The 207,972-nt window shown below is 36.8% G+C and overlaps 1 protein-coding gene across 6 annotated transcripts; it reads left to right on the plus strand.

Moving 5' to 3' along the window:
* The first annotated feature begins 5,479 nt into the window (after positions 1-5,479).
* ATP2B2 (ATPase plasma membrane Ca2+ transporting 2) lies at positions 5,480-152,447 on the plus strand. 6 transcript variants are annotated; one of them, XM_081934894.1, is made up of 23 exons: positions 5,480-5,888; positions 47,536-47,733; positions 60,792-61,049; positions 63,254-63,379; positions 71,518-71,640; positions 76,358-76,453; positions 83,878-83,919; positions 87,719-87,883; positions 89,778-89,992; positions 94,423-94,665; positions 110,433-110,674; positions 111,227-111,461; positions 115,570-115,749; positions 117,094-117,181; positions 120,335-120,441; positions 121,293-121,484; positions 126,417-126,630; positions 134,991-135,202; positions 135,949-136,056; positions 138,153-138,335; positions 143,233-143,404; positions 147,129-147,183; positions 151,557-151,684. In XM_081934894.1, exons 1-22 carry the CDS (start codon positions 5,690-5,692, stop codon positions 147,134-147,136), a joined length of 3,606 nt encoding a protein of 1,201 aa, XP_081791020.1. In that variant the 5' UTR covers positions 5,480-5,689; the 3' UTR covers positions 147,137-147,183; positions 151,557-151,684. The 6 variants fall into 6 exon arrangements, with proteins under 6 accessions (XP_081791020.1, XP_081791021.1, XP_081791019.1 ...); XM_081934895.1 differs by lacking the exon at positions 147,129-147,183 and having other exon boundaries at positions 143,233-143,319; positions 151,557-152,447; XM_081934893.1 differs by lacking the exon at positions 147,129-147,183 and having other exon boundaries at positions 151,557-151,729.
* Positions 152,448-207,972: the final 55,525 nt, after the last annotated feature.

Genomic DNA, 207,972 nt, shown 5'->3' on the forward strand with positions numbered 1-207,972 from the left:
TTTTATCCACTTGGAGAGTCAAATTTTCCCCCCGAATAAGGTGGAAAAAGTTTTTCAAAGGCTTTAAATTTTCAGCAAAAAGCTTAAAAAGAATTGTGATCCAGACAGTTCAAATGGACATAAAGGTTTATTTTAAACTTAAGCTCTTTACAAGAATCTGAACTACTAATAGACAAGGGAAATTAGTGAGAGATAAGAGTAGAAGGAGTTCCAGATGAGCTGGACTTAGATGGGCACAAAGAGACTTATGATTGATGACACTTTGACCCTTCCTCAAACTCATCTTAGTCATTTCCTACAAATCGGATGCAAGAAAGTTAAAAATGAATACAAATGACAGAAATTTTGTAATTAAATTTTGGAGAAGTGCTTTTGAAAACAATAGAATTAAATAGACAAGGGAACCTGAGGAATGTTATTGGTGGATTTTGCAAATAAAGATAAAGATAATATGAGCTGGATTATGATGATGACTATAATTATACCATTTGAGATGAAAGGGTACAGAAAGACAAAATAGAAAACAAAATGGAAAGTCTGTCTTTTATTTTCCCTGTTGTAATTGGGATATGATTATTTTTGGGTTACAATATTAGAATGGCAACCACCAGAAAAGAAAAATAGTAAAAAGGAGAAGGGGGTTGTTAGAACAACTTGCAGAAAGAGGAATTGTACCAGAGTTGCTTCAGAAAATGTTTAAGGATTTAGGTAAACAATTGTCTGAATCACTTAATATCACTTAATTGACAACTTTTGAAGAGTGAACGGATGAAAGATTAGTAAAGATGAAAGAGGAGGTAAAAGAAGTTAAAAAGATGGAGAACTCTTTAAAACAAGTGTCTAGAGATGTAAAGTAAAGATGAAGTGGAAATTTTGGACAGTAAGAAAGTATAGATAGAGAGATGGAAAGAGATTTAGATTATCTGCTTTATTGGAGTTAAAAGAGAAGGTTTTTTGCTTGAGATTCATAATGATCCCAGAGGATTCTGGTGAAGACTTTATGGAAAAGTTGATTAAAGCTTTGGCAATTTTGGGAGAATGGAATGAAGAAGATACACAGCAGAAAATGACAAAGTGTATAGAATAAATACAAGACATTTAAAATTAAGAAAAGTTCCAAGGGATGCTCCTCTGCGCCACCTCCGCGTGGGTGCAGATCCTTTTGTGCATGTGCTTTTGGTGGAAAAATGGCCTAAATGGGATGTTGTAGAGCCACCCACAATTTCTGCTACCAGGCCAAACCGGTAGAATACCACATCTGAGTTAGAAGAAGAACAAGTTAAAGGATCTATGATACTGTAGCCTGGGGGGGAAATTTGGGGCATGGGATTGAATTAGAGATGTGGCAGAAATTGTGGCCCCAAAATTATAAAATGACAATGTCAACAGCATATAAAGAAAATTTGTATAAGATGTTTTACAGGTGGCATCTACCCCCGACGAGGATAGCAAGAATGTTCAAGAATAAATCAGAAAAGTGTTGGAAATGTCATCAGACACCGGGCTCATATTACCATATGTGGTGGACTTGCGCAGAAGCTAAAAGATATTGAACTAAGATCCACACGTGGTTGGAGAAAATGACACAAAACATATAGACTTAAAACCAGAGATTTTTTTTATTGGGAATTATACCAGAAATATGTAATTGAGATTTGAAATATTTGATTGTAAATGTTGTAACATCAGCTAGAATTGTATTTGCAAAAAATTGGAAAAATGAGAAAATACCAACTCAGGAGGAAACTATTCAAAAAATAATGGAATGTGCGGAAATGAGTAAATTGACATTTGAAATTAGAGAACAAGAAGATGAACAATTTTACAAGGTTTGGGACTTGTTCTATCAATGGTTAGATAAAAAATCATGATAATGGAAAATGTTGGAGAACTTTTTATATATTTAGAATAATAGAATGATATATGCAATACTTTAAGGGTTTAGCATTATTAAACAGATTAGAACAATGTAATGGAATGATGTTGTATGATGTCAATATATAGAATATTCTATTTTAAATGTAGAAATAATAATTGGAGTTGAACTATTGATGCAAAATGATGTATGTAGGAATTCAATACTTAGAAAACTCATTTAAAATTAAGGAATAATAATTACATTTGAATAATTGATATATAATGATAATAATGTACTTATGTTTATTTAATGAATAATTTGTGATTCGATACATAATTGTAAGTGGTGACCATGGAAAGGACGCACCAAATCTTGTAACCAAATGACATGCTATATGAAATGGAAGAAGGTTGTATGTGTTTTATGTCTTTGTTTTTGTTTGTTTAAAATTTTTAAAAAAGAATATAAAAAAAAGAATACAACCTCTGGACCAGACTTAAATTGGTACTTTTTGGGTGCATTATATGAAGATTGAATTCTCTGGAGAATCTGTAATACTAGTGAAAAAAAAAGGAGAAAAAAAAAGATTTTGGCGAAAAGCAAGATTGATGAATTAGTTATAATAGTAATGGTTGCCATTACCATTGAGAGATCTGAAGGACCAGCTTGGACATTAATTATCCTGGGGAAAAATATATACCGGTATGTGCTCATTAAAAGTTCACACTGACTTGATGGCACATGGTCAATGAATTAAAAATCACTAGACTTTTATATTGTATAAAACAAAGTTGGGAAAATTGAAAGTTTGAATGTTTGAAAATTGTAGGCCATGTTAAATTTTATGTTGTTTCAGTGTTTGTTGATTTTATTGTGAATCTCTAGAGTCCTAGGAGGAAGTAGTGTTGAGGAATTTCAGTTCTAATAAATTACTAATATTGGTGTAAAATTCATAAACTCTTCATACAGATTTCATATCAGGTTCAATAAGAAACTAAACTTTATAGTTAGTAGCAAATAGCTAGTACTATTTGTGTTCTGCATTTTTACCATACAACAATATACCTTACAAAACAATATTACTGTATATTATCTTCCTAAGGTTATCTGATATAGAGAATTTCAATTGTTCCTTAAACATTAATAAGGGATAAATACCTCTTTTGCCTTTTGTTTGTTGGTTAATTTTTAATTGATTCTCAAATAAAATATTAAGTAGGCAAATTATTTTGTAGCATGTAGCATGCCTAAAGTTGGCTGCCAAAATGATATACTTTTAGAAAAGATGGAATGTCACACCTAATCAAATAGCTACTTCTAAGTTTATCCCAGCAAGAATTTTTAATCAAAGAGGGTTCACAGTAGAACAACTTCTAAAATTAGTGAATTGTGGCATAAAAAGAACACATTTTGAAGCTGAAGTGAAATGCTAATGAAGGAAGGATCCATTGGTTGCAGCCTAGCTTTCAGTAAAAACTTGTTACATCAAATATTTTTTGACATCGATAATGTCATTTATATCTAACATATATTTGTCATCTGCCTGTCTTCTACATTGATTTCATTAGACTTAAAAGACACTGGAGGTTTTTTTTCCATGCTACAGTAAATATTTCAAACCCTCATGAAATAGTAAAGCTTTTGGACTTAGCGATATCTTGCAACCTAATCTCATTCAAAAAGATCCATTTAGAAGTATAAACACATGACTGTTAATCAGAGATGACCTTACAGGGTTATCCAGTGTAATTGGCTGTCCAGTGTAAATTGTCAATGTAAATTGTTTCTGTAGTTTTGTACACAAAAAGGCAGATTATTCTCCCTCCTTCCCTCTGTCCCTCCATCCCCTCCTCTCTTTCTCTGTGTGTGCATTTAGCATATTTTACCTAACATTTGCCAATCAGAAAGTATTTTTAAAATATGTAGAGGAATCTGATCATGTTTTCTCAAATTATGTTCAACTGAAACCTTCCCATCAATTATGCTTCTGGTGTTCCTTTCACTCCTACAGAATTCACATAGGCATACAAGCACATTGGTAATGTTAAGAGAGGTAACATGTGACATATCTGAAAGGTGAAGCCGAACAACTAGAAGAGGAAATGACTTTTGTAATAATTCCCAGTTTTGGATTAAATGTCCCAATAAAGCTCATCTTCATGCTGATCTCAGAAAGTTGAAGAGAGTCAGATTTGATTAGTGCTTGCATGGAAGACATCCAAAGATTCCCAGGCCGAAGGCTGAATTGGGAAATTTGAATTCAAGAAAGAAACAATAAAGTTCTTACGTATTGTCACTAAGAAAATGGCATAAACTTATCCTTAGAGTGTTTAGCAGTCAAGATTAGTTTGAAGGAGGCTACTTTTTAAAAACATCGGGATTAAATGAAATAGTAATTTGGAGTTTGTGCACATTTGTTCAGCCTTTATATTCAGCCATTGATTTTTTCCCCACAGAGTTCTATTGCTGCAGATTAGGAAGATTAAACTTTCATGTCTTTGTGTGCACCTTAAAATGTATTATTTTTATAAAATATGCACAAGCATATTACTGCACATAGTTAATGGCTCTTATTAAAAATTTGTATTAACTTTTAGAAAAGTCTGTTTTTCAATGAGCAACCCTTTTCAATTTACACACTGGTTTCAATCCACTTAAACAAAACAAGGCTCTAAGAGTTAAACTCTCAATGATGAAGTGAAATAGCTGGCTATGGAGAATGTGTATGAAGCTCACTAGCAACTATATCTGGGAAACAAATTTCATAACATGTTAAATTGCTGCCTCTTGAAATTTACCCATGATTATTCATGAATATTGAACATTAAAACCAGGTAGGCATGTTTGCCTATTTAGGATTTGCAGGAAATGTTCAGCTTTTCATGCTATAGATATCCCAAAAAAAGTGATGCTGAAAGAAAGAACTTCTAATTTGTCGAATAAAATTTACCTTAAAGGCATTCAGCTATTTTTAAAATCTCCCTCTTTCTGTTTGTTTTTATCACCATAGACTGTCAATATGGCAAGATTCGATATGTTTAAATGTATTTGACATTGGAAATTTAAATGTTCCTTTTCCAGTTTTATTTGCCTTGCAATGAAAAATAGTTTCTGTAATGGATGAAATCATAAGCTTATAATGTTCAATTAATTTTTATGAGTCATAGTCTTTAGTAAGTGGTAGAATTTGGGGGGGGGGGTGTTTTTGTCAGATGAAAGATAGATATAGCAGTTTGAACAAGAGTCCCTACCAGAAGCACATCTAGGCTGTTGGACTAATGCTTTATTTATTAATATTAATGAGCCATCTCATTTAGCTGGTGCTCTTGGGACTTGATTAAAGTAAGACTGTTATACTAGCTTCTGAAGCTGGAAAGAGTGCTCTGGGTGACACAGCTAGTATGACAGAAATATATGGAGCCATCTCTGTAAGACTGTTAGAATTTCTTCTGGTTAAAGTTGTACTATACTGCCGCATTTCAGAATGATATGATGGAGTGAATTACTGCAAGTCTGGCTTATCCTTTTAATGCATTTTTTTTTGGATTTGTTTCTTAAGGTCTGAAAAAAGAAATGACCATGTAGATGCCAACTGCCCGGATCCAGCATAATGGGAAAGAGTGAATGGAGTGCAATTGGACTGCAGTCTTGAAAACAGTCATCTTGTGGACTATCACTTGGTGGGAGACATTTCTATCACTCATTGCTTACTCTGCTCATGTTACTGTTCACATAAAGTGGATTTGTTCTTAGGCTGGAATTTGAGTTTCTATCTTTACAAATTTTTAATTTGTACATAGCACACTGAACAGAGCAATATTATCAGCAGCAATGGGTGACATGACAAACAGCGATTTTTATTCAAAGAACCAAAGAAATGAGGCCAATCATGCAGGAGAATTTGGGTGTACGCTTCAGGATCTGCGTTCTCTTATGGAACTTCGAGGAACGGAAGCAGTGGTTAAAATTAAAGAGACGTACGGGGACACAGAAGGCCTCTGTAGACACTTGAATACTTCGCCAATAGAAGGTAAGCGATATTAATGTTTTTCTTTTCTAAACTAGCCCCAGAGGTTTGGCATCATGGTATGGTACAGTGTCTTTTTAATCCTCCTTAAGACAAATTCATCAAATAGATTTTGAGATGTCATGTGTGGCGTGCCTAAATTGGAAAAGAACATTGCAAAGGGGAGAAACGTCAACAAAGGGATTGCAGCACAGCGAGACAACTCACTGTTAAAACTTCTGCAGTGTGAAAATACAAAAATAGTACTGCTCTTGAAATTTGTTAAAAATGCTAATTTGATTTTTTTTAGAGGAGGCTTATATACCGTTTCCCCGAAAATACGACATGTCCTCATAATACAGCCATGCCACATTTTTCTGGTGGGCAAAAATATAAGCCCCCCCCCACATATAAATCCCCTGGACAACCCCCCACCTCCGGCCAGGCAGAGCGCCGCTTACCAACCTAACAGTATCCCGAAGGTGCCAAACCACAGGAACCTGAGGGGAGGCAAAGGTGATCGCGTTGCTTGACGCCTTCGGGATACCGCTAGGTTGGTGAGCAGTGCTGTGCCCAGCTGAAGAGGGGGCTGCCGGTGACTGCTCTCTTGCGAGCGGGCTCCCAAAGAGCCGGGCAAACCTCATGGGTGAATGGCTGTGTTGCCCTGCCGCAGCAGTGCAACACAACAGCCATGAAGCGACCACACTCATGAACAGCCACCCGGCAAACCCCCTTTGCAGCCGGGCACGGCGCATTCACTGACCTAAGGATATCGCCAAGCCACGTGAGTGTCTGTTCGCCGCTGCCTGGCTCCTGCAGCTTGGTGCCTTCCAAATGCCAGTGAATGGCACTCTGCACGGCTGGAGAGGGGGGTTGCGCGAGCGGCTGTTCCACTCTCACTCATCCACCTCCCAGCCTCACGATGTATGGCCCAGCTCTCATTATGGAACCAGGGCACCTCTGCTGCCACCACCGCCATCCCAGCCTGGCTTTTTCCGCAGCTTCCAACCCAAGTCTTTTGGCAGTGGCTGCTCTTGGCGCACGCTCTATGGTTGTATGCTCTGCAGGTGGCTGGCCCACAACCATAGAGCATGCGCCCAGAGCGACCATATATATATATGAAAAATTCTTGAAGATATTCTAGTTATTTCCAATGCCATATATGATGCTGCATATAGTTTTGTGTAGAGTATTTTTTCCCTAGCATTCTTACAGTTCTCTGTTTCTTGATAGAGTTAGATCACCTTTCTGTCTGACTTTACTTTGTATATGTGAAACATTGCACCAGAGTCTGTGTTACACTGTCACTTGAGTCATATAAGAACCTCTCAGTGTTCATTGTTCATCTGTGCTTAAAAACCTTATTCAGGAAGTAGCTTAATTAACAAATCAGGAAAGCTATAATGTCAAGTAGGTATGAGAGACACTATCTGTTTCATTTTTTAATAGCACAAACCAGTTCATTTCATGATATTTATAAAATATACACATTTTGTACTCATTTTTTCTCACATATATGTTTTTCACGTACTTTCCCCTAATATATAAGATAAAATATTTCTTGGATTCTTTTACCATGTGCAGGGTAGTTGGACTCAGTTACAGTGGTAATGAGTGCATTATTGAGAGATCTGAAAACACCAGATTAGGCCAGTTCATTGTCATGGACAAAATATATGTGGTTGCTAAGAGCCAACTAGGACCTGATGGTACATAATGGATCAATTTTATAATGCATACATTTTTATCAAACAATTTTGTAAGTGTTAGAAGAATTATATATAGTTTGACATGCAAATCATATTTTATATATTTATATTTGTGTTCTAAGCATCTCCTGATCCTTCAGGTGTAACATTTCTGAATCATGGGCATTGCATTTTGTGATATTAGGCTGCTGAAATGATTAACAACGATCAGTTATCGTGGAAAGTGTAAACTGATAAAATTGATTTCATATACTATATTACTGAAGCTGACTTTCTACAGGATGGTAAAATTATGATTTAAAATTGTTAGGAATTTCAAATTTCAAATCATTTTGCTTCCTGGCTGTCTCTAAAACTAATAATATCTGTGGAGTCATTCACCACCCCGAGTCCCTTGTTGGGAGAGGGGGCGGTCTAAAAATCTAAGAAATAAAATAAATAAATAAATAAATAATAATATCTGTGGAGTCATTCAGATTCCCAAAGTAACATTCATTCCAATGTACAATAAAGTATTATGAAGTGATACAAACTTGAGGATTTTAAAGATATTTTGAACAATTTAGTTTGGATGTGGAATTGTGCTAGAAAGATAAGATGTCAGATTCTTCTCCGTGTGAGAATTCTGCTATAGCAGTAATGGCGAACTTTTTAGACACTGAGTGCCCAAAGTATGCGCATGCCCAAATGGAAAAGCCCGGCAAGAGGTAAGATCTTTTTCTTTTGTGAGCTTCTGTTTTGTCATTTGCAGGGGAACAGAAGTTCACGAAAGAAACGCCACAGAGATCTGACCTGGTGCGATGGCACACATGCCAGCAGAGAGGGCTTTCCATGCCACTTTTGGCACACGTGTCATAGGTTCATCATCATGGTGCTGGAGAGATGCAAAGCAAAATAAGGACTGTGTTTGAAGTTAAAGAGCAAAGGAGACATTAAAGATCTCTTCTCTGCATTTATTCTTAGTAGAAAGTCTCTTAGTTCTTGATTCCTTTAGTTCATAGTGACTTTCATTAGTCCAAAACACCATATTAACCCTAATCATTTCTCCAAGCTTAAAGTACACACTTTTGTGTATGATAGTTTGCAGTGTAAGGCATGATGTTAATTCAGTATCATCTATAAACCTTCAGATTTACCCATTTCTTATCTATTATTATTTTAATCATAAAAGCAATTCCTGATTTCACATTTTATGCCATTTTATGTCATTGGAGAAATGTAGTGCTGTAAAGAAAATATAAAGAACATTTAGTATTCAGAGTTTTAGTCCAATCCTATAGGCAGACACTATTGTATTAGACATGCTGTGTGTTATTAATGGCAATAGTAACAGCTTTATAATATGTAGGATATACATGGGAAATGAACATTCTTGAGTTACAGAATATTGTATAGAACATGGCTGTCAAACACATGGCGTCACGTTGCCGTCACATTATGTTTCATGACATTTTTCCCCTTCACGGAGCTGGAGTGGACGTGGCCTATGTATTACGCATCCACCCCATGGGCCGCTAGTTTGACACCCTTGGTTTGGAATAACAGAATTGGAAGACCCCTTGGAGGTTTTGTAATCCAACACTGCCCAAGCAAGAGACCCTATACCAGTGATGGAAAACCTTCTTTGGCTGCCGTGCCAAAAGCGGGGGGAGCACAGGAGGGGTCGTGCACCAGCATGCCGCACCTATAATGCTATGTGTTTGCCCCCCCAACATGCGCACATGGGCGCGATCAGTGTCCCTCCTGCTTTTGCCGTGGGTTTTTTGCCTTCCCAAGGCTCCAGGAGGCTTTCTAGGAACCTGGGGAGGGCAAAAACAGCCCCCGGACACCCTCCAGAGGCCTCAGGAGCTCCCTGAAACCTCCAGAGGGCAAAAACAGACCTATGGGGAACCCGGAAGTCACCATTCCCGACATCTGGGTTCCCTGTAGGGACAATTTCTGACCTCCGGAGCCTTCAGGGGCTTTCAGGAGGCTTCGGAGGCTAAAAAACAATCTTACAAGCAAACCAGAAGTCACTTCCGGTTTGTCCGTAGGGTCATTTTTTGCCCTCCGGGAAGCCTCCTAAAGGCTCCGGAGGGCAAAAAAGGGTCCTATGAGCAAGCCGGCAGTCCATCCCTGAACTTCCGGTTTTCCCATAGGACTGGTTTTTCACATTTTGGAGGCTTCAGAGAAGCTTCCGGAGGGCGAAAAATGGCCTCAATGCGCACTGGCCAGCTTACAGGGCAACGCCTCGTGTGCCTGATAAATGGCTCCGCATGCCGCCTGTGGCACGTGTGCCATAGGTCCGCCATCACGGCCCTACACCATTCTGAATAAATGGGTGTCCATCTCCTCTTTAAAAACTCCAGTGATGGATCACCTACAACTTCTAAAGGCATTTCATTTTCTCATAATGTTACAATCCTTGACAAATAGAAGGAGCAGTTTCGGTAGAATTATGAAGTGCATGGAAGAGAAAATGATAAGTAAATCTATTGTATTTAGTAAATTATACCATTTTATTTGTTATATGCATTAGTGTAGAAATAACCTGTATTTAAGACAAGAGTTTTGTGTACATTATAGATTGTTGGGTTATTCTTATATAAATCGTAATTTTAAAATGAATCATTACAACAGATGATGAATTCTAAATTTGTGGATGGCTCATATATATGTAATTATGAATTTCTTTTGCTATGCCTATAACATAGTTTGCTGTTATATAAAATATGCGGAAAAAGTTTCATTTAAATTAACAACATCTCCTGTCCATGTTTATATTGCTTGCTTGGCAACTACAGTACATGATGTATCTTTCCATGGAATTATTCCAATATTTTTCCTTTTTCCCTTTTTAAACATCTCTGGGATTTGGGGTGGGGAAAGAGTCCCATCCAAGTACTGTACTAACCACTGATAATAACTGTTTGTTTTTCGGAGCTCAGAAACTATCGGTAACTACTCTGCTGCTACATGTTATGACATACAATAAGAAAGTAACATTCAGGATTATCATATAAAATTAGATTGTTCTCTTTCAGTACAGTAAATAGAAACAAGAAAATAAACATATTGTAATTTATACACAGCTACAAATTTGCTTCTGTAAATCAGAAGTAAGGAAGTCGGTGCAATTGAAAACTCAGGACTAAAGGAAATTAATAATAGGTAACTGGATTGATTGATCATTTTATGTACTCCTGGATTCAGAAAATGACTTCTGATTATTTGCGCCATTAAAACATTATAAAAAAAACTAAGAACCAATAAAAGAACAATTCTATTACAATATTGTAGGAAATACTAGCCTGATCTCTAGTGGGAAGCTATTGCAGAATATGAGGAAAATGTACTGTAACTGAAAATCATTGTCTGTGAACCCAAACTCTCTTTAACTGATGGAGTGGTCTGATGTAATATTCCAAACCCTAAACATAAACCTAAAAGAGAGAGCAGGACTGTTATGGGGTTGGGAGCAGGGGAAATAAGACTATTACTGAAAAGATGCCTTCGTCCAGGGGAGTGGAGGAATATGAGGGGAAAAAAATCAGAGCAATTATGTTAGGCATAAGATGATCTGGAAAATTGCTTTTCTGGATTTTACTATACTACCCTACTAACAAGAAATATCATTCCAGAAACCAAATTATCCTTGTTTCCTGATTTTACTAGCATCAAAGGGCTTGCACGCATGAATGAGAGCAGTAAAAGATGCTAAGAGAAAATCCAAGTGGGATGAGTTGGATGGACTACTTCTGTTTCTGTCTTGAAACAAGAATAAAATAATCCAACAGGGAGTGATGAACTATTTTAAAAATAATGGGATGAGAGAGATTAATTCATTGGGAGAAACTTTCTTCATACTGTTATTCAATATTTATATTGGAGACTACAACAGTACTGTTCATTTTTCATCAAATTCATTTTAAATTCATATTATTTATGTTTAATTCATATGCTGCATTTAAATCTGGCATATCAATTTTATTCTCATTTTTCTGAAACAGATATTAGCACAACTTTTATTGTGATATTCTGCTACAAATTATAGTGTAATAATATTAGAAACAAGGGGTGTGGAAAGCAGATGACTTTCCACTAATGTTACTTTAATGTTTTGGTTTGGATAACTTTAATCATGACACTATTTTTTTTAAAATTGTGTTCTACAGTCCTTGGAATGTATTGGCAGGTTTTTATGATGTGCAGTATGATAGATAACATGTTATCAAAATTCAGCAGCTATATACTTATATCCCTTACAATGGCCAAATGACTGGAAACAAAATATAATACAGTGACGAGAAAGAAAAATACTGCTAAAACAAAACAAAGTGTTTAATTGTATCCATGTGGTTAGCAAAAAAACTGAGTTTTAAATATGGAGGATCTTGCATCAGCCAGAGATAGTTGGCTGCTTCCCAAAAATCTCGTCATACATCTCCTACCCTTCTGTGTAGGGTATAACAAGTGTAGATTGTAGAAATTTGGGAGAATTATCTCAACAGTTTTTTATAGCATAGAAATCAATCTGGACTCCATACAATACTTGACCCAACTTTTAGCTTGTCGGTCAGCAGTTGAAACCAGGAACCAGGATAGAGTTCAAAAAGTATGCAGCCTATACACACAAATCTGATCTACTAATAATCAAACCAAACTGGCACTCGATAAGAATCAACTGACTTCATGGGGGCTGGACTTGTCACTTAGGTCAATTTTGGAGGTGTAGGGACTGCAAACTAATAATGCATTTGACCCCATGGTCGAATGATGCTTGTACATGCATAAAGCCCAGTTCTGCTTCCTTTTCCGAATCATCATTCAAGTACACTTATAGATACCCCAATTTCACTAAATCTCTTTCTCCCCCCTTCAAAAACACTATATCTAGTGATGCCCAAACAGGCAATCAGGTGACATAATTACCATGTTGCCTATTTAGTCCTCTCGCCTCCTGGCAGATATTGCAAACAAAGTTGATACTTTGGAGGAAAATGTGAAAAATCAGAACATTAATCATCAGAGAGAGAGAAAATCAGAGGATTAATAATCAGAGAGGTACTGCATGAGATGTAAAGTTAGGTGTGCGAACCAATAGAGATTGAGGTACAATAGAGTACGTCAGTACTTGACTGCTTCAAAACTCGTTGAGTTTGGTACTTGACGCATTTTGATGCAAAAATGTTCTGACACTCATTGTATGTTTGATATTCAATGTGTTGCGATAGGAAAAAGGGGACAGTTGCAGAAAGCAGATAGGAAGTTGACCATGATAGGAACGTTGCTGACATAGAAAAAGAGACAGACAGGTAAACAAAGGGTCTCGTGGTAAGCCATATGGTTTGTTTGGAACTCATAGTCATTGGAGGTGTTACTTAAAACCCTGATACTCATCATTTTACTACTTATCATGCTTCATGGAACCAATTAAGGATGAGTACCAAGGTACTCCTGTATTTTGCAGTGCTTAGACTGCTGTCCTTGAATCACAAAGAGCCTATTTCCCATTCTTGTTCAACCATGCAATTCACTGCGTGAGCTTGAGTCATCATTAGCTTGACCCAACTCTCAGTTACAAATAGAAGAATCCAAGTCTTAGGAGCCCTTGTGTCATGGTTCCAAGCAATGAACCAAATGAATCTGGACTGAGAAGCTCCATTCAGGCTTGAAAGACCTTTTATGGAGTATATCATATCAGCACTTAGAAAGTTGAAGCTAACTTTCGGTAATTCCCATGCTTCAGAGTAATAAAAAGAATAGAAACTTCCCACCCCCTCAGTTTCTTGGTCACGTTAACCAATCAGTCCAGTGGGACCTTCCCCTCGATCTCAGCAGATGTTCGTTGCCATGATTTTGGTTCACATGCTGCATCTGGTTGATGTACCACATTTCAGTTCCTTCTAACTCCGCCCCTTCCCAAAGAATGGCAACTAAGAAATGAAGCAAACGTAAATATGGCCTCAGTCATAGTTGTTTCGAAGTTGACACTGTGTGAAAAACAAATGTTGTTAAGTAAGTAATCTTCATCTTCCATTTTTATATCTGTAGGAGGGCAACTTCGTTTTCCATTTCTGGCATCTAAAGCAATTAATCCTAAAAGGGAAAGGTTGGTAGCTCTGTCTAAATGGCAATTTTGCATCTCTGACTTTGACATGATTATATGTGGGAGTGGATGAAGAATAGTGCAGCATTTGTTTTTAATTGGGAAAAATCACCACTGCTTTGTTAACCTATATATTCTAGTAGTATAACATTGGGCAAAACATTGGACTAGATAATTTTCAAGGGTAGGGTTACAGCCAACCTGATTTTCAAGCCTTGCATTCTATGCTATATAAATTGAAAGCAAGATGTTCTTCCATTCTATTAATATTTAGATAATAAATTGAGTGAATTAACTTTATGTGAAGAATTAATCTCAACCTTTTGTTGTTTGAAAAATATTAGACAATTTATATTTAGATGCATCCAAATTGGGAAAAAGTTTATGCTAAAGTAAACTGAGGTGCTTAAATGTTTGGTGCAATGTGCTAATAAAAAAAAAACCAACAAACTGAGGAACATCATTTTTTCCAAAGGACTTAATTGAGATCTTTCATGAGATTGCAGTTTTTGAAGAACTAATTAGGCAATTTGTGGCTCATTTTTATTTGAATTTTCAAGGATAATATACTTGAAAAGATGCAGTAATTTTGAGAGACAATACCATAAATGGGCCCTAGAAACAAATGTCTTGAAAAGTGCACCAGTAGTTTCCAGGCAACAGTGAAATCTATTAGCAAGGCAAACTAGAATTTGATTGTACGTGGAATGGAATTGACTTTTATAGTAAAAATGTATTATATGTCTGCTGCAGGGGTGGGTTCCAGCCGCCATTACTACCGGTTCGGCGCCCAAAAAATGTGTGCGCGTGCACATTTGCACTTACAACAATTTGCACATGTGCACAACACAACATTACAACATTAAAAAAGGAATAATTTTTTTTCAATGAAGATTGTTCTGCGCATGTGCAGAACAGAAAATCAAGATGGCACCACCAAGGACAGAACCGGCACAGTCACCAGTCCGTCGGAGTTATTACCTATTCAGTTGAAGTGGACTGAATAGGTAAGAACCCCAACTCTGGTCTGCTGTTCTTACTTTTTATAAATTTGTTTTAAACATTTTAAAAGTTTTTAAATAGATTTTTTAATCTTTTTTCATAATTACTTCCAATTACTAATGTAAACTTAATTACAACCAACTATAAATAATCTTCTAAACAAAATTAATCATAAATAGAAAAGCAAAAAACAATAATAGTTGCAGTTAAAAAAACAAAAAAATTAACTCAAACGTTATTCTATTACACTAGAACAGTTTAGTGTAGCAGCTGAATAAAATGCTGTCCCATCTACTCTTATCATTAGCTTGATTTCGTGGACCAATGTGTGATCAGGTTCATATAAATGAAAGGATTCCTTGAGATAACTTGACCCCTTTTAGAGCCAGAATAGGCAATCTTTTTAGTCTTAGATAATGTTTCCCTGCACAGAAAATGTACAGGAAGCAGAGATTCACACATGACACTGAACTTTGTTTAGTTTTGGCTTACCACGTGTTTGTATGATGTTAATTTAGCATATTAAGTCCTTTAGAAGAGGGTGCGGCTAACAAATAAAATATTATTATTATTATTATTATTATTATTATTATTATTATTATTATTATTATTATTATTATTATTATTATTATTATTATTATTATTATTATTATTATTATTATTATTATATCATGTGAAACTAATTCTGGTTAATTTATGCACCATAAATCAATTTTATATGATTCTTGAACCAAATCAAGGTGTAATCTGACCTGGATATAATTTTTCTAAACATCTGTGATTAAACTCACTTCAGTTCTCTTTTTCTTGATACACACGGCATCCAAAATAGTACTGAAATTAATCGGCTTTAACAAAACATTGCTGTATGTCACTTAATATTAAGTGTTTGTTCCATAATTTTTTTTTTTCGAGAAATGAAAATGGTCTTTTAGATGGCTGAAAAAAATCACTGGTTTTCATAATCATTTTAATTCATATAAAAGTATTCAATGTCAGATAGCATTTAATTGGCAGATAATGAAAGATATGCTTTTTTAATATTGAGAACATGCACTGGAAATAGAATGTGCCAGTTCTAATCTATTCTTCTACCGAAGTATCTAACAGCCAGCTGGGATGATTAGAGTTCAAAAGTATTTGGAGGTCTAGGTATGTGATTTACCACACATTAAAACACTATAAAGTCGGAGCCTGGCAGTTTCTTTCAGATGCATATTATCGTTAAATGCAATTGTACTGCTAGTTTTGCAAAAAGCAAATGTTATTTCAAAGGATGCAGCAAATGAATGAAATATTTCATTCCCACATTGACATAAGGAAACTTGGCTGCACATTGCATGCTTGCCTGAGTTATTATCCCATTATTTACTTTGACTTTCTCATAATTTTATCTATGATATAAATTATATAAAATATTGCTTTACTTAATTTTATACATAACTGTTCAGTATGTTCCGTGAGATAAAATATTAGCTTTTCCTTCCGACAGTAACACTGCAGAGACCTCACAAGACTTTGATATAGGGCAATCATCCATCAAAACAATCTAGCTAGGCTTTTGCACAAAAAAAACAGGAGTACTTTGGAATAGGGTTGTTTGTCACCTTTCCCAGGTAAACCTGACAGGGAACAAGACTAAATGAATTAATTCTACATTATGTAAGGATATAGTAACAGAATTGTGCAAATTTCCCACCTGCCACTTTTAACTACTAAATTCATTAGTGTACGTACTTCCTTAGTTTCTTTGTTAGACCCTAAACCAACTTCTAGCTTCTGCCTCTCTTGTCTGACAAAATGGAAGTAGAGCTGTTGCTCTACTTTCATGGTCCTAGAGTGACTTTCACAAACAAGCTCTGCAAGGATGTGCTAACTCAAATAATGCAGGACGTGATCAGCACAGTGAAAAACAGCCATATTTTAAAGAGTTTTCTCTTTTCTTTGATACCTTCCATTTCTTCACAGAGAGTTTCATGCTCACTGTTTCAATTTGCCTCTGGCAAAATTCATAGGTTTTTCAAGGACAATCCTCTAATCTTTTTCTTTCTGATTATACACTTTGTGACTTCTACTCTAAGAGGTCATCCTGAAGCAGTCGTGCCTTAAAGGAGTAATACCTTGCAATTTGCCTAACATGCAATTAGCAATAAGTGGAGAATCCTCAGTATAGTTGTGATTCCTGTGCTCTGCACCAGTTAGGAGTTCTGGAAGCTGCATTAATTGCAGCTTCTGAAAAGCAGCCCCATACAACAATAGTATGGATAACCTGAGAAATATGGTTTAATGTACTACTGTAATTATAATCATACACATTTTATCACATTTATACATAGCTGGCATCACAAGTACATTGCCAGCTGAGGATAAAAACATTTAAAATCCACAAACTAATTCTTTCAGGGATAATACAGTCCTGTCCCAAAGGGATAAATTTCAATTCCCAAATCCATTTTACTGTTTCCTAATAGCAAGTGGTGTCTGATTATAGACTCAACATTTTGTCTCATATACTCCATGTTCAAAGTACGAATTACCTCCTTGGGACCATATGGTAAGGATTGATAGGACTGTGATGTCATCACCATATGTATCACATCTCAATTTAGAAGAACAGATGACCTCCCACAACAGTTTCCAATAAATATTTAATAACAAAAGGAGGCAAGAGAGTCCTTGTGGGACATCATAGGTTAAGAGCTTACACAAAAGAACAACATCGTTTTGTTGACTTGTTATGTCAGGAAGGAACTCAAGCACTGTCAAATAGTGCCTCAAGATCCAATATCCCCAGGCAGTTAAGAATGATAATTCAATAATATGAAAAGCTGCTAAGCTGAGGTGAACTAACAGAGTTGCATTAACTTCCATCCATTTCCAGTATAGATCACTAATGGGACCAAACTTTTATATATATTAGATACCACCTAGACAGGCCCATGTTATGAGATTCTGAAATTCGGAGTAGCTCTTGACTGAGTACTTTATATACAAGCATTGAAATCCTCTAGAACAAGAAGCATAGGGTAGTCTAATTCCATATTGGACTTCAGTCCAGTTAGTGACTTCCTTGATTAGGCTAATATGTGAAAGGAGAGAAGGTCCAATCACCATCCTGCTTATCTTTCCCTGCAATGGCCAGGTTGCAACCTCACACACATATATTTTCCAAGTCAAATCTTGTTCTTTTTAATTTTTTAAGTTTAGCCAATATGTTTGATACCTATAATTAATTGTCAGCTCCATAATGAGCACCAGGATGTATGCTTGCCAAGTGGACTGCACTTCTTAATCTTCAGTTTTCTATTATGGAGTGAACTTGACTTTGTTCTTGTCCCTCTGCTAATGTCTATGTATAGTCTCAATTTCTGCTGCTTTAAACAATTGGCAGTGCATTTTCTGTTTGCAAATCCTTATTAGAGTAATCTACCTCCTGAATTGCTACTTTTGCCAATCCATATTTTTCCATATCTAACATTTACGTTCCTATTACCTATTGCTAGTGTAATATCTGATTTAATGTCTCTTACAATTTGTCATAGGATTTCTCAATGACTTTTGCCATTGCAACTGTAGTAGATAATTTTGCTGAAATCTACTTGTTTTAATAGCTGCAATGCTGTCATTTACAAAGTTACAGCTGAGTATATTTGTTTCAAGTATTTTTGAAAACATGCTCTTATCATGTAATCATGTGATTTAAATTGACCTATTCCCATTCTTCTAAGTTCACTTAGTCCAAAAATGTTCAACTGAGTGCATTTGATTTCTCTTTTGAGGTTTTCAAATTTCCCTTAATTCTTGCTTCTCACATTCTATATTTGAATTGCTTGTTCTCTTGTAAAATGACAAATTCTTTTGATATTGATACCATCACTGACAGCTTCATCTGGTTATATCATTTCTTTCAAATGTAATAGGTAATATTTATAATTCCTCCTAATAACTGAAATAATTTTAGCATCTGGCATTCAAATCTTGTCCAAATATTTCAGCAATCTCAATATATTTTCTTTACAAGTATAAAAGTTTTTTCTGGTGTCTTCTAGATTTTATTTTGAATTACTTAAACAAAAAAAGAACCTTGTACATTATAAAATTACTCTTAACTTTTCCCTTCCCTTTTTGGAAAAGGGAAACTCCTGTTTCTTTTTGCCTTGAATTTAGGATCACTAAAGCTATTGAGTATCCCCTTCATTTTAAATTACTAAATCCTATAAAGGATATGGAAAGTCATTGTTCAATATATATTCATCACATATTAATGACTCATTTTTTGTTTTTTATCTCATACATTTCCTAGGGAAAGCTAGAAAAAAAATGCACATATACAGTGCTTAATTATACCGGGCACCATAAAATAATAAATGTGAGTGTTAGTAATGGAATACAGAGATATCAAAGTCATCTTAGCCCTTGCTGACTTTGTTATTGTTATTTACTTTCTCAGTTTGCACATATTCCAAATGGTGACCTATTCCATAGCAGCAGATCATTTCTATTTCATTGTACATTTGTGTACACTAGAAGCTGGCAGTATTGGATATTTAGTTTAGAAAAAATATGTATTTCATTTTAAAAGAATAAGTATAAAAAACTCACTCAAAAATCTCACTTAAATTGAATTACTAATTGTGTTTGCTTAAAGGGCCCACAGATTTCCTAAGAACTCTTCCCAGTCTATGACAAGAAGATAAACTCATTGTGAAATATTTTCTCCAAAATGGCATTTCATTTTTTTTTGAATTTTTTAGAATTCTCTTTGATTTTAAAGCTTTTTCTTTCTTTTCATATTTTTAGCCTCTTATTTTCTGTTCATTTTCTATATTGCATTTTATTTTTATGCATTCTCCTAATACAAAACTTCAATTTATTGTTAGTCCTGATTGTAAGTTGTTCTTATTATAAACAAAAATGATTATGATAATATTATAATGCTAGACTGATAGATAAATCAATCGATCACCCGATAGGTAGACAGACAGACAAACCATGTATACATGTATTCATAATTATAAAGGTATATTCTCAGGTAGATCATTAAAAAGAAAACAAAAAAAATTGGTAAAGGTCATTGGAAGAAAAAACAGTTTCTATGTATTCCTTTACCCCTAAGCTGTTCTATAACCATACTGTAATAACAATTTGATTTGATTTGATTTGATTCCTTCACCTTTTATAATAAACTCAATTCAGGGTAGCATGTGGGAGATTTGGAAAGAAAAGAGGCATTCAAAAAGGTAATGCCTGTTATCTAAAAAAAAATTCAACATAATAGAAGAAATGACAGCTTTTGAACAGCAAGGCAAATTTAGGGTACTTAAAACAAGTTTCTGAAATAGAAAATAAATCTCAGTCTTTTAGCCACAGTGATTTAACCTTTAGAACAGCTAACAAAAGAAGTGTTATGCAAGTTGTTCTATCACCTCAGTGATTGGTTCAAATGCTGATGAGGGCAAACTTAGAACATTCTGGCTGAATTTGTATTAATACAATGGTAAATCTGATTCCCTGAATATTCCCTTCTTGAAAAGGTAGATAGGGAGGCTCTCTGCTTGGTCACCCATGCCTAGTCATTCATGTCTGGTCATTTCCCCTTCAAACTATTGTGATGTGCTCTACTTTGAAAAGTATCCGAAAGCTTCAGCTGCTAAAAAATGAGTTAGGGAGGGGGCAATTTTAAGTGCCCAAAGAAAAGTACATATAACGTCTCTGCTCTGTGAGAGCAGAGTTTGCTTCTAGAAGCCAGTTTGCTTCTGAGTCCAATTCAAGGGGTTGATCAACTGGGTATGTTTAGCTTAAGAGAAAGAAGGACTAGGGGAGACATGATAGCATTGTTCCAATATCTCAGGGGTTGCCACAAAGAAGAGGGAGTCAAACTATTTTCCAAGGCACCTGAAGGTATTTATTTCTTAGCGCTTATATACCGCCCCCTCTCCCGAAAGGGACTCGGGGCGGTGTACAGTCTGTATCAAAAATACAACAAATTAAAATTATTAAATAAATAGATACATATATACGTATATGAGAGGAGGATAAAAAGATATGCAAAACTGTACAGCTAAGTAAATAGATCAGAATATACAAAATTTAAAACCCCAATATCCTGTAAGATTAAATTTAAAAGAGACAATCCCTCTAAAAACCAGTAAAAAATATGTATGCCAGGAGGTAGACGTTATAATTATGCCAGGCCAGCCAGTCAAAACAGGTGTGGTAGGGTAGGGTAGAACAAGAAGCAATGGGTGGAAACTAATCAAGGAGAGAAGCAACTTAGAACTGAGGAGAAATTTCCTGACAGTTAGAACAATTAATCAGTGGAACAGCTTGCCTCCAGAAGTTGTGAATGCCCCAACACTGGAAGTCTTTAAGAAGATGTTGGATAGCCATCTGTCTCAAACGGTATAGGGTTTCCTGCCTAGGCAGGGGGTTGGACTAGAAGACCTCCAAGGTCCCTTCCAACTCTGCTATTCTATTGTATTGTGACCTGTAAAGGCCTACATGGAGCCAGGTTACCTATGTAAGGATCTTTGTTCCATTACATCAGCCAATCCCATTCAGTGTTGCAGAACCCTATTCCTGTCAGTCAAAGAACTCCAACTTACGGGGTCTAGGAAGAACATTTTCTATGCCGTTTCCCTTGCCCTATGGACTGTTCTTCCCCTGGAGATGAGGTAGGCTTCCACTCTCCTGGCTTTCTGAAAAGCTCTGTAGCCTCGTATAGGGAGCCCAGGGGAGCAGTCAGGGGCTGGTTGGTCACCTGAAAGCCCTCCCTTCACCTTTTCATTAATTTTAATCTGACTGCTCTTCATTTTTTATTTTTTTTTAATATACTGTTTTATATTTTACCATACAGGCATTTTAACATTTTATTGTGCGTTAGCCAGAGTACCTCTTTTAGGGAGATGTGAAATATGAAAAATAAATAAACAAAAAATAAAATTTATATCCACATTGAGCAAAAAGTATATTCCTCCTGCAAAACAAAACACAAGAAAAAGCAGGGCTAATTTTTTTTAAACATACATAAATTGATCACTATATTGATGCAAGTAATTGATGTGTGTGTGTGTGTGTGTGTGTGTGCCTTTTACACAGACAATTTTCTCTCATACGTACATATGCAAACCCAGGACAATTCAACATCATAGCCTTAAGACATATGTCTGTACCTGGCTGGAAATGAGGCTGAGTCAAGAATTATCCAACTTTCTGTAGTCTAATGGCAGATAATATTTCTCTGGAATGGATGGCAGATAATATTGTTCTGGAATGGCAACATTATCTGCCATCTATGTTGCCAGACATTGATTAGAGCAACTCCTCATTGGTGAACTTCCTATTTACATCCTGCTCAATCCCATGTTGGGATAAGAACTAATTTCTTCCCTCCACCTGCCCTGTCCTCAAATATGATATGTGGCTCTTTGTCATAGGCCTTTTCTCTCAATCCTGTCCTTGACCCTTTAAGCCAAAATCCACCTTAAAGGGTTGGCGGGATAGTGTTGTCCTCTTTTTAGTCTTTTACTCTGCAATGTCAACATTGGAAAATAGTTGGGATACCCTCAGAACATTCCCTTGATTCAGCAGCTTCATTCTCCCCTCCCCTCACTGCAGTTTTCATTATTGGAAGGATTAAACATCTGCCTCCTCCAGAAACATTGCTTGGAACTTGGTTCTAGATTTTCCACTGCATTTCTTCCATCATTTTCTTGTTGCCTGCTTAAGAGTTCAACTGGCTAGTCAGTGATGCAATGAAAGATTTTGGAATGGAGAATGGTACCATATGACTTTATTCCTAGAAACTGCAGAAGGACAAAGGTTGAATTATGGGCAAGAATATTTTATTCAGGCAGCATAATAATGGCTGGGGATAAAAAGGCTATGCACCTCATCTTTTCCATCCTGTTGTTTTCTTCTTGACTACTTTTCCAGAAGTGCTCTTCTTTTTCCCCTTGTTCTGTGTCTAAATGACCTGCTTATCCATGAGTTATCATATGACAAACGTAAAAGTCATATGTGCCGTATTATGCATGGAAATATCCAGGTTTTAAAATACATGTATTCAACTATTTTCCTTCCACATGCTTCCATTTATGCAATCTCACTGATATAATGCAATAAGAGGACCGGGAAACATAAGAATTCTTGTAATAACATCAGTGGCACAGAAATGTTAACTAGACATCTTATGAGACTTACCTCTTTCTCGACTCCAGTCTCAGATCTTCAAAGTAATTTGCATGAAGTAACATTAGCAAGTGTCTGCTTTGATTAAAAATAGTTTTTCATAGTGTGATAGCTGTTTTAGTATGAGCAAGACAGACCTCTTAAGGGCAAATACAAGCTTTGTTTCCTCTACAAAGATGCTATTTTTAATTCTTGATGTTAATCTTGTTTAACAGTGATATCAATCCGTGTCATGTTTTGTCATGAGATTCTGGCAATTCTGTTTCAGTTTCCAGAGGAACTATTGCTAATGCTATTATGGTTATATTTACATTTCCCCCCCAGCTGTAGGATATTCCATGATTAGCAGCTGCAAGAGTCATAATGGAGATGGAATAAAATACAGACAGTATGCTAAGGTTGAAAAAATGCTGAATTATGAAAATTTCATTATTAAATTACTTGTTTAAAAGAAATGCCCCAGTGCAGTTATCTGGGTAGCTGTGATCACCCCTGAGCATTTGACTTGAACTGTAAGCTGAGAATGAGCATTTTAGGCCAATCCAGATATAATGTGCACTCATCATTGCACTAGGTCCTCTGGAATTCTTGCTTTCCCCAGGTGCTTTGATCTTATGAGTAAAAGCTTTGATTAGGCATTATGGAGCTGTAGGCAGCTGATAGGTTTTCCTGCTTCCTAATTCCTTGCTTTCAAGACTGGCATAAAGCTTCAACCAGCCTGACTAATTCATTCTGAGGATCTTTTTTTTTTCCAAATGAGATTCGGTGAGCAAAGATCAATACTGCCACAGGTAGATGCTCTCCTCTTCTATTACCCAAAAGGTTGTAAATTTAATTCTACTTTTTTTCTTGTGCAGAGGTGGTAGATGACACTTAGAAACAAACCACATTTACAATTTATTGTTTATTTTCTGAATTAAAAAGCTCTAATCACTCATCCAGAATATCTTCATGCTTACAAAACCAAGCATGTTTATCAATCTTGAATTCTAGCTGGACAGACCAGGTTTGAATTTTAGAAGAATCAAGGTGGGATGCTCATCACTCTCAGATCCTTGTCTTATGTGATGTCTTCAAGGAATTCCAGTTTCCCATGAATTATAACAGGAGGCAATTAGTACATCAAGTAGATTAGCCCTACTTAGTATTTTAACTTTCTGATACTTTTTCACCACAATCCAATTACTTCACTCATTTTATATGGCAACTATCTGTTGTATTGGGAACTATATTTTGTTGTGAAAACTGTAACTTGTTATAGGTTTTTTGAAGCCATTCTTTTCCATATGATGAATCTTTCTTGAACCAGCCTTTTTGCCTATGTAACCTTCTTTGAAATGAGAAGGTATATATTATATAGAGATGTATGTATGTGTATATTAATCCAACAGCTACATAAAATATAAGAAAACTATATAGTTAAGTCTTATATTCCCCTCTGAGGACATCATTAAGAAAAAAGACAGCAGAGACGGGGCCGAAGTCGCGATGATACAGCATGCGATCTCAATGCTCTGAGTTTGCAGTTGACACTTTTGCCACTGGGTGGCCCAAATGGACCTAAACCGTCCCGCAGAGATGGTGAACAGGAAGAATACGTCTTGCTGATCTCAGGGACATCGCAAAGTCCCTGATCGATCCAAGATAAAGTCTTCAAGCTGGTGACAAAAAATCCAGCCATTTGGCTGACGAAGTTGGGGCGGCTCCAAAACGGGAGGATATGGAAAGAGAAAGTGTTTCCAGCTGGTGAGGAAATTTTATTGTTTTAAGAGTGACTGCCCATAAAAAACTTAAAATAAATTTAAATTGGAGAACAGAAGAAATAAGTGGCGGAATTAAATTTGGAATGGTTTTTGATGGGGTTATCTCTTTTTTCCAATGCTATCTTTACGGATGGAATTTATGTAAGACCTTTAAAACAAACGGACTAAGCTTTCTTCTTCTATTTTCTTTTTTTCATTACTCTCTGTAACCTGTGGTCTAAAACTCTCATCTGTCATTACTGTGGATATTTTTTTAACTCATTTAAGAATTGGACTTTCTCTTCAACTTGAAATACAAAAAAGACATTTTCTTTTTAAAAAGGAAAAAAAAATCGCCATTGTGGCTAACACTGCGGAAGTTAGGCTTTGTGTATTGGAAACAAAACACCTTTACTTTTTTTCATGGATTATCTTGGCTGGTACCTCAAGGTCTTATTGCTTGCTTACAGAGAGCGATAAGAAGAAACAGATGTTCCTTTGAGGTATTTCTAACCAGAGAGAGGTGATTAAAAGCTACTAAATTAGAATAACAGTGTTTACATAGTTGAAATTAATAGCACTATCAAAACAGGAGAAAGAGGCTTTAAGTCTGCAAAAGATATTTTCAGAAATACAGAAACTATCAAATACACGTGAGACGATTGAGAAGAAGTTGGATGATTTAGTCCATTTAACAGCAAAATATGATGGGGAAGTTGAAGATTTTCATCAAATGGAGAAAGTGGCAGTTAAAATTCAAAAAAATGAAGAGGAAAATGAATATAAAGAAACTAAAACTGCTGATATTTATGGTGATGGGTTCGTCTCTGAAAATGGAAAGAGTGGAATATTGAAAGAGGAATTAAATGGAGGGGAAACATACTCCAGACGGCAAGATACAGAAGAAGAAAAAATAAAAGAATTTATGGACCTAAAGAGAGAAATTTTTTCAGCAATAGTTTTGATAACACCACTGACAATTATAGATAAGCTGATTGAGGAAACAGAAGAAGGGCATCGAAATTACAAGAAAGAATGTATAAGCAAAGAGCTGCTAAGAGGATTCCATACAAAGTTGATTAAAGAGAAGATAAGAGGACTGATATCACAAACAGCAGAAGATATGAGACTGCCTCGTTATTAGAAAGATACAGGTTGATAGATGGAAGAATATAACTTAAAACTAGCTAAACTTAGTGAAATTTAGTGATAATAGATATAGTTAAACAAATAATTGATATTGATAATAATGTATACTATGTGTAGTGTCATGATAAGTAATAATGGGATATGAATATTGAATGGTACCCATGAAATGAAAATTAGAAACCATGTTGGATAATATATAAAGATTGAACATTGGGCACTATCTAATAAAATGAAATTCAATGGTGAAAAGAGTAAGGTTCTACATTTAGGCAACAAAAATGGAATGCACAGGTACAGTATAGGTGGTACCTTGCTCAGTAGTAGTAACTGTGAAAGGGATCTTGGAGTCCTAGTGGACAACCATTTAAATATGAGCCAGCAGTGTGTTGATGCCGCTTTATAATGCCTTGGTGAGGCCACACTTGGAATACTGCATTCAGTTATTATTATTATTATATTATTTATTAGACTTGTTAGCCGCTCCCTCTCCACGAAGGGACTCGGGGCGGCGTACAATAAATAAATCACATGTTACACGATTAGACATTACACGGAGGAGATATAGAGTCACAACAATTGTTACAATACATAAAACAACAATAATATTAAGGTTGAAAATTAAAACACCCTGATTTAAAATTTAAAGTTTAAAATTGCCAGGAGGATTAGAGATAGAACTATAGTTGAGCCAGGCCAGCTAGTTGGAAAAGGTGGGTCTTGAGTTTTGTACGGAAGGAGCGGAGGTCGGTAGTAATCCTAATGTCAGGGGGGAGGTCATTCCAGAGGGCTGGGCCCATCACAGAGAAGGCCCTGCTCCTGGGCGCCGCCCTTTGGCACTGCTTAGTGGACGGCACCCGGAGGAGTCCCTCTCTGTGAGAGCGGATTGGTCGTAGGGATGTATGGGGCAGGATGCGATCCTGCAAGTAACTAGGTCCTGTGCCATGGAGCGCTTTAAAGATGGTGATCAGCACCTTGAAACGCACCCGATAGACCACAGGGAGCCAGTGCAGCTCGCGCAGGAGAGGTGTTATATGGGAGTATCTCGTACTCCCCATAATCACCCGCACGGCCGCATTCTGGACCAGCTGTAGTCTTCGGGTGCATCTCAAGGGAAGCCCCATGTAGAGGAGCATTGCAGTAGTCCAGGCGGGACGTCACCAGCACATGAGTGACTGTGCGAAGGGCATCGCGGTCCAATAGGGGGCGCAATTGGCGCACCAGGTGAACCTGCTGGAATGCCCCCCTCGCCACGGCTGCCTCATGGTCATCCATAGACAGCCGGGCATCTAGGAGGACGCCCAAATTGCGCGCCCGCTCCATGGGGGCCAGTTGCTCGCCCCCAATGGCCAGCGATGGGATCCACTGGTTGAACCGGGGGGCCGGAAGCCACAGCCACTCCGTCTTGGAGGGGTTGAGCTTAAGTCTGTTGTCACCCATCCATACCCGTACGGCTTCCAAGCACCGGGACATCATTTCGACGGCCTCGTTGGGGTGGTTTGGGGTGGAGATGTACAACTGCGTATCGTCAGCGTGCAGATGATATCCCACCCCAAAACCACGAATGATCTCACCCAGCGGTTTCATATATGTGTTGAACAGGAGAGGCGAGAGGACCAACCCCTGTGGCACCCCACAAGTGAGCGGCCTCAGGGTCGACCTCTGCTCCCCTGCCAACATGCATTGCGTCCGGTCGGAGAGGTAGGAGCAGAACCACCGCAAAACGGTGCCCCTTACCCCCAGCCCCTCCAGCCGGTGCAATAGGATACCATGGTCGATGGTATCAAAAGCCGCTGAGAGATCTAATAGGACCAGGATAGAGGAACAACCCCTATCCCTGGCCCTCCAGAGATCATCTACCAACGCGACCAAGGCCGTCTCTGTGCTGTGCCCGGGTCGGAAGCCGGACTGGCGCGGGTCTAGATAATCAGTTTCCTCCATGTGACGTGGGAACTGTTGGGCCACCACACTCTCTACAACCTTCGCTAAAAAGGGAAGGTTGGAGACGGGACGATAATTAGCTAGCTCAGTTGGGTCCAGGGAAGGCTTCTTGAGTAAGGGCCTCACAACCGCCTCTTTCAAGGAGGCTGGTAAGGACCCCTCGCCCAATGAAGCATTGACTAGTCCCAAGAGCCAGTCTCGTGTGACCTCCCAGGATGCCAGTACAAGCCAGGAGGGACACGGGTCCAATAAACATGTGGTGGCTCGTAGTCGCCCACGCAACCTGTCCAAATCATCGGTGGCAACAGAGTCAAACTCCTCCCAGAATGGTCTCTCAAGACTCGCCTCGGGCGTCCCTCCTGGCTCACTGAGGGGGACCCATTCCCTCCGGATTTGAGCGATTTTATCCTGCAGATATTCCCCAAATTCCTCTGCCCTGCCCTGTAAGGGGGCTTCCCGCGGCCTCTGTGACAGAAGGGAGTGGGTCACCCGAAACAGGGCGGCAGGGCAGTTATCTGGGGACGCAATAAGAGCGGCACGATGTTCTGGTCGCCACGATGTAAAAAAGATGTGGAGACTCTAGAAAGAGTGCAGAGAAGAGCAACAAAGATGATTAGGGGACCAGCCCATCCAAAATCATAGGTTCAAAAAAAAATCCAAGGAATTGAAACAATAACAATGCATATAAATACAATATCCATACAATATGAATCTTACTGCTGCCACCATTGATGAATGAATATTGCATTATTATTTTTTAACAAGAAGTAGATGGATTTAGAGTTGTGTGTTTACATATTATATAAAGGTGACTTCATGAGGAAAGAAAACAAATCAACACTCCTCCCTTTTTCTCTATTGCACACAAACACACATAGAGTTTATGGTTTCTCTCTCTCTCTCTGTCTCTCTCTCTCTCTCTCTCTCTCTCTCACACACACACACACACACACAGATTGTATACACACAATCAATCAAATCAAATCAAGATAAGAGTGCTTGATTTGTTGGATTTTATATTTATATATGTAAATATATATATTTGTGAGGTGGGAGTATATACACACACCCATCCACAGGCACTCCTAGAAATGATTGTCAAATGCAATCTAGACGATGAAGATTCTGGAAATATTTTTTAAAGTTATCCCTGGGAAAAGCAAGCAAAGTCTCATCCTCCTCATCTACTGTTTTTCCCAAATCCCAATAGTGACACTTTATTCACAATGTCTATGACTGGTTCAAGATCAGAATTATATTTTTGATAAAAAATATAATATATTTTATATTACACGTAGCATCTCATATTTGTAATAATTTTAAAAACATATTAATTATTTTAACTGCTACTTGAATTAAGATTATTTCTTTAATAAGACTCCACTTATTACACCTTGGTCACTTCTTCCCCTCCATTTATATTTTTCTTCATCTAAATATGAAAGATAAAGTTCTCCCTGTATCAAGTTCTGTGCCCAATGGTCTGTCTCCCTCCTCTCTTCCTCTTCCTCCGTCGCTCTTTCTGTCCTGCCATGTTTTTCTATAGGTAACAATATAGAGGTAATTAGCTGTTAATGTGGGTTTTTCCCCAACCAGACTACAGCTCTAGAATCTCTTGGTGGTCTGTCATCCAAGTCCTAACCATCTGTCCTGGTCCAACAGACTATAATATGATTGCATTTTAATATAAACATACTGCTCTGACATACAAACTTGTTTTGTCTAAAAAATATTTTCTATCCAAATTTCATATCTATGATTTACATTTAATTCTAACTCAGCTGGGTTAGATTTTAATGGAGGTAACACTATGTGTTTAAAATTTGTGAATGTGGGCCAAATTTGGCTTGCTTTATTTCATCTAGTACTTGAAATCCAGAAAATCCCCAGTGTGCAGTGTGAAATTGTATCCATCTGTTATGCCAGGTGCTAAAATTTACAGTAAGTAAATATGCTGTCATCTCTAGATCTTGATAAACACTGTTTCATTGGCAAATCGTAATTTTGCATCTAAGCCACGAAACAAATGCTCTGAGATACTTTTTTTTTAAAAAAATGTTATTTCTTGTCTCTATTCTCCCAGATGCATTGGAAGGATTTTGGTGGTAATTAAGGGGTAATTTATTGAGGTTAAGTACTTCTGAAGAGGTTTTTTTTACATTGTTCATATAGAAGTGCTGGGTTAGCATTGATTTTAGTTTTTATTTAGAATATGCGTTACCATATACTCAGTTCAGTCTCCCAGATTACTATTTCAGAAATGACTACTATGCCTCATACGTTCTCCATACATCTCCCAAAAAAAACAATAATGGAAGAAATGAAAATATCTGGAATTTTAAATTTAGTAGCATCTAAACTTACTTAGTAACTGATCACTGAGACTATATCAAAGCCAATAAGATGAACTCTCAGTCTCTGCTGCAGAGTTCAGATATTGGCTGGATCAAGTCAATGTTTCAGGTGAAAACATCAGTGGAAATGTTCGTCTTCCACTGCTATACAATTTTTCATCTAAAAAAATTGTAAAGAAATGTTTAATTCTATGTTGCATCCAAAATGTCTTACATGAACTAAATTGCCAATCAGCAAACTGGGTACTGAATTTTGCATTACCTTAGCCCTGTGATTGTGCTAATTTTCATTTTTCATCTCTCTAGCTTCTGGAGAAATGATGGAAGCAGAATTATAAAGGACATTTAGGTTTGGCTGGTATATATGTGAAAAAAGAGATAGTAGCTATATATTTTAGAAAATGTGAAAGTGGAAACTACATTGTGGGTTTTTTTCTCCAGTTCATTAAGGCAGACACTTGACAGTGGTGGTATTGGCATCATTTTGCAGCATTGTGTATCCCTTTGAAAAGCAACCTGTTTTTTGTTGCAAGATCAGTTTCCATTTCTTTGTTGCTTTTAAGTGTTACATAGATCTCATCTCCCATCCCCCTTCTCCTCCCCCTCTCATAGTAGATTTTCAGTATAGAACCAAAGGGAATAAAATTGACAAAAATTGACAATCAAATACTAATGAGTTTTTTTAAACATAATATTCTTATTATCAATGCTCTTATACCATCGTAAGGGAATTGGTTTTGGGGAGCAGTAGCGTTATTGAAATATGTAAGATCATAGCGGTTTGTATATCACCCAAGTTCAACATAGGTTTTATTGGAAAACTTTAATCTCTTGGTCTCTTTGGTTCCTGAAAAAGCTTACTAGGATTATTCTGAATTCTAAAAGGAAATGCATTGATGAGAAACATACACTGTTCCCCATAGTAAAAGATATTCACAAAGTGTTATTCAACAATGTGCATCATGAAAAGCCTAAAATTAATATTAACAATAGTATGTACAGTTTATATTTATGAAGGTGAAGAGAAATGAGAGTATGGAAACAAAAGATTACCAGGTTTTAAGAGCATAAAAACAGGATAACACAGCACATTTTTTGCCTACATTTCTAAATTCTAAACTCTAAGCCTTCTATTTCTGGAGGGATTTTATAATAAACCTTACTCAGTTATCTAGGGTTTAGTTGCTTTTTTTTTGGCTTACATTCAAGAATTCCTGTAATAGTACTACATCATAAATCAAAAAATCACACGATAGCCAGGACTCAGTTCCCAGTATATCGGCTTCCTGGCATTTAGTTTTGAATGAAATTTTTCAGAAAGTGAGGTACTAGAAAGTGAAGACTGAAACACAGTACAAAATTATGGCTGTGGTGTAGATTCAGGACTTTTATTTTTTACATATATTTTGAAATACAGAAGATTATTGAGTGAGTAATAGAAATATCTGTGTTGTAGGAGGGCTTAATTAGGCTCTGGGCACTTATTGTATTACTTTATTGGTTTATCAATTAGTGTTAATTATATATGTGAATTAATGGATTGGTTTAATGATGTTTGTGTTTTATGCTATGCATGGTCCTTAGTTAAGTAAAGGGATTAAAATGGTGAAAATAAAATAAATAAGAGAAGTATTTTATAACAGTGGGAATCTGAATCCTGGGGGAAGAGAGTCCTTATAAACATTTCCAAGAAGATTAAGGTGTGGGAGATAATTAATTTCTCTTTGGTGCTGGTTTCAAAGAACAAGCACAGAATCACAAATGGTTGATCCCCTTGAAAATGTAAGGAAAGGAATATACTTTAAGGGTTACCTCTAATAATTCTCATCCATGCCTGGTCTTTATACCAGTATTTGGCATCTAATCCATTTAGCTAAACATCTAGAAGTTGGCAGGTCTTTGGAAATGATGATGAGGATCTAGGCAGCAACAAGCCCAGTCCTTCATATATATTTGAATCACCATTGTTTGCATTCATTTACCACAATGGTGTTATATGTTATATGACCAAATGCAACAAAACAAAATGGCGTAGATTATGTATTTTCTTTTAAGATAATAGCCACATTTCATATTATCACGAAATAATAATTAGAGATAATACAGTTAAGTAGTCAGATAGAATGATGCATGTTAGTACCATACTAACCATTACTAGTATAGATAATAAGAATATCATGCTTCTTTAAAAAAACAAACTCTTACAATTTAATTTCAGGTTACCTACAAAACCTTATCAAATTTATTGTGATTTTTAAAAATCTGATTAATTGTTCTTCCATTGAAATATTCCTTATTTTATGGAGGCTTACATCCATCCTAAATCACAAATTAATAGTAATAATTAAAATCATATGGAATACTCCATTAATGAAATAATCTTTGCGTTCACAATTTAGTCATGGATGAATGAAATTCCTACATAGGAGCAAAACCCCCTAAGGGCTTCTAAGAAAATAAAAAATCTAAACAAAAATTCAGGATCATTCCTCTTCAGGGGGACTCCTAGAATTTCCACTGTTGTCACCTCTGTTGTTAATGTATTGATGTTCTACAGCATCTTCTTTAGATTCTGAATCTGAAGGTAGTATATATAGTGTTGAGCATTGTAGCAGTTCATGACCAAAAAAGATAGAAATGATATGGCCTTTATACCTCCAAATACATGCATGCAAAATTCTTATGGAAATGTTGATGTTGCAGTGAGCAACATTTTATGAAATTCACAACATATTTTACTAAAGAAAGATAGACCTCAGTCTAGTCAGTGGTTCATTCTTAGAATTTGACAGAGAATGGAGAACATCTTTTGGTTGCTTGCATATGGGGAAGTATACAAATATAGTGATGATGATCAGCAAATACAACAGATTCTTTCTGGAGTTTCTCTTGTGTTAAGAGCTTGATCAATGGAAGTAACTGAGCATGTATATACATACATCTATAGACACGTACATACACAAACACACACACACACACACATCTAAAATGACCCATTTTCTATCAGTGACTTTTGTTTAAGAAGAGGAAGTTAATAAGTGTTTCCATTGTCAGAGCACATCTGCAGTCAACTGAAATTCTGAGTGATGAATTATGGATGAGTGTACCTGAGGGGGCTGAGATGACTGCTATCAGATCTGTGCGAAGTTAGAGCCTGAAAGGGATGCTTAGAGAAAAGGAAGTCTTTAATTATTAACAAACCCTTCATATGGGATGGGGAAGCAGCCTTGGCCTTCGTACGGCAAGCATTTTCCTTTATGTCAGAATGAATAGAAAATATATGGACACTTCAGGGAATACATTCCAGACCAGTCTGGAATGTTTCCGAGTAAGTGTTGTTTTGTAAGTTTGTCGTATAAAAGACAAACTTATTTGACAGTCAGTTTTCTTCCATGCTGAAATGGCACAATTCATGAAGGATGAGATCATAGTTTCACTGGACTCCGATGGTAGTGTTTTACTGCAAGCGTTATCTATAATTTACTACAATATATTGATGTTGAAATGAAATTTCTCTTCAGGGATGATTCTTTCAAGAAAAGATCACCGTGTGCTCTTTACCTCACACAGTGTTCACAATCTGATACTGAAATAAAGTATCACTATGCCACTCGTTCTTTCAAGTTGGTTATGTAAAAGCCTCAATTGAGGCATTTGAAATTGTCCGTTTTATGATTTCTGACATTCATTCATGTCATTTTAACATGTTTTGACTTCTTCATTGTAACATTACAATGCTTTTTTCAAACATTAAATATAAAACATATTTTTAATCAAAGTAAATGACAACATTTGTTGATTTAATAAAATTCTAATGTAGTTTGAAATAATTTTTTTCCTGAAAAGCTCTTATGCCTTGTGGCTTGCTGGGTTGAAAAATAATAATAATTTTTAAAAATAAAATGTAAGACCATTTCAAGTCCAAAAATACTCAGGTACAAACCCAAAGGTAGTACAGTACCAGTGCCGCACCATAAATGTAATAATAAAATATTATTCAATGTTGCCTATCCATCTCCATCAATTAATCTAATTGATTTCTGGAGGCCTATTAACAGCCAGGCTTCAGAGTAGAGTTATCCTTGACTTGGAGATCAAGTTGTTCCAAAGAATGTTGTCCCAGAGAATACTTATTTTCTAACCCCCCTTCTGGTTGCACGATAAGTAGAGATCCTCATAGGTTTTCAAAGTTTGTTTAGACCGAGTGGATTAAAATATATTTAGGATCATACCTGCAAGATCATCTTGCAGGTATCTAGGGCCTGAGCTTTGTAGGTAAGAACTTATGGCTAAGGGAATCGGCTTCATACAAATAAAGTAAATAACCTCTATATTGGAGCAACATGCAAACTCAGTGAATAAAGTCTTGTTTATTCTGATTCACATATGATAGGATTTGGTGGGGGTTGTAAGAAATAGAGGCAGCGGCTGTGTTCACATGCAGCAATAGGCTATAATGAATAAGGTTATCAAGAAAGTTTGTTGAACCTTACAGTGATTGGTGTTATATATGTAAACTAGTCCAGTATATCACCTGAGGCACTATCAGTACTAGTCTTAGCTACAGCTGTCTGCATTTGTTTTCACCCTCATTGTATAGATTATATCCTATTATTTTGTACTATATGTAGTGGAGTTCAGGGATACAAGAATTTCCTCAAGTGACTATACTTTGATTCTGATGTTGCTTTCAGTCTTCTTTCTGTTTTTATCTAGCAAGGAACTTTGAAACAGTAATTGTTTGCCAGAAGTCAATTGCTCTGGAATATAATTTTCTAGAGATGCACTTCTGTCCTTGGGACAAGAACATGCAGTGCTTAAGCAAAGGATCCTTGATATAGAATTATAATCAGAACATAATAAATTCTCACGGAGGATATACTTGGGCCATACACTTGTACACTTGTATGAACACTTTAAAGTGGCATTGTATCTAGATCAGCTTAGAAACAATAAATTTTGATGAGCACTTACATTATGGCTCAATATTGTACCATCAACAAAGTTGGATGGCAAATTTGGTAAAATTCCATATATGGAAAGGCTGTGTGATCTTGTAAAGATGGTCTAGAAATCAAATAAAAGGTAGCATTAAAACACAAACTCATAATTCTGTTGTAAATTGTAATTTCTATTGCAACATACTTCAATTTTTATTGGTGAAAAAGGGCCCTTTGGCAATTTTTAAAATTGAAAAATATGTTTCTGCAATTAGTACAACTTGCACATTGTATAAGCAAAATAGTATAAGCATGTTTGTACATTTTTTCACCTTACATGTCTTATTTTATTTTGTAAGTTCTTTTGTAGGTTCTTTTGTAGGTTACATTCTGTAGATTTTATTTAGTAAGTCTTATTTAGTCTGGGTCACTGGCCTGTAATTAAAAAAATGATCTGATTTAATTTGATTTGATGTGAATTGTACCCAAAGCCTTATCTGTGGATTTTTTTGGAGTGGGTAACATTCTGGGAGTCACTTTTTTTTCTGCTCTGTTTTAAAATCTTTTTACTCCTCCATGCTATATCCCCTAGCCCAGCGATGGCGAACCTTTTTTGGCTCGCATGCCATAAGTGGGGGGAGCGCAGGGGGGTCATGTGCGGGTGTGCCACACCCATAATGCAGTGCACAACCCCCAGTGTGCATGCGTGCATTACAGGCGCGACCCCCCATTTTTACATGCTTTTTTCACTCTCCCCAGGCTCCAGAGGCTTTATAGGAGCCTGGGGAGGGCAAAAACAGCCTCCCCGCCCCCCAGATGCCCTCCGGAGGCTTCAGGGACCTTCAGGAGGCTTCCCTGAAGCCTTCAGAGCAGTCAAAATGACCCTCCGAGCAAACCGGAAGTTTGCTCGGAGGGTCGTTTTGAGCGCTCCAAAGGCTTCAGGGACCATCCAGAGGCCTCCCAGACACCTTCGGAGCGCTCAAAACGAGCGAACCGGAAGTCACTCAGCTGACAGGGCAGCGCCTCGCATACCCTGACAAATGGCTCCACGTGCCACCTGTGGCACGCGTGCCATAGGTTCACCATCACTGCCCTAGCCTCTAGCTTTCAGGATATTTCCCTAGGAAGAGGGAAAGCAATACTTTGCAGCATAGTGTTATTTATAGCAAACCTTGTAAGATCAATAATTACTTTCAAAGCATTCCATAGCACTTGCTATTTCCTGATACATCATGAATGTTAAGGAGCTTTCATCAACAGGAAATACTAACAACAATTGATGATCTCATATGAACATCAGATTCTTGTTAAAACCATTTCACTTATTTTTTTCTAATTCAGTTCTAATTTTTTATGGAAGTCCAACCCACACTTATACAAAGAACATCATACATTATATTTGGTTAAGATAGAAGGTTTAACCAATTTTCTTGGTTAGGGCAAATTGGACTGGAGGATGAATTATTGTGTTGCATGAAAATAATATTGGTTCCCCCACTTTTGTTCAAATCCTTTGCCATTCAGCAAAACCCAGATAAAGACTTGTCTGCCTCCTCATGGCCTCTATTTCTCTCTTTGAGCAATGTTACAAAATACTTTATCAAAATAGTCTGAAAGGCAAATGAATCCATTATCATAGCTGATAATTTCCTCTCTCTTCTTTCTTTTTTTAAATCTCACCCATGGAAACAGCTCCCCCTTTTTCCATTTATCTTCTAGTGGGAAAGGAAATATTCTAGGATTTCTGATCAAGGATCTTCTATTATCTTGCTTTTCCTATAATCACTTTAAATCAAATCCATTTTTAGTTAATAAGTGCTCTATCTTTTATTCAGTTTCTAATGAACTCATTTGTCATTTAGAATGTTATAGTTGAACGAGCAAGAAAGTGTTGGCACAGGGTACTGTGCTTATTATCATGCCAAAGGCTTGGCATATCATTTGTTTATAAAAATCTATTTCTAATTAATTCTCCTCAAATCTGGCAAGCAAACATTTTTGTTACTGTAAACAAGTCTGTACAAAATATTAATTTGTCGTGAAATGTGTGTATTGTCCCCATATCTGAACAAGTGGTAGAGGTAACTTTATATTATGGAAATTAGCAGAATTTGTTAAAAGGCAACCTTTTCTCACAGTGATGTGTTCGAGTAAGTAACTGTATGAGCAAAAGCTGGTCTTTGAAGAAGCAGGACAGAAAGCATATTGACACTTTTGAACTTTGGTGTTGGAGAAGACTCTGAAGAATACTGTGGACAGACACGATAGCAAACCAATGGATCATTGAACAAATCAACACATAGTTCTCCTTCAAGGCACAATGCCTTCACTTTGGACACATTATGGGAAGACCCAACTCTCTGGAAAAAATAATAATGCTGAGAAAGGTGGAAAGAATTGAGAAGCAAAGTGGATGGAACCTTGAAACAGTAACTGTTTGCCAGAAGTCAATTGCACTCTGGAATATAATTTTCTAGAGATGCATTTCTGTCCTTGGGACAAGAACAGGCAGTGCTTAAGCAAAGGATCCTTGATATAGAATTATAATCAGAACATAATAAATTCTCACGGATCCTCAGTGCACCATTGAAACACCTGAAGAATCAGGTTAGGGACAGATCATAATGGAAGAAATCTATCTATGTAGTTGCTGAGAGTTATCACTGACTTGATAACACATAATCAGTCAATCAAGTATCTGCTATAGCAGAAATTTACTCCATAGAAAGGGCAAAGTGAGCCAAGTTAATTTTAGCATCATGAAATGATATTGATGGCCTGAGAGAAAAACACCATGATTCACAGCAATCCATTTCTTTCAACTCCACTGTTTCTAATACAGTTAAACTGACAAAGGCAAGGAAGATTTTTAAAAAAAAGACAGAGAGAAAAAACTGGGAAAGTGAACATGTACAAAAATATAGATGGAAGTTAGGAGCTCATGGAACATGCAACATGCATCCATAATTACTTTTCTGCATTAAGGCCTTAAATTTTAAAAAGAAAGAAATCATTTTTAAAAATGCAAATAGCAAGAAGTTCACATCACTTCCTTCTTCAACAGATGTTTTGAGTATAGTCCATAATTGCATATTAATGTTTTATTTTTTACATTTCATATAGAACTGGACAAAACTGCCTTTCAGCATTCTCTGTCAGACATATGGATAGTTTTTCATACTTGGGGGAGGGGAGAAGGGTAAATTCTATAACCAATTCTGATTCTTCCCCAGTGGTGACATTAGCGTTGTTGCCAAAAAATAGAGAAAGATCTTTCTTGAAATGTGATTTCCAAATTTAAAGGAAGCTTAGGAAGTGCACAAAATCTTGCATTCCTCTATGCAAGTCAATAGAGTCAATGTGTGATAGGAGTTAAGGTTCGGAGATTAAGACTGGAGAAACATAAATTAAATCTATCTTTTGCTAAGGGTGGCTCACTTTCAGTCCAGATTACTTCTCAGGATCATGGGGATAAATGATGAGATAATACCTTTGTATATATAGCAGAATGCACAAAAGAGGGCCCAGACCGCAACATGCGCAGAACAATTTACAGTGAAATGTGCACACGCAGTCACTAAAAATCAAAATGGCGGTGGCCCAGCAGCAGCGAGGAACCGGTTTGGGGGCGTGGCAGGCCTGGGTCAGTGCCGGTTCTGTGACACAGGCCTGAATTCCATGACCGGTTTCGTCGAACCAGCCTGATCCGGGAGCAACCCACCTCTGGACTGCAAGGACAAAAAGGGACAACAAGTAAACCAAATGGTTCTGGTATTGATTTTGATATATTCTTTGCTCCCCCATCTCATGTTTTTCCCCCTTTTCTTATTTTTTTCTGTGCTTTAGATTATGTTGCTTATTCTGAAGGTTACATGTAAGCATGTGCAGTACCTCAGAACCAGAGCCACACTGGTGGTGGAAGGGGTGGGCAGGCACGCCACACTGTCAGTGCTTCTTTACCTTGAACATGAATTTTCCTGGGATGACAGGGATATTGTTCAAGTATAGGAAAAATCACAACTTCTTACACGAATTTGTCTCGTCTCCATCCACAAAAAGTGAATCTTGTGGCTTTATATCTATAGTTTTGCATATTCCTAAAATAGAATGACAGGACATCACACTCACTAGCTCTTGAAAATTGCAAGGACTTCCCTCCAACTCTTGAGAATTTCTTTAAAATAATTTCCAAATAAAATTATTTCATAAAATGAAATGGGAATGGAGACGTTCTCTGCCCAGGAGTAATTCAGATCCTCTAAGAGTACATTTAATCCAGACTTAACAACCAGTTACTTAATGACTGTTCAAAATTGTACTTCAAAAGACTTCAAAAAAGTAAGTTATGATCCACCCTCATAACTGCCACACCTTATGATTGCATTTTGGGCACTTGGCAAGTGCACATTTATGACCTGATGCAGCATCCCACAGTCACATGCATACAGTTTATGACAGTTTTTGCTGTTTCCTGGTGTTTTTTTTCCCCTGATTTCTGACAACAACCATTTGATTTGCTTAACGACTGCATGATTTGTTTTATGAGTATGGTGACTTGCTTTACCACTGTTGTAAAAATGATCAAAAAATCACATGGTGTCTTGACTTACAACTGCAACAAATTATACCTGAAATTCTTGAGTTCCACCATGATCGTAAGTTGAGGACTACCTGAATCTTTTCTTCTTCTTCATTTAGATAATAGTAAATGCGACTACGTCATGCAACCGTACAGATTTTGTGTTGGAGGATATCTGAGTGTCAAATAAATTTTCTTGCAACTATCGTAACACTCTTTTTCAACTTCCTGATAAGAAAAAAAAGGTTTTAACATTTGCATTAACAAAGCTGTTTTTTATAATCTGCCCTCCTCCATCCATCTATTAAAAGCATGAATTATTCTCTTTGGAAAATGGGAGATCAAGGAATAATTACCTTGATGTCTAATCCAACATATATGATCTGTCTGTCTTCTCCATTGGTGCATATGGACAGGTCTTATTTTTAATGCTTTTATTGTATTTTTGAAAATCTTAGTGACGCCCTGAATAATATTGTAAAACTTCTATTATAAATAATGAAATAGTAAATGGAAACTTACTTGGAAAACTGATGGAGGAAAGATGTTGAAACAAACTATTTGGGTACTCCTCCTTTCATCGGTGTGTATTGAGGAAAAACAGCCTGCTTCAAATCTGCTAGGATCTGATTTTTTAGAAAGGAATTGCAGAAGGCATTGTGGGATGAGAGGCTAAAGTAATGTATGTGTTTATTTTCAAGAAAGGAGACAATGTGCGGGTCAAAACATCTCCAATGCTGTCATTCTATCTGCATATTGACTGCCAAGACAAGTTTCATTTTAACAAATGAATTTAACAATATCTTTTTCCATTAGAATTCAGACCCTAGAACATTAACACATATTTTCCTTTAAGTAATGCTAGTTTGCCTTTTGACAAGGAAGCATAATTGGTGCTTCATTGTGCAAGCCAAAAAAGCGGCAGTCTCATAAAGCATTTTTGAGATTCCCATATCCCATTCTACAAGTGGTGGGCCATGTATGGCTCTAATTTAACATTATATCCATAACTCTACAGTAAATAAGATATTTTAGGATATTGCATGGAACAAATGAATAAGTTGGTGATATTAATGTTGAAAAGTAGATATCATAATTCTATAAGAATTCTTTGGATAAATAGTAGAGCCAATGAGACAATGCTTCTAAATTTAGATTCATGAAAACCCAGAGATTTCTCACTCCAAGATCAGTGATGGTGCATGGATCTAAGAGGAGAAAACTTGAGTTTAAATTCACCTCCACTCAACATTTTGATGACACTTTCAGTAGCACTTGTATCTTCAGCAGTTTGAGACAGGAAAGGCTAAAGACCTGAAGGATCCAAAGCTTCTGCCACTGCCAGGCCTTTGATAGTGGGGCAGCTTTGGTTCATTCCTTGCATTAGGGCAGAACATTTGGAAAAATACTTGTCTTCATTTCTGTTCTCTCTGTCGGAGTTTTACATTGTTAGAGCAATCTACCAAAATGGAAAATTGCTATACCAGGATAAGAAATGCCACTGCTGCTTTTGGTTTTAAAAAGATGTAATTTATAATGATAATCAAGTGGCAAGCAAGGTTAATGCATGGTACCATGCAAATGGTTAGGCTGATGACTTAACAGTACTCCTCCCACTTCGCAAAATTGCCTTTTATTTAATTAAAGCTCTCCAGGAGGTTGACACTTTTCTCTTGCTGAGAAAACAGCTGTATTGCAACTATGAATCCTCCAAAAGGCTAAATGTAATTGTGACTGCTGAGAATCTTTGCAGTACAACGTTAGTGGTTGTCTTTGTAGTGCTAGGAACATCTTTTTCCATCATGATCACTGCAACCTTCAGTGGAGTATTGATATTAAAAACTGCATGCTGCTCTTCCATAAATAATGTTTTATGAGGTGCTTCCCCTAACAACATTGAGGGCATTTTATTTCCTTATTTGAATTATTGTATATAGCTACTCATTTCAGATATGTGACTCTAGGTTACACAACGTGATATTGCCTAAGGTGTGTCTGCCTGTTATAAAACAAGAACAGTTACAACTGAAGAAAATCAATAAAATATGAATCTCAGTATAAGTTTAAGCATTTCTTGTGAATTGCCTTACCTACCTGTTCTTTTTTTTTTGTTATCTTATTCATTAAACCATGTTTAAGCAGATCATGGTTACTCATTGTGCTTTCTGCACTGAATTGCTCAATGATCTTGGTTTAAATGAACTGATTGTGGAAGGTTACAGTCTCCACAGTTTTCCACAACTATATTTCACGGTTTTTAGTGTTCACATTCATGAACTGGATGAGTGACCATATGCAACTTACTGTCCCAGATAATGTAGCTAACTCTTAGTTTCATAAAGCTAACAGTGACTGTATAATGGTTTTAATGTTTGTAAGCCACCCAGAGATGCCTCTAGACAAGATTGAATGACACAAAAATGAAGCAAGCAAGCAAACAAACGAACAATAGTTCCAGAGCAAATATATTCCATATAGAAAAGGAAGAAAGAAATAAGTATACAGAGATGGTTTCCTGAGGATGGGCACAAGTCCAAAAGCTCAGAAGAATAAACTTCTGGTCCTGGTGACCAACTCTGATTATATCCTGCAATAGATATACATGTTGCTGCTCATCTGCTTGTCACCAATAAATACAGATATCGTGGTGAGAAAGAAAAGTGAATAGCGGAAGGCCCTCATAAGGGTTTTCTTATCTCTGAAGTACAGGACTTTCCTTTGAGAGTTGTGTACAATAAGCGGAATCTGGTACTGTTTGTCTTTTGTTGTGCCCTGCTATTTGATTGAGATACAATGAAACAAATCCAATCTTCTTCCTTGGAACATCACAGCAATATTCTCCAAGGAAAATTCTGTAAAAGGAACAAAATGGAATCATAGTGGGTTGGGTGTTTTGGAAAGATGCACAAAAATAGAGAAAAGAAGAGTAGCATATTGAATCTAGTAAAAGTACTGCAACACTTTTCTTTAAAAAAAAATAGAGATCTTAAAATACTTTTATGTTAACATTTTCCTAATGTTAGCTTGGAAAATTAGGGACTTTTGGAGTAAAAAGGTTATTGAACATGCATTTCTATTTTTGTTACAACATGAATGAGGCTGTCCCTGGCATGTGAAGAGTTCCCTGAGTGATTAATTCTGGGTTACTTTGTTTATTTTATGACAGCTAATTGAGTGCTAGAATGTGTGAGTCATTTCTGCAAAGAGCTTTCTCAAGGACAAGTCAAGGACTGAGAGGATGCTGATGTATAAAGGCAGTGGAGGTATTTAGTAGTTTCAGTGTGAAAGAGTTCTGCTTTTGAAAACAAGAAGATTGATATAGGAACTGAAATGAGCTTTGCCTATTCTGCTTTCAAAGGTGTTTAGTGTGATATTGTCCACAGATTGGTTTGGAATGTACATCGTACTGGCTGTCACAGGGCTTCACCAGAGCTGTCAATCTGGTGAGATTTGTTACTAATGGCAGGCAATTTCTCTCACTCTCTCCCCTCCCCTTTCCCCCCAAGGGTTCTCTGCCACCTTTTATGTTGTTCCTGAATGTTTTTAAACAGATTTTCAGGAGCCACTAGATAATAGAGAGAGGAATTGGCAAAAATTGCATTTTTCTGTACTACTAATCCCTTTTATAAATATTTCCTGGCAACTAAATTATATATATTCCCGTGTAAGGTTGAGATTGTCTTAACAACGTTTCAAGGAGGTCTCACTTGCCATCTTCAGGCTGGGTTTAAGCCCTTTAAGCCCCAAATCCAGCCTGAAGATGGCAAGTGAGACCTCGCTGAAATGTTGCCAAGACAATCTCAATCTTACATAGAAAAACCTGAATACAACAAGACCAGTATATGTAACACAAACATATATATATATATATATATATATATATATATATATATATATATATATATATATATATATATATATATATATATATATATATATATATATATATATATAACACAAACTCACAAATGTATTAATCTCCAACGGATTCCAAAGAAAAACATTCATCAACCTAATCCAAAAGGAGACTCCCCCAAAAAACCAAGACACTGTGGGCCAGCTGCCGGCAGAGTGTACAACCATAGAGCAAACGCTCAGAGCAGCCACTGCCGGAAGACTCAGTTTGGAAGCTGCTGAAAAAGCCATGCTGAAATGGCAGCGGGGGCGGTGGCGACAGCGGAGGTGCCCTGGCTCTGCAGGGAGAGCTTGGCCAGGGCATTGTGAGGCTAGGAGGCACATCAGTGAGAGCAGAATAGCCGCTCGCGCAACCCCCCTCTCCAGCTGTGCAGAGCGCCATTCACTGGCATTTCGAAGGTGTTAAGCCACGGGAGCTGGGTGGCGGCGAACAGGCGCTCACGTGGCTTGGCGATACCCTTAGGTCACTGGTTGCGTGGTCGCTTCATGGCTGTTGTGTTGTGCTGCTGCTTCTATAGAAATTATAAAATATAGACATACTATAAGCTTATATGGTTAAGTCAGTATTTGTATTGAAGTTCCCATATCTCCTCTTGATTCCTAAACATATCCCCAAATATTCCAATGGTAAATACATGCAATGTGAAATGAATATTGTATTATCTATGTGCAAACAGACATCTTTAAGACACCTTGCTTGATATGTGTGTATGAGACATAGTGCTCCTTGCAGCTATTAGTAGAACTGGGTAACTGTAGCATAGCATACCAGTTGTGAGATTTAATTTAAATATAGAGATACTATAAATTCCTTATAGTGGAGATTAAGTATGCAGCCCTCCACGCTTACGTATGTATTATATTTCTACTAAATATTGTCACAGTCTTGTGTGGCTCAATGGTGCACAAAAATTTCTAATCTATAGAGACTATAAAATTCAATCCAGTGGAAGAAGCAGTTTATAAAGCAATTTGTCTACGAATATACAACTTCTTTTGGAATTACTAGGAAGTAACTGATTGTGTACAACATTTATCCTAAAGAATGTATCTATGTGGTCATTAAAAGTTGACATCAACATCACATAATAAAAAAGTGTGTTTATAAGATTCTCTAAATAATTCTAAAAGAATTACTGGTCTCTTCATTGTGAGGTCAAGCAAAGCCAAGCTCAGAAAACTGTACTGATTCCTCCATGACACTTTGTCAATAAATGAATAATGGTAGTTCAAGTTAAGAGCCTCCATTACTCTGTCCTTTCTTTTAGGGATGTTAATGAACAAAATGCTTCATTACACCTCCCTTTTTTACATCTCATAAATATTTTGTTATTAAAACTCAATAGAAGGAGAATATTAAGACATATGAAGAAGAAATAAGAAGAGAGGAGAAAAACGAATGGTAGGGAATCTATCAAATATTGAACAAAATGTGTTAGAAAGGTGGAAAAAGATTGTCTAGATGTAACCACTATTATGTGGCAGATCTCTGAAGAAAGATGACTGAGTTGGATAGATGGTTGTTTCTGCCTTGTTGTCTTGACACATTTCCAAATAATAGGATAATAACACATTTTAAAACTTGTTTATTCAAACCTTAATTTCATCATATTCAATTGAGCTTTCCTTTCAGAAAGCACATTTAGAATTGCATTAAAGCCAAACCAGGCTTTGTGCCAGATCCTTTGATTTAAGTAGTTCTGGATCTTAACCACATGGAATTATGACAACTAGGTAGTATTAATTAAAAGATTTATGAGCTTGAAGAAAGCTTGAAGTTATTAGGATCAATAAACTATGTCTCAACTACTTTGCAGTCAATCTTTATTGATGTCAGTTTTTGTTTTTATTTCTAAAGGAGGCGACTTCCTTCATTCTAGTCAGAATTGTGTGGTGGGATTCAAAATCTTTTACTACCAGTTCTGTGGACATGGCTTTGTGGGCTTGACTTGGCGGGCAAGGCTTTGTGGACGTGGCAGGGGAAGGATACTGTAAAATTTCCATTCCCACTCCACTCCAGGGGAAGGTTACTGTAAAATCCCCATTCCCTCCCGATCAGCTGGGACCCGGGAGGCAGAGAATAGATGGGGGTGGGGCCAGTCAGAGGTGGTATTTACTGGTTGTCCGAACTACTCAAAATTTCCACTACTGGTTCTCCAGAACTGGTCAGAACCTGCTGAATACCACCTCTGATATATTCATATTGCGAAATAATACTACCGGTTATCCTCATCTCTGTTTGCTGAGTACCGCTGTTAAACTGCACATCTCTGCCAGATCATTTTCTGTTCGTTATTTAATTATCTAGTGTGGCAATCTGAGATGTCTGTTTTATGTGGCCTACCTTGCCTTATTTTCTTGCACATTAAGCAGCAGCCTAAACAATCCCCAATGTTTTTAAGAAACATTTAGGCTTGATAGTTCTCAAATATCTAGGGATACACTGATGATTGCACTGTGCTGCCCTAGAATAAACTTTAATTGACTTTCCACTTAAACATCTCCAAATACATTGCAATATAAAAATTATGTTTGTTACTCAATTTTATTTAGTTGCTTACTCACAGCTTTTTACTATGTGCCTGTGAATTTTTTTTCAGCACTATGTCTACAAAGTTAATTTGGAAATATCATGAATATTTTGTGCAATAGATACAGTAGCATCGATGTATTCTGTTTTCATAGCAGTGGTTCTAACTTAATGTTTATTTTTGTACAAATTCTTGGAAAAAGTTTTTCTGAATGTGTGGAAATGTTACGAAGCATTTCTTGTCAAACTATTAAAGAAGATGCATATTTTTTTAACTCCTACTGCAAACTATTCAGAGGTGTACAAGCACAAAGATTTCCCTTTACTGGGAAAATAATACCAAATGATGTCTTTTGAAAGATGGCCACATTTCTAATTGATACTGCAATTGGAAGAGATCCATAAACATCACTTACAAATCACTTTCTTAAAGTTCTTTAAATAAGTTGTGCTTACCAGCAGCTGCCCTGTATTTTCCATTTTAGAGATGCTCACACACAGAATGCATCCCCTGAAATCATTTTGTTTATCTTACTCAAATATATTTCTCTGCAACTGTTTATAATAATGTTTCCTTGTAGGATCAACATTTTATCTCCCGATTGGTTTTTTAATGCACTGTGCAATAAACTATGCAGTAGCCAGAGGAAATGACACAGCAATTAATTATATTAAGAGATTTTGAGTTTGGACTGACTTGAACATTAGGATAAAATATAACTACTTTAAAACAGCTGAATTTCAGTTTCTCTTTCAGTCTTGACATGAATGGTCTTGCATATTTCCTGGCATATTTGTAAATAGAATAGTAGTTACATATTTCTAGGTATAGCATAAAAACCTTAATACATTGGATATTACATATTGCATTTCTGTTTTAGAAATGCTCACTACACATCAGGGTGGCTTTGCATCTGTTTATGACTAATAGAAAACAATTGTTTCAAAAGACAGATGTTTTCAGTCTTCCTTTCTGCTTTTCTCTCTCAAAGCAATCCCTTAATATTTCAAGAAAGTTCTGGAATAGTATTGAGTAAGGCTCTGAAGACTGAATGGGAAAAAGGAAAAGAAAACACCTTGTTGAAGCAGAAGCATTTTATCATCAATAAATGCAACCTATAATACTTTTCTTAGCTATAAAACCATATACAGGAAATTCTGAACATATTTTGATTCATCACTTCGATAATATAATTGAAATTTTGTAAATTTATTTGCTAAATTAATCTCTTGTTTTGCTTCCACTTTTTGACATATTGTATAAACACAAGTTAGATTGTTTGACTGTGCTTCTTTACGATTCTCTTTGCCTAACGGAAAAGCTAGAGAAGAAATGTATTTCTCGAATTGCCTTTGCAAATCCACAGAAGTCTCTGTGATACATTAGCCGAGAATGAGTTTGCCAAAAGAAAACTGCAAAATTGGAAATCTAATGAGCTATAAATAATAAAAGCAAAAATGGTTGTATTTTAAACTGTAGTTAAAAAAATATTAACAGACTTGTCACTCACTATTAATGTTTCCTTGATCTTTAGGATTACCTGGCACTACTGCTGACCTAGATAAAAGAAGGCTAATTTTTGGGAAAAACTTTATACCTCCAAAGAAGCCAAAAACTTTCTTACAGTTAGTCTGGGAAGCATTACAGGATGTGACTCTCATCATCTTGGAAATCGCAGCCATTATATCTCTTGGGCTCTCATTTTATCATCCACCTGGAGAAGGAAATGAAGGTAAAACTTGTTTCTCCAATATTTATCTAATAAATATTATTTCCTTGGTTCCTTAGCAGCAGGTTCTCTGTTTTTAATATCCCATTTTCTCCCTATTTCTTAAAGGTTTAATTTGATATGACTTAGATTAGTATATGTAGCTAAAATAGTTCCTCAATTTTGTATCTCTTAATTTCAAATTGCATGGGAAAAATGTAGATTTGAACATAATGTGGCCACCTCTGATCCGAACATCATTTTTAGAGATGCAACCGATGATGTATATTGTGGCTGGTAGTGATTTATCAGTTGGCTCAGGAATAAAAGAGAAAAATATCATATAACTTGATTTTTGTCTACCAAGTTCTTTTTTTAAGCAGCTGTTGTGGGTATCAATAGGCAGCAATAGATTAAAACTGCTTACACATTATAATGAGTGAAACTTACAGGCATTGATGGAGAATTGTCACCAATCTGCCTGACTGCTAGCAGATTCCAAGTCACATGCTACCATTGATATTGACAGGGATTTTGGATCTATAACACAGGTGTCAAACTTGATCGTGCCATGTGACATCACGTGACGTATCATGACAATTTTTTTGCTTTTCCGGAGTTGGGGTGGCCCTGTCCTGTACATGATGCATCCGCCCCGTGAGATGCATCAGTGGGATGATCAGGGATGATCAGTGGAGGTCAAAGAATATATATTTATTCAATCCAAAGTTTTGAAATGGATGGGTGCCCACAAAGAACTGTTCCTTGTCTCCTTTTTTATAAGGTTTTGTAGTTTAGAGATTTTGCCAGCAACTATCAATGAATGGAATGTATTAATGCAAACACACATTTCCCTATTTTAGAATGAAAATAGATGCTTCCTTATTTATAATTGAGCAAATGTTTCTTTATCTAGAGCAGTGTGTGTGTGTGTGTGTGTGTGTGTGTGTGTGTCAAACTAGATTTCTTTGAGGGCCGGATCAGCATAGTAGTTGTCCTCTGTGGGCTGGCCAGGGGTGGAAGATGGGACAGATGGCAGATGGGATGGACGCCTCCTGCAGCACCCTGCTGGCCAAAATGGGCAGAGTGGGGTGCATGTGCTCTCCCACGTCCCATTTTTGCTAGCAGAGGCACCGCAGGCTGGTCCTTTGATATTTCCAGGCCGGTCCCAGCACCCTGCCGACCAGATCTGGCCTGTAGGCCTTGAGTTTGACACCACTAATCTAGAGCAAGAACAGATAAGTTCTAGCAAATGCATAAGATATATGTCACCTTTTACCTGGGCTTTACTATGTGATGTCTATTTTTTTCAAATGGAGAAATTGTTTATTATTACTTACTATATACAATATTTCTTTAAATTTAAACTTATTGTAAACATGAAAGAAAAAGATTCCAACATCAGGAATCTCAGGAACTATAATGATGACTGACAAATGCAGTTTGTCACAAAATGGAAAATTATCACAATTTTTAAAAATCAAAACAACTTAACATGACTTTCAGCCTTCCATTGCACATTACAGACTCATAAAGGTACCATTTAGATGTTGAGTCCAACCCTTTGATTAGTGCAGAAATACACTACCACTGCCTCTTTCAGTAATTGGTTCTGCTATCAAGCTATTTACCCACTTTTTCTCTTTCCTAAAAGGATTGACCCTGTTAAAACACACATACTTGGTCCTCTCTTGAGACTCATTCGTTCTTTCTGAGTATCCTTTACAAGTCTTTCCCCCAGATTCCTGCCTACAGAGTTCAAATTTCAAAAGCAACATCTGTGCGTCTCTCTATTTCTGCTTTTATGCTACTTGGGTACATGCCTGTAACTTCTAATTGGCTATTCTCCAGTGTAATTCTTAAACCATGCCCTGAATCAGTAAAGGTTTTGTGAAATGCCACAAAGCTATGTAACTGCCTTCTGATTTAAGGACATCCCTCCTATATAACAGTACATCACAGAAATGAGTACACTCCTCACATTTTATAAATATTTAAGTATATCTTTCCATGTGACAACACTGAAGTAATGACACTTGGCTACAATGTAAAGTAGTGAGTATACAGCTTGTATAACAGTATAAATATGCTGTCCCTTCAAAATAACGCAAAACAATGTAATGTTGTGTTATTTTGAGAGTACAGAACATTTACACTGTTATACAAGCTGTATACTCACTACTTTACTTTGTAGCCAAGTGTCATTACTTCAGTGTTGTCACATGGAAATATATACTTAAATATTTACAAAATGTGAGGGGGTGTACTCACTTCTGTGATATATGCGTACGTAACAGAAGAATAAAACCAGGGCCTGGTGTTTGCATGTGACATCTGCCTTGTGTTTGCATGTGACAGAACTATGGTGCGGTTTTGAAAGGAAAGGATCAGGATCTTTCCAAGTTTCTTTGTGCTGCACTAGGTTTGTGTGTCTTGAAGTACATAAATGATGTGCGGACGGGCAGGAGGAGGGAGCTGGAACCGGTTCTAAACGGCACTGTAGATTTGTGGAACCTCTTCTCCAGAAGAGGTTACAACTGGCAGGAACCCACCCCTGATTATTATATATAATCCATTATCACATATAGAAATTGTTTATTGTAGTACAAAATGTATTTTGGAAAGGAAAGCTACATTAGTAAGGCAATCATGCATTAAAATGGGCATATTAAGATAACCCCATGCCAAGTTATTTATTCAAGGACCAGGAAGAAAAATGCAAAAGTAGCGAAATAAGCAAAACTTAAATAAATACAGCATTATACTTGCAAGATTCATTTAGAAATCAATTTCAGTGTGATTTTGAGTAAACATTTTGGCTTCCTTATTTGAACACTGGCAAATTGTATAGGTTTCCCCCACTGACATGAATGCTTCAGCTGATACTGAGAAAATATTTTCTTCAGGTTCTTCCTCCATTTCCACATCATATATAATAATGGACATGGTGACTAGATTTATATTTTATTACTTTTTGCTACTACTAAAATGTAGCAGTTACTATTAAGTTTAGGGAAGATTTATCATTGACTCTGAAATTAAAGAAAAAGGAGACACGTAATTTGTTAACAGTCCCATATTTTGCAGGATCCTGGATTTGAAAATGTATTGGTCTCCTATTTTTAAGTCTCAAATGATAAAGTAAGAAGGCTTTGAATATTAGTTATGAAAACATTTTGGTTGGGTTCCATCAACCTGAACAGCTTTGCTCTCATGATGGAGCATGATGTCTGTTTCCTATTACCGTAGAAAATATTTTAAAAGTGTGAAGTTCATGTTCTGGGAAATGTGGAAAAATAACACTTAGCACTTTAGAACTTTAGTGCTTTTTCCAAACTCATTAATAAATTATTCCACTCAAAATATTTTAAAGCATTTCCTCATGAATATTTGGTTAGATTTTGACAACATATTTTCAGAATGCTTATAATGGGAAAAATGCACTGCACTAAAAATGTTTGTATTGTTTTCCATTGAAACGCAAGCATTTTATGAGTAATATTTCCACTTTGCCTATTCCAAGTTGAAATTAACAAAAAATGGCTAAAAATGGGAAAAAATAAATAAAGTAGTTATGCTTAGTAAGCTAACATAGTTACTGAGAAGTAACTTCTATTGTATTCAGTTGGGCTGAATAGATCCAAGATTGAAGGCTAAATATTTTGCGCTTAATCTGAAAGAACTGTGGTTGCAAATATAATAATGCAATCTTATGCATCCCTGCATAAGAAATAAATCCTACTTTATTAAATGAATATCCTATGGGAATAAACCACTTACATAGGAATAAATGAATTTGATTGGGTTTCCTTCATAGTAGATACTTGTGGAATGGCATTGTAAACAACCTATAGGATCAATTTTTTTAAAAGTGTACATTTAAAAGTGTAAAAAAGTAAAATAAAATAGTTTTGCAGATGTATCTAGCTAAAATAGCTAGCTAGATTTATATACATGAAAAAGATCTCCTCCACACTCTGTGGATTTTATAAGTTGAATTTTCTGAATGGGATTATTATGCGACAAAAAGAACAGTTAACACTGGATGAAGCCATAGGTGGGAAAATCAAATGATTCACCAAAACAAAGACAGCCACAAGATTGGCACATTAAAATATGAAAGCATGTAGAACCTCAAAAATGCACACTCCATTGAGATGTGCATTTGATCATTCACTGACAATCTGTCATCCTATTTCACTGTCATATTCAGTCCTTCTGATATTCTGTATGCCTCTCTTTCTTTGTATCTGTCTGAATGCCTGTCTATTTATTGCAGTTAGGCACTTATTTAAGATATTTCCCCGTCCTCCACCCCCAACAAGATTTTTATTTTTTTGCAGTCATCTGGTTGTTAGCATTCTGTCTAAAAGTTGTTCAGGCCATTTGGAGATTAGCTGGGCCCTCTGGATCATCTGAATAGTGCAAATAGGTGTGGAACCTTTTTGGAATTGCTGAAATTGTGTTGTAAACAGTATTGTAAACCTGTTTACTGTATTATAAACAGCACTGTAAACCTGTTTATTGCCGCTGTAAGCAGCACTATAAATCTGTTTATAACAGAGTCCTTTCATCAGTTCCAAAAGATTTCACACCCATTTGCACTACTCAGGTGACCCTAAGGGCACAGATAAATCTGAAAGTGGCCGCAACCACTTTCAGAAAGAATGTTAATGAGTAGATGACTGCAAGGAATATAAATTTTTCCATTACCCACCTTTTAGTCAGAATTGGGGAAGCTTCTTGTATAAAAAACAAAATGAATTCAGGGAAAAACAAAGAAAATCCAATTGCCTCTTGAAAAAATATCTTTGAGACTGGAAAGGATAAACCTTAATTTCATACTGTTTTTTTAATCTGGCTTGGAATACATAGCATTTAACATTTAAAGCCATGCTTTGAAATATGATTCATAATAAATGTTCAGATATTGAGCATAGCTTTTCTGTTCTTAATTAGAAGTACGTGAAAAAAGTGATGCTGTTTTAATGGGTAGGTTCATTAAACTAAATTTACATATTTTTGCAGGTTCCTATGGAAGAATGAAAATGAACAAAAGGCAGAGAGGAATTAGGCTAGTCCTTATGTGAGATCTGAAGCACTTCTTCTGAAACATTTTTGAAGTGCACATAGCTATAACAGATAGCAAATATGTTGTAATGGGTAGATCAGAGATAACTTATTTATACTGTATCCATTTGGCAGCCATTAAAGTACCATTGAACAGCACTCTGTACACATGGATATTTTAGTTAGAAATCCAGTGTTACTTAGTGAAAATTTTCAGAAGTCCTGTAGGCTGAGAAATAGATGTTATTTTCTTGTTAACATCAATTTCAAATTGTAATTTACAACATAATGCATTTCAGTCCAGCTTTTTTTCCTTGCAAATAAAATATTAGTCCAGCATTTTTCAGTTCCCATATTGTAGCCTAAATTAATGTCAATACAATTTTGAAAAAAGAATTGCTTAAAAAATAGTTATTTTAATAATGTGAGCCCTCCCACCCATCTGCAGATGGCCCAATAAGCCTTAGTCATTATATGCAAATGTTCTACTGAATCTTCATATATTAGTTAAAGGCCTCATTATATATTAATGACTGCCCCCATAGGTATTGTTGCAAATACTTTTGGATCAAGCATAAACTTCAACTTCTGCAATAAAAGCATAAGTATTAACTTTGGGGTGAGGTAGGGTGGGAATCACATCATGTATCTTTGAAAGATAAATGCTGAACAACTTAATCAATTGATTGTACTCTCAACATATTAAAGTCAGATATATTAATAAACGTAGAAGGATATAATTTATGCCAACACATTGTTGAAGTAATTCTATTCTATTTGTAAATATGACAGACTATCCTGAAATAGTTGATTATGTAGATCCTGAAATAATTAAGATTTTCAAACAAAATCTTATACCGTATCTTTGCAGTCTGAACTTCTCTTGGCATGATATCCAATGGTTAATAGAAAAATGAAGTGGTGCTAATGATGATGATAAGTATAAATCATGTCCTTCTATCTCAATTTTTTAACTAGTCGAGGGGTGCAGATATTCTACTTGAAATCATCTGCTTAATGTGACCCCTGTGCTTTTATTATGGAAGAAAGGAAATTATCAGATGCCTGTCCATTTTCTTACCTGTAATCCAATATACAGTATATGCTGGAATGTTTCCCACAACATTCAATGGGCGTTACACTTACGTTGATGTTGCGCTATGAATTTCTTGTTCAAGTTCAGAAACCTGTTGCCTGCTAAAGTCTGAAACCGGGATTATTTTTATGCAGCTCATGATAATGAAGTGTAGTTGGTTTCTGGTCACTGTGCAAATTGGAGAAGTAGTGCCTCTACAGTGATATAGCTATTTCTGTGGAATACATCCAATAAAGAAGGCCAGCAGTTTACTGACCTTCCTTTGAGCCCAGCTGAGTGGGAGGTGAGCTAGATTTCCATTCAGTTCTTATCTGTGCTGAAGGGGAAAATTAGTAGACGGGTCACCTTGATTCTCCCTCGTCACTGAGTGTCTGCCTTTGATGCTGCGACTGCTACTGCTCAGATATCGCAGCAGTCCTACAAACTGCATTGAACCCCAGAACGTTTGAAGTGAGAGACTGTAATGATATTCTGTGCCTTACCTCATGGATGTGCTGTGGGTTCTTTTGTCAAGCTAGAATAATGGAAGTATGATATTTAAGAGCATTTCTGCAATGGCATTTTGCCATTCTTTTTTAAGGTTATGGGATTCAAATTTTAATGGCTTAGTTTAACTGTTTTCCTGAGTGATAACTCATACATCAAGTGGTGTTAGAATGTGTTGAAAGGTCAATATTATTTCCTTCATATTTTCCTTTGTAATCTCTGAGCCAAACATCCCTAATTATGATAATAGGAAACTAGAAGATTGAGCACTGTTGTTTGTTGGCATGCCTCAGCATCTTTGCTCGTATAATCCTGTAATTTACAATAATTGAATTGGTCATTTAACAGGCAAAATACTATAGAATACTAAGTTTATATAATACACTGATGTTCTATAAGGAAGCTTATATCTGTATTGGAAAACCATTCAGTATATTCCAGGTATCATTTTCTATGATTTTTTATTTATTTGGTCTTTCTGGATTTCAGAGCTATGATAAAGCTTTCTGATTTGCCCCAGAGCATATAAAGGACCATTAGTGTCATCAGTTTCCCCACATAGACCACACAATTATTTAATTACAAATGAGAGGTTAGTTACTGGTGGAACACAGGTAGTGGTCAGGGGTGGGTTTCAATTTTTTTTACTACTTATTCTGTGGGCGGGGCCTATTTTGTGGGCATGGCTTAGCGGTCATGTGACTGCGTGGCCAACTTGATGTCACTCACCAGGAGATGTCATGGATTGGGTAAAATGTGGTTAAGCTCATTTAATAACGCTCTTGCTTAGCAACCAAAATTTTGAGCTCAATTGTAGTCATAAGTCAAGGACTATCTCTGCCTTCTTCTGCATGGCAGCCTTGTCCTAGTAAACTCCTTCTTTCTGGCAATTTTCCTCTCTGTTAGAGGCACCAAAACAATCCAGACAATCTAAGGTTTTCTGCTGGGGATTGTACTAGATGACCTGTGATTGGCCTTCTAGCCCTAAATTGCTGTGTTTTTCTTTCTTTCTTTCTTTCTTTCTTTCTTTCTTTCTTTCTTTCTTTCTTTCTTTCTTTCTTTCTTTCTTTCTTTCTTTCTTTCTCCCTTCCCTCTGTGGGAAGCAACCCCCTCCAAATAAAATTTTACTCCCAGAAAGGCTCATTGCATATGCCTGCCAGATATATAATGAGATAATGAGCCTATAGAAAGTTTGGCTCCATTTACAAGCAGGGAATGATCCTAACCCTTTTAGAAACACAAAGCCCATATTGCACAAACCCCAAAACTTCAAAAACATAGAACCATATAACAATCCTACCTTTTATCCAGTTTGCTGTTCAGTTGACCCAGAGACAAACTGATAAATGTCATTTTGCAAACTTCCTTTTGAGCAGCTTTTCAATTTAAAGTAGGTTGCAATTTAAAATTTGCAGCATTAAGACTCGTGGACTTCAGTCCCAGAATTCCACAGCCAGGCATGCTCAGTTCCGATTTAAAGCAATAGCATGTTTTTTCTACTCTGCTGAATCCCGGTTAAAAAATGAGATTCCTTCTTTCTTTTTCTTTTTTTCTTTCTCCCTTCCCTCCCTTTCTCCCTTTCCCCCTGTCTCTCTTTTAGTTTTTAAAACCTCTTTTCCCTTGCCTGAACTGGCAGGGAAAAAGGGCTTTTTAAAAAAGAAGCTTCTGATGGAGGTTTTGGGGCGTGGTCAAGCCACCATTACTACCGGTCTGGTATGCCAGATTTTCACTACCTCTTCTGGTGTACTCGACAGGACTGGAAGGTACTGGTGGACAGTACCTGCAAGGTACTGTCATAAAATTACATCAGATTTCTACACAGGAGATCAGCAGAAATTATGAAGCTCTGTAGACCGAACATATGTGTCAGAGAGTGCTCAAAAGGAACCCCCCCCCCTTCTTCAGCATCTGTAAATTCAAATACCGTTTTATAAGATTCTATGCTTATAGAAATTAAATGTGTATCTGGGACACTGAAGGGAAAGCAGATAAAAGCAGTATTTCCAGTCAGAGGCAAACAGGGTTATTATAGCCTAAGGTGACAAATACATTTTGATAGATGCATATGGAAGACAAGACTTAATGGAAAAGTAAAACATAGGCAAAGGCAGATAATATTAACGAACAGTCTCATAGGCATGCATCGTGTGTATATATATGTATGTATGTATGTGTACATACACACATACACATATACACACATGCACATTTCCTTCTTCCTTCCCTCCCTCACACAAAGAGAAAGAGAATATATTTAAAATCTTGTAAATGCCTTATCTCGAAAGATTTTTCTTCTCTTATCGAATTTTGTGTTGCTTTTATTTTCTTTCTATTTTTTCAAATATTATATATATATATATATATATATATATATATATATATATATATATATATATATATATATGTGTGTGTGTGTGTGTGTGTGTGTGTGTGTGTGTGTGTGTGTGTGTGTGTTGTATTTGTACTGATAAATAAATAAAGGGAGACTAGTATAGATCTATTTCGAGCTAATTAGCTCTCATCAGCTAGCCATACCCTTACTGGGATTTGAACCCGGGCTGTATATATCTTACGCAGGAGTCTTAGCCACTAAGCCACGGGCTCACTTCCTTATCAGTTGATATAACTGATATAAAAATACTATAATAACACACACACACACACACACATGTGTGTGAGTGTGTGTGATTATAGTATTTTTTTATTGCTTGGGATATTGCACCTGCTGCCTGAAATGTTTACTGATCTCCACTGTAGGGAGAGCCAAGGGAACATAGCAAGCGTAATCATTTGGTATTGGGAAGATAGGTGCATCATTCCTCATACTACCCCTACCTTTAATCAAACAGTCTCCTTGAATTATGGTTTGGCCAAGAATTTTCCAACATACAATAGGCACAGACTTGGAAGAAGACTTGAAAAAATAGTAAGAGCAATTGGTGCTTGAATAAAATCAGAATTGGATAAATAGTTTCTTTGCATTTAAAAGTAATTTGAGGTCAGCAGTTAAGTACAAAGCGTGTCTTTGAATTCTATGTAATAGCAATCCACCTTTTGAATCCAAATTCTTACTTCAGAAGAATTTGCATATATTGGTACATATGGTATGCATTGGTATGTAAAATAAAATATTATTTTATATGTATATGTAATGCTTTTTGAAAAAATTAAAAGATAATATATGGGTGGAATTGGAGCCTCAGTAAAATCAACCCTGGTTGGAACACTTGCTGGATTTTGCCCTCTTTGTCATATCTTGGATACCATCAGCAAAGTAGAGTCATCAGGTTTAGTTCTCATTTCCTCCATTCCTGGCCAATCTGTGGATATGAGTCAGTGGCATTGAGAATTAGGATCTCAGTTCCGGTTCCGGCGGCAGCGGCGACGGGCAGCTCTTTGCCCGCTCCGGCTCTCCGGTGGGCTTCCCCACTCCTTGGGGGGCACAGGACACCCCTCAGAGGGGTCCTGCCGGAGGGGCGGCATCGCGGGGAGCTCCTGCAGCAGCGGCGGCCGGCGGGAGGTCTCTCGCGCGCCCAAGGCACCGGGGAGCTAGATCGGAGGGCGCCTCGCGTTTCTGCGCCTCGCGCCTCGCTAAAGCCGTCTGGAGAATGAAGCAATTGAAGGAAGCAGCTGCGGTGCGGTGAGGTTGCTTCTCTCTTCATGCCCTATTTTGCACGAAGAATTAGTCAGCTTTCCTTAAAATAACTTTCGGAGTATTCTGGAGGCGCGGCTGGAGGGAGGGGGGTTCCCCCCCCCTTGGACAAGCGGCGAGGAATAATTTTGCTCTCAGCCCCCGGGGAAGGAGGAGGGGGGAGAGCCAACGAATGAAGCCTCACCCAGGTTGAGATGATTTTCTTTTCAACTTAATTTCACTTTCTACTGTGATTTGAGGACTTTTGGAACTTTTTAAAACTTTGTTATGCCTCTGTGCCCAAAACTGGCAGGGCAAGATGGCACACTTCCGTTGTCTTTATGAATTGTGAAACCTGACTCCACCTTTAAAATTCAGGCTTCCGGTCTTTGTCTCCGTGTCTCCCAGAGGAATCTCTTGTGGATTGGTATTTTTTGAACTTTCTAGGGGAAACCTTTCATCTATTGCCAGACTTATTAGAGAGATTCTCTTCTGCCTGGTCTTTCTGCTCCCGGACCTCACCTGGCTACCCTTCTTTTCTAACTGTTTATCTTATATATGGACTGAACTTCTAACGTGATAAAGGATGGCATCCAAAAGACCACCTCCTGGGAAACCTGGCTTTGCCACGTCTGCTCCAACATCTGTAACATCCAGTCCAGCCACACAGTCAAAGATAACAGAACTGATGCAACCTAAGACTATAGAGATGGACTTTCAACAAATGCTTCAACAAATTTTACAGGGCCAGGAGGAAATCAAGAAACAGCTAAGGGAAATGAAAGATGAAATTAAAGAAAATCAAGCCCAAATTTATAAGAACTCACAGAGACTGGATCTTGTGGAAGGGGGGGGTGGAGGAGGTGAGGGGGGGGGTGGAAGCTGTGCAGAAAGGGAACAAAGATCTTGACATCCAACAGATGAAATTAGAATTTGAGAGAATGTCCTATTATCTTAGATTTCAAAATGTTATAGAAGAAGATGGGGAAAATATAAGGGACATTATGACAAACATTCTGGCTGACTACACACACAAAGAAAAACAACAGATGGGGTGGGATATAGACCTGGTTTATAGAGTGAACTCAGCTTATGCTAGAACACACAATGTACCCAGGGAGGTTCACATTAAATTCCTTAGAAAAAGCACAAGAGATGAAATTCTGGGTGTACAAAGGGGGCAAGCATTGACATATCAGGATATGGAGATAACCATTCTGAAGCAGATCCCTAAGAAGATTAGAGAAAAAAGAAAAAATTATTCGCAATTAGCGAATAAATTATACCAGAAAGGGGTGTGGTTTAGATGGTTGATGCCTGAAGGTATGTTGATATTCTGGGAGGAGACAAGAATTAGAATTAATTCACCCATAGAGGCGCAGGCCTTTATGGAAAAAAATAAAACACTCCTAGAGAAACCACCAGACACCACAACGGACACGCAGGACACGGGAGGGGCCAGAGCTCTGCCAGTGGAGGGAGATGGGGCAATAGCAAGAAGACTCAGATCACAAAAATAAACAAGAAAATCATATTATTATAAATTGACCGAAAGTGAAAATGGAATTATATTTGGATTTTATACTGTAATGTTTAATTTGATTGAATTTAATAATAGAACTAATTTGCTGATTGTAATCAATTATATACTAATGCATTATATATAAATGTATACTATGGGTATGGAGGGAGGGGGGCCTCACACATTTTGCAACTGCCAAAATTTGTATACCTGTCCATTTACCCTTTTCCCTATAAATCTTGAAAAACCAATAAAAGTTTATTACAAAAAAAGAGAATTAGGATCTTGTTTACTCATAGCTTCTTCCATCAATGCCAGAGAATACTCTTCGATCTGTTCCTTACTTGTGTCTCCTGATGTCAGACCTCCAACTTTAATATATAAGGATAATTGTTCAACAGTTGCTGGCATAAAATATCCAAGGTTCTCTATCTCCGAAGCCCAACCTCTCTGAAGCCCAGCCTCTTAGACAGCAAAATTTCAGATAGTGCATTATTTTGATACCTTTGACCAGTGTTGACTCCTGACAATGGCCTAGAGTAGTCCTTGCAGTTTTCTTGGCAAGATTTTCAAAAATGATTTGCCCTTGCCTTCTTCCTAGGGCTGGCAGACAATGACTAGTGCCTTAAGTGGGTTTGTGCCTAAAGTGCACTGGTGGGATTCAATATTTTTTACTACTGGTTCTGTGGGAGTGGCTTGGTGAGTGTGGCTTGGTGGGCATGGCAGGGAAAGGATACTATAAAATCTCCATTCCCTCCCCACTCCAGTGGAAAGTTACTGAAAAGTCCCCATTTCTTCTCAATCAGCTAGGACTCGGGAGGCAGAGAATAGATAGGGGTGGAGCCAGTCAGAGGTGGCATTTACTGGTTCACTGAACTACTCAAAATTTCCGCTACTGGTTCTCCAGTACAGGTCAGGACCTGCTGAACACCATCTCTACTAAAGTGGCACCAGAACCTATGGTCTAATTTTTAGGCTGGTCCTTTAACTGCACCAAACCGACTCTCAAACACTACTGTGTTACATATTAATGTATCTGATGAAATCTAATAATTAGATTTATTTAATAATCCATTTGAAGAAATGTAGCTGTTCTTTCTTAGTTGCTCTAAAATGCTGTCTTAGATCCCATAATGTTAACTGTAAGTGTGATATTATATTATCAGAATCTTCAATATTAAAAATTACAATTCTACATTTTCTATAATTTTCATAATTTTCAAATGATGTTTTTATAATTTTCAAGTAATGTCCTATTTTTGGCTGTCGTTCTCCAGAGTGTGCCACCGCTGCAGGAGGAGCTGAAGATGAAGGTGAGGCAGAAGCTGGTTGGATTGAAGGGGCTGCCATTCTGCTCTCGGTTATATGTGTGGTGCTGGTTACAGCCTTTAATGACTGGAGCAAAGAAAAGCAGTTCCGTGGACTTCAGAGTCGTATTGAACAAGAACAAAAGTTTACCCTAGTCCGAGGTGGACAAGTAATTCAGATTCCAGTAGCAGAGATTGTAGTTGGTGACATTGCACAAGTCAAATATGGTATGCTTTTTTGTATACTTTCTAGAAAATTTATGTCCGAATCCTTAGGAATTCTTTATAACCTATTAAATAGTATCAAGAAAATAATTGCTAATAAACTTAAGGCCAATTACTTATAATACACAGGAAAAAATGTAATATAACATACAATTAATTATTTGAAAAAAAAGTTCAATTTGTTTTTGAATTTTAAGGTGTAACATAATATTATATTTAGTGATCAAAGAACTAGCTCAAGTTGATAGATAAAATCACTGGTTGGTACCATGTAATTGAGGATCAATAATGGTATTGGGAAATCAGTTAGTGAAAATCAACTGAAGAATAATTTAAGGAAGAATAGATAGGGGTGGACCCCAAAATATTAAGGGACAAAAGAGAAGACAAAAAAGAGCAATATTGCTTCATATCTTGAAATGTTGTGGTTGCAGAATAGCATCCACCCTTAATGAAGAAATTGAGTATAATTCTGATAATAATAATAATAGACATCCCAATGTCAAGAACACCATTTCTATCTGTCTCAATGAAAAAAAAATGGTATGCATAATCTTTTGTATATATTTGAATTGGCTTGCTGCAACATGAGCACAATATTATTTTTTATCCATGACATGAACCAAAATTCAGCTTTGGTCCAGCACATAGTCAGTGGAATTGTACTGTTAAGATGAGAACACATTGCAACCTGATATTTTAATTCCTTAATTGCTTATTAAGGAAATTTGAGCTGACATTTTAAAGATAAAGTCAGGCAGGCAAGTTGGGAAAAATAACCTAAAACATATGGAGCAATTATAGTATCTAAATATTGTATTTCTATCTCTGCTTGTATCAATCTATAATTTGAAATATCAAGTTTAGTTTACAAAAGTTATATCTATATATCTTTATCTCTATAGAGATAGTATTTTTTTGTAGAATTGTCCTATTTCATATTAATTAAGAATTGTTCTCATTAAGGAAAGAGCTCAGACATTCTAAAAAGAACAATATGAAATAATGCATATCTATGTGTGTGTTTCAACTTTGGTGAAATCTGTGTCCTTTTCTTACACTACATTAGGAACATTGGAGCCATTTGGATATAATCTTTAAAAATTTGGAGTAAGCTCTTTTTAGTAGAGCAAAAGAGCTTTAAGGATCCAACTGTGCACCAAACAATAATTGTAGTTGTCCTTTGGGTTAATAAAGCTTCAGTACTGCTCAGATATACTTAGAAATGACTGCTTTCTGTGGATTTTGGATAACATAATTTTTGCGTGCACTGCATTTAGTAAAACAATGGAGCACCATGCCTAAGCTTTTGAAAAATTTCTCTGCTGTATAATCTGGCTTTTTAACCTCCTTGTATACACTCCATGTTGCTTTGCAAAAATTGGGATCTTAGTTTTTGAATAATTGATTTTTTTTGTGCTTCCACAGAACAGTAATTGGCTAAGGTACTCAAGGTTTGCTTAAGTCCAATTGAAGTTTGTGACAAAAGCACTACATTTTCTATACACAGTAGGATTGGAATATTGGCTAATTTTAGATGCTTATGTGGTAATTTAGTTATTTTGACCAAAAGAAAGTTAATATACAATTAAATAAGGGGACTAAAAGCACTCCTTACTTATACCTGCTTGGCTTGGATTCTCTTTAGTGTAAAGGCTGCAAGAATCTTTTATTTTAGAATTGTCATAAAAGTGCGTACACAACAATAGCTGTCTGTCTACAGAAGTATTTTTAAGTTTATCACACAAGCTTCTTCTGAAGATAAGACAAATGTACATCATTAGTCAGTGAAAGCCTGTTTGGATTATATGGATATTTTCAGCCAGATGTTGCAGTATGATGCCATGGTGAAGGATAGAGTGATCAGTTCTAAAAATCTGCTTGCCATATGCTAAAATATTCTCTAGATTGATCCAGTCAAACAATATACTATATATGTGGATACTTAGCATAGACATTACTTCTGATGGCCTGATAATTAGCAACAAGAGAGAAAAAGAGAGAGAACAATAATAAATTCATCAGGTGGTAGTACTCTGATAAACTTACTAAAGATTCATCTACAGCAGGAGTATATTTTTATTTGGATTGCAGTGATTTGAAGATTCATACTTTAATTATGAAAATCTGGAGTAAGGAAGTTTCATACATTGCAAAATAAATACACCTTTTCAAATTAGATTTTCTCTTTATGATTTTACTGATAGGTGACCTGCTACCTACTGATGGAGTTTTTATTCAAGGAAACGATCTTAAAATTGATGAAAGCTCTTTAACTGGAGAGTCAGATCAAGTCCGCAAATCCGTTGACAAAGATCCAATGCTGCTTTCAGGTATGTTTTGTGCATTAAATAAACCTTTGATAACCCTTTCTCCTCTTTGTTCATTATCTATGTATTCTTCATTCAGAAAATATATATGAATGTAAATAGTTTTCTACTAATTACTGAAGTGGATTAAAAACTTTTAAAATCCTGTATTGGACATCTTACATTATGCTCAACCTAGATGATATCACTCCAGCAATATATTTCATATCTCCTTTGTGGATACGGGAGGCACAGAAGCCTTTAAAGGTAGATTTGAGGACCCTATCAAGCAACAGGACTGGGGATATGCAAGCACTCACATGTTCAATAATATTCTTTACTTTAAGTTTTGAGACTTGAGCATTTACCAATTCCTGTTTGCAGCAATAAGAATTAAATAAAGTGATAGATGTAAAGCAACAATAAATGGATAGACAGACCTGCTTGGCTTATAGCTTGTTTGAGTTTTGAGACTTGATCAGTTACCAATTCCTGTTTGCAGCAATAAGAATTAAATAAAGTGATAGACGTAAAGCAACAATAAATGGATAGACAGACCTGCTTGGCTTATAGCTTGTTTGAGTTTTGAGACTTGATCAGTTACCAATTCCTGTTTGCAGCAATAAGAATTAAATAAAGTGATAGACGTAAAGCAACAATAAATGGATAGACAGACCTTCTGTAAGATAAAACAACCATGGTTTCCCTACACTCTATGAAGAAGAAAGGAAACAAGATGCCTGTCTGACAGGTTTTTTTTTAAAGTCACAAAAAACCTACAGGATTCTATCCAGTATCATATGTACTTATTTGTACATATGTTAAAGATTGCATTGAGCAATTATTTTTTTCAATTTCCATATATACTTTCAAAAATAAAACAACTGTAAAAACTACATTCAAGACTCAGCTCATCATTAGCCATCTATGTGAGATGATGTTATGGATAATCAGGAGAAATACTGGATTATTTAGTTTGTTTGGTCATGTTTTGGTTACAGATGAGTTTTCATTCTTGAGTGGTCTGGCCCAACTCTATTTTCCCCCATAAAACCTATTATTCAGATTGTATAATTTTGTATAACATGAAGGTTTCCTAACAACGGAGTCATTGTGCTATATGAGAACTGACTCTACTATGCAAAAACAAATAATTCAATACTGGATGAAATAAAAGCAAACCGCTCAGTGGAAGCACTAATAGCAAAGCTAAAGCATAAATGTTTGGGATACATAACAGACAGTCGTGGAAGACTGATGTTTAGTGTCACACAAAGAGCCAGAAGCAATGTAAAGATTGAATAACAGCAACAACAGAATGTAACCTTCTAGCAGCTGGTCAAAGTATATATTCTTTAGGTGAAACTCTCAGGAACCTAACATTGAGTTCTATTCACAAAGGGTAGGGAGAAAGGAAATCTGATGAGCTGTTGAAAATCCATTGGTAATCAAATATCTCTCACTAAAGACTTGATAAAGGATAGAAGGGTTTTTTCTTTTTAACTGTGTATTGATCCGACAGCATGAATTGGGTACATAATGCATTTATTCTAGTTATGTTTTTGGTAATATTGAGGGCATAAACATTTCCTATTTTCTTATTCATACTGTTATCTGTTTTTTAACAGAAAATAGGGTAGATAAAAATCTTTGTTTAGCTGCTGCATAATATTAGCTACTTCTGACTCATGCATGGAGATGAAAAGCAAGGTTTTATTTAATCTTTGCTAAGAATAGTTACACAACAATACAATGGTCAGTCAGGTCAATTGTTAGTAGAAAATTATATATGTATATATTTGTTGCACTAGAATTTGCCTTAAAATGATTTCAGCTGACTTATATAAACACACTTTTTGAAAACCACTTTTTGAAATCCACATTAGTTCAATTTCTTTTTCATGTAACATTAGTTAAGGTGCATATACACAATACATGTCTAAACATATAGAAACGTATGCTAAATATGTTTGCATGTATAGAGATTGGGGGGGTATAATTTATTATGAAATAATATGTTTATGTATTATTTATTATAAAATAATATTTATTTATTTAAATGTTGAAGCTGTGATTAAAAGAAATGAAACTACACATATAAGTGGCTCTTGGAAGGTTGCAATTAAAAGAAATGAAACTACACATATACAAGAGAACACAGCCAATCATTAGAATAAACCTAAGCTAAGGGCTTCCATAACCAGCTTGGAGGACAAAAATAATAATAATTGGGGAATGTCATAAAGGTGGGAGTCTCACAAATTTGAGGGCGTGGATATCATTTCAGAGGGCAGGTTCTGCACCACAGAAAGCACACTTATTGAGTCCTATAAGATGACACTGATTTGATGGAATAGGTCCTTGATTCATTCAATGGGCCAAAACAATTAGAGCTGACACTATCCTTCTTACATTTCAAATTATTACAACAAAACATATATTCTGTTAAAATGCCTTTTCAATTGTTAATTTGCTCCTCTATTTCATAAAGTAATAAGACCCAGAAGTGAAATAATTATACTTATACCATTTGTAAAAGTTCTGTAAGTGTTACTGTATATCATTCATATCCTTATACAGGCCAATTTCTTTATATTTTATATATATATTGGGAAAGGGAAATAAGATGTAAGAATGAGTTGTCCAAAATCACACAGTTTTGTTCATAACCTTGTCTTTATGAGCCATGGTGGTGCAGTGATTAGAGTGCAGTACTGCAGGCTATTTCTGCTGACAGCCTGCTGCCTGCAATTTGGCAGTTCAAATCTCACCAGGCTCAATGTTGACTCAGCCTTCCATCCTTCCAAGGTGGGTAAAATGAAGACCCAAATTGTTGGGGGCAATAGGCTGACTCTATAAACTGCTTAGAGAGGGCTGTAAAGCCCTGTAAAGCGGTATATGTCTAAGTACTATTGCTTCTATTTACAAAATATTTTTAAAGAAAAAAAATCTTTATTTCATCTGCTCTTTTCAACATCTGTTAAGTAGGATATTTCCCTCTCTTTCTTTTTCACATTCTTGCCAATAATTCTTTTGGCATTTGTCTTGTTTAAATGAATTTCTTACAGAGTATCAGAATTTGAGTGCATTTGGGTGCATACTTAATGAAAAGCAATAAGTATCACTACAAAGGGAATTCAAAACTTCTGCTGTCTGCATAAGTTACAATCCTGCCATGCTTTTACTTCATATTGGTTTAATGATATGATTAATTTCTCCTTTATGAATTAATGGAACTACAGGTGTCCTTATTTAAGGACCTCTCATTCAGTGACTGTTTGAACTTGCAATGGTGATGAATAAGTGGTACTTACTTATTCAGCCCTATCATGATAAGGTTCCTGAATTTTCCCCACAATCACGTGATTGCCATTTAGCACCTTCCCTGCTGATTTCAACAAACAAAAAAATCAATGTAGAAATTGCAAGTTCTAATTCCTTGCTTAACAAGAGCAACTGGAACTACCATCGCTAAGCAATAAGCATATCTTAAAAAAACTCATGATCACATATTCATTATAGCATCTGTGTGTGCCATTGCAGAGATGTTGTGTAGATTATATGTTGATGATGCTACGATATGCATGCATCATCTAGACATGTGAGAAAGACAAATCCCTTACATTAACCAAAGTATACATATTCATTTGTCCTTGTATTTTCCAGGATGGCAAACTAAGCAATCAGTACAGGCTTTCTTCATGAAAGCTCAAAACACAGTGTAGAAAACACAGCAGGAGATGTAAGTCCAATCACAGAAATCCAACATTTAATCATTCATAACACACTGTAGTAGACCTCAATATAGTACCGTATCTGTCCTAAGCTCTTCCTGGATACTGCTTCTACATCCGCAAAAGTGGAATGTGTAAGCAAGTAAGGGAAAGTGATATATGAGTTCATGCATCCTGTGGGCCTTTTCAATACTGATGGTATCTGTGGTCCCAAGCAGCATTCAACTTCTTATGGGATTATAAGAATGCCATTTATTGCTGTTATTGCCAATATAAGAGAAAAGCATTTTGCTAAGGACATGTGGGAAATCTGTTATAGCATGAAAAAGAGACAATAGCTCTATTGCAAAAGGGATATTACATATTCCTGGATGGCAAAAAGAAACTTCTCTGAGTAAAAATATTCTGCTTCTTCCTTGCAAATTTACTCCTTCTGAAGACTGTTTTACAGGTGAGAAGAATGGTCCAAAATATGAATTGTCAGATAAATGTTGATTTGTTGCCTGAGAAATATCATAGAGATGTTTTGCTTGACTCTCTCTGCATCTAAATAAAAAGAATCAGAAAAACTTAGGAAAAGAAGGAAAGAAAAAAGAAACCTGTGTTTGTTCAGAAGTAAGGAACACACTGGTGGACATCATGCTTTATTAATTTCTTAAAAAATGAATAAAATGCAGCTATATTAAGGAATCAGGTCAGTCACTGCCCGGAGAAAAAACAACTAAAATTCGCATTTGATTCTTCAGCAGAAAGTATTCCAGTATTGGAGTCTTGCTAAATAGAAGCATTACAGCAGGCTTCAAACCTAGGACATACTTATATTCAAATTCATTTCACCTAGGACATATTTTGGATTCACTGAACACTTTAAGATGACACTTGCTTACATTTGTATTCACTTCTAGGCATGATTGGTTTAATTTATGTATCAATTTCAGTATGTTGGTATTGAATTCTTGTCTTACTATGTATATGTAAAGCAGGAAATATCTACTGTGCATTATAGCAACTGCTTTGTGTTATACGAATGTTTATTCTTTTCTGAATAAACACTCTTCTGCACTAATTCTTAATCTAGCAAGCTAATTCTAAAAACTATGTTTTTCTATTCCTTTTTGGACTTATTTAAATAAAATGCAAAGATTGGTATTTATTTGTCTACTACTTTTATATCCCAGTATATACTTGTCACAGGAGAGAGTCAGGAATTGTTTGTATCATGAGCAGAGTGCTCTTAACTCTCACACAGAGAAAGGGTGGATTAGCCCTGGAGTTTTATTATAGGAGGGAGAATTAAAAATTCCATGGCTTGTGCTTACGTGAAACTTAATAATTGGTATTCAATAAGCAGAAACTAAAAATTCCTTTATGTCAGCCCCTTTGAAATAAAAACAGAATCAAAGATTCTTTGAATCAAAGATTCTTATCTTCAGGTTGACCATTCTTAATCAGCAAGATTGTTGGAGTCTTACTTGGCTATGTTAGGAAATGGATCACAGTTGGCAATCTTTTCCCATACACTTGGCCATGACTAATCTGCTTATGAGAAATGAGATTTCTGTCTTTAGTTTTACTCTGTCGGTACAGCAGTCTCGTGCTCATAAGTTGGCTTTCTCCTCAGATTTTATTAGAACCATTTCCTGCAACACACTTGTTTTTTTTTTTAAACAAAGTTTTATTGGTTTTTTTAAAATTTAGAAGGGAAAAGGTAGTGGAAAAGGTATACAAATTTTGGCAGTTGCAAAGTGTGGTAGGCGCCCCCTCCCTCCAAACTCATAGTATACATCTAGGTAAAAGTCATTAATACATAGTCATATATAGTCAGCATGTTAATTCCATTGATACTTTCAGTCAGTTTAATACATAGTAGTATATAGTCCACATGTTAATTCCATTGGTACTTTCGATCAGTTTATGTCAAAAAGATTTTCTTATTCATTTTTGTGATCTGAGCTTTCTTGGTATTGCCCCATCTCCCCCCGCCAACAGAGCTCCGGCCCCTCCCGTGTCCTGCATATCTGTTGTAGGATCTTCTGTTTTTTCTAGGTGTGTTTTGTTTTTTTCCATAAAGGCCTGTGCCTCTATGGATTAGATTAGATTAGATTTATTAGATTTGTTAGCCGCACCCTCTCCACGAAGGGACTCGGGGCGGCATACAATAAATAAAAAACACATATTATACAATTAAACATTACACGGAGGAAGTATAAAAATCACACAACGATGGGTGTATTGATTCTAATTCTTGTCTCCTCCCAGAATATTAACATACCTTCAGGCATCAGCCATCTGAACCACACCCCCTTCTGGTATAATTTATTCGCTAATTGCGAATAATTTTTTCTTTTTTCCCTCACTTTCTTGGGGATCTGCTTCAGGATGGTTATTTCCCTATCATGGTATGTCAAGGCTTGCCCCCTTTGTGCACCCAGAATTTCGTCTCTTGTGCTTTTTCTAAGGAATTTAATATGTACCTCCCTGGGTACGTTGTGTGTTCTAGCATAGGCTGAGTTCACTCTATAAACCAGATCTATCTCCCATTCCATCTGTTGTTTTTCTTTATGAATGTATTCAGCCAAAATATTTGTCATGATGTCCCTTATATTTTCATCATCTGCTTCCATCACATTTTGAAATCTAAGGTAAAAGGACATTCTCTCAAATTCTGTTTTCATCTGTTGGGTATCAAGTTCTTTGTTTCCCTTCTGCACCACCTCCACCCCCTCCCTCATCTCAGCCGCCCCACCCTCAAGAAGGTCCAGTCTCTGTGAGTTCTTATAAATTTGGGCCTGATTCTCTTTAATTTCTTCTTTCATCTCCTTTAGTTGTTTCTTGATTTCCTCTTGTCCCTGTAAAAGTTGCTGAAGCATTTGTTGGAAATCCATCTCTGTACTTTTAGGTTGCATCAGGTCTGTTATCTTTGATTGTGTAGCAGGGCTGGAAGTAGCTGATGTCGGGGCAGAGGTAGCAAAGCCAGGCTTTCCAGGAGGTGGTCTTTTAGGAGGCATTGTTTATGGAATAAAGAGTTCAGTCAGTATAGAGAATGGACAGTCAGAACGGCAGAGCAGCCAGATGAGTCCAGGAGGCAGAAGGTCCAGGCAGAAGAGAGTTTCTCTAATCACCCTGGCAGTAGAGCAAAGTTTTTCACTCCAGGGAGTTCAAAGAGTAGCAATCCACAAGAGATTTATCTGAGTAGCATGGAGACAAAGACCGGAAGCCTGAATTTTTAAAGGTGGAGTCAGGTTTCACAGTTCATGAAGACAACGGAAGTGTGCCATCTTGCCCTGCCAGCTTCGGGTTTAGAGGCATAACAAAGTTTTCAAAGTTCCCAAAGTTTTCAGATCATCAGTATATTATGAGGTTAAGTTCAAAGAAAATCACTTTAAGCAAGGGTGTGGCATCATTGGTTGGCTCTCCCCCCTCCTCCTTCCCCTGGGGCTGAGAGCAAAATTGTTCCAAGCCGCCTGTCCGTAACACACTTGGTTTTGTGTGTTCATTAAAAAGCGAACACATTGTTCTAGATCCAGTCCAGGGGGTTGGGTGACAGGTACTTCTGGATTTGGAAGTAATTATTACATCAATGAGTGCTTAAGACTTTATTCCAAAGCAGTATATGAAAATAACGTAATTGCATAACAAGAGACAAAATATAATTCAGATCAATGACCTATCAGCATTAAGTATGAGTTTGGTCCTCTTTCATTGCATATGCAATTTTTCTTCAAAAGTGTGCTTTCCTGATCCTGGAAGGAGATATTTTTAGGATGTCCAGAAACTATTTGTAGCAGTATCCTCCATGAATTTATCTAGAGTGCTGAACTGTAATATGTCTATTTGTGAATTGCATAAGTGCTGTGAGAAGAAATTCTCCCATTTCTTTATGCTTGAATTACTCTAAATTTTAGTATCTAAGGGAAATCTAGCTAATTTCATATGTAATTCTGTCATGTTGCCTTTTACTCAACTAAAAATGAACAGGGCTTGCATAGTGGAAATTCCTTGTGATCTCAATACTTACTTTTATACAGCAAGTGAGTCATTATTAGCCTCATTTTTTAAATGCAATAAACAAAGATACCCAATATCTTCTGTGAGATTGTACGTTAGCTATGTCTTTTGCTCTCAGAAGTGGAACGAAGGCCACAGTTCAGTGTGTCTAACAGTAACTTTATCAATGCAAGAGACTATTTGTAGGTCAGGGTTGAAATGTAGAGTCCTCTTCCTCTCTGAGGTTGGGTGTTTTCTTGCAGATGTTTCTTTACCAAACTAGTACCAAGCTAATAGCATGGGTGATGTTACCTAATTTGGTAATGAAACATTTACAAGAAGACATCCAAGCTCGGAGAGTGCCAGGCTGTAACTTTTTATCCTAAGCTAATAGCTTGAATGTACTGATTATTAATATCTATATTTTAAATATCTTTTTAGGTACCCATGTCATGGAAGGCTCAGGAAGAATGCTGGTAACTGCAGTGGGAGTTAATTCTCAAACAGGCATCATCTTTACTCTACTAGGTGCTGGAGAGGAGGAGGAAAAAAAAGATAAAAAAGGTACAAATTCACCCAAAATATTCTCAAATAATATCTATATTTATAACATAGCCGTGATATTCAAATTTATTATGTAGGAATACTTGAATTTATGTTATTGTAATTCAGTCCAATGAATTTAGTCATAATTTTTAAGGGCTGTGAGTTGCTTGAACCATGTGTGCATTGGATATTTTGAACATTTAGTATGGATGGTTTAAAATACGAGAAGCGAATGTGATTTTACATTAGCTATACTTCTTTGCAAGATTCATTCTGTATTAATATATATCCCAAATTCATTACAAATTGAAGTTATATAAAGAATGATAAGTTCATTGCTTCATTAAAAATAAATTATCACTATAATAATTCTTTCATTTGGAGAAATTGAATTGTAATATCAAAATATGAAACATAAATTGAAGTATAAATTTAAAACCCTACTTATTTAAAGTTTTATTGTATTTTATTGATCATGATTTTTATTTTAGAGGTTTCATCTGCTTGCCAGGAGCATAGAGATTAAGAGTCATGCGTGACTTATGTCTTTCATAGCTAACATGAATTAGTTTAAATTTGCAAAACAGTGTTAGATTCAAATATTCAGTTCCATGAAAAGAAGAAGGATCCCTTCATGGATAAACAGTTATGTGAGTCTAATAGCAATAGCACTTAAAATTATATACTCCTTTACAGTGCTTTACAGCCCTCTTTAAGCAGTTTACAGAGTCAGCATATTACCCCCAACAATCTGGGTCTTCATTTTACCCACCTCGGAAGGGTGGGATTTGAACTGCCAAATTGCAGTCAGCAGTCAGTCAGTAGAAGTAGCCTACAGTACTGCACTCCACTGGGCCACCGAGGCTCCTTCTATGAATGGGAAATGCTTCTATCCATGGAAATGAACATTTAGACCTAATAAAATATCTACAGGCAAGCTAAGAATGTTTCCCACAAGGCAAGGTTCTTGGAAAAAAAGCTGATTTGATTCCATGGGAAGTTATGTGACAATCACTTTAATCTCAGCCCAAAAAGCCAAATCTTTTTACCCTAAAAATAAAGCTATCCCTGTGTTGACTATGTGGACACAACTATGCAGTTTCCTTGGCGACAGTACTGAAGGAGTTCACTATTGCTTTCTTCTGGGATTACTATTATTATTTTCCTTCCCAATCTCTTTAAACTACTGTAGGTTTTGAATAAAATAATAATTTACACTACTGTTGTGAGATTTGGCTAATGGTCTTCTTTACAAATATCCAGTGATTTTCTCATTTAAATATTTTTCTTCTTTATCACTAGTTCATTAATAACTATATTATTGAGAAATTCATTCTTCTTTCATAAAAGTTTGTTCTGTGCCTATTACAGAAAGTCTTAAATACACCTGAACTTTAATGCCCCTGTGGTTAGATCATCTATAAGCATCTATTTTTGTTCACTACTTCACACTGAATCCCAGCTTTAGTATTTCTGTTCAGAAATCCTTTTGAGATTGCTGGATCTTCTTCCCAAGGAAATATAGCCTCCTTACATATAAAGGAGGATAAAATTATTTTAAAAGAAACAACTATAGTATATTACACACACAGACACACACAGACACACACAGACACACGATTATATGCCACCCTAGCAGTTTGAAAGCACGTAAAAAATGCAAGTAGAAAAATAGGGACCACTTACTGATTTTGTTTGAACTTAAGAAAATATATTCCAGAGTTTCTAAGCTTTAACTGAGAATAAATACTAATGAAGAACAGCTCCCACAAAACAGAATATCATAAAATTGTTATCAGTTTTATCATTTCTTGTATCAATTTTTGCTAAGAACGATGTCAGGGTAGAACACTAGCATGAGTTAGAAAGAAATTTTCTCAAAAAGTATGGGTGACTAAGACTTGCTGTTTAGGCATTTTAAATAGAAATAGATAAAAATGGAACTATATAAAGAACCAAACAATCTTATTTGCCTTAGTTTGCCAGTATCTGCAAACTTTATGCCTGTTTTGCTATAAGAAGATCTTTTTTCCCCCACAACTATCTTTTAAGCATAGTTCCCCCTTATCCTATTTTAAATAATAATTTGCCAGTTTATTCTGTCAGTTGAAGAAGAGGTAAAAAAAATAGGAGTCACGTTGTTCATATAGCTTTCATAAGACATTATTACATGTCAGATAAAACATTTAACAAGCTTTTAACATTCATTGCTATGAATGACTGCAGGTTCATTCAAGGAAGCCTCCAATAGCTGTTGTCCTGAAAGAACTTCTGTCCATACATTATTCCTTTAAATAGGACCTTGGTATGCTTCCAGCATGAATTTGTGAAAAATGGGAGTCATTAGTTTATGTCCCTGGTCTCTAAGGACATGCATTCATTGTATGTATGCTTCAAGTTTTCCAAAAGTCTGTGTTTGTGTTTCATTTTCCTGTGGTGTATGTCTTTCTTCCTCATTAACATTTTGCAAAAATCATCATGCAATATGATACAGGAAGATGGGCATCAGCTTGCAGAGAGAATAAGAAACATACTGTTCGACAGGAGAAAAAAAATCAGCTTTTAATGGGACTTTCCTCCCAATGGCTGAGAGATTAAAAAGACTTGAGTGGATACTTCACAAAACCCCTTTTGCTATTTAATTTGAATGAAAATAAATAATAAATGTGTACCATTTTTTAATCCCTATTTTTATTCACTGTTTTCTGGCTGTATGGCAAATCTTTGGAAAAGCCAGCTTAAAGTATGAATTTGCCATTTTTAAATTTTCACTTACGTTTTGTTACATGTACATGTTTTGTAGCACAGCAAAACTAATAGAAAGATGAGGTGCCTGGAAATTGGATAAATAAAATGCATGCACAGGAAGCTTCCTTAAAGCAGGCATATAAACTTTATCTAGCATGACCACCAACCTTATCTGCCAAGAAGAGGGTGATTATAATGGAATAAAGAGGCTGGTTTAGAACTTAATGATGATCAGACCACATGCCTGTCAAGTATAATATCTTACATGCCACGATGTACATGACCTACTTCCCAAGCTTGTTTCCTCCTGTTGTTTCTAAGTAGATGACACTATACTGCTTATTGACTTCTGTTTGAAAAAGTCCCATTGTTTCAAGACACGAAACTCCAATAGTCTTCCATATATACTTTTGGTTGTTGCCATATCTGACCTTCAGAAGATTTAGTAACATAATAATCTAAAGAGTAAAAACACTTCTTTAATGATCCCAAGTTTCACAATATTCTATCCCAAGACGGACTATTACCTCTGTTCACACAGCTTTCCCCAATATATTCCTACAGGACTAGGGGCAGGAACCTCAGCTCAACAGTTTAGGTTTTAGAATTATGGGGCAGGCAATCTGTCCTTTTAAAAAGATGAAAATAGCATGCATGTAATTCACATATAAAACTTAGGCATCAAAAGAAATATGTTAACACATGTAATAGATATAATGCACTTATTTTAATTTTGTTTTAAGACAAAGTCAAAATCTATAAATGTTTGAAAACCCTGGTCTCACTGTTCTGATAATATCACTATGTCCCCTGCTGTCTGTGATTAAAATTAGACTTTAAAATGTGCAGCCCAAGACAACAAAAGGATGTGCCTTTTTTGGAAGTTGATAAAAATTAATGTCGGCAGGGACTCCAGCATGCATTCTTAATCTTAAATACTTAGAACTGGAATAGATAAACTAAGAACTGAATCTCTTATCTGTTAAATCAGATGCTGGTCTAGATATTATTTGCATGACATTAATTCAGAAAACAAGAAATTTTCCCTTAGCATTTGCATTTCTCAGTGTAGTATGTTTGAAAAGATCAACCATAATAGAAAACAAATAAAACATAGATAACAGCAAAAGAGACTTTCTGAAGTAAAGAACCTGTACTTCAGAGAAGGTTTTCATGATGGATAATTAACTCAGTTTCAGTACAGCTTCACCTTCAAGTAGTACAAAATCAGTAGGAAACTTTCATGGGTCTTTTTTGTGATGTAAGAACTTCTTGCTTGTCCTGTTCCCCTTTTTGCAAAGAAAACTGCTGATAATTTTTGGCTTGTGATTTATCTCCTGTCATCATCTCCTGTAAACATCAAACAATATTATAATGAACTTGTTTTTTCTGAAACAAGACTATAAAGGGAACATCAAACAGCATTAGTGGATGTTCTCTCGAGTTTTCAAAAAACACTATCAGGTTTAGCACTGAAAATGGTTCCTTATTAATAAATCAGGGGTTTTAAATAGGGTATTTTTCAGATAGATTTTTAGTATATTAATTATGGATATTGTGATATTTTAATATAGTTTAAAATATAATCTATCATTTATAGATAGATGGTTTTTATGAATGCAGAATTTTTTAAAAAAAATTTCCTTCAGTTTTTTAAAATGTAACCTAAAAATGTCTGCATAGTGGAACAAAGGCATTAGAAGTACTATGTAAAGTCAGTTTCTCACCAATTTTGTTAAAGTTTGTTAACCCTGTTAAATGTCTTTCACATTTCCTTTTATATATAATATTCCATGTATGAGTTTTTGTTCTCCACTTCTGTAACATTCTTGTAATAGCATTCATTTCTAGACATTATGTTGCTTGCTTTAAAACAACTATGTTTTGGAAAAAAAATAAAGCCACATTAGTCCATAAATGTTTCTGTCATGTGAATTTGTTCATATTATTATTATTTTTCTTTTTTCTTTTATTCATTATTACTCAGTAGATTCTTCCCATTCCTCCTTCCATCCTCCTTCAACTACAGATGGGGCAGCAAGTGCAATTGCCACTGATAATGCAAATACCAGCTTAGTCAATGGTACGTTAAGAACACCGGGATTGTTTTTATTTGAACAATTTCTCTCAACTCTATCAGCTTCCCTCTTTCTCTCCTGAACTGCACAGGTGTGGGATATGCATGGGGTTACTGGGTGAGAGCACCTATTGTACTGCAGCTTATAAGAGATGCCACACAGCCAATTCTTTATAGCCAGCCAAATTGGTCTTTCTCACTCATGGAACACTGGGACCGGAACAACTAGGAACCTAGGGATCTTTTCAAATCAGACTCAAGTAGGAATTAAGGACTTTTACTGTTGAATCAGATTTTAAAGACCATCTTCAAGTATATTTCAAATCAGTTTTCTCCTCGTTAAGGTTTTCAACATCAAACTGTTGTTTCCATGCTTCCCAATCCATACTTGAAAGATGGCATGATTGTCTATTTTGTTTCTCATTCTATTTTTCCAAAAGTGGCACTCTCATAAGCATTCATGGTCTCAATGTAGCTTTGGGAAAATAATCTTCCTGTGGTCAGGAATTTGGCTTAAACACACATAGTATTAATATACAAATAGTATTAATGCACTTCATTGTGTTGTCCCACCAATTTTTCTCAGCACCAAGTTAAGCATTTTCCATAGATTATGATGCCAGTGTAACAGATTTTATCCATGTGGCTTGAATATGGTTTCATGCATTTTTCCTCCTTTGGAAAAAAAAACTTTATTTTTGAAATTTGGAATGTGCCTTTGACTAGATTCTTGACTCCATTTCTTAGCATATTCATATTATAAATTCCATATAAGGAAATAAATTTAAGTATGAATGGGGAATTTTAATCTGAGATTTAGATGAAATATTTGTATATTGTAGAATATTTTTGTTATATTCATTTTATTCTTTGACATCAACATTATTGCTTATACTCTTAATAATAAAAGCATGGATCCATAAACCTGGATATTGATCTAATTGAATTTTACCAGGGGCAAAAAATAGGGGCAAAAAAATTGTGAGTAAGTATAGATCCTATATTTTTCTTCAAGCAGATGTTTCCTCTGCCTCAAAAACAAAACAAAACAAAAATGGCAAAAAAGGAAGACATTCAAGGCATTAGTTTCAATTTAGTCATGAGATGTAAATGGTAAGTTGAATACTTAGGTGATGCTAGTATCATATGATATCCATTGACAAGATTTCAGAAATAGTTTATCTTTGCCTTCTTCCTGTGACTGAAAGTGACTCAATGAACCATCCCTGTGTTTTGGGGCCTATGTCTAGTTCCTAACATGGTGCTTAACCACTATACCACCTTGATTCTCATTTATGTATGTTGTGTTATGTTGTTTTGTGCTGTATTATGTTAATTATATTTATCATAGCAAGTGGAAGAAGTGTGAGGAAATGCTATTGTGATAAGTGCATATTTTGAGATAAACTCTGCCTATTTTAGTTCTTCTCTGAATTTCATGACAACCTTAATGAGTTAATTCTAATTCTCCCCTGGATTATGGAGTAGCAGAACACCTTGTGCAAACCTGAAATGTGTGTAATTTAAAACACATTACAGTCTTCTTTGCAACATTCTATATTTAAAATATTTACATCAGAATGGGATGTTTTGGCACTGACCCTTGGCCTTTGACCCCAGCCATCTGCCTCAGCCGATTTACAGCCAGCTTTCCTCCTCTGCTGACCTTCCACTGGCCATTCTCCACAGACAATGGACCTCTGCCCTCCGCTCCTGGCCCTTCCTCCCTGCCACCGATTCTATTGCATGCCCCTTCAGTCATCCCCTCAGCACCATCATTGCTGCCCATCACCATATTGGCTTGGGGCTGCCAAAGGTGTGGGGCTGACAAAGGGTCAGGGGCATTGGGCCAGGGTCCATTGTCCATGGAGAATGGCCAGTAGAAGATAAAAGCTGGCTGTAGATTGGCTAAGGTAGGTGGCTGGGGACAACAGCCAAGGGTCGGTGCCAAAATGTCTTAGACGTTATTTACATCCAGCTGTTAAGGAGGATGTACCATAAACTACTTGGAATACAAAGTTTTGAATAACCATGGAACATTTGAAAAATTGCATCCACATGTTCTCAGTGCTTTTATCAGAACAACAGAAGCAGCATTATAGAGTTGTATATTGTCAATCAAACACTATTTTTAAATATTAGTATTCAATTCTATTTAATACTACAGTTGTTAATAACAAGCACTAACGATAGCAACGATAAGCTTGTTAATGATTTTCTTCAGGGAAAGGATTCTGTAGTATTTTTTTCAGACTCATTTTTCTTCATAATATTTCTATATCTGTATGGACTATATTGGGAAGTTCTCATGCATGAATCAAAGATCCAGAATATTGTTGCATTGGTCTTGTTTGTTGATCAGTACAGTATTTTCTTGTGGCTCATATGTAAGATTTGTGCAAAATGCTATGCTGAAAAATTTATTAAGGCTTGTGTTCATTCAAATTAATTTGTATATGGCCAAGTCTTTTACTTTTGTCTTTAAAACAATTATTGTTTAACTGTATCAAAATTACTTTATAACTTCCAGCTGCTTCAGAAGCAATTTACATGGGCTAAATATGTGTCTATGCTGACAAGTAGAAATATTATTTAAGAAAAGTAAATCTAAACATTACTTACTTTTTGCATTTGATTCCTAGTGAACACTGCATAGACTGTTTCTAGTTTCAAACATGCTAGACTCATACATTTCATCTTATTGAATTTTATTGATTTTGCATAACTGGGAGGTTGACTATTATTTTACTGTCTATATCACAGCCAATCTAGAAAAAATAGGTGTAACCTGAAATTACAGCACTTGATAAAAATCTAATTTAAAGATCTCTCATTTTCTTCCCCCTTAATACATGTTCCACAACAGCTGCCTTTTTTGTTTTGTTGACTGTCTTCCCAGTTAAAAGTTGTGGAAAACTTTAGACCCTGACATCAATTTAAAAGCTGTCTCATCAAGTTGTCATAACATGAAGCTCTTAAGAGCAGTTGGAGTTCATAAATTATCTGCATTTAGGACATGCAGAGATCTTACTGTCTGATGAAAACCTGCATGTTTTAATTCCTGGTAAATGTACCACTGTCCTAAATGGCTAGCATAATTTGGATAGACAATTTTTGTTTTATTATTGTTTTGCTTTTAAAAGGCATGTGCTTGATTATTTGAATGAACCTAAATAAACCAGGAATTGAAAACTGTGTTCCTTCAGCTGTTGCTGAACTGTCATTCCCATCACTGTCCTCTGTTGAGGGATGCTGAGATCATTTAGTGATATCTGAATACCTACATATCTGATCCAGAAACTTATTTTATTGATGAAATACAAGACAAAGGCAAAAGGCAAATTGGAGGAAGATAATAAGAAACATGATGGTGATCATGGAAACTACATAGCAGCAGACTTGACTTTACAACAAAGGAACTGAAAGTAGAATGTTTGTCTGTGTGTGTATGACACACAAACACACACACACAGAGAGAGAGAGAGAGAGAGAGAGAGAGAGAGAGAGAGAGAGAGAACCATACCTTTCCTTTCTTATGTTTCATATTAGCATGGCTTCAACAGGAAGAATCCACTGAAATGGAAAAAAATAATTATTCATGAATGTTCATGAAAACAGCATTCAAAGCTGTAATTATTTCAGAATTAAGTAAGTCTTAGTTTTATTCTAAGAAAGCATATTCTGGAATCTCCTGGAGGTAGTAACAAGATGAGACATCAAAGGAAAATTAGGAGCACTTACCATTTAAGCAAATTGGCTAGCTACAAAAAAAGAAAAAGTAGGAAAGTTGTGATGGGATTTATTCAGCAAAAAATCTGAAAAATAAATATGAGATCTAATTCTCCTAAGCGGCCCCAAAGTGTGTGGCATTGACATCTCCTTTGATTAGGACTCACAAAATATTCAATAGTTGCTTCCATTATGATTTCTATGGTTTTATGTTGACTGAACATAATTTTCAATTTATGTGCATTCAGAATATAATTTTATTCTGTAATAATTTATAACAAACACAATCATTTTTACATTTGATGAAGTACTCTTTTTGTGTAGAACATTAATCTGAAAATGCTTTACGTAGTAATTAGATTTTAACTAAATTCTAGGCTACATCTGCTATTTATTTTGCTTCCTCTTTCACCAGACAAAACCAGTATTCAGAAATTTTTCTCTGCATCTAGGAAAGTACAGTGTAAAACTCTGGCTGTGTTGAAATGTCCAAATTATTATTGTATAATAAAGTCTGAGATCTTAACACATTAAGACTGTTAAGACTAAGCCTTGTAATAGATAATGTGGAATTGAAAGAAGTCATATCCACCAAAGCAATCTGTAGAGTAAGGTGTAAACACTATATGCAAGCACAAAAATGCGTGGCTTGTAGACGTGCCTTTCTCATTCTATATAGGTACTTGAAGCTTTTAAGGGAAGTCAGTTGTGACAGGTTGGCAGTGAAAAGCCATGGCAAGATAAGCTCTCTAGTGAAGAGAGCCAGGAGACAGAAGTCCCCACAATCCTGGCTAAGTTTTTTCTTTTTAAAATAAAAACATTATTTCCATAGTAGTCCCAGCCAGGGAAGAAAGATATTTTCAGCTATTATGTCTGAATATTAGTTACTTCTTGCTTGATTTGGTGTCTCAAGAATTCAGAGAAATTCAGAGGCTCCATCTCTTACTGTTTCAGTGAAGAAGAAAAACCTTGAGAAAAAGATGCTTAAATTGTAGTTTAAATGCAATAAAAAGTAGATTGAAAAATATCAGGTTAAGATGTTTAAAATAGTTAGACATAACTAAACCCTGGTGGACATTTTCCTCCATTCTAAGGATTTAATGCCGAAGGATTTTGTATGTCAATATTTTAACACATGGCAATATTATAATATTTCCTTTTCTGAAGAAAGAACATGAAATCATCTTTGATAATTGTATACCCAACAAAGGTATTCTCCATGAATAATGGATGTAAAACATTCAAAAGAACTTTAAAACAACAGGTGTCATATTTTCATTACAGAAAAGAGTTAAATTTGAATTTGTGGTAATTGTAAAGAATTTATGTATTTATTTATATAATTTCTATTATATGAATTTGCTCATTTCAGGCAAATAACTATAATGGTATATTATACAATATACCATTATAAACAATAGTAAATCAGTTTTACAATAATTAATTGGACATGAAGGATTCTTGCTAATGTCAACATTACATGCAATTCCTTTTTACAAATTCAGGAAAAAACTATTCTCGAAAAGTACATATTAAAAGATACTATTTGAGAGTTTATATATAAACATATACGTTCATTCCAGTGGGGGGGAGGAATGTAAATGAATGACAATAAAGTTACAGTGAATTGCTGAAATCAGTGTGGAATGATTTACGAATTACCAAACACTTTTCTAGGGGAAATACTGAATTGAAGATTGAACTTTATTTCCTTTGCAGGAATTTTGTTATTTCAAATGTCTTTAGTTATTTCACATCAATCAATAAAGATTGATTTCATCAGAAATTTTAATGAATTTTGTTCTTCTAAACATTAAGTCAATATTTTGGATTATTTTGTCATGTATAATCTCACTAATCATATGATATAATCTGATTTGTCATAAATACCTAGACCTATTAGATTTGCATATTGCAATACTATGTCCATAACAAACTTTGTTTATGTTAAGTTTCAAACTACAATTAAATATTTAAAAAGCATAAACAAAGAGGCTGGAAATGTATATCCTAGAAATACTTCTAATATTTTTAGCATTCGTATCTTTTAATACAGTACTATTTCTACCATTTAATAAAATACTTTTTAAAATGTTAATTTTTATTAGTCTGAGGTAATGCCTAGATTTTGTTGTGGACTAAAAGCTTTATGGTCTTTGAGCTTCCCATGTAGAATTTGATCAGTAATTTTTGTTCTGCATTTGTTGAAACTTTAGCAGAGCTTTCTGAACTGGAAAAATTAGCAAAGGATTTCTCTGCAAAGTGCAGCCCTAGGAGATATCAGTATTTAGGAACGGATGGGCACCAGGCAGCATGACCTGGAAATTATTGTGGCTGCTTTGAACATTTCACTTGTATTCTGAATACATTCAAAAGAAAGGGAACTTGAATGTTGGGGGGAAAAAATTGAGGTTTTTTCCCCCCTTATGCCTTCTGCACTTATATTCCAGAAGAAAAATGCTCATTTTAGGAGCCTGGAGAGAATATCTATGAAATGCTTTTAGTAGCCTATTTACTCTTCAGATGTCAGAACAAGCCACTGGGCCTGTTATCTTTTTTTCAATTTTTGAAAAAAAAAATCATCTTTAAAATGACACTAAAGCTCTGTATTAAGAGGGATGAACTATGGCTAGGTCAGAAATCTAAGCCACATAAGCGTTGTAGTCCCAGGCTTCTAGCTGACAAAGAGACTTAAAAATCAATAAGCTGGTATTGATTACAAACCATATTATTATAATTATATTGACTTCTGGGGACTGCCTGGACAAGCGTCTGCTGTTTTCCTGACAGGATTTCAGAATTCAGGATTTCATATTGTCTTCTTTCTAGGGCTGAAGAGAGTAAGTGGCCGAAGGTCACTCAGATGGTTTCTAAGGCAGGCGTGGAATTTACAGTCTCCCATTCTCGAGCTTGTTACCCTAACCACCACACTAAGTTGGTTCTAGATTAGATTAGATGATTACATTTTTCTCTGAAATTTATGTCAATCCTAACTGAATCCATCCTATTACACCCCTGGATTAGGAAGCAGCAGAAGATGACAAAATGTTCCAGGTCCTTAAAATACATTACAAGCTCCTTTATAATATGATACATTTAAAATTGTACAGAAAGCTTCTTAAAAGTCAGTTACCATAAGACACCCAATCAAGAGCTTCTGCATAACTACCAGTATGAAACATTTGAAAAATGGCACCCATAAGATCTCAGTACTTGGTCAGAATGACAGAAGTGAGAATATGCTTCTTTGGGGCATTATGGGACCGTGGAACAGGAGTTCCAGAGTTTGTGTCATGATGCTGCTTTCATTGGTTTATCGCCCTTTGCTTCCCCCTTCCCCCGCTGCTGTTGAAAAACACCTCTTTGGCTACTTTGGAATGATTAATTTAGGTGCTGAGTTGTACAACCCATACTGCCTTAAAATATGTATGACTGTTATTAATACATAATTCATGGGGAAGTCTTCAGTGCAAATGTATTAATTTAGTTGCAAAATTTTGTCCAGGAAGATCATTTGTGCATATAAATATCTCAATGAGCATTCCATTTTATTTAAAACATGATCATACTTTTTATTGCTTTTTAAATTTAAATTTTGTCCTTCTCATGCTCTTTCTGTGTACTGATTGTTTATTGTGTGTTTTGTTTTTTGTTTGTTTGTTATTTGATTTTTTTTGTCTGCTACAATTTTCATCATGTAGGCAAAATGCAGGATGGGAATATGGAAAACAGCCAGAATAAAGGTAATGTTTTTTTATATCAAGGGAGATGGTTAAAATTACTTTAGAGAGCAAAATATTAGTGAGGTTCAAATTGGGAGTTGGGGCTGGGATAAATGCCAAGTATTCACAAACTGTCAGTCTTTCCTGATGTTACACACACTGAAGATGTGTTATAGCAAGCGAAGAGAGCATGTGGATGTGTGCACTCCCGCTACCGAACCAGTAGTGAAGATAATAGGATACCATTACTGACATACAATCATAAACATGCACATGTGTACAGCCTGGGATTGAAAGACTTGATTGCATATATTCAGTTTCCTAAATTTTTCATCAAGTATGTGACAATATTTCCTTTATCATCTGTCTGTTCAAAATCTATGATATATAAACATGCATTTAATATACTATGTCTAAATTATCCTGTTTAAACCAAAGGAAAAAAATATAAATGAAAGAAAACAGAAAAGTTTTGAATTGCATATTATGTTGTTGATTTTTAACTAGGGCTTTATATATATATATATATATATATATATATATATATATATATATATATATATATATATATATATATATATATATATATATATATATATATGTTTTCTGAGGTTTTCGCGGGTGTTTGTATGTATGTCTTTGGTTGTTCGGGTTTTCTCCCGCGTAGAATTGGAAGTATCTTCACGACGTTTCGATGAAGTCTCATTCATCATCTTCAGGCTGGTGCTTCCGGCTTGGTGCTTCCAGGACCAATGTGAGATCTCAGCCGGTTCCTCCTTTTAACTGCCAGTGGGGGTTTGTGCTGATTGGGTGGGAGCTTGGCTGCATTCTGATTGGGTGGAGGTGTATTCTGATTGGTAGGGGGCTTGGCTGTGTTCTGATTGGATGGGAGTTTGGCTGTGCTCTGATTGGATGGGGGCGTGTTCTGTTTGGGTGGGGGCTCCATAGGCTCACCTCTACAAAACCTAGCCAAATTTCTCGCCAAACAACTACAGCCCTATGCAGAATCCATCACCTCACACGTAAAAAACTCATTCCAGTTCATAGAGATCATAAAGAAACAAAACTTACAGCCCAGCGACCTACTCGTGAGCTTCGATGTTGTATCCCTCTTCACCCAAGTACCAATCAAAGAAGCCCTGACAGCTATCCAAAATAAATACAACCCCCCCAAACATATCCTAGATCTGACCAACCACTGCCTATCCAACACATACTTCATCTATAATGGACAAAAATACAAACAAATAGAAGGAGCACCCATGGGATCACCCCTCTCACCTGTCATTGCTAACCTCTTCATGGAACACTTTGAAACCCAAGCTCTAGAAAAATCCGATCACAAACCCAAACTCTGGCTCAGATATGTAGACGACACCTTCATAATCTGGCCACACGGGAAAGATAAACTGGACAACTTCCTCACACACCTCAACAGCCTACACCCCAAAATACAGTTCACCATGGAAACAGAAGCCAATAACCAACTCCCCTTCCTGGATGTCTTAGTCTATAAGAAATCCAATGGATCCCTAGGACACACCATCTACCAGAAGAAAACACACACAAACCGCTATTTGCACGCACTCTCACACCACCACCCAGCACAGATCAACTCTGTAGCCAAGACACTCATCTCCAGAACAAAACACTTAGCAGACGAACAACACCTCAAAACCGAACTACACACTCTCACCAACGTACTAACAGCCAACGGATTCCAAAGAAACAATATCACTAACCTAATCCAAAAAGAAAACCCCACTAAAATCCAAGACAGTGAACAAGAAAACGGCAAAGCCCTCCTCCCATATATAAAAGGCACCACAGACAGAATCAGCAAGATCCTCCACAAACACAACATCAAGACAGCATTCTACACAAACCGAAAAATATCCACCATCCTAAGAAACCCCAAAGACAAAATAGAGTTAGAAAATCAAGGAGTATATGAAATCCCATGCACCACCTGCACCACCACATACATCGGACAAACCAACAGAAGAATAAAGGCACGCATTGAAGAACACAAAAACTCAGTCAGAAAGGAGGAACCAACTTCTTCCCTGGTCCAACACCTCAAAGCCACAGGACATGATATAGACTTTAAAAAGACCAGAACTATTGCCAAAATTGAACACTTTAACAACAGAATAATCAGAGAAGCTATTGAGATAGAAAAACGACCACACAGCATGAATAAACGAGATGATACCTCCCGCCTACCAGCCATTTGGAAACCCGCCCTCACTGACAAACGAGTCCCTAACACAAAGAATGATACCAGACCCACACTCGCGAAAACCACACAGGATGTCACTATCACACATCCACGCAAAAAGCAAGCCCAAACCCACACCGATAAAGACCACAAACCAGAAGCCGGACCACAAACCAGAAGCCAGACCACAGCTGCATTATTAGCCACTTTAAACCCCTCAGATCCATACATTAAGCAAACTGATGCCCACCACGGAGATGTGGCACGACCACAAACGCGAAGCCAAACAACAGTAAAGCAGCTCACCAGCTCAAATCCCTCTGCAACTCAGACTAACACAAGCACAACCAGGCCCCCACCCAAACAGAACACGCCCCCATCCAATCAGAGCACAGCCAAACTCCCATCCAATCAGAACACAGCCAAGCCCCCTACCAATCAGAATACACCTCCACCCAATCAGAATGCAGCCAAGCTCCCACCCAATCAGCACAAACCCCCACTGGCAGTTAAAAGGAGGAACCGGCTGAGATCTCACATTGCTCCTGGAAGCACCAAGCCGGAAGCACCAGCCTGAAGATGATGAATGAGACTTCATCGAAACGTCGTGAAGATACTTCCAATTCTACGCGGGAGAAAACCCGAACAACCAAAGACATATATATATATATATATATATATATATATATATATATATATATATATATATATATATATATATATATATATATATATATATATATATATATACATATACACATATACACATATACACATATATACATATATACATATATATATATATACATTTCTTAAATACATACATGTGAAATTGTAGAATTAGGAAATAATTTGGGTATCACTAATCTAGGATTGTTTTTGAGTTACTTCCTTCAGGCCCCAGTGTGTATGAACAAATGTGGGAAATGGAAACTAACAAAACATTTGGTAGATATCAGATTACTTATCTCTAACCTAATAGATGATGAAGTGAAGTACTGAAACGTTGATTTGCTTCAAAATTTTAAAGGATGTCTTCATAGACCTTTTTATATATGCCATAGATTCAGTCCACTTTCTGACTGTCATGGAGAAAAATTGAAAGTATTTTGAGATATTACATTTTTTTAAATTTATTTGTAGAATTTATAGGTCGCTGATCTTTCCTCAGGATAACTCTGGGAGCTTACAATCATAATAAATTAAAAAACAATATAAACTAAAAATGTTAAATTCTTTTTAATTCATATAGAAATGCTGTATAAATTCAAAGCATACCATGAAACACTATAGCACTGTTGGAGAAATGGTAGATTTATGATTATGCAATTCTAAATAAACACAATTATTGTAAAAAGTAGTAAAAGTATATTTTTATTTAATAATGTACGATTACTCAGTCTGCAGCTGAATGCATAGATTAACTGCATAGATTAAATGTCCAGGCTGAAGATAAAGTAGCAAAAGATCTTATATTCAAAGTTCTTTATAGTATGAAAAATCAGTAATGGTTATTCATAATCCTATTAAAATTATAATCCTGATTCTTAGCTTTTTAAAGGAATGTATAATCCCCTCAAATACTGCTTTGTTTTTAAGCCAAACAGCAAGATGGGGCAGCTGCAATGGAGATGCAGCCACTCAAGAGTGCTGAAGGTGGAGAAGGAGATGATAAAGACAAGAGGAAAGCCAACATGCCTAAGAAAGAGAAATCTGTCCTCCAAGGAAAGCTAACTAAATTGGCTGTCCAAATAGGCAAAGCAGGTAAGATGTACACTGATACTGCACATATATTAAGTGGAAAACTATATTAGAGTAGTGTTCTGAGTTTTGATGTTAGATTTCTAGCATCAGTTTGCAGAAAACTGTCCTAGAAAATTTGAGAATTTGAGAGAGCAAATCATCAACTCTCTAACATACTATTAGTTCACATGCACTGCTAAATCAAAGTATATTTGTTTGGTTTTAGATTGATACATAAAGAATAAATATGGTTTGTAATTATCATGATGTGTACATTCAAACAACTTTGGTTTATTAATCATCATCAAATCACAACTTACTGCAAAACTATTCTTACTATCCACAAGAGAAAAAAAAGTATTTCTTCTCTTCTCCATTGCATCTGGAATGTGCAATTATAATTATAAGCATTCTACCATTTTATATTTTATTATTACACAAAAATGGGTCAAATTAGCAATTGGCCATAGCAGGAATTTGCAACATGTCACAAATTTGAAATACCCTTTTTCTGTTCAAAACAGGTTATTTCAAATTCAAAGCAATTCAAATATGAAGCAACTCACACTATAAAATGAAACTCAATTCAAAGAAATAATAAAAATCTTGAAGGCAGCATGAAGACATCTATACACCATTTGATATGAGCAAAGCATTTTTTCCAATTGTATATTGAATATATCAGTGTTCTTAAACTTGGATATTATGCACTTTTAAGGAGACACTGTACCAAGAATATATAGTGGAAAAGACTTTAAAATTTCTTATTGCAACTATGCTAGTTGTAATAAACCTTTATTCCTATATTTTTGCTGATGTTATGACATTTCAGTGACCCATAGATGTGTATATCTAACAGTGTTCTCTTTATTTCTACAAATTAACCCATCTTCCATCTTTCACTTTTCATGGTCAAAACTTGAAATGACTAGAGTAATTTGGTTTAAATTTAGCAGTTTGTATGTCACTTTGAATATAAATATGCAAGCTAATTACATGCTTTGTTGAAAAATGTGTGTATAATTAAACTACAAAGACAGAAGGTGCTGTAAGAAGGTTAACAATCTGATAATGAGTAGATAAAAACCATTATTACTAACGTTATTACATCATTAAGAATGTTGGAATTGGATCACACAAATAAATTCACTGTGTTTGAAAGCTGTGCCTCAAATTCCAGGTTATTGAAGGAAATTCAAAGAAGGGAAATTCCTCATCGTCTTTTCTAGTATTTTTCCTTATACTGAAATTCCTGATGGCTATTTCAATCTTCATCCTTAACTGTAGAAACCTCTGACATCTGAAATCGGTTACATAACTAAATTCATATTTCTTGCATTAATTTTTCCTCCATTTTATAGGTATTTATAACCCTCTTCATAATCCTTCCTCTAGAACAGGAGTGTAAAACTAGTGTTGTCACGACATTGTCATGTGACATATTGCGACTTCCCCCCCCCCCTTCACTAAACTGTGTGCGGATGTGTGGTATGGCCAGCGCGTGACCCATTCCGGCCTGTGGGACGTGAGTTTGACAGTCCTGCTCTAGAACCTTCTCTTCCTTTTCCCCGATTTCCTTTTAATGCAAAAAGTCCCTCCAAGAATAAGAGAGAAGCATTATAGCATTGATGGAACTATTTTAGACTAAAGGCTTAAACTGTTGTGTCTTCTGATGTCCCAAAGAAAGGCTAGTAAATTACTTGGATTTATCCAATCTGACATCATTTATTTGTTGTTTGTTTGCCCATGTTGTAACAAAATGGCTCTGGGCATCTTCTGTCATTCGTATGTCTTAGACTAGGAAGGTTCTATTCTGATGTAATATATAAAAGAGCAGATTTTATTTTTGAAAATACGATCGTTACATTGCACAAAAAAATACTTTTACAATAAAAAATATGTTTGTCTCTTCCAGGTTTGGTAATGTCAGCAATCACTGTCATCATTTTAGTACTATACTTTACTATTGAGAACTTCGTTGTCAAGAAAAAGCCATGGCTGCCTGAATGCACACCTGTATATGTTCAGTATTTTGTCAAATTCTTCATTATTGGTGTGACTGTGCTTGTAGTTGCTGTTCCAGAAGGACTTCCGCTGGCAGTTACCATCTCCCTTGCTTATTCTGTAAAAGTAAGTAGCAGTCTCAACACTAATATATATATATTAAAAAACCTTATGCACAATTCTTTCAGGATCCTGTTAAAGGTAAAGGAAAAGGTTTCTTCTATATAATTGTGCTCAGTTCTAGGGAGCAGTGCTCATTTTCGTTTTTTAGCAAAGGGAGCCAGCATTGAAGACATTTCTGAGTTCGTTTGGCCAGCATGACTATATGGTGAGGCACGTGGAATGCTGTTATCTTCCCACTGAAGTGATACCTATTGATCTACTTGCATTTCCATGTTTTGAACTGCTAGGTGGGCAGGAGCTGGGGCAAGTAATGGGAGTTCAACCCATTGCACAACATTCAGGCCTCAAATCCAGGCTGTCAGCTTTCCCTCTGACAAGTTCAGCTTCTTTAACCACTGAGCCATTATGCTCCCTCCTCTTAGAATAATGTTATTTGCCAGTAAATCTTTTCAAAACTATGATATTTTGTTAGTAAATTAAACTAAAATATATTCATGTATTTGATTGGAACTAGGAGCCAGTCTTAAATATTTAAGGGCAAAGAAGTGATAATGAAGATTTTCATTAGGAAAATAAGACTGTATTACCTACTTACAGAACTAAGATTTTTAATGGTATTATGGAAGCTGTATGCACTTGCTATTGTGATGAGCACACTTTGTACTCTATCATTGCCATTAACTGTTAGTGGAGCTCCTACAGAGATTTTTGGGAGCAGGTGGGAGGGAGTACAATTTGTTTTGAATGCTGGAGTACCTTCTGTTCTTTGATGTATTTTATGTCATAAAAAGCTGCACAATGGCCAATGTTTGCTTGATTTTTGTAATGTGTTCAGAAAATAGATTCTTCTTCAAGGATTTTAAGGCCCAATTCTCCATTTTGTTCTCCAGGCTAGTTTTTTTCTTGTCCAAGACAATGTGACATGAAAGATTCTGATAGAAGATAATTCAGTATCAGGCCAGTTTCATAGACCAGTTCTGGCTATAACAAAAGCTTAAGGCTTACAGGACACCGTTTCTGCCCATTTAACAATTTCACTCTGGTTTCTTTAGTTTATTTTGGGATAGATAGTAACAATAACAAAGTAACAGAATTGGAAGGGACCCTAGGTTTTCTAGTCCAGCTTCTCTGCTTAGAAGACCCTAGACCATTCTGGACAAATGGATGCCCAATCTCTTCTTAAAACTCTCCAATGATGGAGCATCCACAACTTCTGAAGGCAAGCTGTTTCACTGGTTAATTGTACAAAAGAGGCTTTAAAAAGAAGTATTTAAAAAAAAAAGATCAGTACTGTAAATGCATTATGACCGTATAACTTCGTGGTTTTAATGTAAAGTTATAATCAAGTGAGTAGGGGAGAAAAAAGGGCAGCTGACACAATTCTCAACATTAAATAAAAAATTAAGATATAGTTCCTTTGGATAGAATTATTTTGCTTACAGAGCAGCTTTCCTGACATGTATATTATATGCAAGGTTGGATCTGGATTTCTTTGGCTTACAGAAATGTTGGCTGACAGGCAATATAGTCATGAAATATCTGAAGGGAGTGCAATTATTGCTCCAAAGAACAGGACCAGAACCATCGGGTTGAAATATCAGGGAAGGAGATTCAGGCTAGGCCCCAAGAGGAGCTTCCAATCTGTATAAGCTGTTAGCCAATGATGCAGATAGCCTCGTAAAGTTTCCTGCTGCCTTCCAATTATGCCTGATCCTGGATAGAAGAGCTTTGCTTATGGTCACTCATGCCTTAATTACCTCCCAAGTGGACTCACATAAAGTATGATTCACTTTATATGGGGCTGCCCTTGAGCAGGTTCCAGAAGCTGCAGCTGTCACAGAATGCAGTGGCCTAGGCAATTATATGCAGTCCCCAATCAGTGCACATTACAGCTCTGTTCTACAAACTGCATCAGATGCCAGGGTGCTTCCAGGTTCAATTCAAGATTTAAAGCCCTTCAAGGCACGGCCCCAGCTAATAGGAGGCATCTCTCTCCTGTTATGTCTAACCATCTATTACGTCTGGCATGAAAGGCATGCTATGTCTTCTTTCTAACAAGCACTGCCATCTTTTCTATCTCTTTTGGAACATCACTTCCCCAGAGATGAGGTTTTCCCTGACACTCTTGGCTTTCCACAAGTCTGAAAGAAATGGTTATATGCTTAGGGATTCAGATGAGTGGCAGAGCCTGTGCAATCCTTGCATTATTTTGTTGCTGGTTATTTGTTTTTTAACTTAACTTTTAACTGTTTGGTTTTTAACTGCTAATTATGCATACAATGTTATTTCTAATGTTTTATATTGTTCTAAGGTGTTTTCTAATTGCTCTTAATCGTCCTGAGTCATGAATCGGGGATGGGTAGCCATATAAATTGAAATAACAAACAAATAATGTCACCAGAAGTCTTCAAATAGAATCTGAATGATAATCTGTCAGAAATGCTCTAAATACAATGTTTCTAATCCTTGCCAACTTTAAGACATTGGACTTCAACTCCCAGAATTCCCTAGCAAGCACTAGGCAATTTGAATCAGTGACCTCTCAAACCCTTCCAACTCTATGATACTTTGAGGTGGTTAATAAGTTGTGGCAGGAAGCATATGATGTCGAGTCATGGAATATTGTTGTTATTATACAGTATTATTACTTTCAGTGAATATCTGTGCACATACCTATAAACAAAGAGTGAGAGGGCAAAAAAATCTCTGAAGGTACATTCTGATCTGAGGCTTTTTTTTCTTTACAGAACAACCTACTAAATTAATATTATGCTAGCTGCTGTCTCTTTTCATTCTTGTACTTTATTTGATTCGTCTTTGCTAAGTAGTTTGACAAAGCAGGCTCTCAGGTCTGTGCAGCAAAACCTTTGAAATATTATTTGATCCCTGTACTGGTATCAACATTCTGTTAGCTCTAGAAACCCTAACTTTCCAATTCAATGAATCTAAAATTTATTGAGCTGGTAGCATGCAAACATGCTGAAGAGGGAGATAAAAAAGTCAACCCAGGCTGCTTTAAAAATAGACCCCTTACTTGAAATTCAAAAGAAGAGAACTGAAAATAGAACTGACAATGCATTAGTGCCATTATGTAAAATTATGATGAGACTGTAATTGGAATTCTATGTAAAGTTTTGGTTGTGCACACAGAATAAAAAACACCGTAGAGCTGGATGAAGTACAAAAAGGGATACATAAAATGATGGGTTATCATCTGGGGTTTTCTCTAGATACTACCTAGTGGAGATATATAAAATAAGGCACAATATGGAAGATATGGATAGAGATAATTTTTTTTCTTTTTCTCTGGAAGGTTGGAATTCAGGGTTATTCTCTGATATGAGAATAACAGGATAACAGGATGTCCCTCTTTACATAATAGTTACATTATTGAAATTGTTCCCATCTGATCTAACGTCTACCAATTTAGACTTTTAGATAATGCACGATAAAGGCCAGGATATGGTTAATATTAATTTGCATGAAGTCCCATTTAAATTATGATCAATTTACTAATTCTTACCTAATTTCCCATTTTAATTTCTTAATGACAATGTTCTGCTCTCTTTAGTTCCTATTATCAAGCTTCTTCAGTGGTGCAGCATTCCTTTGGTAGAACCTTTTCATTGAATACACGTTCTTTCCTTTTCTTTCTGTATTATAATGTTCATAATTTTCATTAATATTTGTTGTCAGTTACACATACTTAATTCCAGGACAACGTGAGGGTAACTGTTGGAGGGTGCATTATTAAATTAATAATGTTTGTAAAGGAGCAATTTTAATTAGAAACTGTTAACATAACATTTAATACTCCAGTGCAGACTATTGTTTGCTAGAAAGAATAAAAAAGGCAAACCATGATTATTTATTGACACTTTATGGCAATGAATAGGTAGCCCTGTTATGTCCTCTTTTTTTTACAATATCGTAGAATTCTTTGCCTCATATTCTTGAAAAGTTTCAAAATCACCTTATATTATATTATATTATATTATATTATATTATTATATTACATTACATTACATTACATTACTTAATTTATTTTTTTAAATTTATGTGCCACATATATATATATATATATATATATATATATATATATATATATATATATATATATATATATATATATATATATATATATATATATATATATATATATATATATATATATATATATATATATGGTATATTTGAGTCTTATTAATTTCACAGTTTTAGGAAGTGAATGCAAATGAATGTGTGTGCTTGAGCATATATAAGTGTAATCAATAATAAATATAATTTGATTAATATGAACACGTTTTAATTTTTAATTTATATAAAGTTATTTTCTTATACTTTCTTATGCCAGATTTTATAAATAAAATTATTTTTAAATGACTATGCGTTCTGTAAGAATAAAATATTTATCTGTATGCTTTCCCTTTCAGAAAATGATGAAAGATAACAACCTGGTCCGTCACTTAGATGCATGCGAGACTATGGGAAATGCTACAGCCATCTGCTCTGATAAAACAGGGACATTAACAACTAACCGAATGACAGTAGTACAAGCCTTTATTGGAGATGCCCATTACAAAGAGATCCCTGACCCAGATTCTATTCCAGCCAAAGCAATGGATTTGCTGGTTAATGCAATTGCCATCAATAGTGCTTACACTACAAAGATTCTGGTGAGTCGATCATATTCAAAACAAAAGGCTGTAAGAAAAGGCATGAATTTTGGCTTGCGAAACTCTAGTACAGTGATGGCGAACCTATGGCATGTATGCCACAGGTGGCACGCGGCGCCATTTGTCAAGGCACGCGAGGTGCTGCCCTGTCAGCTGGCCAGCGTGCATGTGTGCGCTGGCCAGCTGAGTTCACCCTTTTTTAAAGCCATTTTTCGCCCTCCCCAGGCTCCAGAGGCTTTATAGGGGCCTGGGAAGGGCGAAAAGAGCCTCCCCTGCCCCCCCGCACCCTCCCTCGAGGCCCTCCGGAGGCTTCATGAGCTTCCCTGAAGCCTCCGGAGCGCAAAAAACTGGCCCTATGGGCAAACCGGAAATACAGGAATGGACTTCCAGTTTGCTCGGAGGGTCGTTTTGACTGCTCCGGAGGCTTCAGGGAAGCCTCTTGAAGGTCCCTGAAGCCTTCAGAGCCCTCAAAATGACCCTCCAAGCAAACTGGAAGTGACTTCCAGTTTGCTCAGAGGGTCATTTTGACTGTTTCGGAGGCTTCAGGGAAGCCTCCTGAAGGTCCCTGAAGCCTCCAGAAGGCTTCCGGGGGGACTGGGGAGGCTGTTTTCGCCCTCCCATGCATTTATAAAGCCTCTGGAGCCTGGGGAGGGCGAAAAAAGCATGCAAAAATGGGGGGGGGTCGCACCTGTAGTGCATGCATGCGTACTGGGGGGTTGCACATTGCATTATGAGTGTGGCACACAACCCCCCTGCGCTCCCCCCCCCTTATGGCACGCGAGCCAAAAAAGGGTCGCCATCGCTGCTCTAGTACTTAGAAACCTCACTTTAAAAAAAAATGGTGGGATGATATAATAATCAACAACTTGACAAAAGGCATTGGTGTGTCCTCTCTTTTGTGTATATCTATGTCTCTGTCTCTATATATGTCATATGTATTGTTAGATACTAGCTTCAGTTATAGTGGTTTCCACCAAGGTCCTCTGTTCCGGGGGGAACAGAGGTTTAAACTCATTGGTCGAAGGGTCTGACAGCTCCCTATAAATGAGCTGCTGTCAGACTCAACCTTCGCTGGATTGTATATACTTGTTCTGTTACAATAAAGAGCTGTTGTTGCCTTTAGCCTTGTGTGCCTTTCCATTACCCGATCTAACATGTATTTTATAATTTACCAGCAGATAAGCCTCACTGTATTTAGTGTCTATTTTTTTTCTGAGTAAGTACAAGAATTAATTTTCAAATTAAAGATGAATTTCAAAAGATGGAAGAAGTTGCTTGAACATAATCCAGAAACTTTTAGCTGGTTAGAGATCGCAACAGCAATAATAACATAATTGTCAACCCTAAGCCCAGAGACAATACTGAGAAATCCAGTTGAGTTCAATCCTTTATTTGCTTTCATCTAATGAACAGAATCTTGTCAGACTAAAGCTATAACCTTCTAACCTGCTAGATATACCCCCAACCTCTTTCCTCCTCCCTCATCCAGCTCAAGATTGCTCAGTTTCTCAATTTGGGTCTCTCTTTGGGAAAGATATATGTTTCCAAAACTCTTTCCCACTGCTCCTCATTGTGCAGATTCTGTCACAATAGTATTTATATTGAAGTTTCAGTTATCTTGTATGACTTGTACTATTCACTAGAGTGATTTTCATTTTTCCAAGACGTTCGCCATGGTATATATATGTCACCGTGAAAGACCGAAATTGGTGAATGTCGACATTCACTAGATTTCGGACTTTCATTCACCGGTGAATGTCGACATTCACCAGATTTCGGACTTTCACAGTAACATATATATACTATTCTGTTCTTGAATTTCCCCCTTACAATAATAGTTGCATGGAGGAGATTGCACTGAAAGACAGTGGTGACTTAAAACTCATCTAAACCTGGTCATTATAACACAGTATGTACAATATTTCTGGGAACCTTGAGAATTACATTAGTATTATTCCACTTAGGGCAGGTGTTCAAACTGAGCATGAAAGACAGTGGCCTGCCTAATATACCATTAGGAAGCATGATGACATCATAGAAACTCATATCCAATTAGATTTTGCTAGATGATATTGACAGCAAGGCCAAAGAATTCCTTCTATTGTTAGAATGGTAGTGTGAGACAGAAGAATATGTCCCCCTTGCCACATGTCACTGTCAATTTCATTGCCAGGGAGAATTGCCTGGAAAGATTTTTGTCCCAAATGAAATTTAATCTCATGTAAATTTTGCACAACCAATTAGGTAAAATGTATTTGAGAACAGATCTGAAGCATGGTTCAATGAGTATTCCATATACACTCTCCACCAGTTAATTAATAAGACAAAGTGTTGGGCAGAGGGGTAGGGGGAAGATAGATCTTCTTCAAGCAAAACAATCAGAAAATGTGTCATTTGTCAACAACTGTAGGTTTACAGCCTTATTTGTATGATATCACCTGTTACATAAAATATCATGCTAGCATTATATTTGTATGAAATAGATTCCTCACTGGATATTAATGTTAAACTTAGAATGAAGTGTCAGTCTATGCTGTCAACTGTCTGGTTTTGCCGGAATGAAAATATTATTTTCAAGCATGCTGAAAAGCTGCTCTTTATGAAGAAGTGATTTATTATTCGGTTTGTTAGATTTGTTTCCTGAGGGACTTATCTGGAATTCTCCCTTTGTTTTGTTCATACAACAGCCCTACGAGATAGGTTGGGGCTGAGGGAGATTAACCCAATGAATGTCCTGTTAGTCTTTAAATTGGATTTGAATTAGGGTGTATCAGAACCTAGGCCTATACATTAATCACCATACCATGCAGGTTTTCATTGTGAAAGAGGACTTGAATCAAATGGAAGATTACTGGTTAAGACTAGTGCAGAAGTAGGTGAACCAGATAAGCTTCTCTCTGGGCTGGGGAGCTGGGGATTCCAAACAGCATATCTCTACTTCCATAGACACTCTGGAACACAATTGGGGTGGCAGATTCCACCTCAGTCAATTCTCTGTTACTACACTTTGAGAACTTCTTTTGGTGCCAGTCTGCCATTAAGTCTGGGGGCCAGATGGGAGGGGAGTATGCTTCGGTGAAATGAAAATTCACCATTCCTTTCCAAGCACAGTCTCAAGGTCAACTGCTTGGGAATGGAGCACCGCTGCATTCCTCAGAAGACTGTTCTAAAAATATTTCTTTTAAATTTGATTGGACACGAGGGAACCAACTATGGGAGGCAACTTCAGGAGGGGAAAATTACACTTGGGATATTGGTACACAAATTTCAGCTCTGGTTTTGTATTTCACTTGGCTTCTAGTAAACTATACCTTTCTCCACCCAAGAAATTTTTTTTTATCAACATTGTTGTGTGTTGTTCTAGTTCTTTGTACAATTGTTTTGATTTGCTTTATCCAAATTTCATATATACTACAGTAATTACAGCTATGCAAAGAGTAAAATAAATAATACTTATTGTTGCGCACCAACAGCAAATCGGTGCTGTTAGTGAAAAATATTCCTTATCACTACTACTGTGAGTCCAAAGAGCATAAAAGACTCTATACTAGATGATAAATGGAGATTAAACATATTCCTACTTGGTATCTCCAATCAAATTCACCTTCCTTATCCATCATAATACATATTTATCATACTGTTCATTCTCAATGTAAGGATTGTTATACAGAAAAGCAGAGAAATAAAATAAGAGAACCAAAGAAAGGCATGAGTTAATAAAAAGAAACATAACTAAATTTATTTTGCATCAATAGCAACCTCTAAAACTCAGTGCCTTTTTATTGTTACAAGCATTTCTGGCATAGAATTTGTTTCTTTCAATTTTTTGGGGTTTTCTTGCAGTTATTTTCTTCTATTTATCACTCATAAATTATCACTTTCCCTTTATCATTTTACTAAACATAATTTTCATAATATTGCCAAAACAAAGAAAGGTGTGCTATGTAATATAATGAAATAAACTGTCTGTTCATGTTTACATCATGATGTTGCATACAAGAGGCAGAATTTAGGTTGTGATACAGATGCCATTTGCCTTGCCTGCCTCCTCTGTGAATGTACTTGACATGCATTTTAAAAATCCCCAGGGGATTTTAAGGGTGTGTAGAGTTGAAATCAAATTGTTGCCACATAGTAAAAATAAACCATATTAGCCCCTGACTTCCACCTTTCTGCATGTTGTTGGAAATGGTTTCCTTCTGAGTGTACATTCAGGATTTTAATAGGTTAGTTGATTGGGCAGGTGGATGTATTATTCCTACCTTTACTTGTAATAATCTTAATCTTTAGTCTCTTTAAGTGTAATCTTGATTCCTCCTAAATCCTTCGGATTCCCTCTAGTGTCAAATCACCTAAGACACATACTATCAATTTTTTAAAATACAGTTTTAAACAAAAAGAATCTCCCATGGAAAGGAGTCTTACAATGAATTCCAAATCTTATTTCAAATCCAACTGGACCAGAAGTGGGTTCCTACCAGTTTGGCTGAACCGGACGTGGTATGCTGGCCTGGGTTGCAGAACTGGTGGCAACCCAGGCTGGCCATGCCCCTGAACTGGTTCCCTGGAACAATTCAATGGAACAATTTCCATTGAACTGCACATGCGTGTGCACGAGCAAACCAGCAGTAATGCCAGCTGAGATCCACCCCTGTACTGGAACCTTAGTCCATTTGTAACTTTCCAAAATCCAAATTCCAAAAAAAATATCTCAAAATCAAAGTTTTAACCACCTTTTGCTGTTTATTTGAAACAAATGTTAAGTCTTTAAACATGTATTTAAAAGTTCTTTTGCTAAAACTTGTCCAATGCTATAAGTCTTGTTGATCCAAAGGTTCCTAATAGCTAAAAAGCTGCTATCAAGGAATTGATTAGAAAAGAAAGGATACAAACCCAGTGTCATGTCCCAGAAATCTAAACCTGTTGCAGATCACTGCTCCAGTGGTGGGTTTCAATTTATTTTACTACCGGTTTGCTCGTGAGCACATGATGCTTCTGTGCATGTGCAGAATCATTTGGGCGGGTGAGAGGAGCCCTCCCACTACCACCACTACCAGTTTGCCTGATCCGGGGTGAACCGTCAGAAACCCACTTCTGCACTGCTCCTCTTGTGAAGAGCAACTGTCTGAAGTACTTGTGGCTGATCTCAAGTCCTCTCATTGTCTGGAGAGGAATTAGAAAGCACGGATCTGCTCATCTTCCACTGTAGTCTTTAATTTGCCACTTCTTCCTCTGAAGATTTTTAGTTCACTATTTCTTCCCTGGACCATCAAGGATTTGTTTATAGATAAGATTACGTGTGTGTGTGTGTGTGTGTGTGTGTGTGTGTGTGTGTATATCTTTTCTTTAATATATTCTTATTTCTCTTCTCTCTTTTCTTTTTTTCACTTTCTATTTTTTCTTTTCTTTTTTTCTAACTTGTATTCATTTTTTATCTTAATTATAATTTCAGTTATACATAGAAATATAATGTATGTGTATATTAGTGTGTATGTATTAAACCATGACAAGTTATCATTGAGTTAGGAAGTACAAACAAACTGAAAATAAATAAATGATTAACTTGAAGTGTGAAAATTTAGAGGTCTCATTAATCTACTGTTTTCTGATTAATTGCTTGTTCATGAATTGTGGTGGGGAGTAAAGACATGTTATATAGTGTAATGATTATTTAATTGTTTTTTTTGGAAATATGACCAAAATGCATAATCAAATATTTGCCAGAAATCTGCAGCTAAGACAACTGCAAAAGGAAAGATTCAAGGCAGATAAGCAACTTCACAAACTTCCTGGTATTTCTGTATTACTAATATATTATCTGCCTCTGAAATTACGTAGTAAGAGGAAACTTCCAAGAAAACAAATAGTAACAGCCATTGCTATTAAGAAAGAAGTAAGAAGGAGTTTTTATAGAATTCATTGCCAATTCTTGTTTTTAAAGTACCATTAGCATTAGGAACCATTAATCTTTTATGTATGTGTTTTGGAGGATAATAGTTAAATTGAAAAAACTTTTTTATTTGGAACAATATTTTAAATCATTTGAGTGCATCCCCTAAAGGTATTGTTAGTTAATTCAGGTAATCAGTAAACTCTCAAGTGAATTACATAGTACTATGTATGTCTCTGGAGTTCCCTTTTAGTTGGACAAGTATGGCTTTCAAGGTTTCTCAGAAAAATCTGAATTTTTATTTGAAAAATGAGAAATGCCTACTGCGTTCTTCCAAGTGTTGATTTGCCACTTTGTGAAGCAAAATAGCTCATCCTGGATTAAAAAGATAAAACCAAAAGCAATGTTAATAATACAAATAAACCAACACAGTTACAAAAATCAAAATGGGTACCAATTAAAAATAAGCTCAAAAGCCTTTTATCTATATACAGGACACTGTGAATTGAAGAGTGTTACTTCATATCTGAGGTAAAAATTGGAGAGTTAGAGATGATTTTTTTCTCCTGTTATTTAATCACAACTAATAAAAAGAGGCACTTATGTGCATGCACAGCACTTTCATTCCCAGAAATATAGCTTTTCTTCCCTTTTTTCTTCTCTTTTCTGAGTTCGTTATGACTCATTCAATCTTCCTTCCTTCCTTCCTTCCTTCCTTCCTTCCTTCCTTCCTTCCTTCCTTCCTTCCTTCCTTCCTTCCTTCCTTCCTCCTTCCCTCCTCCCTCCCTACCTCCCTCCCTCCCACCCTCCCTTCCTCCTTGGCTGCACCGTGAAACTACCAAAGGAAGAAAGTAGTTCATCACCATAGCCGAACTTTCATTAAGGCCTCAGCCCTGTTAAGGATTATTATTACTCACTTCTTTCCTTATTCCCAAAGGGCAGGTCATTTGCCAATTGGCATGTGGTTCTCTTAAGCGCAGGAGGCAGCTCAAAGTAGTAAGCTCTCTTTCCCTTCTCCGGTCTGGGCAGAAAAAGCACATCAGGAAGATAATTGTTTGTTCTCTTTCTATTCATTTCAGCAATCACATAATATGGTGATCGCTCCCTAACTTTGATCTGTAACCAGTGGTGGGATTCAAATAATTTAACAACTGGTTCTCTTCCCAAATGACTGGCTGGGTGGGCGTAGCCAGGGGTGTGACAGGCAGCACTCAGCCTCCTGCACCCCCCTGGGAGCAAAAACAGGCCGCGGGGAGATGCGTCACACATCCCCATGCCTAGGCCCTAGGACGCCTCCCTGCAGCTCCCTGGGAGCCAAAATGGTGCATGTGGGGACGGGGCCAGCCAGCAATTTAACAACCGGTTCGCCCGAACCAGCTGAATCCCACCACTGTCTGTAACATAGTAGAAAAAGTTCCAAGCTCTGACTCAAAACCAAATATGCAATAAAGGACACATGGTCCGGAAATAGTACTTAATATATATTTGGGGTTATAATGAATGAAAGATAAACACAAGTGACCAGTATAAAGAAGATTGCTGTAGTTTTAAGTTTCACTCAAATTGTCATAGTTTCATGTTTGTTAGTTTGTTTAGTTTTGACATTGCCTGACTCCAGAGTGACTTTGCTGAGTTATAATTTTATAAAAGAAATGTGAAGGAAAGCAGCAATTATCACAGAAAGTAAATAGTTAACTGGAAGATAGGCCTAGAAAACCCAAAGGTGCTCAATTGCCATCCCGGCTTGGGAGATCTTAAGCAGTTTGCAGAAGTCATAAGGATGGGAACAGTATGGATCTATGGGGGAATGTCATTCCTCGGGACAAGAACCATCACCAAGAAGGACCACTTCCTGGGTTCTATAAAGTGACACTGTTTAACTGAAGGGACCTGGAGCATGCCTACCCTAGTTGAAATCAGTGCAAACATATGGAACCCAGTGGTGGGTTCCAGATCCCTTTCCAACCTGGTGTCGCCCACAGGTGCGTGGTGCACACACACGTGCACGGCACGTGCATTTGTCGTACCTGCCTGCACACCTCCACAAGCCTCCGCGACACTCCAGCTGCTCTGCGGAGCATCGCGGAGGTGCTGTATATGCGTGCACGGAAGTGCCAAAAGCTTAAAGGACAGGTAAGGAGCTCAGGTGGGTGGGCCCTCCGGAGCACCATACCAGAACGGTACTCGGTGCTCCAGGCAGGCTCCTATACGCCCGTACTTGCATAGGTACATGCAGAGACTGCAACATGCCCCATCACATTCCACACAGCTACATTCTGAAACAGGTTTAGTCTCTGAGTAATCTCCTGAGTGGTCTCCATGGACAGCGCTTACAGTAGATTATCTCAAGGGTCTCCTGGTTCAGAAACAGGCTCAATCTGTGCAAAGGCTTCTTTGTCCACAGCTGCCACCTGCTCTTTGAGCAGAAGCTACGAATTCATCCCCTGATTGCACACTAATTTTGCATACAGAAGTGCAATCCCAATAAACACGAAATATGTAATGTACCTAGAATCAGGGGGAATGTCAGGGCTTCCAATGCAAAGATGCCTTCCAGGTTTGACAAGAAATCAAATTAACAAAGCCACTTGGTCTTGTCAGAATTGAACCTAACTCTGTTCCATCCAGATATACACAATATCCCAGCATTGGGTCAAGATTTTAATGGCATCCCTCGAGTGCCAACAATATCCCATTGCAGAAGAGTTTTTTGATGTTTCCTCGGGGTCAGTAACTTCTCTAGGAAACTATACAACTGGCATGTAATACTAAGCCATTGCTTGAAGGTAATTTTTGCTGGTGTGAGATATCACATGCAAAGCAGAGCTGGGATATTCTATATGCAGCCATTACCAATCACTAATTGCCTACTTAGTTTTTTAAAAAACTTAATTCATTTTACTTCTAAGAAGCATTATATTAAAATGTGAGGTTATTATTTTAAATAAGAGATCTTCCTATATATTATTTATATTCATTTCAAAGAGTTCCTTGCCAGAGAATTGCATCGAAAATGACTCTGTAATACATATGAACATTCTTACTTGGCAAAATACTTAAATCAGATTATTTTTAATATGACCTTTGAATAAGTGATATGTTTGACAACAAATGATGTCTAATTCAGAATGAATTATTTTCAACTGTAACCACTTACAGAGCCCTGGTGACACTCAAGAGCCCTGGTGACACTGTGGTTAGAATGAATTATTGCAGCTACTTCTGCTAACTGCCAGCTCCCAGCAGTTTAGCAGTTCGAATCTCACCAGCTCAAGGTTGACTCAGCCTTCCATCCTTCCGAAGTCGGTAAAATGACGACCCAGATTGTTATTGGGGGCAATATGCTGACACTGTTAACCGCTTAGAGAGGTTTACAGTGTAAAGCACTATGAAGCGATATATAAGTCTAAGTGATATTGCTATTAGTTCTTTAAGTCTTGCCTGACTTATAGTAACGGCTTTTCACATTCTTTAAGTTAAAATAATTTTTAAAGCTTAAATAGTGAGCTACTGCTAACTTTAAAAAAGCAAGCAATAGAGCATTATTTTGATTTTAACGACCACAAGTTAGATGTCAAAACACAGTTATATTGCATCATATGCTTAAATTCAGTAATCTCCTAATTAGAGATAAAAAATCAATTTCTTCATTGAACCTTTGGGAAATTAGATATATTTTTTGTTATGCAATGTAATTTTATAAACCTTATTAAACATTAGGAGTTTAATTGCCATTCCAACTCCCCAGCTGGAGTTTACTGTAGAAGACTAAATATTTATATTCTGAGTATGTCAATATATTGCATATGCCTGTAGTCCTCGACTTAGAACAGTTCATTTACTGACCATTCAAAGTTACAACGGCATTGAAAAAGCGATTTATGACCAATTATCACACTTACAACCGTTGCAGCATCCCTATGGATATGTGATCAAAATTCAGATGCTTGACAATTGACTCATATTTATGACGGTTGCAATGTTTCGCGGTCATGTAATATTTTGTGACCTTCTGACAAGCAAAGTCAATGGGAAAGCCAGATTCACTTACTAACAGTTTGACTATTATACCAATTACAGTGATTTACTTAACAACTGTGGCAAAAAGGTCTTAAAATGGAACAAACTCATGTAAAAATGTTTCACTTAGCAACATAAATTTTGGGTTCAATTGTGGTCAAATGTCAAGGACTACCTGTGCTAGCCGAAATGTTCTAAAACTGCTGAGACAATTTTGCATGTGATATGGATACAGATAAGACTAGTAATTTACTACTAAAAACTAGTAATTTACTACTTTCTTACTAAGAAGTATTATAAAAATGCTTCAATTGACTAAAGCCATAGTAGGCAGCATAGATTAGTTTCTATAGTTCCTCTCTAGTGATGATCATGACACTTGGGAAATTGTGACTTGGTACATAGGAAAAATAACTGGTAAAGAGAATTAACTCTTAAATGCAAGAAAACAATTGTGTAATCTGCTTCTGAAAATAAGAAAAAGGCAAGAGTGCTAGGCCTGAATAAAGAAGTTTTATTTGTGTGGAGCAGTTAATAAATACATGTAAGTAGGTGAAGTTCTAAGTATAATTGTGAAATACAGGACTATGTTTGTATAAGACACAATGAATAAGGGACATCTATATTGGTATGAGGCATAATATGAATATAGGAAGTCTTAGGGAATTGGGGGAATTCCCAATGGAAATTGATGTGATCCAATGAATACAATTCATTGAAAGAAAAAGCAAAGTGTTTGAAGAAAACAGTGAACCATTCTGAATTATTGTTGCCCATTTTCAGTATGTAACCCAAGTGTAATAATTACCTTGACCCTTTTCTGGCTCCAATTAAGTGGTGTCGAACTTTAGTTAATTAGATTCTTGAGCAATAAATCTTGGGTACTGCAACTTAACACATCGTCTTGATTCTTTGCACCTGACAGGAAGCTACGGATTACCTTGCTACAATACTAAGCACTTGCTTAAAGTGTCTTTACCTGACTGCCATAAATGTACCCAAGTCTGAATATCAGGTGAACATATGGACTTGATTATATATATAAAAAGGCAAATTAGAGATGCATTGGCAACATACCATCCACTGTCATCTAAAATTAGAACAAAGTCAGTACTGGGGCAATAGAAATTAGTGGTAAAAGTGAAAAAAATGAGGATAAAAAGACAGTATACAATGTATACAAAGAGAAAAAAAATCAGTTATAAAAATGTATGCCAAAAGAGTTTAAGAAAAACTCACAAATTATAGCTTTGGGTGGAAATTAAAAATGTTCTATAAAAGGGATAAATGAGGAGCTTCCATTACCTTGAATAGAATTAAAAATAAACATGATAAAATTGTTAAGTGAAGAAAAGCTTGAAGAAGTATTTTAAAGTATTTTGTGTGAAAATGTTACTGAAATGTCAAAGGGTGGAATTGAAATGAATTTTATAAATGTTAGTTGTCAAGAAAAAATGATGAAAAATATCGTAAGAGCTGGGGATTTTTTTTTAAAAATGGAAAGGCTGCAGTGTAGATGGCATAACTGCAGAGATGTTGACATTTGGGGGTGTTTTTCTCCTAAAGTTGCTAGACCACTTGTTTTTATCTGAGTGTGAAGACTACATTGCTGCTTCTTGATTTGTAAGAGGTTTGCTGCAGGGAAAATGTGTAATAAATGAATTTGTAAGAATTAGTATGTGAAGCATGCCTCAAAAGAGTTTGGTAGAATGCTGAAAGTGAAAATAAACAGAAGTCCAAGAAGGAGATGAAGAGAGTGGAGTTTTGCTCTTCAATAAATCATTGACTATTAGATACTTTTGATACAGAGAAAGCATATTATAAAATGAATAGACCTCAATTATCAGACATTTTTGCAAAATAGTTTTCTGACATGAGTAGGATACAGAATGGTAGACTCTTACATAAATCATCAAGGAAGTAAACTAGAAATTAGCCGCATTGTCTTGTAATGTCCAGAGACTGAGATAATGTCAAAAGAATAATTGTTTTCATTATCATTTAATTACTTTAATCCTTTGTTTTGAAAATTAAGAAAAGAGTCTAAGAGTCTCTTAAGACTTACGAAGGTACTTGTCCTCCCATGACTTCTCTCTGGATTGTTATTGCATTTTCTTTAGAGAGGACTTGCTGTGAAGAATATTTCTAAAGTGCTCTTACTGCAGGATACAAGGGGCTTTATGTGTGGTCAGGTACAATTCTAGATGATAGCAGTGAGCCCTAAATGCTGAAGACCAGAATATAGGTAGGCCATTGCCTTCTCCTGTATAACCCTGCTTGTATATTGGGAGTATCTTTGAAGATGCTCTCACAACTACCAAATCCAGGAAGAAGGCCTGTCCATGGCTGCATTTGATGCTGAGCATTGCTGGTTCATCAGTAGGTTATTTTAACATTCCAAATATTTTTTATAGGACTTAGTGTATGTATTTAAGTGTGTTTTCCTGCTATCTTGTATTCATGTTTTTGCATTTATATGACATTAAGGATGAATGGCTTATAACTTTGAAGAGGAAAAAGGGAATGTAAAAATTTTAGTTTAGTTTTCTTTACTTTATTGTCATTGCACCTCGTACAATGAAATTAAATGCCATCTTCAGTGTATTTTATAATTATAAAAATAAAACACAAATACATATCCTTCACATTCTATACAATTGAATTGAAAATCGTGATTGCATTAATATTGCACTGTACCATAGAATTCAATATAGTTACTGCCCTGGGATAGAAGCTGTTTTTTCAGCCTATTTTCCTTGTTTTTATTATCTTGTACTGTCTGCCAGATGGTAATAGTTCAAAAAAAAGGTACCCAGGATAAGATGGATCTTTAAGAATGGTTTGTACTTTCTTAAGGGAGCTATAAAGCTCTTCCAAAGAGGGGAGAAGGCAACCAATGATCCTCTGGGCAATGATGTTAACCTTCTGGAGTGCTGTCCTATCTGCCACTGTGCAATTGCCAAACCATACTGAAGTTGGCTTGGATAGATGGGAGAGGATGAGAAGAAGTGTATGTACATAAGGTGCAGTAAGTTAAAATACTATTGTACAGTAGAAGGTCACCAGCAGTTTTTCATTCAGTTGTTGTTTCCTGAGAAGACTCAGGTAGTATAATCTCTGCTGGGCCCTTTTGACCAGTACTGCAATGTGAGGGCCCCAGGTCAGGTCCTCTTTTATGATAACACCCAGAAACTTAAAACTGGTCACTTGCTCCACTCAGTCTCCATTGATAAACAAGGGTTGGATGTCTGATCTATTCCTTCTATAATCCATTATAAGCTCCTTGGTCTTATTGGTGTTAAGGACCAAGTTATTTTCTCCATACCATGAAAGTAACTGGTCCACCTCATCTCAATAGACAGACTCATCTCCCCCAGAGATGAGTCTCACCACTGTTGAATCATCTGCAAATTTGGTAATAGTATTACTAGCATGAGTGGGAATGCAGTCGTGCACATTATTATTTTAACTAATAATCTGCTCTAGATTTACAGCAGTATGGAAATTGGTTTGGCAGGTAGATACAGTAGGGAAAATGTATAATATCATATAAATGCATAATTAGTATCGTGTTTATCAATGTCATGTTTATCAATGTCATGTTTATCAATGTCATGTTTATCAATGCCATGTTTATCTGTGAAACATATACATTGAGATTGCTCATCTTTGGGAGTGTCCTTCATTTAAACTACAAATCTCTTTCAGATGGGTAAACATTGGGGAATTCTCACTGAAGTTGGCTTGGATAGGTGGGAGAGGATGAGAAGAAATTTATGTACATAAACTTCTCCTGGATATTGGCACCACCAATAGAGTTCCCAGGAGTCAGGCAAAAGTGAAGTACTTCTTCAAAACTTTTACACATCCCTTATAGGATGCCCCCTTGATAATTAGTGGAAGCGAAACAGAAAGGCTGAACTGCCAGCATCTTGAGCTATATTTCTCAATATGACCTGTAATTCAGAGTGTGGAGGAATCCTAAGTATGTTTACCTTGAAGTAAGCTCCTAAGTATGTTTACCTGGAAGTAAGCTCCTAAGTCATGCATCAGATCAAACGTATCCAACCTACCCAACCCTTTATCCCCCCCTCCAAATAAATATCTTTATATTGCAATTTTTTTAGTGCTTTCAGTTACTAGAAGACTTTTAGTTTACCTTCAGTTGATAGAATTGGCTATCAGTCCAGAAGACTAAACATTCTACAATAAATGTATTGATTACAAAAATTTCTCAAGTACTTGTTACATTCCTGAAAGCAGAAAAAACACCATGACTTTAGAAGGTAGTATTCCTCCTTCAAATGACTTCGCCTTCTACAATCCTTTCCGAAGATAAGAATTATTCATTTTTCTTCTATTCATATGCTAGACTTATATTTGATATGTTGCCTTCAGGAGTTCTACCTTATAATATACACAGTGCTCCCCTTTTCTATTTCTTTTAGAATTCCCAGTCCAAACATTGGGTCCAAACATTATACTACATCAGCTTTGGCAGTTGAAATCTGACAAATCAGGAGAACTTAATTTGCAAGCTTCTTGCAAAACCTGTGATGATCACAATGCTTCCATGTCATTATTATATCCACTTTGAAAATTGCAAATGACTGACAATACCTTACTTCAAATTACCCAGTGTCACTACACATAGCTATGAAAGGATTTGCTCTGAGAACACCCAGACCAAAACTAATGTTCAGATGAACTACAGAACAATTGTTTTCTTCCTATTTGTAAATATTAATCATTGCTTTGCAGCAAAGCAAATTTTAAGCTCCATTGCATCACATATGGTTATATGTAACCATGTTTTCAAACTAGCTTTAAAGTACTATTTTGGGATCATTTTTAAAAAATACTATTTTATTTTATTCTATTCTATTTTAATGTTTTTGTTGGGAACAAAGGGTCGGACAGAAATATTTTAAATGTGTAGTTTTGTTTTGTTTTTAAATGCGATGGGTAGACCATTTACTCTGGTCTCCAAATTAAAAGCTATCTTAATTATATGCAGTTTAAATCTGAACTTTTTGTTGTTATGATATGGAAAGCAACAAAACCAGCGGTAGGGTGATTTTTTTCCTGCTTTGTTTCACTTTGGAAAGAAACGGAATCTGAGAGCAATGTGGAATAGAAACACTCTTAAAGCACCAAAATCTCTTCGTAATGCCCTAATATACTTTTCAGGTTTCTGCAACTGTTTTTCTTAGATCTTGACCATTTGTTTACCAACCATTGAAAGTTACGATGGCAATGAAAAAAGTGACTTACAGCTGATCCTTGCACTTGTGACTGTCTCAATATCCCCATGGTCATATGGTGAAAATTTTGGTGCTTGGTAACTGGCATGTATTTGCCACAACTGCAGCATCCTAGAGTCATGTGCTTAGCATTTACAACCTGCCCTGGGGGATTTCCACAAGCAACGTCAATGCGGGAAACTGCATGGTTTGCTTATTGAGCTGAGGTGGCACAGTGGTTAGAGTGCAGTATTGCTGCAGGCTACTTCAGCTGACTGCTAGCTGTAGTTCAGCAGTTCAAATCTCACTTCCTCAAGGTTGACTCAGCCTCCCATCTTTCTGAGGTGGGTAAAATGAGGATCCAGATTGTTGGGCTCAATATGCTGACTCAGTAAACTGCTTAGAGAGGGCTGTAAAAAAGCACTATGAAGTGGTATATAAGTCTAAGTGCTATTGCTATTAATGACAGGAGTTCCAGTCCCAGTTCTGGTCATAAGCTGAGGGCTATCTAAAAATGATAATAACAGGGAAGAACCACATTCCATTACAGGTGAGATCAGGTGAGGATGCTAAATGACAAACCCTGAAGTTCATTTTTCCCCCTCTCTCCTTAGCCACCAGAAAAGGAAGGTGGTCTACCTCGTCAGGTTGGCAACAAGACAGAATGTGGATTGCTTGGATTTGTGTTGGATCTAAAGCAAGATTATCAGCCTGTTCGGAATCAAATGCCTGAAGAGAAACTCTACAAAGTTTACACATTTAACTCTGTGAGAAAGTCAATGAGCACTGTCATTAAAATGCCAGATGACAGCTTCCGAATGTATAGCAAAGGGGCTTCTGAAATTGTCCTAAAGAAGTATGTGCATGGTATTTGTTTTGAACCCTTTTTCATTAATTCTATAGGGAGGTGATCCCAGTTGCTTTCTGAATGTAAATATACTACTGCCACAGACAGTCAACCAGATAATGTATCCATAATGAAACTCCAATTTTTCAAAAAAACAATGGGATATTCTTTTATGTAAAATTTGTAATACATTTGTTCTTTTAGTGCATCATCATTTACTGGACAATTCTGAGTAAAATATGTATGAAATGTCACCGATCAAGTGCCACCGATGTCTGTTTTTCTTTATTATAAGTACTTGCTTTGTGCAGAATTTGGACTAATACATAAAGGGAGATGATAAAGAGATCTTTTGACACAGTCTCTTTGTTTGAAAAAACTTTATTTTGTTAATTGGAATTTCCTCACTCATTATTTGAGGCAGGTATGATAGAAGTGGCTGCTGCTATTTTTTTTTAAAAAAATATATTCTAAATGCCATAATCTCATTCATCCCTTTCAATTGTTGAATCTTACTTCTTTGCAGTTGTGATCCAGTCCTTGGTTTTCCTTTCTTTCCAGATGTTCTAAGATTGTTAATGCTGCAGGAGAGATTCACATTTTTAGACCTCGTGACAGAGATGAGATGGTTAAGAAAGTGATTGAGCCCATGGCCTGTGATGGATTGAGAACCATCTGTGTTGCTTATCGAGACTTTCCCAGCGATCCTGAACCAGAATGGGACAATGAAAATGATATTTTAACTGATCTTACATGCATTTGTGTGGTTGGCATAGAAGATCCTGTAAGACCAGAGGTAAAAATACTGTAAAGCAAAACAAAAAGCCCAAGAAGCTCAGAGGAGTTTTTTCCCCCTCTGTGGATAGTTAAAAAAAATGGTCTTTTTTTAAAAAATGTCAATTTTTCAATATTTCCAAACATAATGTAGTATAAAAACAACATGAATATGAGAACTCCTTTAGAATTCTCATTTGACTCTAAGAATTTGAACTATTTTGCTAATATTCATTTATTTATTTACCCCCCTCCATTTAAGAAGACAAATATTATGCATGCTTAGTGAATTTGTGATTGATGAAAGGGAGATTGTAGAAACATTTGTTCTCTTGGGCTCCAGAATAAAGATGGATAGGGTGCTGGAAATTAATTCTAGAGAGGAAAACAATAGCAGGCTTAGACCAGATTGTGAAGCAGAAGGGCTTTTTCAAGTACAACAAAGATCTGAATAGTTAGAGCAGTAGACTTCTGGTGGTCCTGGAAGTCTGTAAACGCTAAACAGAGAAAGTGAAAGAGAAATGTAGATGCTTCTGAACAGTGGCCATGAAAAGTTCTGAGAACTGCAGGAAGAACCAGTCATTCCTTGATCACAGAAAGACTTGATTGCTCTCTTGAGGTGATGTGCAGCAAGCAGAATCTCACATAATGTTGGCATGTGATGCAAGCAGGCAATGAACAAGAACAAAGTAGGACTAGAAAAAGAAAGGCAATGAATAGATGCAATCAAACAAATGGACAGTTTGAAATGAGGTTAAATGGCAAGCTTTCATTTATAGAATGTCTCAGAATCAAATGTGACTTTGTGACACTTAACTAGCTAACTAGCATTGATTTCAACCATTCTCATTCATTTTAATAGAAAAGTCCTTTCACCATTTGGTTTGAAAGGTTTGGGTGGGGTAAAGCAGCTTATGCAATGGCTGGGGGATGTGTGTGACAGTCTTGCATTGTGTTATTCACTAATTTCTTCAGTAACGTGCAAGTAAAGATAACTCTTCAGGGAGGAAGCTAGCAGCAACCCCACCCCACCCCTATTTCTAGACCCAGTAAGACAAGTTTTAAAACACTAGAATAAATGGTATAGTGATTCTGACTGGAAACTATATTTTTTCTTTGCACGGGATAAGAATTTAACAAAACTGGAAGACGTTACTTACTCATGGAGAACCACTCTAACTATTTACTTATTTTTGCTTTCACAACAATATTCTTTTGAAAAGAGTGTTATAATACAATACAATAGTAGAGTTGGAAGGGACCTTGGAGGTCTTCTAGTCCAACCCCCTGCCTAGGCAGGAAACCCTATACCGTTCCAGACAAATGGCTATCCAACATCTTCTTAAAGACTTCCAGTGTTGGGGCATTCACAACTTCTGGAGGCAAGCTGTTCCACTGATTAATTGTTCTAACTGTCAGGAAATTTCTCCTCAGTTCTAAGTTTCTTCTCTCCTTGATTAGTTTCCACCATTGTTTCTTGTTCTACCCTCAGGTGCCTTGGAGAATAGTTTGACTCCCTCTTCTTTGTGGCAACCCCTGAGATATTGGAACACTGCTATCATGTCTCCCCTAATCCTTCTTTCTCTTAAGCTAAACATGCCCAGTTCCTGCAACCGTTCTTCATATGTTTTAGTCTCCAGTCCCCTAATCATCTTTGTTGCTCTTCTCTGCACTCTTTCTAGAGTCTCCACATCTTTTATAATTGTAGTTTATTTGCTTTTTCAAAGAAAATCTGAGATAGCAACAATGACCTACTGATGTGGAGAGTTTTCAGCAGTTCACGCATCTCTGGTTTAGGTCCACACTGAAATTTTCAGCATTTTAAGTATGAGCCACAGTATAGTAGAACAAGTAGGTTAGAATGGCTTAAATAATTGCTTTATTTTGACAAAAGTGATACCTCAACATTTATTTCCCCAGGGCCCAGCTTGTGTTAAAGATAATTTGAGTACTTTTTTCATGTGCAAATGTGTTACAAATCCCAGATAAAAACTTCCAAATATATATTGAAAAAAAGGAAGAAATTTACCCTAAAGAATTCAACTTGAAGATACAAAGATTAATCCTCCTGGGAAAGCCATTCTTCACTCCTAAAATGTCAGATCCTGGAGTAGCTATTTCCCCTATGGTCGGAATTTGCATAATCAGACAATCCTGTTTGCATTTGTGCTAGAAAGTTGTGATGCAGTTCAAATTTATTGTTATGCAAATTTGTTCAAGGATTCATTTATTTGTTTATTTTATATTTCACATTTTATTAATTTGTGGGTTTCCATAGGTTGTAATATCTGTACTGCTCTCTTTCTTATGAACTAATCAGTAGTTATAACTGAATTAAGAGACATGCTTAGTTATTAGCACTTCTACCAACAGCTGGATGCCTGGAGGGAAAGGAAGGCAACCATGTAGTGAGAGAAAAAGCAATTATAGTCATTACATAGTAATAATGGGGAGCTCTGAATGTGGATATAAAATACATGAAGATAAAACAGATTTTACTGATTGCCCCGTGGCTGATAGAGGAATTGCTCAATTCAATAGACAGTAGAAAAATTGTGATAATTGATCTACAAAGTAGAGGAACAGTTCTTAAGTGATCCTTATAGTGGGTTACTTTCTAAACAAATCCTGGAGTTCAAGTCGTATCCTAGTAGTAAGCATAGCATAGCGTGGTCTCATTTCTCTGTTGGACTCATTGAGATAAAGATGGGAGGTTGTTCCTGAGCCTCAGGTGCTTTCTGGGCTACTTTTTTGTGTGGCTCTTCTCACTATCTGGATGACCTTGCTCAATCTTAGAAAGCTAAGAAGGCCTATTTAAGACTTGGATGGAAAGCCGCCAGAGAATCAGAAACCTAAGGAAGCAAGCAAACAAACAAACAAACAAACAAATTCTAGAGGAAAACAATGAAAATCCATTCCATAGTGTTCTTAACAAATTGCCAGATCTTCTTGACTTGAGGAGACTTTGTGTGCACCACATCCTGACAATTATTTTTTAACTATTATAAAACATTAAATAGGCAAAAATGTGATGTGAACCTTAGATGAGATTAACACTATAAAAAAAATCCCACAACTCTTCTCTCATTGCCATGCCCACTGTGACCCTTAATCTCTTAAAAACATGAAACATCTATTTTGCTGTGCGTTGTAGTGGTTCTTCAATGTTACATTCAACTGGGATGAGAAAGCTAAATAATTTTATGCCCGTTATACTGCTATGTTAATCTGTAATTAATATTTATAGAACATGTTTTATTTCTCTTTTCTACTCTCACTATTCCAAGCTTTTCAATGATATATTGTTAATAGTTTTTAAACATTTTATAGAAACATTTAGATATGGAAACAATAGAATGAATTAATATTTATAATACATAATAAAAGGGGGGGGGGTGGAGGCAAAAGAAAAAAGGAAAGAAAAGAAATGTGGAACTTGGAGATCAAGAGCAGCCCACCCCTGCCCTGTACAAACATTAACATCCTACTCATTGATTCAAACAAGCTTATCACCATGGCAGTGCACAGTTGTGGTGTATGAGAAATGTGATCCTTCACTAGCAGTTCTTTTCCACTTCCACAAATGGTATGTGCTTTTCAGGTAAAACAATTGGAGCACATTGTTATTTCATGTTAAAGAAACAGCAGAACAAATTTGTGCCATTGGGTTGATATTTGCTTACTTAACCCATGCCTTCTTTCTAGTATTATGATTTCTTATGCTTCTAGTATTTTTTCCCCCAAATTAAATTCTTTTAAAATTCTGGTTTGAGCAGGATCTTAATATGATTTCCATCTTCTTTCAAAAGTAAAATATCCATTCCTCATTAGCAATCAGTTTGTTTCTAAGGACATAAAAAATAAGTCTATCAACTAGTAATTAGAGTACGTGGCATTCTGCAAACTCTTCAGAATGTCTCTTTGCCATATATGTTATATTCTTAGGGACTGTATATTCTTACAACACCAAAAGGCCCATGATGTCTCTCATTTTCATTTACTAATGATGCAGTTTTCAATATTTGAAAATATTTCATTCCAAACTACAGTCCTTATGAGTTATTATTATGCTATATCCTGCTTTTCTGTTCCATCTTCACTATTTCCATTCCATGTCACTGTTTGATTAGGTCCCAGAAGCCATAAGAAAGTGCCAGCGAGCTGGAATTACAGTTCGCATGGTTACGGGAGATAACATCAATACAGCTCGTGCCATTGCCATAAAATGTGGAATTATTCACCCTGGTGAAGATTTCCTCTGTATTGAAGGAAAGGACTTTAATCGAAGGATTCGAAATGAGAAGGGAGATGTAAGTCATGTGCAGAACAGCATATATTCTGTCCAATTGTTAAAGAACTGGAAAGAGAAAGCACTTTTTGTATTTAATGGACTGTTGACCCCCAATTTTTTTTTAGTTTTCTGTGCAAGAGATATCATTAAAAATGGCAATACTGTAATATTAATTGCTGCCAAAAATTATCAGGCGTAAGTCGAACCTTTGCATACATTTCAGTTTTCATTACTGCTCATCAAAATGTGGTACTGTTTGAAAAAGCTCCATGCCCTGTTTTATCGGTTCCCTGTTCCTTTTAATAAGTGACTTGCACTTTCCTGGAAACAACATCTGAATTGATAAAAACTAGTTATCACCATTTCTCAAAATCAGGATTGAAGCATAGTTTGCAATCCTTTTTGAAGAGATTGTGTAATGTGAAGTTTTGGTTGCTTTTTGAGCTTGCTTATTGGCTTGCAAATGTTTTCTCACACAACTAGGTAACATCATTAGTGGAAGCTAGGTCCCTTATACTGATGATACTATCTGTTGGGTAATGAAACGTCTGCGAACAAACAACCAAGTTCAGAGAGCACAAATTACTTCACACTTCCTCCCTCAACTATTGTCTCTATTGGAGTTGATTTTGCGTACATTCACACTGAAAAGCACTTTTATTAATATTTTTATATATCATAACTATAAAATAGAGGTCAGCCTCCCTCCCTCTGTTCCTCCCTTCCTCCATAAAATTTTTGATTATTCATAATAGGACTGATCCAGAGGTGGTATTCAGCAGGTTCTGACCAGTTCTGGAGAACCGGTAGCAGAAATTTTGAGTTGTTCAGAGAACTGGTAAATACCAGCTCTGACTGGCCCCACCTCCATCTATTCTCTGCCTCCCGAGTCCCAGCTGATCTGGAGGAAATGGAGATTTTATAGTATCCTTCCCCTGCCATGCCCACCAAGCCACACCCACCAAGCCATGGCCACAGAACTGGTAGTAAAAAAATTTTGAATCCCACCACCGGACTGATTCCACTAAGATATGACAGAAATCTATTCTACATTTAATCACAAGTGTTTTTGTAAGTTTAGAAAATTCCTATTTCATTTATTTAAAAAACCTGATGCAGAAACTATGTAGAAAAAAATAATCTGGTATTCATCAGGAATATTGAGAACAAGATGTTGAAAGCAGCACAATACTAAAAAAATAGTACAACAATATTATTCAGACAACAATCTATGGCATATTAATTTGAATGGTGAATGGAATATTTCTTCTCATCCTTAAAAGTGATGTTTTTAAAAATGACACTGAAATGAATTGAAGCATGATAAATGCATTCATTTTGTTACCCTTTTTACTATTTTCAGATAGAGCAGGAACGCATTGATAAGATATGGCCAAAACTTCGTGTCCTTGCTCGTTCATCACCCACAGATAAACATACTTTGGTAAAAGGTAAGATTGTGCTTTGGCTGTATCTCTACATATCTGTTATGCTATGATGGCTTTTGTAGTAAACTTAAAACAGTTTGCTTCCTTTATGCAATTTCCTGAACATAAGTCATAAGGCACATTGCTCCAAGAAAGTAGGTGTAACAACTTTTTGATGATAATAGTGTTTATTGTGGCACTTGCCTTCTAGAATGAACTTAATCTCTTCCTGATAATATTATAGAAAGCCTGGCCATTCTCTTAGGTCCCTGGGCTAGGATGGATGGAACCCCCATGAGATGTATTTGCTGGACTTCCATATTGTTGGTTTTTTTGGGGGATCTTTTAAACTTTATTTTATTGATTTTATTTCTGACTCGTCATATTGATATTTTAATCCTTCTTTGTATTGTTTCTGACTCATTATATTGTACATTATTGTTGTAACATTGTTAGCTTCCCAACATCTTTTATAGGTGGGCAGTCTCTATACTGAATAATTTAAATTAAATTACATTAAATGACACTTACCACAAACATATATTTTGGTTTCCACACATCTTTTATAAGGCATGCTATATTTTTTCAACTACTCCAAACAAGAGCAATAATTGCCAGCAAAATCCAGATGTGCAAAATCAGTCTATCCTTTGTGAAATGCCCATAATTTGAGGTGTAAGAGTTCAACAGTCTTTGCCTTTGTACATCTTTTTGCATCATCTTCCCATGTCTGACCTTGTCAGTGAGAAATACGTTTTGCTGTCTTCCACCATAGGAGTTGGCCATTTTATTATTGATGCTAGTCTATAAAAAGTATACTGTTGTTGCTCTCCAATTTAATAATAATTATGCCTTTGGTACTGATCACAAGAAAGTAAAGCATGTGGCCTTCTCACTTCATTGTCCAACTCTAAAAAGGATTAAAACATGTATATTTAAAATAATGCATACAAGGCCACACATGTGTACATTCACAACAGTCAATCTAACATTTGCTTTATTTGATGTCATAAATCCTGCTAAAATGTTTATGCTGTTAGCATCTTGGAATATTAAGCTCTCAAAATTCATTTCATCTCAGCCTGCATTAAAAGATGCAACCCCTCCTCTTTTCCAATTACTCATCCACTTAATATACAATAGGACAAAAATGAACTCTTTTGTAGGGGAAATACAGTTAGCAGGGTTGAGCGATGATAAAAATGAATCTAAACGAGATGGGTTGCAGAGCATACGATTATGGAATAAATAAAACAGACCTGAATGTCTTATATAAATTCAGTTTAAAACGGTGGTGAAAGCACTCAGCAAACAGCAGAGATGGCAGGAAAAGAACGGAATAATAAGGCCTATAATGGAAGAAAAGTGCTTTTGGCTTGGGAACATCTTTTGTTTATTTTAAATGAATTTCATTTAAAGTTACACAGAATCATTTGAAACACTTAGTTTTGACCATATGCATGTTCTTCTGCTTGAAGAATTAATCAGGATCCCACTTTTTCTTCTTATTCAACTATCCGGTGTAGATGCATATTTCACATATTCTTATGCTTCTTGAAAATTAGAATCTATCAACAACCCTCTGTGGATGAAGAGCATAATTTATTGGCATTATTTTTGGTGTCTTCCTATCCGTGATTTTTTACTTCAGCTTGAGTCCAGTCCACTATTACAGTTATATATCTAATGACTGGAATTTCCCGGGCATTCGTTGCCTTGATGATATTCCTGCCACTGAGTTTGGACAATAAGATATTCACTCTTCTGATGTATTCACTACTAACGTTCTTCTTGACTTCAGTGTACTTGATGTTGTTAGCTTGCCTAGATATTTGTGGTAATCTTATTCATCCAATAAAACAACCTGATGTTTTCACCCAGATGGTTGGGGACAATACGCTGACTCTGTAAACGGCTTAGAGAGGGCTGTAAAGCACTATGAAGCGGTATAGTAGTCTAAACTATCCCCTATTGAAGATAAGGAGAGCATGTTTGTCCTGTTCAAACGCCATTACAATATATTGACTGCGTATATGAACAGTGTTGAAAACAGTGATTCTATTTCAGATGGTATTTTTCCATTCAGCTGATTCGATTGAAATTGGAGATTCTGTCTGTAGCATGCATTTCAAACTTCATCTCTGCTAATTTTCTTGGCTATGACTGTTTTATTATTTTCAATATTCCTAGGTAGAGTCTAGGACAATTGATTGTGGAGTCATTTTTGCACCCACAAATAAAATTAATCAAATTTTAGCAATGCCTTGGGCACTCTGAGTAATATGAATATAAAATTGGAGGACTTGATCCATAAGTAATAAGATAAATACCTTAGTTATAGATAAGAAGTTAGCTAGATCCTCAAGATGTCATGTCATCAGACTCTTTTTTTAATGTGCACTGTATATAACAGACATGTAAAAAGTGTGAGACTTTGCTTGCCAGTTAGTAGTATTTAGCACCCATAAAGCACTTAGCAGAATAAGAATTGGAAGGGACCTTGGAGGTCTTCTAGTCCAACCCTCTGCACAAGCACTTTATATCATTCTGGAACAAATGGCTGTCCAATCTCTTCTTAAAAACCTTCAGTGAGTACTCGCAACTTCTGAAGGCAAGTTGTTCCACTAGTTAATTGTTCTAACTGTCAGAAGATTTCTGGAAGTCTGTGGACCAACTGTTTCTGCTTGCTCTACACAATTGATAGAGTAGACTAACTCCAGTCAGTCAAACTGATGATCAAAGATGTCACCTGGCAAAACCCTAAAAGCAGTCCTTCTCTATTTTGTCTGTCTGCTGGAATATAATCTTCATAAAGATCCATATGGTGCATCCTGACTATCTTTGAAAAGACTTTGAAAGCTTGAGTTTTCTTTCAAGGTTTGGATTAGGGTTGGTAGTAAGATCCTTTTAATATTTTATATATTACATGCATGTCCCAAAGGTGTCCAGTTGCCTATTGAAAAAGCATCTTTGGGACAACCATGACCTGGATGATTGAGAATCTTCATAGACATATTACCTGCTTTTCTTCTGAGGCATACATAGTTTGTTCATCTTTTAAAATCTCTGTTGCTCTTAATGTTTCATATTGCACTGAGCCTCCTGAAGTTGGGCAGATTTCTAACATACATAACATATTTACAGGATTCCCTAAGAATGCATTGCCATATTTTGCAGGTATCATTGACAGCACGCAAGTGGAACAGAGGCAGGTTGTAGCAGTGACTGGTGATGGAACTAATGATGGACCAGCTCTTAAAAAAGCTGATGTTGGCTTTGCAATGGTATATTTCCGTTTGTTTCTTGTTTCAATTTTGATCTACTTCTGTGAGTGAATGCATTGCATTTGGAATTGGTTTAAATATTCCCCCAAAGTTTTTTTAATGATGATAATAAAAACGTTCTCAATGATTCAATCTACTCTAATGCTGCAATATGTTTTAATAATATTAGCTCATACTATTTTGCTGCATTACCTGGATTTTCTAAATGTTTTTGAAAATATGTCCATTGTAAGGGTAGTTGGGTAATAACTGAAACTTCAGCTCTGAGCAATATGCCAGATCACAAACAGATTCCAGTATGCTTGCCATCTGCTGTACAAAATCTGTTGAAGGGAGCTAGTCCAAGAAATTACTTTCACGCTGTTTTGGATCCTGACTGCTATTTTATCCCTCAACAGATATTTAAGAGTAAAGTATTCTGGGGAAAAATCCCTTTTTTTCGACCCCATAGACCATATTTGAGTACCAGTGGTGGGTTCCGGATCCCGTTGCAACTGGTACGCTGCAACGGGGCCCGGCGTCCACCACATGCACGCATGCAGCACACACACAGCGCGCACATGCATACTTACCGCCTGTGACACTCCAGCTGCTTGGTGGAGCATTGCACAGGCACCGTACACTCCGTGCATGTGTGCGAAAGCCCCAATCAGTTCAAATACAGGAAAGGAGGGCTGGTGAGTGGGCCCTCGGGAACACTGTACCAGAACGTTACCTGGTGCTCCCAGCAGGCATCGGTAAGCCCGAACCGGGGCATACCCGTCATATCCCACCACTGTTGGGTACTCATCCAAACTGATTTCTTATGGCTCCTTCTGGAAAATTACTGTTGGCATCTCTTTGTTTTTCAGGGTATTGCAGGAACAGATGTGGCAAAGGAAGCTTCTGATATTATCCTCACAGATGACAACTTCAGTAGTATTGTGAAAGCTGTAATGTGGGGCCGTAATGTTTATGACAGTATTTCAAAGTTCCTGCAGTTCCAGCTTACCGTAAACGTGGTGGCAGTGATCGTGGCTTTCACTGGTGCTTGCATTACCCAGGTAAGGCTCAGAGTAAACTAAAGTCCACTCTGGGCATTGCAGGGATCCTTTGGATTAAGACAGTACCTAGCTTGGCCACAGCTGTCTGATTAATATGATCGAGGTGAAAAATAGTTATCATCACTAATGCAAGTAGTGGCGGGGGGGGGGGGGGGAACAGTCTTCTATTTATTTTATAAACACATAGGTCTTATTTCTTTGGTAGCAGCTCCAAGCAATACTTTGTGTGGTGGCTAAAGCAGGTCACTGCATTGTGTTCATATGCTAGGCAGAAATCCACGAGGTTTGGAAACAAATACCTCCGGTTATGTGAATATTTAAATCTCCCATGAAATTAGATTGATTCAAAAGGTACCATAATTGGAGGATAGCATTTTGGGTTATACAGGTAATCCTCATTGGGGGCCTGTTCAAATTTGTGACCGCACTGAATGAGGGGTACTTAGGATTGGGTCTCATAGTTGTGGCCATGGTCACATTCAGCTACCAAGCAAACAGTTTGCAATTGCAACATTGTAGCAGTCAGAGGTCCTATGACTGTCATTTGTGAATTTCTGTTGGCTTCTGACAAGCAGAGTCAACGGAGAAGCTGGGAAGAGGTCTCAAATGATAATTACATGCAACCTCACAAGATTCATCTAATGACAGCAACTGAAATTGCTGGAACTGCTGTCATAAGTCAGGGCAATCACATATCAACTTTTGAAGACATCATTTAGTGATAGGGTTCCTGGACTCAATTACCATCAATAAGTGAGGATTACCCATATAGCCACCTTCCACACCTTTTTTTTTTTTTTACAGTATTGTAATTACTGGGAGTAACCTATGCAATAATCTTTTTTAGCTACTATATGGAATAGGGAGAGCCACTGGTATATTGTAGAGGAATTTCTGCATTTTAGTAATTGATTTATAATCCTATTTTAAATGAAGCAAGGTTTACAGTATGCACATAGTTTTATTTTGTTTTTAAAAAGCAAAACGCTCAATATTATTTCCTTCATTGCTCTAACGTTCTTGAAAACATAATAGGCTGATTAACAATGTCACATATTTGAATTTGAGTCAGAAAACTATCATTTGCTCAGCGAATCTTTTTGAATTTGAGTCAGAAAACTATCATTTTATCTAGTGAAACTTTTTGTAATCCTAAACTTTTTTCACTTTTTCTTTCTCCCAAACTTATTATCCTTTCCCCTTGTCTCATCTTCATCCAATTAAGATCCCTCCCCTAATTCTTTTTTCTTTCTTTTCCTTTTCTGGTGCCATTTCAGCTCTCTCTATTCCATCTTCATGTTGTCAGCCTTCCCATGCTGTATTTTATTTAAAAAAATGTTTTTAATCTATTTTCTTCTGGAACACACACACATAAACTTTTTTACATATGCCAGTTGTAAACAAATGAAATATGCTATCATGATTTTTAAAAGTTGTGGAGTAGAAAAGAGTCTCTCTCTCTCTCTCTCTCTCTCTCTCTCTCTCTCTCTCTCTCTCTCTCTCTCTCTCTCTCTCTCTCTCTCTCTCCTCCCTCCCTCCCTCCCTCCCTCCCTCCTCTCTCTCTCTCTCTCTGTCTCTCTCTCTCTCTCTCCCTCCCTCCCTCCCTCCCTCTCCCTCTCTCTTTTAGTGTGTGTGTGTGTCCCTCTCTGTGTATATATGCTTGTCTATAGAAGCTTGTAACAAAATCTACCTTTGAAATTATTTGCATAGCACATACTGTTCACTCTGGTGCAACAGGGAAATTCAGCCTCACAGAGTGAATTATGAATAAGTCATTAGGTGTACTGTACAGAATAAGTTTACCTTGTCATCATGATATGGCCAAGTGAAACCTGAGGCGATCTCTTTTGGAAGCCACAACATTGAAACTCCTCCCAAGTTAACTGCTAAATTTTTCAAGGTGTTCAAAGGTTGTAACTATTGATTTCTTCAAGGTTATTAGTCCCTCTGAGAAACAACCCCTCAAAGGAAACACTCCAGTTAAAAACATGCATGGGTGGAAAAAGCCAGGTCAACATTTACAATAAGTAATATTTGATTACGCTATGCAAGACAATAAGTAAATAAAAACCATGAGAGGAATACTTTAGAGAAAAGAATGCATTTCCTTGGCTCACTGAGAATGGATTTTTTTATATGGTTTACATTAACTATCATTAATTAAATAAGCCATAACTTCTAGGTTTGCACAACATGATAAGCCAAAACCCAACCAACTACATTTTAATTATCCAGTCATTGTATATTTTAATGATTTAAGAAGCTTGGATTTGATCTATTTTTGCATAGCTTTAGTTTATATGAAGAAGGATGTTATTGCTGGGAAGATTAAAAATGTATTGAATGAACACATAGAAAGGATTGCATAAATCATGATAAAGCTCAGCAGAGCCCCCATTCCTCTCTCCCTGATTGGACTTAAACATACAGTATATATGGAAATAATCTTTTCCACCAAACGGGTGGTTGACCAATGCCTATCTTATTCATCCCTTTCTGAGGGTCTAGACTGAGGTGTCCAACTTTGGTATCTTTAAGACTTGTGGACTTCAGCAGAAATTTCATTACATCAAGTATCAAAAACTAATTTGTGTTTAATGCTTAGACCTGGTTCAGAAGGAGCTTTTATGTTTGACTGAACTGTGCAGACTAGTAGGCAATTATTAGAGTCATCTAAGCAACATGCAGTGATTGGTATTGGGAAATAGAATGCTGTGCTACCCAAAACAATAGCTGACAATTGCACACATGTAATTTAGAGGATGGATCAAAGTAATAAATTTGCTTTTCATTATATACTAATATACATTATATATTAGATTCTTTTGGATTTTACTGACACATAGTAAATACTTTTATAATAGAGATTTATATAGGGTGAGAAAAGCATTTAAAAATGAACACTTCCAGAAATAATTTTTAACTATTTGGAATTCTAACTTGATAAGTTCAGTTCAAAATATTCCCAGATCACATATGAGGTCACATTGCTCAGTGAAATTTACCTTCCTGCTTTCGGAAGAAAAGCAGCAGCGAAGGTGCTACAAACTATATTCTAGCTTCTGAGTGTGTTTAGTTGACACAACCCATATTGTAATCTTCATAGATCTTAGCTTCCCCCCCCCCCCCCCAAGGCAGCGACTTTATTTCTTCCATAGTTATTGGGATGTATATCCTGGGAGTAGTAGTCCAAAATACCTGAAAGAATCATATATGTCCCTATTTTCCTTAAGGAGCACAAAATCACAGGAAAATGGGTTAATTAGGAGAGAGGGTTTCCATTATCCCCTTCGTCATATGACGTTCCAATATTTTTGGGTTGATTGATGATCTTATAGATCACATGTGGGTGAAAAAAGAAGTCTGGAAAAGCTGTGGAAGGAATGGAAACTACTTTTATATGTAGCATGTGGATATTCCAGCTGGTGGATTTGTTTTGGGTTAATCCAGTTATATTTATGGTAAATTTTAGCAAAGCAAGTTGTCATTGCAATCCTCAGCCTGATTTTACCACTTGAAAATGCAGAGAACACTTGCTTACGTTGGAACAACAAAAGCATTCTATGCTTGAAAGCAGGATTATTTTTACAGCAAAGATGCCAGGATAATAGGACTAATTCTATGTCTTGAGGGGTTGGCTAACACAAACATAAAAAGCAGTGTATTATTTTGTATGTTTCCTGTATACTTAACAATAGTGAACAAGGTGAGAATTCAAGAAACAGTTCTGTAATATTTATGCAAATTTAACGGAGTAGTGAATTCTGAGCAGATTTGTAGAATTTTGCTCAAGTCACATATTACTCATTTATAGTGAATGAAGAGATTAATTTTGGAATAACTTGTGCTCTCAAAATGAGCCTTATTTTGTTTAGAATTAAGAGATATGTTATGATAAACTTTGATTTGATTCAACTGGATATGCTTAACTATTTCAATTAATGAAAAAAATGAATTCTATTTCATTTCTCACTGGTCTATCATATCAGTCTATCCCAGAAGTCGTTATAGTTTGTAGCGGTGGAAGATGCTGAGAAGAGGTCATTACTGATGCCACAGTTTAATAAAACATATTTAATAGTAATTTACTTTCTCTCTTGAGATATTAATTAGTTTGTGGTTGTTTATTAAATGTTCTGTTGAGAGATGCAAGGTTGTCCCTGCTAGTTTTAGTGAGCAGATAGCTCCTTCTAGTGGTTCTTTACGCAGGATTGAAAATGAATACTATAGTTAACAAACCATAAAAACTTGAATATTGCAGAGGCGCTTTGTAACTTAATGCTTTCTAATATTTTGGCCTATAACTTCCACAATCCTACACAATTAGCCATTCTGGTTGAGATTGATGGGAGTTGAGGCCTAAAATATTTGAAATAACCAAATTACCTACGTTTTGGACAATAGGACTTACTTATTTTGATATTCCATTATTTTCTAAACTAAGGCTGATCATTTTGTCCGTCCCGTTTCTGTATTTCCTATTTCACGGTGATATTCTCATGGTTGGGCTTGACAGTGTTGAGTACACTGGTATCAAATGCACACATTTTCAAAGACAGTGAGATTTAAGGAGACTGATGAAAAGATAGTTTTCAGTAAAGTAGATCAGATTAATGCACTATCATTATTTCACATTAATGGTACTTTATCATTTAAGTCTTCTTGCTTGTTGTGAAGACAAATAGAAATTAGAATGGCAAAGTGTGTTATCCTAAGACAGGGGTGTCCAAACTTGGCAATTATAAGACTTGTGGACTTCAACTCCCAGAATTCCCCAGAATTCTGGGAGTTGAAGTCCACAAGTCTTAAAGTTGCCAAGTTTGGACAACCCTGTCCTAAGACAATATGCTTCCAGAGAACTGTTAAAGGACTACACATAATAAAAGATGTTGATATAATGTTCTTTATCATTTTTTTGTTTTTTGTCTTCAGGATTCTCCTCTGAAAGCTGTACAGATGCTATGGGTCAATTTGATTATGGACACTTTTGCTTCTCTTGCTCTGGCTACAGAACCTCCCACAGAATCCCTTCTGCTAAGAAAACCATATGGTAGAAACAAAGCCCTTATTTCTCGTACCATGATGAAAAATATTCTGGGTCACGCTGTGTATCAACTCACTCTAATTTTTACTCTCCTTTTTGTTGGTAAGCTTAAATGTCATTTATTGTTACTTTTGCAAGGTACAGATAATGAACTACTTTTGAATCTGCAAATGATATACAACGTGGGATTCCACATAACCAGGAATTTATTCAGAGTACATAATTCAAATAATGACTTCAGGAAATTCATTCACCCTTTTGTCACCAACATTTTAAAACAAGCCGAAGTTTCAATAGGCCTTTATTACATGAAGTGGAAATTAGTTACAACTGCCATTGATTGCACCAAGGTCTTCTTTTCCTTTCACATATTGTCAGACAGTGCAATAAATAGTTCTCTAGAAACTCAGCTAGCAGTTAAACATAGCAGGGAAAAACTCAATGACAACACCCCCCAAAAATAAGGTGTTGGTTGCAAATACATTAAACTTTAGTAATGAAGAAAATGAAGTACTGCAGAGTCTAGCATTTCAGTTTTTTCCATGCAACACTTTAGGGTATAATGTGCATTTCCCTGTCCGAGTCTTAATGGTGTAAAAGACTTCCTGCCACTTGTTTCTTGTCTTTGGATGTGGAGATCACCTTTGCTATGAAGAGCCGTGGTGATGTAGTGGTTACAATGCAATATTGCAGGCAACTCTACTGACTGCTAGCAGTTCGATCATGATCAGCTTATGGTTGACTCAATCTTCCATCCTTCTGAAGTCGGTAAAATAAGGATCAAGATTATGGGAGGCATTATGCTGACTCTTTAAATAACTTAGAGAGGGATGTAAAGCACTATGAAGCAGTACATAAGTAAGTGCTATTGCTATGTTTTGATAACAATCCTTGGTCTCATGTCCTTTAGCTGGACTCTATTTACAAGAGTCAGCAAAATATAAGCAGACCAAAAAGGAAGGTTCAAGAATAAGCAACAAGATTGGTAACCTCAGAGAGATTTTCAAATTTTGTTCCAGCAATGCTATCTGTGGCATTTAACTAATTAAAACTTATTTAGTTACATAAATGTAGTTACCTAAAACTGGAGATGGTTGACTCCATTTCCCCCCTCGCTCTCTGCTGTCTTCACATCCATCTTTCGTTATAATATTGAAGTATTCGTATTTTCTTTTTCTTTCTTTATTTTACTGTTTTATTATTTTACTTCTGTTTACACTTCTTTTCACGTCATTTTTTTATTGTTGTAAGCCACCTGGAGTAGTTCCACATGGAAATAGGCAGCAAATAATTTTAACAAATAAATATTAGATAAAACTTTCGAAGTCCCATCCAAAGAATAGTGTATAATTGATGACAGTGTTTTTGTTTCTGAGAATCAGTAACTTGGTGGTCTTATACTTTCAGGAGAGAAAGTAACTAACTGGCTTGGTTAAATACCACAAGTCGCCAAAATATACTGGCCTTGATTTATGTAAACCTAAACATCATGCAAATGATGGAAATACAATGGGACTCAGTTTAATGCATACATAAAATGACAGTTGAGCTTTTTTTTTTTTTTTGAAGACATTTCACTTCTCATCCAAGAAGCTTCTTTAATTCTGACTGAATGGTGGATAATGGGAGGATTTATATTTCTTGCAGTCATCTGGTACATAAATCCTTCTATCCTCCACAATTTTCAGTCAGAACTGAAGAAGTTTCTTGGATGAGAAGCAAAACATCTTCAAGGAAAAACAAAGTCCAGCTGCCTTCTGAAAAGCACTTTTGGGACAAACCATGACCTGGATGACTGAGAATCTCTCTAGATACATAAAATGATGTTTTGCATATACAAAAATGGCAGCTGGTATTATGTACAGGTGAAACTCGAAAAATTAGAATATCGTGCAAAAGTTCATTTATTTCAGTAATGCAACTTAAAAGGTGAAACTAATATATGAGAAAAGACTCATTACATGCAAAGCAAGATAGTTCAAGCTGTGATTTGTCATAATTGTGATGATTATGGCGTACAGCTCATGAAAACCCCATGTCCACCATCTCAGAAAATTAGAATATTACATGCAATCAATAAAACAAGGATTGTACATAGAACAATATCGGACCTCTGAAAAGTATAAGCATTCATATGTACTCAGTACTTGGTTTGGGCCCCTTTTGCAGCAATTACTGCCTCAATGCGGCGTGGCATGGAAGCTATCAGCCTGTGGCACTGCTGAGGTGTTATGGAAGACCAGGATGCTTCAATAGCGGCCTTCAATTCTTCTGCATTGTTCAGTCTCATGTCTCTCATCTTTTTCTTGGCAATGCCCCATAGATTCTCTATGAGGTTCAGGTCAGGCGAGTTTGCTGGCCAATCAAGCACAGTAATCCCGTGGTCATTGAACCAGGTTTTGGTGCTTTTGGCAGTGTGGGCAGCTGGAAAATGAAGTCAGCATCCCCATAAAGCTCATCTGCAGGAGGAAGCATGAAGTGTTCCAAAATCTCCTGGTAGATGGCTGCGTTGACCCTGGACTTAATGAAGCACAGTGGACCAACACCATCAGATGACATGGCTCCCCAAATCAATACAGACTGTGGAAACTTCACACTGGACTTCAAGCATCTTGCAGTGTGTGCCTCTCCATTCTTCCTCCATATTCTGTGTCCTTGGTTTCCAAATAAGATGCAAAAGTTGCTCTCATCAGAAAAGAGGACTTTGGACCACTGAGCAACAGACCAGGTCTGTTTTTCTTTAGCCCAGGTAAGACGCTTCTGACGTTGTTTGTTGTTCAAGAGAGGCTTGACAAGAGGAATACGACATTTGAAGCCCATGTCCAGGATCCGTCTATGTGTGGTGGCTCTTGATGCACTGACTCCAGCCTCAGTCCACTCCTTGTGAAAGTCTCCAACACTTTTGAATGGCCTTTTCCTGACAATCCTCTCCAGGCTGTGGTCATCCCTGCTGCTTGTGCACCTTTTTCTTCCACACTTTTTCCTTCCACATAACTTTCTATTAATGTACTTTGATACAGCACTTTGGGAACATCCAACTTCTTTTGCAATTACCTTTTGAGGCTTTCCCTCCTTATGGAGGGTGTCAATGATGGTTTTTTTGCACAACTGTCAGGTCAGCAGTCTTTTCCATGATTGTGATTCCTACTGAATGAGACTGAGAGACCATTTAAAGGCTCAGGAACCCTTTGCAGGTGTTATGGCTTAATTAGCTGATTAGAGTGGGACGCTTTGAGCCTAGAATATTGCACCTTTTCACAATATTCTAATTTTCTGAGATTGTAGATTTGAGATTTTCATGAGCTGTATGCCATAATCATCACAATTATGACAAATCACAGCTTGAACTATCTTGCTTTGCATGTAATGAGTCTTATCTCATATATTAGTTTCACCTCTTAAGTTGCATTACTGGAATAAATGAACTTTTGCACGATATTCTAATTTTTCGAGTTTCGCCTGTATTATACTGTGACATACAAACCGCTCTTGAAAATTGGAGTACACAAGGATTAATCGACAGAATCCTTCTATAATCTGAGAGTGCCTGCATAGGTAGTCCTTGATTTATAACCATAATTGAGATCAGAATTTATGTAGGTAGCAAGGCAGTTTTTAAGTGTATCAAGCCTGGTTTATGAACTTGTTTTTATAGTGGTTGTTAAATGAGCCACTGCAGTTGTTAAATGAAATTGTTAGGTTAATTCCCCCACCCCACCCTGTTGTGGTCCAGCAGGATCCGGTTGAGCTGCCGATGGACTCGAATAGCGAGGAACCATATGAGTCTGCCCTGGACGATGTGGACCCTGTGCAGGGTTCAGACTCAGAGCAGGGACCAGAGAGGCTGGTTGGCCACCAGGAGGCGCCTGAGGCATGGATCAGTGGGGAGGATCAAAGGCAGTTTGTCCCTGAGGCTAGATTGAGAAGGGCTGAGAAACGGAAGCAGCAACTCCGTAGGCAGACTCACAGAAGATGATTAAGCACAGGTGGTTATGGATTGGCCCCTCCCAAGGGAGATTATAGGTGAGGCGTTGGGAGGGGACATTTGCAGGAAACAACTATTCGAATTAGTAGTTAAGAAAATCTATCTGTGTATTCTAGCCATGTCTGCTTGTTTGGACTATGTGCGTTGCTTCATTATCTGGGTTGCTCTATTGAACATGAGTTGTCTGGGCCCTCAGCCAAAGGATTCGTTATCTCAGTAATTAAACAGTGGCAAACAGCCAAGCCCATGTTCTGGTTTATTCACAGGTGTCGAGAGGGGGGTCAGAACACCACCCCATGCTAATGTCAGGCTGTCAGCTCATGAAACTTGGATAAGTGAGATGTAGCCATAACAGGATCACATGGTCACATGGCAAATCTGGCTTCCGCTAATGACTTTGCTTGTCAGAAGCCAGCTGGGAAGGTTGCAAATGGTGATCATCTGATCCCTGGATGTTGCAGCCATCATAAATACAGGCTGGTTGCCAAGGGTCCAAATAAGGATCAGATGCTGTGAGGATGCTAGGATGGTCGTCAGGGTAAGGATTGGTTGTAAGTCACTTTTTTCAGTGCCGTTGCAATTTCAGTGGCTAAACAAATGGTTGTAAGTCAAGGACTTCCTGTTTACATGGTTCTCCCAGACCTACTGCCACGATTTCACAATTCAACACTGATGTAACAACTACAGCAGAAGATATGAATTTTCAGATTTATTTATGTATTAAACACGGTTATATGATCATCTAACTCTGGTAACTCAGTGCACCTCATACCGTTAAAATTCTCCCCTAAATATATTATAATGATTGATTGATTGAATTTTCTTCCTTCTTAAGTTTGAAAACTAGTTTTTGTAATTAATGAATTTTTGAGTATAGTGAGAGAATAACTGTATTCCCAGAAGTTCAAAATGGATTCACAATGCTGACTGTATTGTACAAATGGAGTTAATTGTTTTTTTTTTCTGTTTCAAAACATATGCTGGACTTAAACTAAATCTATTCGTATATATATTTTACACAGTAACAGGTGTAAGGGGTTTTGTTTTTGTTTTGTTCAACAAAATATAAAAAGCTGAAGAGTCAAGAAAATATAGGACGATAGTAGCTAAAAATACATGCAAAGAAGAGTTGGCTTTAGAAAGCTAGGCTGAGAGGATGGGCCTGTACCTCAGCTCTGGGTTATCCCAAAGCTCTAATACTAACCTTTTCTAACCTTTTCTGCAAAGGGCAGCTCAGTGGCAATGACAGGAAAAAGAAAAGAAACATAATCTTGGTTGCCATGGCAGGGAAGGATATATTTCAGAGATAAACAAGTCTGACCTCAATTCCATGTGATCCTTGTGATCAAGTCACAGGTCAATTCAAACACAATTTCTTGGGTTTTAAGAAAGAACCTGACCATTATCTTAACCTTTAACACCTGGTCTGCTAATCTTTCACTTGATGGGATGATGAAACAGTGCCTAGAATTCCAGTTAATTTAAACTTTTTTATTTCTGCCTCATCTTCTTATATTTAAAATGGAGAATCATAATTTCCTACCACCTGCACAGAGATGGTTGTCAATTTTTTACTACCGGTTCGGGCCTGCTCCCGCGTGGCGCTTCTGCTCATGCACACAAGTATCTGGGCGGATGGGTGCAGCCTCCTGCCGCCACTACTACCAGTTCAGTCGATCTGGGCTGAACCGTCAGCAACCCACTTTTGCACTTGCAAAACTCATTTTATTGACAGACCCAACCTATGTCTTGAAAATCTGATATAAATGTTTCTGTTGACTAGCTATACAAACAGTCAGGGGGTGTGGTTGGAGCCTTCTATGCCAGGGGTATCAAACTCATGATGGCATGTCATCACATGACATATCACAACTTTTTCCCCTTCACTAAAACGGGTAGGCGTGGCCAGTGCATGACGCATCCAGCCCGCAGGCTGCAAGTTTGACACCCTTACATTATGCCAAAGACAAATTATACATTTCATTTACAGTCATTGTTCACTACCCCATTGCAAAATGATAATGCAAATGAGAGAAAATGAACCTCTATTTCAAAAAAAAAAACCTCTCCCCCCAAAAACCTAGAAAAGCCTAAAACAAATTGTTTTCTTCTCAGCAGATATGTTAAATATGTTGGAAATGGAAGAAGTTAAAACCATCACAGCAGTGGTGGGATTCAAATAATTTAACAACTGGTTCTGTGCCGTAATGACTAGCTGGGTAGGCGTGACTCGGTGGTCATATGACTTTGTGGGCATGGTCAACTCAATGTCACTCAGGTCGATGGGTGCTTTGCCTTAGCTGTTACAACGTAGTAAGGGTTAACCAGAGAGACAGTTTCTGTAAGCAGGGCAATAAAGATTAGGCTAGAAACAACACCAGAATGTTTGCTTCCTGCTTTCCTTACAGGATTAGCCCTGCAAAGTGGAAAAAAACAACAAAAAAGATTTCTTCCAACAACCAGTTCACCGAACTGCTTAGAAAGTTAACAACCAGTTCTCCCGAATAGGTGCGAACTGGCTGAATCCCACCAGTCATAGTCATTCCTTGCATTTTATTGAGTAGCTCTATGATTTTATGAATGCATAACATTTTATTGTTTCAGTGCAGTTTTTAATTCTCTTCTTTGTTTTATTTGTTTTACTAATTAACGTATTGCCTCAACAAAGTTGAAGAGCTTGTGAAAGGAAACACCTGATAGTACAGGTAGTCTTCAACCTATGACCACAACTGAGCCCAAAATTTATGTTGCTAAGTGAGACCTTTGTTAAGTGAGTTTTGCCCCATTTTACGACCTTTCTTTCCACCATTGTTAAATGAATAGTTGCAGATTAAGTTAATAACATGGCTATTAAGTGAATCTGGCTTCCACACTGACTTTGCTTGTCAGATGGTCGTAAAAAATAATTACATGATCCTGGGACACTGCAACCATCATAAATATGAACCAGTTGCCATGCATCCAAATTTGGATTATGTGACCATGGGGATTTTGCAATTGTCATAAGTATGAAAAGCCATATTTTTTCAGCCCTGTTGTAATTTTGAATGGTCACTAAATGAACTGTTGTAAGTTGAAAACTATCTGTTCAGTGAAAGAAAACAACTGGCAGTACAAATTGTGGAGTCAAATCTTTTCCATGTATTCAGATAGCTATTGAAATCTGTTCATCACTTTACACAAAGCCTATTTTTTGTCTTGGCAATTGCACTGTTTAATAGCCTTTCATCTAGAAAAGTATTTAACTAGTTGAATGTTTTGATTGATTTAAAATATTTAGAGGCTTAGCTTCAGATTTTTAGTCATATGTTCAATTTAGTTATTTGTTCCCCACCCCCACCCCCAATCTTTTTCTTGGACAATATTTCTAAATTCTTTCTTTTTAAGATGGATTTCTGCTGATTTATTGAGCAAATTTCTGGTACTTCTTGTATTATGGTATCAATTCTAAACGATTGAGCAAACTCCACTTCCTTTTAGCACTGATAATGTTACCTAGTTTGTTAATGAAACATCTGCAAGAAAACCACTAAGTTCAGAGAGCAACAAGGACCCCACAGATCATCCCTGAGTTACAAAAATTCCTCTCTATGAATTTTAAATGAGTTTATATTGAAATTTAATAAACATGCATCCTGGAAAAATTTAGTGATTCTTATTGCTCAGTTTTTAAGCCTTTTTAAAAAATACTTCATTTTTTCTTCCATCATAAAATGATTCTAAGTACTGTGATCTGAATGTAATTATTCTACTCAAATTCTACTTTCATTCAGTTTCAATATTATTAGGTCGCATTATTTTTCATGGGTGATAAAGCTTGTAGCTTGTAGCACAAATCGAAAAACTTGAAAGACAAAACCTCTGGTCCTAGTGACCAACCCAGATTGGATCCTGCAAAGCTTGTAATTACATAATACCCTGAAAATTGTCCATTAGGTATAAAAGAAGAGCAGGTAGCCTATCAATAATGGAAAGCCAATTTTATTCCAGAGGGCAGCAGGAGCTTCCATGATATAGTAATATAACTGGAAGGTGCAGAATCGTCTAGATTTTTCTGGAAGATTCTTCTAGAGTTTTGGGGCGAGGGGGGCTTTGTTAAGGGTAGATTTTGGAATAGACACCTTAAAGGCCCTGGTGCCATTCCTATTTTTACTCTTCTCCAAACTTGCCCAAAAGGAACTTCAGTTGCACTGCTGAAATTCCTAAACAAACATTTGGTTTTAAGTGACTAGTTTAGATACCATAATTAGAGATAATTAGTCCTGTTTGTCTGGGACAAATTATATTTTAAAAAGTTCCACCTTGGAAATTGTAGACTTTAGCATACTTGGAGAACAGATAGTTTGTTTCAGAATTTTGTGGCAATGGTGATCTAGATGACCTCATAAAACATGATAATGAGCTGTGAACAAATTGTATCCTGAATCGAAACTTGAAACAATGTTTTTAAATTCTGTTTATTTTCTGCTTTGACCAGGTGAAAAAATGTTCATGATTGATAGTGGCAGAAATGCACCACTCCACTCTCCACCTTCTGAGCACTACACCATCATCTTCAATACTTTTGTCATGATGCAACTATTTAATGAAATCAATGCACGCAAAATCCATGGCGAAAGGAATGTTTTTGATGGCATCTTTAGAAACCCTATATTTTGCACTATTGTATTGGGTACATTCGCTGTACAGGTAATCTATCTGACAATGCTAAAACAGCCAGATATTATTTGCATTCTTCACTGTGCAGTTTTTCTACTTTTCACACTTTCATCCTATATTATAGTCCTGTTAAAAAAATCTAAAGACATTGTATAAATCAATTGCTAATTTGGTCATTATTAAAGTTCTTCATATAAATCTGAGCATTCCTTATTTTTGCCCATTAATTTATTTCTTTTGGGGCTTCATCTGCTGTATGTCTTTTTTTCATAGTGGGAGGAGAGTTGTGTTGATTGATTGATTTACTTTATTTATCTATTTATTACACAGATAAATAAGGCCACCCAATTCAAATTATGTGACTGGGTGGCATACAACATGACAGCAAATATAAATATATCACATTAGAGGAAGACTATGTGAAGCCATCTCGAATCATATGTGTGTATTTGTTGGGATTTGTGTTGGTGCTGTTGTAGATTGGGGACAAATTAGACATCTGGGTTTATTGTTGTGTCTGTCTCCTTCATTGTCCTTTGTTTCTTGTTGATTGTGAGAATGTTTCAGACTGGGTAATTGTCTATATGCAGGTATAGGCTATAGCTTATCAATAATGCATTTGTTCGATTGTATTGGTCCAAAAGCATGCTGGTATTTTTTTTTAAGGAAGCAGAAAACAAAAAATATGAATGTTAATTTTTGGAAGAAAATACAAGAACAGGATTTGAGACTCTGGTAGTAAATGCATATTTCATTTTATTATTTTCTTTCTGTAGATAGTAATTGTTCAATTTGGTGGAAAACCTTTTAGTTGTTCTCCTTTGGAACTTGACCAATGGATGTGGTGTGTATTTATTGGATTTGGTGAACTTGTATGGGGGCAGGTAAGGACCATTTTTTTTATATTCATTAGAAAATCATTTATATTTTTTATATTAAATATATATATTCTTGGAATAAAATGTTTTTTTCAGGACAGTTCAGGACGGTATTTACATCCGGGATAATTGTTATGGCAGATTAATCAAGGCTGTGAAAAGCATTCAAAGAAGTTGTCTAGAGTATATTGAAAAGCACTTCTCTGTTAATGTTAAGGACCTGTAATGCTCATATTTCTACTTTGAAACCCATCCCTAATTCTGAGGACATTTGCATGAAAGATAAGATTTCTGTTGAACTCCCACATGTGACTTGTTTTAATACTTCAAGGACATACGTTCTATTTACTTTAGCATGAGGTTCAACATTCTGTAAAGACTCTAGTGAGACTATGGGGAAATCTGGCAACAAGAATCTGGTGTATCCTTTGGACCAACAAGAAGAACTGAATTAGGCATTCCAGTTTCCAAAACTAGTGCTTTAGAGAATGCAGGAACACAACTGTATCATTGTCTCCAATACCTTAAAGCCAACACACCCTTTCCTGGGTCACACAATCTCAGAAAAGATGCAACTACATTGAAGTTTATTTGTTTTGTTTGTTTGTTTTTATTGGATTTATATGCCGCCCTTCTCCCAAAGGACTCAGGACAGCGTACAACATTAAAAAACACACATCCTAAAAGTTAAAAAGAAATTAAATACATATCCAAAAAAACCAAACCGAATTTATAGGACTGTAGGAAGTTATCACCTAGCCCTCTCCCAGAAAAATGAAATATCCTAGGAAATATTGATAAGGCAGAATATTATATTTTCCTGGATGTGAAAAAGGGAGAAACACATTTTAAACAAAGTAAATTCCTACAGCTTCCAGCCCATCCCCACTTTGTCAATGGGCCATTAAGAAGACCAAGCTAGTCCACTTTACATAATAAAGAGTTCTCCTCTTAACTCCAGAGTGATGGGATAAGGCAGGATAATATAAGCCTTTATTCAAGTGACCACATGGCAACTGAACTCAATCAAACCTGAATTCAAAACAGCCTAGAGGGTTGCCCTTGCACGGGCCCATGTGAGTCTGACAACCAATCAGAATACATTTCTTACACAGGAACAGGAAACAGACAGGTGGGACTGAACAGGTTATAAAAATCCCTGCAAGCCCTTCTTCAGCCCTTCTCTTCCCTTCTCTTCTTCTCCACCAACATTGAAGCATGTGATCACCTTTTCTGTTCAGGACTCAAGCCATGTGGTCCTGTCCACCATTAAAACCATCTTTCCAAGCAGCCTCCATGTCTCCAGTGTCTTTTTCCCCACTTGGAGCCGAACCCAGAAGGACATTTCTTTCAACAGGACAATACATTTAAAAATGAGTTAAAATTAAGTGTTGCAAACAGTGCTATATTTATGCTTCCAAATCCTTCTTTTGAGACTAAATTTGAAGTAGTGCTCAGATCATGGATGGATTCATAGATTACACAGATATGATAGTTCGTTCAGTAAATGAAGGATTCTTAGAAGGTAATTCCCGAAGCCAACCATGTGGTCAACAAAATGGCTTCTCTTAGAATTCCATGTCTCTTTCTTTCACTTTTACTTTTTACCTTCCCATGTCTACAAGGGAGAGTATGAAACCTGGGTATTAATGAGTAGCAATGGATGAGCCATGCCCAACTCAGTTTTGCATTGATCCTTATTTCTCTTTTAATTCAGATTTGTTTAAGAGATAGAGGGAGGGGGAGGGAAAGGGAGAGAGAGAATGACAGTCTCCTTGCACCTTTGTGGGAGCTAGTAATGAAGGGCACTCACTTTTTTCACTGGCCATCTGCAAGCATTTATCCCAAAGGGATGATTGGTTCTTAGTCTTTTAACCCAAATGTAGCCTTACCCTAATCCACTGTCCTCTATTCCTAATTCATTGAAGGCGATTAAGAAGAAGTCTGCTTTTAAAGGCTTTCGGGCTAATATGATTTCTCAGTTGAGTCACTATGTATCAATTTTCCCCACCTAACGTATCATTTCTACTTTTTGCATGCTTAAATTTTCATCTCCTCTCTGCAAACTTTGTCTCTTGGCATAATTATAATGTTTATTTTAGGTCATTGCAACCATCCCAACCAGTAGGTTAAAATTTCTAAAGGAAGCAGGAGGGCTTACATTAAAAGAAGAAGTGCCCGAAGAGGAGATGAGTGAAGATGTAGAAGAGATTGATCATGCAGAGAGGGAACTTCGCCGTGGACAAATCCTCTGGTTCAGAGGGCTTAATAGAATCCAAACTCAGGTATGTTGGATAAAAAATATTCTCCAGGAGAACAATGACAATAACAATAATCATGCAGATGGAAACTATAGCCTTAAATCAATCTTTCTCACTTTCCCAATCCTCCAGGTATATTGCACTTTTAATTCCATTATCCTCAGTTAGAATATTAGATCAGTACTGGCCAACAGGTTCTTTATTGATTTTTGCCTTTATTTTTATGGAAGTTACTGTAACAGGTCCTATATACACTACTATGTAATTATGGCTTGCATAAAGTCAGAATATTATAGTTCTAAACAGTGTGTTTCTCCAATCTATTTTCATTTTCAAGTAACACATTCTCAATTTTTCAATTGTAAGCTATATTTTTAGATTCTCAAAAATATGTCAGTGAAACCTAAGCTACATAGGCTAAGAATACATTTTCCACATGTTTTATGTTGCCGCCTTTCTGCTAGCAACATAAAGGGTTTATGTTCCATTGATTTGTTAGATAGTTGTTTTACAAAACATAAGGGGGAAAAACACTGCATCAGCATTATATGTAAATGGGTAAAATATATAGAAAAGTGTGGATTAAGTATTATAACAAACTTTTTAGCAAATTGCACTATCATATGATATCTCAACATATATTCAAATCATTGATTTCTCTATTTCTGTACAGAGTTCTTGTCATTGCAGAGAAATAATAGAGTTAAAACAGACATTTTTGAAAAGGCCCACTATTAAAATGCCAAGAGGGAACAAATGTTTGTAAGGTCAAACCATGATTTTAGGTTAAGTGACTCCATCTTAGAAGCTTTATTTCTGCAGACCATGTTAAGCTGTGTTACAGTAAGTGCAGCCTCATTTTGTACTGTGACAGAGGTTTTTTTTAAAGAAGGAATATGTATGTATGTATGTATGTATGTATGTATGTATGTATGTATGTATGTATGTATGTTAGAAAATAAAATTCACATCAGCCCAGTACACCCAGTGTTGCTGTCTAGAAATAAGAAATTAAAAGCAAGAGAATTTAGTATTAGATGGAGAGCAATACATGGGAAGATAAATCTACATTACATGGTAATTCAATAAAAAGCTGCTAACTTAAACCAGTAATTTACTAGCAATTTTTAGTAAAGGTTTTTTCAAAATGTATTCCCAGGGAGAGGCTATTATCTACCTTGAGTTTCCTCTAAATGTGGGTTATTTTCTTCCTGGTGGTTGCAGGAGGACTGTTGTCTATTGAGATTTCTATCAGGATGTCTTTCTGGTTGTGGTGAGTGTAAACAACAAGAGCCAACTCTCCACTTAGTTCCTCTCGTAGATTTAAAAATAGCCTTTAGTTCTTTTGTATGTCTTTATCTTCATGATCCATGGAAAATTCTTCTCTTCTTAACTGTTTCAACCAAAATAAACAATAATTATGCTTTCTTGCTAACCAAGACACTTCTCTTTTTACTTAGATGTAGATACAGTGTGGTAGGAATTTTAGCAATATATCTTAAATTAATTCCTCACTACTTTCTGCCCTTTCTCTTTTTGTGCTAATCAATGAATAATTTTGAAAGAATTTTAAAAATACTTTTGGTGTACGCACTGAATGCACGTTAACTGAGTTAACGAGAAGTGATTAGGAAATCTTGCTGTGTTATGATAGAGATGTATTGATATTATCTAAAGCTTTATGGCCTCTGGAAACATGGAGAAGATAGAGTACCTCTCCATATTATTTGCATTATATAATGTACTAGACATATTTTGAAAAGAGGGAAGGTAAAATAATTGGACACATATTCCTTTGGTTTTCCTCATGCTGTGGGAGGAGATGTGGTTGACAGAGATAAATCTCTGATCTTCTCAATTTCAGTTTTATTCCATCTCTTCCATAGAACTTACAAAACAAAACACCCCCCCCCCCGAAATTAATGGACTGTTGGATCAAAGAACAATCCCCCTTCTCCACCTATATTTTTTACCTGTAGGATTTGTATAGATTTTTAAAACAAAGAGATCATTTTATTATATTGTCGAGAAAGTAGCAATTCAGCTTCTCTTTCTCATAAACATACCCAGAAATACAGAGATGGAATATGACCACAAAGAATAAGTGCAGATCTGGTGGGTTACTATAGTAGGTGCTGTTATTTGATCTGCCTTAATTTGCCTAGTTGTAAGTGATTTTTCTTCTTCCATGTCTAGATAAAACTTTAAACTGTCAGAATGAAGCCACCTTCTTGGCTTTGTTGTTGGCCAAAAATAAGTGATTATCGGTACATGTTTCTTGTAATAGCTGATATATCAGCAGATGAACCAGGCTGTGTCTCTCTCCACATTCACACAACGTGTTGTTATCCACTAAGAACTTCCACTTGAGCAACTTGGTTTCACACTTAGGCACTCCAACTCTTAACCTATTCAGGGTCCTCCAAGTAGTATAAGGAAGATTAGATTCTACAGCCATATCCTCCTTTAACATTATTCCTTGTTGAGGTCTCCTTCTTCCATCTTTTAATTTGATTTTGTTCTTGTGTACCCTCAAGAATGTATATTCTGCCATAAAGCTGTTCCTAAATCTGAGTCAGTGGGCTTGTCTGTTCGGAGGATATCCACTCAGAGGAAGTTGCGGATCATTCTGTTTCTTAAAAGTGACATTGAATTGTTTTATGATATATGTAAATAGAGATTTCTGTCCTACATTGATTTGAATAAAGTTATGGATGATTGATAAAATTGTGCTGTAGCCAATATGTTCTGGTGGCTGTGAAGTGGACACAGTTTCAAGAAATCCCATTTTTATCGGGTTTTCTAGGAATTTTCTTCAGAGTTGAGAGAGAAGAAACAAACTCTTCTGTAGTCTGCAGATTATAAACCAGTTATTTTAGCCATAAATAAAATATCAGTATTGTTGGGCTAAATCCAACTATGCCTAGGTCATTTTTGTAGGCTAGAGAGTCCACCCAATTTGATGATCTAATTAACTGAGGACTACAGATAGACTCAATAGAATAGTTTAATCCAGAAAATGTATTTAATTATAATTTAAGAGTATTAATTTATCTGGTAAGTAAGCATTTCTTAATATTAAGGATGCAAATGAGCCAAACTCATTCCATAGTGTATGGTGTTCATTCATGTGTCCCTTTGTGTAAATTAGTTTTTTGGTTGTAATTTGAAGTAATGAACAAGCTGAGTCATGGATCAAATATAAAACATTGTACAAAGTTATCTTGATTAATATAGTTCATGTTGATAACATTTAAAATATTGTATGTATGCCTTTTTGTCTTTAACTTTGTATAATGACAGAATGGGCAATAGATACAATGTTGGGACAGAACATTGATGTAAAGTTGATGGAATTATTTTGATTTTTTTTTATATTTTGATTTTTTATTGATTTGTTTTGATCTGGATTTGGTAAGAGAATTTTTTTTAATGATGTCACCCTATTTTAATACTTACACTACAGTTCTCGTATGTTTCATGTCTAAACTTGGTGATAAATGCCTCTGATTTTTAGCATATCTTCAGAGGTGCAAAAAAAAATGTTGTGGTATTACCTGCATTCTTGAACCTCTAGTTCCCTTTTCACAGATAGTTGTTTCATTGCTTACAAATGCTTCCCATGCCTTTATTCACTGTAATTTTAATAATCATAATTATTATTATTTGTAATTATAATCCTATAACTTTATAGCAAGGAAGAGTAATATTAACCCCCCTTTTTTGCACAAGTGATGTCTAAGAGAAAGAGATCCAAACCACATGGTGACAGGCAATTCAAAATATGTAGCTGATTCCACCTTGGGGTTTTATGGAGGCAGCTGCCACAGCTGAAAGCTACAAATAGCAAATTATTATTTTTTAATTATCTGATTTATCTAGGGCAGGGGTGTCCAAACTTGGGAACTTTAAGACTTGTGGACTTCAACTCCCAGAATTCTGGGGAATTCTGGGAGTTGAAGTCCACAAGTCTTAAAGTTCCCAAGTTTGGACACCCCTGATCTAGGGCATATATATTTCTTTATAAACATCAAGATGTGTATATCTTGATCTGGGAAATTGGAAGTAGGAATCACTTTCATACTTTTTTAATCCAAATAATTACAGATTTTATTTTTCTTATAGCTAAATCTATGGGAAGTTAGGTTTGCAAACGTTTGCCTTACAGAAATTAATCTATTCACTGGAAGATAGTGATTATGGTATTAATAAATCAACAGATGTATTATTATATTCTTCCCTGGTCTGGTGTCTTCCATTTATTTTATTTTATTTGGTTTTCAGTTCCCAGCAATAGCACATGCAGCTCTGTTGACCATAGATTATAGGAGCTGACATCCAATATCATGATAATCACATTTGAAAGATTGTTCTATCTTACATGCTATTATGCAAGCCTATAAACAGTAAGCTATGACTGAAAATGAAAAGAACCTATTTGGGGAGAGATAGTCATAGAATTACATTGCCGAGCTACTCTAAAGTATATCATTTGTTATATGAAATTGGAAGTGTATTAATATTTTTTCCTCCTAGTGAATAAAATTGATCTCCTGATAGATATAAAGATAATTAATGTCTGCAGATGCAGTGTGTCTGAATGGCTTGAATTTATAGCACTCTCTGACGGAACCAGCAAAGTCCAAGGACAGCAGGAAAATGTGCCCACCACACATTTCTTTTTAAGCCACAAATCTGCTATTATAAATCAACCCCAGCAGTGGTGATATTGCACGATTCTCTTTTGAATAGAAACTGTATTCTCTAAATCATACAAAGACGTTTTCATTATTTTTGAGTCTGAAGATTGAAATGATTTTTGGGGGAAGCAGCTGAATATTATTAGAAAATACCGCTCCTGTCAGTAGCAAAGTTATGTCCATTCCTCAAGCAACTTGTCTCATTCTTTCCTCCATTACAGATCGAAGTAGTCAATACTTTCAAGAGTGGCACTTCCTTTCAGGGAGCTCTCAGGAGACAATCCTCCGTCACAAGCCAGAACCAGGATGTAACCAATATTTCTAGCCCTAGCCACGTTTCGTTATCCAATGTTCTTTCCTCTCCTACCAGCACACCTGCTGCGGCGGTTGGGCGTGAGTGTGTATTCTTACTGCATCTGCATACAGAGATGCTCATTTGTCTAGAAGTCACACAACTGAGCCACTGTGCCCTTTCCCATCTCTCTTCCATTTTAACATGAATGGTATACTTTTGCACACCGGTACACTATTTTCTACAGGTCTTCATTTCCACTGATAAATTATGTCTTATCTGTAACTACTTTCCATGGAATAAATACCAATTTTCTCCTATAATGAATAGGTCTGTTCTTCGCATGTTCATATTTCTTCTTCGACTGCACAAATTTCTTTTACATTTCTCCAGGAACACTTCAAATTGTTACATTGAGCTTGATTTTTTTATATCAGTAAAATAGTAGGAACATACATAACTTCTAAGCTGTTAAAAACTTCCTAATTTTTTTATTAATCAAAGTTATTTAATTTGACTTTGATTGAAACTTAGTAGTGGTATCCCAGCTGAATTAGGTAACTTAATCATTTACAAACAACTCACTATCATATAAATATGTAAAGAATGTCCCCATAACTCCTACACCTGTGAAATGACTCTCTTTTCCTTTGCTGGGTTTGTTATGTCCGCTTAGACTTAGTGGTGAGTATCATCTGACAGAACCTTCAGCTAAGTCACGCCTCCTTTGGTCACATGATCTGAAGATGGAAATGGCATATGAGAAGTCTTGGTTCTGTGTAACAAAGTCTTTTTTAGTGTCTTTTTTCAAAATTCTTGCATAAAAGACAGACTTCTGTAAAATGAACATAACAAAGAAAGGAAAAATTCTGATTGTTCCCATCTCTTCATTTTACCAAATTGGTACTCATGCAGGGAATAAAGAACATTTTTCATCTTCAGTGGCTTAATTTTTTAAAATCTACTCCATTATGCATGATGATTTGCTTTTAAGATCTCAATACTCAACTTACAACCACAATTGAACCCATAATTCCTGTTGCTAAGAAGAAAGTTGTTAAGTGAGTTTTCCTCCATTTTACAACTTTTTTTTGCCAGAGTTGTTATGTGAATCATTGCAGTTGTTTAAGTTGTTAAGCGAATCTTCGTCATCGAATTTGTTCCCCATTGACTCACAAAAGATGATCACATGACTTTGGGCAAAGGTCATAAATATATGCCAGTTTCAAAAAAAAAAAAATAATCCAGTTTTGATCATGTAGCCATAGGGATGCTGTAAAGGTTGTCAGTGTGAAAACTAGTCATAAGTTATTTTTTTTAGTGCCATTGTGTCACTAAACAAATGGTTGTAAATTGAGGACTACCTATAAGGCAGAATTCCAGGGATTAGACTTCTACTGCAGGGCACTCCTATGCATGTTTAGTGAGCAATAAGTCCTGTATAAGTCCTTATTCTGTGATAGGCCTTGTACAGGACCACACTTTAAATAATAATTTAGATATATTTTATACTTCTATAATATTTTAAACCAATCATGGCCTCAAATAAAATACATCTAGAGTTTTCTATTTGATGGTAGTAAAACATTTTTTTGGAACTTTTTAAAACAATTCCTTAATTTAATTACTGTTTTATAATATAAACAGAACACAGATCAGTAATACACAGAGATAGATGAAAACTGCAGTTGGCTTATATTAAACACAACTCCACAGATACCTTGGCTGGGATCCAGTGAACCTTCCCTGCAAATGACCAGTTTTTCCTAAAAAGAAGGTGTTGAAAGAAGTTTTTCACCTTCTATTGGTCTGCAGAGGATTAAGAGACTTCAAAGGGCAATAAAAGAGTAGAAAAGTCCTGTCACCTGGACAGTAACCCACTGGAGTGAATGTTGAAATTCATTCTCTGGATTACAAAAAAAAAGTCTAAACTATTCTAAGCTGCAGCATGCATAGTTAAAAAAATATTTATATGCAGCTAGCTGGTAATATATTCCAGGGGCCATTAGTTTTTTTAAAAAAAGAGAGAAAAGAAACACAAACTGCATGTTCTGTCTTTGCACATTAATGCATTGATACACTTGCTGCATTGGCATTGAAGACTAACTCTACCTAGCAGCTCAGAGCATCCTTCAAATATCTTACATATCTTGCATCTTTCATTTAATTTCATTTATCACTCTATTCTAACATTTAAAACAAATATACTTGTGCTGTTAATTTTCAACATTGTATTGAAAAGTATCACTTCATAAAGAATTGTTTATATTAGAGTACCTTTTTTTTGAAAAAAAAGATAATGAAGTGTTTCAATAAAGTTGTTGATTATGCAATGGCCTCTTCTGCTATGTGAGCTCAAAGACTGAAAAATTACATGAATCTGAATTTTGGTGTTGATAGAATTCAAATATGCTGCAACTCTGATTGCTACCTAATTAGAATGCAGTTTAAAATAAAATAAAATCCTGATTTATCTGCAAAAATAAAATAAATGTTTTATCCAAAGTCTCGCTAATAGAATGTCTGAGTTCAACATAGATATTTTTTTATAATTAGATGCCCATTTTCCAGCACATAAAAGGAAAACTTGGATAAGTATGTGAACGATCCCTGATTTATACACCATCTCTGTGACTGTGGGCATAGTATGTCTGTTCTAATAATTAAAGTAGTGACCTTTTTCATGTTTCTGCTAAAGAGGTTGGCTCATTCATGTGAATGAGTCTTTTTTTTTCAGACTTTGCACACAAATGTGAGAAAGGATACAGCTGCTTTAATTGGTAGCAGAAGGCTGCTGTGCTCACCCAGAGGCTCACAGGAGGTATTAAAAACCCCTGAAAGTTCTTGACAAATCCTCCTCAAAGAACTCCTTTAGAGCAGTGCCGATCTGATATACTCAATAAAGAAGTTCTTTGAAGAGGATTCTAGTCTCAGAGTTCTTATTTCCTTGGGTTCATTAGTTGGAACCTTGACAGTTCTATTCAAAGCATATACAACCTTAATAGTTATATTTGGCATATTTTTTTCTCTTCTTGTAAAATGTGATCAAATATTTAGGAAAGATTGTAGAACAATTTCCTAGAACAAGTGCATCTTCATCATGGAGATCGCTTATGTGTTTTGGTGGATTGACTTAAGAAAGTGCCACCCTAATTAAGGAGCTGCTCTACCACCCCCTCTGAGTTGGCATCTACTTTTCTGGCAGATTTGGCCCGCAGCAGTGTCAGGCCTGCTGTGTGGTCCTGAAGACAAAACTGTATGCCACAACCTGGATTCCTTTCTCATGAAGGACAAGTGCAAGCCTCAAACAGCCCATGTTGTCCCCTCTAAAATAATCTATACTTTAAAATATGTTTTTTTGCTGGTATTGAAATTTATGCAGCTAGTCCACATTGTTTCTGCATGTGGAATAGATAACAATGCTTCAGGCACTGAAATAAAATCTATTGGGCTTTATCAGGTGACAAACATTCTAATAACTATCTTTGTGATGGTGCTGGTTGAGTTCTCTATCAGGACATGCCCAAGGTATTGTGGCTGCTAGCAAAATATAAATATTCCTCAGTATTTTTAATATGCTGAGCATATTCCAAAAGGGGGGCAAATCACAGTTAATTAATTGAATCTCAGCCTTGCCTTTGCATAATTGCAACTTCAACTAAGTAAAGCAATTGCTCCCTTTGAGTTAGCATCTCTTTGCAAAACTGACTTCACCTTTACCTGAGCAGCTCTTCTTCGTGTAGGGCTTTCAGTAGAAATGAAATATTTGCTTTTGCAGTACCCTTCACTCTGCTTTCTGAATATTCAATGTGTTTGTTTTCCTAGAGGGCTAGAGACCCCTGGACAAAAGGTTCAGCAGGAGAGAGTGCAATAAAAAGAGGTTGTGAGTCTTTAACCTTGAGCCTGATAATGAATGTGAACCCAATTCTGGTACTTGGCTTAGATAAAGCCAGGTAAACATTCGAGTATAAGCCCATATCCTACCACTCTAGTACAACTCAAAATGGGTTATCGATACTGCATTGTGAGGAGGGATATTCTATACTTGGCCGGAATGATTATTTTTCTTCAAATGGAGGTCAAAATGTATTAGTGTTTTATCCTTTGTTTGCTGACTAGAATTACTGAAGTCTTGCTTTCAGCAAATCTGAAAAACTTTTCATTGCAGCAGCAGAAAAGAAGAAAGTGGAAACTAAAAGCCATGTTAGAATGTCCTGAAATGTGATTCCCCACCCTTACCCCAATCCTTTGTAAAAACATTTTTTCTGTTGTCTCCATTCCTGTAAGAAAATTGAACCATGTTTCTTGCTGTTTATCATTTCTTTTCATTAGCTGTCTCCATTATATAATCGCCATCTTTATGATACACATATCTTCTGGTGTGTTTCCATACAATATATGTGCACGGGGAGCAGGTCTACAAAGTTTCAAAGATGCCATGAAATAACCTAATCTCCTGCATTTACCTTCACAAAATCTCTGAATGGAGATTCAGTTATTCTTTGGTGTAAAAGTTAAATGTGATTCTATAGGTCCTAATTTAATGTAAAGATCAGCAAATAGAAAGATCTCTGGAGATGATGTTCTATGAATTTCCTGGATTTTGTATATGCAGAATTGCTAAAGTGTGCCTCATTCTAAGAGATTCACAAACTGGTTTGGAAGCAAGGCAATGGCAAAGCAATATTTGCACATCGTTTTAAAATAGACTAGATGAACACTGATGCCTCTTAGAATCTTCTACACTGAAAGTCAAACTAATTTGACCATGGCACATTATTTCTAGAAAAGAAGTAAAAGAAAAAATGGATTCAGTTGCAATTTAAGCAACAACAGCTTATTCTGCCAGCTACAGATGATAGTTGCCTGCAATACTTCATGAGGGTTTTTTCACTATATTCATTTACAGCTATATGTGAAAGAGAGTTTCCCAAGGTATCCTCCATCTACACCTGAATCATCCTTGCTTAACTTCTCCCAACTTTATAGGGAGCAAACTTTATTCTTTACTCTGCATCTTGAGGAGGAATAATTCAAAACATTTTCCTAACAAAGAAGAAACACCCATGGGCCAAATGCAACCCAGACCCCTAGTAGCCTCTAGACCCGTGATGGCGACCCTATGGCATGTCTGCCAGAGGTGGCATGCAGAGTCCTCTCTGTGGGCACACACCGAGTTGCCAGCTGCTCTTCTGGTTTCTGGTGGTCTTTGCATGTGCCAGAGCACCGGAAATCCAAAAACCAGCACGCACGTTTCCAGGTTTCTGGTGCTCTGGCACACACATGTGCTCTGCTTTGGGCGCTCGATGCCAAAAAGGTTCTCCATCACTGCTCTAGACAGCTTCCTAAAATCAGATCACTGGTACAGCAATGGAGGCAGAGTGATGAATAAAGTTTTGTTTGTATCATTTTTATAGCCTAGTGATGTGGTCCACCAGGTAGTTTATATTTGGATGAAGGCGCTCACTGGATTATCTTGCCTATCCTCTTTCTTAATCATGGCTTCCAATGCCTATAGTAAACATAGGAACAACCCTCCAAGCAAAAGATTTCTGAGTGCATATTAAAAGTTTTTGGCAGTGGTTTGCTCTTCAAGCTTGTTTCGATTTAGTTTCTGAACGTTTCGTTACCAGACTAGGTAATATCATCAGCAGGATTGTATAAAATTAAAGGAGAACAGGACAAGAAAAGCCTGCTGATGATGTTACCTAGTCTGGTAACGAAACATTCAGAAACTAAAGCTTGGAGAGCAAACCACTGCCAAAATCTAAAACCCGAACTGCAAGTATTTTCTATTATTTCAAAACACATTAATAGTATCCCAAAAATACAAATAGCTTGTGAGGAGATCTTACATCTAATATATATATATATATATATATATATATATATATATATATATATATATATATATATATATATATATATATATATATATATATATATATATATATATATATATATATATATATATATATATATATATATATATATATATATATTAGATTTTTTAAAATTAGAATTTAAATAGAATTAATTATTCAATTTTTCTATAGACTATACAGGTCTATAGAAATGTAACATTGGAATAACAACTGTTAAGTGGACAGGGATAATTCCTTTCTCAGCATGTTTTCTCTCTCTGTCAAGATGAGTTTTCATACTGGGCATTTTCTGTTTCAGAGTTCTTTGGCCAGAGTATGAAGTAGTTAAATGCCCATTATGTTTCTTCCACCATAAATGCTTGAACAAGAAAAGACCTTAGGGATCATTTCTGATAAGAGTTCCCCAATACATAGATTAAGTGCAGGACTACCAGCAGATGTAGTTTTGGCCAAGGGAGGAAATGGTTTAACCAGCTGGTGCACATATGCAAGATTGAAAGGACAACAAGAAACTTGAAATGTGCTTGGCCTATAGTGTGTCTGCAGAAATTAACCTTGAAGAGTTCACAAAATGAACTTTGAAGACTTAGAAACTTTTATGTGTGAGGAAAACTTTTTGCTTTCCTTTCCCTTTTCTCATATTGGCTTTGCAACAGTAGTTAAGTCCAACATTTCACTGGCTCTTCAAGTTCTAGATGCAATCAGAACTAAATTTAGAAGCTACTGATGTGATCTCAGTTTTCCTGAGAGAACTTTTTTTTTTCTAATCGAGGGCCACATTTTAAAGCAGGGGCTTGCAACTGTAGGAAGTTTTAAGAAAGTTTCCAGACACAGTGATGCCACTAGAAGAGGTAGAACTGGATTTTGTATCTTTAAGATAGTTTAGTTCCAGTCTCCTCACCAGCTTTAAATCCTGCAGCCAGGACTGTGGCTGCAATGATGCTGTTCAGGGCATGAGCAGTATTGTTTCATTCACCCTATAATTGAGGCCCAGGCAAAATGCCCAGAAGTCACAGAATTCATTTATAATCATGATACATTTCTCAACAGTGCACATATTTTACCATTCTGTTTTTTTTTCCTTGGTGATTTTTTTTACCTTCAAGAAACACCACTTTTCTCCTTGGTAGTCGGAGAATAGGAGACATTTAAAGCACTCTTCTTTCAAGGAGAATTTTTCTGCCCCCGAACAGATAGATCAGTTCTCACCTCAGATGTTGGTAGACGTAGAAATTGGTCTGTTGTATTGCCATAATTCTATCCAAGAAAACCTATTGCTCACTTTTCTCATCTTATAATTTAGTAAGAGAAAAGCAGGAAAAATACACTGAAACAATTAAATGGTCATAGTTCGAGAGCTGCAGAAGTGACATAAAAATATACAGTACCTTTACTAACTTACCTTAATGAGTCATATTTGCAAGGTTACATACTTCATCTGTATGAAGTAATCTGATGTTTTCTAATTCCATTATATGACACCTGATAATCACAATATATAATAAATTATTACATAGGATTTTTTTTAAAAAAAAATGGCTAGAACATTGGGTTTATACTCGAGTGTTTACCTCACATGTGCATGAAAAATAAACAGAAGTTGATCAACAGTTTCATGTTCACATTATCCAGGCTTTCAAGTGTAGTTGTTGTGTGCCAGTTAGCTGTGTTTACGTGATAACAGACTTTTTCCTAGCATGTTTTTGCCCCAGTATTTTGTCTGCTTGGCTTCTTCTTCTTTTTGGTGGTTGTTGCTGTGCTCCTGGCTGCTTCATTTATTTTGCTTTATTTTATTTTATTTGGAAAAAAGATGGTCATTATTTTGGGGGGTTCTTACATTTGGCTCCTGTGTTTGTCTCTCATACTTTTCCATCCAACTGTGTCTTGTGTTTTGTGCTTTCTTGTTTGAGATATGCAATTTATTTTGTCTTATACTTTTCTGTACAAAGGAATACTGTAAAAAACACACCAAGGCTTTCCTTCTTACTCACTGCAAAAAACGATAAAGATGCATGGTACTACATTTGCTTTGGAATTAACATGGCTTGTCTTTTACTAGGAATGTACCACATGAGTGGATTTCGCTTTCTTTAACCAGCGCTTCCCATCAGTTCTGGGAACAGGTCTGATGGCTTTAAACTCATATGGTCTTAACATTGCAGTTCATACAGATGCTCAAAATGTACAAAGCTGAGCCACTTGTTTATGCCTTTAGAATCCAGAGACTGTGAACTACAGCTGCCTGTGTACCCTAACCATACATCACATTTTTTCACTCAATATCCCTTCCCCCAAGAATTGACATCACTCTGTGGTGCTTTCAAAAAGCAGTTGCCACTGACATCTCTCATCTTTTTCCTTCTCCCAGATCCGCGTCGTGAAGGCATTCCGTAGCTCTCTCTATGAAGGTTTGGAAAAACCGGAATCTAGAACCTCCATTCACAACTTTATGACTCATCCTGAATTTAGGATAGAAGATTCCCAGCCCCATATTCCTCTCATTGATGACACAGAACTAGAAGAAGACTCTGTCCTCAAGCAAAAGCCGAGTCCCCCATCTTCACTGAACAAGAACAATAGTGCTGTTGACAGTGGGATCAACCTTACAACTGACACAAGCAAATCAGCTACCTCTTCTAGTCCAGGAAGCCCAATCCATAGCCTGGAAACATCACTTTAGCTGAAAAAGTCACTGCAAAAATATCAATATAAATAATAATAATAATAATATATAACAGAGACAAATACGTATAAACAATGCTGGCTGAGAAGCTGTTTGAATTCCTGATCACTTTGAAGAAACAGATAAATGAATGCATCATTAGTCACAGTGATTTTTGGAAGAATGAATGGTTGATTGACATATTCCCCCTTTTGTCTCCTGCAGAAACAAACAAAAACAATACAAATGCTATCCTGCATGAATGTATTACCCACTTCAACCTGACCTCCTTTTCAATTCCTTGAACAGGAAAAGGAGAAGACTTATTTGAAGCTATTTATCCAATTCACCAGTTTGTGAGTTTTTAAAATGCTTGTGTGGCATGGACTCAGTTGTATAGATTAATTTAATTTTTTTTGAAATTGCAAAGCTTAACTTGCACAATAGATTTGCACCAGTTGGCCAGAGGAACCTAAAATGAACATTTATGAAAATATATATAGAAATATATAAATAATATATTATAACTATATATATATAAATATATCTCCATTATCTAAGCTTACACACATATACATATACTCATATATACTATATGTGCATGTGTGTGCACAAGTATGTATGTATATGTGTGCGTGTAAAATTATATATATATATATATATATATATATATATATATATATATATATATATATATATATATATATATATATATATATATATATATACACGCACGCACGCACGCACGCACGCACGCACACACACATACATATATATATATATACACACACATGCACACATTTCTTTGTTGGCATGTTGCCTTTTTTCTGCTCAAATCATTCTATTTTAACTTATTTATGTGCTGAAAATAAAGAATGTAATTTGTTTACAGAACTGTAGATAATTTCCTTAACATTTGTAGGTTTAAGACAGCACTACCTGCCGAGATCATTTACAATTTACTGTGATCTGATTTTTGCCTGACAGATTGGAGGGGTTTGGGGTGGGAGGTGGGATGGGGTTATGTAGATATTGCTAGCAAATAACAAAGAAGCCAAACTATTACAAACTGGATGTAGCATTGTGATCCCAAATAGAGGGTTCTGAACAGAAAGGCTTCCTTTGTTTTAAAAGAAATTTAAATAATCAGGTTTTTTGCTCTCTCTCTGTCTCTCTCTGTCTCCCCCCCCCTCTCTCTCTCTCTTTCTTTCTTTTTTAATGAACTGTTTCATTTCATCTTGATGCAATACTCAATAATGAGGCCATTTCCTTATTTAAATGTATTGCGACGGCTTCTTAAAAATATTTTTTTTAAAAAGACATTATAATAAAGTTCACTGGAGTTTCTGAATATCCATTCGAAAATAAGTTATATTTAGCTTTGTATGAAGATCAGACTAATATTGGAATACTGTGTGCAGATTCTGTTTTATTAAAAATGTAGACATTCATTTCTTGCAAAATATGGGCTGTTGGCATTTTGGATGAGAAACCACTATGGTTTGTTGCTTTGATATGAAAAAAAAAAGAGAAAATATATAATTTTCTGCACTATGTAGTTCTGAATGAAACTTTATGAAATGTATACTAATGTGCTTTGTGTGATTATTTTAAAACCAAGTCTTCCCATAGTCACAAACGTATATAGTAGAAATTAACCAACTTTGATTTCATATTGTGCTTTCTACAGGGAAAGCCTAATCACGTTTGCTATGTGGTTGGACCTTCCCCCCCCCCCCCACCGAATAGCTTCAGGGCTGAATAGTAACAGCCCTGAAAATATAGACACTTCTATAATTGTTATGTCAATCATTTGAATGCAAAGCTCTTTGTGGGTCACAATTTTTTTCCTAACTGACTTTTCTATTTAGTACAAGGTTTGCTTGAAAACTTTTCGGCATATGATCTTTTCCATAAAACTGTATAGACCGGGAGACATTTTGATTAACACAACACTACCAGAAGAGTGGGCAAAAGACCATTTTACTTAGCTTATCAACTTACTAGTAGTAATATTACATGCTGTTGAAGTTGTTTGATGAAGCGGATCAACTCTGTAATCAGAAGAACCATTGCAAGCCAGAAACACTTCAGTCAAGATAAGGTTCCTGGCCAAATGCCAGCTTGAAATGAATAATAATCCAAGGGCATGCTCATGGCTATTCAGCCAGGAAAGTTCTAATCAACTTGAATTGCCAGCTTCTGGACTTTTCTAATATGGTTTTGATGTATTTTGACAATACACTATTTGTTTTGATCCAAACGTCTGACAGAGCAGCAAATGTTTCTAGGTTTGTGCAACTTCTTCTCAACGGTGTTGCCCATTTCTTAACTCTCACAGCTGGCGGGAAAGTCCAGCTGATCAGTTTATTCTCACAATCAAACTGAAAGTTTGTCAGGGTACAAACTTGGATTGCAAATAACAGTGACTAACTTTTGTGTATCATTGAGATTCTATATTCTACATGGAATACCGCATCTGAGAATATAAAGTCTATATACAGGGAAAAGCATGTTGATTTGAACTCAAGTAACTACAGAATTATTGCTATTGGAATACATTCTGTTTTCAACATTTTAATGATAATGATTTCCTCCCCCCCCTCCCCAAGATTGGCTTTTTTCCCCTTGTATTTTTTTTCTTTAAGATTTCACTATGTTTGTGTGTGTGCGTGTGTGTGTTGTAATATTGCTTCCTAAATAACTAGAAGGTACCTACTATTTGCTGACTTGAAAAACTGTTCAAAAGAAACCAGCACTCAATTCTGTACATACCTGGTTTTAAAAGAAAGAAAATAGATTATATATTAATGTGATGCATAGGATTCTCTCAAGAACAACAAAAAACTGTGCTTATGTACACGTAAAAGAGCCTTTTTCAAGAAAATGATGAAAATGGATGAGTTCAAAGAACTTTTTGATTATCAGATGTGCATCATGTACTTTTCTATTGCTTGGCCTCTTTGTGACAGGAGGAGTGGTATGAAAAAACCAAGATGATCTATATGTTGAAATTCACTGCAATATATAAAATGCTTGCTCTCTATTGTACCTGAAAGCATGAGATCTGTGGAACAAAAAAAAAATACAGCAGTACATTTGGCAATCCATCCCACTAGGGGTTATTATTTCTATATGTTTATTCATCTGTTTTTATGAATTTTTTAAATCTAGACAATAATTGTAAATAAAGAGCTCACTGTCTCTGTTCATTTAATACTATGCAAAAGATTTGTGCTTTTTATTGTTATTCTACAGTGCGATGCTGGAATGTTTGTAGTTTCAAAAACAAAACTATACACCACGACCCAACAATCCAGAAGTAAAATATTTGATATAAATTATTTTATAGTTTAAAATAATATTATGTTTCTCTTGCTGCTTTCTGTCAAATAAATATCTCCTGACAGGAGTACAAGTGGAAATTGAAAATAAATAAATAAATTTAATGAGGCAGCATGAACAATAAATGTCTGAAAATAACATTTTTTAATTTCCACTTTCCATTGTGATAGCACATTTTTGGGTATATTTAATATAATTATTTAATCTATTTTATTCCAAACTATTATAAGTGTTTTGCCACAGAAAGAATACTTTGCTGGACATGCTGATGGAATCAAACTCTTCATAAAGAAGATGAGGCATTTGACTGAAAATCAGAAACTTTTCCTTAGATCATTTGTTAATAAAAACACCTAATTAATTTACCACAGGCTACATGGATTCATTTGGTAAACCACCATCTGTTCTTATATAAATGATGGAATTATATTGGTTATCTAAATTATTTTGCCAAATGATTAGAATATTTTTTTGAAGGATGAGATAAATTTATTATCTGTGCCTATCCTCTGAAATGCTAAAGAAATAATATTTTTCTTACCAATTGTAACTGTGTTCCTATTCTGAAATGCAGCAGAATTTAAATACTTTCTCCTTAATAAAGACCACTGTCAAATCTAAAATATTGTTAATGTAAAAGTTCTTCAAAATTTTTATAATTTCTTCAGAAGAACTTTCTAGCACATGGCAGAAGTCAAAGATTCTTAGAACGCCTCAGATAGATTAAATGTCTATTTTATCTGCACTGCATTAATAATGAGTCTTAAATAAATTACTAATGCTTTTCACTGTATAGAGAATTCTAGCATTATATATTAAGGATCAATTCATGAAATACATATAACTGATTTGAAAATGCATTAATTTTCTCCCCAGGGTTTTATATGTCTTAAATGTGACTCTGTTCATCATCACTTCTATGGACGTATTTAACAACAGTTTGCTTTAGTTTAAGCTGGCCAAAATCCAAATTTCTGATGCAAGTCCTCAAACTATATTCTATATAATTATTTCATCAAGCTGTTATGATCTTGTCTTTTATAATCAATAGTGAGAGACGGGATCTCATAAATCTTCTCTTTTACAGAAGACACTATAATTTTGAGAAAAACATTTGAGTTTGACAGAAAATTCACATTATTTCAATATAATGTGGAATATAAATTGTCGTGTGATTTTATGAAGGGCAAGTAGGTTTAAATCAATACATTTTTAAAGTAGTAAGTAATTTTCTTATTTTGCCAGAGTAATGAGGGAATATTGTAACGAATTGAGAATGGGCTGAGAATGGACTCCAACATGAGTCTGAAAGATAAAACCTCTGGTCACAGAGACCAACCAAGATTGGATGCTGCAACATTATTATGGCACATGTATATTTGCCTTCAATCGTGAAACAAATTAGTTATTTAATTTGATTCACTGAGATGCAAATTTTCCTTTAAGTTCCAGTGATTTATATATTTAATTGGTTAAAAAAGTTGAAATGACTTTTCTTTCAGTTTAGTTATTTATTTTGTAAGGCAATCTACTTTATTTAAAAATATTCAAGCTTTCCTTGAATTTTTGGGAGGTTCCAGTATACCATAGGGAATTTTTGGGAGGTTCTTGTATACCAAATACCAGAGACTTTTACACTCCTTTTCACTTTTTCCTTCAAGCACATAGCTTTAGGAGACTACACATACAGCAGTGAGGAATGAAGGCAACAATTGCCTAGCCTGCCAAATCAACTTGGCAATCAGTGAGGTGACAAATGTTGTAGCCAGAATGTCCTCACAACACTTAATACATAAATGGCAAAAAAATTGCAAATAATAGATTTCAAAATTGCAACAATAGATAATTTTAATTACCCAAATCTTCTTGGACTTTATAAATGTAGATGTATCCTTTCTTTTATTCAGAGTTATTTGGGCTATTTCTAAGAGGTTGCCCTATAGTGTGGTAACTCCATTGTTAGGAGAAGGCTCACATAATTATTTTGTGGGGAGAGAGATAAGTATAGTGGTTTGACTCTTGTCTTTTGTCGTAAGATCAATGAGGTGCACGTTAAAGGCTGATTATCTTTCACTCAAGAAGCAGAAATCCAATAACTAATTCAGTTTACATATGGGAGGAAAAGTTCCTATGTGCTATGATGTCAAACAAGGTTTACTTAACTTTTCTCTGTTTTGTGGTTTGGATTGGTTGTTTCTTGCTTTAATCTGCATTAGTTTACTTTTGTGGATGTAAGTGTATACTATTAAGCATATTCTTCCTTTGTCTTTTGCAGTTAGTCACAGCTAGCGCTCAATGTGGAAATCTTGGACATTGACTTTAAAATTAGGCATTCTACTGAATAGCTGTAATTAGATCAAAGCAAAATTATCTGTCCATATATGAATTTTATTTAGACTCTCAACTCCACAGAAATTATTTCAAAAGTTATTTTTATATATGTAAGTCTCTTGTCCCATCTACTGAAAGGATTGTGCAAACTGATATATAGTACAATGACTAGATGGCGTGATTAGATGGTGTGATTAGATATGCTATTTGGCCACTGCAATAAATACCAATTTGCACAATACTTCTAGTGGCTATGCATCTTTTTTCTGTTTTGTATTGAAGTGTAAGCAAAATTTGAGGACAGGAAGAGGGCATTTAGATGGCCTACTTGGAAAGAATCAATTTCCAAATTAAAATATAGTTTTATGCATTTGTAATTGCGCTTTCACTTGCACACACAAATCCAATTGTAGTCCTGTCTAGATTTAGTCATCATTTTGAGATTAATGTATGATAATATATATTGGTCCTCGGGTACAACATAATGAATTCTTCCATTAGTTTTCATAGGAGATTGTATATCCAGTTACCAATTATGTTTTTTTAAAACTTCTGTACAATCAGAAAAATAATTGGACATGAAAGGAAGGTTCATAGGGATTGCCTGCATTAATTAGACAAACATATTTACTCTAAATTGAGTTCAGATTTCTGCCTATATCACAAGAAGGATGCAGTGTTCCCTTACAGTTAAGGGTCCAAAAATTGTGGATTAAATTGTGGCCAAGAGAATTAAAGGGAAACATGGAAATGGCAGAATAGTAAAGCTAACAACAAGAATAAGATGGAGATCTTCAATGAGTATTTGTTCAAATTTTATTTCTTACAATTTCTATATCGCTCCACACTGTATTTCACTACATTCAACAAAGTTTTTTTTTCTCATGGAATTCTTATCTGAGAACTCCTAAAGATGGTAAGTGAAGAATGGAAGATAATTCAGTCGCTTAAAATATTCCCAATGCTGATGTATTGCATTTTAGGAAAAGGTTCCTCTTGTAAGTGAAATGAAATTATCCTTGTTCAGAGTTAAGTGTGTTTAAACAAAATCAACAAGCTGGTTGAAATCTGTGCTTACCTTTGTATATGCATTCTTTAAGAGCAGCAAATCAATATTAGGAGTGTTACCTATTACTCTTAACCACTCAACCTATAGACACTAATATACTTGATCAAACTGGAAGATTCAATGAATCTCTGAAGGAATAGATGCTGATACAACTAATGGCATAGTACAAAGCTAAACATGACGTACAAAACTGAATGCATACTTAATGTGCACTTGTTTACAAATTCAGAAAAACAACCATGAAAAGATATGGACATCCTTTCAAATTTCTTCTGTGCTGCTTATTTTTTAACAATACAAAGTTAAGAAGGTCCAAAGCGATAGTTTATTTCTTAGGCATGTTTAAGATAATTCTGCAGGTGAACAAGTTAACTTTAACACAGTCAACTTCTTAGGTTGCGATTTTTATTCTGTCAATTTTCAACAACATGGGCTTCTTTCAGGGATAATATGAATATTTGAAAAAGAAGATTCAGTCATTTACAAAGCAGGGGCAAGACTATTTAAATTATCTAAATTCATCCAACATTTTAATATTGTTAAGAAAAGGAAATTACATGAAACTGTTCAGCTGAAAGAAGTCCAAGAAAAGTATCTTCTTCCAAAATGATCATATCCACAAAACAGAACATATAGAGTACTGCAAACTACCTGCTGGAAAGTTTAACTGAACATTTCTGCCAAAAGAGATATTTAAAAAAATACTAACTCAAATGGTGTTTAGAATTCTACAGTCAAATTCATTTTTTTAAAAAATGAGAATCTCTAAACAACTGCTAATTTAAACACAAATGGAAACAGGACAAGGCTCCTATGGATAGAATTCTTTTGGTCCCTATTCCATTTTCCAAAATTGCATGCAGCTGAACCCTTACCTTAGTTTACCTTAGAACATTTATCTTTAGCTAAGGTAAATCAGCATATATTGCTGGTTGTATACTATGCAACAAGTTAACCTTAAGGCAATTCCTTGCATACAGTAGTTGCAGAAGTTGTTGCAAATGAACTGTTTAGGCCATGGGTGTCATACTGGACCTGGCCCATGGAGTGCTTAGATTTGGCCCGCAGGGCTGCCCTGGAAACAGGAAAGGACCAGCCCATAGTGCTTCTGCCAGTGAAAACAGAGCTCAGAGGGACTGCTCACGCCCCTCCTGAGCTCTGTTTTTGCTGGCAGAGGGTTGCAGGAGGCTGTAGCAGCTGCAAATGAAACTCGAGAGCCTGTTTTCACTGGCAGAGCGCTCAGGCTACCACATGACACGAGTCACATCAAGCTGCCATGTCTACCCTGGCCACGCCTATCTTGGCCCCCCGAGGTCAACTACAATCCTGATATAGCCTTCAATGAAATAGAGTTTGATACCCCTGGTTTAGTCTGTTCAAAAAGAATGGAAGTACTAATGAGAGTGTCATCAATAAAACCCCAATGCAATTTTCAATCTGCTTTGCTAAAGCATTCTTATGCAGATCTGTGGATTAAAACCCCTTTATCATTCACAAAAGGATGGTCTAATTGATAAATTGAATCAAGCACTGTAAAACAAGTTCATTTAGTAGGTACAAGATGGCATTGGGATGCTTTCAGTAAAGATTCAGTCCATGTATAAAAGTGTCATGGCTTCCACAAGAATCAGCTCTTTTTGTGCTACCATACAAAAGAAAGCCTAGAGAGTGTTGGATATGGTGAAGGAAAGCTGGATTAGTGAAGCTTCAGATCTAAAGAACCTGGCTGAGTGAAGGAAAGAGAAAAAAAACCTCCATTACATAAGTCAGCAGAACCAGAAATTAGCATAGGACACATAGATACAGTATATGAAATATGTTGATTTTGTTGCTTAATTGGGAATGCAAATGTAAAACTAGTTGGCAAGGCCTATTTACTGTATGGTGGAAGATGACGCTTGTGAAGTACAAAATATTCCATCATGTAAATTTTTTTAAAAAAATGTTTAGGACAGAAAAGATAGTTATAGTATTGGGAGCTTCCAGAGTGCTATAAGTACTGTATGTAGCTGTTTTTCTGGCACACATATAGAACATACTGATATCCAATCATACCTTCAAAACAGAAAGCAGATTCAGAAACATTCTTAGAATTCAAAGAAGTGCGCCTAGTAAGCCAGGAAACATTACACTAAGGTACAATATTAATATCATATAACAAAACCAATGAAGCAAGGAACTTATAATAATTTCAGAAAGAGTCAGAGAGCCCATAAAGAAATGCAAAGTATGCTGCAATCAAATGTTAATTGATTATCTTACAATGAGTGGTCTTCAGTTCAGTGTTAACATTTAAACCAACTGAATATTGTGTAGACTTAAGCTATCTAATTAGGTGCCAAGGCTTGATAGTTGCCCTGTGCCCAGAATAAATGATTTTCTGGATCAGGTAATTGGGCAAAATCTAATTATTGATTTTAGATTCCAATAAGTCAGGGGTGTCAAACTCAAGGCCCGGAGCCTCACGCAGTCCTCCCGAGCGCCGTTTTCACTGGCAGAGGGTTGCAGGAGGCTGTGGCAGCCAAAAACGGAGCTTGGGAGCTCATTTATGCTGGCAGAGTGCTTGGGCCACCACAGGCGCACCCGACAGAAGGGACGTTGAGCTGGCCACACCCACTCTCACCCCTGGAGGTCAAACACAACCATGATGTGGCCATCAAGTTTGACACCCCTGCAATAAGGGCTTCTGGCTAATATCTTTAGAGGAAATCTCCAGATATAAAACAATCTTTGCTCCAAATCAAAGACTATTCATATTCCTTTTGGTTGTACTACGATACCTGCAATCTTCCAGGCATTTATGGATAACATTCCTGCAGATAGAAGAAATTTTGTGAAACCCAGCAGGACAATATATTTATTTATAGCACTCCCTAGGAAGAATCTGTGCAATAATTACAGGATGTTACTTTCTGTGTTAAAGCAGCAGACTTAATTATCTACCTAGCCAAAAATGTCATTTTGGATTTTCTGAGTTGTATCTGGGCTATATAGCAAGAACTAAAGCCAGAAAAAAGAAGATACAAAACATTCAACAAGATGCATCTTCTGATCATGGCGAAAGAAGTAAGATTATTCTTGGGAATTCTATAAATAGTTTTTGCCTTATTTCTGCACAAAAGCAAAAGCCCTTGTATGTTTAACTTTAAAGAGAGAATCTAATCAATCCCCATGCACTCCTGGGTGATAAAAAGATCTTGAAAGTTAAAGACTTAGTCATCCTTACTAAGTAAATCCTACTAAGACTCAATATTTTATCTTCAATTTATTTTGCCTGTTGATGCATTTGATGTGGCATTAGCAGCTGTTTTAAAGAATGGGTTCATTGGGGAACATCCCATTTTTATCTTTTAAAAAAGCTCTTAGAATAGAAAAAAGTATACAACATCATTGAGAAGGAGGTGCATGATCTGAAATGGGCAGAGAAAAATCAAATATTTATATGTGGGGTTGTGAATTCACCATAGTCACAGGCTACCAGGTATTCATAGGTTTAGAAAAGATGAAGAGCATTAACAAAAGACTTGCATACTTCAGCCTGCAACCATACAGGTGTTGTGATTCAACATCGGTGAAGGAAATGACACCCAAATTGCTGGCCTGTCTCATTAAGGAACTTATCCAAACACTGCCACCATTCTGAAATACTGATTTCAGAAACCTATGAAAGATATGTAAAAGTTGCTCAGCTCTTTCTTTAAAAAATGTGAGAAAAATAAATCTCTCTCTCATAAACGAACAAAGCAAGGAGACCATAAACAATAAAAAGCATATTTATTTAAGATACAATTATATAGCTTTTGCAAAAGGATTCTCAATCATGAAAGATAGAAAGAGAATGTCTTACAGCTTTGGATACAGAGCTTAAATACAGTTTTGGGGATGAAAAGTCCACTGTCTTAAATGTCCTTGTTATATAAAGTTGTATTATACAATACATATGATACAATATCTTGGCAACCAGCTAAACAGTTTCCAGGCCAAAAAAATCTCCTTGTGGAATCACTTCCCACCATATTAGGAATTTATAAGCACAATCAATCCCCTTATGTCAGCCTCTTGAGACTGATGCCAGCACTTTCTCATTAGGCCTCAGTTTGACCAGGCCTGTTCTTCTTCAGATAACCTCCCAGCTCTGGTATTCCTAAATGTTCATTCTATATATGGTATTAAGCTGAAGATGTTACAAGAGTCATATATTATGAGACTACTGCCTTTTGCTTTTTAGTATTAACTAAAAAGCAAAAGTATAGTATTAACTATAGTGTAAAATGGAGTCTGCCAGGTTCATCTCTTTTACACGAATAACCTTATTTCTCTCAAAAAGTAAAAGGAAAGAAGCATGTGACAGTTTGCAGAAGTTTCCGCCTTTCTGTTATGTATGGACCAACCTCTTTGCTTTAATTTACTCACTAAATAGGACCGGAGAATAGGTGACATAATTTCATTTATCCTAGGAAGACTTTTTCTATAGGGGAAAAGGGGAATGGCTCTTGAGCTGGCAAAAGATGATAAGAGTTTTTAAAAGCAAAAGGGAAGAACTAAGGTGGCATGGTGGCTGGCAACCAAGATACATCTTTGCAGTGTTGACTGGGAAATATTAGTTATTGCTTTCAGTAAACAGTGTTGATTGCTGGGACCAGGAATTGTACTGGGCAGTGTCCCCCTACTGAAGAATTATTGGTTCAAACACCGCAAGAGCAAAGGCAAAATCCTTGGAACATTTGTGGGTGGGATGATATGAAGACCTTCCTAAGGGACAAAACCTCCCCAGGGAAGGAGGTTCTAGACAACAGAAAGAGGAAGGTAGTTTCCACCAGTCACCACAGAGAAAATTTAGTATCAACCCAAAAGAGATAGTATCTGCCAGTATCTTAAGACCTTTTCTAAATTCTAAGTGGAGGCATTGAGAATCTTTATAGTTAGAAATGTTCAGCTAACATTATAGCCTCCAAACATTTTCAATAGAGAAAATATTTTCCTTTGAAATTTTTCAAATCACTGTAGTTATCTTCCAAGAAGACAGATAAAAAAGGGAGCGGGCTGTGCTAGGAAAGACTATGAGAACCAAAAGTAAATGATTTCTTGATGCTTTTTAAAAGAAGAAAGAAAAAAGTATCAAGAAGTGTTTTGCACTGTATCTTGCTCATATCTTGTCAACTCGCGTCAATACTTGTCAAAATCCCACGAGCACCACACACTTTCAGTTTTGCCTTTTCTTAGAAAACATAATGATATAAAAGATGACTAGCACTTTATCAGAGAATAAGGACAAATGTTGAGAGAGATTTCCATGATGAGTACAGGTTAAGTGTACAAGAATGTGCATATTATATGCATGTAAAGTGAAATTCAGATATTGTCTTATTTGTTTGTTTGTTTGTTTGTTTTTTTATTTATTTGATTTAGAGGCCAGGAACCTAAAATAACTCTGGGAGATTTGTATTAAAAATAAGGACAATAAAAGTAAAATAATTTAAAGAAAATTCCACTGCCTCTAACAAAAAATCATTGGTGACTGGGGTCTACACATCCCGTACACCAGTGATGGCGAACCTTTTTTGGCTCGCGTGCCACAAGTGGGGGGAGCGCAGGGGGGTCGAGTGCAGGCGTGCCACACCCATAATGTAATGCGCGATCCCCCCAGTACGCATACGCGCACAACGCACGATCCCCCCCATTTTTACATGTTTTTTTTCCCTCCCCAGGCTCCAGGGGCTTTATAGGAGCCTGGGGAGGGCGAAAAGAGCCTCCCCCGACCCCCCGGAGGCCCTCCGGAGGCTTCAGGGACTGTCCGGAGGCTTCCCTGAAGCCTTCGGAGCGCTTAAAACCACCCTCCGAGCAAACCGGAAGTGACGTCCGGGTTGCTCGGAGGGTCGTTTTAAGCACTCCGAAGGCATCAGGGACGGTCCCTGAAGCCTCCAGAGGAGCGGGGGAGGCTCTTTTCGCCCTCCCCAGGCTCCTATAAAGCCTCTAGAGCCTGAGGAAGGTGAAAAATAGCTTTTCTCTGCACTCTTTCTAGAGTCTTTTTTATATCATACTGACCAAATTGGTACTAACATTTCAGATGATCTTGATTCTATCCCTCTGTAAATACCATCTAGGACAGCATTGGGTGGCTGCAGCACCCTGCTAGCTCATATTTAGGACTAGAAACAGGAGATACAAATCACGATTATTTTACAAAAATAGTATGGCTTTAAAAGACATCTGAGAATCCAAGTACATGGCTGGATGTAATTTATGTTCCTTTTTCTTTCAGTATAAATTGGACATATATAGTAGAGAAATAGATAGGAACATGAAGGCTTAATACTTTACTAGCCATTGCTTTTCACTGGAACTCTCCTTCCCTATCTACAACTCTCATTGGCTAGAAGCTTCATCAAGATGTATCCAATTTGATGTTCTGCTTTGGCACAGCTGTATATGTTTCTTCTCTCTGATTTTCCCATATAGTACAATGGTGAAACAAAATGTATTCTCTTGTGGTTTAATTGAGATTTTATAGAATGAGCTGAAGAAAGAAACAGGATGCAAATCTTATATAACAATGGGGTTAACAAGGATACCTGTGCCCATCTCATTTCTAAATTGCACTCCATCTTATTTTATTCCATACATTTGGTGTAATAAAATAGATTGCTAATCAACATGCATCAGGAATATGTGGTCGTCTGCAATCAGTTGATTCAGCTGCCAACGCAGAGCTGCCTTAGCTGGCTGCAAAAATTTGGGTGACCACTAGATGGACACAAAGTGTTAGAGTTTTACAATATCCATCCAAACTTTTGTAACTGGAGCTGGTGACCCAATCAAAATGAAGCTCAAGCAACAGGGAAGGGATAATGCTCAATTGCCATTATGAATGGGAAGAGTGTCACTTGTGGGGAAAGGACAGGTTGTCATTTGAAACAATTATTTAAGAGGACTTAAAAAATAGAAAGGAAAGGGAGAGAAGGAAAATCATACTAGGTCCTATTTAAAGCTCAGAGAAAGGAACTTGCATAGAAAATAACTAGCACAGAAGGCAATATTGGTGGAATGAATTTGAAAGATAAAGAAATGTAAAAACTAGGCTAATAATTCATAACTATTTAAAAGTTATTAAAACATGAGAACATTTTGAACTAGAGGCTGATTTGTCAGGCTGAAACATATCAAGGAGTATATGAGGGGGAAAGATCTATAAATTGAAAGAAACTGCAAATATGAAGTTCACCACTTGATATGTATGTATTACATTCCTAAGATTTAGAATAGTGCCAGGCCTCTGACCTTTATACAAAGCGGGTTTTAAAAAACCAAAACACCACTGGGAAGTCGACAGATATAATATGAACAGATATAATACGCTAACATTATCTCTAGCATTATGAAGATAATAAAAAACAACAACAACTGTAACAGATAAAATATAAATCCATCAGAGAAATAAAATTAGCAACATTAAACATGTCCTAAATTGCCTGAGAAAATAGGTTCTTTGTTTTCTATTTTTCTTTTTTCTTGCACTTTTCATATCCTCATTTCTTTCCCTAAGTTTAGTTCGTATCGGATTTTAATATTATAAGCAAAATTCTTAATAAAATTTTATATATATAAATATTGTAAAAATAAAAAACCTTGAACAATTCTTTTTTTTAAAATTAATTGTATTAAATGTAAAAACTAAATTTAAAAATAGTTTTGATGTGTTATGGGTTTTAAGACATTACTATAATTTACATTGAATTGGATGTGAAGGGTCTGTAGATATTTTCACAGCCCTCTTTCTGGCTCGTGCAGTATACAGGTCCTTAGTGGAAGGCAGACTGGTAGCAACTGTTTTTTCTGCAGTTCTAACTATTCATTGAAGTCTGTGTGTGTGTCTTGTTTAGTTGCAGTGCCAAAGCAGACAGTTCTAGGGGTGCAGATGACATATTCAATAATTCCTTTGTAGAACTGTATCAGCAGCTCTTTGGGCAGTCTGAGCTTTCTGAGCTGGCACAGGAAGAACATTATTTGCTGTGCTTTTTTGATAACATTTTTGATGTTCAGTGTCCATTTTAAGTCTTGAAAGTTAGAGCAACTTCTTGATGGAGGCCAGCTCTTTGATGGAGGCCCTTGGAGGGTTTCTTCAGCAGTGGGATGATAGTAGAGCATTTAAAGCAAGGAGAAACATAATATATCTCTAGTGATTTATGAAAGATACAGGTGAAGATGGGGGAGGGGGGCAGTTGTTCAGCACAAGCTTTGAAGCAAAGAGTTATGATTTTTATTAATTGTTTTATTTAGCATCCTAGTATGACTTATGTTGATTTATCATTTGTTGCTTGTATGTACACTGGAAGCTTATGCACCACAGACAAATTCCTTGTGTGCCCAATCACATTTGGCCAATAAAGAATTCTATTCTATTCTATTGTGAATTATTGCAATGTTATCTAATGTTGGGTGTTATATATTGGGCTGTGAAGTACTTAAAATCTGATAATTGAAATGGATTAAAATATTTGTAATAAATAATAAATATATATTCATGTCTTTCTAGAAGGGTTTCTAAGAGGGAAGAAAAACAAAGAAGCTCTTTCCCATTATTCTGCTTGCTAAATTTCAGTGGTCTTAATGAAGACCACCAAGAGATCAAACCATCTCAACATCATTGGTTTCTTTCAATTAAGTGTTTTAGTGGAAGTAGACTGTTATATATCTAAGTGTGGTTCAATAGCAATAGTACTAGCACTTAGGCTTATATACTGCTTCACAGCGCTTTACAGAGTCAGTATGTTTTCCCCAGCAATCTGGGAACTCATTTTACTGACCTTGGAAGGATGGAGGGCTAAGTCAACCTTGAGCTGGTGAGATTCAATCTGCCAAACTGCAGGCAGTCGGTGATCAGCAAAGTAGCCTGCAGTATTGGACTCTAACCACTGTGCCACCGTGGCTCTATTGTTCCACAGAATTCCAATATCCTGTGAGGTTGATTGATTCTGAGTCATCCACTGAGTTTGCTCAGCTGATGGTGGATTCAGGCCTCCATCTTCAGGCTCCTAATCCAACCCCTAAACCACTATATTGGGGAAAGTGGGGCTTCTGGGTTTCATCAGTGATCTGTGCAATGATTCAGGCTTATTCGGCATCTTATTGAAAATTATTGGCCATCATGGTTTTTGCCATGAAAGTCTCTTGAATTTCTTTTTTCCATTTTCCAAAAATATGTTCATTTTTGTTCTCTTTCCTTGAGCAGGACTTCCACTTTTGAACAATTTTGTTTGCCTCTAAAGGCGCTTTGGTTCTTACTCTTTATCACTATCATATTCTCTGGAATATGAGCTATTATGTAGTGGTCAAGCTTCCATTTTTGTAGTTGAATGAGCTCCTAAACATTCTAGAGATACTGACAGTCTCTATATCACTTGCTTGCTATCGGCTGCCATAGTAACAGGGAGGAGGGGGTTTGTGATATTTGGGAGGGGAATCGTGGATGTTGAAAGAGGCATGTCTGACAGATACCATAATTACCTGTATTTTTCAGCTCTCTTTTAGCAGTCTCCTACTTGTGGAAGGCTGTTCTTTTGAAATCAATTTTTTTGGACATTTTTGGGGCGGGTGTATCTGGGAGACCATCATCCAGTTAAACATGAGTTGAATGTATTCCATTATGGGTCTTATTTCCCACTGATTCAATCAGACAACCTGAACAAAATCCCAGCATTACTAGGATTACATTAAAATAAATCTATAATGCAACTGAGCAGCCTAACCCTCAAAGAGCACAAATAGAACTCCAATTGTAATTGTTTACAGTGAAACTATAAAGTAGATTTATTTGAACTAAGGTCCACCATGTTCGCTCCCTGTTTATTTTTGGTTAGGTGTATATACATACCGTAAGCTTGTAAAATCAAACCAAGGGTAGAAATTTCTTATTGATAATAAAGCCTTCCTAAAGTCTTGAGTAAACTTGGTTTATGTTTGTGCCATATCCTTTTGTAATACAAATATCTTAAACTAGCCACTTTTCCTACTGTTTTGCTAGAGGATGTTTTATGGCTTACTGGAAGAATAGTGGAAACTATTCAGCACATTAAACCTTAGAGGGTCATGAATACTGCATCTCTAGTATCAGCAGAGATATTAACCATTTTATTGCTCCTGACATCATCTCTAAGGTACCAGGACATCAAACAAATCTCCTCTTCAGAAGGGCAAAGAAGCACATCTGGTACATAGGAGATTGATGACACATAGGAAGAAAGGAGGCCACTGAAAAAGTATGGGAGAGAGGAAACAGAAGATCTATGTTGAAAGGTGAAGACTAATAAGAAGAGACAACAAGATGAGAAAAGAAAAGAACACTGACATTGAAAAAAATGTTTTCTTTTAAGCATTTGTTGTCACCTTAATGAATATACAAATTTTCTCTTTCTTTCTTCTGGGTTTTAATTTGCCTCCTCATGACTTTCCTTCCTTTCTCCAGGCATTAGATGAGCAATGTCTTGCCTCAGTCTTGCCTTCTATATCGTCATTTTTTCCCATGCCTAATCGCTTGAAACTATTTTGAAAACAACTTGAACCCAATTGGACCAGAAATGCAAAGCACCAAGTGAAAAAAAATAAAAGCCAAACCTGAGCTGCTGCAGAGAAAGGCAGGAAGGAAAAACATATCCTGCCAAAGAGAAGGGAAAACCAATAGAATTTCACCTATTTCATTCCTATTTACTTTGCCTGGACTACAAAAGAATGGAGAAATTGTTAAAGTAGCATTTCTGTCAGTAAAAGGTTCCCTAACTATGGAATTTCTGCTTTCTATACCACATTAAACACTCTATATCACATGATGTTCAGTCCATAATTAAACTCTCCTCCTCTTCCTCCTCCTCTTCCTCCTCTTCCTCCTCCTCCTCCTCCTCCTCCTCCTCCTCCTCCTCCTCCTCCTCCTCCTCGTCTTCTTTCTTCCATGTATAGACAATCCACTTATTTGTTTGGAAATTGGAATCTAGCAACATATGAGTAGTAACCTAACAAAAGGTATAATCGGCTAAGGTAGCTATCAGAAATCATTGGTATCTGTACATCACAATATCACAGTATGAACACCACAGACTACAAATGTTGTGATGCTAATATTTTAGGGTGAGATTTGCATCATTATAGCATCACCACCTGTGCCATCATTTCTGTAATCACTATAGCTATTTGCAGATGCCTATCTATCTAAGTCTCATTATATGATGGCACCAATGGCAGGCTCAGTGAAATGCTCTCTAGTAGTTTTGATGTTTTTTTTTTTTTAATTTTCTGTGACTCACTGTGACGGTCTTCCATGAGGAATATCTGTGACTTAGCACTTTGTCGTTTGTATGTTCTGAAGACTGAGAGCTTATGCATCAAAGACAAATTCCTTGTGTGTCCAATCACACTTGGCCTATAAAGAATATGCTTATTCTTATTCCTAGAATCTGCCTAGTTAAGGCACCAGGCTAGAAACCATGAGGTTGTGAATTCTACTCCTGCCTTTGATAGTAAGTCAGCTGGGTGGCCTTGGGCCAGTCCCCCCTCTCTCAGCCCTCAGAAGGAGGCAATGGCAAACAATTTCTGAAATCTTTCAAAGAAAATTTCAGGGATTAGTCCAAGGGCCAACTGCCAACTGCATATGCAACGGGGCCAGGCACCCACCATATGAACGTGTGTAGCACGGGCATGCATACTTACCACCCACGACGCTCTGCGATGTCTTTGCGATGCTCCAGTTGCTCGGTGGAGTGTTCCGCAGGCGCCATGTGCTCCATGCATCTGTGCGGAAGCCCCGAAAACTTCAAATACCGGTAAGGAGCGCGGGCGGGTGGGTAGGCCCTCCGGAACACTGTACCTCGTGCTCCCAGCAGGCTCCGGTACACCCGTTTCGGGGCGGACTGGTTGTAACCCATCACTGATACACACACACACTTTGAAGAATCTGGATTTGAAGAAGGTGCTACCCTATATGCATTCTGGACATATTTCGTAATAGTATAATTCCTTAGATTTGATACAATGGCTTAAATCAGTATATATTACTTTAAGAGTATAAGAGAAGTATCAGAGAAGAGAAGGGATAGGTTTGCTGTGACCTCTTGTTGTGACTGCTTTTGAAAGAGATAAATCAAAGAAAAGGAGAAAAGGAAAAGGCCTGGTGGCTCAGTAGCAGGTTTGTAGATCCCTCGGTGAAAGCTTAGCCAAGAACAGGAGAAATAAGATACACCAATAAAACTCCAGTGTCGAAAACAGCCAGTAGAAGAGAACAGAGGGTGCTTTTACTTTGTTCATCAGTCCAAAGGAGTTGCCTCCTGTCCCATTTGAGGGAGACTGTGGAAAAGACTCAAGAAGAATTGTATATGATTCTTTATAGCAATAGTCCACAATTCTGTTAGAAGAGGGTACATCTTATATTTTGAATATACTTTTAATATTGAGCAATTGATATTTGTGAAAATGGAAGACTCACAAAATCAACAAATAGCTCAAGATTACAAGCTGTCTGCCTTTATTTACACAATGCCACTCTACTATACATTAGCAGAATTCCTTTGATCCTGGGGTATAACCAAGGAATAGTTTTCATCCTCAACCAGAGAGAGCGGCATTGTGTTCAGCCAAAGCCTTCAACTTTTTAAACCGCATGGTAATATTATATAAGATGTGTCGATATTTTTACCAAAATTCCCATCAAGCTTTAAAGTAAACTAGCTTGAGTGTAGGACTGTGTGTACTTAGCATCCCAGTGATTGCCTTGGAAACTAGAAATCACGTGACATGCTCAGCTCCTGGAGCATGCTCAGTAAGCGAATAAATGAGGCAATTTTTTTTCCTCCTTTGTGTTCAAAGCTTTTTGAGACTGCTTTTTGTCAGCTACAGCTGTGAAGAATGTTTAATTTGCACTGTATCAAGAAGCCCAGGACAAATGCTTTGGCAGGGTTTGGTCTTGGGTCTGTGTAAACCTAGTTTAATGTAGAACAAAACAGCATGCACTTCATTGCTGTGGGAAAGTTCAGTCTCCCAGCACAAGGACTTTCTGAAATCTCTATGTAGGGAAATTATTTCTTTTTTTAAGGGAGAAAAATTAGCTAGCTACACATTCCAGCAGTGTGAGTGCATCTAGCAAAACATAAATAGTTTAGGAGGAGTCCGTCTGCTTGGGGGAATTTATCCTTGCTCTTCACCCCTTTTATTTTTTAAGATAGCTTCTCACTTTTTTTCCTTTTAAAAAGGGGGTGTTTTTTAGAAGTCTGTCTTCTTTTCTTTGCTTTTCCCACTTGTCACATCCTTCCACTTGAAAGAAATCCAGCTCATTCTTCTGCTAAAAGCAGGAGTGCTGTACTCTCTTTCCGTTTGCATGAGAGTGTGTGCCTAGCATTCCTGAACAGACATTTGCAGCTCCGTAAAGCTGGCAACCCAGGCTATTCCAATCCAGACTCGATCTGATTTCCTCAAAGAATGAGATCTCTGTTAGAGTTGACTTGAATCGTGCTGCTTTCTTAGTACTTCATTGAGGCCAACTTATACAAAAAGTACAGGGAGCTTCCTTTTTAAAGGTTGTTTTTACCATGACACCGCTTCCTACTTTCCCTGATGTTGGAGCACAAATTCTTCTTCAAGTGTTCCTAATCATATGGCTATTAACTTTAGCCTGAGGAAATCTGGATGATCGTTAGGAATAAAAAATCCAGCCAGCATCTAGGTAGCATCTTGAAGTCATGATCTAGTAGTCTCATGTAAGCTAAGAGTTTGTAAACCGCTTGCAAATAGTATGTGGCAGTGGTAGGCTGCAATTTATTTTACCACTGGTTCCCTCGTGCACGTGCTTGAGTGCTCGTGAGATTGCGTGATGCTTCCGCGCATGTGCAGAAGCTTTTGAGCATACGCAGAAGCGTCTGGGGGGAGTGGGCAGAGCTTCCTGCCCGCCACCGCTACCGGTTCTCCCAAACCAGCAGCAACCCACTTCTGGTATGTGGGAATGACTTTGAGGGATGAGGGGAAAGTTGCAGCCTGAGCAACAGTTGCATAAGAGGCAGCTTAACCTGCAACAGAAATGGGAACATGGCAAAGACACCTTCCCTTGTTTTTTGGTCTGTAAAGATGACGGGAGAAAAATATACTTTCAGACTTGCAAGATTCTGTTAAAGTAAGCATAAAGTAAAGTGGAGCTAATTCTTCTGGGTGTGCTTCTTTTCTGGGCTACTTTGTAGGACTGACACAGCCCTATTGCAGATAGTGTACACCTATACACAATGGCAGAATGAAATTGCAAGTGAAAAAACAGCAGTGCTCTAACTCCTTTACCTTAGGTCAGAAATGAATATAATTTGGAGGAACATTTGACATTTCTGAGAGCATGATGCTTACTCCAATCAAGGAAATGATGCAGTGGGCTTGTAGTTAGGTTTCCCTATGTTAGAATTTCTGTATTTATTTTCTTTTTGTTCCTTTTCATTTTGAGAAGCGCAAACTTTCAGTTGTTTCTGTGTCAGAAATCTATCTCTGGCCTTTTAGGTCAAAGGTTCATTTTAAGGCCTTGAAAAAGTCCTCTTGATTAGATATTTAGATTTTAAATGCAACCACTATGTTTTGGCATTTTATTTATTTTCCTAAGTATAACTTTATTTAGATGTTATTATTAAAAAGTAAGTTGAGTTCTTATACAGCAGATTTTTTTAAAAAATCCAATATTAGACAATGTGGAAAAAGAAACAAATGATTTTTGATATCACTCAATAACTTGCAAAATGGACCAAATAATAATTGAATTATGCGACTATAATTGAACGTTTGTTCATGGTCAATAAAATGTTTGCACCAATTCTTTTTAAAGTTTGCTCTGATATATTTCTGAAAAACTGACTTGAAAATTATGCAGCAGAAGGAAAGGAGCTATCAAACATTAACTCTAGGATTATTCTGTGGAATAAAAATGGAACAAAGTGTAGAAGGCTGGAAAAAAAGAGACTTTGATCATTTAAGATGGTCAAGGAATATAAACAGGAGAAAAAATGAACTGGGTCTTCTCAAATAAACAGACAGGAAGATTTAGAAAAGAATTTCAAACATTAACTTAAAAATTATGCTGAGGCATAAAAGTGGAACAGAGGTAGAAAGCTAAAAGAAACACTTTAGTAAGAGGTTTAAGAAATATCAATAAGAGATACAGTATCTAATAAGCAGAAAGATTGCAATATACTGTATATACTGTATATGTATAATCTGTATGTGTGTGTTTATATATATATACACACACACATACACACACACTGTGTTTTCCTGAAAACAATTGATTTTTACATATGCACCCAATATAAGCCTTTCTTCCAAAATAAGCCCTAGTTATGCCCCGCCCATGCCCACTGGTAGCGATCTCTGCAGCCTGGAACAGCTGATATGCAGTATTCTGGGAGGCAGATCCAACCACCAATCCGCTACTCGTACTAAATCAGGCTGTGCTGAATCTGACCAGGCGGTTTACTGTTTGCTGCAAGGAAGATTTTTTTTCTTGTTTTCCTCCCCAAAATCTAGGTGTGTCTTATAGTCCGGAGCGTCTTATAGTCCGAAAAATATGGTGATCTTGAGCCACTCAGTCTTTGCTCAGCTTTTGTCATGGATTATGGTGTAAATGAAAACAGCGAATCATGTATATTCTTTTGACCTTCTATAGCAAATATGGAATATATGATATACAAGTAAACTTAATACATATGTACAACATAGGTGAAAGTGTCAGGCTTCTAATCTTGGTTTCAGGTTATTTTGAAGCTTATTACAAAACTAGGAAGTAGAACCATTGGAACTGGGATTTCAGTCATAGGTTGTGGTGTTCATAAGTCAAGGCACCACAAGATCAGTCTTGATTTTACAACTGTTTTTATGGTAGTTGTCAAGCAAGTCAACACAAGTGTTAAGCAAGTCCATTTTTTGGAAAGGGTGGCTTTACTGAAAAATGAATGTAGAAAATCATGGTCACATGACTACAGAACACTGTAAATCAGTCATAAATGTGAGTCACTTGTCAAGTGCCTGAAATGTGATCAGATGATTGTGGCAGTGGAACGACAAATGTAATTTCGAGGATGGGTTGTAAACAATTTTTTAAAAAAGGAATGTATTACAACTTTGAATGATTGTTAAATGACTGGTCATAAGTCAGCACTATATATCATTCCCGCCCCTAGTTCCTATAATTAATAAATCAATGTGAATACCACCATTTAAAAGATCTAAGGTTTTGATCAATAAAAAAGAAGCTTTAAAATGGACACTAAGCAGTCATGAGCACTGATTTAGAAGCATAAAGGAAAATATTGTAACATTTTATTCCTGTTTTCAAGCATGCTTGTATTTCAGTTTAGTGAAGTTGATTACTGAATGCATCTAAGCAAAAGTAAAAAAAAGAAGGATTTATTTTTGTCTCTAGGTCATGCAGAAGCAGATGAAATGGCAAGGAAAAATGATGATGAAGATTACAGCAATAATATTCTATTTTTAATCAATGCTCAGAAATTTTTTACAACCCTGTAAAACAGACAACTTGCAAATCCATTTTTATAATCCTTAGAGTCATCCTCCAACTGTAATTACTGAAAGTCAACAGCAGCATTTTCTGCAAATTCTACAGCAGGCTTGACATAATTCTTAAAATACAAAGCACCCTCCAAATCCAAGGGGTGAAGGAAAGGAATGTAGCTCTGCCTGCATGAATTAGGGTTCTTGTCTAATCTATATCATTGCTTGTCTTCTTAATATATGTTAAGTACATCCTCTTACTTTGAAGAAGCTGTCCACCCTCGCTGCAAAATAAAACAATGTTATTATTCTCCACATTGCCTTTCAGACTAAAGAGCATAGGGACTGGTTACTATACTTGATGGACCACCTATCTCCTATATTATCTGTTCACTCGCTTAGATATAGCAGAGTTAATGTGCTCCAGGTTCCCTTAGTTAAGCAATGGTACCTAAAGACATTGAAGCAAACCTTCTGGGAGGCAATGCTTGTCCTCAGGAATGAGCTTCCTCACCTGCTAGTGTTTTGGAAGGCCTTGAAAACATGGCTGCTTGCTCAATGCTTTGTCAAGAGTGAGTGAGGCCTCCTGGATGGTGGTGATGGGGTTTATATCTCTTTAACTCTTGTACAATTCCTGTCATTTTTTTAAACATATGATTCTTACCGTATTTTAATTCTTGTTTTTAATGCAGTGATTTTCAACCTGTGGGTCGGGACCCCTTTGGGGGGGGTCGAACGACCCTTTTACAGGGGTCGCCTAAGACCAATGGAAAACACATATTTTTGAAAAAATACAGAAAACATAAAATAATGTTATGGTTGGGGGGGTCACCTCAACATGAGGAACTGTATTAAAGGGTCGCGGCATTAGGAAGCTTGAGACCCACTGTTTTAATGTTTTGATGTGTGAGCTGCCCAGGGGTTTCAGATACTATGCAAATTTGCAGTGCATAAGAGAAAGAACTGGAGAAAATAACAAACTACAAAGACCTGCAAATAGAGCAACTGTGGCAATAGAAAGCAAAGATAATACTAATAGCTGTAGGTGCATTCACTTTACTTGGAAGACCTTACATCCTGCAACAATACTTTTAACACTATCAAACATCAACATCTTCCTTTCACAGTATCTGGGAAGGACTTGATACATGGATAAAAATGCTAGCTTTGGTCCAAATATCTTGCTGACTATGCAATCAACCATAATAACAACATAGAAAGAAATAAAAGATTACTTAAACCATCTGGTGAGATTCTGTTAAAAAGATATGACTGAATAGAATTTTGAAAGTGCATTTCTAAGCTGTGTAGAAAATGTATCACAGTTACCTTTGTGTGCTTGCATTGTACCTACAGAAGTTACTTTGAAATAAGGTTGCTTGTCAAGGAAGATTGGTCCCTTATGATGTCGTAGCAGGATATACAGCAAGGGTGTCAAACTGACTGCCCATGGACCGGATGCATCATGTGCAGGCCACGCCCACCCTAGCTCCGCGAAGGCAAAAAATCTCATGATACATCATGTGATACTGCCTGCATGGTCTTCTGTGATAAGCCGAAGGACAGAAAGAGGGAGTAGTGACCTCCCTCCCATATTTAGGCATACCAGGGGTTGTAACACAAATACATACCTATTTCCCTGGCTCAACTGATAAGGAGGACAGCCTGTGGCTTAGTGGCTAAGACTCCTGCCTAAGATATAATACAGCCCAGGTTCGAATCCCAGTAAGGGTATGGCTAGCTGATGAGAGCTAATTAGCTCGAAATAGATCTATACTAGTCTCCCTTTATTTATTTATCAGTACAAATACAACACAAATATAAAAAGGCAACATTAAAAATAAAAATATGGTTTTCTGCCTGCATGGTCTTCTGTGATAAGCCGAAGGACAGAAAGAGGGAGTAGTGACCTCCCTCCCATATTTAGGCATACCAGGGGTTGTAACACAAATACATACCTATTTCCCTGGCTCAACTAATAAGGAGGACAGCCTGTGGCTTAGTGGCTAAGACTCCTGCCTAAGATATAATACAGCCCAGGTTCGAATCCCAGTAAGGGTATGGCTAGCTGATGAGAGTTAATTAGCTCGAAATAGATCTATACTAGTCTCCCTTTATTTATTTATCAGTACAAATACAACACACACACACACACATACACACACACACACACACACACACACACACACATATATATATATATATATATATATATATATATATATATATATATATATATATATATATATATATTTATATACATACATACATACACACATACATACATACATACATACATACATACATACATACACAAAATGTCATCCAAATCCTAATTTGTTTCATAATTTTTAATATGGGCTATATATATATATTTCTAGATTGTTTTTGAAGACATATAGGTAGTCCACATGTAATGAGTGGTAGCTTAATGACTGTTCAATGTTATGACTGACCCCAAGAAAGTTACTTCCTGTGCATCCCCAAAGTTACAACTGCTGCACACACACACCCTCCCCTGAATTCTGTAAACAACTTGCATTTGCAACTGGTTGCAGCATTCTATGGTAACATGGCCATGATTTGCAAGAATGGAATCTCTTAACAACCATATGGTTTGATTAATAATAGTGAGTCATTAACTACTCACTGTAGTTAATAACTGTAGTTAATGACTGTGGTAACTCATTTTATGATTGTTATGAAAAGGATCATAGCCTCAATTCAGGTCTCATGGTGATCTGTTTTAAGGAACATGATGACTTATGATGTAAATTCCTGCCTCAATAGGTGTCACCAAGTGAGAACTCCCTATACAACATTCAATAAACAAGTTTGGAAGTAATGTTATCGAAGAACTTCATAACATTTCTTTTCTTTTTTCTTTTCATTTCCTACCTTCAAGTCTTGGTGACTGACTGGACTAGCCTCTTGTAGTTTAGTAAGGTATCAGAAATGATTTGTCCTTGCCTACGTGTTAGGACTCAGACAGAATGGCTGGCCTAGATCACCCACTGGTCTAAAGCAGGACTAGAACTCCCAGTCCCCTGGGTTTTAGCCACTCCACTAAACTGAACTGCCTTATTTCAATCACATAATGAAAGCATTTGTCTGTGATGCACTGAAGAAGAAGTTAGCTTTTGAATCTCTTTTGTTAGACAGTGTGGAAAAATCTTTGACCTTTTGGTAGTAAGCAAACTAATAAATGAACCCTCTCCTCCACAGCATTTTACTCAGAACTGTATACATCAGCTCAGGACACTGAACAAATGTCTAAATTACAGTCATGACCATCTTGCTAAATACAGAGTTAGTCTTAAGACTCACAAGTTTTGCATTTGGGGGTAGGGGGATATGTCATTTCATGATTAATGAGGGTACATACACAGAAGCTTCTTTTGCTGTATTACATGGCAACTAATAATATAGATACATTCTCCAACAAGTCATGCACTTCTACAGTTGTGTAAATCTTTTGCCTGTCCAATGTTTGAAGATACTTCACGAATGAAATCACAATTTTAATTTAATCTATAAGCTGCTTACAGTCTAATACTCTAGGAGGCTGTTAACATTCTAAAACAAAGTGTACTAAACATATACTCCTAAAATTGCACTGTATACTAAATTTCACCCACCAGGAATCTTTGATTACATGTCCTTATTTTTATTGGTAGTAATACTAATGTGTGCACATATTTTTATGCGAGTTATTTGTGCAGTTGGAGATTCTTCCAAAATGCAAGAACTAACTAAACTATTAAAAGAATGTAAAGCTGCCATTGTTCTGAGACATTGTCTCGATGGTTACAGAAGCAATATCCTTCTAAGATTAGAGAAGAAGTTCTACTTTTGAAGAAGTTGTCTGATCTTGGAAAAATTCCACATCTCATCAAAGATGGAGCGCCAATATCAACATAATTTAAAAAGGAATAGATTGGGCTCTTGCTTGGGCAAGTAGAGGAGATAATAGGAGGCTATTCAGCAAATGAGGAGAAAATGTTTTTTTAGGAAACCAGCAGAAAACTGTTGACCATTACTCCCTCAGTTCTGAACTGTGAGATTGTCAGTACACACCCAAAGGTGCTTTTTCCACAGGCAACTGGACTTTCTGTTTTTTTTCTTTGAAGATGTTTCACTTCTCATCCAAGAAGTTTCTTCAGCTCTGGCAGGATAGAAGGGAATGAAAGGATTTATATGCCTTGCAAAAAGAATGCAAATGACAACACAATCCAGCCAGAGTTGAAGAAGATTCTCAGATGAGAAGCAAAATGTCTTCAAATAAAAACCAGATTCTCTGTTGCTTCTATCTGAACATTTGTTATTATTATAAAATAGAGCTCTGCTAAATCAAAATGGCCTTCACAGCTTCTTTGTCAAGCTGTCTGGTAAATCAAAACAAAGAGCTTTAATACTATGTAAAATAATTTAATTCCAAAATTATATTTCTGTATGTACTTTATAAAAGGCATTTGTGAGAAGACCCTTCACAACAAAATGCATAAATTAAACTTATAGAAAATCTCCCAGGCCATGGAACACAGACCTTTGAGACCAGGAACAATGACGTAAACTGGGATCTTGCTACATACGAAGAGGGTTCATATGTGGCTTGCGGAAACTAAGTATTGATTTATTTTGGTTGGTCACAGAGTCAATCTGATGTTTACACTAAATTTGGCCTTTTTATCCAGCTGTTAAGTCCTTCCCAATGACCTGGGATAAGCAGATGTTGTTTGATGATGTTAGAGGATATAAGCTATAACGTTAAAAAAATTCAATTTTCAGATTTCCAATTCTTTGTCTTGTCTATTATCTCCTGATACTGCCACATTAATTATCCACATTTTCTTCTTTTCAACTACAGTTAAATCACAGTGTGTTATAAGTGAAGACTTTATCAGCTTATATTCAGAAATCCCACAATACCTGCTCATTCTTGACTATTTTTTAACTCTTGTGTTCCCACCAACTTTTTATTATTGTACATGATCATTTTTACAGATGTCTTAGTGAATCATTTTTGCAACTGTATAACCACTTATAATCTTCTTGCATGAGCTGAGTAAATGAACTACTGTTTCTTCTGTTTCTGTGAACAATCTGCACTTTGAATCATTTGATTTTTCAGTTCTGGCCTAATTGCATTACTTCAAATAGCTTGCCCTTAGGCAGTAAAAATCAGCCTTCAGTTTCTTTTTTAAATGTTCCAGTTGTAAGCCGTTGCCAGGTTTTATCTTTACCCACATTTTCCTTGATATTTTGTAGAAACCGATCATGCTTTTCTTCAGTATTCAATTTGTATTTTTATTACATTATTTTGATATTTACTTTTTCCTTTCTATACATTTATTAAGTTCCAATTTTTAACTTGTAGAAATGCTCATTCTTGGCTGCATTTTTCAAAAAATGGCTTTTCTTCAACAGTTTAACTTGAAGTAAACTTTTACCTCCATTTCTGTGGGGCATATTTATTCTTTTAATATCACTAGGGGAAATGTCGTGCATAGTGAATAATCATGAGGTGGTTTTTTTGTCCAAACTGCCCAATTCAGTTTGTGCCCAGTTAATAATTCCAGCAGTGTATCATAGTTGTGTTTTCCCTTTTGCATGAGGTGGTTTTTTTGTCCAAACTGCCCAATTCAGTTTGTGCCCAGTTAATAATTCCAGCAGTGTATCATAGTTGTGTTTTCCCTTTTGCTGGGTTTTTATGAATCAAATGAGTTTTGCCAGTTATTAACCAGTTGTTTATGTCTCCTTTATGCAATATTTTATTAAGCTCATTAGCTATAATTGAATGTAAGCTAGTCAGACATTGCAGCCAAAGGCCATGCAATTGATCATCTCTAGCTGATGTGCAGGTTTTAATCCTTTTCAATTGATTTTTAACTATTTCTATTATCATTATTATTTGATTTGATTTTTACTAAATTCATCTTAAAATTCTTTAATGTGACCAGCATTTTTATTATAGCCTGGAAGGATTTATATTCTATTGTTTATATGACCAGTTGTCTGCAAAGAATATCAATCCTTCCATTCCTCACATCCAGTCAGAGCTGAAGAAGCTTCTTGGATGAGAAGCAAAACATCTTCAAAAAATAAAAACAAGAAAGTTCAGTGATCTCCTGAAAAAGCACCTTTGGGACAACTTTGGGAGGGATATTGTTTACACTTGTTTGACTTGTAAGTCTGTTCCTAGCCAGGTTTCAATGAGCACAGGGAAATTTCTTGAAATGGAGGTAGAGTTTATTCATCAGCAAAACAGATAGGTTAGCAATTGAAAATGGCCATATAACAAAAGGAATGGTTGGTTATTTTTATTGAAAAATCCATCTTTTGTTAGGAAGCGTGCAATGGGGACTTTGCTGGGTCTAGTAAGGAAGAAATGCAATTTCTCATTCTGCAGGTTTTATAATCCTCACCCTTGTGTGAGTTCAGGGGTTGCCTTGGGTGGTAGATTTAGCATTGGAGAAATTCTGCAGTGTGTGTAAATGATTTCCATATATTGAGGGGATTTTCTTTAATATTGAGTTGCTGGTATTTGTTAATTTCCTAGCAAAAGACATCCTTACTCAGTTTCAGTCTAGATGTCAAAATTGGAGGAAATGCTGAAATGGTCTTTTGTTTGATTGTTTGGACCAATAGGTCAGGGAGAGTCAAGGTTAGTGATTGGTATGGATGGCAAATATGGGATGGGGGTCTTTCCTCTCACAAACTATAAACCACTTTCAAATTTTGTCTACTGGTAAGAATTTTTCATTGTTTCTTTTCCAAACACACACAAAAATCTGGGTTGTACAATGTTACCTGACTATCTAGGATTTGTTGCTCAAAGGCAAAATAGACTTTGCTCCTTTAAAGGTACGAGAAGAGAGAGAACGGTTGCTTTGTTGTAATAATTTTGCGCATCATTTTTTATTTTTTTTTGCAGTAGATCCATGACGGACAACAAAATTTTGATCGTTGGGGCCTCTCGGAATTGTACTTAGAAAGAAAAAAGGTGGTACAGGCATAACTTACATAGCATCTCAAATGGTTGTTGGCCTCCACCAGAGAGTCTGTTGCCAGTTGTGCAATGAATAGGTGAGAAAGAGTCCTGGGTTGCTAGGAACATTGATGGGAGCACTGCTCTTCTTCTGAATTCTGTTTCTTTGAGATTTTATGTGTTGTATAAGCTACTATTTCTCCTACGTTGAAACCACTTATTCATTTGGTGGTCTACGGTTTTTAGCTCTTTGGCAGGATTTGCTGTTTTCTGGGAAGTCTTAATGTCTCTTAACTCCTTTGGCAACTGAATAGACTTCTACGTTTTCCTCTTTCTTCCCTTCTAAAGAAACTAGCCAGTTCCTCTCTCTTTTAAAAGTGCATTGTTTAAGCATTTTGTTCTTTCAAACTCTTAGAAATCTCTTCCAACAAAGACTTTTTTAAAATCTTTAATTCATCTGGAAAGAATGGTCTCCATTAAAAACATCAACAAATATGGGGTGAAAACAAATGAGAAAAGCTAGGCGGAAGTAGAATGTTTTGCAACAACTCCAAACAGATTGGCTTCTGAACTTGCTCTTAAATTAAACATCCTGCTCTGTTACCTCATGCAGTTTTGTGTTAATCTAATGGAGTTTTAAAATAATTGAAGCTGTTACTTGTGAGAGACATCGTGTTATTCTACAGTTATTACTATTACTTAAAAATATAGCAATCAAATAGAATTCTAATATCACAGATAAGTTGTTGAAGACTGCAATTAATGAATTGTGTTTGTATAATTTATAAAGTGATACAGAGCGTGGGAGACAAATGTATTATTCAAATACACAGAGAGGTATCAAATGGAATTGTTTTCCAGGTGAAAGCGCTGTCATCTTTTGCTCACTTCTGCTTCAGAAGCATCTCCCAAACTCAGATCATGTTCTAAGGTTCATTTTAAAGGCTCTTTGATCTTGACATCATGATGGCAATAGTTTTATCCATTTACCCCAAGAGTGGAATATTAATATAAGTAGAAATCACAAAAGAAACAGAATATTCTGATTGTCTTCAGCTCAAACATGTTGTAAGAGGAAATTGGTTTGTTCGTGGGTGTCAGGTTCCCTTCATATGAAACATCACTAGAGGAGGAGCAGATTGTGACATCAAAAACATCTGAATCCAAAAACTGAACTGTAGCCCTGGAAGCCGGGCAAAATCATGGCCCTCTATCTCTGCTTCTGAATCAGTCTATTAAAATGTCATTATTATTGCATTAACAAGCAACAGACAGAGAATGCAGTGAAGTGCCAGGTTGCTTGGAGAGACACTATTCATTCAGAAGTAAACAATTATTTCCAAGTAGCCCAGCTTCAGCACTCAAGGCTTACTAGCATTTTTACTATTTTCAAAATCAGGCAAACTCCTGGAGAAAGGGACAACCTCTCTGGGACCGTAGGAAATCAGTGAGCAAGTTACATTTAACAAGCATTTTCTGGTATTCTCTTGGACAATACAGCGCTTTAGATCTAGCAAAGCAGTTATGAATTTTGGTGAAGCTATGGTAGAAGGTTTACAAAGGCTGGCTTACGGAGATGAATAGTTATGATCTCCCATAGAAAGATATAGTCATATTTAGGTATATTCTGAATTAGTTTAGTCAAAGGGGGCAAAAAGCCAGTGAAGCTCTTCTTCCTTGATGTTGAAATCAATGCTAAGCAAATTCCTTAGGTTGTTTCTTGCATATGTTTGCTGCTACCCCAAATACTTAGCTAAATACATAACGTGCATACAGCAATTGATATTTCCATGGTGTGGTAGAAAATATATATCTGATTGAGGAGGTGGGGCTGACGTCGCTACAACATGACATGCAATCTTGGGGCTCCAGGATTGCTGTTGATATCTCTGCTGCTGGAAGGTCCTTTTGGACCTAAACCGTCTCAAAGAGACGGTGATAGAGAAGGGCACGTCCTGCTGATCCCAGGGGCATCACAAAGCCTCTTTCCTCCAGCTACAAGAGAAGCAGCCATTGAGGCTGCACAAGGTTGGGATAGACCCCTAAAACAGAAGCAGAGCAGGAGAGAGAGTGGGTTGAAATGGTGAGATAAATTTTACTATTGGAGAAGAGAACACCCAAAAAGATTTAGAGCAAAATTAAAATTGAAGACAGAAGAGAACAAGCGGAGGCTTAAACCTTATTTATTTATTTATTTATTTATTTATTTATTTATTTATTTATTTATTTATTTATTTATTTATTTATTTATTTATTTATTTATATTTATTTATTTATTTATTTATTTATTTATTTATTTATTTATTTATTTATTTTACTGTGCTTCTAGACCGCCCCCTCTCCCAAAAGGGACTCGGGGCGGTGTACAGTCCATGCAAAGAATACATCACAATATAATAAATAGGAAAATTAAATATGTACAGTTAAATATGGAGGAGGTTAAAAATAGAGTTAAAAAGAACTGTACAGTTAGCCAGTATATATAAATATAATTTTAAAACCCCTAAAAATAGCACACAAATTAAATTAAAAACAATACCCCTAAAATAACCAGTTAATAATACGTCTACCAGGAGGTAATAGTTGTAATTATGCCAGGCCCGCTAATCGGAACAGGTGAGTCTTTAACCTTATTAAAATTAGAGTGTTATCTTTTTTTCCATAACTTCGTTTTCTTTTTTTTTGGATGGAATTCTTACAAATGCCTCTTACTTTTTAAATTGGACTGGTCTCTTTCTTTCCTCCTCCTCCTCCTCCTCCTCCTCCTCCTCCTCCTCCTCCTCCTTCTTCTTCTTCTTCTTCTTCTTCTTCTTCTATTTTTCCTCACTTTTGTATTTGTGGAGCAAGAATATCTCTCTTTTTGGTAACGTTCAGGTGGATTTTACCTTTTAAAAAAAATGTCTGAAGCTCGGAACAAAGAAAGAGCTAAAAGCAGGAAAAAAAGAAGTAACACTGCCACCTAGAGGCTGGAGGCTTGGAAACACTAATTCCTATGAACATTTGATTTATATTTTATATCTCAAAGTCCTTGAATTTGTTTACTGAAAGGAACAGTGGGAAGAGCATGATTTGTTTATATAGGTGCTCTTTTGGAGTATTATCAGTAGCTGGATTGGAGTAAAGAGAAGCCTGGACTTGAAAGATTATAGTAAATTTGTTTGAAATTTAACAATAAGCCTTGGATGGTTTAGTGGCAGTGCTTACAGCCTGGAAAAATGGCACAACATGAAGAAGAAAAGGAATTAACATTGCAAATAATTATGTTGGAAATTCAAAAAGTTCTAACAAGCACAGAAAAAAATTGATAAGATATATGATATTATGGAACAAAAAATAGAAAAAATGGAGGGAAGAGTTGAGAATATTTACAAAACGATGTTTAAATTTGAGGACAGAGTTCAAAAAACGGCAGAGAAATATGAACAAAGTGATAAGAAAATTGTTGACATTGACAGCAAACCAAGAGTGGAGGAAAATGATATGTGTGAATTACTGAAAGGAGAGATCCACAAACTCGAACTCTATCCCAGACTTCAAACTATAGATGAAGAAAGGGGAGAAAATTTGGCAGAAACAATGAGAGTCATTTTGGCAGAAGCACCACTGATAACCAAAGGCAAGATGATAGAAGGAACAGATGGAGAGTTTCAACTCTCTATAAGATATGGAGTGAACAACAAGTTGCTAAGAGAAGTTCACATAAGACTTATCAAGAAAACACTTAAAATACAGATTCTACAAATGGCAAGAGATATTGGATTGCACTACTACTGGAAGGATACAGGATGATGAAATGAAATGTTACAATAAAATCAAATTAAACTTAATCTTTGAGTATTATGTAAAAGATAAAGTAATAGTAGTTATAATCAAATAAATGATTAACAATGATAATAATGCATTTATATATACTAGATTGATAATATGAAATTTTATATAAAATTGCAAGTGGGAATATGTACATGAGGTTGAAAACCTTTTTATAAAAGATAAACAATTTTATATAGAATAGAATATAAAGATGTAACGTGTTTCCCCGAAAATACAACAGGGTCTTATTTTCTTTTTACCTACAAAATATGGCTTGGGCTTTATTATGGGGGGGGGGGAGGGTTTATTGTTTTGGGATTGCTAGGGGGCTGCTCTCTTGCGAGCGGGTTCCCAAAGAGCCGGGCACAGCCCCATGGGCAAATGGCTGTGTTGCACTGTTGCAGCAGTGCAACACAACAGCCATGAAGTGACCATGCTCACGAGCAGCCACCCGGCAAGCCCCCTTTGCAGCCGGGCACAGTGCCATTCACTGACTTAGGGCATTGCCAAGCCGTGTAAGTGCCTGTTCGCCGCTGCCCAGCTCCCGTGGCTTGGCGCCTTCCAAATGCCAGTGAATGGCACGCTGCACAGCTGGAGAGGGGGGTTGCACAAGCGGCTGTTCTGCTCTCACTCACCCGCCTCCCAGCCTCATGATGCATGGCTCAGCTCTCATTACGGAGACAGGGTGACAGCGCAACATAGCCATTCACTCATAAGGGTGTGCCCGGCTCTTTGAGAGCCTGCTTGCAAGAGAACAGCCAGCCGCAACCACCCCCTCTTCAGCTGGGCACAGTGCTGCTCACCAACCTAGTGGTATCCCGAAGGTGCCAAGGAACACGATGACATTTGCCTCCTCCCCCGGTTCCCACGGCTTGGCACCTTCGGGATACTGCTAGGTTGGTGAGCGGCGCTCTGCCTGGCCAGAGGTGGGGGATTGTCCAGGGGGCTTATATGCAGGAGGGAGCTTATATTTTTGCCCACCAGAAAAATTGTGGCATGGCTATATTATGAGGACATGTCATATTTTTGGGGAAACACGGTAATATCATTGGATGATTTTAGGACAATGTAATGAAACGCCATAATATAAATTTACTTTAAATTTAATTATGCTTCACATAAAAAGAATGTAATAATAGCTATACTCAATTAATATTTAATAATTATAATAATTGTATACATATATATTAGATTGATGATATTAATAATGGGAAAAATGGAATTGGAAATTATTAGAGAATGTTACCAATACTAAAATAATAGAATGACTTAGAATAGGATATAAAAATATTTTATTATTGGATATATTGAAGATGATATAATGAACTATTATAATATAAATGAATTTATATTTAGAATACTATTTTTAAAATGAAGAAACATTTTAAATTTGTGTGATAATCAAACAAATGAAGTACTATAATAATAATGTATACAAATATATTTGATTAATGACATGTGACTTTAGATAAAGTTTAAGCTGATGACTATGGAAATAATGCACAAAAATCTTGTAACCAATCGACACACTGTACGTAATTGAAGATGTTTTTATGTTATATGTCTTGTTTGTTTATGTTGGTTTAAAAATAAAAATTTTATTTATAAAAAAAGAAAAGAAAAATATATCTGATTGAAGGAGATTATTAAAACAATACGCTGAGAAACACCCAGGTAGAATTGCTTATGAATCTGTGTTGTTCTAGAATAAAAATAAGATTTATCATGTATTTAAATCTGATCTGAAAATCAAATGGTGTGCAAATGCATACACCAATCAAACCTGAATTTCTCTACCACGTTGTCAAGAGGGAAGTTAGTGAGCTTGAAATAAACACCCTGTCAGCTGATTTGTAGCACCTTCCATGCTCCTGAAGTGACACAATTTCCTTCCTTAGAAAGTGTATTATTCCAATCATTTAGAAATTATGCAATTCTCATTCATTTTCCTCAACTTTCTTTTTAACACATATATTCTTTCTAAAGATCTATACTTTCTTCTATTTTATTTTTTATAAATTTTATTAGCCAAGCAAGAAAAATCAGTGCTGACAATAGTACAGTAATATAAATTAATGCATTTCTCTTATAACACCACTTTTACTATTGTAGCAAATGATCATAATTCTCATTAACTAATAGTGCATTCAATCTTCTTCTTCATCTACATGGCTTTAGTTACGAGAAACCTAGTAATCTCTATCCATCCTTTCAACTCAAAGGCATAGGAAGATTTAAAGCTACTATTGATCCACTGAGTTCATTTCATGTCTTCTCCACTATCAGGGAACTACGCGACTTCAATAGAGATTATACTTCCATCCCCCATTTAAATCCTAAGGTTAAAGAATTCTTCATATATCTTAGTAAACAGTGAGTTTATATGTATCTCTAATATCTTGTAATGCATGCCTTATTTTTGAAACCCCTATAGTTATATCAATAACCTGCACAAACAAAAGAATTGATTGAATCAACATGGAAGGGGAAAAAAGATGGCTAAAAAACCTAAAAAAAGCTTCATCTTCATCATGGTTTTATGTTAATTTATATAATGTTTTGACATTGTAATAGGAAATATTTGTCAGATCAATATCAATATGATATTAATTTTATTGTTACAAATTCTTCCAAAAGGTCTCCAATAAGGATAGGCTGTTTCCATGTGACTTTAGATAAAGTTTAAGCTGATGACTATGGAAATAATGCACAAAAATCTTGTAACCAATCGACACACTGTACGTAATTGAAGATGTTTTTATGTTATATGTCTTGTTTGTTTATGTTGGTTTAAAAATAAAAAAAAATATTTATAAAAAAAAGAAAAGAAAAATATATCTGATTAAAGGAGATTTTTTGATACTCCCGTGTCAGTCCAGATGATGTAAGCCTTTCAATCAAATATTTTCTCTTGAATCCAGTTCTAGGAAAATTGAAACAAAACTGTTTTGGATTATCCCACAGGTAACCATGTAATCTCATATATGGGTTGCATTAGTTAATTCATAAAAGGGAAGGCTGCCTAATATGTAGCCAAGCAAGGCGAGGAAGAGCTTGACCTAAAAACCTAAAAAGGCCTAAAGACCTAAAAAAAAAAGGTCAAGAAGAGCAGTACAAGAGTGTAGCCATACAGCACTCTGGACAGCTCCCTTGAAAGTTCAAACGAAATCTCCCAAAAGTCAAACTGAATTATTACTTCAACTGACAATCCAAGACTGTGGGTAGATCCAAACCAAAGCAACTCTGGTTAATTCAGGTATCCATGCACTGCTGTTTGTTTCTTGAGTCAGTAGTTTCTTGGGCCAGGTGCTGTTCAGCTCCTCATGTTCTTGACTTGCTGTTGGATGTATGCTATAGTGATGGTAACTGGTTGCTGTTCCAGAAGGTTGCTGGGGTCTCCTCTGAGATCCTGCAGTAACTTTATACTGGTATTACATATCTACTTTTCCTCCCATATGTTCTTCCAGTACTGTTCAGTTTCTACTGTTATTTTATGGTTTCACTGCAGTTGAGAGTATACTTTGGATGGTCTTTGGAGAATAGGCACTTATGTTCTTCCTTGGCTTGTCTAGTTTATCTCTTTAGCTTGGTAGCTAGTACTGTGAGCCTTTATTTAGGAGTATCTACGGCTTCAAATGGAGGCCCTTGCATTTTTTCCAGAGCTGAGTCTTATCCTTAATCTCCATACCCTCTGTGATTTTATATCAGTTGGCTAACCTCTTTCAAAGTTGCCTTGATCTTATCCTGAGTACATCTTGTCTCCTTCTTAGGATGAAGAAAGTGATTGTACAAGGTCACCCAGATAGCTTCAAACCTAAGATAGGAACAGAACTCATAGTCTGCTGGTTTCTAGCCCGGTGCCTTAATCACTACCACAAATTAGCTCCCATATGACAAACATTAACACATTGCCCTAATTAATACATGGCTCCATTAATATAATAGATCACATGCTTAATTTGGTATTTTGTTTAGATAAACACTTTTGTATGGAACACCAATGTCATCAAGTGAATGAGAAATCAAGGGAAATTAAGGCTTAAGAAATGAAGGTAATAATCTAAACTATTAATAGGAACACCTGCAGAATGACCCAGACCACCAGAATGGCTTTATGAATATGTGTGACAAGTTTCCTACTTCACATTTAGTAGTTCTAAAGATTTAATACATTTGTAGAATACAGAAATAGAATGAGTATTATCAAATATTGAGAAACTGACACATTGATAATTACTTACTAAGCTTAACTCAATGGTTTCAGTTTATCTGGTTCTTAAGATAGAAAAAAAGCCTCTTTTGAGGACACCAAAGCTCATTTATAGAACACCCAAGGATGTCCTTTGCCTATGTTACACACCCTTCAAGACATATGAATGCTCACTATTCCTTTGAGTCCAGACATGATATTAAACCACACTATTTAGCCTCCTTTTTAAATAGTATTGTATGGTTGATTGTTATTTTCATATTTGTTTATAATGATTTTATGAATTGTATTTATGTTTATTTTTTGTCATGTTATAAAAAATTATTTTGGTTGGGCATATTGCCATGACATCAGTTGGTGATAGATAATTGTGAATAATATACACAATAACAAATATGAACCTGTTGTAGTGAAGATCTCCGAAGCGCAAATTCATGCCTGCTATAACATCAATGTACAAATATACTACAATCATTTATTTCCCTTCCAGGTAAGACTCAATGAGAATGACAGAAACCGCTTTGCATGGCAATATAGTAGAGACTGTACATGTTGGACAATCAGGACTCTCTGTACTGAAGTTCGGCACACAAAACTGCATGCATAGCAATTTGCATACAGTGTTTAAGGAATATTAATGACTCTTTTTTATTACTTCTGTAGCTTCGATTACACAGTCCCATTTAGCTCAACAAGAGCATGGTGGTTCCCATTTATACAGTGAATTCCCCTTGATAAATTGGTGTAACAACTTTGGTGGTCCATCTTTCCTATTTGGTTAACAGAAATACTTTTATCTTTCCGGAAGTCAAAAAGGTCAAACAATTAATGAACTTATTTTTTTTAAAGGAATATCCAGTCCTTTTCTACCTAGATACTTGGCTCTGACAACATGAACTGGCTGCGCCAAACACCCTTTTTGTTGCTGCTGCTTTCCTGCTGAGAAACCCATTTTCTAAATAATAAAGTGAGCATTCAAGTGTAGAAAGAAAAGAAACGGTTGTGTATAAAAAGGCCTTCAACAAAGGTGTGGGGATATTAAGCACCAGCATGTTGTTAGTCATTTTTATCCTTCTATTTTAGCTCTTACTATTTCATTGAACTGTTTTCAAGACAAAACAGAGGAGATGTGATCTGTTTTTACAGCTGTTAAGAACCATGCTTGACATATAATTGTACCAAACAACCATTTACATACAAGTTGACTTTTCCAGGATGATCGTGCTGTGACAGCATGAAGGCAAGAGTTTAATGGGTGATGCTATACTTTATGTCACTTCCAAATGAAAACTTTGTATTTCAATTAATGCATTACTAATTTTAAAATATTTCAAGTAAACACATGTGTGTATACATACTTATGAATATAATATATGCATTCTTCAAATATGAAATTTCTTTCTGTACTAAATATATATAACCCTATATTTTAAGTTTCATGAAAGTCCCATTTTTTAGCCAAAAACATTTCTCTGCCATACTTTTTATTTTTTTAAAAAAAACCTGAAGATGAATCTTACAAAATCCTTAGAAAATGAACTATAAATCGACATGTAAATGATAAACTAAAAAATCCCTTTCGTACATTCAATTGTCTCCTGTCCTCTCTTTCTCTTTCGTTCTCTATTCTTTCTCACTTTCCCTTTTCCACTAAAAAACCATGACATTACCGATTAGATCTTCAAAGCGAGGAAGTAAGATATGATAATCCCTGATTAAAATCAAGTTCATAAAAAGTTGTTTGGGCACTCAAATCTGACATAATCAGACACGGGACCAAAAGCAGCAGGTGGAGATTTATTACCATACCTGCTCAATCCTCTGAAGGTCTGTTATCAAGAGGGAAATGAGTCTTTTAAGGAACAAAATGAGTGTGTCGGAATGAGATGAGAACAAAGAAAAAGTGATTAGACCATCCAGAGATCCTGTAATGAATCAGAAAAGAGACTGATAAATATTACCCCCGGAAAAATGTCACCTTGAATTCATGATTTAGGTACGTATCTATTCATATGTAACTGTAACAAAGGAATGAATGTGAATATAAACTTATGATTGATTTGATTGTTTATCATGAAAGACTAAGGAATTACCAAAGGATGATGAATGATTTTGAATATAGGACAGATCATAATTTCTTAGTAGTAGTAATAGATCTTGTAAAAAATGGACAGGGAAGACAAGTAACAAAGTAAATTAAACAGCATGAAAATACAATTTCTGCAAGAAGAATAGAATACAACAACAGAGTTGGAAGGGACCTTGGAGGTCTTCTAGTCCAACCCTCTGCTGAGGCAGTAAACCCTACACCACTTCAGACAAATGGATATCCAACATCTTCTTAAAAATGTCCAGTGTTAGAGCATTCCCAACTTCTGGAGGCAAATTGTTCCACAGATAAATTGTTCTGTCAGGAAATTTCTCCTTAGTTCTAAGTTGCTTCTCTCCTTGATTAATTTCTACCCATTGCTTCTTCTCTTGTCCTCAGGTGCTTTGGAGAATAGCTTGAATAGAGAAAGGGGAAGTCTCATATAAAAAAAAACTACAAGTAGTTCTTGACTTATGACCATTGATTCAGCAATCCAGGGCCTCCCACACTATAACAAAATAACAACTGAAGCAGGGATTGCTGGAATTTGGTTGACATCTCTCTTACTGATCACAAGTTATAATTTTGGTCTCAAGGACTACCTGTTGATTAATTTTCTAACCTATTCTAAAAAAATAACGGGAAACAATCTTAAAGAAAAATGATACCGAAGCTTCCATTCTGCCCTCAGATGCTTTGGAGAAGACACTGACCCCGTCTCCTCTGTGACAACCCTTCAAATATTGGAAAATGCCTACCATCTCACCCTAGTCCTTTTCTTTATTAAACTAAACATACCCGGTTCCTACAACTGTTTGTAATATCTTCAGCTGCGAGTCTACTAATTATTTTTATTGCTCTTCTCTGCATTCTTTCTAGAGTCTCAACATCTTTTTTGTATCATGGTAACCAAAACTGGATGCAGTATTCCAAGTGTGGTCTTACCAGTGCAGCATAAAATGGCACTAACATTTCACGTGATCTTGATACTATCGCTCTGTTATTGGGACTACATCAACTGCATTGGCTTTTTGGAGCTGCAGCACACTTCTGGCTCATATTAAGCAAGGGTTCATCAGAACACTAGATCCCTCTGACAGTTATTGCTGTTTGAGGCAGTTACTATATAATCTATACCCGTGAATTTGTTTTTCTTGTCTAAATGTAAGACCTTACTTTGATCATCACTGAATTGCATTTTGTGTTCAAGTATGTCAAGGTCCTCCTGGATTTTTATCTTCTAAGGTTAGGCTATGCCCCCAACTAAGTTCTCCTCTCTTCCCCTTCTCTTCCTTCAGTTAAATTGTTTATGAAGATGTTGAAGAGTACCGGGCCTAAAACAGAGCCTTGGGGTGCTCCACTGCATACTTCCCTCCCCGTAGATATAGTACCGTTAAAGTGCAGTTGGTCAGCCAGTTACATTTTTATCTAATTGTGTTAAATTTAATTATGTTAAATAGGGCCTTAAAAAGTGTGGAGTTATGATATTAGAACATATGGAAAAGGAGAAAATGTAATGCTTGTTAAGAACTTATAATAATGATTAAGTCAATATAATTAAATTATAGAATATTTTGCATAAATATGACGTTTAAGTTGGTTGAATATGAGATGCGTAGCTTGAAACAGAATTACAGCATATATAATAATAAATGGAGTGTTTAGTGAATGGTTCAAGACCAAGCAAGGGGTAAGATAAAGATGTTTGATGATCTCTTGCATTTTTAATTGTGTGTGTGTAAGGCATCTTATGGTAAGATTGTAAATGTACTGGTTGAGAATTATATTTCCTGACAGCATGTGTGCAAATGATACATTGCGCAATAATCTATAGTGAATGTAAGATTATATAATGCAATGAAGAAGATGGTTCTCATTTCCTCATTGCATCTGAAAGAGGAAGGTAGCTGTGTTGGTCATTGTGATGAAGAAAAAAAATGAACAGTTGCAACATATTATATATATATATATAAAACTTTGTTGTTGTTAGTTGTAAAGTTGTGTCCACCACGACCCCATGGACAATGTTCCTCCAGGTCTTCTTGTCCTCTATGACCCTCTGGAGTCCAGTTAAGCTAACACCTACTGCTTCAGTGACTCTATCCATCCACTTCATTCTCTGTCATCCCCTTCTTCTTTTGCCCTCAGTCTTTCCCAGCATTAGGCTCTTCTCCAATGAGTCCTTTCTTCTCATTAGGTGGCCAAAGTATTTGAGTTTCATCTTCAGGATCTGACCTTCTAAAGAGCAGTCAGAGTTGATCTCTTCTAGGACTTACCGGTTTGATTGCCTTGCAGTCCAAGGAACTCGCAGGAGTAAAAGAGTAAAAACTAGAACAAGTAATACATATTATGCAAATATAGGTGGAGAGGTAATATAGATAGTAATTACTATTGTGAAGGCTTAACAACCGGAGTAAAAATTGTTCTATATAAAAAAATAGTCGTGTCCTTTTTGTGGTAGGAAAGTGAGTGTTTAGTATGTCAGAAGAAAGTTTAGAATAAGTGGGAAGGGATTTATAGTAAAACAAGGTTTAATAATGTTAAATCATGATCAGCACCTCCAGTATTAAATCATCATCTAAATTATGATGGAATATGGTAGGGGTTTCTCAGGAAGGAGGGGTGCATTCCAGAGAAGTGACAGGCAGTTCAAACACCAGCTATCTCCTGTTTACAACTCAGTCCTTTTAGCAGTGCTAAGAAGGTTCCACATCTGTTTGCACTCTGTTTCAGGTGACTCTGAAGATAAAGATTAACCCCTCAGGTGGCCTCAAAAACTCTCATATAGCTAATGATTGACCCTCAGAGTGCTAAGAACCAGATGTCTTCAAAAATAAAAATATTTCTATTCCCCATCAGTCAGTTAGAACTGAAGAAGCTTCTTAGAGATATTTTCCAGGGGTATAACAAAGAAAGTCCAGTTTTCTTTTGGAAAAAGCACATTTAGGACAACTATGATTGAGAATCTCAATAAATATACCAAGGACTAATTCATAATTAGAACCGGAAAGTTCCAGATGGTTCCGCCCCAGGCGCCTGATGGAACCTGATAGGTTCCAGACGGAGCTTGGGCCACCTCCTGTAACCTTGACCCGCCCCCGGGTAGAGGACCTGGTAGTTGCGTGGAATAATGCAACTACCGGGGCCTTGAACCGGGTGGCGCCTTTGCGGCCTCTCCGGCGGCAACGATCCACCCTAGCCCCTTGGTTCACCGAGGAGCTAAGGGTGATGAAATGCCGCAAGAGACGTCTAGAGAGTCGTTGGAGATCCTCTCGCTCCGAATTTGATCGAACACAGGCACGAGCCCATTTAAGGACGTACCTTGTGGCATTGAGAGTGGCCAAATGCCAATATTGTGCCACTCTCATTGCATCCGCGGAGAACCGCCCTGCCGCCCTGTTTTGGGTGTCCCGCTCCCTCTTGTTTCAGAGGCCGCGGGAGGCCCCTCTACAGGGCAGGGCAGAGGAATTTGGTAAATATCTGCAGGATAAAATCGCTCAAATCCGGAGAGATTGGGTTCCTGTCAGTGATCCAATGGAGACGTCCATGGCGAGTCTTGAGGAATCGATCTGGGAGGAGTTTGCCTTGGTTGCCATCGAGGATTTGGACAGATTGCGTGGACGACTGCGACCCACCACATGTTTATTGGACCCGTGCCCCTCCTGGCTTGTACTGGCATCCTGGGAGGTTACACGAGACTGGCTCCTGGGCCTAGTGAATGCTTCGCTGAGCGAGGGGTCTCTCCCGGCCGCCTTGAAAGAGGCGGTGGTGAGACCCTTGCTCAAGAAGCCTTCCCTGGACCCTTTGGAGCTGGCCAATTATCGTCCTGTCTCCAACCTTCCCTTTTTGGCGAAGGTTGTAGAGAGTGTGGTGGCCTACCAGTTTCCACGACATCTGGAGGAAAATGATTATCTAGACCCGCGCCAGTCCGGCTTCTGCCCCGGTCACAGCACGGAGACGGCCTTGGTCGCGTTGGTGGATGATCTCTGGAGGGCCAGAGATAGAGGTTGTTCCTCTATCCTGGTCCTATTATACCTCTCGGCGGCTTTTGATACCATCGACCATGGTATCCTGCTGCACCGGCTGGAGGGGTTGGGGGTCCGGGGCACCGTTTTGCGGTGGTTCGGCTCCTACCTTTCTGGCCGGACGCAGCGTGTGTTGGCAGGAGAGGAGAGGTCGACCCTACGCCCCCTTACTTGTGGGGTGCCACAGGGGTCGGTCCTCTCGCCACTCCTGTTCAACACATATATGAAGCCGCTGGGTGAGATCATCCGTGGTTTCGGGGTGGGATACCATCTCTACGCTGATGATACTCAGCTGTACTTTTCCACCCCGAACCACCCCAACGAGGCCATCGAAGTGATGTCCCGGTGTGTGGAAGCCGTACGGATCTGGATGGATGACAACCGACTCAAGCTCAACCCCTCCAAGACGGAGTGGCTGTGGGTACCAGCTCCCCGGTTCAGCCAATTAATTCCATCATTGGCCATTGGGGGCATTCAACTTGCCCCCGTGGAGCGGGCGCGCAATTTGGGCATCCTCCTGGATGCCCGGCTGTCCATGGATGACCATGTGACAGCCGTGGCAAGGGGGGCGTTCCACCAGGTTCGCCTGGTGCGCCAATTGCGCCCCCTACTGGACCGGGACGCCTTACGCACAGTCACTCATGCGCTGGTGACATCTCGCTTGGACTACTGTAACGCTCTCTACATGGGGCTTCCCTTGAAATGCACCCGGAGGCTACAGTTGGTCCAGAACGCAGCCGCGCTGGTAATTATGGGGAGTACTAGGTACTCCCATGTGACACCGTTCCTGCGCGAGCTGCACTGGCTTCCTGTGGTCTATTGGGTGCGTTTCAAGGTTTTGATAACAATCTTTAAAGCGCTCCATGGCTCAGGACCTAGTTACTTGCGGGATCGTATTCTGCCCCATACATCCCTGCGACCAATCCGCTTGCACAGAGAGGGCCTCCTCCAGGTGCCGTCCACTAGACAGTGTCGGGGGGCGGCACCTAGGAGTAGAGCCTTCTCTGTGGCGGGCCCAGCCCTGTGGAATGACTTCCCTCCGGATATTAGGAATACCTCTGACCTCCGCTCCTTTCGTATTAAGCTTAAGACCCACCTATTCCAAGCAGCTGGCCTGGCTCAACTTTGATCTAACCATATCGCTCCTGATGGGTTTTTAACTGGGTATTTTAATTATATTTAATTATCTAGGGGTTTTTAAATACTGTATTCTAATTGTTTTTATTTATCAGCCGACCTCCTCCTTGTGTGTGTCTCGGTATATGTCTCTGTTATATGTTTGTTTTGTCCACATATTTATTTCATATGTTTCATTGTACGCCGCCCCGAGTCCTTTGGGAGAGGGTGCAGCTAAGAAATAAATATTTATTATTTATTATTATAAATAATAATAACCATCTCCTAGTACAGTTTTTCTGCATTCTATATAGGACAATCGAACACACTGAATGGACATTCCATTAACGTTATATCATTATACTGACCAACCTTGCACACAAAAAAACTTTTTTAAAAGTATAATTAGAAACATTTAAAATATTATTTATCAAATAAATATTATTTATTAAAATATCCATTCTAAAGCTATAGCTTGAGGGGACGCTGTATGTATACGTATATGTACACCTATACATATATGTATGTATCTACAGCAGGGGTGTCAAACTCAATTTCATTGAGAGTTGCATCAGAGTTGTGTTTGACCTTGGAGGCCGGGGACACCTTTGGTGGCTCAAATGCTCTGCCAGTGAAAATGGGCTCCCAAGCTCTGTTTCCTGCTGCGATGGCTTCCTACAACCCTCTGTGATGGCTGTGATGGCCTCCATTTTCACTGGCAAAGGTACTGCAGACCTGTCATTTGCTCCCACAGGGAGGGACTCCTCTGGGTGCCGTCTACTAAGCAGTGTCAACGGGCGGCGCCCAGGAGTAGAGCCTTCTCTGTGATGGGCCCAACCCTCTGGAATGACCCCCCCGACATCAGAACCACTACCGATCTCCACTCCTTCCGACAGAAACTTAAGACCCACCTGTTCCAATTAGCTGGCCTAGCCGATTTATAGTCCCACTTTTAACCTCCTGGCAAACATCTTATGCTGGGGTAGTTTTTTAAGGGTAATTTTTAATTTCTTTCGAATTTTAACTATTACTGTACAGTGTATATCTTACCTCCTCTGTCTATCTATATATATCTATGTATTAATAGTGTTGTTTTAATATGACTGTACACCGCCCCGAGTCCTTTCTAGGAGAGGGCGCGGTCTATAAATTAAAGTATTATTATTATTATTATTATTATTATTATTATTATTATTATTATTATTATTATTATTATTATTATTATTATTATTATTATTTGCTGTTTCCTGGGTGGCTCTGCAGGCCAGATCTAAGCACCCCATGGGCTAGATCTGGCCCCCCAGGCCTTGAGTATGACACTCCTGATCTATGGCATGCATGTATAGGTAAAGGTTTCACCTGTCCAGTTGTATCTGTGTGTAGGGATTGGTGTTCATCTGTTTCTTAACCAAGGGAGCTAAGACACACACACACACATACAATTCTTACAAATCAGAATGTTCATTAATTTTTCACAATTGTACTATTTACCTTAACACTACAATTACCATAGTTTTTCCAGCACTGTTATGAGCCATTGACTTCAAACCCTTCACAATACCCATATTCTAACTTGCATTTAAATAATTGCTACTAACATTAGTATTTGAAACAATATCAAGATTAACGTGTATTGTGTAAGTACTATATATATTTAAATTATTTAAATGAAGCACTAAATGCTTCATGTGAGACTTGTTGGTTATATTCTATGTTTCAGTGTCATGACAACCCCAATAGATGGCAGTGTGGAGAATTATTTTGTTATTTAAAATGTCTCCACTTAAAAAAAACTTTAATTTTGTGTTTAGCAAGCACCAAATATTTCATTAGAACAGAACTAGCTAATTTAGAATCATCTCACCAGCCAATTATGCTGAGAACCTGCTGATCACGTTTTACGATTATTGAGTTGGAGGGTTTGTATTTATCATGCACTTGAAACATTTAAGAATTTGAAATTGATTGCAGATAGGTGTCATCCAGCTCCCCCCCCCCCTCTTTGTTTCTCCTAATGAGCAGAAGCTGCGTAGATTCTTAACTATAGTTAGAGAGAGGAACTGATACAATATTCTCCAATATCCAGGAATTTGATTTAGGACATTTTTTAGGACTTTCTCTGAGTTTGCAAGATAAAATTGGACAACCATTTGTCTGAAATGTTATAAGGTCTCTTGCTTGAGCAGGGGGTTGGGTTAGAAGACTCCCAAGGTTCCTTCCAACTCTGTTATTCTCTCATTCTGTTACTTTACTCTTATATGTAAGAGTATAGATATGTAAGTTCGGAATTTAACCCATATATACTTCACATCAGGCTGCTTAACTTTTTAGATATAAATAAATGGGCATGTAGCATCTTCATCCATAAACACAAAATAAAAACAGATAAGAATTGCTTTGCTGCCTGGTTGAAATATTTTTAAAGTAGACATTGTTAAGCGGATTCCTAGCCTCCCATACCTAGGAAATTGACTTTCTGATGATAGTGATAGGGATTTTGACACACTTAATCAGTCTGACAGAGACAAACTGCCACCATCTATTTCTGGAACCTTTAAGAAATGTTGCTTTATAGCTTCCCAAGCATCTTCAAATTATCTAAAGGAAGTCAGATTGGGGAAAAAACTGGATGTGGCAGTGAGAAGAATCTATCCACAATTGGCAATGGGATAAGGTAGACCAGACTAAGAAGCTTGTGTCATATGCTGTAGGTCGAGAACTACTTTTATTATTAACAGCTGTAATAGCAGAATCTTGCAAGTATGCATGTGCTTCCTCCCTCCCCTCTCTTATCTTTATGTGAATTATGAAATTAGGGAAATTAGGGAATGATGTCTGCCTGATCATTGCCAGCAACAATAGTTAATGGAAGGAAAGCTGCAAATTATATTTCAGCAATATCTGAAGATGAGTACACACACATACACACAGTAAACTGTACATTCTGAGATGTATGTATCACACCTTGTCGAATTCAGAAGATCAGCTTTTGGCCAGATTGATTAATAGTTTTTAAATTCATACTTAAATTGTTTATATGTGCTTTAAATTTCTATATGGCAATAGTTTAATATAATCCAGCTGCATGGAAATGCCCCAGTGTTCCCATTGTAGGTGATTATCAGTATAGAACAGTGGTGGGTTGCAAGCGGTATGGGCGTACCGGTGCCAGCAGGGAATATTGGGTACCGTCCCAGTATGGTGCTCCGGAGGGCCCTCCTGCCCACCCTCCTTACCTGTATTTGAGCTCTTCGGCACTTCCGCGCACATGCACAGCATGTACGGCAGCTGTGCGATGCTCCACTGAGCAGCTGGAGCATCGCGGGAGGTAAGGGTGCATGCGCGTGCTGTGCGTACGCTGGGCCCTGTTGCACCGTATCGGTTGCACTGGGATCCGGAACCCACCATTGCTATAGAACCAATAATATGGACATATTATAGAGGAGAAATAATTTGTGAGAATGGTTGCAACAATTACTAATTCTTATTATAATACTTGGTGCACATTATTCTCCCTTCTTGCATGTGCCAACATAACAGGAGCCTTTTTCCATTCTTGTTTGGATAGGAAAATGTTGCCAACAAAGCGATCCATTATGTACTGTTTCACAGCTTGAAAGCCCCAAAAGATACCATCAATAGAAAACTAAGCCACAAATTGAAAAGACAATGGATTATTCTCCTGCAGAAATAATTAGGATGTGGGGAGGAAACTGCGATTTTAATCCATACACAAAATTATTTTTTAAAAAGCCTAAAAAGGTAAGGATCACTTCTTATTACGTACACATTTATTTAAACTTACTCATTCAGTTTTTTCTTGATCTTTTATTTAATTCTCCAGTTATATTTTTTCTATTTGTGAACATGGGATGTTTAAGGGCATGCTGCAAACAAAATTAATTCTCCAGAAAACCTCTAGAAAAATTAATTTGATGCACATAAATAAATGAATGGGATCTTCATCCTAGGCATCATCTTGATGTCTTTATCAGTGAGATGGGTGGCATATAAATTAAATGAATACATAAATAAATATAATATCCTATGAAGATCCATGAATGGGAAGTCACCAAGCTGTAAAATATATCATTTCTAGAGGTAACTTTGACTATACTTAGAAAATGTTAAAAATAATGAGTGGCTTTGCACATGTCCAGAAAAGAAAAAGTGACATTTGTAGATTTAACACCTCACCTTTAATTGTTAGAATTTTTTTTTAAATGGCCCATTACCTGAAGCATTCATCTGGCACATAGTCATTCGCTATCAGGAAATTGAACCTTTCCTAGTGGTGCAGTTTTACCACAAAGTCCTGAGCTCCTATTCAAATTTCTGAATAGCAGACCCACTTCAGAAAGCGTATCATACCATTCTATGCTGCCTCAGCATTTTCCATCTATGTAACTGGGCACTGCAATATTGTACAGTATTTACAACAAGTCCAAAAGCTTTAGAAAAGCCATAGAACCTAGCATGTGCTTCAAAGGGTTATCGAGCACTTCAAAACCACTTGTCTGATTTTTCTACTTAAGAGTAGGCCCCAATTCAACTGACAAATCAGCTTCAGTTGGGTGAGTTGATCAAAGCATTTCTTTGAAGCTTTTGGAAGTTTTGTGCAATCTTTTAACTGTTCCTAGCACTACACTTACCTGGACAGAGAGTTCTGATGTTGTTCCAGGGATCTGGGCAAAGAACTCTTGACGATATACATATGTGCACCCATGCGCGAGTACACACACACACACACAACCAGTGCCAAGCGTAGGTCTGGAGAACAAATCACAGCGATCTCTTAACCTAGGAACCTGTCATTGTCACAGTATCAGACATCTAACAGTGGGATCAAGAACATGAAAAACTAAACAGCATCTGGCCCAGATATGATTCACCCCTATTGGCTAAAGCAATTCACAGAACTGCATGAAAGCCTAGTAGCACTGATAAACCAGCTGTTAATACCAGGCCCCCTCCCACATTGGCTAACCAAAGAAGGACTGTACTGATTATGAAAGATCCTCACAAGGCAATAGCAGTTTCCAACTACCGACCAATAACCTGGCTTCACAACATTGGAAGTCCCATTAAGCATCATAGCCACCAAACTTAAAGGATCATATGGGCCAGTATGTGACCACAGTAAGTAAGCTGTTCCAGGCAAAGCTGCCTTTTGTAATTGACTGGTGATAATTTTGTCAATGCCAATGGTGTGCAAGAGGCGCTCCAGTTGTTTTGGGATTGTACTAAAAGGTGCCTATTTACTATTGGCACGGTTCTTGGTTTTTTTCATTTCTGTTTTGTTTTATTTTCTTTCTTTTCCTTTCTCCCCCCCCCCCCCCCCCCAGTCATTCTATTTGGAAGTCTTTGTATTTTACAGGATCCAATCTGGATCAGTCATCAGGATCAGAGTCTTTGCCTTCTGAGTTTTTGGGCTAATGCTGGAGCCCATCTTCAGGGAACTTTATATTTTGTCATTTTGTATCTTTGTATCTTGTCATTTTTCCCCAGTTCTTTCTGTTTTGTTCTGTTGTCTCAAGATACTGCAACATCAACTATTGAGGCAATTTTTGTCTTTCTTATTGACAGTTTTAAAGCCTGGGCTATTGTGTGGCAGGTTTTTGTCAGTTAGAATTCTAAAGTCTCAGAGCACTTTAGCTTATTCATTTTTATTACTTTGTGTAATTTGTGGCTCCACCCAGTTCTTGCTTGCAGGCAAATGATATTTCTTGCAATACACTATTGTTGCTACTTCATCATTGTACATAATCCGTCTGTGTGATCTTCTTCAGGGGCTAACTAGGTGCGCTACTGTTGTTTTGTATGCATACATTTTAAAGTCATTTTGGAAATCTACTGTATGTAATACTACAAGTAGTTACTTGACTAGTTTACAGAAACCTTAAACTCAGATAACTTTTTAAAAAATAATTATGTCAATAGTTACTTTTAAATAAATAAATGTACACAAATAAAAGCAAAAAACTCACTGGGCTTCCGGTTCCGGCTGCGGATCACGACGGGCATGCTTTGCTCGCCCCACGCGCTCCTGGTGGGCTCCCCCCTGATCGGGGGGGCACAGGGAGCCTTGTAGGGGCCCCTGCTGAGGGGGCGGTGTAGCGGGGGAGCCCCTGTGTCGGCGACGGCCAGGGGGGGGCTCCCTGCATCGCCCCAGGCACTGGGAGGCAAAAGGGGAAGCGCTTCTGCATCTTCGCGTCGAGGCAGCCGGGCGAGATTGACAATTTGAAGGCTGCAGCTACAATGCTGTGAGGTGGAAATTCCCCCCATTCCCTTTCTTGACTGAAGGAAAAACAAAAGGAATGTCGGCTTTTTAAAAACTTCAATCCGCTCTTGGGAAGTGTGACTGGAGGGAGGGGGATTCCCCCCCCCCTTGGATAAGCGGCTCTAAACTGCTCTCTGCCCCCAGAGGAGGAGGAGGGGGGTGAGCTTTGGAATGAAGTCACGCTCACAGCAACTAGCAGATTTATCTTACTGCAATTGCGAAATGAGGTGATGATCTGACTTTTTGAAAACTTTGAAAACTTTTGGTTTGTTGCCTTCTGATTCCGGTGCTGGTGAGGCAAGATGGCACACTTCCGTTGTCTTCATGTACTTTGAAATTTGACTCCACCCACAGAAATTGCTGGCATTTTGTCTTTGTCTCCGTGACACTCAGAGATAACTCTTGTTATATTTTATCCTGGACTTGGAACAGTGGATTTTGCTGCCTGGATTTAGGCTTTAGATAAGGTCCTTATTTGTCTGGACTGCCTGCCTCGTGATCTCTCTCGGCTACCCACTTCTACAATCGCTGTTTCCCTGTATTGACACAGACATTCCTGAGCTCCTCTTACTACAATGGCACCAAAAAACCCACCACCAGGGAAACCAGGCTTTGCTGGCTCTGCCCCGACATCCTCAACGTCCAGCCCCAGTGGACAACAGACCTTAACATCTCTGCTTCAGCCTAAGTCCCTTGAGGTGGACCTAACTCAACAGATGTTTCAAACGATCTTAAAGGGGCAGGAGGAATTAAAGAGCCAACTACGAGAAATGAATGAACAGCTCAGAGAAAACCAGAACCAAACGGCCCAAAATACACAAAGATTGGAACTTTTGGAGGAGGGGACAGTTGAGATGAGGAGGGAGGTGGGGGGGTGTCCAGAAAGGAAACCAAGAACTTGAGAACCACCAGATAAAAATGGAGTTTGAAAGGATGTCTTTTTTCCTTAGATTTCAAAATGTAATTGAAGCTGATGATGAAGATTTGAGAGACATTACGACAAATTTACTGGCTGAATATATTAAAAAAAGACAGACAACAGATGGGGTGGGATATTGACCTAGTCTATAGAGTAAATTCAGCATATGCCAGAATACACAATGTTCCAAGGGAGGTCCACATCAAATTTCTCAGAAAGACTACAAGAGATGAGATTCTGAGTGCACAAAGGGGGCAAGTATTAAAATATAAGGATAGAGAAATAGCCATCTTGAAACAAATCCCAAAGAAAGTTAGAGATAAAAGAAAAAAAATATTCGCTTCTTGCGAAGAAATTATACCAGAAAGGGGTGTGGTTTCGATGGCTTATGCCAGAAGGTATGCTAATATTCTGGGAGGACACTAGAGTTAGAATCAACACAACTATGGAGGCTGAGGCCTTCATGGAAAAAAACAAAGTCCTCCTGGATAAATCCGATGACACTACACAGGATACACAGGACACGGGAGGTGCTGGAGCCTTGCTGGTGGGGGGAGAAGAGGCAACACTGAGAAAACTTAGATCACAAAAATGAGCTAGAAAATCTGTTTGATATAAAATGATTGAAATCATTTGAAGATAAAAGGTTAAAATATGCTGACAAATTATTACTAAGAAGTAACAACTTAATGTATTAACAAATGAAAGTTATGAGAATGGGGGGGAGGGCCATTTCCTGCATAATGTAGCTGTCAAAATTTGTAACCCTATCCACCATCCCTTTTCCCGATTATTTTTTGTAAAACCAATAAAAATCTTGTTTTGAAAAAAAAACCTCACCACTAAAAAAAAAGTTAAAAAAAGCAACATAAATAAAATACCGTATTTTTCGGTAAAGAGGCTGAAAATCTGGGTGTATCTTATACACTGAATATGGCATTTTTTGCCTCCCGAAACTCTACCCCTTCACCAAAATGGGCATGGTTGGTTGGTTTTAAGCGTTCCGAAGGCTTCAGGGAAGCCTCCGGACGGTCCCTGAAGCCTCGGGGGGGGGGGCTCTTTTCAACCTCCCCAGGCTCCTATAAAGCCTCTGGAGCCTGGGGAAGGCGAAAAATAGCTTTTAAAAAGGTGAACTCAGCTGGCTAGCACGCGCATGCACGCTGGCCAGCTGACAGGGCAGCGCCTTGCATGCCCTGCCAAATGGCTCCATGTGCCACTTGTGGCACGCGTACCATAGGTTCGCCATCACTGTCCTAATGGAAGAGATAATGTAACAGTTATTTTACTTGTGCATATAACTTTATATGAATCAAGGATTTTAAAACATTGTGTGAACTGTATGTAGTGGATCATGTGTTGCTCAGGTTGTGTTATCTTTTTCCATGGCTCTAGTATAAGTTTACATTATATGCTAGGTAGCTGCGAATTCAGGCTAGAATCCAGGAGGTTATGAGCTCTAATCCTGCCTAAGACATGAAAAACTGGCTGGATAATTTTGGCCCAGTCACTCTCTCTCAGTCCAACTCACCTCACAGGATTGTTACTGTATTAAAAATAAGAGAGGAAGGAGTATTAGTATGTTCACCACCTTGAGCCATTTATTAAATAATAAAGGCGGAATAAAAATCTAACAAATAAAGATAAAATAAAAAAGATTTCAAGATAGATGGGCAATAGTTAACAAGATTGGGGTTATTACTTTAAAAAAGGAATAAAATAACGAATAGACAATTTTATTAGCCTTTTAGCTACTAAAGCTATGTCAAGCTAAGGAAACAAAGCAGTTTTTGAAAAACAATTTGCTTACTGGTATTGGTGAGTGGTTATTTATAGCACCGTGTGATTAAACATGTTTACTTAACACATTTCATTTATTTCACTGTGGTTACTTTTTATGAAAGTGATTCATATTTTAAAATGATTCACCTGTATATTTTCTTTTTTAGATTCAATATGAGCCATATGTTCAAGGAGTTATCCCAACTTGCATTGGTACACAGTGCTTGTGATATTACAGTAATTCATCACATTTCTTCCATTGTTCTAGGGTCTCACTGGAAACGTATGATAGTGGCTGTAACAATGGTTAATAATATTGATTTTCAAATAAGGCAAGATTCTTATGCACAACAATCTAGGAATCAATCTGTTGACTAAAATAAGATTTCTGAGAAAGAACCTTCCCTGTTTTTAACTAATTGAAGCAATTCTCAAGAACATCCCTCAAGTAATGTATTATTAGTGTTTAGACATTTTAGATATAAAATATATCACTAATATTATAAGAACTATAGTTTCATAACATTAATTTTAATATCCCTGGGTTTTAACTAATCGCTTTGTCACAGGGAGATGATTGTCCTTCTTGGGGCTTGCAGGGGTACCCTATTCCATCGTTGGTTCCAGGTCCAGCTATGAGAACTTCCTGGGACCTTGGTGGATACCCTTGAGCTGCGATGTCCTGCCTTATAGCCGGAACATTGTGACTGATATGGGGCAGTTAGCGGTGAAAGGAGAATGGAGAGCGTCAGCGGCTGCCGGCATGGGTGTGGTCAGCAACTGCGGCAGGATGCCCGGCCGGGGGTCTCTGCAGCCGGCGTGGGTATGGTCGGCAGTGGCGGGATGCCCGGTCTGGGGTCTCTACAGCTGCCGCTCCCCACGCCATGGTGTTATCCCGGTTGGTTCCCCCCCCTCCTAGCTTATGAACATGATAAATTAGATCAGCGGGGAGTGGCTGAGGCAGCTGGCATGGATACTAACGCCAGCAGAAGATGGCTTCAGGAGCTGGTGTGTGCGCAGTTGGAGTGGTGGGGGAGTCCTTTGCTGTGCCCCCCAGTATTACCGCCATTGCCTGGGCCACCGTACTGTGCCATTTGGCCATTTGCCCCCTCCTCCTGTGATATTATGGACTGGGTCAATGGAGTGCGGCCCTGGCGATGGATGTGAGTGCGGCTGGCATGGGCGGAGCTTAGATGTTGGAGTCGGAGTTGGAGCAGCCACCGATGCTGCCGCTGTCCTCGTTGCCGCCATCACTGGCCGCTTCACCACCTCGCAAGCTAGCATCTGCTGCGATTTTGGACAGCTGGCTGTTACCCTTACATATTGTCCCCAACACCGACTATTTTTATGATGGACATAAGCTTCCTGCTACCCCCTTGAACACTGCCGGCTGTCCCCCCCATGGACATGTCATCTCCTCGTTTCATCTCCCCATGATGTCATCCCGTTTGGTTGATGCCACACTCCCCTCTATGCTATACTGCGACAGAACTTTATTCCCTCTGGGAACTCCCCCTTTCCTGGGGATGGCCTTCTGGCCTATCAAAAGACGCTTCCTTAATGACAGATCTTGGGATCCCGAGAGGTGGCATGTGAAGAAGAGACTTTTTAAGGGTTTTTTACAGGGGCTTTTAAACCAAATTTTA

Source organism: Natrix helvetica, assembly GCF_964273705.1.
Source record: "Natrix helvetica genome assembly, chromosome: 1".
Lineage (NCBI taxonomy): Eukaryota > Metazoa > Chordata > Lepidosauria > Squamata > Natricidae > Natrix > Natrix helvetica.

Bases quoted from the DNA above. Each gene is read 5' to 3' on its own strand.
- ATP2B2 (XM_081934895.1), top strand. From the start codon at position 5,690: ATGGGTGACATGACAAACAGCGATTTTTATTCAAAGAACCAAAGAAAT. The intron at 76,454-83,877 runs GTACGTTAAGAA...TTCATCATGTAG, and splicing joins AAATACCAGCTTAGTCAATG to GCAAAATGCAGGATGGGAAT. The intron at 143,320-151,556 runs GTAACCAATATT...TCCTTCTCCCAG, and splicing joins TCACAAGCCAGAACCAGGAT to ATCCGCGTCGTGAAGGCATT.